A 288,358-nucleotide genomic window follows, 5' to 3' on the forward strand; every position below is an offset into this window, starting at 1 on the left:
GTCACATAAGTGATTTTTTATTACGTGTTGATCATAAATGAACTCTTCAAAGGAAAGGATAATTCAATTACCACTTTCAAAATAATCTACATAATATTAGAAATAATTATTTATGGTAACTAATTGTTGAAACTATGAAAGAGTAAAAATTCGATCATTTTTTTATATATTTATAAATTACATAAAATAATAAACAAAAATGTTTATTTGAATTGATATAAAGATTTTATATTCGTATAGAAAGAATTATATTTGTATATAAAGTATCATAATAACTATTAATGTCTAATAATTCAATGCATGCTTTATAAATCATTTATAAAATTATAAATACATTTATAAAATTATTTATATTGGCTTATTAGATGTTTTAAATTATTATAAGAGGTTCTAAGTCATTTATAGAAGCTTATACATTAATTTATAAAATGTATTTTGAAAATTTATCCTCCTATTACAATATTTTGAATTTTTTCATTTTTAATGGTAAAATTCCTCAACTATGTTTACTTAGTGTAGAAACTCCTAAACTAAAGATTTACTGATAGTTTAATGATAATTATTACCTGTTAGAGTTTAATTCAATAAATAAAGTTAGTTCAGAGGGTTTTTCGTTAAATACTTAGTTTGGGGGTTTTTACCCAAAACAAATTTAGTTGAGAGGTTTTAACGTTAAAATTCCTTATTCTTTCCTTATTATCTATTAATTAAATCTTTATAGTGAGATTTGTTTTATCAAAAACCAGTTTCAATCAACTGACGAGATATCTTATTTCCTAATATCATGCATTTAATATTTAAATATATATATATAGCAAGATTTGAGTTACCAAAATTACGTATATATTATAACCAGAATATCTATAAAAATTTATTAGAAGATATTCTATCTCATAGCTGAATTAAAATTTATTAGAGTATATTCTATCTCATAGCTTCTCTTGAAAGCTAGGTCATTTAGAAACTTAAACTAATTTTCTATATAAATATCACGCCACCCCCATTAGTTTCATGAATCTATCTTCAAGTTTTCATATGTTTTTGAACGTTCTAATTTAAATTTTACTTTTGTGATCTTGCGTAGGTGTATGATAATCAATAAATAACTCATAGACGGAAACACCATTACTGGTAATTTTATGGGGGATTCTTCTTCTCTGTTTTTTTTTTTCTCTTCCTCTCCTTGTTGTATCTCTATCTATAGTTTTGCATCAGTAGTGATTCAACTAACAAAAAAAGACGACTCTGTTTATCCAGGAACTGATCATCCTTTTCGAAAAAGGTAATTCTTTTTTTTATAAAGTTAAATCACTTAGCAAGAATATAATATAAGATGTGTATGCTAATCAAGTGCAATTTTATTCATTGTGCGTGATCCTCTTCAGGTACGTTTGAGAGCCAAAAGTAATCTCAGAGCTTTTTAAAAACTTTGAAACTCATTGATGTTGTCCTATCAATTATATAATTTGTTATCTTTTGAGGATTGTTTACATCTTTAAATATTTTTGTTAGAATTACCTCTTTTCTGACTCAAGGCTTAGAGAATGAAACCGTAAATCATCTTTGTTGTTACAATGAAACCAATGACAATAAATGTCATGTAATTCAAATCTCTTTTATATTTCATGGCTGATTTTGTTATTGGGGTTATGCGTGAAATATTTGTTTTTTCTCAATTATATTTTTCTGATGTTTTAAGATTAGTGTTAAATGTGATCGTTTGAAGCATAATGCATTCTCAGAACACACCTCCATGATAAACACTTCTATGTAAATTGTGTCAATTATGTTAGTGATTTTGCATGTGAGTATTGTGACTGATGTTCCAAGAGAGAAATCGTATCATCTCAAACCGAGATTGTGGGGAAAGGTAATTGGTTTATAGATCTAATTGGATAATTGACATCTAAAAGATACATTTTATTAGATAGTACCAAGCAGTCCTTTTAAACCTTTTGAACTCTAACTTTTTGAACTAACAGAATAATCATGCTTAACCTATAAGCAGTTCAAAGAGTTATGTATCTAAGGGATACGCTTTATCAGATATAAATGATACGTTTTATTAGATAGTACCAAGCAGTCCTTTTAAACTCAAACAATGCTATGTTCTGAGTTGTACACATTGTATTGACCTTTTTTTTCCTTGCGGTGTGTATTCAGATAGCAGTAGTGAATTGCAAATATGAAGTAATATCAATCAAAATTAAGAAAGGTCTTTTAAAAGCAGAGATTATCACATGGGCCTCTCTTGAACATGACAAACAACCAGCAGTTTTTGCCTGACCGGAATTTCTTAAACAGGTTTTCTACTTTCTATTTTCTTATTATTTAGTTTCACCTGATGAGAAGTTTGAATCACGAACTCTTGACATTTTAAAATTTATATTATTTATTTGTCTAATGGTGCAGAGGTTTCAATGAGACCGGCTTATCCTTCTTCCAAGAAAGGTAAGGACTATGACAACCTTGAAGCTGAAGTGAAGAAGAATAGAAGGATGATAAGCTTGAAGGAGACGCTGCGTTGAACAAGTTCTTCCGTGATATATATTTGAATTCTGATAAGGATATGAAGAGTGCTAGAGCAAATCATTTGTGAGTATCTATCTATCTATATTCCTATTTAGTCTTTCTTCTCTCATGGAGATTACAATGTTTTTGGCATTTTGATTGACTCTTTTGCAGTTTTGCACAATCAACAGGTGGAATCTATTAGGATAGTGCTTTCAATAGACTGGAAAGATGTTGGTGCTAAGAAAATCGAGAGCACTCTTCATGATGATCTAGCGCTCAAGACATGGGAAATATGATCTTATATGATGTGTGGGTTTTACCTTAATCTGGACAGAACTCGAAGCCTTGGTCTTAAGGTCTGGTTTCTACTTTATGGACTTAAGGTACTTTGTATTTTTCATAACTCATATTGTTTATACGAAGCACTAAATTTTTTAATCTAAACGTTCTAATGTATTCTTTGTTCATATGAACATAGTATAAATATCAATATGTAACATCGAATCTTTTATATTAACCACATACATGTAACATAAGTATTATATAGTTGTAAATATGTAATTATCAATTTAATATTAATGTTAATGCCTGCACATTCGTGCGGGCGGTCCACCTAGTTATATATTAAAAAAGAAGCATTACGACATTTGTTTGAAAGCACATGTCATCACCAAAATAATTTTAAGAATCCTTAGAAAAATATGTTGGTCCATCTAAATATAGAATAATTTTTTTATTAAACTAACCATAAATTAATTATTAATATTCTTTATTGTTTCCTTTAATAAAAATTACGGAATTGCCTAATGTGACTAAAGTATATATGACAATTAATGATTTTGAATAACAAAAATTTGATAAAAATTACTCAATCCTCCATCATTTTTTAGACTTTAACTTATTAAAATAAATTAAACAAACTCATTAAAAATATAATAAAAATTTAAAATTTTCCGTATATTTTATATTTTATATTTTAAAAAATGACTAAACATGACTAAAGCTGTTAAAAATCTCACATTGGAATTTTTTGATTCATGGTTTAAAATTTCTATTATGACAAGATAAAAATTATTACAAAATTTTATAAGTAGGAATTCTCATTTAATATATATATATATAATAATATATATATATATATTATATCGTTTAAAATAAATTATATACCATATAAATACATAAATATTTTATTTTCAAAATTTTCTTTGACTTCTTTTATAAAAGCTTTGACAAAAATATTCAAAACTTAATATTTACATTTTAAACTTTGCATTGATTTTTTTTTCAAAACTATAAATTATTAAAACTAATATACATTTCACAAAAAAAAATTGTTATCAGTGAACTAAAGTTTTTGTTATAAAAAATACAAATGATCAAAAAAAATATGAGTATAAAAAATTATTTAACAAATATCAATATTAAAAATTTACTATATATCTATGTTAATATCATTTAAGCTTAATTATATACCATATATAATAGAAAAAGTGTTTATTTGGATTCATAAAATTTATTTCTGTGTTCGCACCAATTTAATTATATACGTAATAGTTAATAAATTTTTTTAATTGCTCGATATATATTTATTATTTTATGATATGTAAAAAATATATAATACTTAAATATAATTTATATATAATTTTATCCCGCGCAAGACGCATGTCTTAAGCTAGTGCGTCTTATTGTAATTCCATTGCGATTAACTATTCGAAACATATAAAAGTTTGTTACTATGAATCTTTTTCCACGTTTTGTCGTAATTGTACGGTATTGAGAAGCATATCTTTTAGATCATATGTCGTGTAATTTACTGAAGGCTAAACCAAGTGAGCCCTAAAGTAATTCTTATAATAGGGTTTTGAAAACTCAAATACAAATTTGTAATATAGATATTCATGTTAAGATTGTTTTAGACTTCTTCACACGAAATCGTATTGCTTTCTACTAGCTTTCTCTAAAACAATTATAAAATCATCTGAATTAGTGTATTATTGATATTTTTATGAATTAAGAGTCAAGGAAATAAAGTTTCATATTTGAGAAACATTGTTGGAAGAATGAATAAGAAAACTAAAAAATATCATTCAGTGGATATGTTTTAATAATTCATTAGGTAATAACCCGCGCCTTGCATGAGATATGATTATTAGTTTCGTTATTTTTGATAAAAAAGACATTAAATCTGTTTAATTTAGATATTGGTCCGGTTTTAAGTTTTTTTTTTTGTTTTTAATCTTCTAAAATATAACTATTATTTTAAATTAATATTCATTTTAGTTTATTCGGTTAAAATGTTTGATTTTTTGGTTTTTTCCGATAAAAACGAAAGATTAATATTATTTTTTTATTTTTCATGCTTATGAATTTTAGATAGTCGTCATGTCGAACCAATAGTTTCGTACTATAGTTTCGAAACAGATAATAGTTTAAGAAAAAGAAAAAAAAATTATTAAGATAAATCATTTCACTACAATTTGGTCGGTAGTGAAAGAAGCATTAAGAAAAAATATTCAACTTTCAAAAAAATTAGATAAAAAATTAGATACTTCAGTTGTGGTGAATACTTAGACCATCTTTAACCTTAGTTTCTTAACTGAGGTTATTAGCTTCTACTAAGAGATGGTTCTTAGATTTTCTTATATTTTAACTAAGAAAAGTTAAGAAATGCCTTTTAAATAAGAGATATAAGAGCCGTCTCTTAGCCGAAAAGTGTAAAAAAAAATAAACAAAAAAGTGTCAAATCATGAATTAAGAACCCCGGCTAAGAGACTGAGGTTAATGATGCCCTTAGTTACAAGGTGCTCATATCAAGGTGCACATGTATATGTATGTAAAAAGTATATAAAAATAGTTGACAAATATATAAAGATATTGTTAATTAATACTAAATGACATTTTTGTTCAAAATAATACATGAAAGATAAAATTAAAATTAATTTATAATAGAAAAAGGCCTTGACATTAGTCATTTTTTACATATAAAGAAAATAAAATTGTATATGTAAATAAGGGTGGGCACATATCGAATATATGGGTATTTGGAAGCATTCGTGTCGATTCAATCTTTAGCCACCTAGATATTCGGTGACTCGGATATCTGAAATGTTTTAGAATTTTAAAGAATATCCGATTTGATCCGTAAATAAAATAAAATTTTAAAAATAATTTAAAATTTTAATAATAATATTTTATTACAAAAATAAAACATTATTTACCTTTTTAAATTCTAATGCCTAATATAATAAATTTAATTCATAAATATATTGTAAAACTGATATAAAGTATAATATACATAACATATATATATATAATTATTTACATATATATATATATATATATATATATATGCATATAACATACCAAATTAGATATATGTTTCTAAAAATATTGGTATTTGTGATTTGCTTCTTTTTTGATATTGTATTTTAGTATTTGATTTGTTTCATAGAGTTATGGATATCCAAATTTTTTGGTTCAAATCAAAACGAATAACGAATCGAATCAAAATTTATGAATATTTTGCTCAACTTTATCCGTAAACAATAAAAATAATATATATATATATATATATATATATATTTTGGCTTTTGATTCGTTATCTATTTTTATTTGAACCAAAAAAATTCAGATTTTTATTGGAACAATGTATGTGAGTTTTATATTAAAAAAATACAAATACATAGTATGAACGCGTTAGCATTCTTATTATCAAATCGTTGTGAGGTTGCCACACATCTATTATAGTGTGAATGCATTTATTACAATGATTTTCTTTTAATATATTGTATAAGGGATTTTGGGCAATATTTTATAAATATGCAAATAAATAAATAAAGAAACAACATACTTGGAAATGTATTAAATTAATAATTATCCAGAACTCACTATTCTAAAGAAGTTTTGCATTTGAAGTAAACTAATATTGTATACTTTAAATTACTATAAAACGAGATATAGACACTTATTATACTACACACACCATCATGCATTGTTCCCATAGGCAGTCAAATTTGTTAAAATTGTTAAAAGCATTAGAAAGAAAGAAATAACTTTCTTCTCTCTCACACAACTTATGTATCTATACATAAGAAATCCTCCTCAGCTTCATTTCATCTTCCAATTATTGAGTCGTGGCTTAGTCAGAATGCATTCCTTCTAATGCTATTCTACCCATAAAACAAAATCAAATTCAATGTATTCTGTTTACTCTAAATTTTAGAGATCGGTCATACGGTAAAAGACAGTCTTCTTCGTCTTTTGAGGTCGTAGCTTTCTTGAGTTCATTGTGGTCATCACCCGAGATGGAAGTTCTTGAGAATGCTAAGAATCCTAATAACTCACCGGAGAGAAAACGTGGAGGCTGGATATCCATCTCGTTCATCCTTGGTATGTTCTTTTCTCGTTTCTTCCAATATTTAGTTTTTCAAGGTTTTTCTTTGTATAAATCTCAACATGGTAAACTAGTAAATGGATACGAACTTCGTCATCCACAGTATAAATTATGGTGGATCGACTGGTTAAGCACGCAGCTTTGATCCCTTTTAATTGGTAGTCATAGAGAATTTCTGTCTTCAACTAAAATCTTTCTTTTGTTTTAGAGAGACTAACTCAATATGATGATTTTTTTTTGGATTGGTATATAAGAAATTATTATTATTTTTAACAAATAAACAAACAGTCAAACACATAATGAGGAAAATAATTCTTACTAAAATTCTATCAATTTAATCTCATTAAAAATACGTATATATACTTTATCATCACTTTTTCTTCTTAATATTTTGTGCACCATGATAATATCATGAACACACTAACCACTTTTACGAGTCATGCAATACAGTAATCAAAGAAAATAGTACCAGGAGAAATGACCCAAATTAAATAAATAAATAAATAAATAATATGGTCGACCGTTTCATGTTGTTATGGCGTAAACCTTTTGATAAGACGCATGAAATACAGTTAAGCTTTTCAGACAGATCATGAGTTATATATATAAATTAATTGTACTTAACGGCCACTCCAACTTAAGTAAACGAAAGTATTGGTTCATAAAGTATATTATCATGGTGATATAATGTAAAGGAAATGAGACGCTGGAGAGGATGGGAACGATTGGGTTATCGGCGAATTTCATGGCGTATTTAACCAATGTGTTCCACATGAAGCTAGTGGACGCTTCCAACGTTTTCAACTTGTGGTTAGGTCTCAGCAATTTGGCTCCACTCCTCGGTGCAATAATCTCTGACGCCTACGCTGGCCGCTTCAAGACCATCGCTTACGCCTCCTTTTTCTCCCTTCTCGTACGTTTTCTCCCTCTATCATCTATTCTTTCTTCTACAATAACATTGCAACTTAAAATGAACAGTTGGGTTACAATAACAAGTGATGACTGATGACAGTCTAGTTGCTTTGGTTAATTTTGGTACAGGTTTGTTCGTAGATTAGTTTATATTATGTTTTGAGATTTTCCCAATTATACTTGCATTAAAATGATAAGATTGCATGTGTGAGCTTTTCACAAGCTGGATGTTTGAACTTTAGTTTTTATTCATAATTTCAGAAAAAATCAGACGGTCCATCAATATCACTAAGCTTGACATTAGACAAAAAGTGCATGCATTATATGCCATGTAGTTTTCTTCAAACTTTTCCAACTTTAGAAGTTACCTAATTTTAATGGCTTTACACATCGTTTACTATTAATGAACTTCCGTGACTCAATGAAATTGTGACAAATAATTCTAATGTTTTTCTTAAAAAGTGTAATGAATTCAATTTTGATCAATATATTTTCAATAACATAAGAAATCAATCAAGTTTATAAATAAATCCAAACAGGGACTAATGACAGTGACACTCACTGCCTGGCTGCATCAACTCCACCCACCAGAATGCAACATCCACCGTCCAGATAGTTGCGACCGTCCAAACAAACTCCAGCTCGGAGTATTGTTCCTTGGTCTCAGCTTCCTCTCCATCGGCAGCGGTGGAATACGACCTTGTAGCATCCCTTTCGGAGTGGACCAATTTGACCAACGAACCGAGAAAGGCCTCAAAGGAATGGCCAGTTACTTCAATTGGTACTACTTAACTTTCTCCATCGTTCTCATCGTTTCGCATACCGTCATTGTGTACATACAGGACAACATCAGCTGGACCGTTGGGTTTAGCATTCCGACCGGTTTAATGGCTTGCTCGATCGTTTTGTTCTTTGTTGGTACGCGATTTTACGTGTATGTCAAACCGGAAGGGAGTGCATTCTCTAGTATTGCTCGAGTCATTTTAGCGGCTCATAAGAAACGGAACCTCAAGCTTCCAGTGGAGGATGATGGAACGGTGGAGTATTATGACCCACCACTTAAACCTGGAGTGTTATCCAAGTTACCACTCACCAACCAATACAAGTATCTACTCATATATTTTTCTAGTAACGTTTTGATTTTTTTTTTCTAAAAGCATATAATATTATTTAAGCTAAAATGTATTGGTTTCCATTTAGGTTCCTAGACAAAGCGGCGGTGATCACAGAGGGTGATCTGACATCCGCTGGAGTTCCGGTGAATAAGTGGAGGCTATGTAGCGTTCAAGAAGTTGAAGAGGTCAAGTGTTTGATCAGAATCATTCCGGTTTGGTCTGCTGGAATAATCTCCGTTGTTACAATGTCCACACAAGTAACTTTCATCGTCCCTCAAGCTATGAAAATGGATCGACACATGGGTCCTCACTTTGAGATCCCGGCAGGTTCCGTGTCCGTCATCTCTTTCATTACAATAGGCATTTGGTTGCCTATCTACGACCGCGTCCTAGTCCCTTCCCTGTGGCGAATTCGCAAGTTCAGGGTCACGCTTCTGCAGCGGATGGGGATAGGGATCGTCTTCGGCATCGTGTCCATGTTCACTGCGGCGATAGTGGAAAGAGTGAGGCGAACACAGGCTTTGAAAATGACGCAGGTGTCGGTGTTTTGGTTGGCGTGGCAGCTGGTTCTGATGGGACTCTCCGAGTCGTTCAACTACATTGGACAGATCGAGTTCTTCAACAGTCAGTTCCCTGAACACATGAGAAGCCTTGCGAACTCGCTGTTTCCGCTCTCCTTTGCCGCATCTCACTACTTAACTAGTCTGCTGGTGACGACGGTGCATAAGTTCTCAGGTGGAAAAGACAAGCCGGACTGGCTGGACAATGACCTTAATAAGGGGAGGCTGGATTACCTCTACTATATGATTGCTGGTTTGGGTGTTGTTAACCTTGTCTACTTCTGGTACTGTGCTCGAAGCTACCAGTACAAGGCCGGTTCACAGATTGAAGATTTGGCAGAGGAGAAATCTCTGGTTGACTAGAATGAAACCACATGCATGATCAGTTTACAAGCTAAGATCCATATGCTAATTGTTTGTGATATTTGTATGAATATGTAACTCTCTATGCTTGGCTATCTAAACTGGCTCTCATTGAAAGAAAAAAAGAGATTATTACTTCACATGTCGCAACCAAAACAAAAGTTTACTTACCAAACGAGAAATTGTCCGAAGTTCCAAACAGAGAAAATGCTTTATTATATAAGTGATTTGAAACTTGAGCAAACTAAGGAAGGAGACGCACCCAAGAGCCAAAGGCAGAGAAGCTAAGTAAGACGCAACAGTGACGTTAGAGTCTTGGTAATGAATAATGATTTGAATGAATGGCCATTTCCTCCACCACTACGTCCCCTTCCTCTGGTAACCGTTTCCACCAGCATTACCACCTCGGGCTCCTCGACCCCCTCGATGAGCTCTCTGGTTCTAGTGGGATCCACGTGGCACATACTGTAGCTGATAATCTCTATTTGACCACCACTCCTTGGGTCACTGACTCATCCTTCAAACAAAAACACCCATCAGATTCAGTCTCGAGCAATTAACTCATTTTCAGAATAATTTAGAAATCCACATTTCACTGGATTACCTTCTTCTGTTGCTCAAAATGATGACTAACAACAGATTCTTCTTCTTTTTTACGGTTTGATGCATGCATCTTCTTCCTGACAACCCATAATATATATATTGACAACTGATATATATAGTATCACACTACAAACTAAGTATAATAGCCAAGACAGAATTCTCAAAAACTATAAGAACAATAACTAAAGAATGTACTTTTGTCCATCTTATCCAAACAAATTACTTTGCTAATGATCACATCACACTTATGTTCAATCACAGCTCAAGCTTAGACAACCTCTAACAAATGAAACTCGATCTCACACCTCCTCCACTAAAAAAAGCAAGTTAAACTCGACCCCGATGACACCTATAGGACCCAGTGCCGTGCGAAAGGTTTTAGGGGTATAAGGCAAGTTTAAAAAAAAAAATTACATACAACTATAAAAAAAAAAATTTCTAATACGATATATCACCTTCGCGAAATACATAAGTTTAACACTTACAAAAATAAGTTTATTACGTAAATATGCTATGTTATGTCCTATAAAAAAAAATATATGGATTTAGAAATTGAGTTATTCGATTCTCATAGAAAGTTTTTTTTAGAAAGAAATTTAACCAACTAAACTTGAAATTATTTTAAATTTTGGGGCCCTAAAAATGTAATATTATTCGGGGGCCTAAGGCGAATGCCTTTTTCAATACACTGTAGGCACGCCTCTGATAGGACCGGTATGTGAAAAGAACCAGGATCTTGTGGTTGCGGACCTTCTCTGCCGAGGCAGCCGAGAGTGGAATGTAACTAGAATAGAAAGCCTCCTGCCTCAGTACCTGCCTAACATCATGAGTATTAAACCAAGTGTACTGGGAGCTCCAGACTCCTTTGGTTGGTTAGCATCGAAGTTGGGTAACTACACAGCTAAATCGGGGTACTATATTGCAATCACAATGGATCAAAAGGAACCGTTTCCTAACCAAAGCCTCTACCAAGCCATATGGAAAGCTAAAATATCCCCAAAACTTCAATTATTTCTCTGGAAAATAGCTAAGGGAGCTCTGGCCTTGGGGGAGAACTTAGCAAAGCGAGGACTTCTTTCCAACGTAACATCATGTAAACACTGTGGGGACTTTGAGACAACCGACCACGTTTTTCTACACTGCAGCTTTACCAGGCAGATATGGACAGCACAATGTTGGAAGCTGAATTTCAATCCATCAGACTGCACATCTTTCAGTGAAGCCTTTATGGCCTCGACGAGACAGATCAACCTCCCACCGCCGGGAGTGACAGGAAATCTATTCCCGTGGCTATGCTGGGGAATTTGGACGGCGCGAAACTACCATATCTTCGAGAACAGAGCCTCTCTACCTGTGGACATTACCTCGAGATCAATCAAAAACGCAAGGGAATGGACGGAAGCCCAACTAAGCTCGCCCCCACCTCCACTTGGACAGAGCCAAATGAATACTATACCAGCAGGAACGACATGTATGATCTCTTGCTGTTCTGATGCTGCATGGCAGGCGACGACAAACAGGGCGGGTTGTGGTTGGATTTTCACAGATCATCGTGATGAACGGTTACTACAGGGGACGGCAACATTCGATCACACAGTGTCCCCATTAATGGCGGAAGCCTTGGCTGTAAGATCAGCACTCCTCCATGCCCTCGAAGCGGGGTACTCAAGAATCTGCTTAAAATCAGATTGTCAAGCCCTCGTGGCTATTATCACCTCGACGCATCACCCGACAGAGCTCTACGGAATCACTCGGGACATCGAGCATCTATCACTCTCCTTTGACTGCATTGTTTTTACTTTTATTCCTAGGAACCTTAATGTTATGGCTGATTCACTTGCTAAATCAGTCTTGTACTTGGCCACAGCCAACTAACTCTCTGCTGGACCGTTTTCCTTAGCATTTATAATATTGGTGTTCAAAAAAAAAAAGACATTTGCATCTCACACAAAGCCTAATCTCATCAAGAAGAAGAGCATAAAAGTGAATACCAATTGTCACCAGCAAGATGGAAAGAACCGTAATTAGCAGTTGCAACCTCTGCTTGAACTACCATCTCAGATGTAATAGTGAAGTAATTAGAACCCGTAATCATCATCTTCAACTTCTCTCTCAATAAGCCAAAACCATAACAAAACATGTAAGATGAGAAATCTTTTTTCCTACACGAAACATTATAGTTCGGTGCAATCAACTGGTCCGAGTTAGCTTGCCACAGCCTAGAGTGCTCGATGCAACGCTCCAAAGCGTTCTTGTGAGACAAACCCGAATCCACGGGTCTAGACTAGATATCGAATCAAGATCCTCATCGCATAGCAGCAGATCAGTAGACTCATCGGTAACAGTATCATAAACCAAGCAGAACCCTCTCCTCTCTCGTGTCATCATAATTGACGCGAGCTCGTTTCTGCGACTTCACGTCGAAGAGTGAGCCAAAGTACAATAATATATTCACTTCACTAAATCCTCCAAATGGGGAGTCTCCTTTACGACCGTTTTGATCGGAGGAAGCATGGTGATGAGTGCCATGACTGCTCCTTCACCGGCCTCTGAGGTAGCAGTAGTAGTAACCATTGTGTTGGACTTGTGTATGAGGTTGATTTTAACCGGCAGAGAAAATCACTGCCGGCGGTGGACAAGGAAGAGAGAGAAGGAGGAGGAGGTTTGTTAGTTTTTTCATTATGGTTCATGGGTCATTATAGTTCAACTGGATTTGAACTGGTTCTATCAAGTTTGATCGGGTTAAACTGAATTTAATGATATTCTGTAAATAATATGCATATTCTTACAAAGATAGATCATATCAAATAAAATGTTTCAATACAATAATATTTAGTAAAATTTAAAAAATAACAACTAAAATGTAACAAAGGTATTAAAATAATTTAATTAGTTCAAATCTAAAATCAGTACGAAAAGCATATTTAAACTTTTTATCATTAAATCTTCATCACTCTAAATCTTCATCACCTTCTTAAAGATTATATACAAATTAGTTTAAAAAATGTTGGAAGAAAACAATTATTCTGTTCTTTTATAAATTATACAAATTTTAAAAACATACATGTTTCGATTATTAAAGTCTTCAACACAAGTGATGATAAAATAAAATTTAAACAAAGTAAGAAATAGACAAAAACAATATTTTGACTCAAAAAATTAAACTTTGTTAATCTTGTGATTTGAGAGTTGTGGAGACATCAAAAGAAATATATGAGGAACAATACTTTATTGATCTTTCATAAATCCTATTTTTACTTTTTTGACATCAAATCCTATTTTTACTTTAAAAAGGAAAAGTTCATTTTTTACAAACAAAATTTTGGTTTATATACGAACCGGAGTTTGGCCGGTTTATTGGGTTACCGATTACCGGATTTTTGACGGTTCGATATGGATTTTTAACCGGTTCAACTTTAGTTGGATTTTAACACTAATCCACTCCAGATTATTTTTGGTTCATGTTCAATTCGGTCTGACCGCCGGTTTAGTCTGGGTTTAAAAACACTGTTTTTTATTGTTTTGTTGGAGAAATAGGAGATGTTGAAGTGTCTGATTGAGTTCTTAAATATAATTTGATGATTGATAAAGAAGGATAAATCCAGTAAATGAATATCAAGTGAGATTATTCTTCCTTTTGTAAAAAAATTAGAAATAAGGAATTATGTTGAAATTAAAAAAAACAATAATATGTAACAATAGTTTGCAAATTATTAAGATTTTGGGTTGGTAAAATAAAAAAGAATTTTTTTTTTTTGAGAAAGGGCTTAATGAAAAAAGAAAGTTTTTGATGGTGTAACAATCCTCTTCTAAATCTTGACAGTGTTATGTTCACGTTGTTACTGGTTTTAGGGCTGGGCAAATAAACCGAACCCGAAAACCCGAACCGAATCCGATCCGATAAAAATAAATCCGAACCGATCCGAACCCGACGTAAATACCGAATGGATCTTGTTTTGTGGTATTTTGGGTTATGGGTACTATCCGAACCGAATCCGAATCTAAATGAATATCCGATAGAACCCGAAACATTCAAAACCTCGAAAAGATCTTGTACCAAACATGATCTCAATTCCTAATATGTATCCAAAATACACTAAGAAATATTGAACATCTAAAATACTTATCTATTTACATGAAGGTTGGTGGTTCTATTACATGAAGATTGATGGTTAAAGATGGCCGTTGAATCTTGAAGTATTTAGATTTTGATTTTGTTTTCGTTAAACAATGTTTCTCATTTCATGAGAACTTGGTTTTCGTTTTATGCTTTTATTTATTTGGTTTTCTTTTTATCAGTAAATATGTTTACTTTTCGTTTGATTTTGAATGATCACGGTTGATGTTCCTTATTTTTGAATCGATTTTACTTAAGTTTTGGTTACAAAATAGGTACAAATCATGTATTTTAAAACTGAAGAACCGATTTTACTCATGTTTTGGTTATAAAATAGGTAAAAATCAGGTACTTTTAAACCGAAAAACCGATTGGGACCCGAACCCGAAAGTATATTGGGTTGTACCGTTCTTTGATGATTTACTAATCCCGACCCGAACCCGATAGAACCCGAACCGGTCCCGAACCGAACTTTCATATAATCCGAATGGAGCTGATTTTGATAAACCCAAAAAACCGAAACCCGATTGGATAAAACCGAAACCCGATTGGGACCCCCAATGCCCAGGCCTAACTGGTTTCGTGATTAAACCTTGTTGCATATATTTGTGAAGTACTGCTATAATATTTCTGAATGTTTTTTTTTGTGTGCGTGAATGTAATTTTGAAGTGCATGGTTCTCTAGCTTTCTGACTCCTATATATCAAACTGCTCTAGGAACATGCTGTGTAGCTGGACAAATGAAGCTATTTCCAACAGATATGTTTAAGGACCATTCCAATGGCTTGCTTGAATCTTCACCAGCTTCATCGGATTCAACGACACAAACCTTCGTCCGTTTCATTTTCTCGATTTTTCTAATTTGGGCTAAGGCCTAGTTTTACTCTAAAGGCAATTAGGATTTTTGATTTGGGTACTTAATCTTTTGGGCTGATTAACTGGGCTGGCTGAGCCAAAAACACTAGCTGGAAGGTTTGTATCATTTTATTTTTTCTGCAATTTAAATATGAAATTACGTTCAAAAAAAAAAATGTGCATCCTACTAGAGCGATGCGCTGAAAATTTTACGTACACATAAGACCTTACGGCGATGCATAGCGAATGAGGCCACTCATGCTCTCAGATGACTTCACGGAGTACTTCAACTTCTTCTTTTTATTTTTGTGAAACTAGTACTTCGACTTTTCACAAGATTAAATTCGTTCTTATAGTTGTTTAATAACGGTTTCAGATGATTAAACAACTTATAATATATGATATTATCCCCAAAAATGTATTCAAGTTCTTTAGGTTATCAAAATCTTACTACGTTTTTATTTTTTACTAAGATTGATTAGTGCTTAAGCGCGAAGACGACTTTTATCTCAGTGACCATGAGTCATGTACCAACTACCAACTCTTATTATCTTATTAGTTTCTTATAAGGTTCACCAAAAACTTCACCACACAAAAAGCCAGTCACTCATTTGCCAATGGTGGATTTTAATAAAAAACGAACAAGCCAAAGGTTCAATAACTCTATATATGAGAGCTTTAAGTTAAAAACGATTCTCACGTCTCTCATAGAGACTTCCACTGGAGGGTAGTAAGACGAGATGGAGTATTCCATTGTTAGGAGGAAGTTGCAAACGAAGAGGAGACAGCTTGCCACTTAAGGGGTTGCGAGTGCACACCACAACATCTTCCAAGCATGTTTCTTCTCGTAGCGTCTGAGTCAGCTCTGCCACACTGTTTCCTCTAAATGTGAAAAAATATCCAGCAGTTGATTTGTTTTCCATGTGTCTTTCATCAGCGATACTATAATAGATAGTTCGCCCATTCGGTTTTAATGGAGGAGATTCAACAGACTAGGCAAAACATAATTAAAAAAAATAAAAATATTATTACAACAGTAATTTTAACTTTGCAAAGTTATTTTGGTAATTACACGAAAGAAAAAAAGTACTTACATTTCCATGCAGTATTTTCTTTGACGACATACTAGACTTCATCGCCACTTTGAATGGAGGATTAATATGATAATCGACAGTTTGTACATCCAATTTTGATGGAGACTCATCAGACTAATCAAAAATAAAAATGGTGGTAATTTTAAAATGGTGTTTTGGTAATTACAAAAAGAAAAGGTTCGCACCTCTGAGTCCGATTTGTCTGAAAGAGAAGACGGAGTCTTCGAATGCGGAGAATTTGACGGCTTCTTATGTGGTGGTGGATGCAGTGTCTTCTTCCACGGTAGAGTAGAATTCGATGGAGACTCATCATACTGAGCAAAATATAAATTTGTTACTACAGTAATTTTAGATTTATAAAAGTGTTTTCTTTGTTACAAAAATATACTCACATCTGAATCTGATCTGTCAAAAAAAGAAGACGTCTTCGAATGATGAGAATTGGATGGCTTCTTTGAAGATGAAGTAGACTTGATCATCTCAAACTTGAATGAATGATTAATATGATAACCTTTCTCATCCGATTGCGATGGAGACTCATCAGACTAGTCAAAATAAAAATTTGTTAGTGTAATAATTTTAATTTAAAAGCATTTTTTTTTAAGTTACAAAAAAAAATACTCACAGTTGAATCTGATATGTCTGAAGGGGAAGACGGAGTCTTCGAATGAAGAGAATTTGACGGCTTCGAGTGAGAAGGCGAATGCAACATTTTCTTTGAAGATGGAGTAGACTTGTTTTCTGTCTTGAATGAAGGATTGATATGATAAACGCTGGTTTGCTCATCCCACTTTGATGGAGACTCATCAGACTGCTTAAAAAAAAAAAAAAATTGTTACTACAGTTATTTTATATTTAAAAATGTGTGTATGCTAGTTACAAAAAGGTACTCACATCTGACTCTGATCTGTCAAAAATAAAAGACGGAGTCTTCGAATGAGAAAAATTTGATGGCCTCCTATGCGGCGACATCTTCTGCGAAGACGAAGTAGATTTCATCTCTGCCTTGGATGGTTTATTAATATGATAATCAATAGTTTGCTCATTAGGTTTCGATGAAGACTCATCAAACTAGTTAAAAATAAAAAATTTGTTATAATAGTAATTTTAATTTGAAAGGGTGTTTTGTTATTTCCAAAAAAAAAAATACTCACATTTGAATCTGATATGTCTGAAAGAGAAGATGGTGTCTTCGAATGTGAAGAATTCGACAGCTTCCTATTTGGTGGTTGATACAACGTCTTCTTTGATGATAGAGTAGACTTGAACGGAGGATTAATATGATAATTGATAGCTCGCCCATCCGATTTTGATGGAGACTCATCACACTGGTCAATATAAAAAATTTGTTGCAGCGGTAATTTTAATTTTTTTTAATAAAGTGTTGTGGTAGTTACTCAAAAGAAGATGCTCACATCTGAATCTGATTTGTCTGAAACAGAGGACGAGGACTTCGAATGCGTCGACTTCAACGGCTTCTTATATGGTGTCGGGTGCAGCATCTTCTTCGGTGACGGAGTAAACTTCATCTCCGTTTTAGACGGAAGATTAATATCATCATATAGCAGGAGGGTTTGCCCATTGGATTTCGATGGAGACTCAGACTAATCAAAATATTAAAAAAAAATTGTTGTGACGGTAATTTAATTATAAAAATGTGTGTTTGGCAATCACAACAAAGTACTCACATCTGATTCTGATAGGTCTAATAGGGAAGACAGAGTCTTCGAATGTAAAGCATTAGACAGCTTTCTATGCTGTGACAGATGCAGGGTGTTCGACTTCATCTTCGCATTTAATGGATGATTAATGTGATGATTGTTTGTTAGCTCATTCGATTTCGTTAGATACTCATCACACTAGTCAAAAGAAAAAGAAAAATTATATATAGTGAAATTTTGATTTTAAAAATGTTTTGATGATTACAGAAAAAGTACTCACATCTGAATCTGATTTGTCTGAAAGAGAAAATGGATTCCAAGATGGCTTTCTATGTGGGGGCGAAGGAAGTGTCTTCTTTGATGAGGGAGTATACTTTATCTCCGCTTTGGATGAAGGATTAATATGATAATCGATAACTCGCCCATCCACTTTCGATGGAGACTCATCAGACTAGTTAAAATAACAATTTGTTACGGCAATAAGTTTGATTATAAAAAAAGGTGTTTTGGTAACTAAACGAAAGAAAAGATACTCACTTCTGAATTAGATATGTATGAGAAAGAAGAGGGAGTCATGGAATGTGAAACTGACAGCCGAAAATTTGATGGTTTCCTATGCGGCGCTGGAGTCACTGACTTTCTTGGCGATGGAGTAAACTCCATCTCCTCCCTGAGTTGAGGATTAATCAAGATCTCAACAACATCAACCTCCCACGAGATCGACTCCAGAGTAGCCGAACGAGGATTATCATGTGTGACGGATTTTCTCCTCGGAGGAGGTCCATCGTTAGCTCGGAGGTAGTTACCATATGTAGACTTGAGCAAGATTTTAGAACCTTCTCTCACTGGTTCCCACTCAACAGACGAATCGAGCCGACTCGGCTTTAACTGCATCACTTTCTTCCCTGTAACTCCGAGCAAGAACCGCTCATTCGAAGCGGTTAAGTATTTGCCGTAACAGCTTTTAAGACGGATGACATGATAGGAATGGCTAACCAGTTCAACGGTCCATTGAGCATTTTCTGTTGATCCGTTTTTACCTTGAGACACCGTTTCTTCGTTTTCATCCGCGGTTAGATACTTGTTGTGACTGCTACAAATTCGAACAGCTTTTGCTTTCCGGAAAAACTCCACTGCTGATACTGTTTCCGTTTCGTCGAAGCTACACGTCTTCGCTTTTTGTTTCATGTTCTGTGAAAAGTAAACGAATGGGAAAATATGTAAGAAAACTTTATTGTGGTTTTAGACTTATTACTGTTGGATTTACCACGTTTTAATTTCCACATCAGCACTTTATGACTTCAAGAAATGTATTGTCTACAGGGGCGAATCTAGACTAATTTTATACTGGGTGCATCACTAATGAAAAGTAAAAATGCATGTAAAAGAGAGCATTGAACTTGAAACATTGTGGGTGCACATGAAGCATTTTACCATTTTATCTAGGAAAGTTTTTGTAATTTTGGGTATAAATTTACAAATTATAATATTTTACTAGGTGCACAGGCCCCCATAGTTGATTGACTGCCTTCACCTCTAATGAATAGTTCTAACAAAATGTGAAGCATGACTACATGCCCGGCCTAAGTTACAAAAAAAACCTACATGGCCGGCCTTTTTCTTCCTAATAATGTCACTATGCCATTAAAGTATGGACTGCAAAAGATGATTTAAGGGAATATTTAGAGAATATATGTCTAAACTCTTTTCCCGCAAGAATGACCAAGAAAGGAAATTCATGAGTGTGGGACTCTCCTATTTGCTTCCTTCTTCTTCCATAGACCCATATACTCTAAGAGTCTAAACAATTTTCTAGACAGAAAATTGATTCCAACCTATACCCGCTAGAGCATGATTAATAGAGAATTTTTAGGGTGAAGTTCTTAGCGGAATAAAAAAAAACCGTCTCTTAATTTTTAACTAAAAAACTTAAGAATCGGCTCTTAAATATTTAAGAACCCCTATTAATCATAGAGTCTTAGACTCTGTTTAGAACATTGCACTTAATTAAGCAAAAGAAAAAAGAGAATCAATCAAAGCACAATGTAAACTGAACTTTTGATAGTTAAAGACAATCAAACTTACAAGTTTTGGGGACCATCTCGGAGACGTTGAACGTAAACCCAAAGAAGCGAACCGACCTAAACTCTTCTTTGGCCTGCCGCAAACGGGTGACCCAGGCGCTGACCAGAAACCCAAACCGGGGAGATGTGGGGAAAGCGGAGAAGAAAGAGAGCTCTTAAATCCATCAGACACGTTTTCAAGATCAAAGCCATCAACGGTAATAACATACCAAAGCAACCAGTTCTTGGTCTTCGACATAGGAGGCTCGTCGTGAGTAACTGACTTTCTCCAAGGCGGCGCTCCCCCGTTAGCCCTCATCCATTTCCCGCACCACGATTTCAGCTTCACCGAAGCCCCGTATCCTCCCGGTTCCCAATGCGTTTGGCAATCCATAGGGTTGTTAAACGACTGCGTTTGAGTCACTCTCTCGCCGGTCGTACCTAATAGGAACGGTTTACTGCTAGCCGTTAAGTACGTGCCGTGGCAGCTTCTTAGTCTGATCAGCTTCGGTTTGCCAATGACGGTCTCCACCGTCCAAATGGCTAGCCGTGTACATCGTTGACGGCTTTGACGGATGGTTTTTTGGTCCTCGTCCGCGAGTAAAAACATATTATGATGGCTCAGTAACTTAACGGCGTTGCCTTTGGAGAACAATTCCATTTCTTTTCGAGGTTTGAAGAAGCGAAATATAATGGAAACAAAGAGTTGTGTTTTGGTTCTGTCAAGGAAGGAGAGGTATGAGGATGAGGACGTCTTCAAGGTTGCTTATATAGATTAATAGTTTAAATGACATAAGAAGCCTGGCTGAAAGAAAACTATTGTAAATTAATATTCGGAGGTGTTATTCAGTTTGTAACTATTTAGAAACTTCTGAAATGATACGACTAATTGCAAACTGATTAATACGTCCAAATACTAACTTGCAATAGTTTCATTGACTTCATAATAGCTCCAAATACTACTTCTGAACTAAATAATAATGTTGGTTTTCAATCTAGATTGTTTATATTAGGAGTATAAAACTAAGTGACTCTTCCGTATCCACGAAATAATTAAATCATAACAATTATCTAAATTTGTTAGATGATACTGTCTTATTTTCTTAATTACATGTGTGATTTTGGGTATTATAATTATGATTAGATTAATTATTCATTTTGGCTATATTTAATTACATTCTTCCAACTTCCAAGTCAAACAAAAATCTTTTAATTCTACATAGGTGAAAATAAACTAATTTTGTTAATTATATTTAGTTTAATTTTCAGTTTTTATTTGTAATTATATGTTAAAAAATTATGCGTAATTTTTTTTAAAAAGTATAAATATATATATATATATATGATATATTTATATATATATATGTGAATTTTTTGGCATCATATATATATATATATATGTAAATATTTACAAAATAACTAAATAGTAATGGTTGGTTAATTGTTATTTCATTTGTTTATAATTTGTAAGTCATTTTATAATTAATGTTTATGGAAATTAGGAAACAATATAATATATTGGAAATTAGGAAATAAAATTGTTAAAAATACTTTTATTATATTAATAAAAATGTGACTACAAGTCTGATATCCTTGGTTATAAATTCTGATTATTAGAAAAGAAGCCACTCAATGTTTTTAAAATAAATTATATATCCATTATCAATATTTTAATTTTATTTTATCTAAATTTCTATATTTCAAAAGTGGAACTATTTTTTCTAAAAAATCAATCATTATTTATATAATAAATACTTATATAATTGGTATTTTCAAAAATTTACAGCTTGAATATTAATATATTTAAATAGTATAAAACGATAAGATATATTTTATTTTCCAATATCTTCTTTTATTTTATTTTATTTCAGAACAATGAATATATGGGTAACCCAAACTTCATAATTGGATTAAAATGCCATATATTTTAAATATGAAAACATAATACTTTTAATGTTCATGTTAATAATTTTGTTAAGAGAATGTTCATAGTATATATTAGTTTAACAAATAAAATAAAATAAAACGTTAGGTGGTAACTTAGTGTTTAGACGTTTTGTATAGGTCTAGAGATTGAATGGATTATTCGAGGTCTAGGTAGACAAGAAATAAACTAATTATTTGTTTATTTATTATATATTGTTAATTTTTTTTAATTTTTTGGTTTAATTATAAAATTATTTTTAATGAATTATAAAATTAAATTAAATATGAAAATAAAAAAAAAGAAATTAGTCAAATTTTTGGACTTACACTAATATTATTATTTGATTTAACCAATTTACATTTAAATTGAATTAGACCAATTTGGACTAATTTTAACTGATATATGACGGCTTAAATCGATTTGAACTGCTTAAATCGGATCGTAAAAAGATTGTTAATTTTGCTATATATGACTGATTTTTTGCTTAGGTGTATGATCGATTTGTAAAATATCGAAGAAAACAACGGAAAATGACCGTTTGAAAAGAAAAAAACAAAAACAAAAAGAACAATGGAAAATGAAGAACATGAGGAGGTACATGTAACTGCACGTGGCCTATGACTTGGATAAGCTACTTTTAATGTTCACGTTGATAATTTTGTGAAAAGAATGGTTATATTATAGAAAACAATAGAAAATGGCCGTTTGAGAAAGAACAATGGAAAATGAAGATCATGAGGAGGTACATGTAACTGATCATGGCCTATGACTTGGATTAGCGACAACCGAGAAGTATAAATATCAAAGTTTGACTTTTGTTTTTAATATTACCTTTGTGGTCGACGTCAAGCTTTCAAAAGAAATAGTCACCAAATATTGTTTTCACTTAAAAACTCATGAAACTCCAACCATCATCAGGGTGATGCATCATGCATGTAATAGCAAAAAAGTCATAACATTATTTTTATGTATATTAATTAATTACAAAACTACAGTATAAGACATCTCGAAGTTTCTTAAATAGGTGATGCAACATGCTGGAAAAAGATCATGTAAGCTTTTACAATATGATTTTACTAAAATGTCTATATATTCAAGCGGCAAGTTGATATAGAATGTTCAAGGTCAACTTTTACAATGCCCATAACGATCCAAACTATATTCAACAAAGCGTTAAAACCATGTCTAAAGAATATAATTAACCAGATGGTTGCTGTTTATTTTTTGTGTAATCAAGCAAACTTGAATATGAAGATTCCAACACCTTTGTTTTCTACATGCAGTTACAACAGCTTCTGTATAATATGCCCTTACTTGATGTAACTTTTCTCCTGCCACATAACATCAACTTAGCATAAACTAAGTAAATAAGATGCATCTATCTTTCCACCGATAATCAACAGTTGTACATATAAAGTGACATATAAAGGAGTGATCCTCCTCTCCAGTACTTTAATCGCTGAATGCCAGCAAACGCCACAATAAAGGAGCACCATCTCTCTGCTATATCCTCCTCTCCAGTACTTTAATCGCTGCAAATTCAGTGTTCAAAACGCAGAGTTAGCTGCGTACATGAAAAACCAAGCTAAAGAATAGTGTATTTGGGAGCTTACCAGTGGAAGATTGGCCAGTGAGTAATAGTAATGTGTACCAGATTTCATTAAAAACATCTAACTGTAGATCTGATGCCTCAATCACCTATTCCGAGCCCAAGAAAAAGGCCAAATCATTGTTTTGTTCAATATGTAATGATTTGATAAATGATATATATCTTATCAATCCAAGATCATGTGTTACCTTATGGTCAGCAGCGTCAAAGTTAATTTGGACCGAGCAGTTCTAGAGCTCTTTTGTAGTTTCCTTTTCCATATTCATAAACAGCTTCAGCAAGCTGACGTAAACTAAGAAAGCCGATTTTATGATGATATATAAAAAACTCAAATAGTCCCAATAGTTATAACTCATGGGTAACAAGAACGAACTAAATCGCCTTCTGCATCAACTTTTGTCTCTTCTTGCTCATTTTATGATTATTACATGTTTGTCATAATTAGATGCGTCAAATGATAAATCAAGAAACAAACTTTCATTTGAACAAAATGTCAGAAAAGAGAGTGGCACTGACCGGGAAATGTTGCCAACTTTAATCAACATGTCAAAAAGCCACTCTTGGTACCACATTGCCTGAACATTGAAATCGCTCAAACTTCAGAAGAAGTCCAAACGAATGTATAAAAATGCAAGGTAAAGATAGATACTACTTACTTGATTATCATATATTTCTTGTACTTTGCTTATGAGAGAACCTCCTACCAAGTAACAGACAGTGACATGCCACCAGTTATGTGAATACCTAGTTGAAACTTGAAACGTTGCAAATGTTTGGGTGTTTTTAATACGTTGCTTGAGATGATCAGAAGATGTAATTCTGATTTGTCTAAAAATGAATTTGCACCTTAAGGAAAAGCAACAATCCCATGAAGCTGACCATCCTTCCATGAATTTTACTGCATTGTTGAACCGACATTCAGTTTGAAGAACATGACACAACATCCCAAAACACACAAAAATGAAAGCTTGCAAACCACGTAACAACAAAAAGATAAGGATAATAAACGTTTGAAACTCACGCATTGATGAGCCCAAAAGTTGTTTTGTTGATCTCATTCCCTTTCCTAGCAGCTTTCTCAGGTTCCGTTAGATGACCAATCTCCAATAAGGGGAATGCAAGCATACCATAAACATAGTCTTGTTCTTGATTCTCCGGTAGAATCTACTAAGTCATAACCAAGTGAAGTAAACTAAAGATAATGATTGAATCATGAAGTACCTGTCATTTTGATCAACATTTGAAGTACCTTCTCTAAAAGAGGCAAAGGGAATGAGACCATTCATGCTCTCAGATTACACTTGTTTTCACAAGATTAAAGTCGTTTTCATAGTGGTTTAGTGAACAATTTTAGATGATTAAACAACTTGTACTATGTCCCCAAAATGTAATTAATTTTTTTCAATTATCAAAACTATTGCTATGTTTTTATCTCGTACTAAGATTGATTAATGCTCAAGAGCGACGCCGACTTATATCTCCGTGACCATGAGTTCTGTACTAACTACCAATTATTATTATCTTATTAACTTCTTATAAGGCTCATATCACATGCTTCACCAAAAACTTCACCACACAAAAGGCCAGTCACTCATTTGACAATGATGAATTTAACAAACAAACAAACAAGTCAAAGATTCAGTAACTCCATATGAGAGCTTAAAGTAAAAATTGATTAACTCACGTCTCTCTAGAAGCTACTACCACTGGAGGGTACTAGAACCACATGCAGTGTTTCGTTGTTAGGAGGAAGTTGCAAACGAAGGGGAAGCAACTTGCCATTTAAGGGACTGCGAGTGCACACCACAACATCTTCCAAGCATGTTTCTTCTCGTAGCATTTGAGTAAGCTCTACCACGGTGGTTCCTTTAAACGAGAAAATATATCCACCAGTTGATTTGTCTTCCACGTGTCTTTCATCAGCTATACGATAATAGATTGTTCGTCCATCCGGTTGCAGTGGAGATTCAACATACTAGTCAAAATAAAATAAAATTTTATTACGGCAATAATTTTAGTTTTACCAAGATGTTTTGTTAATTATACAAAAACAAAATTACTCACATCTGTATCTGATATGTCTGAAAGAGAATACCGAGTGCTAGTATATGAAACTGGCAATGAAAAAATCCTATGTGGCGGCGGATGCAGCTTCTTCTTCGACAACATAGGAGGCTTCTTATTATGATTCTTGATAGTTTGCCCATCCAACTTCGATTGAGACTCATCACACTAGTCAAAATAAAAAAAATTAGCAGTAAATTTAACTTTAAAATTCTGTTTAGTACGTTAAAAAAAAAACTCACATCTGAATCTGCTATGTCTAAAAGAAAAGATGGACTCTTCAGATAAGGATTCAATGGCTTCTTATGCGGTGGGGGATGCAGCGTCTTCTTTGAAGACAAAGTAAACTTTCTCTCCGCCTTGAAATGATGATTACCATGATTATCGACGGTTTGCTCATCCAATTTTGATGGAAACTCATCAGACTGATAAAAATAAAAATTTGCATTAGTAAGTTTAGATTTATAAATTGTTTTGTTAAATTCTTACTCACATCTGAATCTGATCTATCGAAAATATAAGACGAAGTCTTCAAATGATGAAAATTTGACGTCGGCTTCCTATGCGGCGACAAAGGCGTCGTTTTCTTCGAAGATGAAATAGACTTTTTTTCCATCTTGAATGGATGATTATTACAATAACCGGTCTCATCTGGAGACTCATCAGACTAGTAAAAAAATATTATATTAGTAATTTTAAGTTTAAAAGAGTGTTCTGCATGTTAATTACCAAAAAAAAAAACTCACATTTGAATTTGATATGTCTGAATGAGAAGTTGGGGTCTTCGAGTGAGGGGAATTTGACGGCTTCCAACGAGGCAGCTGATGCATCATTTTCTTTGAAGACGGAGTAGACTTCATTTCCTTCTTGAATGGATGATTAATATGATAATTGGTAGTTTGCTCATCCGATTTCGATTGAGACTCATCAGACTTGACAAAATAAAGAAAAAAAAATTATAGTAGTAATTTTAGATTTAAAAATGTGGTTTGTTAATCATAAAAAGGTACTCACATCTGACTCTGATTTGTCAAAAAGAGAAGATGGAGTTTTCGAATGAGGAGAATTCAATGGTTTCCTATGCGGTGACACATGCATCATCTTCTTCGTAGACGGAGTAGACTTCATCTCCGCCTTGAATGGTTGCTTAATATGATATCCGGTGGTTTGCTCATCTAATTTCGATGGAGACTCATCAAACTAGTCAAAATAAAAGTTTGTTATAATAGTTATTTAGTTTTAAAACTGTCTTTTGTTAATTTTTAAAAAAGTACTCACATTTGAATTTGATATGTCTGAAAAAGAAGAAGAAGTGTTCAAATGAGGAGAACTCGAGGGCTTCCTATGCGGTGGCGGATGTAATGTTTTCTTTGAAGATGGAGTAGACTTCATTTCCACCTTGAGTGGATGATTAAAATGATAACTGATGGTTCGTTCATCCAGTTTCGATGGAGACTCATCAGACTAGTCAAAATAAAAACTTGTTATAGTACGTAATAACTTTAATTTTAAAAAGATGTTTTCTATCAATTACAAAAAAAGTACTCACATCTGAATCTGAATGACAAAACGGATTCGAAGACTGCTTCCTATGCCGCGGTATCTTCTTTGAGGATGGAGAAGACTCCATACCATCCCATTTTGATGGAGACTCATCAGGCTAGTCAAAATTAAAAAAAAAAATTGTTATGACAATACTTTCTAGTTATAGAAAGGTGTTTCAGTAATTAAACGGAACAAAAAAAAAATACTCACATATGTATCATGCATGTCTGAGAGGAAAGGTGGAGTCACGGAATGCGAAACTGACAACGGGGATTTCGACGGCTTCCTATGTGGCGGCGGAGTAAACTCCATCTCCTCCTCCGTGAATAGAGGATTCTTCAAGATCTCGACGATATCAACCTCCCACGAGATCGACTCCTGAGTAGCCGAATGACGTTTATTATGCGTGACGGATTTTCTCAACGGAGGAGGTCCACTGTTAGCTCTGAGGTACTTACCGTTTCTCGTCCTGAGCAAGATCTTAGACCCTTCTCTCACTGGCTCCCACTCAACAGATGAATCGAGTTGAATCGGCATTAGCTGAATCACTCTCTTCCCTTTAGCTCCGAGTAAGAACCGCTCGTTCAAAGCGGTTAAGTATTTGCCGTAACAGCTTTTAAGACGGATGACATGATCCGAATCGCGAACCGGTTCGACGGTCCACTGAGCGTTTTTGGTTGATCCCTTTTTTTTTCTGAAACACTGTTTCTTCGTCGTCCGCCGCCGCTAGAAACTTGTTGTGGCTGCTACGTATTCGAATAGCTTTTGCCTTCTGAAAAATATCCATTGCTGATACCGTTTCGTTTTCGTTGAAGCTCCACGTCTTCTCTTTTTGCTTGAACATAGTCATGCTCTGTAAACAAAAAAGATTTAATGAATGCGAGATTTATCATTTATGTAATAAAAAATAACCATAGGGCGAACACAACAAAGGACTGCATGTGGTGAGTGATACAAGAAATCTGGAAAAGTCAGACTTTGCTGATTGAATTTAATGTTTCTTTTTTTTTTTTTTTTGTCAACCTTTATATTAAAAGCCCAAAGGGCAATTTTTGTTACAAATGGAATTCAAACCCATTACAAATGCAGAGCCCAATTAAACCCTAAATTATATGATAAGGATGAACAAGAGTAAGGCAGTTGTCCATCTACGTGCCTCCATCATCTCTTAACTGGCTCCACGTGTCACTCATGGGAAAGGATTGCCTCTTCTCCGGCAAGGTAACTGACTTGAACTCCGACGAGTCGATTCCTCCGGAACACAAAGATCGAACCCAACTTTGATTCCATTTGTATGCTTCAGTCTCTCAATCGCTGTTGCCTCTGAGACTCTCTTACTGTCTTCACTGGATGTGAACATCTTCAAGAAGCATTATCTGATTTAGGACACAGCTATTGACAGAACACTTGTCTATAGAACAAACTCTGTCTTTTCTTAAACTGTACCAAACCAAAAGCTCACTTGTAAAAACTCAAATCTTCAAATCATCCGAATACTTTGCCAAATCCATATGAAGCAAAGATTGATTTCTTCAAACTTGAAGATCAAGCATGACCAGATAAAGAAGAAGAAAATTTTAGAGACAAACAGGAATAGATAAGTTGAAATACGAGAGATGAAGTTTAACTTGAAAACTTTATTCAGCTTTAATTCAAAATAGAGAAACATTACGAGTGAAAATCGGGTCTGTTTTGATTAAAGCTTAGCACACCAAAATCGCCTAACGAAAACAAGATCGCCTACGCGAAGCAAGTTCGATACATAGATCGAAAGTATTCACAACAAAAAACAAAATAAAAAAGATGGTAACCGGTGGAAAGACCACCGGTCACCGACGAGATTCTTTGATTTAGAAACTTTGGTAGAGAGAAGGTAGAGCAAGTTAGAGAGAGGTTTAATAAGCACATATGTGAATTTAATGTTTCTATTCGCGTGTTATTCTATTTTAACATGTTTTTAACACCAAATTAGGATTCTATTGTACTAGTTATTTTACTTCCCAAGATTACAAATTTAATGTTTTATTATTTTTAATGTTGGAGTTAAATCTGAGAAGACAACCATTTTGTTATACAGTATGAAACTCTATTTCAAACAGTTTTCAGTTAATTAAAAATACCTTCAATCATTTATAATGTTTTTTTTTACAAAGAATCATTCATAATATTCCGGTCTCAATTAAACAAAATATTGGGAGTTAGTGAGACGATTGTTCTAATAACAACCAATAAATTGATAAATGATACAAAGTTTTTTCACAGCTCTAGCAAAGCCTTCTTCTTGTCACCACAATGGGTTTTCTCTCTCTTCAATTTCCTTACGTTTTTTTGAAAAATTTGTGAGCTCACTCAAATTTTCATTTATGTTTTAATGTTAGACTAGATTTTGATCCGCGCTTAAAAGCGCGGGTTATTTTTCAGTTGATAAAAATATATGATATGAATTAGTATTTTAGTCTTATTATACATTATTATGTTACAAAATTTTATTATATCAAAAGAATTATTATTTTTATTTAGTTAGTTAATGTAATTATATTTTTAATCGTTTGATTACTTTTTTAAAAAATATTATATGGATTGATCAGACTCAGTGCGTCTATTATTTTAAAATAAATTATTTTCAATTAGATGAGAACAATATTTTTATATCAAGTTTGGACCCGTCGTCGAACCAGTAAACACGATGACTTGTACATAAGCTGGTTTAGATTTAATGAAAACTCATTAATTTAAAGCATGCAAACTTCAAAAAAACATGCAATCAAGTATGACCCGGCATTTGGTTGACATGGTAGGAAAACAATAATCTTCAATAATATTTTAATAGATGAATGAAACTTCTAATATATTAACGTAATAAAAAATAATTTAGCATAAATATATATAATTTTGTTTTAACAAATGATTTGCTAAAGTGTTTTTTTATTAAATTTGATTTTGTAAGTATTTAGAATTATATAATGTTAGATGACATGATATAATATGTTTTATGATAGATGCTTTCATTTTAATAATTGATATCTAAATATTATATATCCATCTTTGAGCATAATATATGATGTATATAACGTTATTGAATAACAACAATAACATTGGATGATAATAAGAAAAATAATTAGAGAAGTGTATCATACAAAATGAGAAATAATAATAGGATTTATTTAAAATATTTAAATTATTTATAGTTATTGTAGTTAATGGTAGGATAAAAAATAAAGAGTTTTATATAGATGTTATAAATTCTTTTATAATATATTTTTAAAAATATTTTCTTTTAATAATATAATTTTTCAATCGCATCTATAATATATTCTTATCAAAAATCATCATAACAATATATTTAGAATATATTGTTAAACTAAAGTACACAAAATAATCTCTAACAATATATTTAGAATAAATTGTTAAACTGTATGCAAAATAACTTCCTTTAAAACATAGTCAGAATTATTAGAAGTGTTAGTCAAGGAAAATCTATAATGTATAAGCTGTGTAGATAAATATTTTAGAAAGGTCAACATATTCATTTGAAAAACCACATTTCAATCAACAAAAAAATGATAGAGTGAAGCCTTGGTCAAAAAATAAATGATAGTGTGAAATATTGAAAAGTTGGTGGCACCAAGGAATAATATAGTTTTGGTATTTAAATATACCAGTCACGTTTTGGTTATGGATTCATGAGACATGTTTTGGTAAGATGATATTTTAGTATAATGGAGTTATGTGTAATTTTTTGGTGTATCATAGTAAGTTGAGTAATAAATAAGAGCATTGATTATTTTATAGTTAGAGAAATATAAGGTAATTGATTATTGCATAGTTAGAGAAATATAAGGTGAGACCAAAAAAATAGTTAAGTCTAATAAAAAGGTCTAACAACTTTTCATAGGTAGATTTTTTAAAACTCTTTCCCTTTTAATAGTATAGATTCGGGTTTATTATGGGCTTCCAACTTAAAATCAATTGGTAATTAGTAGATTGACCTTAACCTTTTATATATTACTTAATGTCCCTTAAAATTTTCGATGTGGGACATATATCCCTAATTCCCCTCTTCGAGATGATGACTGTTATCGGCCAGAAATCTCGGAACTTTATGACATTTATATTCGGTCGAGCGAGTTTAATACAACCTTTATATCCGGTCGGAAGGGTTAAATTTAATTTTTAATTTTAATTAGGAGTTTAGGGTATTTATGATCTGGGCTCTGATACCATGATAAGTTTCATGGGCTTCCAATCTTCTCTCCAATACCCTCCCTCGAGATAATGGTGTGTGTAACCATTAATCTCGCAGAATCCATCATACCCTCTCCGAAATCATGCTTTATTTTTCTATCGATCTCGGTGGAACTGAGCCTTCTAAGGGCCATCAGCCAATGGGATGATCAGGCCACTGTCCGGACCGGATTAATGGGTCAGGGTATTAGACCGGCTCTGATACCAAGATAAGTTTCATGGACTTCCAACTTAAAATCAATAGGCAATTAGTAGATTGACCCTAACCCTTTATATATTACTTAACTTAATGTTCCTTAGAATTTCCGATATAAAATATATATCCTAATATTTAATTTATGAAACAATTATATTACTTTTAATAATATCTAGAATATATTAGGTAGATATTCCATGGGAACATCCTACAGATAATGTTGCTCTTAAGTATCCCTATAATGCATCATGTTATTTTTTTACAATTTTCATCGTCGTTCTCTCAATGTTGCGTTAGATACTTAGTTATGCAGTTTATATGTTAAAACTAACTATCAACAGAGTTGTATTATGATATGAATTGTGTTTAACAAAATGTAAAGCATAACTACATGGCCGGCCTAAGTTACAAAAAAAATACATGGCCGGTCCTTTTGTTCCTCAATGGAATAAAAGAATTGATTGCAAAAACAGGACTCGATCGAATTTTTTTTTAAAAAACTTAATCTAAGCGTTTGTCTATCAAAGCTTGAAGATTGTAGAAGTTTGGATAGCCTTTATTAAGAAAATTGCTATGATTTTCCTTTTTTTGTTCCTTAAAATGTCACTATGCCATAGAAGTTTGGCTAGCCTTCATTAAGAAAAGTGGCTATGATTTTTTTGTGTGCTAGTAGGTTCGTGAAACAAAATCATATTTGTAATATGTCCATATATTCTTCTACAAGTTTCTAAAATTTTATATATTAATATGGTAATTACCCCTCATATTTTTCCATCTGATGCATGCCAACCAATTTTTTAGATGTACAACTTGTCTAAGTTCAGCTAACAATAACAACTCTTTGTTATACTTCATCTAAGCAACAACAAAATCAACCAAAACACAATATAAAATGAACTTATGATAGTTAAAGAGAGTCAAACTTACAAGTTTTGGGGACCATCTCGGAGACATTGCACGTAAACCAAAAGAAGTGAGCCGACCTAAACTCTTCTTTGACCTGACCGCAGAAACGGGCGACCCGGGCGCTGACCAGAAACCCAAACGGGAGAGACTTGGGGAAACCGGAGAAGAAAGAGAGCTCTCACATCCATCAGACATGTTTCCAAGATCAAGACCATCAACGGCAATAACATCCCAAAGCAACCAGTTCTTGGTCCTCGACGTATGAGGCTCGTCGTGAGTAACGGAGTTTCTCCACGGCGGCGATCCACCGTTAGCTCTCATCCATTTGCCGCACCAAGATTTCAGCTTCACGGACACCCCATTTCCCTCCGGTTCCCAGTGCGTTTGCATATCCATAGGGTTGTTAGACGACTGCGTTTGAGTCACTTTCTCACCGGCCATTATACCTAACAGTAACGGTTTACTGCTCGCAGTTAAGTACGTGCCGTGACAGCTTTTTAATCTGATCAGGTTCGGTTTACCGACGACGGTCTCCACCGTCCAAACGGAGAGCCGTGTATATCCTCCTTTACGGCTTTGACGGATGTGTTTTTGGTCGCTCTCGGCGACTAAAAACTTATCAAGATGGCTCCGCAACTTAACGGTGTTGCCATTGGTGAATAACTCCATTTCTTTTGAGGTTTGAAGAAGAGACCGCAACAACAAGAGTTTTTTTTTTGGTTTTGTGATGGAAGGAGAGATCTGACCCTGAGGAGGAAGAGGAAGGCTTTATGGTTGTTTATATAGGTTAATAATTAAAATGGGACATAAAAAGCCTGGCTAAAAGGGAACTACTGTAAGTTAATATTCGGCGGTAGTATTCAGTGTGCAATTATTTAAAAAAAATTCAATTGAAATGAAGAAACAACTAATGTTAAATATTAATCAAGTGTGAAAGTTGGAAGGAAGTCAACCAGTAAAGAAATGTAATATTTCAAAATAATATACTGTGGGAGGTTCATCACCTCGTAACTTATTGTACACTTACCTCACGCGCATGATGTTGAAGACTTCGCAAGAAAATGTCTTAACCCCTTACGTTTTGGTTCATTGTCGGTATTCAATCTAGACCGGTATCCGTTTAAGCTTATAAAATAATATCATACAGTATGTCGAGTTATCTATGAATCACAATGTCACATCAATAACTCAAGTTAAACCGTTGATACTAGTATATACAGGCATATCATATCTCTTGATCTGTTGTTGCCTTGTTGGTTTGCAATCATTTATAATTTCCCTTTCGTTTCACCCGTTTTCTAAATGCACCATCACAAATCTAAATTGAAATTTGAAAATAAAAAGCTGGTATCCAAACCATTATAAATTAAGGATGAAAATATAATCTTATTGATCCATCCTGATTATGTAATATTGATGAAAGACAAGTTCAGCTAGGAAACGATTTTAATTGTGGCTCCTGAACATATATAACTGAATAAATGTATATTTTGTTTTAAAATATATATTGAATTAAATGAAGTACAAATACTAAAAATAAATTTTTATATCTAAAAACTATTATCAAAACTATAAATTAAAAACACTTCAAACTATTATAAAATACAATGGGTTATGAAGTATTTGATAAATTTAAAAATTATTTAGAATTTTAAGAATATTTTATATTTTGGAACATAAAAAAACTCTCTTAATCACTTTACATTTTCGAGACGGATGGAGTGTTTCATATAAGAAATCATAATACTTTTAATGTTCATAGTAGAATGTTCTGAAAAAAAATGTTCATATTATATAGTTTTAACTTTTTTTGAGTAACAATAGAGAAAACAATGGATGATAGACGATCATGAGGAACATGTAATGCGCGTGGGATATGCTGTCTCTTCATATAACAAAAAGTCAAGAGAATATGTCATTTAATATTATTTTGTCAGCAGACCCTATCTTGAGTTTTTATTCTTTATATTTAATACAATCGTTAACCTGTCAGGCTTTCAAAGACATAGTCACCAAATAATATTTGCTTACTTACCATGAAACTTCGAACGTTATTAGGGTGATGCATCATGCATGTAATAACTAACAAGTCTTAACATGACTTTTTGTATATTAATTACAAAAGTAGTAGACATCTGGAAGTTATATGACTAGGTGATGCTTCATGCAGGAAAGAAGATCATGGCAGCACTACATTATGATCTTATGAAAACGTCTATTTATATTCTTGGTCAAAGCGAAAATTATTTACATAGAAAGTTCAAGTTCAGCTTTTACATCGACAATTACTATATTCAACAAAGCGCAAAAGCATAGTCTAAAGGATAACAAGACGGTGCTGTTTTTATGGTGTAATCAAGCAAACTTGAAATATATATGAAGATTCAACACATTGGCTTTCTCACATGTAGTTACAACAGCTTCTGCATTGCCTTCCATGAGGTAACTCTTCTCCTGTCACATAACATCAACGTTTCATAAACTGTATAAACACCGATGCATAATAGACATGAAATGTATCCTAAATCAACATTTGTGCGCATATAAAGTGACTAAAAGAATACCAGCAAATGCCACAAGAAAGGAGCACCATCTCTCTGCTTTATCCTCCTCTCCAATACTCTAACCGCTGCAAATCCAGTGTTCAAGACGCAGTGATATATCTCATAAATGCAAGAACATGCATTACCTTATAGTCAACAACGTCAAAGTTTGGACCAATCATTTCTAGAGCTTTTGTGTTGTTGCCTTTTCCATATTCATATACAGCTTCAGCGAGCTAGCTTAAATTAAGAAAAACAATCTTATGATATAAAAAGGCACAAAAATTCCGTAGTTGTAAATTAAGATCAACAAAACTAACCTGAATCGCTTTCTGCAGCAACTGTTGTTTCTTATTGTTCAGGTTACATGTTCTGTTAGAATTAGATGAGTCAGATGATAAGTCAAGAAACAAGAACAAAATGTTACAAGAGAGAAGTACTGACCGGGACTTGAGGCCCTCGAGCAGTACATGTGCTTGTGAAGTGTTTCCAACTTTACTCAACGCCCAAATTGTTGTAATATCAAAAAGCCACTTTTGATACCACATTTTCTGAACATTGAAATGGTGCAAACTTTAGAAGAAGTGCAAAATAAATGCATAAGAATGCAAGGCAAACACATTGACATTACTTACTTGGTCAGTCAAACAGTCTGCTAGGACTTTTAGTCTGTCTAAAAACTCAGGTAGTTTATCGCGTGTGTGCAAGCGAAACATCAAACCGAGAGCATCCATGTAGACCTAATTTTAATATTACAAGTATAAGACATGTTAGGGCATGATTAGCCCCAGTCTATTAGCTGGAGTTCTTAACTCACACTTTTTTGTTTTTGTTTTTTTTTTTTTACATTTTTCGGCTAAGAGACGACTTTTATATCTCTTATTTAAGAGACGATTCTTAGCTTCTTTTAGTTAAAATCTAAGAAAAACTAAGAACTGTATCTTAGCCAAAACTAAGAACTTCATTTAAGAGACTGGAGTTAATCATGGTCTACGACCTATGTTACAAATTTCTTTTGAACATCCCTTGTTACATTTTTAAAAAGGTGAAGAAAAATTATAAGGGAATTATCTATAGGAACAGCATCTCCAGCTCTTTGCACATCTTATTATCATATATTTTTTGTACTTTACTTATGGGAGAGCCTCCTTCCAAGTAACAAACAGCGAATGCCACCAGTTATGCAAATACCTAACGTTTCAAATGTTTATTTTTCTTTAATAGGTGTTTACATGGATGATCATACGATTTTTCTAATTTATTTGAAAAATATTTATATACCTCAAGGAAGAGCATGAATCCCATGAAGCTGAGCATGCTTCCATGAACTCTACTGCTTCTTTGAAACGACATTCAGTTTGAAGAACATGACACAACTGCCCAAAACACACAAATGAAAGCTTGCATACCAAGTAACAACAAAATATAAGGATAATATATAAACGTTGAGAACTCACACAATGATGAGCCCAAGAGTCGTTTTTGTTGATCTCATATCCTTTCCTAGCCGCTTCTCAGCTTCTGCTAAATGTCCACGCTCCAATAAGGAGAATGCAAGCATACCATAAACATAGTCATGTTCTTGATTCTCAGGTAGGATCTACGAAGTTATAACCAAGTGAAGTAAATTAAAGATAATGATTGAAGCAACCGTATACCATATATGGCGGCAACGAAATGATACGCTCCACAACCAGTCTTTCAACCCTGCAAGTGTTGTTTTTAAAATGATAGACCGAGAAACAAAACTCATAATTTTGGGAAGAAGGGGCAATAGGAACTTCAAATTCCTTCTGTCCAAATGGTTGAGCTGAGTATCATTTGTTTACCTTGATCGGTTGTAGTAATGTTTTCATGTTTTATTTTTTTGCCTAGGAAACATTCCCTTAGAATTTTCATTTTGTAAGCTTTTTTTTTCATTTTTTAATGATATTAAAAGTTTAGCAAAAAAAAAAAAAAAAAAAAGATAATGATTGAAGCATGCAGTACATGTAAATTTGATCAGCATTTGAAATACCTCCTCAAAAAGAGGCAAAGAGAGATCAGGTCGACCCATGTAGAAACACAGAATCGAGTTTTTCAAGATAGCAAATCTTTCGGAAAGTTCAAGAGCTGAAAAACATGAACAGTTATATATACATATATATATATATATATATATCGAGTTGTACAGCCAAATTTAAGAACTACGAAGAACTAGAAGCCAAGAAACATCCTAACCTTAGAGTGTAACTCCAAAGCCACATCTTCGTCCATATTATCAGAGATCAAGTAATTAACAACCTCGAAAAATGCTTTTTCATAAGGAATGGCTTTCCCCTGAAAGTAAAACCAATCAATTTTAGAGCTCAACAACACCAAGCTCATCATTGAGTATCACAAATTATAGACATGTGGTAGCTATGGAGTATCATTACTTTACATAGGTAGAGCTTACAAGATGGTATTCTGCAGCTCGAGCATAGGTTTTGGCTCTGGAAATGTCCGAAGAGAAAAGGTAATGCGCAGCCAAATTATTGCCTAAAACACAATCTTTATCGTACAACGGCGCTTCTAGAATCACCTTCATATCTCTTCCATACCCAAGAACCTTCATGAGACGTACAACAGAGTCAAAAACCAAACGGGACTGGCACCAAATAGAACGGTACCAAAATACGATCCTACAAAAGATAGACGAACCTGGTGAGAATTGGATTTAATGGAAGCGATGCAATCATCTGAAGAGGTATTGACCTCATAAGTCATAACCCCACCAAACGCATCTGCTTCCTTTTATGTACTCATGAATCTGAATTTCACCTTCCTTCTGTGTACCGGAGATACAGTGATCAACACAAAAAATCTCTATGCAGAATGTTAATATCCGCAAGTGTCATATGCTATATAACCAAGAGAATTTTAATGTCTATATTTTAAAATTTTAGAAGCAAAAAAGACTAGAAAAAGAATAATGATAAACCAACCAAAACACCTAGACCAAGTCTACGGTCCATAATTTCAAAGAGAAAAGAGAGATTGTCTAAGCCCTTGCCTCATGAGATTAAGTAAGGGAGGATCACGAAGTATGCGTGCATCTGTTATTTTCGTAGAACCAAACGTTAAATGGATAAACAAGAAAAAGATAAATGTTACAAAAAAGAGAATATTAGTTGTAATAATATTACCAAAAGTGTACATGCTTATTCTGTTCCTTGCTATTCCCCATCTTAATTCCGTTCACATCTCATTTTTAAAGATCAACTGGCAGACCTATTCAAATTTAGAGAAAGCTCAACTTATTGAGGAGAACATTCAATATGCATGGGGATAAAACTCACAACAACAAAAAAAAATACTAGTAACGTTTGACAAGATATTGAATGAGCATGCGGTCATGTGTAGTTGTCCAAAACAAGTTTATCTCTGGCAATTTTTATGTGTGGAAATTTTATAAAATTATCTCTTTTTAACTTTAGTTTTGATTTTTTTAAACTCAATTTATAATGATATGAAGAACAAGAAACGGTATGACAACAATCCTTTATTTGGGATGGGTGATTTATGTACCAAAAATTATGAACGGAACTTTCAAAAATTATAAATAAAAACAGACATGATCATACCAATGTCCATCGACAAGCGTATGACAAAACAACAATGTTTCAAAATACAAAATCGACTATCTTCTCTTGTGCCTATTTTCTATGGCCGCAAATTTGAGTCTACAATCACTACCATGCGTGCAACGGTTTACACATAGTTCTTAATTATTTTATTCATTCTTATCAATAAATTTGGATGGGATAAATTGGAATTATCTTTTACAAAGATGTAAATGGTGGAGATTGAGCTTTCCAAATATTTATGTACTGATCTTGCTAGTTCTTTGATCAATTTAAAGCCGATTAAAAAGTTTGTTTTCAACTTTTGAATATCTTAAAACATGATTGGACATTATTGTCTCCATATGAGCCCAAACATGTTGTAAGCACCATTTGGGACCAATATTTCAGTCAGTTGGGACCAACTTTATAATAGGGTCAGTTTATTTCCCAGTGTCGTTTTGGCAGTATGATGATAGTGTTTTTTCTGCAAATAAAACTAAGAAAACTCTATATAAATTCTCTCCCAGAAAAACGTATTCAAGTTTCAAAATCAGGTTCACTATGACTTCATAGTGTTATTTACCTTACCTTGTAACTTTAATGTCTCGGATGTAAAAAAAAATGTCTCTTTTGACATTTTTTAATATCATATTCTTCTTTTTGAAACTATTCAGTTGAAGAACCAATGATCTCCCATTTTTTATTATTAAAAGTCAACATCCTAACTTTTTCTGGTTGTTGTTTGGTCAACGGTTTAAACCTCAAGCCTAACTTTCATCTAAATTAAGCAGCAAGTCTAACTAATTTATTTCACAAAATTATAATTCGCTTGAAAGTATCTAACTAAGCTGAATCTATGACCTGTGTATAAAGATTGGACCCATACTATCACTATACACGCTTCGTATTATATATTGAAAGAAGAATTCGACAATAGTTAAAGGATGTACCTTTTGGCACATGCCACAGATCATAAATCATGGATTATTTCATTTTTACCCAATTTAGTTTCCATCATTCCAGCAAAGACTCAGATTATTTTATGGCATATGTAAAATAAAATGTAAAGATTTCATTATCTTTTTCGACAAACATTTTATTTATCTATTAAGGCGTTTTGTATATTATGTGGTAAATGGGCCCGTGAAAATTATTTAATTTTGAATTTGGAAAATAATTAGTGGAAACGAAACTAGAGGACATGAAGAACTATTTAAAGGAATTGCAGCCGGGCGTACAACTAAAGTTCTCACCGACATTACCACAAGTACGTTGTCAATGGTCATAAATTAATGAATCATGTTAAACGAAAAGATTTTTTTTTTTGCAACTGCAAATATAAGAATTTCTAAATCATAATAAATAATATGTTATAAACGAAATATAAGAATTTCTAAATCATAATAAATAATAGTATGTTATAATGATGAGAATGTATGGTGAGTATCCCTCTAGAAACCACCTGGCTGTCTTTATTTTAATCATTAAAATATTATTACAAACTCTTTTTTTTTTGTTATGATATTTCTTAACTTGAAATTTGAGCCAAGAAAAAATATAACTGAAACTTACTATTAAAAACGTTATTAGCGGTTATTTTGTATTTGTATTTGGAGTTTTGCTACACCACCAAAAACGTTCAGTAATATTCACCGGTTAAGTTTTTGTTTTATTACCGTTTAAAATTATGAATAATTTCACAAAAATCAAAAAGCTTTATAAAAAGGACGCAAAGTTTATTATTCTATACATAAATAAATACATTATATTTTCCCCAGTTCCTCTTGCTGAATTCGGTAGAAACGACGTAGTTTCAGCAGTAACTGGCTTTCCTTTTCATACACCGGTTACCGACCGGCTCAGAGTTTATCGTTTTCTGTTCAAACTTCAAAGCTTCTGAGTTTTGCTTTAAAGTTGGAACTCAAATCAACAGCTTTTTCAAATAAAAGTTTGAATCTTTCTTGCGACATTTTCATTCTTCTTAGTTAAAAAAAAAAAACAATCTTTCATTAATGGCTCACTAATTTATGTTCATATCCTCTATTCTTCATTGAGTTTTGGGTTTTGAAATAAACAATGAAGAAGTCTAAACTCGATAACTCCGCCTCACATACCCGGTTCGGTCTTGTTCAGTTCCTACTAGCTCTTCTCCTCTTCTACTTCCTCTGCATGAGCTTCGAGATCCCTTTCATCTTCCGAACCGGGTCCGGGTCCGATGACGGGTTGCCGAGACACATGGTTGTTGTCGGTAGAGAAGCAAACCGAGCCATTGTCGGAGAAGAAGAAGACCCGCATCGACCTTTCGAGGATCCGGGTCGGGTAAACCGGGCGGGTCATATCCACCGAGAGTTCAAAACCGTCTCTGAGATCTTCACCAACGAGAGCTTCTTCGACGCCGGCGGCTTCTCCGACGAGCTCTCCACCTTCCACGAAACCGTGAAGCACGCGATCTCAACGGGAAGAAAAATGTGGGGAAACCTCGGTTCCGGTTTAATCACCAAACCGAATCCGGTTAAAAACCGGACGGAGAAATGTCCGGATACGGTTTCGGTTACCGGTTCCGAGTTCTTGAACCGGAGCCGGATCTTGGTTTTACCGTGCGGGTTAACGCTTGGATCTCACGTCACCGTCGTGGCGACGCCGCACTGGGCGCACGCCGAGAAGGGTGATGATGGTAAGACGACGATGGTGACGCAGTTCATGATGGAGCTGCAGGGGTTGAAGGCGGTGGAGGGTGAAGACCCGCCTCGGATCCTCCATTTCAACCCGAGGGTTAGAGGTGACTGGAGCGGGAGGCCAGTGATAGAGCAGAACACTTGTTATAGGATGCAGTGGGGCTCTGCTTTACGTTGCGATGGTCACGAGTCTAGTGATGATGAAGAGTTAGGTATATACTATATAGTTTTTAATTTCGTTTCGTTAATTATTTTAATATATGAATGTTTGACCGTTTGTTTTAATCCGAAGTTGACGGAGAGGTGAAGTGTGAGGGGTGGAAGAGAGATGATGATGATTCTGATGAGTCAAAGAAGACGTGGTGGTTGAATAGGTTTATGGGACGGAGGAAGAAGATGATAACACATGATTGGCCATACCCTTTTGGAGAAGGGAAGCTCTTTGTTCTTACCCTTCGTGCTGGGATGGAAGGTTACCACATCAGCGTTGATGGAAGACATATCACTTCTTTCCCTTACAGAACCGTGAGTTTCTCTGTTTTGTTTTGTCCGAAACCGCTAGTTAAGGAATGGTTTGATATTGAATAGTGTAATGGTTCTTGCAGGGGTTTGTTCTAGAGGATGCTACTGGACTAGCAGTCAAGGGGAACATTGATGTGCATTCTATATACGCTTCCTCTTTACCTTCCACAAACCCGAGTTTCGCTCCTCAGAAGCATCTCGAGATGCAGAGCATGTGGAAAGCTCCTGCGTTGCCTGAGAAGCCTGTAGAGCTGTTCATCGGTATTCTCTCTGCTGGTAACCACTTTGCAGAGAGAATGGCTGTGAGGAAGTCATGGATGCAGCAAAAGCTAGTCAGATCATCTAAAGTTGTTGCCCGGTTCTTTGTGGCATTGGTAAGCACAAAGTGAAAATCATTTCAACAGTCATTAGAGTTAAACTGAATTTTGTTTATGTTGATTCATGTTGCAGCACGCAAGAAAGGAAGTCAATGTGGATCTAAAGAAAGAAGCCGAGTACTTTGGTGATATTGTCATAGTACCATACATGGATCATTATGACCTTGTTGTGCTGAAGACGGTTGCCATCTGTGAATATGGGGTTAGCACGGTGGCGGCAAAGTATATTATGAAATGTGATGATGATACGTTTGTGAGAGTAGATGCTGTGATACAAGAAGCAGAGAAGGTTAAGGGAAGAGGTAGCCTTTATATTGGAAACATTAACTTCTACCATAAGCCTCTGCGCACTGGGAAATGGGCTGTGACATATGAGGTAACAGTTTACATTTTGTAGTACCTGAAACTCAATAGAGCTGAACATGTAACATGAAAAAGGTTATGACAAACTTTGTTGCATCAGGAATGGCCAGAAGAGTATTATCCACCATATGCTAATGGTCCGGGTTACATCTTGTCATATGACATAGCTAAGTTCATCGTCGATGATTTTGAACATCGGAGATTAAGAGTAAGTTTACCTTTTTACACATTTGCCAGATTTAATTTTAGCATGTGTTGATATGGTCATTAGTACTTACTTTGTTATTGCAGTTGTTCAAGATGGAGGATGTGAGCATGGGAATGTGGGTGGAGAAGTTCAACGAGACTAGACCAGTGGAGGTGGTTCACAGCCTCAGGTTCTGCCAGTTTGGATGCATAGAAGACTACTTCACCGCTCATTACCAGTCCCCACGGCAGATGATTTGCATGTGGGATAAGCTGCAGAGACTAGGGAAGCCCCATTGCTGCAACATGAGATGACATAACATTGTTTCTGGCAAGGACTCTGGAATTTTTTCTTAGAAAGCAGATGGGAGTTTATGGAGCTAACTGTTTTAGATCTTTGTTTTATGTATAGAACAATCTATGATATATCTATATATAATACAATGAAAGGCTCTTCAAAAGTTGACAGTTCTTTTTGCAGTTCTTGCAAACTAGTATAATCAAGTGGTAAGTATGTGCTATCTCTCAATTCCTCACCAAGATGAGGATTTTGAATCCCTTAAGTTACTTTGTTTCATCTATATGCTAACATGCATGTGAACTTTATTTTGTCAAGATATTAAACAATTGTCTGCATGTCAAGATCTTTTGGTAACTGTAGTATGGGGACTTAAGGGATATGTATACTCACAAGAAAGTTAAAAGAGAACAGTTCTTTGATTTGTCCTGTTCCTAGATAAGATTGGCCAACAATGTTTTGGAAACTTATGATTTTAAAACCTTTTGGTGGTGACTATAATTTATAAGCAAGCATATGTCCCTGATCAATATGCTGAATGCTAATTACTGTGGGAAAGGATGCACCAAGCAGAGTTTAAGCATTTTCTTTTTTTAAGATCGTTACCAAACTGAGTAGCTGATTTAGCAAGCCATGTCAGATAGAATTATAGAAATAAGCATTTAGCATCGCATCACATGATTAAAGTCGGATGCTCATACATGTTGTCTTAATCACCACATTAATTGATCATCTATGTAATGAATGCGACTTAATGACAGAAAACGACCTCTTCCATGATTTGTAGCTACATTCAGGGCAGACTTGTGGATGATAACTATTCTTGTTTGCTAGGCTATATCCTTGGTTTAAATCTACAGAATGAGATTGGTTTTACTATATGCAATTAATCATGCATGAGTGAATTTTGATTTTTAAAGAAACCTTGGTTGTAGAGAACTTGGTTAGCCACAATAAATATTTGTTGCATTGGTCAATGATATTCAACTCCTAGTCCAAATACTAATCCCACCTGAGAAAAAATATAATATCAAAACTTTTAAGCCATCACTATTTGTTGGTAGGTCAGTCATTAAAAAACTCAAATAATTGAATCAGAACACCACATTTGACGCACCGGCCATGTGACGTGCAACGAAAAACACGCCCTTAATTCCTTTCTTTATTATTTTCCTCTCCTCAACTTTAACAACTTCTCCACTATATATTACACACACTCACCCCGAAAGTGAAATCACACTTCAGATCAATAAACACCATAAGAAAACAAAAGAGATGGCTCAGAACGATACAGTCAAGCTCATAGGTTCTTGGGCGAGCCCTTTTTCCATCAGGGCTCGAGCGGCTCTACACTTGAAGTCTGTCAAGTACGAGTACTCGGACGAACCTGATGTTCTCAGGTCAAAGAGTGAACTCCTTCTCAAGTCCAACCCCATCTTCAAGAAAGTCCCAGTTCTCATCCACGGTGATGTTTCCATCTGTGAGTCACTCAACATTGTTCAGTACATTGATGAAGCTTGGTCCTCAGGTCCTTCCATCCTTCCTTCTCATCCGGTGGAACGTGCCAACGCTCGGTTCTGGGCTCTCTTCATCGATGAAAAGGTAACAAAACTAGATTAATCTCCATGGATCTCTTAGTGGATTGATCTTACACACGCTCTGTTTTGCTTGCTAGAGTTGAAACTTTATATTTTTGAAGTTGAACTAGAAGCTTAGATCTTGATACTCAAATGTAGATCTGTTTGGTTTGAGATCCGGTTTACTGGTTAGTCTGTTTTCGGTATTTGGTTTCAGTGTTCTAAAAATCGATATATACACTAAACCGGTCATAAGCAAAACTATATTTTTTTAAAATCCATATATATACTAGGCATAGGCACTAATCGTTATAAAAAGATTATAACGTTTACTTACTAATCCTAGCCTAGGCGCTAATCGTTATAAAACAGTTATACACTAGGCCTAGGCACTAATTGTTATAAAACGCTTACCTAACAATTTCTTGAACATTGTTGGTATTCATCGACTGAAAACCTGGTTAAACCAAACTAAACATGAGAAAGTAGGCTATGTAGTGAAAGAGCTTAACGTATGTGTGTGCATGAAACAGATCTTTGGATCTTTGGAAGCCGTGGGCGGAGCAAAAGACGACGAAGGGAGAATGGCTGCGGCTGGAAAGCTGATGGAGAATTTGGCGATACTTGAAGAGGCGTTTCAGAAGAGCAGCAAAGGATTAGGGTTCTTTGGAGGAGAAAACATAGGCTTCCTCGACCTTGCATGTGGGACTCTTTTGGGTCCAGTGTCTGTGATCGAGGCGTTTTCTGGCGTCAAGTTTCTCCGGCAAGAAACAACACCTGGACTGATCCAATGGGGGGAGAAGTTTAGGGCTCATGAAGCTGTCAAGCCTTACATGCCTACCCCCGAAGAGTTCGTTGCATTCGCAAAGAAGAAGTTCAATGTTGAGTGATGGGCTTCTTCATAAGCAATGTGTTGAATCTGAAATAATGAATGATGCTCGTTGTCTTTGAGATTTTTTTTTTTGAAGTTCTCTCTGTATTTGCCAGAACTATAATAAAAACATGCCACTTTGGTATTTATTTCTACATTATTTTACATAATGAGATTACTTTTAACACTTTGCTTTATTAAAATTATTAGTTTGGAATTAATTGCACACAGAATAAATTCGGTACATGAAGTATAAAGGTAAAACTAATGTTTTTTATGTTGAAAATCATACTAAAAGTACTGCAGATTAGCATTTTGTAACGAAAGCTTAGATCTTGATACTCAAACCTAATAATTCAACTTTATTTTTTTTATTTGCTATAAATATAAATTATAGCAGTGTAAATCTGATACTGAGAATACATTTCCTTTTGTTCTTTTTGGTTACTAGCTGTTAGAGCAACCTTATTGGTAAAGTTCTAACATTGAAGTTCTAATTTAATTTATATTGTTATTTTAATAAAGTTGAATTATTAGATTAATTTTAAATATTTTTGTAAATATCATACCGCTGATATTTCATCTTCTCTCTTATTTTTTCATTTTTTTCTTTATTTTTTTTTTAATACTCAAACAATGGACATGCTCTAGCTCTTGAAATTTGAGAACTTACCAAAATGTTGGTAAAGAGTTTATTTTTGGAAACTGGACTCAATAACACAAGAAAATCTTTTCTCTTCCTATCTCTTTTTTCTCTCTCTAAAAATTAATTTTTCTTTTTTTAGTTATTCTACAAATAAACCCTTTGTTTTTGGAATACCCAATTCAAAGTTTTTTTTGGTACGGATATTTATTCTTTTATTTGAAATTGTAAAGTCTGATTCCGAGTTTGAAAGAGACTATGTATCTAACTCCTAATCTTAACAAACAAAAAAAGTTTTGGAACTTTACCATAGCATGTATGAAGATGATGTATTAAAAAAACAATGTGCCCTGAAATGAAAAAATCAAGAATCCTGGTTTTCAAAAAGTATATTGAATCGTGATCGGTAAATTGAACCGGTTTAATGTCTGGTTCGGTTTTAGAATCCCACCTGTAGAGAGGAGTGTAAACGGATAATTTGTTTATCCAAAAGGCCAGAAGGAACCAAAAGGGAAACACCGTGTGTTATTTAACTTGAAGTCTTGAATGATTGATGACGCCAAGCAAAATACAAATCTCGCTGTCTCCTTCAAGTTTCGATTGTCTCTCTCTCAAAACATCTTCAAACCCACAAGAAAGACAAAACTGTACGCGTAGAAAGCTCTGTTTTTTTCTGTTTGAAATGGAGAAGAAACTGAGATGTGTTCGGTGGGGTTATGAGGTTAACGCCTCTTCTGATCATTGCATCGACGCAATCGACTCCTATTTTCATCAGGTTTCCTCTTCGATAATCACCCTTTCCTTACAAAATGCTAATCTGCGCTCTGTTTCATGACTATTTTTGAGTTTCTGCTTTTATGACTTACTGTATCTGAATTTGATGGGTTTTAGCTACGATCTTGTGGGTAGCTTCTTGTTTGCGTTTATTCGGCTTATGCTTCTTAAAGTTTCGATCTTTGTGTTATTGATCGTGTTTCAGGTTCTGAGTTATGGGAGGAACAGGAAAGTGATTCTAGAAGCTCCACTCCACGACAAAGATTGTGTCTTGGGCAACATTTTAGCTGCTCACTACCTTTCCTCATCTGATCATCACAGAGCTAAGTCCTATCTTGAAGCTGCGACATCCAATCTTGTGAGTCTTTGTTGTACTTCTGATTCTACTTGCGGTTTGGAGGTATAATTCGTTCTATTTTACAGGAACAATCTACACCTTATGAGAAAGCGGTTTTCGAGGCTGTTAGTTACCTCATCTCCGTGGACAGAGATGATGACTTGGCTTTTGAGATGCACACAAAGGTTGGCTTCTCAATTCCATTGCCTATCAACTGACACTTGTTTGAATATAAAAACTGTGTGTGTTGCAGCTACTTAAAAGATTCCCAAAGGATTTGGTCTCTCTGAAGAGAGCTCAGATTTTGAGTTTCTACATGGGTCAGCCTGGTCCCTTCTTGGATCTTGTTCACCAGGTACTTCACTTCTCATCGACCTGAATGATTCACTGTCTTAAGGGTATTGTTTCATCTGCTTGATATTTTATAGGTTCTACCCGTAAATCAAGAAGAAAGTTACCTACATGGGATACTTGCGTTCCCATTGTTAGAACTTGGTCGAATGGAAGAAGCTGCGGTAGCTTCAAGGAAAGGCTATGAGATAAACAAAGAAGACGCCTGGGCACATCACTGTGTGAGCATCTCAAATAATTTTGAAACTTGATCACTTGCATCTTCTTTCTTCAGTTTCCATGTGATGCTTATGTTTTTGGTTGTTGTTGCAGCTGTGTCATGTTCTTCATCATGAATGTCGATTTAAAGAAGCAGTGGAGTTCATGAAAGGAGTCTCAGAGTCTTGGCCTTCTTGCTCATCCTTTATGTAAAGCGTTTAAGACTCTCTCTTTCACATATTATCATGCTCGTCTCTTATGATCTGGAACATGTATGCAAACTGTTTAGGTATACACACAATTGGTGGCATGTTGCTCTCTGTTACTTGGAAGGAGGGTCACCGATGAGTAAAGTCGAGGAGATTTATGATGCTCACATCTGGAAAGAGTTGGAGAAAGAAGACGCCGTTCCTCCTGAAGTAATCCTCGTTTCTATTTGAAGATTTATGATTTTGATTCTTCTATCAAGCATTCAACTGTCTGCAACTCTCTTTAGGTTTATCTCAATGCTCTTGGTTTGTTACTGCGTTTGGATGTAAGAGATGCTCTTGACGGTTCGTTTAAAGACAGTCTCAAACTCCTTGCAGGTCGTCTGACTGATCAGGTAAGCCATGCATTAATGATATAACGTCTCATATCGTTTGCAGTTATTATGCCTTCTCAATAGTTCTTGGCCACTTGCTTTAACGTTTCAGGCAAACTGGTATTTGGAGTGGCATCTTGATATATTGATAGTTTGGGCATTGGCGAAAGCTGGAGAGACATCAAGAGCTCATGAGTTACTCGAGGGTCTGAAGTTCCGGTTAGTGTGAATCTCTTCTCTTCTACAGTTTCTAACTGATACCAGATCTGTTGTGAACATGTGTTTGTTCTTGCAGAGTATCAAAGATGAACAAGAAGAAACAACAAGTGATGCAGAAAGGGATTCAGGTTTGTTTCCTTGTCTTTGACTGTCTTTTCCGTTTTAACACCTCCTTGATGTTAGTCTTGTTTTGCTTTCACATCAGCTTGGAGAAGCTGTGTATGAATACGCACAGGGTAACTACATACAAGCTCTAGAACTACTTGGTTCAGATTTTGACGCCATTGGTTACAAGGTAACTCAAAAACTGGATCAAACATACTGGATTCTCTTCTTTATTAACTGTTTGATTGTTACTAACAGATCATTGGGGCATCAGATGAACAAATAGATGTTTTCAACGAAATGTGGTGCCAGCTACTGCTAAAGACATGCCAACCCTCCACTGGTGCAGCTTGTTATAGATTCTTGAAATCAGTTACATTAAATATTTGGCTTGTTTAGTATAACAATAAACGCCCTTGGGTCTGATATGTGCAGCCAAAGAAGTGATCAGAGAGAGGATAAAGGTCAGAGATGGTGTTCCCTTCACGTGGCGTTTGCTGGTAAACATAATATGATAGTTTTGTCATGTGTCAATGGTTTCTTTTTTGGTGGTGAGAAAACACACGTGGTGTTTCTGGTGGCAGGAGAAGAGTTATGCCATGGAAGGCGATGCAGAGGCTGAGAGAGCAGGAGAGAGAGCTAAGAAACTGGAAGAATCTTCTTATTTCTAACTCTGCTTCTTCATGATAAATAACTCTTATGTGTGAAATCCTTTGGAATTGGTGTGTGCATATTGTTTTATAGTGTAAATACTAAACTAGATTTTGACCCGTGCGGAGGGTGTTTGTTTTCACTTTTCTATACATTAATTATTGTTTTAGAACATAAGTGGTATATATCTTTAATGTTAATCATATACTTAAATATTTATATAACTATTTCAAATACAATAATTTTTTAATTTACATGTTATAATTAATTAATTGTTTAAACCGTATTTATTTACCACTTCTTATTATATATTTATCTTATTGTATTTGCATTTAGTTATTAAGCAAATTAATATATTAATGAAAAAATATATTTAAAAATTATTTTGTATTTAATTTATGCTAAATTTTTACTCGTCTTTCAAAACTGGATTTTTTTTTACCAATATTAGATAATTTATTATTGTATATATAAAAGTCTAAGATATGTTAATTTTTAGACATGTATTATATAGTTTGTTAATTTTAAGCTATTCTATCATCATATTATATTTTAAATAAATAATTTATATTTATGAAAATAAAATTTATAAATTTATCAATTTAATATAATTTTATCATATTTATTTTAGTATAATAATTATATTTTAACATGATCATGACTATAAAGTAGATAAAATAGGATATAATTTATTTATTTTCATTTTTAAACGATAACTTAAAATACATTAAGTTATTGTTTAAATATTTTTACACAGATTTATTAGAATTTTTAAAATATAATATATAAATATATATTATATTTAAAATGAAAATATATTATGATTAAAGTAGTTACAAATATTTTATATTATTAACTTTAAAGAAATACATGTTAATTTTTATACATGTATTATATAGTTTGATAATGTTAACCCATCTTACCAACATATTAGATTTTATTTTTGAACATAAATATTTTATAATTACGAAAATAAAATAAATAAATATAAAAATTTAATACAATTTTATTATATTTCAAGGATCTTATGGATTTTAATACGGCAATGCTTGGAAAGCAACTATGGAGACTGATAGAAAAGCCAAATACTCTCTTCTCAAGAGTCTTCAAAGGACGGTATTACAGGAATGCTTCACCCCTGGAACCGATTCGTTCTTCTTCTCCGTCATATGGCTGGAGGAGTATTATTTCTGCTAGATCTCTGGTTTGTAAAGGACTAATTAAACGGGTGGGAACAGGTTCGTCTATCTCTGTATGGAATGATCCTTGGATCCCAGCCACTCGCCCGAGACCAGCAACCAAAAATTTTCCCAACTTTTATCCGGATCTTACAGTGGATTCCCTCATAAATTCGGAATCTCGCTCATGGAATTTACAGGTAATTAGGACTCTTGTGGATCCTACGGATGCGGAAATAATTGAAAGTATTCCTTTAAGTAGGAATCAGTTTGAGGATAGGAATGGATGGCATTTTACTAAAACTGGAAAATATTCAGTCCAATCAGGCTATCAAGTGGAACGGGTCTATCCGGATAAGGAAAAACCGCCAGTTTTTTATGGCCCTACAGTGGATATACTTAAAGCTTTCTGTTGGAAAGTTCGGTGTCCCCCAAAAATAAGGCATTTTTTATGGCAACTTCTCTCAGGATGTATATCGGTCATGAAAAATCTCAAGGCAAGAGGGATAAATGGAGATACATATTGTGCTCGATGCGGAGAACCTGAAGAATCAATTAACCATGTATTTTTTGAATGTCCACCGGCACGCCAAGTGTGGGCATTATCCAAGATTCCGTCAGCTCCGAATTTTTTTCCTATTTCTTCATTGTTTGCTAATATGGATCATCTATTTTGGAGAGTCCGGCCAAAGATGGATGATCATCAGTTTGCATGGATTTTATGGTATATTTGGAAAGCTCGAAATAACAAAGTTTTCAGTAATTTGGATATTGATCCGAGGGATACTCTTCAATTAGCTGAAATAGAATCATCACTTTGGGCAGAAGCACAGGTGGGAAATGACCCAACGAGAGGGCTCTCGGTACAGACCAATGTTCCCCTAGTGACACAAGGTCGATGGTGTTTTCTAGATGGTTCATGGAAGGATGAGGATACATTCTCAGGACAAGGCTGGTATAGTACTTTACCAGGGTTTGATGGGCTGCTAGGGGCAAGGAATGTAAGGGCATGTCTTTCACCCCTTCATTCGGAGATAGAGGCGTTGATTTGGGCAATGGAATGTATGAAGAATTTAAGACAGTTTCAGGTAACGTTTGCAACGGATTGTTCTCAATTGGTGAAGATGGTTTCGGAACCAGAAGAATGGCCAGCATTCGAAAGCTATTTGAAAGACATACAGTTTCTCAAAGGAAGTTTCCTCAACTCAGATATCGTTCATGTACCTCGGACAGCGAATCTTCGGGCGGATAGTCTAGCACGCAGTGCTAGGAAACAATCGTCCTTTGTCGTTCACATGGATGCGGAGTTACCGATTTGGTTTACAGAGTCAACATGAGTCTGTAAATTCTTTGCTGTCAAAAAAAAAAAAAAAAAAAACAATTTTATTATATTTAGCTCAATATAATAATTTTATTTTAATATGATTGATTATGATTATATAATAAATAAACTATTATAGATTTTCTTTATTTTTAATTTTATATAACTGATGTATAATAATATTTTAAACTAATTTCGAAATTAGCAAAAATATTTAAATATAATTTCGAAAATGAAGATCTTGTAAAACTCTTTTTAAACAGATTTGTTAGAATTTTAAAATAAATATATTTATATTTAAAATGAAAAGATATCAAAAGATATTATGATTAAAATATTTTAAAAATTCTATTTATTATTAGTCTGAACTAAAATATAATATGAATTTCTATGAATAGGTCCTTTAGGTCCATTTTTAAGAAAATCACACATGAATCAAGGTTGTGACTTCTGTTTTAATATATAAGATAGAAGACACTTTTACTAGTAGCCGGGAAACAAAAAGTGTTTCAGAACACAAAACACATACTAAACTCCAGTTTGGGGCTTCAAATAGTAACTTTTGTCTGAACGTAGATAGTTCAAGGAAGTCAAAAGCTTACATCCTCAAAACACAATGAATTTTCCATTTCTTTTTCTTTTGTCATGGCACATGTAGAGCACGATTGGAAGGAGTTGTACTTTTATTTTTATTTATTTTTGCTGTAAATTAAGCTTACAGGTTTCTTTTGTTGTGGCTGTAGATTTTTATGTTTTAAGATTTTAGTTGTAAGAGCATTTCCAATGAAGAATTTTAGACTAGAATCATTAGCAACATAATATTAAAATATTTGGTAGGGTTTACATTTTGTTAAAGATTGGATATTTAAAATATTTAATTAAAACCGGATTGTTAGTGAATCCTTACACTATTCGCGGGTCCCATTATATGTGGCGACCCGCGATTGGTTCTGTTTTTAATTTTTTTTTTTAAACAGACAAAAATAATAATAATAAAAAATTCTGAAAAGTTTACCTATGATTCCGAGCCACCGAGAACACCATTGAAGTTGCTCTAAGTTTTTTTTAAAAAAAACCTTGATATCTTACTCATAAATTTATAAAGCCAATATACAAGTGCTCTAAATATTTTGCTCTTAACAACAAAAAAGGAAAAAAAATCATTTAGAGCACAAGATAAAATATGAACTTGCCAAAAGCTTGTTAACGTTTCTTTACATAATTGATTATACATTCCATATTCCCAATAAATAACAATTTCTACTTTTCATTTTTTTGGTTCTCTTTTTGTGTACTGTATATACCCAATAGATAACAATTTATATTTTCCATTTTACTATATTCTTTGATATACATATACTGTATGTTCTTTCTCCCTCTCCAGTCTCCTTCACACAAAACAAAATCTATCATGGCTGAAGCTGAGAAGAAGACTGCAACGGAGATGGAGAGGAAACTGAAGAAAGAAGAGAAGGCTAAAGAGAAAGAGATGAAGAGGCAAAAGGCTTCTGAGAAAGCAAAGCTCGCCCAAGTGAAGTCGGCAAAACCCAAACCAGTAACCGACAAGAAGATCAACAAAGACGAAGAGACTCCTTCAGACACTCCTCCTGGTGAGAAGAAAAGGCTGTCTTCACAGATGGCCAAGCAGTACAACCCTTCTGCTGTAGAGACATCGTAAGTCTTCTCCCTAAAACCTTTTTTTTTTCCTAGAACCCTAATTATACCCACCAGTTTATTAGATGATTTGTAATAACTTTGTTCCTTCTCCGTTCAACAGATGGTATGAATGGTGGGAGAGATCCGAGTTCTTCAAAGCCGACACAAAGAGCACCAAACCAAAGTTTGTGATTCTTCTTCCTCCTCCCAACGTTACAGGAGTCTTACACATCGGTCACGCTCTAACATGTGCGGTCCAAGACACACTCATCCGTTATAAAAGAATGTCTGGCTACAACGCACTGTGGCTTCCTGGTTTCGACCACGCAGGCATCGCTACACAAGACGTGGTCGACAAGGATCTAATGCGTAAGACAGGGAAGACCAGCCGCGACATTGGTCGCGAGGAGTTCTTGAAAAAAGCCTGGAAGTGGACACACAAGTACAGCGGCACGATAAAGACACAGCTGAGGCGTTTGGGGTCGTCTCTTGACTGGTCTCGCGAATGTTTCACTATGGACGAGGAGAGATCAAAGGCTGTGGTTGAAGCCTTTGTGAGGCTGCACAAGGAAGGTGTTATCTACAGAGGTGATCACCTTGTTAACTGGGACTGTTTCTCAAGAACAGCTAGGTCCGAAGAAGAGATTGATCATGTTGAGATCAAAGGGAGAACGTTAAGGAACGTTCCTGGCTATGAGAAGCCTGTAGAGTTTGGTTTGATGACTTCATTCGCTTATCCTCTCGAGGACGGATCAGGAGAAGTTGTTGTTGCAACTACTAGAATGGAGACGATGCTCGGCGATACCGCCATTGCTGTTCATCCTGATGATGCAAGATACAAGCATCTTCATACAAAGTTTGTTGTGCATCCATTCAATAAAAGGAAGCTACCGATCGTCTGCGATGCAGACCTCGTTGATCCGGAGCTTGGTACTGGCTGTGTTAAGATCACTCCAGCGCATGAACAAAAGGACTACGAGCTTGGGAAGCTCCACCATCTAGAGGCTGTAAACATATTCACCAATGATGGTAAGATCAATAAGAACGGTGGGTCTGAATTCGAAGGAATGCAACGGTATGTGGCTCGTGAAGCTGTTGTGGAAGCTCTGCGTAGGAAAGGACTGTTGAGAGGTGTGGAAGATAAGGACATGAGGATTGGTATTTTCTCAAGGAGTAATGATGTTGTTGAGCCTATGTTGAAGCCTCAGTGGTATGTGAGATGCAGCACAATGGGTAAGGAGGCGCTTGACGCTGCTGGTGACGGTAAGCTCGAGATTATACCAAAGCAGTACTCAGCAGATTGGAGGAGATGGTTAGAGAACGTGCATGACTGGTGCATCTCTAGGCAGATTCTATGGGGTCATAGGATCCCTGCTTGGTACGCAACTCTAGAACAAGACCAGCTTAAGAAGTTTGGTACTTATATAGACCATTGGGTTGTTGCTAGAAACGAGGAAGAAGCTAGAGAAGAGGCTGAAGTTAAATTTGCTGGGAAGAAGCTGTTGGATCTCTCTCAAGATCCTGATGTGCTTGATACATGGTTCTCTTCAGGGCTGTTTCCTTTATCTGCTTTCGGATGGCCAGACCAGACAGAAGAACTCAAAGCTTTCTATCCAGGTTCTGTTCTTGAGACAGGGCTTGACATTCTTTTCTTCTGGGTGGCTCGCATGGTTATGTTGTCTATGAAACTGAGTGATGGGGTTGTTCCTTTTAGTAAAGTTTATCTGCATCCTATGGTACGTGATGCACATGGACGCAAGATGTCAAAGTCTCTTGGAAATGGTATTGATCCGCTTGAAGTTATCAATGGTGAGTCTCTTGCTGCTCTTCAGACTAGGTTAGAGAAAGGTAACTTGGATTCCAAGGAGCTCGTTGTTGCCAAGGAAGGGCAAGTGAAGGATTTTCCTAATGGTATCCCTGAGTGTGGCGCTGATGCTCTTCGGTTTGCTTTGGTTTCTTACACTGCTCAGTCTTATAACATAAACATGGATGTTCAAAGAGTTGTTTGTTATCGCCAGTGGTGTAATAAGCTGTGGAATGCTGTTAGGTTTGCAATGATGAAGCTTGGAGATGATTATAAACCTCCTGTGAAAACTATGTGCCCTGAAACCATGCCTTTTAGTTGTAGATGGATTCTTTCCGTGTTGAACAAGGCAGTGATAAAGACTGTGGATTCATTGAATGGTTTTGAGTTAGCTGATGCAGCCAATACTGTTTACTCTTGGTGGCAGTATCAGTTTTGTGATGTGTTTATTGAAGCAATCAAGCCTTGTTTCTCTGGTGAAAACTCAGACAGGACACATGCGCAAGATACTCTATGGGTGTGTCTCGAGACTGGCTTGAGAATGCTGCATCCGTTTATGCCTTTTGTTACGGAAGAGCTGTGGCAAAGGTTGCCTTCACCGAAGGGTTGTGAACGGGAGGCTTCTATCATGATATGTGAGTATCCGTCTCCCATAGAGAAGTGGACAGACGAGAAGGTGGAAGCTGAAATGGAAATGGTTATGGCGACTGTGAAGACTATTAGGGCACTGAGAGCTGCTGAGTCTATGGAGAGACAGAGGAATGAGAAGTTACATGCGTTTGCTCTCTGTGGAAATATAACAACTCTGGAGATTGTGCAGTCTCATGAGCTGGAGATCAGAACTCTTGCAAGTCTCTCATCTTTTGAGGTTGTGTTGAAGGGAGAAGACAGATCATCTCAAGCTGGATCAGCTGTTGTTGAGACGGTGAACGAGAACCTCAAAGTGTATCTCAAAGTGGATGGAGCAGCTATAGACCCAGAAGCTGAACGTGAGAAAATGAGAAAGAAGACTGAAGAGATACAAAACCAAAAGGAGAAGTTGGAGAAGAGTATGGGTGTGAGTTGGTATGAAGAGAAGGTTCCTGCACACATTAAGGAAGAGAATGCAAGGAAGCTTGAGAAGCTTCTTCAAGAGTTGGACCTATTTCAGGAGAGTTAATCATCTTCTAGTCTTATAGACTTTTATTTTTCCTTTATAGGCCTTATCAAGGAACTTATAGTCATGACTTTATTGTGAGAAGATTCTGACTTTTTAAATGAAATTAAAATATTATAATGCAGATGATCAAACTTGATACCTCCTCCAAGAATTCAACCTATGTACTTTCGTTTATAGTCTAATGTAATAATAAGCAAAGTTAACACAGAACAATAGGTATGTGTTTGTTGTCTAATCAAACTTCTGATCTTATAATACCAAATATAAAAATAGTTGATAAAATATTATCTTAAAGACCAAAGACGCAACAAGTTAAAATGAGGCTTTGATCAGAGATGAACCTGGTCGACCTTAAACCCAATTCAAGTTTAAATCATGAGGCTTAATTTACGGTATAAGTGGTATTGGGAAGACTACACTTGCAAAACGTTTCTATAACAAGATCATCGAAAACTTCGAGGAACAACGACTTTTCATCTCAAACATTAGAGAAAAGTCATCAGGACAAGATGGCTTAGTCAACCTACAAAAAACTTTCATTACTGAACTGTTCCGTCCGGCTCCTGAGATAGAAGATGTTAATGAGAAGATAAGAGAGAAAGTTCATGAGAAGAAGATTCTTGCGGTTTTAGTCGATGTTTGATAGTAATTAGTAAAGACCAGGTTGATGTGCTTGTCAGTGAAAGAAGATGGTATGGTGAAGGAAGTCTTATAGTCATCACTACCAGAGATGAGGAGATTCTTAATAGACTCTCTGTGAACCAAAAAGTATGAGGTCAAGTGCTTGAATGAGGATGTGTGATCAGATTAGAGACATGGGAATGCAGATGGTTGTTGAAGAAAGCGGAGAGTGTCCTGGAATGCGAAGTAGACTATGGGACCGTGGTGAAATCATGACAATGCTGAACAACATGAAGGTTTTTATTCTATCTACTGCAATAACATCATTTGTATTTGACTCCTATGCTCAATTGCTCATGATGTTGTTTTCCTGTCATGGGGATGACAGGAAACATCTTCCATCCGAGGAATTGTACTAGACTTCAAAAAGAAGTTTGTAAGGCAGCCAAGTGCAGATGGCATAAGCTCTGCGTTTAGTTACATGATGAGTATATTTGTAAGATTTACATCAGAGGATGAGAGTTCTGTAATCACCATTTCTGTAGAGCATTTTGTACTGATGAAGAAGTTGAGACTTCTTCAGATTAGTCATGTGGAGCTGCAAGGAAATCTCAACCTTCTTCCAGCTGACCCTGCATGAAAGTGATGTGCAGTGCATTTGATGCTTTCTTTTGGCGCTAGTGGACCAAGTTTAGTTGTCGGTTTAGATTTGGTATACAAAACTCGAACCAGAAATACATGATCTATAATGGTATTTTTTTAACTTTTAAATATCTGTTATTTATCAATGCTATTAAAACAGAATCACAACTTAAACCTAAATTTGATTAACGAATTTAAACATTTATATTAACTATGCTTATTAATATGTCACTTAAAACCTTAATTATTTAACTAACTCAACTAGATATTCTTTTTAAATAAATTAAACATAATTATACAGATTTTTTTTTTGATATTGCAATCTAATAAAATTTTACGAGATCTTCAAAAAAAAATTATACATTTTTGAATAACTATATAAACTTTATAAATATCAAAATAATTAAATAATTCTTTGATTGTTATTAAATAATTATTAGACATTAATATTAATTTAATTTGAAATGTTATACACAATATAAAATTTATGATACTATATATATGGTTATTATTATGTTATATACTAAATTTACTATATCAGATCTACTATATATATATATATATCTTTTTTGTCAACTTTTACTATATATATCTATATATGCCTTTTTGAGAACAATATCTACTATATATGTCCAAAAATCTACTATATATTAACAATCATATTAATTAAAATTTTCTATAAATTTCATAAATTAAATATACTAGGTATATATATATTGAACATGTTGAAATCTTATATATATACTAAAAATCTAAATTAGTTTTTTGAGATTTTATGATTTTAATATTTTTCACTTGTTATATCAGTTTGTCAATTGGTATCAGCTAAATATAAAAGTTTTTTGGATTGCAAAAATAAATGCCAAATACAATTTAATAATTATAACTCATTTCTACAAAGATATTAATTTCAAATGGACTGATTAGATTAATGTTTTCTGTATATAAAGACATCCATACAACTCAAAGATTATTCATGTGCATAGTGCTACAAAGGTGAAGCTTGAACTCATAATTTTTTTTTTTCTAATTCGCTAATTACGTAAAAACTTTTTCACCATTCTATTTTGATCATACCCAGTTAATATCTAGTGTACTATAAGAATGTTAAACAATGAAATTTACATATTTCGCGGAGATATGGTAGTTACATGAATGGTCTCTAAAAATTTTAAAAGTTTTTTTTTCGGCAAGTCTTAAACTGACGAAATATGAGGTATTCATCATTGAGAATCAAGATTTTACCACGTATATAGTTAGATTTGGGTTTGGATTAAATTAAAATGGAACTTAAATTTGATTAGATATATATTGTCATGTTGTCGTTCTCTATTTGGTTCAATCTTCAATGCATGTAAGTTTGAAACTATAGGAATTGTGAATTAAGATCTTTATGCAATTTTTTTTTTCACCCGAAGATGTCAAGTTACTTTCCAGAAAGCTATAATGTGTTTTAGTCTTTGGAGATGTTTTTTTTTTAATTATTCTCTTTGTTTGTAAAATGAAGCTTCGACCAATTTCAAACCATGGATGGAGAGGGAAGTAAACCGAAAGCAAATATTGATGATGCGTATGCATATCTTAGGACTGTGAAGGATAAATTTCATAACGATCATGACAAATATGACAAATTTCTTGCTATTATGAATAATTTTGAAGCTCGGAGGTATGTATATTCATAGTTTCTGCAAAAAAATTTAACCCTTGATGGGGTAACACTATAATTTTATTAAAACTAATTAGTTACAAATACAATCCTTATTTGTAGGATTGATAAGGCTCATTGCATAATAGAGGTGAGGGAACTATTTAAAGGACATCAAGACTTGATATCGGGTTTCAATAAATTCTTGCCAGAGTCGTTGGAGATCTCTTGTGGCCCAACTTAGATAGAGGGTTTTCCTATCCATCATTTTCATTTCCGATCTGAACCGACTTCGGTTTTTTTTTTTTTTTTTTTTTTTTTTGGCTCAACAACAACATTTCATTTCACCAATTCTTAGTACAAAGCTTATGACCACACAAGATTTCTACCACATATACAATGAAGTAGTCTAGTTCCACCCTGATTCACTACTTAGAACCAACGCAACCTAATATCCTTCATTGTATTTTTCAACCACAGTGGGATGAAATCACTCCACGACCCGAAGCAATCCACCCCTTCAACCACCTAAAATTCAACCTCATGGTACAGCAATGTTTACTAACACAACCGAAACTAAGAACAACCCCCGAACCAATTAAAAACAAACTAAATGATCCTAAAGCTTGGCTTCAAAGTACATGGTCACTTAGCTTCTTCACCATAGGTGCATTATCGAGGGAGTCTCATCCTGCTGGTCTTCAATCACTGTGACCCTCAGCCTAAAACGGACACGAGATCCGAATGAAAGTCGGGTTTCAGCTACAAAAGGGCGGGTTGGTGTACCTAATACGAGCTTTTAGAGAATCGGTGCCATCCATTGGTTGTAGCTTTCTGCTCTGGGGAATAGAAACCACCACCACGAAACGCCGCTAATGTAATCTCATGTTGTGTACCTTGTCCGCGTGAGTCGTGATTCGTGTGATCTCCGAGAACCGGTACTTATACCTGGAGATCCTTCTCTGTCAGCTCACCATCACAAACCTTCTCCTTTTATCTCACCGTCGTGAGGGACCATAGATCCACGGTGGAGGAGACGTCTCCCGAGGCCACGCGCCGTCGCTGAACCGGAGTCACCGGAGATCTAGAAAGGGGAAAATCAGATCTGGTTTCTCCGTAAGCCCTAAAAGCCGACTCCTTTCCACACCACCGTCAAGTTGGTCTCGCCGCTACTCCAGAAACCGGATCTCACCACCGTTTGTCTCAAGAAGAAAACTTAAGGTGGATTTGCCGAGCCAGAGCATCGAGCATCTCGACCAGCGTCAAGTGGGGGGAAGGGAGCAAAAGAAAAAAAGAAAAAAAAGGGGAAAGAGGGGTCTCTGGCTCCGGAATAAACCGGGCCGGAGTTAGGGTTCGTCGTTAGAGAGAAGCGAGAGCTTTTGTTTTTAGAGAGAGGCGAATCTCGAAACAAAAAAACTGTTGACTCCGAATATATTCTGGATTTGTTCTAAGTTGAATCTGTTCTTTCTTCATAAAGGAATATATTCTGGATTTAACCATTAAGGCTTAATAAAAATAAGGTTTCAAGATCTTTAATGTATCCAACTTCTTATTTATCATTCATGTTAACTCTTCAATCTAAATGATATTTCAAATCTTAAGAGAATTCAACAATTTATAGTATTATCATGTTGATAAAGTACATCGAGTATTCAGAATGAAGTTGAGGTCAACGTTTGATTTGATTTGGGTCATGTTCGTCTGTACATCTAGAAGATGCATCCAGATGGTCCATCTAGTTGTCTTATCCAGATGCTTCATCTGAGTGTTGTTCATTTTTTCATTTCGTCCATGAATCATCTGAATGCAGTTATGTTCGTTTTTTAACTTGCATCTGCATCCATGTGAACTTGTTAATAAAATAATTAAAATATATTTTTTTATGTTTTGGTGGGAAAATAGCACTTTTACGGTTTTGGCGGAAAATACGCTTTTATGGGTTTGGCGGAAAATACGTTTTTGCGGTTTTGGCAGAAAAAAGTACGTTTTTCCGGTTTTGGCGAGAAAGTGTGTTTTTCGGTTTTGGCGGGAAAATACATTTTTCGATTTTGGCGGGAAATGCATTTTTTCGTTTTTGCTGGGAAAATGTGTTTTTCGGTTTCGGTGGAAAAATATCATTTTTACGGTTTTGGCGGAAAATACGTTTTTATGGGTTTGGCGGAAATGCGTTTTTCCAGTTTTGGCCGGGAAAATGCATTTTTCCGGTTTTGGCGAGAAAATGCATTTTTCCGTTTTGGCGGGAAAATGTGTTTTCCGGTTTTGACAGGAAAATGCATTTTCCGGTTTCAGCGGGAAATGCGTTTTTCCGGTTTCAGCGGGAAAATGCATTTTTCCGGTTTCTGCGGGAATATGCATTTTTCTAGTTTCAGCGAGAAAATTGTATTTTGCAGTTTTGGCGGGAAAATGTGTTTTTCAGTTTTTACGGAAAATATATTTTTCTGTTCTGGCGGAAAAAATGTATTTGCAAAAAAATAGAATTTACGGTTTGAAAATAATATTTTGATTTTAAAAAGTCATTTTGTCATTTATCATTTTGGACTGAACTAGATGCACCATCAAGACTCACCTTCATTTGGGTGAGAATTTGAGATGAATTTTAAAAAATTCAGCTGGGTGATCCATCTGGATGAAGCATTATAATGCACAAAACGATCATCGATTTGCATCTTCACCCAGATGGATCACCTGGGTGAGCAAACTAACAGCCCCTTGGTTATTGTCTAGTTTCACAACAACAACAAAAAAAAAAATCCTGCTATGCCATTGGAGTAAGATGCTTAAGGAATAAAAATTAAAATATATATGCACTTCAAGAAAACCTAACTTTGAATTATGAGTAAAAGCTTGTTGAGAATTTTGAAAATGAAATAAGAGATTTGGGTCGTGAGTGACAAATAGGTTGAATGAAAAATGATCTCAAACCCGAAAAAACTGCAGTCATAACCTTTCAGTTTTAAGGAACTATATGATCTTTTAAAAATTATAAAGCAGGAAACAGCTTGAGCTTTCTATATCACAACCAAAGAGTACGTAGTATCATAGTATGCTCTCCTACCAAAGAATTGTAAGAATCTTGGACGATGATATCAAAAAGCAACTCAAACTATTCACCAAGACACCAACTTAAACAACAAACAATTAGTAATTCCCCATTTGTTTTAACCAGATAGCGCCAAACTGAGTTCTCCTTGTAAACAGACGCAACATAATTTGTCTCTTTGTTGTCTTGGCGGAAAAAGTTGACTTTTAGTCATGTTTCGTCGAAATGACCATTAAAGGCTTTGACTTTAGAGGAGGAACCCTTCTTACATAACTTCCCCTCACTTCAACCAAAAAAAAAAAAAAAAGTTCCGATCTTTAACAAAAAAATAAAGATTCCAAACCAAATCGGAGGAAGATGGCGTTATCACGACTCTCTCTACGATCCAACCGCTTCCTCCAACCGTCGTCAACCACCGCCGCAGCCCTACCTTCCTCCCTCCGCCGCCACGTCTCCACAGACACAACCCCCATCACAATCGAAACCGCCGTCCCTTTCGAGTCCCACCTCTGCGACGCGCCGTCGCGCTCCGTGGAGACCTCCTCCTCCGAGATCCTCTCCTTCTTCCGCGACATGGCTCGGATGCGCCGCATGGAGATCGCCGCCGACTCGCTCTACAAGTCCAAACTGATCCGCGGGTTCTGCCACCTGTACGACGGGCAGGAGGCTCTGGCCGTGGGGATGGAGGCGGCGATCACGAGGAAGGACGCGATCATCACCTCGTACAGGGACCACTGCACGTTCCTGGGACGCGGAGGGGAGCTGGTGGACGCGTTCTCGGAGCTGATGGGGAGGAAGAGGGGATGCTCCAACGGCAAAGGAGGGTCGATGCATTTTTACAAGAAGGACGCGTGTTTCTACGGCGGCCATGGGATCGTTGGCGCGCAGATTCCGTTGGGGTGTGGTTTGGCTTTCGCTCAGAAGTACTCCAAGGAGGAGTTTGTTACTTTTACTTTGTATGGTGACGGTGCTGCTAATCAGGGGCAGTTGTTTGAGGCTTTGAATATTGCTGCTCTTTGGGATTTGCCTGCCATTCTTGTTTGCGAGAATAACCACTGTGAGTTCTTTTTTTTTTTGTGTTTTTTTGATAAAGTTTGAATCGTTGATTGATTGAGTTTGGTTTGGTGTAGATGGAATGGGGACTGCTACGTGGAGGTCTGCTAAGAGTCCTGCTTATTTTAAGCGTGGAGACTATGTTCCTGGCTTGAAGGTGAGTCTGAATAGTTTAATGTCATGATCTTGAGTGTTAGCAATGTTATTGCATAGTAGACTTCTGATTAAATATGGTACGTGTAGGTATATAACGCTTTGCGCACTAACTGAGTGAGAAAGGACGAACCTTTTATGTGATATTTGAATCTGTTATACGTTTGGATTATGAGAATTAAAATGGTATTGTCTCCAAAATGTCTCCAAAGTCGTTAGCTTTATTGTTCAGTGGGTTCTATAGTTTTAACCAATAGTATTGTATTCTCTGTGTGACTTTAAAGCTATCTAATGACCGTGTTTTTGCTTTGGGTAGGTGGATGGTATGGATGCGCTGGCTGTGAAACAGGCGTGCAAGTTCGCCAAGGAGCATGCGCTCAAGAATGGACCTATTGTAAGTCTGTTCAATGCTTTTATCAAGTTTTAATTCTTGATTCCTTTGTTTCCAGTCTTTGGCTTCTCTGAAATGGAACATAATCAATATGACTCTTTGAGCTTATTTGTTAGCAACGCATCTATTAGCATATATTTGAATATTGTAATCGATTCTGCACCTAGTGATTTGACCCAACAGACCGTTGCTATTAACTTTGCAGGTCCTTGAGATGGACACCTATAGATACCACGGTCACTCTATGTCTGACCCAGGAAGTACCTACCGTACACGTGACGAAGTCTCCGGCGTGAGACAGGTTAGTTCTTTCTTTCTTTTTGTAAAAACACTGCTCCAAAGCGTCAGAAGATTTTAATAATGTAAAAGTTTCATTGGTGGTGTTACCTTTTAGGTGCGTGATCCTATTGAAAGGGTGCGAAAGTTGCTCTTATCTCATGACATAGCTACAGAAAAAGAGCTCAAGGTACTCTTTTTTCTCTACCTTCACATCCTCCACATACAAACATAATCATCATTTCCATATGCAAATGACAATCCTCTCTTGACTTAAAAGGACATGGAGAAAGAGGTGAGGAAAGAAGTGGATGACGCCGTAGCTCAGGCAAAGGTAATATATAATCTTATGGCTCTTTCTACATTTGTCTTTGTTATTCATATATCAAAAGCATTTTATACAAATTTCTTCTCTTTAAACTTGTTACAGGAGAGCCCTGTACCAGAGCCATCTGAGCTATTCACAAACATGTACGTCAAAGACTGCGGAGTTGAGGTACTATCTTTAACCCTGTGGCATTGTAGTTCTTTGCACATAAGATGAATCTAGAGATTTATGCAATTTTGTCCATTGGAATTTGCAGTCATTTGGAGCAGACAGAAAAGAACTCAAAGTCACACTTGCGTAAACCTTGTTCCATAGGAGACGAAGGTTCTCAATAAATGCACTCACAATTTTCGAGTCTTGCTACCAAATCATTTCTGGTTTACATTTTCATTTCAAGTGAAAAGCCATTGCTTTTTGATCAAGCTTTTTTGTCATTTTTAAATACACTTCAACAACATTGTTACTGACACAGAAGCAATAAGCTTTGGATCTTACGAGTCTTTCTCTATGTGTGAGAAAATGATAAGAGAAGCAAGAAGAGAGCAGTTCAGAAAATATCTCATCTTCTTTGTATGTATTTAAAAGGATCGTGACGTGTGAGTTCAAAAATCATCAAGAACCCGTGTGTTTAATACCGTCATGTACAACTACAAATGACACATTTACAGTTAAAATAGATAAAATGGAGAGAAAAACCAACTTCGTCGTCGGTAGCAATAAAGCCTCATGATTCTTATTATCTTTGCTTCTACTACAAGTCCTTTTCTCATTCCCTACTCTCACACACCAAATCCTACTGAACCGGTGAACTCAATGACGCACTCACTCTTTTAGTTTTCTTGTGACTACTAATCACCAATAAGAAACGTTGATTCATTCTCTCTTTTTTTTTCTTTCTTAACCCGGTATTTGTTTCTCCATATATACATAGGTGGTGTGAAATAGAAACCATCATGGATGTTGAATTGTTGTTCCTAACACCACCACGAATCACTAATTCATAAAAGTTTTGATCTGAATTCAAAGAGTAAAGCTCAGAGCAAGGCTAAGGCTGATGTAGAAACATGGAGCACATTAGGTTAATGTCGAAACATCCTCCAGAACTCGTTTGCTGTGTCTTTAAAAACATGGGTTGATCAAGGACTCAATCATTTGTTGTCTTTTGAAGTTTACTAATGTTTAAGAAACTCTAATTTTCATGTAATTATTTTATTTATGCTGTAAGAAACGGTTATGTATACTGATTTGGCCAGCGTGGGACATGCCGTGAAATTGCTCCAACCCATCTCTATTTCTGCCTCTATAATAAAGATCTCTATTTTTTCCTCTATTTATAGAGGAAGAAATAGCATTCCTCTATTTTTTACTTTATATTTTAGAGATTGCTATTTTAGAGGAATACATTGGAGCATATCTCACCTCTATTATAGAGTTCCCCTATTTTAGAGGTGAAAATAGCAAAATACATTGGAGATGGTCTAATAAGCTTCTGGTAATAATTCTAATAAAGTTGTACTTTGGTTGTAGCTAATGTTCTCGTGGAGTTTGAGGTAAACTTACATGTTTAGTTCAAGCTTCAACCATTTTTTTTTGGATCTTGTGAATTAAATCACAGCTTATTGGATTCTTATGAACCATCCTCTACATAGTGATAAGAGCCAAACAAACCATTGCCTTTTTTTGCAGATCCTCGAGATGGAGGATGTTTCGACACTTCAACATTTGTGATTGACACCAAGCAAATATCAATTTTTCTCTAAGAGAAGCAAGAAGAGAGCAGTTAAGAATGTCGACACGTGAAGACAAAATCATCAAGAACCCGTGTTTAAATTAGTTCTCTACAACTACAAATGACACACTAAAATTTTAAAAACAAATAAATGAAAAGAAGAACCTACTTCTTCGTCGGTAGCAATAAAACCATATGAATGCTCATGTCCCTACCACCTAACTTCAATTATTGTTGCTTTTACTACAAGTCCCTTTCTCATCCTCCACATCAACACACCAAACCCTAACGAACCGGTAAACTCAATGACGCACTCAACTCTTTTTTTTTCTTGCATTTTCTTAATATATAATTTGGATTTCTTGTAACTTACTAATCACTATCAAGTAACGTTGATTCATTCTCCCTTTCTTTAATCCGACATTTGGCTTTCTATAGGCCTTTAGGAACCTAACCATACTTAGTTTGACAAGTTTATAGAGTGTTCCAGTGTCTAACAAACAATTCAAGAATATTCCAAACGTATTCGACGAAAATCTTACATCGTGTTCTCTTCTCATACCCTAGAAAAAGTCCGAAGCACATCACATATCATATCACATCACATAGAAAGTGAACATATATAAATTTTCTATATATTATATGGTTACGTCGAGCAAGAGCTGCACTACCCAATGGGAATATTCGCTATAATTGGCTCAGTAGTCGCTACCAGCAACCCCATTTTAAAATACAAACAAGAGAACAAAATTTAATTTAATATCCTAAATGAAATCTTGCCGACAAAAACATTTATCCTTGTAAAAATTCGGATTTATGTCTTTCTTTTTTTCTTCCAGCTAAAATATACATTTTCCCTTTTTTTTAACTACGAATGAATACGCACGAGCGGGTGATACGCATAAAACCGGAATGATAGCCTTTTTTGGTCATGTTTCTATAAATTGTGTAAGATACGTTAAGTTTAAAAATCATTTTTAACTGATTGTGATATGTGAATGTTAGAATCTATAGTTTCCTTGTTTGGTTGTGCAAAATTTAATGCTATTTTCACCTTTTTATAAGGAAATCTTACATGCTTTTTCCTTTAACATTAGTTAGGAACTCTTTTTTTTCTCTAATAGGAACTTTATTCCTTGCTTGGCTGTACAAAATCTCATATTTATAGAAATTTGTAAAGAAAAAGGATATTATCTTATTATTTTCCCAAAAACATTATTGGGAAATATTTTCTGGGGAAACATTATTAGGAATAAAGTTCCTATTGGGGAGTTCCGGCTGTTTTAATGATTAAAGGACTTTCTTCTTTCTCCTGGTCTAGGATTGTTTATGGGTTTAGATGCAGGAGTGTTAGTTTTATCTAGTGATAATTGTAGTTGTTATGTGTTGCCCGTTGTTTGGGTTCTAGATTCTCTTTTGTGAGCTAAGTTTCCGGGGATTGTAATGTGTTTCCGCCGGTTTGGATTCCATCCTTGTATGTTTCTCAGTTTTATAAATTAAATTCAGATGGAAAAAAAATATATATTTTCTGGGGTAGATGGTATTGCTTGCCAGTACGAAACTCGTATATTTTTTTGTAAATAAAATGAAAATTATTCTTTGTTCAACTGGCAAACCAGCATTTATTCACAGACATTTTCTGGTATCTCAATGCCATTTTTTCATAAGAATTATTATTACAAGCAAATATATGTGTGCAGCGCACGTGACAAGTTGTTTACATTCAACTTCTAATCTTTCAATCTCACCCGTCCAAATCGCCACAATGGAGCCCGTTTCACAAAAGCGAATCATCCAGCTGTTTCCCTCGACCTTCATAGCTGGCACTGTCTTAATGGGTCAAGACAAGTTTCCAAAACCAACCTTTCGTTTTCTCTACAGTACACCCTCCCGCAGAGGAACGTATCCAGTCTTATTAAACTCACGGTACTCACCGATATCTTGAAATTAACTTTTTTTAGTATGGGTTAATCAAAGTTTAGGGATTGCCTTTGTAAACTTTCCCTTAACGACTAAGCCATACTGCCTTCTCACGCGCTACTAACGAAGCGTGAGTTTCAGTCTCCTAAACGAGGAAACCAAATCATGAGAATCCAAAGTAGACATCTCATTTATAACCAATCTTTCTTCTTCTTCGACTTCCTCTTTCCTTATCTCTCCATCTCAGTGGAGAGACAAAGGAACATTCTTGAAATCTTTCCTGCACAATGCTAACTCTTTAGCAGATTCAAGAAACAAAGCTCAAATCTTTCTTCACACCCGCTTTGAATCTAAACGTGTTCTTGTTCTTGTTCTGATAATGCGGTCAAACGCCGTCGTTTTAGCGGCGGTCTTGTGTTTGTTTCTTCTACCACCGTTCGCCGTCGGGATACGTACCGGTCCGGGGAGGATCACGACCGTCAACGGCGGAAGAAATGCGTTTAGTAAACTCGGTCCGTTCATGGAAGCTCCGGAATACAGAAACGGCAAGGAGTGCGCTTCTCTAGTAAACAGAGAGAACTTCGTGTCGTCTTCCAACGACCCTTCTCTAGTCCACATCGCAATGACTCTAGACTCCGAGTATCTCCGTGGCTCGATCGCAGCCGTCCATTCCGTTCTCCGCCACGCGTCGTGTCCAGAAAACGTCTTCTTCCACTTCATCGCGGCCGAGTTCGACTCAGCGAGTCCCCGCGTTCTGAGCCAACTCGTCCGGTCGACGTTCCCGTCGCTGAGCTTCAAAGTCTACATCTTTAGGGAGGACACGGTGATCAACCTCATATCGTCGTCGATCAGACAGGCTCTCGAGAACCCGCTGAACTACGCGAGAAACTACCTCGGAGACATACTCGACCGGAGCGTTGACCGAGTCATCTACCTCGACTCGGACGTGATCGTCGTCGACGACATCACCAAGCTTTGGAACACGTCGCTGACCGGGACACGTGTCATCGGGGCTCCGGAGTATTGCCACGCGAACTTCACGCACTACTTCACTTCCAACTTCTGGTCAGACCCGGTTTTACCGGGTCAGATCTCGGGTCGGACGCCTTGCTACTTCAACACGGGGGTGATGGTGATGGACATGGTTAGGTGGAGGGAAGGGAGCTACAGGGAGAAGCTAGAGAAATGGATGCAGCTCCAGAAGAAGATGAGAATCTACGATCTTGGTTCTTTGCCACCGTTCTTGCTCGTGTTCGGAGGGAATGTTGAAGCTATCGATCATAGATGGAACCAGCACGGTCTAGGAGGGGACAACATACGAGGAAGCTGTCGGTCTCTGCACCCTGGTCCGGTGAGTTTGTTGCATTGGAGTGGGAAGGGGAAGCCGTGGGTGAGACTTGATGAGAAGAGGGCTTGTCCGTTGGATCATCTTTGGGAGCCGTATGATCTGTATAAGCATAAGATCGAGAGGGTTAAAGATCAGGCTCTGCTTTGGTTTGCTTCTTTGTCGGAGTTAGCTGATGATTGAAGCTTCTTGTGAGAGGTTAAAAGGAAAGTTACATTGTTTATTTTCATGTTGTGCGTTTTTACAGATACATTTGTTCAGGTGATTCTTTGATTTTCTGGTGTATAAATGGAATTAGAGAGGGAGAGAGTGAGAGATATAGAGGCTGTTGATGAACCCTTCTTTGAGAATTCTTTTTTCTTTTTGGTGCATCTTCTTGTTCCTTAATAAAACTCATCTTCAAGTGCCTTTTGAGATTTTTCATTTTAGACCATTTAGGTTGTGTATAGAGAAGCTTGGGTGATAAGGAATAGATTGGTAATGAATATTCAGTCCTCTACCGCTATGGTAAGAGATGCCTAATCAAACCTATAATCATGTGTGCATGCCATGATCGACCTTAAGATTTATGAGGTTTAAAACAATTATGGATTAAAGTTAGGATCTACACGTACAGTGTATATATTTGGAATGGTTTGTGAAGTAGTTCAAATTTGAAGGCCAATGTGGATGACTGTTTCGTTCGGTTGTCCCTAAACCGGGCTTGAGTGTGTGCATTATGTTTGAAACGGAGAAGAAGAATATGATCAGTGCCTAGGTTTGTGATGACAATATAAATAGGTTTTTAGCAATTGGGAATCTAAATTTTGGTTTTGACTTTTGACATTAATAAACCTGGTGAAGGACGAAGGATCGGTCATATTTGTTTTCGTTATCAAAACCATGATTACAAACATGACACAAACACAGCGTCGTTTAGGGATTACTAATGGGCTGGACTGTGAAAGCCCATATAACGTTTTTTATGTGTCCATAACTATTTCGTTGTAGTTCACCGATGACTCTTTGAGAAGAATGAATATACGTGGGCCTTGCAAGTCACAGGTGTCCCTGAGAAGAGGAGGCGAAACATTGATTGAGTCTTTAATTAAACTATTGATTAAAAGAAGCAAACTCCTGTAACTAAGTAGTACAGCAACTAGTTCAGTGTTCTTATTTTCAAACACTGGTCCCACCGACTCTCGTCTTTTTTTTTTTTTTTTTTTTGAATTATACATGCGTATCCTAACCTTACATAAGTGGTCTAAACTATTTTATATATCAATTTCTTGTCCCTAACTAGGATTGAGCATAAAATCCATAACCTGAAATCCGAACCGAATCCAAACCAAAAAACCTGATCCGTATCCGATATGAAAATATAAAAAATACCTCAATGGATCTTGTAGGGTGTTACAAAACATATCCTAACCCGAACGGATAACCCGAGAATCCAAAAAAATATCCAAAAAAACCAATCCGAATGTCCAAATTAATATACAATATCAATATTTGAAACATAAATATGTACTTCAAATATGCAATTTCATATTTATTTGGATATGATATATAACAATAAATATTTAAAATTTAAATAAATACTTTAAATAATCTATTATATACAAAAAGTATATATTTCTTATGTTTTACTTTTAAATTTTAGATTTTACTTTAGATATATCTGAACGATCCGATATAATCCGAATCCGAATGATATATGGTTATTTCGGGTATATCCGGACCGATCTGAAACCGAGGTGTTATATCCGATTTCGATCCGTATTTATAAATTTACTAGAATGGAACCTAAGAGGTGTTACAAAATATAACTGAAATCCGAAAAAACCCGATCTGAACCCGAACAGGTACCCGTATGCCAATGCATATCCCTAGCGATGCCAAAATGTTAATTACTCATTGGCCGGGACTCGAACCCTGTGGCATCTCTTCTTCTTTTTTTCTACTTCTTGCTTTCCATCTTTCACTTTCTTGTTAAATATGTTTTTAAGTTTTTTTTCTTTTTCAGCTGAGTGATAAAATAATTTAATAATTCATTCTTTGAAATGTCTTTTATTCCTCTTTTGCGTTAAAAGCTTTGATCGGTAGAGCATTAGCATTAGCGTTATGTTCTACATTATCCAATCAACAATTGTTTGAAAAGCATTTACTAAATGTTAATGTTCTCTAAATGTTCTCTAGCCAATGCTCTTATATGAAGTTTTTAGAAGAGTATTTTTGCATTTATAATTTATAATATTAAGGAAAATATATAATTAGTTCATTTATTTTATTTAATAATATCATAAAATTATTTGTATATCCAGAACAAATATAACAATGTGCCAATTTTTAGTGAATGAAGCTAGTTGTTTTATTTATCAATAATGCTCTTTGCAGCTTTCTTACATCTTTGTTCCTTATTTAATTTCTGGCTGGCTACTATATACTAGTCATCGCCACTCTGATGAATGTTATTAACATTTTTCTCATATTGCTCGGAACTTATGATCATGAGAGCTTACGTTTGTTGTTTGGTCCATTCATGTGCTACAGTTGGTTACTTGGTTGAATAATATTTTAAAACCGCCTAGCCTACCATTTACGTTTGTTGTTCGCTGCAATATTGGATGATTTTTGTGTATTAGTAAAATGGTTCTCAATGAATGGCCAAATGTTACATTCTTGCACATTTAATGATAAATTTTAGCGAGTTTTAAAGTTTTAACTTTTCAAACAATGTACATTCTTACACATTTAATGGGTGGTAACCGAATGGTTCTAGAATCAACAATACTAGCAAGACTTTTCTTACTCTACTTTGATCAACTAAGAGAGTTTTTTTTTCGTTTTTAATTGATCATGTTGTCTTAAGGAGTTGTAAATTATTATTCTTTCATTTTAATTTTGGGATATTTTGCTTAAAAACAAAGGAAAACATCGAAACCTATCGAATGCCAAAAATAGTGAAACAAGCAGATGGATTGATGACATGGTGAGGTGAAATTGCCGAAACTATCCTTCCGATATAGCGATCTTTCTGTAACAGAGATTGTAGGCAAGTACAATTAGAATCTTTGGATATCTAGCTATACACAAGACGATTTATAAAATATATTAGAATATATTTGTGAAATATACCTCGTTCAGAGAGAATGAACTGTGATCTCCTGCATGTGTAATCTTCTCCACTCATAATCTGACACATTCGGTGTCCAAGGGAAAAAGAAAATGATCCAGCTAAGAAATTTGAGATAATGTACGAACCTTGGGTAATGAAAAACTTGTACTGTTCAGAAAACATTGGGTGTCTATAAATGGTGGTGTCCAGTCTGATAAGCTCAGAAAAACGGAGAGTTTTCTTTCCTAATGAGTTGTTGTTTAGTCCAATTGACGAAATTAATTGGCTTAAGATGTTTGGTATAATTTTTGGATGGACAGATAAGTTTAAATGCCGTCACCAAAAACAATTAGACTGTTAAAACTAAAATTGAACAAATTAACTGACTTACTAAACATGGTCGACGATTGAGTTTGGCACTTTCCGGGACAAGTATGGAAATTCATATTAGCAAATATGTTTGGAAATATTGGATGGATGGTTAACATGTTTAATTGACGTCTAAAATAAAATTTAGACGTATTGAATGTGTTCGTAAACCGGCTAACCAACCATGAAGTAAAGATAATTATTTCATACTTTGCATGGGCATGTATGATTGTCAACGCAATGTTTAATATTGGAAATATTGGTTAGTGTCAAGTATGGAAATGTATATTAGCAAATATGTTTGGAAAAAATGGATGGATGGTTAACATGTTTAATTGACGTCTAAATAAAATTTAGACGGGTAATACTATTATTGAACTTGTTAGTAAACCGGCTAACCATAAAGTAAAGATAAGTATTTCATACTTTGCATGGGCATGTGTGATTGTCAACGCAATGTATAATATTGGGAATATTGGTTGGATGGTTAACATGTTTAAGTGACGTCTACAATAAACTTTAGACGAGTAATACTAATATTGAACATGTAATATATACCAAAATATGTGTTAAATATTTGTAAGTAATAATATAAAGAGAATCCGCTAAGCATTTGATTTCAATAGCTAGTTAATCATTTAAGAGAAATTTATAGTGTATATGGCTAAAGAAAATTTTACACCTCCACTTGGCAAGAGACATCATATATATAAAATACATAAAGAGTTTGCTGAGCAGTTTGATAGGGCGTTTACATAGATAGAAAGTTAGGAACAACAACAATACTCAGGTGTGTGAAATAGAAATGTAACAGGTCTGATGGGTTAGAGTACTGCCACATCCGACTGAATCCCTTGTCCTCCGTTCAGCCTCTGCATGTGATAAATATTTTATGTAAGATTCACTGAGTTACTCGGTTAAAATAATATTTGGCCGGGTATTGTAGAACTTACATTGACAGTAAATGATGTTGCTTGATTTGCGAATAGGATAGTGTCATGGCGATTGTCAGTTACCATTTTTCTCAGGGCTGTCACGTGGTGTCTGACCTTCAGTGTGTACATCTGACTGAATCCCTTGTCCTCCATTCAGCCCCTGCAAGTGATAAAATATTTTGTGTAAGAGTTAGTGAGATATCCGGTTATAATAATATTTGGCAGGATATTGAGGAACTTACATCGATAGTAAATGAACCAGGCTTTGTGTTTCGTTGTGACTTGTAGCTGCCTGGAGATGATAAATCAACCAAATCGCCATGATAAAGAGGGTTTTTCACCTATCTCAACAAGCTTCCCAAATGGTGAAGCTCTGATGGTGTCTACTTCTTCAGCGTTGAGTATTTGCCTAATGGCATATGGTTTGTGATACAGTGTTATCCTAACTCCAACTGGTTCTTCGCCGACAGTGAAAATCCGATACGGAATGCGAATAGGTGGTGCTGTGTGTTCGTCGTCTTCCATTTGGTGATTGGAGTTGCAGAAACTAGGGTTTGGCACTGGATTGCGATGATATTGAGAAGAGAGAGGTAGAATATTGTGGTCGGACAATGAGATATCTTTTAGATAGGTATTGTAGAAGAGAAAAATATACTAAATCTACTGGGATCTCTTTAGAATTTAGGACTGACAAAATCCAAAGGAAAGTACCTTCGTATCTTCTGTCCAGATTTTGTATTCTCACGACCAAATGAACCAGTATAGGGGTATCAGTGTCTCTTAAAATTAGCAACAGTGACAGAAAGAATATCTCTTGGTAATGTATTAAATAACATATAGATCGTTGGTACACATCTTAATTTCTTTTTAATTTTTATGTAAGAAACATATTTTTATGAATAACATTGATTAATCGGAAGATATAGTAAACATTTGTTTTACCATGTTAAATATATACTAAAATTTTATTTTAAATAAAGGATAAATTCTAAAAATTATTTAAAATATTTAATAAAATGTAATAAACTTCTCAAAATATATAATAAATTTATTCTATATGAGATAGTCAATTTAAAAAAAAAACAATATTCGAAAATAATGAATAAATTTATTCTATAATATTATTTTCACATCAAATTTTCAAAGAAATCGACTAAATTTTGTAAGATTATTAAAATCTTAAAAATAAACTAAAGAATATACTAACATATAACCTCTACACACCAACATTCTTAAGAACCTTAAATATTATAATACATTTTTCTTACAAAAGCTTATAAACACATTCAAGAAATAAGATACAATTATATAGCGCGGACCGACCCTAGTAATTAAAAATATAAAGTTTAGATCTTAATATATACTCCCTGTGGTTCATATTAGATGATGTTTCTATTTGACCACTCTAATTGCATATGCTAAATGCATAACAATAAGCTCATTATGGAATTTGGACTTAAGCCTAAACTGTTTCCTCGCATAATCATATGTCAAAGCGTTCCAAATTCCAAATTATAATGTTTTTGTTTTCCTTTGAATTTGACTGTATTGAATGAGATCCGTAATTATTTTCCTTAGTTACGAGATGATAGAGAATATCAATAGTCGATAATCATTTACGCAAGACTCAATAGTCGATAATCATTTACTATAAATTCATCACTCATGCAAGGTTTTGAACCTCACTCGAAATAAGAAAAGCTCATTTGAAGTGTTATTACTATTGAAAATGTTTGGATTCGGATGCTTCATGATGTTCGTCTCGTGTGTGGTGATGATAGTGCAGGCTGCGATAACCATCGCTACTGTCTTAGGATATGTTTAGTGCTTAAGTTGTAATTGATCGGGCTTATAAGTCAGCTCTCACTATGAATTAATAAAAAATAATTTCTTCTTATTTCTTTAATCTCTTTTACTTATTTTTTGTGCTACTAGAGTAAACCCGCCCTACGGGCAGGCGGAAAATTAAATAATTTTTAAAATTTTTGTTTTAAAATGATTATTTTATCCAGGTCATTATTTTTAAAATTGTTTTCTTTCAAGTCAGTTTTGTTACTATTTAGTAGGTTTCTAATACAATTATTGTGATTTTTAATAATATTGTATTATATTTTTATTATGTTAGTATATATATTTTAACTTATTTGTTTCGTATAAATCAACTAATTTCATTTCTTCTATCTTTGTTTGTTGTCAGACTATTTTATATTTTTTTTCTTTGTTCGATTATGTAAAGACATATTTTTATTTTCATATCATTATTAATTTAAATTAACTATAATTTTGTATATTTTATTCATTATATAAACTACTTTCATAATTATATTTTATTGTTTATAAAATTTAAATTAGTTTTTAGTAATATATATGCATCATTAAATTATATATTACTAAAAACTAATTTAAATTTGAAAACTATTGTTTCTTGCATCTAGTGGAGTTTTTTTTTCCATTACTTCATTTCCTTCCAGTGAGCATCAACTTCGACTCTTTCACCATTATATAATAACAATATACTCTTACACAGCTTTGTAAGCAAAGAATTGTATAGTATTGAATTGATAACCACCCGACAACACTCCCCTTTGCACTGTCACCACAGCGATCCGTAGGCCCATCACCGCCAGGAGAACACACAACAAAAGAAAGTCTTCCAAAGGCTGTTTTGGTGTTTAGAAACCGGTCTGAGATTTGCAGCTGAAAAATCTGAGAATCAGAAACCAATAGCTAAGACTGTCTCTTACAACCCAGCGTGAGCAATCACATTCTTCACCTTGCTCTCCTTCAACATCTTCACAACTCTCCAGAAATGGCAGATTAAAACCAATCTCACCTCTCTTAGATAGTTTGCTCTTCAAGCTACAGTCGGAGAATATAACTGGACACAAAAACAGAATTCCATCTACTATATTTTCTGTCCTTTTATGACATTTAGACCTACACAATATCTCTGCCTGAGAACTTTTCGGTATAAACACTGCACCTCCAATATATTTTCCAACACTAAACTCCTCGTGGTTAGAAACTTTTACACAATACTGCAACTCAACTCGGCAATGATGGCTTCTGTGAAATATGGAGCTGGAACATGACTGTGCTACAACCTGCTTTCCTCTTGCTCCTTTCAGAATAATAAGAGCAGGAACGTGATGGCATTGATGCTTGGTTTGAGCCAGACTTACCATTAATAAGACGGTCATAGTTTTCGTCTGTCCAAAGAAGTGTACACAAAACATTTTTTGAAAGTGGCAGTGTATTATAAGTTTGTCTTTGAAGAGATTGTTCAATAAATTTGTGGATAGCTTGGCTGTGTGTGATTCACAAATATATTTAACAAATAGAACTTGATTCCTGGATGATAAATAGTCGTTGGACTGAACTTGATTAGTGGAGTGAATAGAAAATGATGGAAATAAGATTAGTGCATAGAATGTGTTCCGTTAACACTATTTTGCAAGTTGAAGTGATCAAAGCAAATAGAACTTTACCCCTAAGTAACAAACCAAATGGGAGACCAATCTTACAATCTAGAAGAGCTTTTGACACCTCGTCACATGTTACATTCGGTGCTCTTAAGAAGATTGCAATGTTCAGGTATTTCTTGGATCAGCCACCATGTTATAATTCTTGGCCAAAGGCATCATTGACGTTCAGACAGGTTCCTTTGGAGCAGAACTTTCTGAATTCCAACCAAGCAGACGCTCCATCCAACCAAGCTGAGTACATTCCAGCAGCTGAGAGGGACGGTGATGGTATCCTCAGACATGATTAAGATTTAACAATAACTATGGAAGCTCTGTATGTTGAGAGAAAGCCTGCATAATAATTTGATTGTCAATAACATGCGTTTGAATGTGTGGAGAGGCTGACGTCACCACACCGACAATAAGAAAGCATGTTACCACGGCGCAGATGTCGTCCCAAAGAGATGAAGATGAAGTGAGTCGGTGTTGCCATTTAAACGGTGCCGACGAATTGAACTTCCGCAACGCCACCGGCGAGTAAACCAAACACTACGAAAGCTCTTCCCACAGGTTCGCGGGCGCTAATGGAGTAATTGTCTTGAACCGTCAATCAATTTCTTCAAAGAAAAGTAAGAACTCTCATCCTCATCTCAACTCATCTCCTCACACAGAATCTTTGCCATAGCCTTCCGAAAATCCCCGCTTCACAGTGAACGACTGTTGCAAAGATCTTCCATCACCATGTGGCTTGTGTTGAGCCAACTGTAGATAAGACAAAAAAAATTATCAAAAGCGATCCGAAATGTTTATCTAACGATCTTGGGGAGAGGAAATAGAAAGACAAAGAACCAAACAAAACCTAGAGTTTGATAAACATCAAACAAAAGCTACTACCTTGAAGTTTTATTAGAATTTGCGAGGATGATGTTCAAGGGAAGGATGCTAACCTTTATATTGTGTAGATTACACCGCCTCACAGAGAGTAAACTCGCATTCAACGTCAGATCGTGCCTCATTTCGGTCTTTGGAGTTAAGAAGGTCATAAAGGCTATGGATCTGTAACTTGGAGCGTTTCATCTAATTAGGAGAGTAACCAGAACGACGCCATCGAAGATCAACAAAGAGATACCTCGAAACTCCCATCATTTTTGTTTGGGAACTGTTTTGGTGTCGATGAAGAAGAAGAGCAGAAACCCTAATCGGCTTGCATCTCTCATGATTTTGAAATGGGCCTATTATTATTGAGATCCAATATGTATCAAAACCGTAATTGAAAACACCAGCCCACATCAAGCTTTAATGAAACGCAGAGTATAACATGAGCACGAACACGTGTCGCATTGTTAGAATTCGATTTAGTGACGTGGCAAGCTGAGAAGAAGAGAATAGTCTTCTTTATTCTTCAAAGAAAAGTAAGAACTCTCATCCTCATCTCAACTCATCTCCTCACACAGAATCTTTGCCATAGCCTTCCGAAAATCCCCGCTTCACAGTGAACGACTGTTGCAAAGATCTTCCATCACCATGTGGCTTGTGTTGAGCCAACTGTAGATAAGACAAAAAAAATTATCAAAAGCGATCCGAAATGTTTATCTAACGATCTTGGGGAGAGGAAATAGAAAGACAAAGAACCAAACAAAACCTAGAGTTTGATAAACATCAAACAAAAGCTACTACCTTGAAGTTTTATTAGAATTTGCGAGGATGATGTTCAAGGGAAGGATGCTAACCTTTATATTGTGTAGATTACACCGCCTCACAGAGAGTAAACTCGCATTCAACGTCAGATCGTGCCTCATTTCGGTCTTTGGAGTTAAGAAGGTCATAAAGGCTATGGATCTGTAACTTGGAGCGTTTCATCTAATTAGGAGAGTAACCAGAACGACGCCATCGAAGATCAACAAAGAGATACCTCGAAACTCCCATCATTTTTGTTTGGGAACTGTTTTGGTGTCGATGAAGAAGAAGAGCAGAAACCCTAATCGGCTTGCATCTCTCATGATTTTGAAATGGGCCTATTATTATTGAGATCCAATATGTATCAAAACCGTAATTGAAAACACCAGCCCACATCAAGCTTTAATGAAACGCAGAGTATAACATGAGCACGAACACGTGTCGCATTGTTAGAATTCGATTTAGTGACGTGGCAAGCTGAGAAGAAGAGAATAGTCTTCTTTATTCTTCAAAGAAAAGTAAGAACTCTCATCCTCATCTCAACTCATCTCCTCACACAGAATCTTTGCCATAGCCTTCCGAAAATCCCCGCTTCACAGTGAACGACTGTTGCAAAGATCTTCCATCACCATGTGGCTTGTGTTGAGCCAACTGTAGATAAGACAAAAAAAATTATCAAAAGCGATCCGAAATGTTTATCTAACGATCTTGGGGAGAGGAAATAGAAAGACAAAGAACCAAACAAAACCTAGAGTTTGATAAACATCAAACAAAAGCTACTACCTTGAAGTTTTATTAGAATTTGCGAGGATGATGTTCAAGGGAAGGATGCTAACCTTTATATTGTGTAGATTACACCGCCTCACAGAGAGTAAACTCGCATTCAACGTCAGATCGTGCCTCATTTCGGTCTTTGGAGTTAAGAAGGTCATAAAGGCTATGGATCTGTAACTTGGAGCGTTTCATCTAATTAGGAGAGTAACCAGAACGACGCCATCGAAGATCAACAAAGAGATACCTCGAAACTCCCATCATTTTTGTTTGGGAACTGTTTTGGTGTCGATGAAGAAGAAGAGCAGAAACCCTAATCGGCTTGCATCTCTCATGATTTTGAAATGGGCCTATTATTATTGAGATCCAATATGTATCAAAACCGTAATTGAAAACACCAGCCCACATCAAGCTTTAATGAAACGCAGAGTATAACATGAGCACGAACACGTGTCGCATTGTTAGAATTCGATTTAGTGACGTGGCAAGCTGAGAAGAAGAGAATAGTCTTCTTTATAGTATTAGATGTACACATGACTCTATATTCCGGAATTGTTTACGTTCGAATTTTCCTGTTACACGTTCCTTTCTATAGTTGTTAGTTTCTCTGTTATTTGCACGTAGTCAATGTTGATATATCTATCTTATTAAAACTCAAGTACAAAATTGGAGTGTTTGGAAACTTGAATAAGACTTTTAAAAATTTGGAGTGTTTGGAAACATTGATTGCAGTCTTTTAAAAAAAAATATTTTTGTTTGAAAACAAGGATAGTAGTATTAAGAAAAAAAGTAATGGGCTTATGTTTTTTTAAAAAATTGAAACTTATCTAGGCCACTTTTAAAATATACCAAAATGGGTCAATCTAATTCCCTAAAATTTTTTTTTCTAAACTAACCATAAAACAAAATTTAAACTTTATATACATATTTCAAATCAAAATAATAATTCAAATTTGATTTATATCAAAAATTGATTCAAAAATATACATATATTCAAAAATGGATTTTTACTAAACTATTTTTCAATAACCATTATAAAAAAATATTGTCAATATATATAAGAAAAATATAATACAAAGCCCAATTTGAAATACCAACTCAAATTATGGTTTTCATATTTCATATTAAGTTTTAAAAATATAATATATGTAATTATTTATATGATGGTATGTATAAAATACTATTAATTATATGATTACTTATATGATGGTACATATAAAATACGATTAATTATATGATGATAAAATACGATATATAATAATGACTAGGGATGGGCTTTTGGATACCCATACGGGAAATATCTGTTTATTAGATGGTTCTTGGACACTTTCAGCTAACTTTAGTGGATGTGGATGGACATTGATGGATAGCTCTGGGAATAGTCAGCTTATGGGGACAAAAAACTTCCCTCGACGTGAATCAGCCTTGCATTCAGAGGTAGAAGCACTGCGGTGGGCGATGGAGAGTATGCTGCAACACTCGACCTGCCAGAGCTTTGGGACAGACTGTAAGGAACTGATTTCTATGGTTAAGGATCCTCAGGCGTGGCCAAGCTTTGCGACGGAATTGGAGAGAATAGAGACGTTACAGATATGTTTCCCGGACTTCAACATCACTTACGTTCCACGGGCGCAAAATCAGACAGCAGATTTTCTAGCCAAGACTGCTAGATCTTTTCGTAGAGAGTTACATTTTGTTGGTTGTTCTATTCCGGTTTGGTTACCCAGACCACCTCAAGTTTGAGTAATAGAATAGCCTTTTGACATCAAAAAAAAAAAAAAAAAAAAGGATACCCATACGGGTTTAGTTCTGATCGGTTTGTATTTTGGGTTTTCGGGGTCAAAGATTTCAGCCTTATTAGAATGTTTCTAAATTTTGGTTTGAGTTCGATTTGGATCTTTGCGGGTTTGGTTTGAGTTTGGATAACTAATTTAAATTATTTTTAAAGTCTTAAATCATTATATATTTTAAATTTCTCAAAATGTATAAATAAAATAATATATTACGTATAAATTTGAATAACATATGTCATAATACTTAAGCTTAACATATCAATTGGCTTGATTTAAAATTTTGGATACGAAATCAATAATTATTTTAAGTATTTTTGGTGATTTGAGTATACTTTAACTATTTCAGATATTTACTTTTGACAATCTATATATATTTTCAAGTATTTAAACCAATTTAAAAGTATCATTTTTGATATTTTATATACGTTAAATCTAAAAATAATTAATATATATAAGTATATAAATCTATTTTTAGATAAATTCGGATACCCAAATACTTCGGTTCGGATCAGATTCGGTTCTCTAAATAACAAAATTTTGAATAATTAGAATATTTAATCAATTTATGGTTGGGTTTGGTACTATATCTTTGGATCGGTATCGGTTATGTTCCTCGGATTCATTTTTCCAAATCCTAATAATTACATGAAAAACAAATATCAACATATTTTTCAAAATATACACCCGCGCGCCTGCGCGGGTCAAAATCTAGTGTTCATTAATTATGAGTTCTTGTTTTTCTTTCAAAAAATTGTTTACTATAAGCTTTTTGAGGCCTAAGCTTATAACCTCTTTGTATTGGGGATCATAATAGGCTGTGTAATCTCCTTCGCCAATAGTCAAACTCATTATCTTGAACACTCTTCTAGAACCGAAAAACAAAAAAAAAAACTGAAAAGCCAAAGAACTAAATGCTCATTGCTAGCTTAAACCACTATAAAAAAAGTTTACACAGAAAGTAATTATGATAGTTAAATGTGATTTGGTTAATTCGAAAAATAATTGTAGAAGATTGATTAAATTACTAGTCTAGAAAAACAATGATCTGCAGAGTAGAATCATCTTAGCAAAAGAAAATCGGTTGGCTCGCCATAGTCTTTTCCGGTCAAAGTGGTATGAAAATGCCAAAGCATTGATAAATAACTTGTGCGTCTGTTTGTGTATTTTGATCAAGAAGCCAATAGCGGATTGAGCTTAGCCCTCTTATTTTATTTTAAAATTCATACCACCATTCACATGAAAAAGAAAAGGCATGTCATTACTAATATATAAGAAATCCTATATATCTAATTTTGGTCTTAAAGCATTGTACAAAGGTTGATTTTCATGTGCTTTTTGAAGAAGAGAAATAAAATTCACTCAGCCTACACGACTGCTCCATTAAGAAAGCGGAGCTCGAGCAAGAACAGACTGAGAAAGAGCTCGTTCAAGAAGGGGGTGGCTGGGGCATATTCACCAATTGATCAGGAAGAGGAAGAGAGCAGCAGACAGAGGAACAAGAAGCCATGTAGTACTTGTCATAAGTCTGAGACACTTAAAGGAGAAAAGCAGATGGTACAAATTAGTAATTACATTTGAAATTAGACAAGAAAAAACCATTTGCTGTTAGTCTTTGTATCTGTAAATCATTTGCTGTTTTTTCTCCTTCAACTCTATCATTAGTAGTAATCCAAATTATTTGTTTGATACCTTATTATTAGAAAAAATTACATGATCAAAGCATGTTAAGTGACCATGGCGTAGCCTACAAGTTTTCAATGAGTAATTGGTTTAGCAACTCAACAAAACCACATTGTAAATTTTCCAGGAGAAACTGAAAATGTATTTTCTAAAACCAAATTGTGAAATTCTTATTTTAGTCGTCACGATTATTGGAAAACCATGTTATTGCATATTTGCTTATACCAAAGAAAGATCTGTTATCGTAATGCAACGGCCCAGTAATACCTACAGCCCAAAAGACCTTTTAAGAAGAAGCTTCAGCGTTCCACATCGGGGAGCCGAGAGTAAAGGATCTGTGGAGACTTCAGTATAAATAAGCTTCACACTCTACGTTAGAAAATCACGCAGCCATGTGGTGAGCACAAAGCGAACTATTCTTTCGCCTTTTACTAAAGAATACCGTGTGCTCTCCACGCTAAGTGGCATACGCCTATTTTTGGAGGGATCCACTTTCGAGTGGACCCAACATATTTCTAATATAAACTTTATTTGCTGTTAGTTATAACGTGCTGGGGAAAGTAGTTGATAATACAAAATCTAAAGGATTGTGTCATTAGCACTAGATGAATGAGTGCATCTCGGTCTATAACCCACTTGAGAGGCAAGTATGATACCACTCGGAAGTGCAGCCGCAGAGTCAAAAGGTACACACTCAGAGAGGATTAATCCTTTGAGTCTGATCCTGAACTATGGGCTTTTAGGAGAAAACATGTTGATCCTGAAAATTCAGACTATGCAAGAACAGCCATTATTGACATGAGCTGTCACTACGCAAGTACAGGGCAAGAACTCAAGAATATAACAGAAATCACTATGAAATCATCTGACATGAGAAGTTATTAATCCTTATGCAATTAACTAAGTTAAGCAGTCTACAAGAGATAACTCCTGGTGATTCAATCATTTCAGCATTAGTTAAGCTTATACTTAACAAAATCCATACATGGCTCATTCTGAAACTGTGCAAAGTGTATACTCCAAAAATTAGAGGCAAAATCACTCTTCTTTCACCGATGATAATAAGGAAATGATAAGTGTAAAGCTGCACGCCACTTCAACTTGTCCTTCTGTATGTAACGCACAATAGGTTTAGTTAGCTTTTTGTATCGTTTTGATCTCTGATATTATCAAATGTAGAGAAAAGGGAAGACTAGGTTGTCTAACCGGGACGACAGGCAGCCAGGTATGCTTGTTCCTCCGTAGTGATCCACAAGACTAGGCCTCGGCATAAAATCCGGAACCCGAAATCCGAACCGAACCCGACCGAAAAACCCGATCCGTTATCCGACCCGAAATGTAAAAATGTCCGAACGGGTATTGTAGGGTGGTACAAAAAATATCCGAACCCGAACGGGTAACCCGAAAAATCTGAAATTAGTAGTTAATATAAATATTTTAAAATGTATATAAGTATTTCAATTATTAAATTCAATATTTGTGGTTATATGATATATAATAATAAATATTAATTTTTTAATAAATAATTTAAGTATACAATTAGTTATAAATAAGTATTTTATAATTTGCTAATTGAAATAAAAAGTCTACTCTCTAGAAAGAAATACTTACTGTTTACAAATAATGTTTGTTTTCATGCTTGATTTACCATTTTATTGTTATTTTATCAATTTTATGTGTGATATATTAATTTTTATTTAATTTAGATGTTTTTCCTTATGTTTTGCTTTAATTTTTTTGTTTTTTACTTCGGTTATATCTGAACCGAACCGATATAACCCAAATCCGTACGATATATGATTAATTTATGGGTTTTAGGACGCAATACAATTTTGAACCGAACCCGAAATGTTATTATCCGAACCCGACCCGTACTAATAAAATTTTAGTATGGGACCTAGGAGCATAAACCGAAAATCCGAAAACCCGACCCGAATGCCAACGGGTACCCGAACGTCCAGGCCTACACAAGACCGTGATATCTTCTACTTACAGAGAGAGAAATTCACTTAGGAACATACCCTTAGTACATGAACATGACTGATCTCGAAATATCCTGGTTCTTACAGCTTCCTTAGTGTCTCTAGTCTTATCTTTTGACCTCATCTCTGAGGTATCCTCTTCTTCACATACTTAAACTTTAGGAGAAGTTGGCTCCTAAAGAAGGGGTTTAAAGAGAGGTAGAGTTTTAATACACACTCAATTCAGAATCTTATAAGACGAACCACCACAGTAATGTTATCTAACCTGGAAAAGACAAAAGGTGAGAGAGCGCAAAACATATATCCTCTCTCTCAAGTCTCAAGCTCCAAAACTGTTGAGTGGTTTCTTCATCCCAACAGAAGAAAGATATTCCTCTGTACATGCATAACAAAACAGATTGCAAGGCGAAAGATATACTCACGGATGGATGATACAGCTTGAGCCTGACAATCATTCACCTCTTCTATTTACATTTCTGCATAATAAAATTCATAGAGTTATCTCCAGTTTAAGTCAATAAGGTCTATGAGCATCAATCTCTCTTTTGTTCAAAAGCTTGCTATCACATTTACAGTTCACACTGAGATGTATGAGAGAAAAAAAAAAGAAATCAACACTTATGTTCAATATGACATCTTTGCGTACAATTCAACCATAACTTTCTACTTCGTAACGATAAACGCTAGTGTTATTACGTAATCGATCTTCAAACAAACATGTCACAGTTAACATCTTACCAAGCACAAGGACGTCAATCTCTCTCGCCACTGGTGCGAAACTCTCAGTGAGCTCTTCTTTCCGCTTCGTGGAAGCCGAGCACGGTGGGTTTGGTTCGTTTCCAGGTTAATGGTTTACGTGTTTTTAGAACTTGGTATATAATTTAGTTTGTAAAACAATAACCATCAGGTTTCGTGGTGTAGTCGGTTATCACGTCAGTCTAACACACTGAAGGTCTCCAGTTCGAACCTGGACGAAGCCATTTATTTTTTTTTCCTCCACCCGCCCGGGAAGGGAAGACTTAATGGGCATAACTATAGGGCTCGCTCGACAATCAAATCAGATTCAGATCCATGAACGCCTTGTAGGCTCGTCTGCCTGCTTTGATTATGAGTTCTTGTTTATCATTTTTGTAGTTTTGTTGTTTGTGTGGTTATTTTCACTGTCAACCTCAAGAAAAACCAGTACGACTGTAAAATGCTCACGACCACGTGATAAATACTTATAAAAACTATGAGTGGGTTAAAGAAACAAACAGTTTGTTCTTTTTCTCCTGTGTGGTTTGAAGCTGCCATACTGCTCGTGAGTCACTAGAACCTCCAAACAATCATCAACGTACGTTTTACAACTATTAACGTAACCGACAAAGTCTAGCTAGGACCAACCAAACTAAAACACAAAATGTCCTAACGAATACAATAAATATAACTAATTAAAAAAAAACCATATATAGTGCTTTATATTAGAAGCAGTGCACCACTGAATCTGAACTCTCCAGAAGTATGGCTCTGTTTCTGAAGCCTCTTATCATCTTCCTACATGATTCATGGCTTGCCCTCCTCTCTCTACTGGTAATCAAGATGTTTGACTTTCTCCATCATTCACTCGCTCTGTTTGTATGCTCTGACAATAATTTCTTCCTTTGTCTCATGAGAAGAACTATGGATGGAGCTCTGAAGAGGCAGCTGGAATTCCAAAAAGACTCCAAGCATCCATTAAAACGACATGGGGGCGACAATTGAGGAGTTCACTTATGGTTCCACTATTCAAGTGTTTGGTGGCTTTTTGCTTGATAATCTCCCTCTTAGTTTTCATAGAGGGTGTTTACATGAACCTTGTAGTACTCTACGTTAAGTTATTTAAGCGAAAACCCGAAAAGGTTTATAAATGGGAGCCTATGCAAGAGGACATTGAGCTCGGAGATGAATCATATCCCATGGTCCTTGTCCAAATCCCAATGTACAACGAGAAAGAGGTATGCATTTTATAATTTATATTATGGACTGACATATTAATTAATATTAATCTCAAAACTATATATTTACAATAAATATATAAATATGTGAGATTCCTAACACTCACGACGTGTTCTTACACCGCAGGTCCTTAAATTATCTATAGGTGCTGCATGTAGACTAACATGGCCATTGGACCGCTTAATTGTTCAGGTTTTAGATGATTCCACTGATGAAACCATCAAGGTCTCTTGCTAACCAACTCTATTAATTTATTGGACATATATGTGTATTTCTAAAATTATTAATGTGAAAGGGATTGAAAAGCAGGAGCTGGTGAACACGGAATGTGCAAAATGGGAAAATAAAGGCGTGAACATTAAGTGTGAGAGGAGAGACAATAGAAATGGCTACAAAGCAGGAGCTCTCAAACAAGGCATGAAACACAACTACGTGAAGCTTTGCAACTACGTAGCCATATTTGACGCTGACTTCCAACCGGAGCCTGATTACCTCCAACGCTCTGTCCCGTTCCTTGTTCATAACCCTAATGTTGCTCTCGTTCAAGCTCGATGGAGATTCAGTACGTAGACTATGGTATCTCATATTTGACACACTTATAAGAAGTATAAATTATTATTATTTTTTAAAAAAATTATTTTTAATTATTAAACCTTTTATGAACTTTCAGTTCAAAACTAACTGGACAATAAAGTGATTGTTTTTAAAAAATGTATAGAATGACGGATGTTCTTTCAGAATGAAAAAGAAAACCAATTCACTTTCACCAAATTTCTCACTAAGCATATTTCGAGTCAATCATAATATTTAATTAATTATATTTTATCTTAAGGTCAATTTAAATTTCTCGTACATTATATGATTAGGGCCCTTAGATTTTTCTGTCTAGGAATCCTAACAAAAGTCTACTATCAAATTGAGTGATTCTGTGTGTGGGGTTCATGGCACAGTAAACGCAAACAAGTGCTTAATGACAAGGATACAGGAGATGTCACTAAACTACCACTTTATGGCAGAGCAAGAATCTGGATCCACTAGACATGCCTTTTTTAGCTTCAATGGTGCATTTTCCTATCTAAACATTTAAGTTATTCCATGTTAATCACGCCATTTAATTACATACAAAATTCGAATCTCTGTCAGGAACTGCGGGTGTATGGAGAATGGCGGCGATGGAAGAGGCTGGAGGATGGAATGACCGAACCACCGTAGAAGACATGGACTTGGCTATTCGTGCTGGTATCCTGGGATGGAAATTTGTCTTCCTCGATGACCTCACGGTATTAGATTCTGTCCTTAATTAACCATTAAATTTAATAATCTTACCTGCCTAATCTTAAAAACGTATCACATGTTAACTTTACTCATCGTACTGAATTATAGCCATTAAGTAACACTCTCGTCTTGAGTTCAATAATATCTATAATGAATTATTGATGTATTCACATGTCTATGAAAATCATTACATTTTGCACATGCACACTTTGTAGGTGAAAAGCGAGCTACCTAGTAAATTTAAGGCCTTTAGATTCCAGCAGCATCGATGGTCCTGTGGTCCAGCCAATCTCTTCAGGAAAATGATTATGGAAATTATTCGCAATAAGGTATTTTTCCAATTTATATATTTCATCTTGAAACACAAACGTGTCCACATTTACTTGCCTCACAGGCCAGAACTATTTTGTTTTGTTTTTGGTCCATCATTTTACTATGAGAGACAAACGTGTCATCTGATATGAGGCTGACGTACACTTTTTTTTTTGTTGATTCATCAAGTGATGTTGATTTTTTGGTGTTTTTTTTTTTCTTTCTTCTAACTAATATATCATTTTTTGTTCAGTTTTTTTATTTTATTTTATGCTTTCATAGGAAATAGAGATTAATGCTGAACTTGATTTGCTATTGTAATGGCCTAATGGGTTAGAAGATCGGTTTGGTTCAGTCTAGTGTTCATTACTATAAACATGTCATTTGAAAGATTGATTTATTTTCGTTATGTAAGTTCTAACCCTAAAGCTACAATTCTATATGTAATAATGAGCAGAGAGTGACGTTATGGAAGAAGTTGTATCTCATCTACAGCTTCTTTTTCTTACGGAAGATCGTAGTCCACTTCTTCACTTTCTTCTTCTACTGCGTTATTCTTCCTACAAGTGTCTTCTTCCCTGAAATTAACATTCCAGCTTGGTCAACTTTCTACATTCCCTCTCTGATCACTCTCTTTATTGTCATCGCTACACCAAGGTTAATTAGTACTATACTTCTTGATTCATTTTGTTCAATATACAACCTAATCGTATTAACTATTATCCTTTACTGTATTTTAGATCATTCTATCTCGTGATATTTTGGGTCTTGTTTGAAAACGTGATGTCCATGCATCGTACAAAGGGAACATTCATCGGCATACTTGAAGGAGGAAGAGTGAATGAATGGGTTGTTACTGAGAAGCTAGGAGATGCTCTTAAGACTAAGCTACTTCCTCAGATTGTAAAACCTCGTAACGGGTGTTTCCAAAGGTATCTAGTTAATTAACTAATCAAAGACAAATAAACCTAATATACTATACCTAGACATTGGGCTGGTCCACGTCTATTTGTCCATGTCGAGATGACCATTTCTTGTTTGCAATTTTAACAGTAAAATTGATTTTGTGATTTTACGAATAAAACATGATTTTATGATTTTTGCGAGAATTCTTTTTTTTTTTTTTTATGGTTTTAGCAAAAAAATTGTTTTGCAGTTTTAGCGGAAACTAAAACCTCGATTTTGTAATTTAGACGAAAACTTGTTTACGAAAATATCCGATTTTGTGATTTTGGTGTAAAAACTCGATTTTAAAATTTTGGAAGAAAAGTTGATTACATTTTCAGTGAAAAACTTAATTTCAATTAAAAAAAAATCTAATTTTCCAATTTGGCAGCCTTACTTAGAAAAGTGTTTGGTTTATTGCAGCATGAACTCGAAGGAGATAATGATGGGGACATACATGTTGTGCTGTGCATGCTATGGAGTTCTCTTTGGGGACACAATGTTATATCTCTATCTCTTCATGCAAGCGGTTGCTTTTCTGGTCTCTGGAGTTGGCTTTGTGGGAACTTAAAAATATTACACTAAGACATCTTTTGGTTCCTAATCAAGAACTTGGTTTGATGCTTGATGAGCCGTTAAGTTGTAGTTTGATAATCTATTGTCTAGCTACGTTAGTTGTATATGTCGTGTATTGAATAAGATGATGATGTAATAACATTAACAAAAACAAGGAGATGGTGTAATCCACCAGAAAATCAAGAAATCTCTGAGAAGCAGATTCTAGGTAAAAACAACAACAGGCGAAAAGTGAAACAGACACTTCTCGCTGGTCGATCAGATCTAGACGCTTTTTTTTTGGGGTTAGCAGTAACATATACCCTTTAAAGCAACTTCACTGACCGACTCCTTTCACTGGACTCATGTGCCAAAGAGTTGCAACCTTCGTCTCTCCAGCTCAAGCTGTGGTGAGGGAAAACATGCATTAATATCACAGAGACAGAGAGGCTTAATTAACATTAGACACAGTAAAATGAAAGTGAGGCTTACCACTTTCTTGACTCGGTTGTTGGCAGCATCAGTTCCTCCAAAGACACAATCGGAAAGATAGGGGCTACGTACCCGTACTTCTTTCATCACCAATATGTCTGACTTTTCCCATTGCACAGGAAGCCTGTAATACAAATCATATTCGATTCATTAGAAAGAGACAAATCATTCTTCTGCTGTACTTGCTGAAACGAAATTAGAAACAATGAAAATTTCAAGATATATGAAGTCCAAAACCATGCATATCACAGAGAAGACTAATAACGAATCCTTTGAAGCCAGAGCACACAACATATGTAGTCTAAAACCATGTTGAACTTGGTAACGCAAAAACAACTCGAGAGCAGACAAAAGTACATTTACTACTCTCTCTCAGTAATTCGATTCAAACACCATACTCTCCTCTCTCTCTTTTTTTTCTTACAGCGATGCTATAAAAACTAGACTCCATAAAGGATCTCGGTTTTAAGTCTACCACCAGTAGCCAATGGTAGTCAAACAGTACAGCTCAAGGGAGAAAAAAAGACAAACGCTGCATACATTATGTTTGAAACTGAACATCAACAAGCAAACTAGAGCAATACAGCACCGAAAGTCATGTCCAGAATCCAAAAATTTAACTAAACAATAACACAAGGAAAGTTCCCTTCAAAACAAACAACTAGTAGATAAACTAAGCAAGCTATCACTTTCAAAAACGTTAAAAAAAGAAAAAAGAAAGAAGTTTTACGTCTTAGACAAGGCGTCGAAGATACTCTGCGCCTCAGCGGTAACACCAACACCCATTCTCTCAGCATCCGCTTCCGCTTGCCTGCCTCAAATACATATTCTCCCACTTAAGCTAAAAAAACTTTGCATGCAAAAAAACAAAAGGATTCGACTTTAACTAATTCACCTGACAGCAAGTGCTTCTTTAGCTCGGAGACCGTCGAGATTAACCCAACAGCTGTCCGTAAGAAGCGGCTCCTCGGTTTTGCCCAGATACGAAAGCCCTGTAATGAAACTCGCATTCACCATCCGAGTGTTCTTCGAGTGCCCAGGTCTCGGTTTCGAACCCTCTTGTGGAACAAAAAAAGCCAATCACTTTCGTCAAGGATTCATCAAATTAAACCAAAAGAATAATAATAAAAAGAAAATTAGAGTTCGAAAAGGATATCGAAAACGACGAAGTTGGGGATTGGATCGTAGGCCATGACGATCCCTCTGAACTCATCTCCGGTGATTAGCTTCACCGAGTAGATATTCCCTTTAGCGAATTTCTCGCCTTCGCTTCCTCCGATGGCGTTGGCTACCGATGCTCCTGCTGGATCCATGGCGGCCGCCGTGAATCGCGCCTTCCGAAACGCCGATGTACTAAAACGTGAAATGTTTATATGCATGCCACGATATGGGCCTTCTTTTAGCCCAATTACTTAAATGGGCCTTTTGGAGATTATATAAAACGATGCGTTTTATTTCGTTTTACTAACGTCTGAACCGGAAATTCGATCTAAAACCAAATTACAGTACTTATTAGAAGTGGTTGTGATTGGCTCCACGCCTCCACCATGCAGGAACTTACACGTGACGTGACTTATATTCAATGGGTGCACCAGTGCTAAAATATATAGCTGATATATTAACTAGTAGACATTGAATTTGAATTAAGGTTGTACAACTTCACTTTTGCCATCTAATACACCAATTTTTTTTTAATGATTTTGTACATAAAATGGTAAATAGTAATATTATTATGGGTGCACTTGCCCCCACATCTCTCAACCTGCCTTCGCCGGGCAAGAGCATGTGTTGTTACCACCTCATCCCATTTGTTGTTATTCCAATTTTCTTGCAACTTGCTGTTTATATGATTGTAGTAGAGGTATGTCTCTGATCATATTCTTATACCTGTTGTTTTCTTCCTGTATTTGTATAGACTCACTCTCTTGTTTTTATATGTGCGGTTCAAACTTTAAGCATAATGCGGAAAGATAAAACATAAAATGATTCACCCTTGAATGTATTATGTAATATGATATACTAATTTTTCTTCAATCAAAACATTATTGGCAAATAAGGCTCACCATAAACACCCTATTAACTTGGTGACTATATAGTATATACATTTACATAATTTCTCGTCTTTATATAATTTGAGCAGCTGGAAAATGAATTCAAATACCTCCACGTTCTTAATTGGGACTGTTTCTTTTATCAAGTTTCATCAGCAACCTCTCATTTTTGGTGTCTAGAGCCTTCTCAATGTAGGAATAGTCTCACCCAAACCACCCTTCGAGTTTGCGTAGATAATTAGCTGCAGTTCCTTAACACAATCCATCACCAAAGGTAGCTCGATGCTCTCTATACGGATGCTCCGTGATGCCAAATCAGCAAACATGGCTATAGCTTCCATGCAAAGGAAGGAATTTCTTTTGAGTTATTATTATTATGTACCTAATCATCCAAACACATGATCGTAAAAATGAAGAGCAATATTTTAGATCTACTGTAGTGTTGCAATCACTAGGATACTTTAAAGAAAATATCAACTCTTGTCAAAAAAAAAACGTTGCAATCAAGGATACTATGTTCGAAGTGATTATATTATTTAAAACCATTTTGAACGTCATCTTAATCACAATGTTGGTCCACATAGTTATGATGTTCTTTAAAGAGGTGATAAATGATATCCAGTTATATGTAAAATGTGCTGCAATTCACTTATTTGGTACTTTGTTGAACTAAATAAATAGATGTTATAGATTCAGTGGCCATCCAAGGGCGAAGCTAGAAGAATTTTCGAATGACTGCGTATGTGATACAAAATGAAATGAAAGCCAAGGGGTCAACAAACTTAAGACATCAGTAGGGGCACAAGATCACTCTAACCCTCTTTCCAAGCTGATTTTGTGCTATTTTACATACTAAATGCATAATATCAATAATATTACGGGTGCACTTGCCCCATTCATGCACTGGCTACCCCCCTGTGGCCATCCCGCACAATCAAAGCCATAATTAAGTGAGAAGATAACTGAAGCGGAATAGAATCCTCCTTCAGATATTGAACCATTTTCACGTCAGTAATCCTACACACGTCGCATGAACTGAGATAGCAAATGATTGACATACGTCAAATGAATTTTATGTGGGTATTTTGAAAAGATATTATTATAGCTCGCCTCATTTCAATGTATAGATTAAATTTTATACATAAATTAGGATCTAGAACAACTAAGATAGATATATAAGCAAACGAGGCATGATATTTGGTATGCACACCAATATATTCATCTACCGACATGGTTGGGTGAGATATCAATGCAGAATGCAAATGCATAAGATTTGCTTAAATTTACAAGGACCCATAGGATGAACAATTAGTTGGATGGGTTGCTGCAAATTTAATGCAATTACCATATCAATCGGGCTTCTAAAAATCTCTCTATAAATAGAAACGTTCATTGGCAAGCTTAATATCATAAACAAATATTTCTAATAATAATCGAGCTTGTTTAGTTAGAAAATGGGATTGAGTGGTGTTCTTCATGTGGAGGTTGAGGTTAAGTCTCCAGCAGAAAAGTTCTGGGTTGCACTCGGTGACGGTATCAATCTCTTTCCCAAAGAGTTCCCAAGGACTACAAAACAATGCAAGTTCTTGCCGGAGATGGCAACTCTCCTGGCTCCATTCGCCTCATTATTTATGGAGAAGGTATTCTGTCTCATTTTATTGTTAATTTGTTACCATATATTGTTTCTTATTCAGACGTGACTAGAGAGGGCCCGAGAATGAGTAACGAGTACGGTATTACATTCATGAAAAGATTTTTTTTATCACAACATGGACAAACCAAATATTTTAACAAAAGAATCATTCATGTTTCTTGATTGGCAAAATCATCACATTTTCTCATTAAATTGTTTTACCCTTTCATTGTTTATTAATAAGTATATACTTTACCATATAAAGGATCCCCACTGGTGAAAGTATCGGCGGAGAGAATCGAAACAGTGGATCTGGAAAACAAAAGCATGACGTACAGTATCATCGGCGGTGAAATGTTGGAATACTATAAGACATTCAAAGGAACCATCACCGTAACTCCCAAGGGCGGTGGCAGCATTTTGAAATGGTCTGCTGAGTTTGAGAAGACCGGCCATGAGATTGAAGATCCACACGTCATCAAGGACTTTGCTGTCAAGAACTTCAAAGAGATCGATGAGTATCTCCTTAAACAATCCAGCGTCTAAAACTCTAGAAGCTTTTATTATGTATAAGGGGGTTCGATCATCTCTATCAGTTTTATTGTTGTCTAACTAAGAAGTTAAATAAAGTGGAATCTCCTTATGAATAATCATTTTAATGATTCCGAAGTCTGAGTATTGGAGATACACGTGTCTTTGAATATTCGTATATGCATGATATCTTGGTAGTACATTTTATTAACACACGATTTAAACAATTCAACAATGCTTTCTGTTGACAAAAAAGGCTTGTAGTTCACCTATTTAGAAAAGTTTTCCGGTTTTAAAATAGCCAGTAGGCCATAGGATTTATACCAAAGCCTAACTAGAAAGAGTTTTGATCGCACATTATTGAAAAATATTATAATAATTTAATTTATTAGTGTTTTAAAAACTTGAATAAGGTTTCATAAACACGATGTTTTTAAACTTTCCGAATTTTTATAGTTTTTTTTTTTTTGAACAAACTAATTTATAGTTTAGTAATATAAAAAAAAATATTGCATTGCATGCATGTTTCTTTTGAACGTCACTAAGATACAATATATATATGTCTAAAAATAGTTACTTCATTGTTTTGTTATTTGTGACGTAAGAAATAGTTTTAAACACATTGGATACTCATATAGTAAACAAAAGTTAGTAATTTTTTTTTTTTAAATGGGCTTAAAATTAGTAAGTTGAGTGACTTAAAACTGCATGCAGATGTTTATTTTTCATTATATATACTCATTGGTCAAAACTATTCTCAGTTCATGGAATTCGTATCAGCCCACATAATTAGTTTTAGAGATACAAACAAATGGTTCCAGTTACTTTCTAAGTTAAGCAGATAAAAAAAAACAGCACGTTTTCTATATGGTATAATGCAAGGATCTGCAACTGGTTCATAAAAAAAAAACTGGTACATTTCAAGAAAAAACTATTTTTGGTGACTCATGCAGTTATGACAGAACAATTTGTCAAATCTATCTTATTAAAACATAAGTCTAAATATAGATTCACCCTAAGATTTACCACTTATTTACAATAGAATGTCACTGAAGTATTAAATAATCTTAAGTTTAAGCAAGAAATGTCTTTTCCTAATTTAACTAAATCATTTTCTAAATAAATTTTTGCTAAATTTTCATGTTCAAAATATTTCCTAAAATGATTTAGCTAAATTTTAGGAATATCTACTTTATTAAAACATGAGTATACGTATAGAATAATCCTAAAAATTACACAATATTTACAGCCAAATACCATTGAAAATTAAATTAATCTCACATTAAAAATAATTGACTTTTCAACATATTCATTGTTTTCCTAAAATAACTCAAACGAACTAAAAAAAAAGGAAACCGATTATTAATAACTCAAACGAACTACATTGTTTTCCTAAATGCGATTTCTACGACTATAATAAATGAACTACATCAATTTAGAATCCAGAATATTAAAACAATCACAAAATCTTTTATGTTACTCTTATAATAAATGAACAAGCATAAAATCTTAAATAAAAATTTACGCCTACACTTCCGGAACAAGCATAATGTCTTATCATGTTTTTTACATTTTGTTTTTACTTTTCCAAATTACTTCATTAATTTTATTTACCATTTTAATTCTATTTCATTTATTTTACATATTAACCATAATAATTTCATGTGTCTAAATGAAATTACTCTATTAGTGACAAGAAGTCAAATCGGTTAACAAAATTATTTTTATTTGTTTACGAAATCATTTAGACATAGTCATTCATGTATTCGTTCAGATACATATCGATTTTTATGGATATCAAATTTTTGGATTTAAAGTTAAACTATGTTCGGGTGTTATAAATTTTGAACAAGTTCAAGTTGGATTCTTCCAGATCCGGGTAAGTTTGTAGGAACCTAAAAATATTTAAATAACCTATATGTTTTAAAAGTATCACTAAAAAATTTATAAAAAGTAAAAACCAAACCGCACAGATGTGCGGGTAAGCTCTAGTCTAATCTATTAAATTAGGATCATGACCTATTGATATAGGTTTAGTCCAAGTAATTATTTTATAACTGCATCTAAACAACCATAACCACCTTTTAAATATTGATACATGTTATGTCTAACTATTTATTACTAACAATAACTAAATTTTTACGTTTAATTTATAACCTCTTTTTTCTATTTCCTATATTCTAAGAACTCATAACTCTCATTTATACTAAATAAAATTCACGAATATTATATATAGTGAAAAAATTAAATATAAATTAGAATTCACGAAATAATGTAGAACAATGGCAGTTAATTTAATATTTGTTAATAATTATTACCTATATTAGTAATTTTACGTTAAACGGTAGCTCCTCTAATAATAATAAGGTATAAATAGTACTTTTAAAATTCAACCATTTCAAGACTCATTAATTTTTTGGCATCTTGATACCACCGGGAAGAAGAAAAACAAACTCTTTCCAAACAAGTACAAGCTTATCGACAAATATTATTTATACAAGTTTAATATTTATTAAATTAAACTACTAAAACAAAATGAAATTGAAATAACAAATGATGAAGCTAACAAAACCATAATGCGGGTCTGAATTATTTTAAATTCTTAATTAATAGTTCCATTTAAAATAAAAAATTTAAATCATGTAAAGTAAATTATATAAAATTATAGAAAAAGTTTAAAACACCCAAAAATGATTTTTTCAATACAGATCGGGTTAAAATATAAAATATTTTATTTAAACTAAAATAATAAAAATAAAATCAGTGTGAAATAGGTTTAACAACGGGTTAAATAAACAAAATTATAACATGGATCAGAATTATTTGGAGTTTTCAAAAATTTAGTCATATTTAAAATAACAAAAATAAGTCATATAAATAAATTGAAGACAAATTTCATAAAAAAATAAAATTTATAATTGATTATTGATTATAATTTTCATTACGTAAATTACTTTTTCAACAAAATATTAACCCCGCATTTTTAAGCGCGGATCAAAAAATATACCCGCCCTTAGAGAGACGGGTCATAATCTAATCTTATATATTAAAACAGAAGTCACAACTTTGATTCATGTGTGATTTTTTTTTAAAATGGACTCTCACTAGAAATCAGTTATCATTCATTTATTACTAATAATATGAATTAATAATATATCATTCATAATATAACTTCGACTCCTAAAAATCCGGGTTGGTTAACAAACTCACCTTGATTCATGTATGATATTTTTATTTGGATCATCATTTAATTTTTTTATTAAATGTATTTCCTTAATGCTAATATATAATCTTTTAACTACTTAAATCATAATATAATTTGATATCTTTTAATTTAAATATAAATATATATTTAATTTTTTTTAACAATTTTTTTGAAAAACATTATAACAATATCTTAATTATCAAAAATTGTATATAAATATTTTCACTAATTTTGTAATTAGTGATGAAATTAATGTTATTATACATTTATATATATATATATATACACTCAGTTATCTTTTATGAAATAAAAAAATTATATCAATTTTTACTATTTTATAGTTATATCTATCGTTATAAAATAAAACATTGTATTTAACTAAATATGGTAAAATTATTTTAAACTGATAAATTAATATATTTTATTTTCACAAACATTAAAATTTATGTTAGAAATATAATATGTTGGTAGAACGGGTTAACATTAGTAAATTAGATAATTCATGTATAAAATTAACTTACCTTAAACATAAAAAAATATTGATAAAGGAAATATAGCGCTTTGAATTAAAGTTTATGATCATAATAATTGAATAAAAAATATTTTTTAAATATATATAATAAAAATACCAAATATATGTGATGATTTGAAATAATCAGTTAACTTACAACATGAAAACTATCAAATTTTTATATTTAACATAATTATATATATAAACATTTAAATATATAAGTAACTTAAAAAATATATTCTAATTATGTAAAATATATATAAACATGAAAATTAATACCCGCACGGTTGTGCGGGTCCAAATCTAGTTTTTGTTTAATTGTTATTTCTTGTTAAGAAAGAAATGAGCACAAACTATCGTCTTCAATGGCAACACTTATACTTTTCCAACGGACCATCCAATTTTCCTTTATACAAAATTTTTTCTCTGAGCATCACTTAATCATCATTTGGATAAACTAAAAGAACAGGTTAATATATATTTCCAATTAAAATTTTGTTAGAAAAAGTTCTGTATTTTTCCATGTACCTATTAAATCAAAGCATACAATCTTCAATTTGATCAACACAATTTGTGTATTTTCAACTTGTCTTATTTTAGTGAAATCTGTAGTGGTATTCATAGCCAAACCAAATAAAAATTTCTAAAACTAATTTCTAAGTTGGTTATTGAAATCACCTGAACAATCAGTAATGGAAACCATTTTAATTTCTTTATCCACATCACATATATGTACTTTTTTGAACATTGCATATATATATATATGTACTTTCCTTTAAAATGTAATAAAGAATCAAAATGCAATTGCTAAAAACTTGTAAATCTAATCAGAAATTCAACTTTAATTTGTTGAAGTTAAAGGAAGAAATTATATATTAGTTCTTCCAAATACTCATCGTTCTAATATATTACTAAAAATCAAGCACAACTAAAAGTAAAAAAACAAAAACCTAAACATTTTTCAAGCGACAGTCAAGTTGTAGCACAATCTTCAATTTACATAAAGTAAACTGACCAGACGTTCGCTCTAATATTTTCTTGGGAGAGAAATCCCTGGTCACCGTTGTGGAAAGTGACGGTGATAAACACGTGACCATGACTTGTAGTGGATTTTCTCCTGTGAAGCCTTCCAACAGGAACCACCGCTCACTTCGCCTGCGCCGGCTAATTTTACATTTTCAGACCCGTCGGTTCCACGGACCCAGGTTGCAAACGATTATTTTTTGCTATTACAATTTCTGAAAAATAAAACAAAGTAATATTAAAAAAAAAACTAATGAAACCATGCATGTGACAAAGGTTATTACTTTTCTTGCGCATCAAGCAAGACTACGACTGCTTATTATCCAATAAACTGATGTACTAAGCGTTTTTGTGAAACGCACATATGTGTTGCAGACAGGAAAAAATTTACGAGAGCATTTGTTACTAGTAATATCATGATATTCATTAGTCATAACCATTTTTAATTTCATCACATACACATCAATCTGTTGATACTAAACGATAATCAATTACGACATAAATTACGCTTGGTTAGAGTTCGTTTATACAGCTGATATCAGTTAATATGGTCTTCGTAATTTATTTATTTTGCCATGTGCTACATGAATCAATTAGGTGGGTGGACTAAAATTGTAAATGCTGGAGCATTTGGCTATATATAGAAATATTCGATATCGTCCAATTAATAAACTGATATGCACGCATATTTTGTGAAACTTAGTTACATGCAGGAAAAGACTAGAGCGTGTCTTCTAATTATTTCATGACAGATACATCGGTTTTTTTTTTGAACTGAAAAAAAAAAAAAAAAAAATTGATAAATGACAGATACATCGGTTTATATTGATAAAAATTCAATATGGCGAAAAAATGAGAAGTGAAGGGTTAAGCAAAGAGCGTAAATGCAAATTTTATCTCTATCTATATAAACACCGTCACCGAAAGGAGTGTAGTTTTACCTCATAAAAATATACTTTCTTGCTAAACAAAATATAAATACGTAGAGGGAGAGAGAGAGAGCATGGCACTCCATGGGGATTCTTCCGGGGAGTTTGACATCAAGTCTCCGGCCGACAAATTCTTTACATCTTTCGCCGACGACATAAGTAGCACTTTTCACATAATATGTAAATCATTTAATTCTTCCACAATTCGTTCACATATATTTCTTTATCATCGATCAAACCCCTTAACTAATTGATGTTCTTTCACCGTAGCGAAGGAGAAAAGAACAGTTACGCTGAGTTTGAATGGGAATCTAGTCTCGGATAGCTACAAGACGTTCAAAGCAACCATCACGGTCACCCCTGCGGAAGACGAGGGCAATGGTAGCCGCGTAGTGTGGACCGTCGAGTTCGAGAAGATTCGCCATGACATCGAGGATCCAATGTGGATCATCGACATTCTTATCAATTATTTAAAGGAGACTGATGAAAATCTTAATATGTAGCTTTTTAAATCACAAGGTGCGTCTTTATTTAGGATCTAACAACTTAGTTGAAAAAGTTTTTAGATATGTTTCTAGTTTATTGCAGTATTTTGTTTTATCACGTTCGGCATATTAGGGTGTATAGACTCGTAAGGCTTTTAAGATGAATGATATATAGATCAATTTGCAAATTATTGTTTTTACTATGGTAAGTTTAAGAAAGAGTAAAAGGTGACATCTATCAGCACAAATTATATGATTTTTGAATTAACTACAAGTCTACTCCTAACTTTGGTATCTTCAACTTGTTGAATTATATAGGAGAGTATTTTTAATGTTGAATTTCATCCCCTAGACTACATTTGAGAAGTGATTTGTATATGTGTCATCACTACATTAACTTTCACAAAAAATGATGACATGGTTTAAAAAAAATATGATATGGCATAAATCTAATTGTGACATGTAAAATTTACTATATTTAGATTTATGTTTTTGGTAAGATTTTTCTTAAATATAATAATGATGATTTTCTATATACAGATTTATATTTTGGAAAAGTTTCATAATATAGTAATAACTAATAAATTTTATATCAAAAATATTTTTTCTCAGTAAATATTCATTTTGGTAAGATTTTATGATATCTAATAACTTTTCTATATCTATTAAAATAATATGTTTTTATATATAAATAATAATTACGAATACTAAAATTTTACATCAATATATGAATCATATTTTTATTATTAAAATAAGTGTAGTTTAAAATATATTTTATCAATGTATATAAGTTATTTTTATTTAATGTATATATTATTAGAAATAATTTATATATTTACACATAGACATATTTAAAAATGATGACATAGCTTAAAAGAAATATGACATAAAATAAATCTAATTGTGATATGTAAAATTTATTATATTTAGATTTATGTTTTTGGTAAGATTTCTTAAATATAATAATGATGATTTTCTATATACGGATTTCTATTTTTGGAAAAGTTTCATAATATAGTAATAACTAATAAATTTAATATCAAAAATATTTTTTCTCAGTAAATATTCATTTTGGTAAGATTTTATGATACCTAATAACTTTTCTATATCTATTAAAATAATATGTTTTTATCTATAAATAATAATTACGAATATTAAAATTTTAAATCAATATATGAATCATATTTTTATTATTAAAATAAGTGTAGTTTAAAATATATTTTATCAACGTATATAAGTTATTTTTATTTAATGTATATATTATTAGAAATAATTTATATATTTACACATAGACATATTTAAAAATGGTAATTAAATAAAGAATAATATAATAAAGTAACTTTATAAATTTTAATTATTTTTATCAAAAGTTAAATAATGCAAAATTAAAAGGTCAAAGTAAACTTGAATAAATCAAAATAAAAATAATTACATTATGTTTTATTTTTTTAAACTAATAAAAGTAAAATATAAATATAGAAAATTTATTTATATATAATATTTTTAAATATTTTATATCTGCGCATGGCGTAGGAAAACTCCTAACTTATATATATATATATATATATATAAGTGTGAATTCATTTCTAAAAAGGAAATTTATGTTATTACTAAAGTGCATTTGATCGGCTAGACCATGGGGGTGATTGGTTGGGTTGTAGGAAGTGACTTTAGCTTTAATTTCCATCTACAACCTTAAATACTACCAATCATGCTTTATTTTAGTTTTTAAAGCTACAACCAAAAACCTAAAGCTACAGCAAAAACATACAAAAAATAGTTGTAAAAATCTTATTTTCTAAAGCCCCATCCTTTTAGCTGTAGGAAATTTTAAAGTTACAACCCTTAAAGCTAAATCAAAAATTCTACAGACTAAATTCTAAAGTAAATTTTCTATAGTTACAGTCCAACCAATCACCCCCATGTTTTTTCCTCGGCCAAAAAAGTAAAAGCAGTAAAAACATAAGAATCTGTTTTGCAGTGCATACTGATGAGTTGTCATTTACTTCTTTTGCCTCTGGCCAGCAACATGTCAATAACGCAACGGTCAGTTTCTGAAATTTTTTCTTGCAATAATCAAATTAAAAGCACAGTTTCCAGTTTTGTATTAACTAATGGACCTTTTACTAATGGATACATATACCAAGATCCAAATTAAAATCAGAAACGAAATCGTTTATCAAATTCTCGAACTAAATTGAAGTTGCATACCGATTAACATCCCTAAATTGATAAATTTAAACCAAAACACACTCTATTTTTTTTAAAATTTCAGTGTTCTTCAAATATTAAAACCGGTAAAACATGAAACTAAAATCTAAACTATTAAAACTGAAGTACAAATAAATCTTAATCCTTAGTTTTTCTCAATAATTACCATCCAATGCCACTATCTTATAAATAGCAACTTCCATAAAAATTGTTAAGAAATTAACTAATATTTAGCTACCTAATAAATTTAAAAGATATGCAATCATTCATTTATTTAAAAATCAAAAAGTTAATTTTGCAATCCATAAAAAACTATAAAATAGTCAGATTAATTTATTGGTTTATTAAAAATTAAATTGATCAACATGGTTTAAATTTTTCAGAATAATAAAACTAAGTCAGCTATATTTAATTAATTAGCATCTTCTAATTTAATTAGTATAATAATGTATGTATATAATTTTTAAACGTTTACAAAAATTAAAAATAAATACCCGTGCGGAGGCACGGGTCAAGATCTAGTATCTTATTAAAATCTGAAACATTCGAGGGGATTTATTGATGGTGATGTTTGGTGCATTGTCAAGAGGGAGATATGAGCTGTTAGACTAAGGCGATCCTATAATCTTTATTTTATTTTTCTATTAACGTATATGTTTGAATTAATTAGAAAGAGAATGGTGGATGGGACACATTCTTATTATTTTAGACCTTTCAATTTCGCTTTCTCATTTCCAATCCTTGTCCTAAACTAATCCCTACATCGGCTCCACAAGTTTAAATTGTATTTGGGTTTGTCTAATTGTCTAACTAGATAAAAAACGCCGCTAACTTTTGATAACCGATCAATATCGAGAATGCAATCAAAGCTGTATTAATAAATAATTTACAAGTCTCAGTCTTGGATTGATATTGCCTTCATCCTTTACTGGCTTCACCCATTATCATATCGACTCTGTTTCGATTTTACTAAGATATAACTCTTATGTTCTTTATTTCTGATTGTGTAAGATCGAGTTTTTTCATGAGTTTACGTATGGTGTGGAAGGAGGGTGATGAGTTGTCGTCTCATATCCTTCTTCGATGTGAAATATTTTGTTCGAGATCCGCTTCGAGAGTTTTTCCGCGAGATATAGACTTTGCGTGATATCTGAAGATGTCGAATATAAACATAGAGGCATAGTTTTGGGATCTGTATCTTTTTGATATCATGCTTTGAGATGTTAGAGACCAGTGCGCTGGGTTTAGGGCAAGACCTATGTTTACTTTCGGTTTTAAGATTTATGCGGTGACTAGCCGGCTATCGATTTATCTGTCGCGATTTTAACCTGATTTGTACCGATTTAAAGTCCGCGATAGGTTCTCGGCTTATACGACTTGTTTGATACGAATCGAAGATCTTTCCAGAGACAATTTTTAAGCCAACTGGAAGTGCTAGACCAAAATTTCGGGTTTCTATATAGCGCTATTATCCTTGTGTCAGATGTACGAGAGTCATCTTCGTGAGATGGCTATGTCTGTTTAGGACGTTCAAGAGTTCGATGTGATCAGCACTGGACTTGGCGGCAGATGCCGCCGTTTTGAGTTTTTGCGCAAAATGTGTGTTATCATGTTCATTGTTTTTTTGTGACGAAGGTTTCGTTTTGTCGTTCGGAAAAAATAACTCTTGAGGCATTTCTTGCGACGTCTCGCGATGCCAAAGGTTGCTTCTCCCAAACGGCTGGTTTATTTTTCGAGGATCTAAAAATAATTTGCGGATAAAAATAATTCGATTGGTTAAGATATGTCGGAAACATCGAGGGCGTGGTCAGATGTTTTCGAATTTGAGAGTATACGAGTATACGTATCCACTCCTCCCCTCTTTAATGAGGGGGGACAACTGAATTTGCCTTTCGACAAACTGCCATCGTACTCCTTATGGAGATCAAGCCGTCTCGTAGTTCGGTGATTGCGAGGTGGTTTGTTTAGTGATACTATTTTTTGAGATGCATTGCGTTCCAGGTTCTTGGAATTTTTACGCCTTGCATGTTGGCTATTTCGTAGGAGTATGGTCGGACGACCTTTTCGATTTTATAGGATCCTTCCCAGTTTGCTCCAAATTTTCCCGCGTTTCGTTCAGCGGTGTTTTGGAAGACTTTGCGAAGGACCAGATCCCCTTCATTAAATCTGCGATTCCGTACGTTAGTATTATAGTACTTTGCGGGATGCCCATTTCTCGGTGGGTAGTTTTCCGTCGGTGATGTAGTCTCGAATTGTCTGCAGCCATGGAGTATTGCAGCCGTAATCAGATTGCTCCGATTTCGGTTGTATTGTAACTTCTTCTTCCTCGTTATCTTGACCTTCTATGAGGTTGACGACGATTGGTGGTCCAATGCTCGGGATGTTCGATGAACTCAACCGAAATTACTCTTTTAAGACCCGGGTCAGAACTTGACGCTAGGGCCGCGAGAGCATCTGCCTGGACGTTTTCGGAACGGAGGATTCGCGTAAGAGCAAAACAGCCAAATTCTTGAGCTAGATTTTGGACCAGTTTGAGATACGCGTCCATCCGTTCGTTCCTAGCTTCATACTCTCCGCTAAATTGACTTGCCACTAACTGGGAATCGCAGTAAGCGTGGATGTTGCATATCTTCAAGCCGTGAGCTAAACGCAGCCCTACGATGAGTGCTTCGTACTCGGCCTCGTTGTTTGAGGCGTGGAATTCCAGTCTGAATGATCGCTCCAAGATCTCTCTTGTCGGATATGTGAGGCAAATTCCGATGCCTGATCCTTGCTTGGATGAGGATCCGTCGACGTGAAGAAGCCAGGTGGAATTTGGTTCCTCGTTGGTTATGGTCCCCGTTGGTAGTTCGACCAAGAAGTATGCGAGCACTTGTGATTTTTCACTTGTTCTTGGTCGATACTCGATATCGTACTCGCTTAACTCGACCGCCCATTTGGCTAGTCGGCCTGACTGACTTGGGCTATTCAAGATCGTTCATAGGGGGAAGGTCGTGAGGATGACGATCGTGTGGGATTGGAAATATGGTCTTAGTTTTTGGGCCGATGTTACGACCGCACATGCTTTAGTTTCCATTAGCGGGTAATTTGATTTGGCATCCATCAAGGTTTTGCTTATATAGAAAATAGGTTTATGTTCGCCGTGTTCTTCCCTGATCAGGACGCCGCTCACAGCTGTTGCCGATACGGCGATATACAAGAACAAAGGTTCCCGCTCCACGGGTTTTGCGAGGATTGGAGGAGAAGCTAAATATCGTTTCAGCTGTTGGAAAGCGTTTTCGCATTTTTCTGACCATTCGAACTTTTTATTTCCCCGTACAACATCGTAGAAAGGTAGGCACTTATTGGTCGACCGTGAAATAAATTGGTTAAGTGCTGCGACTCTTCCGTTTAGCCTTTGGACTTCTTGCTTATTCTTTGGTGAAGCCATCTCGATCAATGCGTTCATCTGTTTTGGATTAGCTTCGATTCCGCGGAATGTGACTAGGTAGCCGAGGAATTCTCCTAATGCCACGGCAAATCTGCATTTTGTCGGGTTAAGCTTCATGTCATGAGAATTTAGTTGCGCGAAACATTCTTCCAGATGCGACACGTGATCCTTTGCTCAGAAGGATTTGACTAGCATATCGTCGATATAAACCTCCATTGTTTTACCGAGTTATTTGGAGAACATACGGTTCACAAGTCGTTGGTAAGTTGCGCCATTGTTTTTGAGGCCGAAAGGCATTACTCTGTAGCAATAGGTCCCACGATCAGTTATGAACGCAGTCTTCTCGCGATCGTCAGGATTCATCATAATTTGACTATAACCCGAGAAGGCATCCATAAAGGACAAGAGTTCGTTGCACGCCGTTGCTTCTACCAATCGATCGATGTATGGCAGAGGGAAACTATCCTTTGGACATGCCTTGTTTAGATCGGTAAAATCCACGCAGACTCGCCACTTCCCGTTTTTCTTTTTGACTACTTTAGGGTTGGTGAGCCAGTCTGGATATCTCACTTCTGTTATTGACTCGACTTTAAGCAATTTTTCGACCTCGTCGTTCACCGCGGAAGCGCCTTCGGGTCCTAGCTTTCGCCTTTTTTGTTTGACGGGTTTGAAAGTCGGATCGATATTCAACTCGTGACATGTTATGTTAATGTCGATCCCTGGCATATCTTCCGCAGTCCACGCGAAAGCATTGAGGTTCTTTTTTCAGACAGGTTATGAGTTCTGTCCTCAAGGGCTCGTGGAGATTGGCTCCTATCTCGACGCAAGGTTCCAGGAATGCTTCGTCGAGAAAGACTGTCACCACGGGTTCGCAAGTTGGTTCACGTTTCTCCTCTAGGGCCGCGATGTTACGAGACTGCCTGAAGAGTTCTGCTAAATCCTAACTTCGCGAATCTTCATTTGAGATCTTTTTCTCCACCTTTCTTGGAGTGGTTTTGAGGTCTGGTCTTTTTTCGATTTTGTTCCGCGGCGAAACACACCTGCGATACTCTCGAATTTCCCCTTATTACCTCAATTCCATTAGAGGTTGGAAACTTGAGGAAAAGGTGGTACGTTGATGGGATTGCGCGCATGGCGTTCAACCATGCTGTTCCCATGATAACGTTGTAAGATGGCGGGACAGTCAACGACTAGAAACTCTGTGACTCTTGTCACGGTCCCAGCCTTGACTGCGAGATTAATCGACCCGTAGGCTATGGTCATTTCTCCCGAAATTCCCAACAGTGGGCTAGGATATTTCGCGATTTCGGATTGATCAATCTCCATTTTTTCGAGAGTATCTTTGAAGATGATATCAGCCGAACTTCCAGTGTTGAATCGTTAGCTCGATAACAAGGAGGTCGTTTCGAGGTTTGGCTCGATCGACCGTTGCTCCGCCTTGAACGAGATGACGTTCGCGCATGTCGAGTCTTGCATATCGTTCATGATCGTTGAGTGGCTTTTGCGGGTTAGATTGATCCATGGCTCCCCTCCTTCTAGCGCCAAACTGTGGGAACCGAAACTCGCACTATCGATTTCCGTTTAAATTTGGAAAGTAGGAAAGCCTTAATTTCCCAGATATCCCAGATATCTGCAATTGCCACACGCCAAGCAATCAGAACACGAAATAAAGACGATGAAGTATAAGAAATCGTAAAAAGAGAGCAAAGTAGATCTTATTCTGAATTCGCGTTTGAGCGTTACAACAAGGTAAGATGCTGGGCCACGAGAGCTGTCGGCGAGATTCCTAGTTCTAAAACCCTAAGACGACAACAACCTAATTGAGTCGCAGCTCAAATAACAAAAACAGAAAATTGCATAAACTGCTCTAAGTGCTAAATTTGCTATGTAAAAGTTCTCCTCCATGCCTCTCACCTAAGCCTCCTTATATACTCGCTCATAGGTCGGTTTGCAATTTTCCCTTTCTGCCCTTAAGCCGTCATAGCCTAAAAATGGAGATATTCTATTTTTCCCATTCTTCCTAATTATCTTCAAAATTTCGTATTTATCCGCAGAGACTTGACATTTATCTTTCCTTCCGAACCAAGCGTAACCAGTCCTACAGTTTATGGGCTGTTGGTTAAGAAATTGTAAGTTGGGTCTCGAGTCATGTCTTAGGTCTCTTTGGGCTGTCTTTTGACTCGAAGCGTTAATTACGGCTTCTTTCGATAAAGAACGAACATTCCGCAGTTTTTTACCGTAAAGTTTGATTGATGACTTCGAATGGCGGAAAATATGAGACGGGTTCGCTACGGTCTTCAGGAGATAGCATCGAAGGGTAGACGAGAATGCATGGATTCGTGTCGTATCGACGTTTCGGAAGAGCTCGGTCGATACGTAGCGACCGAGCGGGTCGCGCGCTCGGTCGCTACGTAGCGATTGAGTGGGACGCGCGCTCGGTTGTGACGTAGCGACCGAGCGGGACGTGCACTCGATCGCTACGTAGGGATCGTGCGACCTTATTCGGGTTTTTTCCCGATGTCTCGTGTTTCCTCCGCAAAGCTTTTCGTAAGAACGAATCTATTTCGAATAAAATATTTGTCGAAGAAAGTTCTCATTTTCTTCTTTGGACGTTTTGAATGTTAACTTCGTCGCAACCGTTTTTGACCCCAACGGCTATCAGAATACGCCTACAGCAAGATAAGTTGTTATCAGTTCAGCATTGAAGACATCCTAGAAAGACTACAGAACATCTCAAATGCAGTACATAAGATGGACGAGAGATGGACCAGAAATGATGAGGCCACAAGAAGTTTCATTGCAGCTTGGTCCAGAATCTGCAGAGATGAGGTGGATGCTTGTTTCCCAACAAATACCTTTTTGTTCACCAACTATCCACATACCTCCAAAGTCAAGCTAAATGACTATAACAAAACGCTGAGTAGGAGGCAACCCACTATTAGGTAATTTTAATTAGCTTTCTTAGTTATTGGTATTTACTTTCGTTTTTATTTTTTTAAATTTATTGCAAAACCCAAGTAGGATGATTACCAACATATTGACCGTGGACGAGACGTCGACATCAATCGACACACAGACACACACAACGATCGATGCATACCTATGCACACCTATTTGTACTTATGATTTATTTCCACCATAACTCCGACTGTGTTACACTAAGACAGTGTAATTTAAGTATGGGGGGAGGTTTACTGGTATGATTTATTCTGATTCTTATAAATAGATTTTTTATAAATTATGCTTAGCTATGTGAAAGGGACTATGATTTTATTACTTGAATGTCTAACCACTCTTTAGCACAATTCTAGATTTACTGATTTCAGATAGTATTAAGATGCTAAAGTGGATCAACATGTCAACTATACACACTTGCCTTGATTGTTTGAAGGAACCAAAGCTGACCTCCAATACTAAACCTAACATAACCGCTTGTCTTGGGGCTTGGTATACATGAGATCGGATTCTTCAGATAAATCTGGAAGGTAAAGCCTTATGTAGATTTATTTATCACAATTTTCTCTTTCTATTTCGATCCTAGAGTAGTTAGTATTAGTTTTAGTTTTTATTTAAAAAAAATCTGAAATTTATTATTTAAATAGGACTTAGGATTTAACTAGATGGAATCTGAACAGGACTTGGTGGCTAAAACCATTAAGGCTTGCTTTATAAAGATTCCAAATAAAGAATTCGAACGGGACTTGGAGGTGGCAATCTTCAAGGCTCGCTTCACAAAGAATTCTTGGATATAGGTCAAAAAGAAGTGAACTAGGCTTGGTGGCAACCACCATTAAGACTTGATTCATGGAAGCCTGTCCAATCTTGGTCACCGATCCTGCAATGGAAGCAGACTTTGACTCAAGAGAGAAATTAGAGAGAGAGAGAAATTAGGAACTAACTTTTACCTGCAGTTCCAGATACTTGTTTGAAATCCTTGCATCCTGTGATCGATACTCCCAAGGTAAAACATGCACTTTTATGTTTATGCTAAGAAATAAGGTTAGTAGAGAGGAATGTCAGACATGATTTGATAAGTTGTAGACTAGTTGAACTTGGTTGCTAAGCTAGGATATTGCATAATGTACTTTTGTGATTAGACTTTAAATGTGGTTTGCGAAATTGTAGAGGTGATGATTTCTATGTTTTATATCTATAAGTTCCTGCTGTTTTCAAACCTCTTTCAGAGAGACTGACTGTTTGTTTTGCTTGAGGACAAGCAAAATGGTAAGTCTGGGGAGTTGATATACCATGGATCTGACCTATTTTACTATCTATATACTATATATATTATCCTATTAGGTATGTTTTCAGGTTCAGAAGTATCTTGGAGTAAAGTGATGATTATAGAGAATTTAGGAGCTTAAATGAGTATTCATCCGAGCTGACCATTAGAGGTCGATACGAAGAAGACACAATCGATCGATGCACATCCAGTGTCGTTGATCGATACAGAAGTGAAGCCTCGACGATTGAAGATTAAGATCGATCGATGTACATCATGTACAATCACTCGATGTCGAGACGCGGAAGCACGACTTGGTTCCAGCTGACTTTGAACCCAAGACTTCACCAAATTATAAGATTATCCCTGACGAGTTTTTAACCTAATAGATATATACTTGCCTAAGTGTTAGTAAACAGGAGAGCTTGAAGGCACCTTTGTATTCTTATTTTCAGCAGAGAGTTTTAGGAGAGAAGATCATAGAGAGATTTGTGATTGGAACTCCATTGATTCATGTATTCTATTATATGCCGTTTTATTTACATTTTGTGTCATGAATTGCTTAACTATGTCTGAGTAGTTTACTTGTTAGATTCAGGGTTCAAATAGGTTAGATGGATTAGCCCCAACTATAGATTGCTAAGTTGTGGTATTCATTTATTGATTGTTCTTAATGCTTGTTCTAAATTAGCTAACTAGAATATTGAACCTAGGAATCTGCATGAGTCAAGCATCCTTGACCATCCAGTCCTGAACCTAATCTGTAATACTAGACAACTGGAAAAAGGCTACCGCTGAACTAGAAATCTAGTGAGCATTATCAACTTACGCCTGAGGCTTAATTAGAAGCATCGATCGATACTGTCTTCTGACAATCGATCGATATTTGTGAAAGGTGTATCGATCGATATCCCTATAGGACCGTCGATCGACACTTTCTTGTGATCAATATACGACAGTTGAGATCCAAGATCTAGTTAGTTAACCAGTGAAACATTGCCATCGCTGATCACTGTGTCTAAGGGGTTGAGCTTTAATATATCATGCATGCAACTGATAGGCATCTATAGGACTATAATCTCCAACACCTGAATAGAAACCATGCATCTAATATCTTTCCAATAAGTTACACCCCCAAATCATCTTGTTAGTCGAGCAATAGAATTGCTCAATTAGGATTGCTATTTACTTTAAAACCATAAAACAACAAACACTTAGAATTAATAAATTACTAGATTTAATAGATCCCTAGCTCCTTGTAGATTCGATCCCTAAGTACTACAATTGAACCTCTTATTTGAGAGAGTAATTCAGTCCTTAGGGTAATTTGAGTATAACTGCTCGAACCAAAACGTTGGCTGACTACAACTGTCGGTCTTGTTCGGGTGACGATCGATGATGCTAAGGCCATGTCGCATCTTCACCGAAAGGAATCCAGACGGTTGTAGCTGCGTTGAGGTTAATTCCTCGAAGGACCTGACACCCATAGAAAAATCAGCCTCCGCAGCCATCACCATGAGACCAACTGCGATTCTGAATGATACATTGACAAACTGACTGATCGGGACATCCCGACAAAAGCAGAATGAGGTGACCAATCGGGGAATCGGGAACCAGAGTCGTGTGTCCTTCCAAAAGTACGACTCGTAAACACACTGATACCCGACCGGAAGATCCCATGGTTGCTGGCCATCCCTCGGGATAATGAACGTCACGCCGGTAGCTTGGCGGTCTTAAAGCAACGACTTTATTCTGCTTACTGACGGCCAAGAAGGTTCGACGTTCTCCCACGCCTGACCCTCAACCGATGGGGGCGCTCAGCTCGAGGGGCCAGAGGAGGCAACTCCTCAAATGTGCCATCTGGGCGATAGTAAATCAGGCAGAAAGGGCCTTTTTAGACCTCCTTTTTCCACTTTCCCGAGGATTCCCTCGGCTGATCCCCCATGATAGAGGGCGGACCGCAAACCTATTCAGTTCATCATCATCTGCGATGGCTCTCTCCTGGAACAATCCAGATGAAACATCCTCGCTCTTCTGCCAAGAGCCCGACGATTTACCCACAGATGCCATGAGTCAATTTTCGATCGACTGTTCTACGAAGACAACATGTAAAGGAGATGGAGAGAGAAAGTACCTGAGTATGCGAGGAAGAGTGAAGAGAGTGGGGAATGCCGGTTTATTTATAAGAGGAGAGGGCACAAATCTCCAAGAAACGCCATCATTAGGGCTAAACGGGCCTACTAAGCCCACGAGACCGCTATAATCGGGCTCCCGCTCGCGACGTTTCAACTTCTTGGGAGAAACCAGCTCTGGTTCAGATGAACCATAGACGCTGGTTCAATCAAAACGGTCCTCTATAGTTCCCGACCAAATCAAAACCGGGGCCTCAGTCAAATCCCTCAGATCCTCGAACCCAACTCTACGAATCCACTAGTGTCCACGTACCTGCCACAAGTGAACTAGGAGGGGACTTACTGTGGGGGCTGGATCGCATCCACCAACAATGTCCGAGAAACGAGGGGTATGACCCAATAAGCCGGCCCACAATCCAGGCGTTATCGACAGCGAATAACAGGAGAGCAGACTGGATTTCGGGACTCAGCCGGCTCAACCCCGAGCTGATCATTCGGCTTGCAGACAACGACCCTCTGGCCCGACTGCCAGCCTGCCGACTGAAGGCCAATTAGGTTAAAACGACAAAGGGGGAACACATGCTCCGAGTAATTAAGGAGAAGGAGAGGTATCAGGGAAGGGGATCGAAGAACACACACACTTACTGGACGGCTAGAACTAGGTTTTTTACTCTCTCTTCTTGTTTGTTTATGCTTTACCCGGCCAAAGCTCCCCGAGCTCCGGTCTTTTCCGATCATTTTCCTCGTTTGTAATCACTCTCTTTTCGGATTAATTAATAAAACATTTTTGAACTGACCCACTGACGATTTACGTCGTTATTTACTCGTTTAGACTAGACTCGGTACAAATAAATATCACCAATCCATTTCTACGACAAGGCGTTAAAAAAACCTCGAATTTCGTTTATCATTAACAAGTTACAATTATTTCCAAATTCTTTTTATTAAATTCAAATCCTATGTTGCATGTAAACTCGGTCGAAGCTCCGTTTCACTATTTGGAAATCGGAATCTCTCGGAAATTCGCGTAAACGCATTGGAAACTCGTTTTTTAAAAATCTCAGTTTTGAAATTTAATGGAAACTTGCAGTTTTTTTTTTTGGAAACTCGCGATTCTGCTTTGGAAACGCTTAAGAAACTTTTTTAGAACATATTATATAAATAATTGATAAATATAAGGATTAGTTTGTTATTTTGATAAGTTAAAAACCTAATTAATTTTATTCCCAGTTAGTTAAACCTAAAATCGTTTACAGAAATCAAGCTAAGGTGGAAGTTAGAAACACGAGAAAATGGCATAAACAAAGTATTAATCTTTAACTTGCTGTTCAAAAAAAAAAAAAATCTTTAACTTGCTGTTTTATTTTTTATTTAGTTAAGTTATTTAATATTTTCGTATGGATTTTTGTTATTTTGAATATTTTTATGACTTTGATGTTTAATGATGATTTATTTTACTTTCAATGATTAAATAGAATGACTATTTGTTTATTAGTATTTTAAGATATACTAAACATAATAAAAATAAATACAAATATTAATCTATTATATATACTAGATATTCTGCCCGCACATACTAGGTGTTTAATACAAAAACACAATATTTAAGAATTATCTGCTGTTTTATAGAAATTCGTTTTTAATTATTTATATTTTAGATCATTCTAATTATTATTAATTTTAATCATTTATTTAATCAGATAGATTTAAAATTCGTTTTTATTTTTGACTAATTTATATAATTAATTCATTAAAGGTTTAAACAATATTAACCGCTCTAATTTTTAACGTGAGAGCTCAATTCCAAAAAATAATATTATTTTCAAATAAAAGCACAATATATTTAAGAATTATCTTATGTTTTATAGAAATTCATTTTTAATTATTTATATTTTAGATAATTCTGATTATTATTAATTTTAATCATTAATTTAATCAGATAGATTTAAAATTCGTTTTTATTTTTGACTAATTTATATAATTGATTCATTAAGGGTAATTCTGATTATAATTAATTTTAATCAGATAGATTTAAAATTCATTTCTATTTTTGACTAATTTATATAATTAATTCATTAAGAGTATAAACGATATTAATCGGTAATTCTGATTATTATTAATTTTAATCATTTATTTAATTAGATAGATTTAAAATTCATTTTTATTTTTGACTAATTTATATAATTGATTCATTAAGGGTATAAACGATATTAACCGCTCTAACTTTTAACGTGAGAGCTCGATTCCAAAAATTTACTTCGCAAATAATAGTAGATATATATATATATATATATATATCTATATATATATTTAATCACCTAGGTTAATTATCTAGTATATCACCTAGGTAATTTTTTCGTGCTCATGCACGGAGATAAATATTATAAAATAAATATATTATAATAATTTATGAATATATTAGTTTTAATTATTCTGCTATTTATATTATAATCAATATGAATAGTGTTAAATAACATTATGTTATTTTAATCAGACATATAATTTTGGATATATTAGATAACATTTACTTTTCGATTCAACTATAATATTTTAGTTGTAGGGCTTAATTTTGTTATTTTGATGTTTTATTCCTGTCTTAGATTTGTAAACATATTTTAGTAAGATTATGTATAATTCAATATATGTTGTTTTGAGAATCAAATAGTAAATGTAAACTACAGTGTTGGCAATTTAAAGTTACATAAATAAATATAATTATATATATATATATGAGTTATACAAAATACTTAATTGTAATAGTTGGTTTATGTATATATTTATAATATTATTTGAAAATTTCATATTTATTTGTAATATGTTGAGTCGTTGTATAATTTATATGTATAAAAATACTACTATAAATATTTTATTTTAATTTAATGTTTGACTTTGTATAAAAAATTAAATTGGTCTAGTTACTCATTTTTTGGGTATATTGTGTTACATATATTCCGTCAAATTAAAGTATAACTATTTCTATTCATTGTATTAGTTTTGTTGTTCATCTTACATGTGTAAATATATTTTGATTTTTTTAGTAATTTAGTACATGTTTTAATTTTGAAAAATAAAACTATGAAAATAAAATGATGATAGTAACAAAGTTACATAAAAACATAACAGATAAATTTTAAAAGGGAAGATTGTTTCCTTACTTTGATAAAGATTATTTTTCTAAACTTTCCGTTTTATGAAATCACATTATAGATGTAAAAATGTATTCTTATTAAATTTTATTAATATTTATTTATCATATATGTTAATTTGAAAAAATATAAAAGGGAACTTAAATAAAAAAGAAAGATTAAATTAAATTGTATTCATTAAATATATCTTAATTTATGTTATTTATTATTTTGTAATAATTTGAGATTATCTTTTAAAAGGGAAGATTATTTCTTTACTTCAAAATCAAGATTATTTTGTGAACTTTCCTCATTATGAATTACACTATATATATAAAAGAGATTTTTGTTTTTAAATTTTATTTTTTAGTTTTTAATATCTCTTAAAAATAAGAAGTAAACCAAATTGTGATTGTATTTGAAAATAGTATTATATAATTAAAATATTTATCGATGTTTTGTTTGCTCTAATTGAAAGATATTATAGTAAACTAAATATATGAAAAAAATAAATAAAACATTTCAATTATACATATTATAAACTATTTTTAGTCAATTAAACATATATTAGTTTATGTTACATAATTATTATATGTACTCATCTAAGAAAATAGATAGATATATAAAAATAATTCTATTATTTTGAATTTTTTTGTATTTTTTAAAATTATGTTTAAAAAAAAATAATATTTCGTTTTATAATATCAAGATTTATCGGTGTAAATTGTTTTTTATGATGTCCCACTCTATACAAATTTATATATTTTCATCTAAGAAAATACAGATATAGAGAAAGTATTTTATTACTTCAAAAATATATTTTATATTATTTAAAAATAAATTTTAAATTATATATTACTATTTTGTGAACTTTTCCTTTTTTATGAAATCATATTATTTATACGTATATTTTCGTTTTTAATTCATTTTTTAACTTTATAAAAAAAATTCATTTTTATTATATGTATGTAAAGTAAATAAATAATAGTATTTTAATTATAATATTTTTAATTCATTAAGGGTATCATTGTAATCAACGATCGTGAGAATTAACTTGAGAGTGATACATAATAAACTGATATGTGTGAGAAATATTTGTGTGCATAATTAAACGTTCTAGCAGTTTATAACAAAGTAGTTTCCTTGTATCATTATTTATACAAACATGTGATATGTTTGTTTGAAAAAAAATTGAATAAATCTTTATAATAAAACTTAAGATTTATTGATTATAATATAATAAATCTCTATATAGAAATATTATATTTTCAAAGTAATAGATTATTTTCTTACTTTAAATCAAGTTTATTTTGTGAACTTTCCTTATTATGAATTACACTATTTATATAAAAGATATTGTCGTTTTTAAATTTATAAAAAAGATTATTATAATGGTTTTTGAAAAGATAAAGAAAAAAAGAAACTTAAATAAAAAAGAAAAAAATAGAATAAATAACATTATATATAATTTTGAAAATAATAAATATATGTAAACATAAAACATAAAAAATGGAAATTCTACATTAAACATATGTTAGATTAAAAACTACCTTAAATATATGTAAGATTACTATTTTTCACTAAAAAAAACGGCTTATCTTCATAATGTAACATTACTATTTTGTAAAAAAAAATATTATACATAATTTCGAAAATAATAAATAGTATGTAAACATACAACATAAAAAATAGAAATACTACATAAACATATGTAAGATTACCATTTTACATTTAAAAATAACAATAATATGTAAACATACAACATAAAAAAATGGAAAAACTACATTAATCATATGTAAGATTACCATTTTTCACTAAAAAAACGGCTTATCTCCATAATGTAACATTACCATTTTATAAAAATAAAAAAACAAAAACATAAATACAACTATTTGACTATTTGTCCAAGTTCTTCTATTAAACATTACCGTTTACATTAAAAATGGAAAATACATAAAGATTTAAACATCTATCTTAAAATATAAAATATACACAATTAACTAAATATAAAGTATAAGAAAGGGAAATACTCAATATATAGAAAAATAAATAATAAGTAAATATTATAAATATATAAATATACGAATTATATATGCAATAATAAGTAAATGCAAATTTTTTTAAAAAAATAGAAAGAGTCAATTAAATATTAAACGTCTATCTTAAAATGTAAAACATAGATATTAAGTAAATATAAAGTATAAGATAAAGAAATACACAACTTGAAAACAATGGAAAAAGTATATTAATATTTAAACATCTATCTTAAAATGTAAAATATAGATATTACGCAAACAGAAAGTATAGGAAAAGGAAATACACAATAAAAAAAATGGAAAAAGTACATTAGTATTTAAACATCTATCTTAAAAAGTAAATCTATCTTAAAATATAAAATTATTAGTAAATAGAAAGTATAAGAAATAGAAATACATAATATAAGGAAAAATAAATAATAAGTAAATATATAATATTAGTAAATACGCAATTTAAAAATAGAAAATTATATTAAGATTTAAAAATATATCTGAAAAATTAAAATATAGATATTACATAAATAGAAAGTATAACAAATGGAAATATACAATTTAAAGAAAATGAAAAATGTACATTAAGATTTAAACATCTATCTTAAAATGTAAAATAGTGATACTAAGTAAATAAAAAGTACAAGAAATGGAAATACATATACATGAAAATAAATAATAATTAAATAATGTAAATATATAATATATGAATTATATATATAATAATAAGTAAATCCACAATTTTTTTTTAAAATGGAAAAAGTTCATTAAGCATTAAACATATATCTTAAAATGTAAAATATATAATATAAGTAAATACACAATTAAAAAAAATGGAAAAAGTACATTAACATTTAAATATCTATTTTAAAATATAAAATATAGATATTACGTAAATAAAAAATATAAGAAATGAAAATAAACATTTTGAAAATTGGAAAAAGTACATTAAGATTTAAACAATTATCTTAAAATGTACATCTATCTTAAAATGGTAGTAAATTATATAAAAATGAAAATACCACATTAAACAAAAAAAATAAAAATGTATAGTTTTACATCAAGAAAGTCCCTATAAAATTCATTATTCCATCAACATCAACCTCACACTATCAAGAAAAACTTCAAAGAACTCGAGCAAAAAATGGTTCCACCATCAACTCTTGCCGTCCTAAAAACCTTTAATGACCTTGAAGGAGATTTTCTATAACAACGGACATTTTGTTAGGTGGATTCATTGTTGAGAAACCCGCAACTTCCAAAAGCCAAACTTATTCAGGGAAATTGAATAAGTTTATGCTTAAAATATAATTTTAGAGAGTTTTCAAATATAGTTTACAGAACATTATAGGTGATGAATTTAATTTATTAAATTCGTTTATTACTTAAAACTAAGTTTTTTAAAAAACGTACGGAGTTATAAATATCAAAGCTGGATTGGTGAGTATAACATGAAGACAAAAATAAAAATATTTCATTTTCAAGATAAGAAATTCAGCTTTTGTTTAGTTACTCAATTAATAATATCTTAAATTATTTTTTAAATATACATAATTTATATATATAGATTAACCTTCCAAACTTAAACTATTATATTATAAATGAATAATTTTTTTAAATAAAAATAATTTATGATTAAAAAAAATAAAAACTACAAATGGTTATTTTCAAATAATGGATGTAATTTAAATTATACTATCATTTAACAAGTATTAGATACGTTTTGATATATCATTATTTTCTATTTCCAGGAAAAAATAAATTGTTAAATATCAATATCATCTAGGTTAAGTATACTAACAACACAAATTCAAACATCACAAAAAAATATTTACATAAACATCATAATACAATAATTTAATCAAAAAATACAATTCAAAAAATAAAAAAATATTCAAAAGAATAGTTATATACTTAATATTTGAAAATCAAAGATATTTTTGCTAAAATTCTACTTACCTGGCCAAGGAGATCGACCATCTTTTTACGGATAGATCGATTGTTGAGTATGTGGTCGATCCGAAAATACTCTGCAGTTTAATTAAATATCTAAAACATTTATTCCAACACTCAACAGATAGTTTTGATAAATATGATAACTAGATAGCCAACAAAATTACGAAAAAATATTTAAATAGTAAAAGATATGCTAATTTAACGTGTTAAAATTTAAAAATAAATTTTAATTATGACATGCATCTTAACATTTATATAAATATATATCATAATATAAATAATTTAGGAACTTAAATTAGAAATAAAAATAAAAATCCCGGGTGTAGCCCGGATTTATCCCTAGTAATGATAATTAGATATATTTGATTGATTAAGGATATCATCGTAATCAACCATCGTGAGAGTTAACGTGAGCACGACACGTAGGAAACTGATTTCTCAAATAATTTTATAGAGATAGACATTCTAAAATGTTTCCAAAACAAAAAAAAAATCAAAACTTACGTTTCTACGTTTCAAAACGTTTTGTTTTCGCGTATCCATTTCCGTTTCCATGCAACCTACTTTAATCGAAAATGACGTGTTCTTTTTCCTGCCATGTTTTAGTGCAAATGGGCACAATAATATCACAACAATGACTGTGCATGTATCTAGATATGTTTTTTGTTATACGTGTCAGGTGACAAATATCTTTTCCCATCCAGTTAAGAATAGTTTACATCCTTTTCTAAACGGCTAATGATTCTTTATTAATGACTTGAAACAAAGTAACCTTAATTTAGAGGTTTGTGTGTCACTACAAGCATGAACATAAAGACAGACGTTGAAATCCAAATACTAAGTACTCTCTAAAATATCAACAGCTTTATTATAGGCTCTTTGTGTCCACACTTTCAAATAAACTTGTTTGGAATGTGAATTTCATCATGAGGGTCTCAATTCATTTGCTTAGTCTGGAATATGAGTTGTTAACTAGTAGCATGAAAACCTATGATTAATAATCTTAAATTAGTGTTGAACCCGAGTGCCTACGCAGATTTATTTTTATTTTAAAAATATTTTTTTTCAATATAAAATAAGTTAAGAAATATACATTCTATAAATTTTAGGGTTTTGTATATAGTTTTATTTGATATTTTTTTATTTGGTGAAAAAATGTTTGGATGAAACTGAAATATTCAAATGTCAACAAAGGTAGAGTGTTCGGTATTCCCTACGACTCTCTAGGTTTTATTTTTTAGGTCTAGAAATATAGCTACCGTTAGGTTATTTATGAAATTTGTTTTGGTTTTGAGTTTTTTTTTGGTTATCGGTTTTTATGCATGGGCCTATATTAACATTTTTTTTTGGTTTATTGTAACGTTATATTAAAATTTTAGTTTTAAACATTTTTTCAAATCTTAATTATTAATATTTTTATCCAAAATATCTGTTATTTTAATTGTTTATGTGTGACTTAACTAAATTCTTTATAATACTAAATTTTTGTGAATATTTTTTATTTAATATATGATTTTCAGATTTATGTTTTTATTATTACAACAAAAGGGGAGAAATCGAATCTAAAAATATGGATAGAAAATAAGTTTAAAATAAAGTTCTATATACAAAGTTAAATACCCAAACACATAAAAACTGGCCCAGTTAAAATATTATAAAGAAAGCTAAACCTAGCTAACATCACACACACGCAAAAACACTCAGCATAGATTGACATGAGAAGTAGAAAGAAACCCGAAAGCCCATGATTCCTTAGGTAGGTCTCCTCACGCCGTGAACAGCAGCGATGTAAAGAAGCTGTGTGACTGAGAGTATGATCAAGAACGCCTCCGTGGTTCTCTGCAAAGAATAATGATTCACATAAAATAATGATTCACATAAAATCAATATTTTCAAATAAAAAAAGTATGTTAAAATTAAAATTATAAGAAAGATTGTGGTTGGTGGCAATACCCTAACAAGGAAAAAGAAGAATAAAGAACCACTAATCGTTACCAACTAAACTAGATTCGCACCAGTTTTAGGTTTTAATATATATTCAGAAAAATTATGACATTAGACTAGGTTTATTTCGCATGCGAACTTCAATGTGCGCACAACTTAGAAATTAGGGATTATTGAGTAATTTGAACATAAATTAATTCACGAATAATTAGGGCATGAAGTAAACTATACTGTAAAGTAGAGATAATTCTCTCTAATCTTTTTGCCCCACATGAGTTCAAAACACGTACGTCTCTCACTAACAGAGGAAGTTGATACACTTTTCTCCTGTATAAATACCTAAGTGCCATTCTCGATCAACAATAGATAGATTTTACGTCAACAGATTCTCATTACGATCCTATAGTGTTTACTCGCTCGTTCACTTTCATTTTCTGTAAGGTAGCATTTCAATAGTTTCTGAGAGATTAACAATATATATAATGGAAATTTCAAGATACATGCTCACTCTTGTTTTTGGCATTCTAGGTACGTATATCATCTCTCGTTTACGTAAACGTTCATAATGCGTATTTATTTGAGCTACGTACGTGAATTATAACATAAAATAATAATTATTTTGTAGGGAATATCACGTCCTTCTTTGTGTGTCTTGCGCCAGCGTAAATGCTTTATAACTCTTTTTAATTCCTCTTATATACATACGTTCTGAATCAGACATTAAATATACACTTTTTTTTTCTTATTTAGACCAACCTTCTACATCATCTACAAGAAAAAATCATCGGAAGGGTATCAATGTATCCCATATGTCGTTTCGATGCTTAGTTCCATGCTGTGGATCTATTACGCCATGATGAAGAAACGAAATGTTCTAATAAGGATCACTATCAACACCTTCTCCTTCTTTATACAGATTTGCTACGTTTCTTTCTTCACGGTGTATGCACCGAAGAAGGAACAGGTCCTTATTCGATATTTATTATTTTTTTTTTTTATCTTGAACTAACGCAATTATTACATTTTTACCGTTTCGATATGGCAGACTCTAACGGTGAAATTCGTGTTACTTGTGGACGTTTTCGCTTTCGGTTTTATTTTCTTCCCGACATACTTTCTTCTTGATGGTAAGCAACGTGTCGAAATCCTCGGATATATTTGCATGGTGTTCTCTCTTTGCGTTTTTGCTGCACCCCTTGGCGTCATTGTAAGTCTCCGATCCCTTTCATAAATATTTATTCCATCATTAATTAAAACTGCTTCGAATCGATCTAATTTTATTGGAAAACAGAGGAAAGTGATTAAAACCGGAAGTGTAGAGTTCATGCCGTTCGGTCTCTCTTTCTTTCTCACCTTATCGGCAGTCATGTGGCTAATATACGGCGTCCTAGTTAAAGATGTAAACATTATGGTTCGTCTATTAGTCTTTAGTTACCTCTGTTTTTTTTTTCTTACTATGCTCGGAACACTTAAAGCTAATGGGGTTTTTCTTCTGAAATATCTTCCAGGTTCCAAATGTTATGGGTATTATACTGGGAGTGCTACAGATGATACTTTATTGGATATACAAGAAACCTGCTGCGGCCATTGAAGACACCATAACGGCATAACCTTGATGAGAAGATCAAAGGAGACATTGAAAATGAAGCAGAGAAAATAAAATGTTTCTATATATCCAAGAACTGATCGTACTAGCGTGTATCGAGTTGTGTGTTTAGTTGCTTGCGTTTTATGATACGGTTTAATTAATGTTTAATCTGTGTGACCGATCCCTCTCTCTTTCTCACATCTTGAATGTAAAATAAGTTTCTGCTAAATTAAATTAAATTAAATAAGTTTAGTATGTGTTTTGTGTTCTGAAACACTTTTTGTTTCCCGGCTACTAGTAAAAGTGTCTTCTATTTACACTATAAAACAATATGCACACACCAATTCCAAAGGATTTCACACATAAGAGTTATTTATCATGAAGAAGCAGAGTTAGAAATAAGAAGATTCTTCCAGTTTCTTAGCTCTCTCTCCTGCTCTCTCAGCCTCTGCATTGCCTTCCATGGCATAACTCTTCTCCTGCCACCAGAAACACCACATGTGTTTTCTCACCACCAAAAAAGAAACCATTGACACATGACAAAACTATCATATTATGTTTACCAGCAAACGCCACGTGAAGGGAACACCATCTCTGACCTTTATCCTCTCTCTGATCACTTCTTTGGCTGCACATATCAGACCCAAGAGCGTTTATTGTTATACTAAACAAGCCAAATATTTAATGTAACTGATTTCAAGAATCTATAACAAGCTGCACCAGTGGAGGGTTGGCATGTCTTTAGCAGTAGCTGGCACCACATTTCGTTGAAAACATCTATTTGTTCATCTGATGCCCCAATGATCTGTTAGTAACAATCAAACAGTTAATAAAGAAGAGAATCCAGTATGTTTGATCCAGTTTTTGAGTTACCTTGTAACCAATGGCGTCAAAATCTGAACCAAGTAGTTCTAGAGCCTGTTTGTAGTTTCCCTTTGCGTATTCATACACAGCTTCCCCAAGCTGATATCAAAGCAAACAAGACAAACATTGATGAGTTTGTTAAAGAGAACGGAAAAAGACAGTCCAAGACGGGGAAACAAACCTGAACCCCTTTCTGCATCACTTGTTGTTTCTTCTTGTTCATCTTTGATACTCTGCAAGAACAAACACATGTTCACAACAGATCTGGTATCAGTTAGAAACTGTAGAAGAGAAGAGATTCACACTAACCGGAACTTCAGACCCTCGAGTAACTCATGAGCTCTTGATGTCTCTCCAGCTTTCGCCAATGCCCAAACTATCAATATATCAAGATGCCACTCCAAATACCAGTTTGCCTGAAACGTTAAAGCAAGTGGCCAAGAACTATTGAGAAGGCATAATAACTGCAAACGATATGAGACGTTATATCATTAATGCATGGCTTACCTGATCAGTCAGACGACCTGCAAGGAGTTTGAGACTGTCTTTAAACGAACCGTCAAGAGCATCTCTTACATCCAAACGCAGTAACAAACCAAGAGCATTGAGATAAACCTAAAGAGAGTTGCAGACAGTTGAATGCTTGATAGAAGAATCAAAATCATAAATCTTCAAATAGAAACGAGGATTACTTCAGGAGGAACGGCGTCTTCTTTCTCCAACTCTTTCCAGATGTGAGCATCATAAATCTCCTCGACTTTACTCATCGGTGACCCTCCTTCCAAGTAACAGAGAGCAACATGCCACCAATTGTGTGTATACCTAAACAGTTTGCATACATGTTCCAGATCATAAGAGACGAGCATGATAATATGTGAAAGACGGGGAAACAAACCTGAATCCCTTTCTGCATCACTTGTTGTTTCTTCTTGTTCATCTTTAATACTCTGCAAGAACAAACACAGGTTCACAACAAATCTGGTATCAATTAGAAACTGTAGAAGAGAAGAGATTCACACTAACCGAAACTTCAGACCCTCGAGTAACTCATGATCTCTTGATGTCTCTCCAACTTTCGCCAATGCCCAAACTATCAATATATCAAGGTGCCACTCCAAATACCAGTTTGCCTGAAACGTTAAAGCACACAAGTGGCAGAGAAACCAAACTGATCATTCAATATATCATCATCAGAACACATATTGTGCCACTAGTGCGTGGCTTACCTGTTCAGTCAAACGAGCTGCAAGGAGTTTGAGACGGTCTGCAAACGAACCATCAAGAGCATCTCTTACATCCAAACGCAGTAACAAACCAAGAGCATTGAGATAAACCTGAAGCGAGTTGGACAGTTGAATACTTGATAGAAGAATCAAAATCATAAATTTACAAATAGAAAAGATGATTACTTCAGGAGGAACAGCGTCTTCTTTCTCCAACTCCTTCCAGATGTGAGTATCATAAATCTCCTCAACTTTACTCATCGGTGACCCTCCTTCCAAGTAACAGAGAGCAACATGCCACCAATTGTGTGTATACCTGTATACATGTTCTTGATCATAAGAGACGAGCATGATAATATAGGTGAGAGAGAGTCTTAAACGCTTTACATAAAGGATGAGCAAGAAGGCCAAGACTCTGAGACTCCTTTCATGAACTCCACTGCTTCTTTAAATCGACATTCATGATGAAGAACATGACACAGCTGCAACAACAACAAAAAACATAAGCATCAGATGGAAGCTGAAGAAAGAAGACGCAAGTGCACAGTGTCAAAAATTTGTTAGAGATGCTCACACAGTGATGTGCCCAGGCATCTTCTTTGTTTATCTCATAGCCTTTCCTTGAAGCTGCCGCAGTTTCTCCCATTCGACCAAGTTCTAACAATGGGAAGGCGAGTATCCCATGTATGTAACTTTCTTCTTGATTCAGAGGTAGAACCTATAAATTATCAAGCAGATGAAACAATACCCTTAAGACAGTGAATCATTCAGGTCGATGAGAAGTGAAGTACCTGGTGAACAAGATCCAAGAAGGGACCAGGCTGACCCATGTAGAAACTCAAAATCTGAGCTCTCTTCAGAGAGACCAAATCCTTTGGGAATCTTTTAAGTAGCTGCAACACACACACAGTTTATATACAAACAAGTGTCAGTTGATAGGCAATGGAATTGAGAATCCAACCTTGGTGTGCATCTCAAAAGCCAAGTCATCATCTCTGTCCACGGAGATGAGGTAACTAACAGCCTCGAAAACCGCTTTCTCATAAGGTGTAGATTGTTCCTGTAAAATAGAACGAATTATACCTCCAAACCGCAAGTAGAATCAGAAGTACAACAAAGACTCACAAGATTGGATGTCGCAGCTTCAAGATAGGACTTAGCTCTGTGATGATCAGATGAGGAAAGGTAGTGAGCAGCTAAAATGTTGCCCAAGACACAATCTTTGTCGTGGAGGGGAGCTTCTAGAATCACTTTCCTGTTCCTCCCATAACTAAGAACCTGAAACACGATCAATAACACAAAGATCGAAACTTTAAGAAGCATAAGCCGAATAAACGCAAACAAGAAGCTACCCACAAGATCGTAGCTAAAACCCATCAAATTCAGATACAGTAAGTCATAAAAGCAGAAACTCAAAAATAGTCATGAAACAGAGCGCAGATTAGCATTTTGTAAGGAAAGGGTGATTATCGAAGAGGAAACCTGATGAAAATAGGAGTCGATTGCGTCGATGCAATGATCAGAAGAGGCGTTAACCTCATAACCCCACCGAACACATCTCAGTTTCTTCTCCATTTCAAACCGAGAAAACAGAGCTTTCTACGCGAACAGTTTTGTCTTTCTTGTGGGTTTGAAGATGTTTTGAGAGAGAGACAATCGAAACTTGAAGGAGACAGCGAGATTTGTATTTTGCTTGGCGTCATCAATCATTCAAGACTTCAAGTTAAATAACACACGGTGTTTCCCTTTTGGTTCCTTCTCGCCTTTTGGATAAACAAATTATCCGTTTACACTCCTCTCTACAGGTGGGATTCTAAAACCGAACCAGACATTAAACCGGTTCAATTTACCGATCACGATTCAATCTATTTTTGAAAACCAGGATTCTTGATTTCTTTATTTCAGCGCACATTGTTTTTTTTTTTGATAAAAGAATAAATATCCGTACAAAAAAAAAGCTTTGAATTGGGATACAAAAAACAAAGGGGTTTTATAACCTTTGGTGCCTATTGGCATTGGTTTTCTCCTTTCTCGTAATTTAAGGTTTTTCTGTTTAGTGGGTTCTATCGAACTTACGTCTCTATTGTATGGAGAACAATGAAATTTCAGTGTGATAAAAAAACAAAGGGTTTATTTCTGGAATAAAAAAAAGAGAAGAAAAAATAGATATACAGAGAGAGCGAAGAGAAAGGAGGAAAGAGGAGGAAATTTTAGTGAGTTAGTGAATTATGTATTTTTGTGTTATTGAGTCCAATTTCCAAAAACAAACTCTTTTCCAACTCTTTGGTAGAGAGCATGTTTAATGATGGTTTTTTAGCTATGTTTTTTACTATTAAAATATAAAAAGGTAACTAAAAGTATGTGAGAAAAATAAGATATGTTTCTTATTTAAAAGAAGTAAGAGACATCTTTTAGCTTAGTCTTTTATTTTTCCCTCTAAATGTCACTTTGTGAATGGTGTATTTTATTTTATTAAAATAAATTTTAATTATATAATTATTTTATTAATAAAAATTATTTAAAAGATTATATTGTGGGTATATACCATTGAACATGTTCTAAGAATACCTTCATCAGTGAGGAGGTTAAATTGAGGTTCTTATTAATTAAATAATTGTATTTTTAATTTAAGTTAGTTATGTATTTAAATTTAAAATTCAAAATGCCAATTGACCATTGATTGATAAACATATGGAACTTACTGATTTACAACCGGTTCTTGCTGTACTAGTTTTAAGTTCCCAAACTTCAAGAACCTAACAGCTAAACAAAAGGATTATATTCTCAGTAACAGATTTACTCACCCAATTCCTAAAAGTATGATTTTTTAGAATTATTTTTTGTTTCAAAATAATAGATTTTCTATAATTTTAAGGTACTTTTAGTAGTTAATGTTGATAAATTCTATACTTTTAAGAAACACTAACTGAAAATATTTGAATTCATTAAATACTATTAGTTGATAGTTATTAGAAAATATATAGTAAAATAAACAATAAATTTAATTGTAAACATTTATTATATTCTTAATATGCGTGAATAATCTATAAAAAAATTCTTTCGGGAACTGAGAGAATACACTGGTGTAATTAATATATATAGCAAATAAACAAAATAAAGTTGAATTGACAATTTCATTGTGTAAGGGCACATGTATAACAAATTGGGTTTTTCGGTTCGATTTCGGTTCTGATCTCGGATTCCAGATTTTATATCCAACCCTACCCTGAACAGTACATGGATCAGTTCTCCATATCCTCAAAGTGCATACTTTATGGAAGCAAGCACATGTGGTTCAAGAAAAGAAAAAGTATACAAAAATTGTTTATAGAATTACTTTTTGAAAGTGTATTTTTGTGAACATTTTGGGATTACACAAAAGGGTTTTAGAATTGAGATTCTTTGTGGTTTTCTTACACTCGCAAACAAAAATAAACCAAATCGTTGACCGGTGCTAAGTAAATTAACTCTGAGAAAAAGTTACTTGAAAAGATATCAGTAACAAAATATTCAATATTGGACCACTCAGTGTTTCAATGATATTCTCAGAACAACATTCTAGCGAATATACAAATGTTTTTTGAAAAGGAAATAGTGCAGACATTGTAGGCAACACATAAGTTTCCCAGAACACTGTAAAACTATTTCCTGGGGACAGCGATTCTCAATATGGGGCAAATAGGTCGAGACATGTGATGACTGTTGGACAGAACACTTACCTGTCTATGGGCATAGAGAAAAGAAGAACCAGACTTCATGTACAAGTCCTTCCCAATCAAACATTTGATGTGTAGGGTGACACAACAGTACTCGATACACCTATAAAACCGCCAATCTGGATCTATTTCTTTTTCGCAAGCCTCACACCAATATGTTACCACGGTACTTGTTTCCTCCCCATAGCAGAGACTGAGAATATGCTCATCATGTTTATACTTTACCTTCTGAGGTAAAGCAGCACATAGGAAACACAAAGCAAAGTCATTGCACTCAATGCAATTGAATGTTTCATTTGACATACTGCAGCCGTTGCAAACCCAACAGATTCTATGCTCTTCAGGTTTGGATGTTAAAAATAAAGGATGGACATGACTTCCATGGACTAATGGCTCAGAAATCGTTGCACAGTGAACATGTAGCTGAAACCTGCATTCTTCTTTACCGCACTCATAGAAGAAACCAGATACCACGCCTTTATAACAAACTGAACATTTGTTCTTATTATATTCAGTGTAGTCATTTTCTCCCACTAGAGCTAGAGTAAGAAGATGCGGATGTATCGAGTGGTATATTTTGCGTGAAAGATTCGCACATGTTTCATGTAGAACAAACTCACATTCAACACAAGAGTAAAAGTTACCGAAATATATTGGCGTGATAATGCTTGACACTGCTTATTGTCGTTGTAGTCTCTGCACATGTCCTCATCAAGTCTCAAATGATGTTGTTCATGGTGGAAGTGTTGTATGATTCCATGGCTTATCCTCACAAACGGATCAGCAATTTCTTCTTCAATTTCTTCTGGCTCTCCGTCAAGATCTAACCCATCCCACACATTGCGCCGTGTGGCACATCTCGAATGTGCTGCATACAAACAACCGTCCTTGACGCAAGAATAACCTCCATAATAATTGTCTATCTTTCTGCGACAAACACTACAGAACAAATTTCCTTCGTCAAAAGATTGCTTATAACAGATACGATGGGGATGGCGAGATATCCTTATGACACGTGGTAAGTTGATACACTTTAAATGAACCACAAAGTCGCAAGGAGGACACATGTAGATAGGAGAGATTGAATCGGACAAAGCGCAGACATTGCAAGTTAAGGAAGCATGTCTTGGAAACAAAGCAAGTTGATGCTCATGCCACTTCGGACAATCTACATGTGAGATTATAGCTTTGTCCACACAAGCTATGTTCATAGCATAATCGCAAACCGAGCAATATTAAAATATCTCTTTGAGATCTTCATCACAGCAATAGCATTCTCTGGTTTTACTGTCTACTTTCAGCACTAGCGGAAGATAGTATTTCTGATGAAGGTGAGGTTTGATCTGGAGAGGAGCCATTTCATATTCTTTATGGTACTTGCCATTGCAGCTTTCACAGCGGAAATGGGTAGCAACTTCCCCTGTTAAACTGAATTTTTTCCACTTTCCCAGGAAACAGTTCCACGTGCCATCGCTCGTCCACTTGACTTCTCTAGCCATTTGGAATTTTCCTTCACTGAAGTATCCTCCTACTTGAGGGCATAAGGATATAAGATTCTTCAGCTTTGAATTCAAATAGATGACCACAGAGACTATTTGACGAATGAGTGATATGAGTGATATGAGCTCCGGATCTTGTCAGACTTCCAATGTTTTGTCTACGAGTGACTTGAGGTTCAGATCAGACTCCGCCTTCTGGTCCGAATCTAAAGAGATTTTTTGAGATAAGAGTAATATGAGCTTCGACAGCGGCTTAGGCAGAGAAGCTTCGACAGCGGCTTAGGCAGAGAACCCACATCCACAGAGTTGAAGAGAGTGACTGTCTGAGTAATGAGTGACATGAGCCTCGACTCCGGCTTCGGCTGCAAAGCTAAATCCATAGTTCTAACCAGAGAGACTATTTGAATAATCAGTGATATGATCTTCGACTCCCACTCTGGAACCGTACAGTCCTCGCCGAGAGATCTCATTACTTGAGAAATTAGTGAAATGAGGTTTGATTCAGAATATGAATTAAAATAGAATGTAATGTGTTGCTGTTATTGATGTACAAAGACCCGTATATATACGAGATCACTATGTGATTTACATATGTAGATAATGACTAAGTCATGTTTATCTCTAATTTATATGTTTATCTCTATACCCCCCTCAAGTTGGAGGTGAAAGATCTTGAATCTCCAACTTGGAAAGTAGATAGCGAAATGTAGTAGAAGGCAACGGCTTGGTAAGTATGTCTGCTGGTTGCTCCTTAGTAGAAATGTGTTCTGTAGTTATCAGCTTGGCCTGAACCGCATCACGAACGGCGTGACAGTCAGATTCAACGTGCTTAGTACGCTCGTGAAAGACAGGGTTGGCTGCTATGTAAAGTGCGGCTTTGCTATCACAAAACAGTCGCATTGGTGTGTCATGCTTGATGTCGAACGAGAGAAGCAGCTTTTTAAGCCACTTAAGTTCTTTTAAAGCATAAGACATAGACCGGTACTCGGCTTCAGCCGATGACATGGAGACTGTGTCCTGTTTCTTTGTCTTCCATGATATCGGAGATGAACCAAGAAGAACAATGTATGCACTCAAAGAGCGCCGAGTAAGGGGGCAGGCGTTCCAGTCAGAATCACAGTAAGCTGTGACGCGTAGATCAGAATCTGAACGAAGAAGAATGCCCTGAGACGTAGAGCCTTTAAGATAACGAACCGTTTGAAGTGCAGCTTCCCAGTGAACTTGAAGAGGATGTTGCATGAATTGTGAGAGAATATGAACTGCATAGCTTAGATCAGGTCGGTTAAATGACAGATAGATGAGCCGACCTACCAAACGTCTATAAGCCTCAGGTTTAGCAAAGTTCGGGCATACTTGTACAGCAAGTTTGTGATTGAGAGCAATGGGAACAGAGGCTGGCTTAGCGCCCAACAAACCAGCTTCAGTGACAATGTCTAAGGCATACTTGCGCTGAGAGAGGAATATTCCTTCGGTGCTGCGAGCAACCTCGATACCTAGAAAATATTTTAGTTTGCCCATATCCTTCATGTGAAAGCATTTGCTCAGATAATTTTTGAAACGCTGCATAACAGAGAGATCACTGCCGGCGATGATGAAGTCATCCACGTATACCAGAATGTGTAGACTCATAGTACCTTTGGTAAAAGAAAAATGAGTGTAGTCGGCCTTTCTTTGCTTGAAACCATATTGTAGTAAGGCCGTACGTAACTTAGCAAACCAGCAGCGGGGTGATTGTTTGAGCCCATAAATCGATTTTTGAAGCTTACAAACTTTAGTAGGATCAGGGTGTTCAAACCCTGGAGGAAATTTCATATAAACCTCTTCCTTTAAGTCGCCGTGTAAGAAAGCATTGTGAACGTCCATTTGGTGAACTTCCCACTTCTTTGCAGCAGCGATTTGAAGAAGCATGTGGATAGTAGTTGGTTTAGCAACTGGAGCAAACGTATCGTTGTAATCGAGTCCCTCTCTTTGTCTATTACCGCACGCAACAACCCGAGACTTGTGTCGAAAGATTCTGCCATTGGAGTCGTACTTAATCTTATAGATCCATTGACAGACTATTGGCTTTTTACCTGGTGATAATGACACAACGTCCCAAGTGTGTTGACCCTCTAGTGCATTATATTCATCTGACATGGAACCATTCCAGACATCATCAAGAGAAGCCTCTTTGTAATTACGAGGTTCGTCATTGGTCGTAATAGCCGCAAGAAACGCCGTATGGCCTGCGGAAAAGTTAGCTCGAGAGAGATATGCAGAGATGGGATAGGGTGTAGTACCTGAGACCGTAATCGTAGGACCAGGAGACGGAGTCGATGAGTCGAGAGAGGGGGGTAGAGTAGAGTGCGTAGCATTGACCACGTAGTCTTTAAGTAGAACAGAGGGTTTGGAGACGCGTTTACCACGCCCAAGTAATTCTGGAAGACCCGTAGATGACGTATCAGTAGTTGAAGTAATGGGTGTTTGCGAAGGCGAAGATGGCGGTGAAGGTGAAGATGTAGGTGATGATGGAGATGAAGTGATGATAGTATCGGTAACCGTTGCAGGAGGTACTGATGGAGCAGTTATGGGTATTGGAAGTGTGGAATCATGAGGTATGGTAATGGGAGGTGAAGGTGGTGTGGTCAAAGGAAGGTGAGGTATGGTAGTAGTAGATGGAACCACTGTTGGTAGTGGCGCTGGTGTAGTAGTAGGGCTTGACGACAAGTCCCAATCATCAATGATAGGAGATGGTAGAGGTATAGTTGGTGAGACATCAGCATCGCTTGTATAACCCGGAAACTGATCCTCGATAAAAACAACATCACGACTCGAAAAAAATTCGTTATCATCAATGTCATATAGGCGCCAGGCCTTTTTCCCATAAGGGTACCCGACAAAAAGACACTTGCGACTCCGGTAGGCAAATTTGTCCTTGGACCGATCCTTCCGGTGAGCATACGCCAGACAGCCAAACGTACGCAAGTATTCATATGAGGGAGCTGTCCCGTAGAGTAAGCTATATGGTGTCTGACCTTGTAGTAGAGACGTCGGGGTGCGATTGATCAAATAAGCTGCCGTGAGTATACTTTCGCCCCAGAATGTAACCGGAAGATTGGCTTGGAATAGAAGGACGCGTGCAACGTTATGGATGTGACGATGTTTTCGTTCAACACGGCCGTTTTGTTGGGGTGTGTCCACACAAGACGTTTGATGATGAATTCCTTGTTGGCGAAGGAACGCTGTGAGTACCATGAACTCGGAGCCATTGTCTGAATGGATAGTCTTGACCGTCTTACCAAACTGTTTCTCCGACATGGCACAGAAGTTTTTAATTAAACCTTGAACCTCAGATTTTTCTAACATCAGAAAGGTCCGAACAGCACGAGAGTAGTCATCCACTATAGTTAAGAAATAAGCTGCTCCACAAGATGCAGGAGTTCGATAAGGTCCCCAGACATCAACATGAATTAAAGAAAACGGTTCCAAAGCTTTATTACTACTCTCATAGAAAACAGATCGAGTTTGTTTGGAACGAAAACAAATATCACATGAGTGTGTGTCATCGAAAACAACTTTAGTATTAGAAAAAACTGGTAATGTAGAAAGCACTTTAGTAGAAGGATGCCCAAGTCGACGATGCCATAAAACAGTAGGTGACAAACTGATGTTCCTGCTAGTCTGATTTGATCGTGCAACTGTGACTCCTTTGTAGTAGTAAACCCCCTCTCTCTCTTCACCGGCTCCAATCAGGGTCCTCGTAAAACGGTCCTGCAGTAAACACAATGTGTCAGTAAATATTGCAATGCAGCCAGTCTGTTTAAGGAGACGAGAAACCGAGATCAGTGTGCAATTAAAATTCGGAACGAACAACACGTTGCTAAGGAAATAATCCTTGCTTAACGGTAGAGTGCCGATCATTGTAGCTTGAGAGGCTGTTCCATCCGGGAATTTAACCGGAGAGGGAGTTATAGAAATAATATCACGTAGTAGTGAAAGGTCTCCTTTCATATGATGGGAGGCACCTGTATCTAAATAACATCAGAAGTGTTTGTTATACCAGAAAGGCGATCGACAGAGAGCTGATTCTGTTGACTTTGGAGAAGATTGATTAGTGCTGTTATCTGATCTGAGGAAGCCATAGTAGTAGTATTAGCAGCAGAGGCAGAGACAGTACGGCCACGTCCTCGACCACCAGAGTTAGAGACGCGACCACCACGACCTCTGTTGGTTGAGCCGGATGATCCCCGTGAAGTTGAACGTTGTTGTTGTTGTTCAAGAAACCAGTCGGGATATCCGTGAAGAAGAAAACATTCAGATGCTTCATGACCAGTGCGTTTGCAGTGTGTGCATGAGCGGTTGACATCTCGATTGCGGTGTGTAGTTGATGTAGTAGCGAGAGACACATCTGATGTAGTTGATTCTGTTTTGACTTAGAAGCCAATTGCATCTTGTTTGGATTCAACTGAACGCATATTGTTGAGATGTTGTTCCGCTCGTATAACACGTGAGTAGACTACATTGAGATCTGGCAAGGGATCTTCGTCTATTATTTGAGACCGAATAGAACTAAAGCGAGCCCCATCTAGGCCGAAGATAAATTTGTGAACCTTAGCTTCTTCTCGCTCCTTGTCAAGCTCAGCAGACGCATCACACGTACATGGAGTAGTAGTTTTGAAAGTCAGTTGCTTTTCCCAAAGTTTGGAGAGTCTTCCATAATAGTCAAGAACGGTCTGTCCGTTTTGCTTACAGTTAGTAACCTCATCTTCCAAAAGGTGTTTACGGACGCTGTTCTTGACGGAGAAACGTTGTTTAAGCGATTCCCATAACTTATAGGCGTCAGCAACATGGGAGACAGTAGATCAAACTTTAGGATCGATCGAAGTACGCATCCATCCAACGATCATAGAATTAGTAGAGACCCAACGAGCAAGATCAGGATTTGAAGTTGGTTTCTGAATTGTACCGTTGATAAACCCTATCTTTTGTTTAGCTTGGAGAGAATTCCAAAACTCAACTGCCCATTCGGAATAGTCATCCCCTCGAAGCAAAACAGGCGTAATTAATGAACCTGGATTGTCGGAGTGATGTAGAGTATAAGAAGGCTCATTCGAAGAGCTTTCTGTAGTAGTAGTAGCAGGAAGATCAGTAGTAGAAGTAGTAGACGATGTCACCATTGAAAGAGGTAAGAAGAATCGAAAGAAAATTTTAGGTCAAGGATTGATTCTGCTCTGATACCATAAAATAGAATGTAATGTGTTGCTGTTATTGATGTACAAAGACTCGTATATATACGAGATCACTATGTGATTTACATATGTAGATAATGACTAAGTCATGTTTATCTCTAATTTACATGTTTATCTCTATATGAATCCATAGAGTTTGCTGATAGAGAGAGATTATTCGAGTGAAGAGTGGTATTATCAGAGATATAAGATATGATGAAAATATGAATGCTACTGACTGTAAGCCATAAGAAGTGGTTGAAGAAACTTAAATTCAAGTGGTTGCAAATGGTCGCGACTATTGTCGAGTCAACACTTTGGTACAGAACAACACTGATTAAACCGGGCTGGGCTAGTTATATTGTGTTTTCCAAAAAGAATTCTTGCGATCAATTTAGTATCATCTATGCATTGTCTACTCTCGAATATATAAATATATATATTTCTGAACAATTAAATATTAAAATATTTTAGTGGTATAATTTAAACTTGAGTCTCTAGTCAAAAAACAAAACTTGTTTCTAATTTATGTAAAGAATATTTTTTTTTGAATGAGCAAAGATTTAAGGATGGTTATTGTTTTAAGAACATTAACTTGTTATTTCTGAACAATTAAATCTTAAAATATTTTAGTGGTATAATTTAAACTGGGGTCTCTAGTCATAAAACAAAACTTGTTTCCAATTTATGTAAAAAATATTATTTTTTGTGAATAACCAAAGCTTTAAGGATGTTTATTGGCAAATAAACGTTTGAGAACTTTAATTTTGTTTTTTTTTTTGAGATTCTACTGCTATAATAGTTTAAGGGTTTTTGAAATATTACTAATTAATTGTTATTGATTCGAAGATTTTCAAATTTCATCAAAATTCTTTATTTATTCGTGATAATTGTTTTTCATTCTATTTTAACAAAATTTAACGTTATTAAAATATAATTTACCTTTTTTATTAAAAAGATACAACTTTCAAAATATTTTTGCAATTAAAATAATAGATAAAAGATTTAAAATCTGCTATGTAATTTGTTATTTGAATATCACAACAACAAATTACATAGCGGTAGAGTTTAGGTTTTTTTAGCTTTAAGTTTTGAGATTATTTTTTCGTGTTTAGGGTTGGTAGAGTTTTAGCGTTAGATAGGATTTATGTTTAGGCAGGGTTTAGGGTTAGCAGGGTTTAGGGTTAGGTAGGGTTTAGGGTTAGGAAGGGTTTATGGTTAGGTAGGATTTTAGGGTAGGTAGGGTTTAGGGTTAGGTAGAGTTTGGGGTTAGGTAGGGTTTAGGGTTGGTACGGTTTAGGGTTAGGTAGGCTTTAGGGTTAGTAGGGTTTAGGGTTAGGTAGGATTTAGGGTTAGGTAGGGTTTAGGGTTAGTAGGGTTTAGGGTTAGTAGGGTTTAGAGTTAGTAGGGTTTAGGGTTTAGACAAATTATTTGTGATAATTGTTTTTCATTCTATTTTAACAAAATTTAACGTTATTAAAATATAATTTACCTTTTTTATTCATAAGATGTGACTTTCAAAATATTTTGGCAATTAAAATAATGGATGTAAGATTTAAAATTCACAATATAATTTGTTAGTTGAATATCACAACAACCAAATTACATAGCGGTATAATTTAGGTTTTTTTAGCTTTAAGTTTTGAGATTATTTTTAAGTATTTAGGGTTGGTAGAATTTTAGCGTTAGATGGGATTTATGGTTAGGTTTAGATAGGGTTTTTGGGTTAGGTTTAGGTAGGGTTTAGGGTTAGAAAGGGTTTAGGGTTAGGTAGGGTTTAGGGTTAGTAGGGTTTAGGGTTAGAAAGGGTTTAGGGTTAGGTAGGGTTTAGGGTTAGGTAGGGTTTAGGGTTATCTAGGGTTTAGGGTTTGGTAGGGTTAGTAGGGTTTAGGGTTAGGTAGGTTTTAGGGTTAGAAAGGTTTTAGGGTTAGGTAGGGTTTAGGTTAGGTAGTGTTTAGGGTTAGTAGGGTTTAGGGTTATGTAGGGTTAAGGTTAGGTAGGGTTTAAGATTAGCATGGTTTGGGGTTAGAAAGGGTTTAGGGTTAGTAGGATTTAGGGCTAGAAAGGGTTAGGTAGGGTTTAGGGTTAGGCAGGGTTTAGGGTTAGGTAGGGTTTAGGGTTAGAAGAGGCTTAGGGTTAGGTAGGGTTTAGGGTTAGAAAGGGTTTAGGGTTAGGTAGGGTTAGGTAGGGTTTAGGGTTAGGTAGGGTTTAGGGTTAGAAATGGTTTAGGGTTAGTAGGGTTTAAGGTTAGTAGGGTTTAGGGTTAGTAGGGTTAAAGGTTAGGTAGGGTTTTGTGTTTTATATATAACTCGTTTCCATGTAACATAGGCACAATATCTAACTTTACTTTGTATTTACCAAATTTTTCAATGAAAGTATAATTATTATATTTTTAATATGTTCATATTTGTATTTTAAATACTCATATTTTTTTAAATGCATATCTGGTAGTATAATATTTAGATTTAGGCTTTGATCATTATAAATATCTTGATGAAATTTAAATAGTATTAAATACTTTTGTTAGATATAAGAAAAGGAGAAATAAATATATATAATTTCAAGTAACTTAAGTAATATTTTCATTAATATAATATTATATATATATCTATAATATTAGATATATTTTCTATTTGATCTAGTTACAGTATAAATAAATGTCGAAACTATCATGTTTTATTAATTCACTTTTTTCCAGATTTTTAGAACTTTTTAAAAGATTATTTGTTTTTTATTCTACAGTTGATTAATGTATAATGGATAATTTCAAAAAAAAAAATTTGTTTTCACTGAGGCTATACTCTATTTTCAATATTATTTGTAAATATTATTAAAGTATTTAACCCATTTATTAGAAGATCTTATTTATATTTTTAACGTTTTCATATATTTTATTAATTTATTTCTGTAAATATTTTTTCGTTGATAGAATTTGTGTGATATCATTTTTAATTTTTAGTTTTATGCTGATTGCTTTAATAAAGTTTCATAAACTTGTATCCTATTAATTTTATAGGCGAATTACATTAAAGACATATGAAGAGTCACCATATACCTTGTTTATTGTTAAAAACTTTATTTTAAAATATTTTATATATTATAAAAATCTTTAGGTTTGTTTCATCATGACTTGTCTGGTTAGTTTAATGAAGATTTAGATTATATTTTTATTTAAACATTGTGTCCAAACATAATATATTAGTGTTATTAAAATTTCAATTATTGATTAGTAAATAATATATTAATTTATTTGATTGATAAAGTCATTTAGAAAAGCAAAAATAAACATCCTAATTAACAACATGTGTCTTACACAAGTAGTGTTCTGTCCGCACATGCGGGCATAGTATTTTTATAGATATTTATCTTTTTATAAATATTAAATCAAAACCAACATAATAAATTATTAATTATATTTTTAAAAAGATAAATCAAAAATTAAACTTTATATTTTATATTTTATAATAAAAATATTATTTCAGATAAAAATACAACATATTTAAGAATTATTTTATGTTTTAAAAATATATTTTATTTTTGAAAATTTTATTATATTTACTTATAGTCAATTATCAGATATAACATATAAATAAAATATTATTAATATATATTCATTACTTTTTATCAAAATAAATATATGTTTATTGTTGTGTTAAATTTTAAAGACATTCACATATATTTTAGAAAATAAATTTATTTGTTTGATTAGCATTTCATTATAAATTGTTTTATATCTAACTATAAATTTTATAATAAAATATTATTTTCAGATAACAACAGAATATATCTAAGAATTATCTTATGTTTAAAACATGTTCTAATAAAATATTATTTTCAGATAACAACAGAATATATCTAGCAATTATCTTATGTTTTAAAACATGTTTTTATTTTTGAAAATTTAATTATATTTACTTATAGTCAATTATCTAATATGATATATAAATATAATAGTATTAATAGAATTTTTTTTTAATTATTTATATTTTAGATAATTCTTATTATTATTAATTTTAATCACTTATTTAATCAGATATATTTTAAATTCGTTTTTATTTTTGACTATTTATATAATTTATTCATTAAGGATATAAACGATTTATTATTAATTTTAATCATTTTTTAATCAGATAGATTTGAAACTCGTTTTTATATTTTGACTAATTTATATAATTATTCATTAAGGGTATAAACGATATTAACCGCTCTAACTTTTAACGTGAGAGCTCCGTTGCAAAAAAATTACTTCGCAAATAATAGTATAGATTTTTTTAATCAGATAGATTTGAAATTCGTTTTTATATTTCGATTCATTTATATAATTATTCATTAAGGATATAAACGATATTAAGCGCTCTAACTTTTAACGTGAGAGCTTTGTTGCAAAAATTTACTTTGCAAGTAATAATATAGATTAGTTGATATTTTATGTTTATTTTGATAGATTTGTATTTGAAATTTTTAAGTTTTTTAAAATATTAAATGAATATGCTGATTTGAAATATTTTAATATTTTAAAGTTATATGTGATTATTTGTTCCTATTCAACTCCTCTTGTGATGTTAATTTTCAATAAGTTAATCTAAATATCAAGCTAAATTTAAGATAACTTTTCCATTGTTAATTTATCTTTTTCTAGTTTTATATTTATATTTATTTTATTTTAAATACATGATAGTTTGAAGAAAAAAAAACATTTTATTTTAAAAAATCGTTTTGTTTTAAAACAATTTGTTCTTTTTTGTTAGTTAAAATATTATATTTAATTTTCAAATAATTAATTTATACATCAAGTTAATTATTTTGAAATAAATGTTCTTTTCTTTGTTTACCTTATTTGATTTTTATTTTATTTTTGAGAGAAATAATTTTCTGAAGTTTATTTTTGAAAATATCAAATTAGGATGGTTATTTAGAATTAATGTTATTTGTAAATTATATGTGAACATTTTAAATAATATGTAGGGTCATTTGAAAGTGTTGTATTCTTTTAGATTTCTTTTTCTAGTTAATTCTATGTTAATCTTTCAGAAATTTAGTTTGTATATCAAACATGCTATTTTGATGATTTTTTGTTTACTAAATTTAATATTGATTTTCTTTTATTTTAAAAGAATTTTTTTTAAAAAAAAAATCAATTTTTAAAATAAAAAATAAAAAGGGGATATAGCATATTTCCTTGGTGCTTTAAAATAATATAGCATCAGTTATATATAGTATATGTTATCTGTGCATATTTGCAATAGATGACTTTTAAGATATTCTTTAGAACCTATAATAATATGTATCTTAAGTTAAAAAAAAATTTTAAAGATTAAAATTAATTCAATAACTAAATTTTATTTAAATATCATTTTTCTTTAGTTTAGAACTTTACTTAAGATACTACACCAATAAAGGTGTTGTAACCAGCTTAACAAAAAGGACAAAAAGATCTATATTCTCAGTATCAGATTTACACTGTTATAAGATTTATAGCAAATAAACAAAATAAAGTTAAATTGACAATGTCAAAGTGACGCACACTGATAAATCGAATGATTGATTAGAAAGTAATAGTATGATTTTCAACAACAACAAAAAACCATTAGTTTTTCCTTTATACTTCATTTATCGAATTTATTCTGTGTAACCAATTTCAAACTGTTTTTAAAAAAAAAAAATTTCAAACTAATTTTAATAAAACAAAGTGTTAAAAAGTAATCTCATTATGTAAAAAAAAAGTAGAAATAAATACCAAAGTGGCATGTTTTTATTATAGTTTTGGCAAATACAGAGAGAACTTCAAAAAAAAAAATCTCAAAGCAACGAGCATCATTCATTCATTCATTATTTCATATTCAACACATTGCTTATGAAAAAGCCCATCGCTCAACATTGAACTTCTTCTTTGCGAATGCAACGAACTCTTCGGGGGTAGGCATGTTAGGCTTGACAGCTTCATGAGCCCTAAACTTCTCCGCCCATTGGATCAGTCCAGGTGTTGTTTCTTGCCGGAGAAACTTGACGCCAGAAAACGCCTCGATCACAGACACTGGACCCAAAAGAGTCCCACATGCAAGGTCGAGGAAGCCTATGTTTTCTCCTCCAAAGAACCCTAATCCTTTGCTGCTCTTCTGAAACGCCTCTTCAAGTATCGCCAAATTCTCCATCAGCTTTCCAGCCGCCGCCATTCTCCCTTCGTCGTCTTTTGCTCCGCCCACGGCTTCCAAAGATCTGTTTCATGCACACACATACGTTAAGCTCTTTCACTACATAGCCTACTTTCTCATGTTTAGTTTGGTTTAACCAGGTTTTCAGTTGATGAAAACCAACAATGTTCAAGAAACTGTTAGGTAAGCGTTTTATAACGATTAGTGCCTAGGCATAGTGTATAACTACTGTTTTATAACGATTAGCGCCTAGGCTAGGATTAGTAACTAAACGTTATAATCTTTTTATAACGATTAGTTATGCCTAGTATATAAATATGGATTTTAAAAAATATAGTTTTGCTTATGACCGGTTTAGTGTATATATCGATTTTTAGAACACTGAAACCAAATACCGAAAACAGATTAACCAGTAAACCGGATCTCAAACCAAACAGATCTACATTTGAGTATCAAGATCTAAGCTTCTAGTTCAACTTCAAAAATATAAAGTTTCAACTCTGGAAAGCAAAAAAAAAAGAGCATGTGTAAGATCAATCCACTAAGAGATCCATGGAGATTAATCTAGTTTTGTTACCTTTTCATCGATGAAGATAGCCCAGAACCGAGCGTTGGCACGTTCCACCGGATGAGAAGGAAGGATGGAAGGACCTGAGGACCAAGCTTCATCAATGTACTGAACAATGTTGAGTGACTCACAGATGGAAACATCACCGTGGATGAGAACTGGGACTTTCTTGAAGATGGGGTTGGACTTGAGAAGGAGTTCACTCTTTGACCTGAGAACATAGTTCGTCCGAGTACTCGTACTTGACAGACTTCAAGTGTAGAGCCGCTCGGGCCCTGATGGAAAAAGGGCTCACCCAAGAACCTATGAGCTTCACTGTATCGTTCTGAGCCATCTCTTTTGTTTTCTTATGGTGTTTATTGATCTGAAGTGTGATTTCACTTTCGGGGTGAGTGTGTGTAATATATAGTGGAGAAGTTGTTAAAGTTGAGGAGAGGGAAATAATAAAGAAAAGAATTAGGGGCGTGTTTTTCGTTGCACGTCACATGGGCGGTGCGTCAAATGTGGTGTTCTGATTCAATTATTTGATTTTTTTAATGACTGACCTACCAACAAATAGTGATGGCTTAAAAGTTTTGATATTATATTTTTTTCTCAGGTGCGATTAGTATTTGGACTAGGAGTTGAATATTATTGACCAATGCAACAAATATTTATTGTGGCTAAGCAAGCTCTCTACAACCAAGGTTTCTTTAAGGGTTCGAATGGTGACGGCGGTTTTGATAATATAAGCGGTGCGGAATTGAAGTGCGGTACGGTCCAACTGCGGTTCATGCGGTTTGCGGGACAAGTGCGGATTTGATAAAAAAAATAGTGCGGATTTGATAAAAAAAGTAATGCGGTTTTGATATAAAAAAAGTATTGCGATTTTGATAGAAAAATAATACATTAGTTTTAAACATTGTCACTAGTTTTATTGAGTTTGACCAGATTTTAACAATTTTTAGGGTTTATCCAAAAATGGTTTTTAACATAAAATTGAATTTTAAAATTGTTTATAAATAATTATTTATAATTTTTATAGTTATTTTTAATTACCTTTATTTTATTAGTTTAAATAAATTATTTTTGCAAAACTATACACAAAAAACTTAAATTTGTATGTTAAATATGTTTATTTTATAGATTGAAATTAAAACACTTATTGACATGATTTCTTAACAAAAAAAGAGTTAGTGAATAAAATAAAAGGGTAAATTAGTTGTTAGAAGAGCTTTTATTAATATGCACAACACATCACGTAACATGACATTTATCTCATACTCATGTTTAATTTTAAAAATATTTTTTGTTCAAAAAATCACTGTGTAGTGCGTTTTTTAGTTGTCCCGCTACTATTTTGGTGCTGGCACCATTGAACTGCGTTTTTTTACATTTATGCATGTTTTGGTGTCTTGAAAATCGTGTGCGTATTTCAATTGCGTTTTTTTCAAAAACGCATTTTTCTAGTTTATCACTCTGATTGATGACATTTGTGGAAACTAGTCAAATCAATACAAAAACGTCCCGCACTTAGTGTCTCCATTCTCAACCTAAAAATCAAATTCACTCATGCATGATTAATTGCATATAGTAAAACCAATCTCATTCTGTAGATTTAAACCAAGGATATAGCCTAGCAAACAAGAATAGTTATCAGCCACAAGTCTGCCCTGAATGTAGCTACAAAACATGGAAGAGGTCATTAAGTCGCATTCATTACATAGATGATCAATTAATGTGGTGATTAAGACAACATGTATGAGCATCCGACTTTAATCATGTGATGCGATACTAAATGCTTATTTCTATAATTCTATCTGACATGGCTTGCTAAATCAGCTACTCAGTTTGGTAACGATCTTAAAAAAGAAAATGCTTAAACTCTGCTTGGTGCATCCTTTCCCACAGTAATTAGCATTCAGCATATTGATCAGGGACATATGCTTGCTTATAAATTATAGTCACCACCAAAAGGTTTTAAAATCATAAGTTTCCAAAACATTGTTGGCCAATCTTATCTAGGAACAGGACAAATCAAAGAACTGTTCTCTTTAACTTTCTTGTGAGTATACATATCCCTTAAGTCCCCATACTACAGTTACCAAAAGATCTTGACATGAGACAATTGTTTAGTATCTTGACAAAATAAAGTTCACATGCATGTTAGCATATAGATGAAACAAAGTAACTCAAGGGATTCAAAATCTTCATCTTGGTGAGGAATTGAGAGATAGCACATACTTACCACTTGATTATACTAGTTTGCAAGAACTGCAAAAAGAACTAGACTTTTCTGTCAACTTTTGAAGAGCCTTTCATTGTATTATATATAGATACATCATAGATTGTTCTATACATAAAACAAAGATCTAAAACAGTTAGCTCCATAAACTCCCATCTGCTTTCTAAGAAAAAATTCCAGAGTCCTTGCCAAAAACAATGTTATGTCATCTCATGTTGCAGCAATGGGGCTTCCCTAGTCTCTGCAGCTTATCCCACATGCAAATCATCTGCCGTGGGGACTGGTAATGAGCGGTGAAGTAGTCTTCTATGCATCCAAACTGGCAGAACCTGAGGCTGTGAACCACCTCCACTGGTCTAGTCTCGTTGAACTTCTCCACCCACATTCCCATGCTCACATCCTCCATCTTGAACAACTGCAATAACAAAGTAAGTACCAATGACCATATCAACAGATGCTAAAATTAAATCTAGGAAATGTGTAAAAAGGTAAACTTACTCTTAATCTCTGCTGTTCAAAATCATCAACGATGAACTTAGCTATATCATATGACAAGATGTAACCCGGACCATTTGCATATGGTGGATAATACTCTTCTGGCCATTCCTGAAAGTTTGTCATAACCATCTTCATGTTACTTGTTCAGCTCCATTGTGTTTCAGGTGCTAAAAATTTAAATCGTTACCTCATATGTCACAGCCCACTTCCCAGTGCGCAGAGGCTTATGGTAGAAGTTAATGTTTCCAATATAAAGGCTACCTCTTCCCTTAACCTTCTCTGCTTCTTGTATCACAGCATCTACTCTCACAAACGTATCATCATCACATTTCATAATATACTTTGCCGCCACTGTGCTAACCCCATATTCACAGATGGCAACAGTCTTGAGCACCACAAGGTCATAATGATCCATGTAGGGTACTATGACAATATCACCAAAGTACTCGGCTTCTTTCTTTAGATCCACATTGACTTCCTTTCTTGCGTGCTGCAACATGAATCAACATAAACAAAATTCAGTTTAACTCTAATGACTGTTGAAATGATTTTCTCTTTGTGCTTACCAATGCCACAAAGAACCGGGCAACAACTTTAGATGATCTGACTAGCTTTTGCTGCATCCATGACTTCCTCACAGCCATTCTCTCTGCAAAGTGGTTACCAGCAGAGAGAATACCGATGAACAGCTCCACAGGCTTCTCAGGCAACGCAGGAGCTTTCCACATGCTCTGCATCTCGAGATGCTTCTGAGGAGCGAAACTCGGGTTTGTGGAAGGTAAGGATGAAGCATATATAGAATGCACATCAATGTTCCCCTTGACTGCTAGTCCAGTAGCATCCTCTAGAACAAACCCCTGCAAGAACCATTACACTATTCAATATCAAACCATTCCTTAACTAGCGGTTTCGGACAAAACAAAACAGAGAAACTCACGGTTCTGTAAGGGAAAGAAGTGATATGTCTTCCATCAACGCTGATGTGGTAACCTTCCATCCCAGCACGAAGGGTAAGAACAAAGAGCTTCCCTTCTCCAAAAGGGTATGGCCAATCATGTGTCATCTTCTTCCTCCGTCCCATAAACCTATTCAACCACCATGTCTTCTTTGACTCATCAGAATCATCATCATCTCTCTTCCACCCCTCACACTTCACCTCTCCGTCAACTTCACATAAGGATTAAACAAATGGTCATATATCAAAACGATTAATGAAATGAAATAAAAACTAGAGAGTATATACCAGTCTCTTCATCATCACTAGACTCGTGACCATCACAGCGTAAAGCAGAGCCCCACTGCATCCTATAACAAGTGTTCTGCTCTATCACTGGCCTCCCGCTCCAGTCACCTCTAACCCTCGGGTTGAAATGGAGGATCCGAGGCGGGTCTTCACCCTCCACCGTCTTCAACCCCTGCAGCTCCATCATGAACTGCGTCACCATCGTCGTCTTACCATCATCACCCTTCTCGGCGTGCGCCCAGTGCGGCGTCGCCACGACGGTGACGTGAGATCCAAGCGTTAACCCGCACGGCAAAACCAAGATCCGGCTCCGGTTCGAGAACTCGGAACCGGTAACCGAAACCGTATCCGGACATTTCTCCGTCCGGTTTTTAACCGGATTCGGTTTGGTGATTAAACCGGAACCGAGGTTTCCCCACATTTTTCTTCCCGTGGAGATCGCGTGCTTCACGGTTTCGTGGAAGGTGGAGAGCTCGTCGGAGAAGCCGCCGGCGTCGAAGAAGGTCTCGTTGGTGAAGATTTGAGAGACGGTTTTGAACTCTCGGTGGATATGACCCGCCCGGTTTACCCGACCGGAATCCTCGAAAGGTCGATGCGGGTCTTCTTCTTCTCCGACAATGGCTCGGTTTGCTTCTCTACCGACAACAACCATGTGTCTCGGCAACCCGTCATCGGACCCGGACCCGGTTCGGAAGATGAAAGGGATCTCGAAGCTCATGCAGAGGAAGTAGAAGAGGAGAAGAGCTAGTAGGAACTGGACAAGACCGAACCGGGTATGTGAGGCGGAGTTATCGAGTTTAGACTTCTTCATTGTTTATTTCAAAACCCAAAACTCAATGAAGAAGAAGAAGAAAGAGAGGGTATGAACATAAATTAGTGAGCCATTAATGAAAGATTGTTTTTTTTTTTTAGCTAAGAAGAATGAAAATGTCGCAAGAAAGATTCAAACTTTTATTTGAAAAAGCTGTTGATTTGAGTTCCAACTTTAAAGCAAAACTCAGAAGCTTTGAAGTTTGAACAGAAAACGATAAACTCTGAGCCGGTCGGTAACCGGTGTATGAAAAGGAAAGCCAGTTACTGCTGAAACTACGTCGTCGTTTCTATCGAATTCAGTAAGAGGAACTGGGGAAAATATAATGTATTTATTTATGTATAGAATAATAAAACTTTGCGTTTATAAAGCTTTTTGATTTTTGTGAAATTATTCATAATTATGAACGGTAATAAAACAAAAACTTAACCGGTGAATATTACTGAACGTTTTTGGTGGTGTAGCAAAACTCCAAATACAAATATAAAATAACCGCTAATAACGTTTTTAATGGTGAGTTTCGGTTATATTTTTCTTGGCTCAAATTTCATGTTAAGAAATATCATAACAAAAAAAAAAGAGTTTGTAATAATATTTTAATGATTAAAATAAAGTCAGCCAGGTGGTTTCTAGAGGGATACTCACCATACATTCTCATCATTATAACATACTATTATTTATTATGATTTAGAAATTCTTATATTTCGTTTATAACATATTATTTATTATGATTTAGAAATTCTTATATTTGCAGTTGCAAAAAAAAAAAAAATCTTTTCGTTTAACATGATTCATTAATTTATGACCATTGACAACGTACTTGTGGTAACGTCGGTGAGAACTTTAGTTGTATGCCCGGCTGCAATTCCTTTAAATAGTTCTTCATAGTGTTCTAAAATACGGTCTAAGCGTCCGATTAGACAGCATTTAGACGCTATACGACAGGTAATCATACTGTTTTTATGTTATACAATATTTTATGCGGATTTATATAATTCGAGCCAATAGCAACGTTTAGGCGGATATTATGCGGTCTAGGCGGACGTCTAAGCGGATTTTAAGCATTAATATTAAAAAAATAAGCTACTAATATTATTATTATATTTTATTACTGTTATTATTTATATTATTTTTACTTATTTTATGTATTTATATGATTGTAGATTTTAATATAATTGTTGCAAAATCATTTTAACTTTATCATCTTTATATATTTAAAATGACTTTAATTTTTATAATTTAAAACTATTTATACATGTTAAACTATTACACATAAAATTAGATTTAAAATATATTTATGTTCAATTTTTTCAAAAATAATGTATATATATTAATCTTATACTTATATTTCGTGTAAAAGTATATATCCGTATAACTTTGTTTAGGTATCTGCTATGCACTACACAATATGAACGCCTAGCGCGTTTTAGAACACGGGTTCTTCATGTCTTCTAGTTTCGTTTCCACTAACTATTTTCCAAATTCAAAATTAAATAATTTTCACGGGCCCATTTACCACATAATATACAAAACACCTTAATAGATAAATAAAATGTTTGTCGAAAAAGATAATGAAATCTTTACATTTTATTTTACATATGCCATAAAATAATCTGAGTCTTTGCTGGAATGATGGAAACTAAATTGGGTAAAAATGAAATAATCCATGATTTATGATCTGTGGCATGTGCCAAAAGGTATTTCCTTTAACTATTGTCGAATTCTTCTTTCAATATATAATACGAAGCGTGTATAGTGATAGTATGGTTCCAATCTTTATACACAGGTCATAGATTCAGCTTAGTTAGATACTTTCAAGCGAATTATAATTCTGTGAAATAAATTAGTTAGACTTGCTGCTTAATTTAGATGAAAGTTAGGCTTGAGGTTTAAACCGTTGACCAAACAACAACCAGAAAAAGTTAGGCTGTTGACTTTTAATAATAAAAAATGGGAGATCATTGGTTCTTCAATTGAATAGTTTCAAAAAGAAGAATATGATATTAAAAAAATGTCAAAAGAGACATTTTTTTTACATCCGAGACATTAAAGTTACAAGGTAAGGTAAATAACTCTTTGATAAAAAAAAAGGTAAATAACACTATGAAGTCATAGTGAACCAGATTTTGAAACTTGAATACGTTTTTCTGGGAGAGAACTTATAGAGTTTTCTTAGTTTTATTTGCAGAAAAACACTATCATCATACTGCCAAAACGACACTGGGAAATAACTGACCCTATTATAAAGGTGGTCCCAAGTGACTGAAATATTGGTCCCAAATGGTGCTTACAACATGTTTGGGCTCATATGGAGACAATAATGCCCAATCATGTTTTAAGATATTCAGAAGTTGAAAACACTTTTTAATCGGCTTTAAATTGATCAAAGATCTAGCAAGAGCAGTACAGAAATATTTGGAAAACTCGATCTCCACCATTTACATCTTTGTAAAAGATAATTCCAATTTATCCCATCCAAATTTATTGATAAGAATCTATCTATATTATAATGAGGCACTTTAGTGTTTCATAAGGCTATCCACGTATGCGCTTTTTTAATGATAGCAGGGCCCACATTCATTGTTATCCTCCTTCCAAAGTTCAACCTAGCCGTCTCGGCTTCTCTGCGAAGTTAATGTTTCCTCTCATCTCTTTACTTCCTTTATCTATCGTTCAATGTATTTCTATTGTTCAACGTATTTCTTTTAATGTGCCAATAATTCTTATTCACATTAAACCCAGTAAGGATGTCGACCTTTCCCTTTCTCCACATCAATGTATAAATCAGAGAAGGTTGAGAGCATGATGTATCTTCAGAACCATTCCGCAAGCTCCGTAGTCCGTACCCAACCTCTAACCCTCTCTTTCCCATCTCCTCCGGCGTCCCGATGCCGTCCCAGAATCTACCGCTCTGTTTCGGCCGGCGAGACCACAAAATGATTCGTGGATGATCTCCCTGACATATCATGGGGTTGCGAGATAGATTCAGTCGAGAACGCCAGTTCTCTTCAGAGATGGCTCTCTAATTCATGCCTCCAGCCGCAGAAAATGGCTATCGACAGAGGACTCGCCGCGTTCTCAGAACTTAAGAAAAGGAGAAAAGCTTCTCTTCTTTCCTCATTCTCTCATCATCAGTGCTGATTCCGTAAGTTCAAAAGCGTTGAAATTTTATTTTGAACTTGCAATAATGTCATGAGCTTTAGATTCCTTTCATGGGTTTAGGTGTGGACCAATGGTGAGGCTGGTGAAGTGATGAAACATTATGATGTTCCGGATTGGCCTTTGCTAGCTACTTGTCCATCAAATGATGACGATGACATGATGCTACCATCGATGATGATTATTTAGGGTAACATATCTCTTTACCCTTTACAATGTAAAATATATCTCTTCTGCTTCATATTTCAAATGGTACTTCCCTGGTGAACATTCCCACCTTTGTTCCCCAATCAAAATAATAATAACAATTTTAGTTTGTTCCTATGAGTTGAGAAATCTTTTTTAGTTTGTTCTCATGCAATCAATCTTATACAACCTAATATAAAGAATTAAGCAAAGATTCTCGATTGATCTAACTTGGCCATGACTAGAGCTTCAGTTCACAAAGACGATAGAGATTGTTTACTTGTCAAAGAAATAGAGAGGAGAAATATGAGAATCACAAGAGAAGCTAAGTATGAGAGCGTGTAGTTGTTAAAGCTTTCTTTGTGGCGTATTTATTCAGTCAAGATATGGGGTGGAGTAAGAAAGAGGAAATATCTTTATTTCTCCAAAAAGGAAAAATAACTCAAGATCTTTTTTTGGAGATGCTCTGTTTTTGCTTGTCAAAGTTGAACTAGAAGCTTAATCTTGATATTCGAACATATATCTGTCTGGATTGAGATCATGTTTACTGGTTAATATGATTTTAGCATGTGTGTATTCAAAAGTTTGAATCTTTTTCATTAGTTCTTTGGATAGTTGGAAGCGGTGGGAGGTACAAAAGACAACGAAGGGAGGATGGGGAAGCTGATGGCGTGTTTGGCGACGCTTGAAGAGGCGTTTCAGAAGAGCAGCAACGGATTAAGGTTCTTTGGAGGAGAGAACATTGGCTTCCTCGACATAGCTTGTGGAACCATTTTCGGACCAGTCTCTGTGATCGAGGCGTTTCCGGCGTTAAATTTCTCCGGGAAGAAATAACACCTGAAGTTTAGGGTCCATGAAGCTGTCAAGCCTTACATGCCTACCGTGCAAGAGTTCATTGCATTTGCTAAGAAGAAGTTTGGTGTTGAGTGAATATGGTTCTAGAAGCAATCTATGAAAACAGTAAATGGATGAAATAATGTATGAGTGGTTTTTGTTGTCTTTAGTTCCATATATATGACAGACCTTTGTCTTTGTTCTTTCATCTAATGTGATAAAAGTTTTAATTGATATAATCATATAACGTATCATAGCAATGTAAATCTTATGCTGAATAAATGAATCTTCGCGATGATCCTACATGATAATTTGGTGGTTTCTGCAACGAGCCAAGCCTGATCGCAAGTACTAATCTATGACTCTCGGTGAACATATAAAAGACATGGATGCTCTATATACATCTTGAGTCATTTTTCCTTTTTGGAGACGATCAAACAAACATATAAACAAGATTTACCTCGATGAAATGAATGACTGATGATCACGAGTAATATGATTAAGACTTAACTATTTGAAGATATTCTTTTGTCAATCAAAGAGCATTTTTAATGACATTCATGTTATTGTACACTAACTTATCTGATGATACCATTTGTTTCCAGCCTAGGAGGTCCAGTTGGGGAAGCTTTCCTGTATCGATACCATGGATGGGATAAAAAAAAAAAGAAGGAACTTGTCTCAAAAAGAGATGTAAACACATTCATTTCCAATTCTTATGAGCAGGTAACAAAACACTTGATTTCACCTCCTATAACATTTTTAAACAACAATAACGCATGTATTTATCAACATCCCCGCGCAAGCGCGGGGCTACACGCCTAGTAAATAAAATAATTAAGAACTATGTGTAAACCGTTGCACGCATGGTAGTGATTGTAGACTCAAACTTGCGGCCATAGAAAATAGGCACAAGAGAAGATGGTCGATTTTGTATTTTGAAACATTGTTGTTTTGTCATACGCTTGTCGATGTACATTGGTATGATCATGTCTGTTTTTATTTATAATTTTTGAAAATTCCGTTCATAATTTTTTGGTAAATAAATCACCCATCCCAAATAAAGGATTGTTGTCATACCATTTCTTGTTCTTTATATCATTATAAATTGAGTTAAAAAAAATCAAAACTAAAGTTAAAAAGAGATAATTTTATAAAATTTCCACACATAAAAATTGCCAGAGATAAACTTGTTTTGGACAACTACACATGACCACATGCTCATTCAATATCTTGTCAAACGTTACTTATATTTTTTTTTATGTTGTGACCCAAGTTTTATCCCCATGCATATTGAATGTTCTCCTCAATAAGTTGAGCTTTCTCTAAATTTGAATAGGTCTCTGCCATTAAGATGGGAAATAGCAAGGAACAGAATAAGCATGTACACTTTTGGTAATATTATAACAACTAATATTCTCTTTTTTTGTAACTTTTATCTTTTTCTTATTTATCCATTTAACGTTGGTTCTACGAAAATAACAGATGCACGCATACTTCGTGATCCTTCCTTACTTAATCTCATGAGGCAAGGGCTTAAACAATCTCTCTTTTCTCTTTGAAATTATGGACCGTAGACTTGGCCTAGGTGTTATGGTTGGTTTATCATTATTCTTTTTCTAGTCTTTTTTGCTTCTAAAATTTTAAAATATAGACATTAAAATTCTCTTGGTTATATAGCATATGACACTTGCGGATATTAACATGGACAGAACTTAGGTTCACCTCCAGGGTGAATTTTTAAATTCACCTCACCCTTTATAACCAATCAAATTTTTACATAAATTATTAATTAAAAACTATTAAATTAAACAAAAAATAGCTACAAAAAATAAAAATGCTAATTTTAACGACGCTAACGCTTCCAGCGAAACCCTAAACCCTAAATTATAAATTTTAAACCCTAAACCCTAAATTTTAAACCCAAATCCAGACCTCTAAACCCAAACCCTAAACCCTAATCCTAGGCCTTAAACCCAAACTCTATACCCTAAACCCTAATCATATACCCTAAATCTAAATTATATATCTTAAACCCAAAAAATAGACTATAAACCTAAACCCTATATCATAAACTCAAGTCTTAGACCTTAAACCTAAACCGTAAACCTTAACCCAAACCCTATAGTATCTAAGTTTGGGGTTTGGGGTTTGGGTTTAGGGTTTACCGTTTGAGTTTTAGGTCTAGGATTTGGGTTTAATGTATAGGTTTTGGGTTTAGGATTTACGGTTTGGGTTTAGGATTTACCGTTTGGACTTATGGTTAAAGTTTTGGGTTTAGGGTATATAATTTGGGTTTAAGATTTATGGTTTGGGTTTAGGGTCTAGGACTTTTGTTTAGGGTATAGAGTTTATAGTCTAGTTTTTGGGTTTTGGGTATATAATTTGGGTTTAGGGTCTATGTTTAGGGTTTAGGGTATAGGATTTGGGTTTAGGGATTTGGATTTGGGTTTAGAATTTAGGGTATATGGTTTATAATTTAGGATTTAGGGTTTAGGGTTTAGGTGGAAGCGTTAGCGTCCTTAAAATTAATGTTTTTATTTTTTGTAGCAATTTTTTATTTAATTTAATATTTTTTAGTTAATAATCTATGTGAAAATTTGGTTGGTTATAAAGGGTGTGGTGAATTTAAAGGTTCAAGGTGAACCTAAGTTCTGTCCTATTAGGACAACATTCTGCATAGAGATTTTTTGTGTTGATCACTGTATCTCCGGTACACAGAAGGAAGGTGAAATTCAGATTCATGAGTGCATAAAAGGAAGCAGATGCGTTTGGTGGAGCAGTACACTTGCGCGTGCTGTTAGACCTCTTCAGATGATTGCATCGCTTCTATTAACTCCTATTCTCACCAGGTTCGTCTATCTTTTGTACAGTGGGATCGTATTTTGCTACCGTTCTATTTGGTGCCAGTCCCGTTTGGTTTTTGACTCTGTTGTACGTCTCATGAAGGTTCTTGGCTATGGAAGAGATAGGAAGGTGAATCTAGAAGCGCCGTTGTACGATAAAGATTGTGTTTTAGGCAATAATTTGGCTGCGCATTACCTTTTCTCTTCGGACATTTCCAAAGCCAAAACCTATGATAGAGCTGCAGAATACCATCTTGTAAGCTCTACCTATGTAAAGTAATGATACTCCATAGCTACCACATGTCTATAATTTGTGATACTCAATGATGAGCTTGGTGTTGTTGAGCTTTAAAATTGATTGGTTTTACTTTCCGGGGAAAGCCACTCCTTATGAAAAAGCATTTTTGGAGGCTGTTATTACTTGATCTCTGATAATATGGACGAAGATGTGGCTTTGGAGTTACACTCTAAGGTTAGGATGTTTCTTGGCTTCTAGTTCTTCGTAGTTCTTAAATTTGGCTGTATAACTCGAAATATATATAACTGTTCATGTTTTTCAGCTCTTGAACTTTCCGAAAGATTTGATATCTTGAAAAAGTCGATTCTGTGTTTCTACATGGGTCGACCTGATCTCTCTTTGCCTCTTTTTAAGGAGGTACTTCAAATGCTGATCATATTTACATGTACTGCATGCTTCAATCATTATCTTTGATTTACTTCACTTGGTTATAACTTCGTAGATCCTACCTGAGAATCAAGAACATGACTATGTTTATGGTATGCTTGCATTCTCCTTATTGGAGAGTGGACATTTAGCAGAAGCTGAGAAAGCGGCTAGGAAAGGTGTGAAACTCAATCACGCTCCACCCGATTGCCGTTTACTATCGAACTAAAGGATCACACAAGCGAGTGTTCACCCGGTGTTCACCGCACCACTCCGTTAACGAGGAGTGGCCGCTATACCTCACCGGGGCCGGGATTGAACCGGCAATAGACTATGCCTTCAACGGATGAACTCACAAGCCGAGCCACCGTCTTTACAACTCGATCACCTAGCTTCTCTCTCACTGCGATACGTCTGAGTACTGATCTAACAAGATCCTAATCAGCTCAGCTCATTCTTATCCTAGTCTAACCGTCACACGTGCGTACACTCCACACGTGAAACCAACTAACTAGAGATAGAGCCGGTTCTAATTGATTACAAGCTTAACCGACTAAACCAATTTTAATCTAGCTATACAATTAGACATTAAACCAATGGATAGAAGCTTGACTATATCCAACAAATCTCCTCCTTAGGCAAGTCTCCACTCATCACACGCTTAGATGAATCCATGTTCATGACTCTGAACATAATGCTTTCAACAATCACATACCTGATCATTGTGCAGCTGTAACTGCTCCTCCTAGGAACTCTTCACCGCGCTCCTCTTATGAAACTCTTCACCGAGCTCCTCCTTGAACTCTTTACCGAGCTCTTCCTTGAGTCCTTGACCGGACTCAATGCCTTATTGCTTCAGTCTTTAGTAACACGAAGCATCTTCAATGCTTCCATCATCTTGTACACAGGTAACACCTTTGTGAAGATGTCAGCAGGATTGTAAGCCGTTGCAATCTTCAAAACTTGTACTTCTCCCACTTTAATCAAGTCTCTGATAAAGTGATACTTCGTAGCCATGTGTTTGGCCCTCTCGTGAAACACTGCATTCTTGGATAATGCAATTGCGCTTTGGCTATCACAGTAAATCTCTACTGAGTTCTGAGGAAATCCCAACTCTTCTGCAAACCTCTTCAGCCATACACCTTCCTTCACTGCTTCTGACAACGCAATATATTCAGCTTCGGTTGTTGATAGTGCCACTACCTTCTGTAGGGACGATCTCCAGCTCACGGGGTTACCACCCGCAGTAAACACCATTCCTGTTGTTGATTTTGCATTATCCATGTCACCACCATAATCTGAATCACAATAACCGGTAACCACAAAGTCTCCCTTTCGTATGAAGTTCAGACAAGTATCTGTGGAGCCTTTAATGTATCTCAGTACCCATTTAACAGCCTGCCAATGATCTTTGAGAGGTCGTGACATGAATCTACTGACCACTCCTACTACATATGCCAAGTCAGGACGTGTTCCTACCATCGAGTACATAATACTTCCCACTGCATTCTGATATGGCACTTTCTTCATACGCTCCTCCTGATCTCGCAACTCCTCATCTGTAGCTGCTTTTAGCGCAAAATGAGCTCCTAACGGTGTAGCAACCGTTTTACACTCCTCCATATTGAATTTACCCAATACTTTACGCAAGTAATCTTCTTGAGAAACACTGAGCTTCCTGTTAACCTGATCTCGAGTGATCTCCATTCCTAAAATCTTTTTGGCGTTTCCCAAATCCTTCATTTCAAATTCCGCGCTCAAAACAGACTTTAACTTCTGAACTTCAGCTTTGTTGACGGAAGCTATGAGTATATCGTCCACATAAAGCAACATATAGACATATTCTCCCTGCTTGTTCTTCTGAAAGTAGACACATGAATCGTACTTACTTCTAGTATATCCTTTTGATCGTACGAAGTCATCAAACCTCTTGTTCCATTGTCTTGGACTCTGCTTTAGACCATATAACGATCTCTTTAGCTTACAGACTCTGTTCGGATATCTTTTATCGACGAAACCCTCTGGTTGTTCTATAACTATGAACTCATCCAAATTACCATGTAAAAATGCGGTTTTTACATCCATCTGCTGTAGCTCCATGTCAAAGTGAGTGACAGCCGATAGTATGAACCGTATGGAAACATGCTTAACCACCGGAGCGAAGATTTCTTGATAGTCTATTCCCTCTGTTTTGGAGTAGCCCTTTGCTACCAATCTAGCTTTATGTCTTGGCGGTTCCACTCCAGCTATTCCCGCCTTTCTCTTGAAGAGCCATCTGCAGCCAATTGTCCTCTGACCCTTAGGTCTATCTATGAGATCCCATGTCTCATTTGCTTCAAGAGACGTCATCTCATCTTGAGCTGCTCCAGTCCATTTATCACTATCTGCATCCATCATGGCCTCTTTCCATGAACTTGGTTCTGTTAATGTATCTTCGGACATTAGACAGACCAAGCCAGCAAACTGATCCTCGCCGTCAGTGATGTCACACTCATAGTCCATCAGTCTCGGTGGAGGTCTAGTTGATCTTCTGTCTCTATCTCTGGCCAGTTGATACTGATTTATGTCGGGTTCCTCTGGATCTTCCGCTCCATCGGTAGTAGTCTCTGTTTCAACTTCTGTACCGTTATCCTCCTTCTCAGTCTTCAGTACGTCGAAATCTACTACTTGAGGAACTGTTCTGGCATTCTCGATCTCAGCTACCTCATTCTTAATGTCTTTGTAGACCTGTTCCTCTCTGAACACAACATTTCTACTGATAACTACCTTTTTCTCTTCGAGTAGCCACACCTTAAAACCTTTAACTCCTTCAGGATAGCCAGTAAATATCCCTTTCTTGGCTCTTGGCAGGAGTTTTCCTTCAGAGGAATGAACATAAGCCAGACACCCAAACCTTCTCAAGTTACTAAGGTCAGGAGCTTGAGACGTCCATTGTTCTTCAGGTATTCTGAACTCCAAAGCCGACGATGGGGATCTGTTGATTAGGTATACAGCAGTAGCTGCTGCTTCTGCCCAAAACTTCTACTCCATTCCACTCTCACTCAACATGCTTCGAACCTTGTTCATTATCGTCCTGTTAAGTCTTTCAGCAACACCATTTTGCTGCGGTGTGTATGTGCATGTACGGTGTCTAACAATCCCATGCTCCTTACAAAACCCGTCGAATTGCTTGTTGCAGAATTCCAACCCATTGTCTGTTCTGAGTCTCTTGATCTTTCTCTCGCTTTGCGTTTCTACCATCTGCTTCCATGCTACAAAACTCTGAAATGCTTCATCTTTGAACCTTAGGAAGTATAGCCACACCTTTCTTGTACAATCGTCTGTGAATGAGACGAAGTACTGGCTCTTGCTTAGGCTAAATGGGACATTTGGTGATCCCCAGAGGTCAGAGTGTACGTAATCCAACTTATCTTTGGTTACGTGCTTCGCCTGGCTGAAGCTTACCTTGTGTGTTTTCCCAATCACACATGCTTCGCAGAACTTCAAGCTCTCCACTTTGCTATTACCAAATGATCCTTTCTTGTTAAGGATCTCCATACCCTTCTGCCCGAGGTGGCCAAGTCTGCTATGCCACATCTGAGTGTCACTGATCAGCTTGTCTGTAGTTGAAGCTGAACTGGTTTCACCTACGTACGATGACGATGTTCTGGCCTTAGAGGTTAGGATGTAGAGAGACTGTCTTTTTAGTCCTTTCATAAAGACTGTACACCCTTTGACAACTTTCAGGACTCCATTTGCTGCCTTGAACTCGCAGCCTTTTTCTTCAAGGGTCCCATTGATATCAGATTTCTTGAAATCCCTGGCATGTATCTGACTTCGGTGAGTAGAAAAGTAGTTCCATCGTCATTTTGGAAGCGCACAGCTCCCACACCTTTGACTTCTACTACCGTATCATTCGCCATTCTCACTCTGCCTTGTCGAACTTCTTGTACGTCAAGAAACACATCTCGTCTCGGTGTCATGTGAAACGAGCAACCCGTGTCAAGCACCCATTCATCGTAGTCTGCTACCACTGCATTAGCTTCATCCACTATCAGCCCTACCAAGTCCTTTGCGTCATCTTTTGCTAAAGAAGCTTCCCCACTGTCTTGATCAGACTTCTGATTCTTGTTCCTTTCAAGCCATTTATGACACTGCCGCTTGAAATGTCCTTCTTTTCCGCATGACCAACACAGACGCTTCCCATCTTTGCTTTTTGATCTTGGCCTGAACTTGCTTTTACCTGAAAGCATTTCTATTCCTACTCTCTGACCTGCCTCTAACATAGTTTCCTTCCCCATTCAACTTAGCTGTAGATGAGTCCTTATACTCTAATTCTTTAGACTTAGCAGCGCTAGCTATCTCATCTACACTAATAGCCTCTCTACTATACTTTAACGTCTCTCTAAGGGAGTCATACCTGCTTGGCAAAGCGTTGAGTAGCAATATTGCTTGTACCTCTTCAGGTACTTCTATGTTGAGGTTGTTCAGGTCTGTGACAAGTTTGAGGAAGTCGTCGACGTTCTGGTCAATAGTTTTTGCTTCTTGCATCTTGAATGAGTAGACTTTGAGTTGCGCGTGCACTCTGTTGGGAAGAGTCTTTGACATATACAGCTTGTCAAGAAGTTCCCATGCCTCCAGTGCTGTAGTACACTTATCGAGTTTCCTGAGAACATGATCTCCAACAGTCATGAAGATGATGTTTAACGCCTTCTCATCTCGATCCAATCTTGCCGTTTCTTCAAGATCTTTCTTCTTCTTGGATTCTTCGTCATCCTCATCTGTCTTCGTCGTCACTAAGGCTTGTGACTGTGGTGACAGAACGTCCTTTAAACCTTGGACACTTAGGTTAGCTAGCATCGTCTTCTTCCAGATCCCGAAGTCACCAGTCCCGTCGAACATCGTGATCTGGATCTGCATCTTCATCTTGTGAGTCGCCATCACAAGATTCGTCTACTACGCAGATTCACTCTCCGATCGCGAAGTCGAAACTCGCCGTTCTTGATTTTGTAATCTTTAGCTCGATCTTCTTAACCTCCGGCTCTGATACCAATTTGTGAAACTCAATCACGCTCCACCCGATTGCCGTTTACTATCGAACTAAAGGATCACACAAGCGAGTGTTCACCCGGTGTTCACCGCACCACTCCGTTAACGAGGAGTGGCCGCTATACCTCACCGGGGCCGGGATTGAACCGGCAATAGACTATACCTTCAACGGATGAACTCACAAGCCGAGCCACCGTCTTTACAACTCGATCACCTAGCTTCTCTCTCACTGCGATACGTCTGAGTACTGATCTAACAAGATCCTAATCAGCTCAGCTCATTCTTATCCTAGTCTAACCGTCACACGTGCGTACACTCCACACGTGAAACCAACTAACTAGAGAGAGAGCCGGTTCTAATTGATTACAAGCTTAACCGACTAAACCAATTTTAATCTAGCTATACAATTAGACATTAAACCAATGGATAGAAGCTTGACTATATCCAACAAAAGGATATGAGATCAACAAAAACGACTCTTGGGCTCATCATTGTGTGAGTTCTCAACGTTTATATATTATCCTTATATTTTGTTGTTACTTGGTATGCAAGCTTTCATTTGTGTGTTTTGGGTAGTTGTGTCATGTTCTTCAAACTGAATGTCGTTTCTAAGAAGCAGTAGAGTTCATGGAAGCATGCTCAGCTTCATGGGATTCATGCTCTTCCTTGAGGTATATAAATATTTTTCAAATAAATTAGAAAAATCTTATGATCATCCATGGAAACACCTATTATAAAGAAAAATAAACATTTGAAACATTAGGTATTCGCATAACTGGTGGCATGTCGCTGTTTGTTACTTGGAAGGAAGCTCTCCCATAAGTAAAGTACAAAAAATATATGATAATAAGATGTGCAAAGAGCTGGAGAAAGAAGATGCTGTTGCTACAGACGTGATTCCCTTATAATTTTTCTTCACCTTTTTTAAAATGTAACATGGGATGTTCAAAAGAAATTTGTAACATGGGACTAACATGTCTTATACTTGTAATTAATATTAAAATTAGGTCTACATGGATGCTCTCGGTTTGATGTTGCGCTTGGACACACGCGATAAACTACCTGAGTTTTTAGACAGACTAAAAGTCCTAGCAGACTGTTTGACTGACCAAGTAAGTAGTGTCTATGTGTTTTCCTTGCATTCTTATGCATTTATTTTGCATTTCTTCAAAAGTTTGCACCATTTCCATGTTCAGAAAATGTGGTACCAAGAGTAGCTTTTTGATATTACAACAATTTGGGCGTTGAGTAAAGTTGGAAACAGTTCACAAGCACATGTACTGCTCGAGGGCCTCAAGTCCCGGTCAGTACTACTTTTCTCTCTTGTAACATGTTGTTCTTGTTTCTTGACTTATCATCTGACTCATCTAATTCTAACAGAACATGTAACCTGAACAATAAGAAACAACAGTTGATGCAGAAAGCGATTCAGGTTAGTTTTGTTGAAAGCTGTATATGAATATGGAAAAGGCAACAACACAAAAGCTCTAGAAATGCTTGGTCCAAACTTTGACGTTGTTGACTATAAGGTAATGCATGTTCTTGCATTTATGAGATACAAGCACTGGATTTGCAGCGGTTAGAGTATTGGAGAGGAGGATAAAGCAGAGAGATGGTGCTCCTTTCTTGTGGCATTTGCTGGTATTCTTTTAGTCACTTTATATGCGCACAAATGTTGATTTAGGATACATTTCATGTCTATTATGCATCGGTGTTTATACAGTATGAAACGTAGATGTTTCGTGGCAGGAGAAGAGTTACCTCATGGAAGGCAGAAGCTATTGTAACTACATGTGAGAAAGCCAATGTGTTGGAATCTTCATATTTCAAGTTTGCTTGATTACACCATAAAAACAGAACCGTCTTGTTATCCTTTAGACTATGCTTTTGCGCTTTGTTGAATATAGTAATTGTCGATGTAAAAGCTGAACTTGAACTTTCTATGTAAATAATTTTCGCTTTGACCAAGAATATAAATAGACGTTTTCATAAGATCATAATGTAGTGCGCTGCCATAAATCTTCTTTCCTGCATGAAGCATCACCTAGTCATATAACTTCCAGATGTCTACTAGTTTTGTAATTAATATACAAAAAGTCATGTTAAGACTTGTTAGTTATTACATGCATGATGCATCACCCTAATAACGTTCGAAGTTTCATAAGTAAGCAAATATTATTTGGTGCTATGTCTTTGAAAGCCTGACAGGTTAACGATTGTATTAAATTATAAAGAATAAAAAGTCAAGATAGGGTCTGCTGACAAAATATATAATATTAAAAGACATATTCTCTTGACTTTTTGTTATATGAAGAGACAGCATATCCCACGCGCAGTTACATGTTCCTCAGAACATCTTTATCCCTAGAATCCATTAAAATCTCTTAATCACTTGTTTAATAATAAATTTATGTTAAAAACTTTAGTTAAGAGATACTTAAATTTTTGTCCTCCATTGCAAGGTTTTTAAGTAAGAGTTCTTACAAAAAAAAATTGAAAGAACTTGAGAAGGAACATTTGATCTTGTGAATACACTTTTAATATCCATATCATTTATATAAGTTTCTGATAATACAACCTTTTGTAATGGACGTTGATGCTGCACTAGGTTAGAACTTGACGATCTTTTAATCATCCAATCCCCACGACAGAGCTTGGTTATGTGATCAATTGGCAACTTTGGTGGAGGCAATGTCTTTCTTGGCTGAAGCCTGTATCTGTAATGGTTTAGTCTCGCTCAACACATATGATCAATACTCGAACCCTGCTACAAAGGCTGATGTTTTGGTGGTTTCTCTTGCTCTCAGACTATGATCAATACTCAAACCCTGCAACAAAGGCTGATGCTTAATTGATGGTTTCTCTTACACTATAATTTTTTTTTTGCTAACTAAGAATGACTTTAAACCAAATAATGCAGACAAACCTCTGTCACAAGAATCATGGAGAAACTTGAAAACAGAGCATCAAATACACCAGGGCCAGTGGATTCGAGGTTCAAACCAAGAGCACCAAGACTGTCACCAGCATCAAGTCCAATTCGTTCAGTCCCAATCATCAGATAAAATAAAATAAAGAACATAAAATCCAGATTCCAAAGACGATAGAATCTAATTCGAAAAAGCAGAGATTGAGGTTTTTAAATTACCATTCTACGACGGCTAAGCTCTTTACCAGATCCTTCCGACTGGATTCATAAAAATCCAATAATCCTTAATACCCAGATTCCTAAGACCAATAATCCTTAATACCTAAAATCGACTGGATTCATAAAAATACGAATTTATGGAGGAAAATCGAATACCTGCACAGAGATGGTGGAAAGGACGATGAAGCACTCGTGTTTGGAGAGAGAGGATCGAGAGAGAGAGACCCACTTATATTTTGGTCCTCTCTCAGCTTGACACGTGTCTCTAAGAGGCAGGCCTTCCAACCTTTACCCAAGACTCGCCTCTTGGACTTCTCTCTTCTCTATTATTGTTTTTATTGTTTTCTTGGGTTAAGGGGTGACCTAAGAGGCAGCGACAATGCTGATCTCATGATCGTCTATCATCCATTGTTTTCTCTATTGTTACTCGAAAAAAGTTAAAACTATATAATATGAACATTTTTTTCAGAACACTCTACTATGAACATTAAAAGTATTATGATTTCTTATATGAAACACTCCACCCGTCTCGAAAATGTAAAGTGATTAAGAGAGTTTTTTTATGTTCCAAAATATAAAATATTTTTAAAAATCTAAATAATTTTAAAATTTATCAAATACTTCATAACCCATTTTATTCTATAATAGTTTGAAGTGTTTTTAATTTATAGTTTTGATAATAGTTTTTAGACATAAAAAGTTATTTTTAGTATTTGTACTTCATTTAATACAATATATATTTTTAAACAAAAATATAACATTTATTCAGTTATATATGTTCAGGAGCCACAATTAAAATAATTGCCTAGCTGAACTTGTCTTTCATCAATATTACATAATCAGGATGGATCAATAAGATTATATTTCATCCTTAATTTATAATGGTTTGGATACCAGCTTTTTATTTTCAAATTTCAATTTAGATTTCTGATGGTGCATTAGAAAACAGTTGAAACGAAAGAGAAATTATAAATCATTGCAAACCAACAAGAGATATGATATGTCTGTATATACTAGTATCAACGGTTTAACTTGAGATATTGATTTTCTTTTTCAAAAAAAAAACTTAAGTTATTGATGTGACATTGTGATTCATAGATAACTCGACACACTGTATGATATTATTTTATAAGACATTTTCTTGCGAAGTCTTCAACATCATGCGCGTGAGGTAAGTGTACGATAAGTTACGAGGTGATGAACCTCCCACAGTATATTTTCTTTTGAAATATTACATTTATTTACTGGTTGATTTCCTTCCAACTTTCACACTTGATTAATATTTAACGTTAGTTGTTTCATCATTTCAATTGAAAATTTTCTAAATAATTGCACACTGAATACTACCTCCGGATATTAACTTACAGTAGTTCCCTTTTAGCCAGGCTTTTTATGTCCCATTTTAATTATTAACCTATATAAACAACCATAAAGCCTTCCTCTTCCTCCTCAGGGTCAGATCTCTCCTTCCATCACAAAACCAAGAAAAAAAACTCTCCTTGTTGTGGTCTCTTCTTCAAACCTCAAAAGAAATGGAGTTATTCACCAATGGCAACACCGTTAAGTTGCGGAGCCATCTTGATAAGTTTTTAGTCGCCGAGAGCGACCAAAAACACATCCGTCAAAGCCGAAAAGGAGGATATACACGGCTCTCCGTTTGGACGGTGGAGACCGTCGTCGGTAAACCGAACCTGATCAGATTAAAAAGCTGTCACGGCACGTACTTAACGGCGAACAGTAAACCGTTACTGTTAGGTATGGCCGTTGAGAAAGTGACTCAAACGCAGTCGTCTAACAACCCTATGGATATGCAAACGCACTGGGAACCGGAGGGAAATGGGGTGTCCGTGAAGCTGAAATCTTGGTGCGGCAAATGGATGAGAGCTAACGGTGGATCGCCGCCGTGGAGAAACTCCGTTACATATTACATATATGATTTCGTTTCACGAACCTACTAGCACAAAAAAAAAAATCATAGCCACTTTTCTTAATGAAGGCTAGCCAAATTTCTATGGCATAGTGACATTATAAGGAACAAAAAAAAAAGGAAAATCATAGCAATTTTCTTAATAAAGGCTAGCCAAACTTCTACAATCTTCAAGCTTTGATAGACAAACGCTTAGATTAAGTTTTAAAAAAAATTCGATCGAGTCCTGTTTTTGCAATCAATACTTTTACTCCTTGAGGAACAAAAGGACCGGCCATGTATTTTTTTTGTAACTTAGGCCGGCCATGTAGTTATGTTTTACATTTTGTTAAACACAATTCAAATAATACAACTCTGTTGATAGTTAGTTTTAACATATAAACTGCATAACTAAGTATCTAACGCAACATTGAGAGAACCACGATGAAATTTGTAAAAAAATAACATGATGCATTATAGGGATACTTAGAGCAACTTTACGGCATGATGTTTTTTTTTTTTTTTTTTTTTTGATAACTCTGGTATCTGGGCAGCCACATTCCCAACTATCCCCCCGAAAGGGGTCCAGCGCCCCAACGGAAGGGATGTTAAATCCGTTGTGGCCAAGACTCGAACCCGGGTGGCGGGCAGTACAGCTGTACCTCCTTTACGGCATGATGTTCCCATGAAATATCTAGCTAATATAATATTACTAGGGTTTGGCCCGCCCTACGGGCGGGTTAGTTTACACTAATACTATTTTAATTTTACAAAACATTTGAAAATGTACTTTTATCTATGTTTATTCTGAGATCATATCGTAAATTTCATTAAATGGTGTGGTTTGAGTTGAAAAGATCACACATTTTTTTGTTAGACACATACTGAACATCGTTGATAAAAAATGTAATAATTTATATTTTTTTTATCCCTATTGTACAATATGATATAGCTGAAGAAAATCTAAAGTAAGAGTAACTATTATTTTTATTTCTAAGAGTCAGATTTTAATACTGAACATATAAACAAATTTTTATTATTAAAAGATAAAATATATGTGCATGCGGTGCGGTTTTAAATGAACCGCTGTGTTATGTTAATGATCCGCTGTGTTTGATATAAGGATAATGATAGTAACGTTTTCTATGTTTTCTATATAAGGATAATGATAGTAACGTTTTCTATGTTTGGCATGTATTAAAAAAAAATTGCTTATTTACTTTTTGTTTTGCTTCGTTTCGAAAGTGCGTTATTTTAATCATAGAGTGATGAATGGTAAATAATTTGCGGTTGTTACATATCCACTTTCAAAATTTTCATCCTCGCCTCTGGCCCTCTCAAATATTGATTCGCTTCACTTCCTTAAAACTGATACATGAGATGAGTTTCATCTCATAAACCAATAAAAAATTGATTCCATTTGCTTTACGGTTAATGCTCACAACGTCAATCATCAGTATTCCTTTCTTTAGTTTGTGTACAAATTCTTGTTTTTCTCTACTGAAAATCACACCATCTACTTCCCAAAACTATATCTTCACATGTTCAAAATCGAACAGTTAACTACTACCTTATAGATCTATCTCATCTTACTTTTTTTCTCAATTATCTCATCCTTACTTTATTAAAAAAAGTTATCACCAGTAACAGATCTGAAGAAAAATAACAGACCCAGTTATATATTTGAGAATTCATAGTGATTTAATGGTTGATACAGTCATACAACAAAGTGTAATGCAACTTAATTACATAGTCAAAAGCAAAAAAATTCTTGATGCTCACTCTTTTAGACGATTTCTCACTTGATGTTTCCTGTTAAATTCTTCAGAAAACACTTGCTGCTAGTGTAATATAAATAGAAAAAGTCATAGGTGATGGGAACTACAATCTAAATAAAGACCTGCACTGAAGAAAAAAATTTGGTCGTAGAAAGAAGTCAAACCATCATCTATTAACTTCTTCAATACGCTAGCAATCTAGTTGATGGATTCGAGGAGAACATAACATACAAAGGCATGAAACTTCAACCACACATACTTAATAGCGTATGGTCTCTCTTAAATTCTTTGATATTAGAAGTGTTTACCTCTTTCTCATAACTTGGCACCAGTACTGTTCCTAGTGCAAATCTGAACCTTCTTCTTTCAGCTCAAGTGCTTCTTCCCCTTTCTCCTATAGTGACTTTTAACGCCCACGTTGAAGCTGAGTAACTTTTCATGAAATATTACTGCTAGTGCGTCGAACACACCATGCAAACAATAGATACATCCCTATACAGGAGTAATGATAGAAGTGGAGTTAATCGTTTTAATCTTTATTAGAGATGAAACCTATGAAGAAATGTTCACACAGGACGCTTTCACTGACCTTTGAATTCTAATAGTTTCCATAACACGTTCTTTGAATTCTACTGACCTTTGAATTCTAATAGTTACCAAGAATAAGCTCAACATGTTTCATTAATTTAGAATTTGCAACTTGTAGATATAAGTAAGGATACTTCACCTGTGAATCAGCGGTCGTAATAAACTGGTTAAGCTCAGAGATGGTCGTTGGTTCAATGTTCTGTGCATGAACGACCTTCAAAGTAGATGATCCTGGGTCTGCCCATGACCTGGCAACCTGAAAAGAGAAGGAAAGCAAAGACGTTCATTAAATCAGAAAATCTAAGGTTTGCTCTACTTGCAACAACATCAAGTTTGCTCTGAACCTTAGCTGATGGTTCGCCCCAACAGATCCTTGCGTTAGCGTTGACTGTCACCAAGAAGAAATTAAAAAGTTAGAACAATGTTTATGTAACAATCGCAAACGGTCCCATGGAATTAAAGTAGTCATTAGCTCCCATAAGATGATTCCAAAGCTGAGCACATCACACCTGTTACAACAAAAGTATTGAGTTTTTAATCCAAAATTCTAAGATACTGAACAATGCATCACAAGAAAGAGAGTAAGCAAGAGTTAATATGTACTAATCATTCGGAGGTTCACTCCTTAGAACTTCAGGGGCCATCCACTGTGGCTGCACATAGAAAAAATATGAATGATGGTTCGTTACAGAACCGCAAGAATGTTTTATCGGTTTATAGAATCAGAGATGGCTTACTGTTCCTTTCCCGGATCTAGTGCTTAAGAATGTTGCGTTCTTCCACTTTGACAGCCCAAAGTCTACAACCTAGGGAATAAATTTTTTTTGTAACTTTATAAGTAAAGAGATCATTTTTACAGGTCGTCAATAGTGCGACTTGTAGAGGAAAATTAAGGCATTTAGTTTTTGTACTTGTACCTTTACATTCCAGTTTCTGTCGAAGGTGCAACACTACTTCCAGATCAAGAGATCAATAATCTCACCTTGGCAGATATTCCATTGATAAGAATTCACTTATGAGTTGTTACTGATTTCTGAAAGTCTTGTAGATTCAGAGCCCAACGTGCGGATCATCCTGAGTATGCCACAACCATTCTCCAAAGCAAGCTTCAAGATCTGCACCAACCATTAAAGTATTTGCCATGCTAATTAACTATAAGATTTAATCTTTGGATATAGATGAAATTAGTTTTAAGAAAAAGGCAGAACTTACTATTTGTCCGACACAAACTTTCTCTATAATCTGGAGGACAAGAAAGCTATCACCCATTCCTGACAAACATGAGCACACAAGGTTTATAAGTTATTTATCACTCTCAATCGTGGAATCTGATATAAACATAAAGGCATAATGATAAGGTAAAGCTAACATAAGGCATTGATCATCACAAACTTTCAAATTTAAGACAAGAACCTCCTACGACAACTATAGAACATGCAATCAAGGTGATGAAGAAGCTAAAACGTTTCTAAATCTCATGGTGTTTGAACAGCAGCAAGACGAACCTCTGCCGTATTTGAGCAGCGACAAGAAGAATGCATAAACTCACCATAGTTGAAATTGATGCTTGACAGAGATTGTTCTTTCAGATTTTGGAGCTGTGAAGCTGTGGGAACTTCAATCGGTCACCTTCGATGATGTTTGGGCCGATTGTGAAAGAGTGGGAGGAGAGGTGGAAACGACGCCAATGCTGGATTAATGTAGTATATTAAGGAAAATCGAAGCCGTTACATAGATGTTGATTGGATTTGGTGAGATCCGAAGGGGTACGGTGACTGACGACTTGAAAGAAACCCTAAAAAAATCTGGACCAGCGTGTGTAAAAAAAAATCAATGGCAGAAGCCCATTGCAATACATCGAGAGAATAGTCTTAAAAGAGCATGCCACGTGTCAGTAAAAGCACCATACTAAAAGAGGACGTGTGGCTGAAGGAGTAGAGAGCACAAGTCAACTTTATTTATAAAGATTGATGTCAAAAAAGAAGAAGCTAATATAATATTATTAAAAGTAATATAATTATTTCATAAATTAAAACATAAATGAAAATTTGAGTGAGCTCACAATTTTTTTTTTTTTAAACGTAAGGAAATTGAAGAGAGAGAAAACCCATTGTGGTGACAAGAAGGACTTTACTAGAGCTGTGAAAAAACTTTGTATCATTTATCAATTTATTGGTTGTTATTCGACCAATCGTCTCACTAACTCCCAATATTTTGCTTAATTGAGAACCGGAATATTACATTATGAATGATTCTTTGTCAAAAAAAAACATTATGAATGATTGAAGGTATTTTTAACTGAAAATTGTTGAAATAGAGTTTCATACTGTATAACAAAATGGTTTTCTTCTCAGATTTAACTCCAACATTAAAAATAAAGAAACATTAAATTTGTAATCTTGGGAAGTAAAACAATTAGTACAAAAGAATCCTGATTTGGTGTTAAAAACATCACGCGAATAGAAACATTGTAAATCCAATCATCAAAGTCTGACTTTTCCAGATTTCTTGTCACTCACCACATGCAGTCCTTTGTTGGGTTCGCCCTATGGTTATTTTTTATTACATAAATGATAAATCTCGCATTCATTTACTCTTTTTTTTTTACAGAGCATGACTATGTTCAAGCAAAAAGAGAAGACGTGGAGCTTCAAGGAAAACGAAACGGTATCAGCAATGGATATTTTTCAGAAGGCAAAAGCTATTCGAATACGTAGCAGCCACAACAAGTTTCTAGCGGCGGCGGACGACGAAGAAACAGTGTTTCAGAAAAAAAAAGGATCAACCAAAAACGCTCAGTGGACCGTCGAACCGGTTCGCGATTCGGATCATGTCATCCGTCTTAAAAGCTGTTACGGCAAATACTTAACCGCTTTGAACGAGCGGTTCTTACTCGGAGCTAAAGGGAAGAGAGTGATTCAGCTAATGCCGATTCAACTCGATTCATCTGTTGAGTGGGAGCCGGTGAGAGAAGGGTCTAAGATCATGCTCAGGACGAGAAACGGTAAGTACCTCAGAGCTAACAGTGGACCTCCTCCGTTGAGAAAATCCGTCACGCATAATAAACGTCATTCGGCTACTCAGGAGTCGATCTCGTGGGAGGTTGATATCGTCGAGATCTTGAAGAATCCTCTATTCACGGAGGAGGAGATGGAGTTTACTCCGCCGCCACATAGGAAGCCGTCGAAATCCCCGTTGTCAGTTTCGCATTCCATGACTCCACCTTTCCTCTCAGACATGCATGATACATACGTGAGTATCTTTTTTTTTTGTCCGTTTAATTACTGAAACACCTTTCTATAACTAGAAAGTATTGTCATAACAATTTTTTATTTTGACTAGCCTGATGAGTCCCCATCAAAATCGGATGGTATGGAGTCTTCTCCATCCTCAAAGAAGATACCGCGGCATAGGAAGCAGTCTTCGAATCCGTTTGCTCATTCAGATTCAGATGTGAGTACTTTTTGTAATTGAGAAAGACTTTTAAAAACTAAAGTTATTACGTACTATAACAAGTTTTTATTTTGACTAGTCTGATGAGTCTCCATCGAAACTGGATGAACGAACCATCAGTTATCATTTTAACCATCCACTCAAGGTGGAAATGAAGTCTACTCCCACTAGTAAAAAACTACCGCATAGCCACTACAACTTCGTGGCTATAGAGGAGAAATTCGTGGCTTGTGAGAAAAGAGCCACGGTTTTGGAAAGGATAATTACCGTGGCTATAGCCTCGTGGCTGGAATTAGAACGTGGCTTATCGTGGCTATTAGCCACGCTTTTCCCACGCTTCTTTTCGTGGCTTTAATAGCCACGCTAATAACTTCTTTAGCGTTGCTACTTTTAGTGGCTATAATAGCCACGGTTTTACAACTAATTTAAAGTGGCTGTTGTTACCACGGTTTTGCCACTATGTATTCGTGGCTTTAAAAAACCACGAATTTGTTTTTTATAAACGTGGTATTGGTTAGCCACGTTAATAACCATTTTTGTAAATGGTTTTCCTCTTTGATTTGTTTTAATTGCCAAATTCAAAAATTTATATTTTCATTCAAATTTTAAAACATTGCACATCTAATTAAAACAGAAATTGCATATATATAAAAGGGTAGGTTCAATATTACACAAACGTAGATAATTATACAAGGAATAAGAGTTTTAAAGAGTCTAAGAAGACTCTACAAAAGATGAGCTAGAGTTTGATGAGCTTTGTTACAAAAGAGAAGACATGAACCTACTTAGGGCTGAGGAGTTGGGACTTGGGGCTGAGCATAAGTCTGTTCAGTAGGTGCTTGTGGGGGACGAAGCATTTGGAGGAGCTGATTGATTGCATCTCTTGTTGATGCAAACTCCTGCTTCATCTCGGACACATCCTGCTTCACCTCAGACACGTCCTCCCTCACACTTTGGAGGCTTGTCTCAAGACCTCCCACCCGCATCTCCAGCTCCAGGTTGCGCGCAAGACCATTAGGGACGCGTGAAGAAGGTGCTTGCTCCCTGTATTGGGCACTGCCGAGTTCATAAACATGCCCCCTCTTACCCTTAGCATTTTGTAAATAATCGAAAACAATTTTAATAAAAGCTTTCTTCACTGTAAATAAACAGAACATGCACAGCTCTAAGTCATATCTAATTCTACCCGCAAATAACCAACCACATTCTTAAGCAGCTCTAAGTCATCCAAATCCACATACAAATCAGAACATAAAACAACTGAAACCTATTGTATGAAAGATACCTTTAGATAAGCTTTGTTTATCTTGAGGCGAGAAGGAGTAGATGATGCACTTGGACTCCCGGGTGATCCGTCAGTGTTAGAGAGTTGTGTGGCTTCCATCTCGGCTTGAGTAACCAACTCTTCAGCACGGTAGTCCACAAAAGTTCCATCTGGTCTGGTGTGTGTCGCCCTAACTAGGTCGGTGAATGATGGCCTCTCATTAGTACCAGAAGCCACCATCTGCAAAAAAGGAAAATAATTACAGTAGATTAGAAAAAAAAAAGAACAGTATTAAGAGTACAGACATGGAAAGATACCATGTTATACTCAATCCTTGCAAAAGACCGAGGTCCTGCATTATGCTTGTGGCAGCCTTTACCCACAGGATCAGACTTGCGAGATTTTGCAGCCTTCTTGCTCTTCTTTTTAGCTGCCTCGGTCGCCCAATACTCTAACAGGAGAGTCCAGTCAGCTTCATTGATGCACTTTGGCTTCTTATGTTGCCTCTTCTTCTTGCTTATCCTTTCACCAATGGTTGTCCACGTTTCTTTCTTCCAAAGACCGTAGACTAAGTCATTAAACTCAGGGTCCCAATAGAATTTTTCTACAAAAGAAAGAAAAACAGTTAGCGATTTTAAAACATGTTAACAGCATATACAATGTATACTAGTCACTTACCACAAACGTTTGCCACCATGATTCCCTCCTTTCATCAGGAACCGTCCTCCAACTCTTCCAAGGTCCCATGTAGTATGCTTGCCAAGTTGCCCGAATGAAAGAGTTGACACATGGGTCAATACTAAACCTAAATCGATAACCAACATCAGTAACAGAAACAATACATCAAAAAAAATCCTAAAAAATAAACAATCATCGCTAACAGTCCTAAACAGAAACTATCCTAAGCAATCACAGCCATAAAACAATTAACAGAAACTATTTTAGTCTAAGAAAGAGATGGAGACCAAATGTAATCTTACCATAAAGCTCCATTGAATCCTTATCTGAAGAGTCCATCTTTTCTTTTAGACATATCAGATTCAGATGTGAGTTTTTTTTACGTACCAAAACATAATTTCTAAGTTAAATTTACTGCTAATTTTTTTTTATTTTGACTAGTGTGATGAGTCTCAATGGAAGTGTGATGAGTCTCAATAAGAAGCCTCCTGTGTTGTCGAAGAAGAAGCTGCATCCGCCGCCACATAGGAATTTTTCATTGCCAGTTTCATATACTAGCACTCGGTATTCTCTTTCAGACATATCAGACACAGATGTGAGTAATTTTTTTTTTTGTATAATTAACAAAACGTCTTGGTAAAACTAAAATTATTGCCGTAATAAAATTTTATTTTATTTTGACTAGTATGTTGAATCTCCACTGCAACCGGATGGACGAACAATCTATTATCGTATAGCTGATGAAAGACACGTGGAAGACAAATCAACTGGTGGATATATTTTCTCGTTTAAAGGAACCACCGTGGTAGAGCTTACTCAAATGCTACGAGAAGAAACATGCTTGGAAGATGTTGTGGTGTGCACTCGCAGTCCCTTAAATGGCAAGTTGCTTCCCCTTCGTTTGCAACTTCCTCCTAACAACGAAACACTGCATGTCGTTCTAGTACCCTCCAGTGGTAGCTTCTAGAGAGACGTGAGTAAATCAATTTTTACTTTAAGCTCTCATATGGAGTTACTGAATCTTTGACTTGTTTGTTTGTTTGTTAAATTCATCATTGTCAAATGAGTGACTGGCCTTTTGTGTGGTGAAGTTTTTGGTGAAGCATGTGATATGAGCCTTATAAGAAGTTAAAAAGATAATAATAATTGGTAGTTAGTACAGAACTCATGGTCACGGAGATATAAGTCGGCGTCGCTCTTGAGTATTAATCAATCTTAGTACGAGATAAAAACATAGCAATAGTTTTGATAATTGAAAAAAATTAATTACATTTTGGGGACATAGTACAAGTTGTTTAATCATCTAAAATTGTTCACTAAACCACTATGAAAATGACTTTAATCTTGTGAAAACAAGTGTAATCTGAGAGCATGAATGGTCTCATTCACTATGAAAAGTTTCCCAAAGATTTTCTATCCTGTAAGAGAGTAGAGATTTTGTGTCTCTATACATGGGTCGACCTGATTTCCCTTTGCCTCTTTTCGAGAAGGTACTTCAAATGTTGATCAAAATGACAGGTACTTCATGATTCAACCATTATCTTTAGTTTACTTCACTTGGTTATAACTTAGTAGATTCTACCGGAGAATCAAGAACAAGACTATGTTTATGGTACGTTTGCATTCCCCTTATTGGAGCTTGGTCATCTAACGGAACCTGAGAAAGTTGCTAGGAAAGGGAATGAGATCAACAAAACAACTCTTGGGCTCATCAATGCGTGAGTTTCAAACGTTTATTATCCTTATCTTTTTGTTGTTACGTGGTATGCAAGCTTTTCATTTGTGTGTTTTGGGATGTTGTGTCATGTTCTTCAAACTGAATGTCGGTTCAACAATGCAGTAAAATTCATGGAAGGATGGTCAGCTTCATGGGATTGTTGCTTTTCCTTAAGGTGCAAATTCATTTTTAGACAAATCAGAATTACATCTTCTGATCATCTCAAGAAACCTATTAAAAACACCCAAACATTTCCAACGTTTCAACTAGGTATTCACATAACTGGTGGCATGTCATGTCTGTTACTTAGTAGGAGGTTCTCTCATAAGTAAAGTACAAGAAATATATGATAATCAAGTAAGTAGTATCTATCTTTACCTTGCATTTTTATACAATCATTTGGACTTCTTCTGAAGTTTGCGCGATTTCAATGTTCAGGCAATGTGGTACCAAGAGTGGCTTTTTGACATTACAACAATTTGGGCGTTGATTAAAGTTGGCAACATTTCCCGGTCAGTGCCACTCTCTTTTCTGACATTTTGTTCAAATGAAAGTTTTGTTTCTTGATTTATCATTTGACGCATCTAATTATGACAAACATGTAATAATCATAAAATGAGCAAGAAGAGACAAAAGTTGATGCAGAAGGCGATTTAGTTCGTTCTTGTTACCCATGAGTGATAACTATTGGGACTATTTGAGTTTTTTATATATCATAAGATCGGCTTTCTTAGTTTACGTCAGCCTGCTGAAGCTGTTTATGAATATGGAAACTACAAAAGAGCTCTAGAACTGCTCGGTCCAAATTAACTTTGACGCAGCTGACCATAAGGTAACACATGATCTTGGATTGATAAGATATATATCATTTATCAAATCATTACATATTGAACAAAACAATGATTTGGCCTTTTTCTTGGGCTCAGAATAGGTGATTGAGGCATCAGATCTACAGTTAGATGTTTTTAATGAAATCTGGTACACATTACTATTACTCACCGGCCAATCTTCCACTGGTAAGCTCCCAAATACACTATTCTTTAGCTTGGTTTTTCATGTACGCAGCTAACTCTGCGTTTTGAACACTGAATTTGCAGCGATTAAAGTACTGGAGAGGAGGATATATATAGCAGAGAGATGGTGCTCCTTTCTTGTGGCGTTTGCTGGTATTCTTTTAAGTCACTTTATATGCGCACAACTGTTGATTATCGGTGGAAAGATAGATGCATCTTATTTACTTAGTTTATGCTAAGTTGATGTTATGTGGCAGGAGAAGAGTTACATCAAGTAAGGGCATATTATACAGAAGCTGTTGTAACTGCATGTAAGAAAACAAAGGTGTTGGAATCTTCATATTCAAGTTTGCTTGATTACACAAAAAAAAAACAGCAACCATCTGGTTATATTCTTTAGACATGCTTTTAACGCTTTGTTGAATATAGTTTGGATCGTTATGGGCATTGTAAAAGTTGACCTTGAACATTCTATATCAACTTGCCGCTTGAATATATAGACATTTTAGTAAGATCATATTGTAAAAGCTTACATGATCTTTTTCCAGCATGATGCATCACCTAATTAAGAAACTTCGAGATGTCTTATACTGTAGTTTTGTAATTAATCAATATACATGCATGATGCATCGCCCTGATGATGGTTGGAGTTTCATGAGTTTTAAGTGAAACAATATTTGGTGACTATTTCTTTTGAAAGCTTTACGTCGACCACAAAGGTAATATTAAAAACAAAAGTCAAACGTTGATATTTATACTTCTCGGTTGTCGCTAATCCAAGTCATAGGCCATGATCAGTTACATGTACCTCCTCATGATCTTCATTTTCCATTGTTCTTTTTCAAACGGCCATTTTCACAAAATTATTAACGTGAACATTAAAAGTACTTTATCCAAGTCATAGGCCACGTGCAGTTACATGTACTCCTCATGTTCTTCATTTTCCATTGTTCTTTTTGTTTTTGTTTTTTTCTTTTCAAACGGTCATTTTCCGTTGTTTTCTTCGATATTTACAAATCGATCATACACCTAAGCAAGAAATCAGTCATATATAGCAAAATTAACGATCTTTTTACGATCCGATTTAAGCAGTTCAAATCGATTTAAGCCGTCATATATCAGTTAAAATTTGTCCAAATTAGTCTAATTCAATTTAAACGGGTGTAAATTGGTAAAATCAAATAATAATATTAGTGTAAGTCCAAAAATTTGCATAATTTTTTTTTTAATTTTCATATTTAATTTAATTTTTATAATTCATTAAAAATAATTTTATAATTAAACCAAAAAATTAAAAAAAATTAACAATATATAATAAATAAACAAATAATTAGTTTACTTCTCGTCCATCTAGATCTCGAATAATCCATTCAATTTCTAGACCTATACAAAACGTTTAAACACTAAGTCACTGCCTAACGTTTTATTTTATTTTATTTCTTAAACTAATATATATCATATATGAACATTCTCTTAACACAATTATTAACATGAACATTAAAAGTATTCTGTTTTCATATTTAAAATATATGGCATTTTAATCCAATTATGAAGTTTGGGTTACTCATATATTCATTGTTATGAAATAAAAAAAAAAGAAGATATTGGAAAATAAAGAATATCTTATCTTTTTATACTGTTTAAATATATGTATATTCAAGCTGTAAAATTTTTAAAATACCAATTATATAAATATTTATTATATAAATAATGATTGATTTTATAGAAAAAATAGTTCCACTTTTGAAATATATAGAAATTTAGATAGAATTAAATTAAATTAAATATTGTTGATGGATATATAATTTATTTTAAAACATCGAGTGGTTTTTTTCTAATAATCAGAATTTATAACCAAGGATATCAGACTTTGTAGTCACATTTTTATTAATATAATAAAAGTATTTTTAACAATTTTATTTCCTAATTTCCAATCTTTATTACATAAAGTAGAAGGGGATTCTCTTCTCCTTAAGCCATGTCACTAAATAGGTTTACTACAAAGCGACACGTGTCCAAGCACTTAAACGCAGCGCGTTATTTAATCTGTGTTTTATAGGATGCGTTTTTTTGTTGGGCCTTACCATGCAGCCCATACGTGATGCAAGACAAGATCGTACCATACGCAACATTTTAGATTAGGTTCACGGGAGTGCTTCATAGCGTCTCCAGATTGAATGGCTTCTCCCATTGCGGAGCTGACCTTCCGTCTCCTTCATCGCACAAAAACTCAATAACCGATCAATCAATCATCTTTAATCCCCCCCTCCCACTAATCTATCACACACGATCTGGATTCAATGCGATATTTTTGATGTGCAAGGCGTTTGAGATGACTATAAGAAGGTATCTTTCGTTCTTCACAGATACTACATCACTTTCTTTCTAAACTCATCAGAAAAAATACAGTGCTATGGCTAACGTTTTGGTTCTACTCTCCGATCTCCAGTCCGGTCGTTCCTCCTCCATCGTCGAAGTGCGCTTGCTCCGCTTCTGAGAGGCCAGAAACGTCCGCCGTGGTGGAGAACTCATGGGCGTCGTCATGCTCTTGCTCGACTCTCAGGTTATGTTTTACATCCGCCATTGGTTTTGGTTTTTCCGATTGAAGCTGTACACGTACCCGCCATCTTGAATCCATATTAAAACACGCCGATCAAATTTTTAGTTCTTGCTGATTATGGTCTAGATATTTAATTAATCGGTTCACATCTTTACACAACTTCACTGCCTTGAGTTTAAATTTGTTAGATTTATTAATGTAAGATTTTATTTTCAGTATAATGTATGCCTCATCTGCTTTGCTCTTTGATTTTAAGGCTGGCTGTTGTTCTTCCATGGTGGAGGTGCGGCTGCTCAGATTATGGAAAGCAAGAAACGAGTAATTTCCAGAGCTTTACCGCCACTGTCGCCGTGTTACTGACGTCGTAGCTCTGAATTAGCCTAACGGAGAAACAGAGGAATACTAACGGCAACAGGGATTCCGGCGGACTAACAAAAGCAACCATAGAGAGGCGGAGACCGATGACGAGATTAGCGGTGAAACTTTTGAGAGATCATAAAGTAAACCTTCATGAGAATCAGATAGAAAGGTAGTTGGTGAAGAAGAGAAGTAAGTTATGTCGATTGGTAATGATAGTGGTCTCTCTAACAACTGGCTGCACATGAAAAGATGGAGAGATACTGCTCCTTTCCCTTAAAGGATAAAGCTTTCTCTACGGTTATGATGTTTACGATGATCATTTATGCATAGTTATGGTTTAATATTTTTAGTTTATCCTCATTAAGGTGATGACTACTACTTAACAGGGTATGTGAACGAGCGACTATAGGCAGCTTCTTCGCCACATAAACCAAAAATCGGTGTTGTTCTCTCCAGAGGTCAAGCACCTGGTGGGCACACTTTCATATATGGAGTATTCGGTAAGTGTTTAATAGACACTGTGTTTCAAAATGATGCTTACATTTTGGGTATATAATTAAGAAAGTAGAGTAGCAGGATCGCTCCTATTTCAAAATTTGTGCTCTTTTTATAAGTACCATTCTCAAAACACTGGACTTTGACTGTATAACGCATTCTATCTGTTGTTTTTTTATTCCAAGTAACCCTGCTTCCACTTTGGTTTACTCAGCTGAAGAAGCATCTCATCACTGCTAGCTATGTTGATGATGAATCATCCATGTTACATGAGATGGCTAAGAATACTTGGATTACGATTCTTGGTGAAATCACATCTCACAACTTGGATATTGAGAAGGTGACCTTATGACGATGGAAATGATCAACGAGGCTCATATCAGCAAGGAGAATTTGAAGTCTTTCACCTCTTACTGTGGCAGCATTCCCTTTCCTTCTGCAGCAAATACTCCATTAGCATATTTAATGACTGCAACCTGATGTATTCAAATTATTCAATAATGTGATCAAGAACTCACATTCACCTTCCTCTTTGTAATAATACTTTATGTATCTTTCTTTTGGAAATCATAATACGCAATCATATTTTACAGTTAAGCATCAGTGTTACACCGCCAAAGAACTCGATAGAAAAAATACAATTAGAACAAAAGGAAAATTTGGTGCACAAAAAAAAAAGAACAAAAGGAAAATTAAGGAAAAACGGTGAAACAGCTAAAGTTAACTTAAAAAGTAACCACATAGAGAAAAATACAATTTAAAATATACAAAGCGGTAATTATTAATAAACAAAATTAAAATTGAATTTTTTTTTAAAAAACTTATTAAATTCAATAATAAAATATAGTAAATAGTTACTATAAGAAAAAACTTATAGAAGAGATTAAATATAAATTCATATTCTGCAAATTAATCAATAACACTTATATTAAAAATTATTTAGTTATTCAGATAACATGGTTTATTTGATGGCCAAATATAATATTTATATTTCTAAATAATAACGATAGAGAAATAAATATATGATTTGAAAATAAACGTGGCAGACACTATTACTACAAAACAATGAAACAGTTTGTTTCCATACAATAAAAAAAGATCTATAGTTGTTGTACCAAATAAATATGAAAATTTTAAGAAGTTACAAATGTGAAACAAAACTCAAGCACTACTCATTGAGCATAAATATTTAACAACTCGAACGAGAGACTTAGTTTAAAAGAATTCGACTTGGATCACATTAGAATAATATAAAATAAAATAAGAATACTAAAAGATCGACACCAGTGAAAAACAAAAACTGAACATATACCATTCAAACTATTACAAGAATCGTATTAGCAAATTTAATCAACCATATTGAACTAGAAGTGAATCTCATCACATAAACAGTTCCAACATAAAGGTATGATACAACAAAATAGATAAAACCAAAAAATAACAATTGGCAGATAATATACAATTAAACGAAAACAACTGTTAAACGAAAAATTAATCGATTACAAATATCTGATTATTGAATCGTGCTCACCACACCTCAGTTCTGGGCATACATGGATTACTCAGCCGAGAATATAGGAAAATGTAATGTGTTTTATTTTTTCTTTGAAGTGAATGTCTCTCTACCTTTAATGGTTCTTGGATATTCATAAGCAAGAAAAGCGTATATTGAGTTTGTAAGCTTTGTTAGAGGATGCTGGTCCATCCCGAAAAGTATGGAGAATGAGATAGTAGTTGAAGCTTTTAATAATTTCAGAACCCATATGAGGTAATGATTGTGGTTCATCATTTGTATCGATGCATCAAGTTCCTCCATCTCTGATCTCCCTAGCTGTTTCCATTGGGTAAGTCTTGCTATATGTCTATCTTTTTTTTCTCATTTACAAGAGAATAGTTGAGTCTGAGAGTTGATTTGTACTTAAAAAGACTTAAACAAGCCACTGATTATTTCTGACAAGTGATGCAGCTCACTTTCGTATCAATGTAGTGGCGGTTTTTATCATTTAATTATATCATACTTAGTGGCAACCAAAACCAACATGAAGGTTTTATGAGAAGTGGTTAAGGCAGATGCCAAGCTGGTGGTGGCAAAAGAAATAAAGGTGGCTCAGCTAGAGATTGTTGTGCCTAAAAGTAGGATTGAAAAATAGAAAAAGCTTTAACATGGTATTAGGAATAACGTGTAGACAACAATAGCCGTAGTACATCTACAATTGTGGATTATCAGGTGAACACACTCCTAACTTTCTAGGAGCAGTCCGAGCTAAAGCTTTTGTTGCTCAGATTTGCGCAATGATCTTTTTCATAATTCAGTGGCTACATGAAAGTTGTTTCTGCGTGAGTCAAAGTTTAGAGTCTGCAACGATTGTACTATAGGTGAAGACATGCTATTTTCTTATGTGAGTAAGATTGGAATAATTCCATCTCCATCAGTAACTTAACTCGCTTCACACTCAATAAATTGTAATTACAGTTGTTTATCTAATGAATAAGAAAACCAAAACCAAGTAAAAACATGAATATGTTCTTACTATTATTTACTAATACATGAATATGTTTTTAAATATAAGATATTTATCATTATGTTTAAAGAAAATATGTTTTATGAGGTCAATGTTAAAAATTAGTTTCTAAAGATTAATCAATATTGTTTAAAAAAAAATTAATCAAGATCATATATAATTTACAAAAACAATAATAAAATAAAAGTGAAAGTTGTTATAAAAATAGTTAAAATTGATGTTGCAAGTAATTCAGAATAAATTAAGCATTTTTTAAAAATTACATTGAAATGATTTTTAATGGAAAAAAGTATATTTCCGTAAGTATTGTGCACAGAAAATGTAAAGTTGTTGTAGTTAATTAAATGTATTTTTAAAAAAAATACTAAAATAAAAAGCTCAACCATAATTTTAATACTGATATGAAAATAAAAGATATATATTTTCATAGTCCACCAAAAAATTTATGTAAAACAATCTGATAAAATAATAAAATAACCTAAATGAGATTAGATAACTTATACTAAAACAAACATATTAAATATCTATACCGACATAATAAAAATAGATCACAAATTCATTAATAATGGGGAATTGCCACTAATACCACTTTTCTAATACCACTTTTCAACTTTACACTAACCAATTTTACCATTAAAAATTTAATAGGCAAAATACCATTATACCCCTAACTAATTAAACCTAAAACTATTCTTTTCTTCTCCAAGATTTCTTCAAATCTCAGATCCAAAATGAACGATACCAGTAATCAAATCCGACGAATCAGATGATGTTGACGAGTTCTCCGGCGCTGAGGAGTTCTCCGGCAAAATTTCTGACTAGTTGTACGGCGAGATCCGATGACGCTGATGAGCTCAAACGAACAAGACGAGTTCTCGGCGAGATTTACGAACACTGAAGAGTTTCCGACGAGATCTGATGACGAGTTTTCCGGCGAGATCTAACGATGACGAGTTCTCCGACGAAGGTGACAGACTCTACAAGCTCAGACGAACGAGACGATCTCTTTCCCTACGCCTAAGAAACGCTAACAAAGGTAAGAGGATAATATATGGTGATTTTTGTCTCTTTCTGTAATTGTAGCTTAATTTATCAAAATCTATATGTTTCTCGAAAGGAAGACGAAATTTTTCTCATGAAGTTTTCAAATCTCAAATTTATAAGACCTTATAAATTGGGTCCTTTCGAGTCTTACTGTTGATTTGTTAGCAATCAAAAGACATAGAGCTTAACATATATTTAATTACTAACCTAAGAGTAATATTATTCCATGATTACTTCTTCTCTTTGTTGATCTGGTAATGTTGTAGGGAATTACAATGGTGTGCTGTGAGCTTTTGGATTTAAAAGATGCTGTGGAGAATATGTGTAGTGATATGCATATCAAGTACCTTACTTTCTTGAGGTAATACAATGCTAATATTTGTAGTTTGACTAGCAGGGTTTAGTATGTGCAATATATGAGGTGGAAGATTGGTATTTTGGTAATGTAACGTTATGTTTGGTACTTTATGAGATTCATTTTTTTATGTCTTGTTTTGTGTATAATATCTAAAGAAGCAGTGGAGATGGAGCATGAGTTTGTTAAGTTACGAAAGCATATTATTTTTGAATCTTTTTTTTGGAAGTGAGCTAGTGCTGATGCGTAGGAATAATATGTGATTGGCTTGCGTTCAGATTTTGAAGATCGACGAGGTTGGTGAGCTGTTTGAAGAAGCAAGAGGGATTCTGAACAAGAACGTGATTTGTGCGATCAAAGAATTACATATTTATAACGCTTTATAAAGTTGCAGAGTTGGCTTCTTAATACATTCTTCTCTCTCATCTTCTTCAGACATCTCTTAATTAGGATGCTGTCGCCTCCAAGGACTCAGACTATACTTGTAGATGGAGCTCTTAGGGAGGGCGAGCTGCTGATTCCACTTCCTTCATTTGAGATCTTGGTGTTTCTCACATTCTCTTCTCCATCCACATGAGTTAAGGTAAGTAGTAGTATTTATAAAACTAAATCATGAAATGAGCTTGTTTGATTCTGATCACAAGCATGGTCTCTGTACAGTCTACAGAGAGGGTTGAGGCAATATATTCCTTGCTGAAGGACGTGGCTCTTTCACCAGATATGCCTTTTTGTGTTGATTGTATTTTTGAGGAACTTTAGAAAAATTAACTTGTAAGCCATTATCAATCAATTTATAAACGTTTATAAATCATTTTTGAGTTCCTTATACTTATTCTGCCTAGCATTTCTCACAAGACTTCTCAAGTTGACACATTTATATGTTTTTATAGACATATGCGATCAACTCTTGTTTAAAAACTTCTTTATAAAGACTTATAAATCGTCAAGTTGTACTTTTAACAATACCCTGAAATCCAGATTTATAAAAAATTATAATTCTATAAAAATGCTGTGTTCACTATCCGAAAATCTTAATCTTAACCAGAATTATTCAAATAACAAGTCCAACTAAGCCTTATTTGCTTTTTGGATAACAGAAGGAAGCAAATCCTAAAATTACTTGAACTCTTATTTAAAAACATTTTTACAAAGACTTATAAATCGTCGAGTTGTAATTTTGACAATATCCTAAAATCCAGATTTATATTTTATAAAGGTGTAAAAAATTGGAACAAATTTAACTTTTAGTAAATAACTTCATGATTAATGTTGTAGAGAGAAACTCACACACATTCTAAGACTAATTGAACAACATTAAAGAGTTGACAAAGTCGGTTGTTTAGAACATATTCATATAAATTGTTTTTATAAATATTTTATAAACTCTTATAAATTATTTATATACCTTTATAAACCCTAGAAAATTATTTTATTAACTCTTATAACTTGTTTAATAAGCTTTTCTAAATGGTTATAGACTCTTATAATTGATTTAAGATCTCCAATTGATTTCTAAACCTGTATATACCTCTATAAACCTTATAAATTATATACATACCCCTTATAAATGATTTATAAAATTTTATAATTTTTGTAATAAGCATTTATAAACAGTTTATATACTTTATAAATTGTTTTATAAGCCTTTATAGATGGTTTATAGACTCTTACAAATGATTTAAGAGACTTTCTAAGTGATTCATAAACCAATAATCCTTATAAATTGTATCCATATCCCTTATAAATTGTTTAGACACTTTAATAACATTTTTATAAACAGTTATAAATGGTTTATAGACTTTATTAACTGTTTTATAAACCTTTATAAATAGATTATAAACTTTACAAATTGTTTTATAAACTTTTATAAATGATTTATAAACTCTTATTTGCTCTTCATCAATCCTTTGTTCTTCGTTTTTATCTTCTTTCATGTGTTATTGCCTTATACCATACGTTGCAAAATGTAAATTCACAAATTTTTGTTCCCATTAGCTTTTCTTCATTTTATATCCTTGTTGAACTGTTAAGATCCATGTTATCAAGATCAGGAGGTGTTGGGTTCACGAAATGTTTGTATTCCTCGGGGAATCCAAACACTGTATTAACCACAAGATGTAACAAAGAATAAACAACGTTTTATAAGTCTCTACAAATCTCTAATTTATAATTTTATAAACTCCTATAAAACTACATTTATAATCTTTTATAAACACTTCACATTATTGACAAAGATACCGATTGGATAATCACTTTTGGATTGTCTACTGGTTCTGTTCCAGCTTCATAAATACTCAGAGGCAATTTCAAAGATGTGCAATTCATTGCTAACTGCAAGATGAAATAAAAAGATGATGTTAACTTTCAATCCTGGTCTAAAAATACTTTATCCAATCATAATGTTCATGTATTTCGACAACAGCCTTACAAAGAATATATGATAAAAGACGAGATTTTTCAAATTCACACATTTATATGTTTTTTATAGACATATATGATCAACTCCTGTTTACAACCTTTATTTATAAAACCTTGTATTGCACTGAGTTGTACTATAGACAATATCCTAAACTCCAGATTTATAAGAGGTTATAATTCTTTAAAATGCAATGTTCACTATCCGAAAATCTTTCTGCTAACTAGAACTATTCAAATGACAAGTCTAAATTAACCTTATTTGTTTTTTTTGGATAACAGAGGAACGAAAATCTTAAAATTACTTGAACCCAGATTTATAAAGGTTTATAATTTTTTGAAAATTCAATGTTTACTATCGAAACTCTTTCCCTTAGATCAACATGTTCTAAATATCTTCGTTGACTTTTTTCGAACAAAAAAAATACACAAAGTAGCTGCTTCCACCTTATCTGATTCCCTTGACCATCTCAATCCACAGGCGAGTACTCACATTCGCTACAAAGCAACCATTATACTCATTTAAAAACTACTGTATCCAAGTAGAGCATGCTCTAGACTGCACTAGAGTGAGCTGAAAGGTGAAGGATTCAACTTACGATCAGTAGAAAACCCATCCCATAAAGCCATAAACTTAGTCTTCATGTTTGCCATGGCTTTGTGATCTGTGACTTTTGTACCTGTGATTTTTGTTTCATGCATCTTTTTTCTTCACTTATAAATCATTGAGTTGTATTTATCAACAATCTCATGAAACCCAGATTTATAAGGGGTTATAATTCCTTAATATTCAGTTTTCACTATCGGAAATTATCTCTTCCTTAATATGCAGTTTTCACTATCGGAAAATCTCTTTCTTAGCTGGAACCATTCAGATCAATCTTAATATGACTTCAAAACCAGATATAAGTTTTCAAATACTCAATGTTTTCACTCTCAACGTTTCACTATCAAATCAGTTTCTCTTAGATCGATCTCTTTAAATGAGATATATAAGAGAACCTTGTTTGATTTTTCGATAAGAGAAAGCACAAAATCCAATCAAACAAAAAATACAAAAATTAGAGAACAAACAAATATAAAAATTAGAGACATACAAGTTGTGAATCACGTATAGGAGTCGACATCTTAGAGATTTTGAATCGATTTCATCGCCGGAAGTCAACGGTGAGAGAGAGATCAACGGTGAGAGAGAGACTCCGGAACTAGACGGTGAGAGAGAGACACCAAAACTCGACGGAGAGAGAGAGACGACAGTGAGAGAGAAACGACGGGGAGAGGGAGAGAAACTGATGGTGGAGAAGAAGATAAGGTAAGGGTATTATTGTCTTTTGGTCATTAATGAAAGTGGTATTTCTGAAAATGTCCTTAGACTGATGGTAAAGTTGAAAAATGGTATCCAACAAAGTGTAAAAGTAAAATTTCCCCATTAATAATTGCAATAATCATATTTAACCCTAGCAAAACTGACATTGAGTCTTCTACAACAAACGCAATCAACGGAAAAATGATAAAAACTGAAGAAAATTGAAAAAATTCCTTTAAACTAAAAAAAATGTAAAATATATATATATATAATGGAACAAATTCTCGCGCATAGCGCGGGCTTACCCTAGTTAATTATAAAATGACTTACAAATTATAAACAAATGAAATAACAATTAACCAACCATTACTATTTAGTTATTTTGTAAATATTTACATATATATATGTATATATATATATATATATATATATATATATATATATATATATATATATATATATGATGCCAAAAAATTCACATATATATAAATATATCATATATATATATATATATATTTACACTTTTAAAAACAATTACGCATAATTTTATAACATATAATTACAAATATAAAATGAAAATTAAACTAAATATAATTAACAAAAATTAATTTATTTTCACCTATGTAGAATTAAAAAATATTTGTTTGACTTGGAAGTTGGAAGAATGCAATTAAATATAGCCAAAATGAATAATTAATCTAATCATAATTATAATACCCAAAATCACACATGTAATTAAGAAAATAAGACAGTAACATCTAGCAAATTTAGATAATTGTTATGATTTAATTATTTCGTGGATACGGAAGAGTCACTTAGTTTTATTCTCCTAAGTCCTAATATAAACAATCTAGATTGAAAACCAACATTATTATTTAGTTCAGAAGTAGTATTTGGAGCTATTATGAATAGTCAATGAAACTATTGCAAGTTAGTATTTGGACGTATTAATCAGTTTGCAATTAGTCGTATCACTTCAGAAGTTTCTAAATAGTTACAAACTGAATAACACCTCGGAATATTAATTTACAATAGTTTTCTTTCAGCCAGGCTTCTTATGTCATTTAAATCATTAATCTATATAAGCAACCTTGAAGACGTCCTCATCCTCATACCTCTCCTTCCTTGACAGAACCAAAACACAACTCTTTGTTTCCATTTCATTTCTCTTCTTCAAACCTCGAAAAGAAATGGAATTGTTCTCCAAAGGCAACGCCGTTAAGTTACTGAGCCATCATAATATGTTTTTACTCGCGGACGAGGACCAAAAAACCATCCGTCAAAGCCGTACACGAAGTTCACGGCTAGCCATTTGGACGGTGGAGACCGTCATTGGCAAACCGAAGCTGATCAGATTAAGAAGCTGCTACGGCACGTACTTAACGGCTAGCAGTAAACCGTTCCTATTAGGTACGACCGGCGAGAGAGTGACTCAAACGCAGTCGTTTAACAACCCTATGGATTGCCAAACGCATTGGGAACCGGAGGGATACGGGGCTTCGGTGAAGCTGAAATCTTGGTGCGAGAAATGGATGAGGGCTAACGGGGGAGCGCCGCCTTGGAGAAAGTCAGTTACTCACGACGAGCCTCCTATGTCGAAGACCAAGAACTGGTTGCTTTGGTATGTTATTACCGTTGATGGCTTTGATCTTGAAAACGTGTCTGATGGATTTAAGAGCTCTCTTTCTTCTCCGCTTTCCCCACATCTCTCCGGTTTGGGTTTCTGGTCAGCGCCTGGGTCACCCGTTTCCGGCAGGCCAAAGAAGAGTTTAGGTCGGTTCGCTTCTTTGGGTTTACGTTCAACGTCTCCGAGATGGTCCCCAAAACTTGTAAGTTTGATTGTCTTTAACTATCAAAAGTTCAGTTTACATTGTGCTTTGATTGATTCTCTTTTTTCTTTTTCTTAATTAAGTGCAATGTTCTAAACAGAGTCTAAGACTCTAAGAGCATGATTAATAGGGGTTTTTAAATATTTAAGAGTTGGTTCTTAGTTTTTTAGTTAAAAGTTAAGAGATGGTTTTTTATATTCCGCTAAAAACTCTCTATTAATCAAGCTCTAGCAGGTATAGGTTGGAATCAATTTTCGGTTTAGAAAATTGTTTAGACTCTTAGAGTATATGGGTCTATGGAAGAAGAAGGAAGCAAATAGGACTATAGGAGAGTCCCACACTCATGAATTTCCTTTCTTGGTCATTCTTGCGGGAAAAGAGTTTAGACATATATTCTCTAAATATTCCCTTAAATCATCTTTTGCAGTCCATACTTTAATGGCATAGTGACATTATTAGGAAGAAAAAGGCCGGCCATGTAGTTTTTTTTTTTGTAACTTACGCCGGGCTGTAAGTCATGCTTCACATTTTGTTAGAAACTATTCATTAGACAATTTCTTGAAGTCATACAGTGCTGATGTGGAAATTAAAACGTGGCAAATCCAACAGTAATAAGTCTAAAACCACAATAAAGTTTTCTTACATATTTTCCCATTCGTTTACAAGAACATGAAACAAAAAGAGAAGACGTGTAGCTTCGACGAAACGGAAACAGTATCAGCAGTGGAGTTTTTCCGGAAAGCAAAAGCTGTTCGAATGTGTAGCAGTCACAACAAGTATCTAACCGCGGATGAAAACGAAGAAACGGTGTCTCAAGGTAAAAACGGATCAACAGAAAATGCTCAATGGACCGTTGAACTGGTTAGCCATTCCTATCATGTTATCCGTCTTAAAAGCTGTTACGGCAAATACTTAACCGCTTCGAATGAGCGGTTCTTGCTCGGAGTTACGGGGAAGAAAGTGATGCAGTTAAAGCCGAGTCGGCTCGATTCGTCTGTTGAGTGGGAACCAGTGAGAGAAGGGTCTAAAATCTTGCTCAAGACTACATATGGTAACTACCTCCGAGCTAACGATGGACCTCCTCCGAGGAGAAAATCCGTCACACATGATAATCCTCGTTCCGCTACTCTGGAGTCGATCTCGTGGGAGGTTGATGTTGTTGAGATCTTGATTAATCCTCAACTCATGGAGGAGATGGAGTTTACTCCGTCGCCAAGGAAGTTAGTGACTCCAGCGCCGCATAGGAAACCATCAAATTTTCGGCTGTCAGTTTCACATTCCATGACTCCCTCTTCTTTCTCATACATATCTAATTCAGAAGTGAGTATCTTTTCTTTCGTTTAGTTACCAAAACACCTTTTTTATAATCAAACTTATTGCCGTAACAAATTGTTATTTTAACTAGTCTGATGAGTCTCCATCGAAAGTGGATGGGCGAGGTATCGATTATCATATTAATCCTTCGTCCAAAGCAGCGGAGATGGATTATACTCCATCATCAAAGAAGACACTTCCTTCGCCGCCACATAGAAAGCCATCTTGGAATCCGTTTTCTCTTTCAGACAAATCAGATTCAGATGTGAGTACTTTTTCTGTAATCATCGAAACATTTTTAAAATCAAAATTTCACTATATATAATTTTTCTTTTTCTTTTGACTAGTGTGATGAGTATCTAACGAAATCGAATGAGCTAACAAACAATCATCACTTTAATCATCCATTAAATGCGAAGATGAAGTCGAAGACCCTGCATCGGTCACAGCATAGAAAGCTGTCTAATGCTTTACATTCGAAGACTCTGTCTTCCCTATTAGACCTATCAGAATCAGATGTGAGTACTTTGTTGTGATTGCCAAACACACATTTTTATAACTAAATTACCATCACAACAATTTTTATTTTTATTTTGATTAGTCTGAGTCTCCATCCAAATCGGATGGGCAAACCCTCCTCCTATATGATATTAATCTTCCTTCTAAAACGGAGATGTAGTTTACTCCGTCACCGAAGAAGATGCTGCACCCGACACCATATAAGAAGCCGACGCATTCGAAGACCTCGTCCTCTGTTTCAGACAAATCAGATTCAGATGTGAGTATCTCCTTTTGTAACTACCACAACACTTTATTAAAAAAAAATGTTGCATTCGCCTTCTCACTCGAAGCCGTCAAATTCTCTTCATTCGAAGACTCCATCTTCTCTTTCAGACAAATCAGACTCAGAGGTGCGAACCTTTTCTTTTTGTAATTACCAAAACACCATTTTAAAATTACGACCATAACAAATTTTTATTTTTGATTAGTCTGATGAGTCTCCATCAAAATTGGATGTTCAAACTGTCGATTATCATATTAATCCTCCACCATTCAAAGTGGCGATGATGTCTAGAATGTCGTCAAAGAAAATACTGCATGGAAATGTAAGTACTTTTTTTCTTTCGTGTAATTACCAAAATAACTTTGCAAAGGTAAAATTACTGTTGTAATAATATTTTTATTTTTTTTTAATTATGTTTTGCCTAGTCTGTTGAATCTCCTCCATTAAAACCGAATGGGCGAACTATCTATTATAGTATCGCTGATGAAAGACACATGGAAAATAAATCAACTGCTGGATATTTTTTCACATTTAGAGGAAACAGTGTGGCAGAGCTGACTCAGATGCTACGAGAAGAAACATGCTTGGAAGATGTTGTGGTGTGCACTCGCAACCCCTTAAGTGGCAAGCTGTCTCCTCTTCGTTTGCAACTTCCTCCTAACAATGGAATACTCCATCTCGTCTTACTACCCTCCAGTGGAAGTCTCTATGAGAGACGTGAGAATCATTTTTAACTTAAAGCTCTCATATATAGAGTTATTGAACATTTGGCTTGTTCGTTTTTTGTTAAAATCCACCATTGGCAAATGAGTGACTGGCTTTTTGTGTGGTGAAGTTTTTGGTGAACCTTATAAGAAACTAATAAGATAATAAGAGTTGGTAGTTGGTACATAGACTCATGGTCACTGAGATAAAAGTCATCTTCGCGCTTCAATCTTAGTAAAAAATAAAAACGTAGTAAGATTTTGATAACCTAAAGAACTTGAATACATTTTTGGGGATAATATCATATATTACAAGTTGTTTAATCATCTGAAACCGTTATTAAACAACTATAAGAACGAATTTAATCTTGTGAAAAGTTGCAGTACTAGTTTCACAAAAATAAAAAGAAGTTGAAGTACTCCGTAAAGTCATCTGAGAGCATGAGTGGCCTCATTCGCTATGCATCGCCGTAAGGTCTTATGTATGCAAAATTTTCAGCGCATCGCTCTAGTAGGATGCACATTGGTATGGTCCTTAAACATATCTGTTGGAAATAGCTTCATTTGTCCAGCTACACAACATGTTCCTAGAGCAGTTTGATATATAGGAGTCAGCAAGCTAGAGAACCATGCATTTCAAAATTACATTCACGCACACAAAAAAACATTCAGAAATATTATAACAGTACTTCACAAATATATGCAACCGGGTTTAATCACGAAACCAGTAACTACAACGTGAACATAACACTGTCGACATTTAGTAGAGGATTTTTACACCATCAAAAACTTTCTTTTTTAAAGCCCTTTCTCAAAAAAAAAAACTTTCTTTTTTATTTTACCAACCCAAAATATTAATAATTTGCAAACTATTTTTTTTAACTTCAACATAATTCCTTATTTCTAATTTTTTTTTCTAAAGGAAGAATAATCTCACTTGATATTCATTTACTAAATTTATCCTTTTTTATCAATCATGAAATCTATACTATACTAAAATGCCATTATACTGAAAGAAGAAGCATGCCACGTGTGTTTGGAAAATCATCCAATCAAATATAATTATTCTGCCACATCATTTTGCCTACTCACATACAGCCACTTCGTGTCTTTACAGAAAACAGTTAGGAAAATCATCCACGGACCACGGTCAATCTCATCTCTTCGCCTTCTTCCCAAAATTATTACCATTGATCTCTTCCTCTCCTTCCCTGTAATTTCGTTTCTGATAAGCTTAATTTCTCATCACCCATGATCTATATTCAATATGGGTTCCTGAGACTGCGAGGCGATTGCGTTCGACGATAAAAGGTATGAGCTCTTGCGTTTAGAATCATCTTCTCATCTATTCTAAACTAAACATCAAAGAAAAAAAAGTGTGATTGTGGCGAACGCTTTGGTTTCCTCTCCGATCTATAAACTGGCCGCTCTTCCTCCACTGTTCAAGTCGCCTGCTTCGATCTACAGAAGTCAGTCGATGTTCTTCAACCATGGCGGTGAGTTTTCTAAGATTCTGGGAAGCCAGAAACGTCGAGAGATGATGGCGTCGATATGCTCTTACTGGATTCAAAGGTATTTCTTTAAAAACTCATGTTCATACTGTTGTTGAATTCATGTTCATCGATAGGTTAGACTACTCCGGCGTGTAATATCAACATTATCAAGGTTTTGAATTTAGATCTTTGTTAGGTGTTTCTGTTTGTAAACTCCTGTTAATAGTGTTCTTAAACTTTCATTTTAATTAAGACGATTCTGTTTTTTAAATCATGTTAATATTGTTCTTAAACTAACACATGTTCAAAGTGTTCTTAACTCATGTTCGTATTAATTTATAAATTGTTTGTTGATTATGCTTCCTTTCTTAATTTGTTTCAGGCGACCCTCATGCTGGCCACTGTGAATGTTAACCGGCTTGCAACTTACAGGACTTATCTCAAGGAGGGTTCAATGTATTCCATCACCGGTTTTGATGTTCAATGTTCCGTGAAATCAGAACTTCTGGCTTTCCTACTCCTCCCTGTTGATTAGATTCAGTGATGCTACCTCTTTGGATGAAATAACTAAACCGGCTTCACCCATACCTGAAGAATGTTTCAGGTTATGTAATAACACGAGATGCTTGGTCTTGCCGACTCACACTCAATTCCCAAGTATTTACACTCTATTTCAACAAGGAGACTAATGCTGGGGAAAGCTATTTTTACAAGTAAGAACTTTTTTGATTATTAAACGTACGCTTCACATTGACTACGTTATATAACTTATTAAACACTAAACCTATCGGGTTACTGTCCATTTATGTAGGCTGGTCTCTAGCGACACTGGGCATGCATCAGCAGCTCCACTGCTGAGGGGCTATGCCAAGGTTGAGCCTCTGACTATAGCTGAGCTCAAATGAATTCAGTGACAAGAATGAAGAAGGGCTCAGGTAGTACACTAGCTTTAACATACTATAATTTTCTTTGTCAACACTCTGTCTGTGATTCTGATATTCCAATATTGATCTTATCTGTACCGGCATGATCACCGGCATCAAGATAGACAAAGGGTGATGCTACGTTTCTTGCTCCAACTGTACCAGGAAGCTTCAACGCACTATCTCAGCCTTTACATGTGTTCACTGCAACAATACTAAAGCTGTTGGTGTCCTTCGGCATGTATAATTCCGTAGCATGTTGTTTACATTCATTTTGGTATCACGTGTAGGTCTCGACTTTTTATACACGTTCACTGTCTTATAGCTACCTTGTGGAGATGGCCATTGCTGATGATACTGCTGTAGAGTCTATTTTTCTGCTTTGACAGGGTAATGACGAAACTGCATAACATGAGAGTCTATGAAGATGATATTCCTGGTGCCATCTCGGTACCTGCTAAGGCAGAGCCGAATACATGAGCAGGTCTAAGTGGTGTCAACACAACTAAGTCTCCAGCACTAGGGTGTTCTAAGATGGTCAAGAAAGCACGCAAGTCATAGATTAAAATAATGATAGATCTGGCATCAGTATTTCCTCTTTGAATAATGCTTAGGCATTGTTGTTTTTCTTTTGTTTTTGAACAAGTTCGTTTATGTTTTACTCCTCTTTTGGTTAATCTATGTTTGGTTTAGACTCTCTTTATAAAATATGTCTCAGTTTCCACAATTGTTGTACATCTAACTCACTATTTATTTAAGACGGACGACACTTGGTCCCAGCTTATTGTCTGTATGAAACAAGTGTTTCACCATCATCTTTGTATAACCGATTTACCCTTAATCTAGAATCCAAACAATAAGCAAACATCTTTTAATGATAGTTAGTACAAGTTCCATCTAAACCCAATATATTGATCCCATCTGTTGTTATGTTACGGACATTGTTTCCTGCAGATACTTTAAATCGTATGAATTAATGAACATAGCATCAATAGCGTGAGAGATAAGTTAATGTCTTTTAATGTTTCCTAAAAATTAGTCTGTAACCGTCGAGTTAATTCATTTTAGTCTCTGCTAATTACCTATATCTTTCGATAATTCTCTGTAATCTCAACCTACAATCACAAAAAAAACTCTTTATGGTGAAAAAAACATCTAAAGAAAGAGCTCGAACTGACACCGGGGAGCCGAGTACAAGCAACCTTAGTCGTCTGTTCGTAAGCACTGACTCACCTAATGCTACCAATGTTGCTGATGACTCCATCTCAGGTTTGTACAACTAATCTAACTTAAAAAAACATATTGTCAACCAAATTACATAAACAATTCAAAGCCACTACAAGTCGGTTCTTCACATTAAAAATCAATATCTTCATGTGTGAATTGTTAAGGAAGTTGAGGATGACGTCACTGTTTACTAAGTGTACCACTAAAGGGCATGAACCTAGACCACTAATTAGATTCTCCCTTTAATACCACAATGTCTACGTTTCAATTTAAATGATTAGTAGTACTATTATTTATTACCCCTAACATTTAATAGACACATTACTCCTAAAGAAGATAATTGAATTAATAATTATTGGTAATGAACAAAAATAAATATGAAAATAAATCATAGAAAATTTTCTTTTCATGAAAAAAAATATAGAATATGTTTTAAAATTATTAATTATTCATAATAGTTTTAAAGTTTATAAACTCTTCAGATTTAGGTTTAAATAAATTGTTGATGTAAACTTTTGAGGCTTTTTGGCGACCTTTTGAAGATTGTTCTACAATGGGTAGCAGTTATCAAAATATCATTGTAAGTGGCATCAACTCATATTGATTCTAAATACCATACAAGATTTCTAATACCGTAACTTAGAATTTCATTGTTAATTAATAGTGCAAGCTCACTGATTTCAAGCAAACAATATAAATTTTTGAATATCTACTATGTTAGAATAGTGATGTAATATGTTCTCAAATTTTACACGTGTAATACATGGTTCATTTTTATCGCAATTTTATCTATGATTAATAATTTGTTTCCATGACAATCCAATATATAAGATAAAAAAAATTTGGATCATAACTTAGATTTAACTATTCTTTATTCATTTCACATTTGCTGATCTTTCTATATATAGTTTTAGATAGTACATTGATAACAGTCAGTTTTAGTCCTTTCTAATTTAGTATATGGTTCATATTTTATAAAATGGGATGTAATATATGTGCATTATTATATTAAATACATTTATATTTGTCTAACTCCGGGCGTAGCCCGGACAAAATCTCTAGTTATATTTAAGACTCAATCAGACGCTTCAACATCTCCTATTTCTCCAACAAAACAATAAAAACAGTGTTTTTAAACCCGGACTAAACCGGCAGTCAGACCGAGTTGAACATGAACCATAAATAATCTGGGGTGGACTAGTGTTAAAACCCAACTAAAGTTGAACCGGTTAAAAATCCATATTGAACTGTCAAAAATCTGGAAATCGGCGACCTAATGAACCGGCCAAACCCCGGTTCGTATATAAACCAAAATTTTATTTATAAAAATAAACTTTTCTTTTTTTAAAGTAAAAATATGATTTGATGTCAAAAAAGTAAAAATAGGATTTATGAAAGATCAATAAAGTATTGTTCCTCATATATTTCTTTTGATGTCTCTACAACTCACAAATCACAAGATTAACAAAGTTTAATTTTTGCGTCAAAATATTTTTTTTGTCTATTTCTTACTTTGTTTAAATTTTATTTCATCATCACTTGTGTTGAAGATTTTAATAATCGAAACATTTATGTTTTTGAAATTTGTATAATTTATAAAAGAACAGAATAATTTTTTTATTTCGACATTTTTTTAAACTAATTTGTATATAATCTTTAAGAAGGTGATGAAGATCTAATGATAAAAAAAGTTTAATATGCTTTTCGTACTGATTTTAAATTTGAACTAATTAAATTATTTTAATACCTTTATTACATTTTAGTTGTTATTTTTTAAATTTTACTAAATATTATGGTACTGAAACATTTTATTTGATATGATCTATCTTTGTAAGAATATGCATATTATTTACAGAATATCATTAAATTCAGTTTAATCCGATCAAACTTGATGGAACCTGTTCAAATCTGGTTGAACCATAATGACCCATGATCCAAAAAATCTGGGTTCACTAGCCGTCCGGTTTTCAAAACACCTGAAAAAACTAACAAACCTCCTCCTCCTTCTCTCTCTTCCTTGTCCACCGCAGGCAGTGATTTTCTCTGCCGGTTAAAATCAACCTCATACACAAGTCCAACACAATGGTTACTACTACAGTACTACTGCTACCTCAGAGGCTGGTGAAGGAGCAGTCATGGCACTCATCACCATGCTTCCTCCGATCAAAACGATGTCGTAAAGGAGACTCCCACTACAAGAAAACATCGGCATACTGAGGGAAAAAATCGTCGGTATGTCGTCGGAATAACGCTATTCCGAGGACATACCGACGAAAAAAGTCCTCGAAAATATCTCCTCGGAAATTCATATTTCCTCGGAATTCCGTCGGAAATTTCCGACGGAATTCCGAGGAAACTAAATTCCGAGGAAACTCCGAGGACACAAAGTTTGTCGGAAGGTTCCTCGGAATATTTCGATGGAATTCCGAAGGTCCAATCCTCGGAAGTTTCGACGAAATATTCCTCGGAATGTTTATCGAGAATTTCCGAGGAACTTGTCCCTCGGACAATTCCGAGGAACATCTTTCCCTCGGAAAATTTCGAGGAACTTCGGTCCCTCGGAAAATTCCGAGGAACTTTCTTCCCTCGGAAAATTCCGAGGAACTTATGTCCCTCGGAATTTTCCGAGGAACTGCTTTCCCTCGGAATTTCAAAAAAAAATTAATTTTAAAATTTTTTTTTTTAAAAAAAAATTAAAATTTTTAAAATTTAAATTCGAAAATTTAAAATTAAAATTAAAATTAAAATTGAATAAAACATAAAACATTAAAACATAGTAGATAATATTCAAAGTTAAATAAAACATTCCGAGTTTTTGGTAAAAAAAAAAAAACTACGGGTCTTGAATGTTCGGGAACACCTCGTTCGGGTACATCCTCTTCATCATCTCCATCATCTGCTCGTTCAGCCTCTTCTGGGTCTCATAGCCGGCCTGTTGAGCTGCCATTTGGGTCTCCAACGCAGATATCTGATCATCCTTGTCCTTCAGCTGAGCCGTAAGAACTTCTGGATCAACATATGGTGGTGGTGCAGAAGAAGAAGCAGCCGACCGGGAGCGACGACCCAAACCGACCAAACGTCCCTTCTTCTTTGGAACCGATTGAAATATAAATAACCAAATTTAGATAATATAAATTGATGATAAAATAAAAATCAAGAAATAAATAAATTGAACTTTAAAAAAAAAAACTTACCGATTCAACGATTTCGTTGATTCGAACCCGGGACAAGTTGGTCGAAGCCGTCGAATCGTCATCATCGGTTTGAAGCTGAGACACTTCGTCATACACCTGAGTTTGAACCAGGTCAACCACGTCCCTCACAAGACCATCATCAATCTGGCCGGTCTTCTTGTTGGTATACGCCCTTTTCATTAGGGCGAGATCATCAACCGGCTCGCCCTCATTTTCTTCCGCCTTGAAAAAAAATAAATTAAACAAACATTAGAAATTTGAAAAAATGCACAAAAAATAAAATTCCGAAACTTAAATAATTGAAGAAAAAGCGGTTGAACTTACCATGCGATCCGCCAGAGTGGCAATAGATTGAGCACCCAAGTTATGCTTGTAGATGCCCTTCCCTTTACGGTCGCTCCTGCGGTTGTTGGAGTTGGTGGAAGAAGTTTCTTTCGTCTCTTCCTTATCCCAATGCGCACACAACTCCTTCCAGACCGTGTCGTTCATCGACTTTGGGACCTTTTAATTTAAAAAAAAAAGTTTAATAATTTAAAAATTAGTTTAATAAATTAAAAATTGTTAATAAATTAAAAATTACTTTGTTTACTTCCCACTTCTTCTTCCACTCGTACATCTGCTTCCCATAGTTGTCCATAACTTTATGGACAAAATGGTGATAGATAGAGAGCGTATCATCGGAATTCCAGTTGAATTCTTGCTGAAATAGTTTAAAAATAGTTTTTAAGCACAAAATATAAATAGTTTAATAATTACAAAAAAAAAGTTTTAATAAATAAAAAATAGTTTAATAAATATAGAAAATAGTTTAATAATTACAAAAAAAGTTTTAATAAATAAAAAATAGTTTAATAATTAAAAAAATAGTTTTAATAATATTTAAAATGTTTAATAAATATAGAAAATAGTTTAATAATTACAAAAAATAGTTTTAATAAATAAAAAATATAAGTAAAAAATTTGAATACTTACCGCAAACTGACGAAACCACAGATGCTGCTTCTCGGGAGGGAAGTCAGTGAAAGTTGGATGTCCCTTGTCGAGGGCCGAGTACATCATACGGTTGACTATGCGCTGATCCCATTCCCGGATCGGTTGAACCTAATAAAAAGAACAAATTATTAATAATCAATCAAATTTTAAGAAAAAAAATAAAAAGTTTAATTACCATGTTTGACCATGTCCATGTGGATACTCAGTGAGATAGGGAAGATGGTCACGACCGGGCTGTCGAACCAACTGCGCAACACTCATCACTCCCGGAGGACCCGGAGGAGCAGGAGCGGGTGCAGCAGCGGGAGCGGGAACAGCAGGAGCGGGTAATGGAGAGGGAGATGTATGGTAGGAGCTGTGGGGCGAAACGGAATCCTGAACATGGCTGGACGAACCCCGAGACTGGCTCCCCATACCACCCCGGCTACGACGCTGGCGAGGCCGGGTCTGATCATCATTAGACCTGTAAATTAAAAAAAAAACATATTTAAAAATTAGTTCTAATAATTTTAATTAAAAAAAAAACAGTTTAGTGAAGTGATATATTAATCTCCATCAAAGAAACAAAAAAGGAGAGAGAAAGCGAAAGGAGAGACACGGCGTCCGGTGGCGCGTCCGAGCGCGTACCGGCGTCGATGGCTCCTTTCTTGGTTATTCCGTTCAAGTCCTCGTCTGTTGGTTCCGATCTGTCGATTATCTCCGACATGCGCGCGGATCTGGGTTAGGGTTTGGTTCAGGGATGACTTTGTCTTCCTGCAGAGCTTCTTCCTCTGGATGCGCGGCGAGGAGTTAGACCAGTCAGATCTTCATTTCAGCATTGGTTTTGGTTCCGGGTTGTAGAGGCTTCCACAGCTCTTGCATCACCGCTAAAGTTTCCGGGTTATGGAGGCTCCTTCAGCTCCGTGGAGTCGGCTAAGCTCCCGGAACGTGGAGGCTCTTTCAGTTTCATTGTTGCCGGCTTCTGGTCCCTTAGCTCCTTTATAGGGTTTAGTCTCTTTTCTTTTCTGTTTTGTTCACTAGGTAAGTTAAGTTTGGCTCGGGTTTGTTGGATGTGCTCTCGTCGGAGGACGATGGAGGACATCCGGTGGTAAGGTTGATGTTTGAGCGAAGCCTCCTCTTTGGTCTCTGTTTTGAACTTGCGCGGATGAGATCTCGGTCACGATTGATTCTCTCCGAGATTAGACGTACCGGAGAGGTTTGGCGGTCGCGGTGAAGAAGGTGAGGAGCCTTAGTGTTCCGGTGTGGCGCGGTGAGTCGGTGGTGATTCTCCGGTGGTAGTTGAGGAGGACGTGAGGTTGCGGCTCGCAATGGAAGCGGCCGGCATCTGTTTCTCGCTTGGGCCTTGGGCCGGTGGTTTGCTGTCTCTAGTTATTGGGCCTTGTGGCCGTTTTAGTGTTTTTGGGTTTAGGCCTATCCGTTTGTAGCCCATGGGTTTTATGTGGTTTGTGTTGGTACTTTGGTACTTGGGCCTTGGGCCATATTATTAATCCCCTATATATTAATTGAGAAGCATTTGAAAAATGAGAACCTTAATTTTGTATTAATTAAAAAAAACCCCAAATCCTAGGTGGCACTCTAAATGCCTTCTAAATTCTATTTCAAAGAATTCTAGAGCATCTAATATAAAGTATAGTTTAATCTAATGGTGTCACATTATTTTATAATTATATAACACTAGAGAACATTATATTAACCTAAAATATAGGAAGTGTGTATTCTTTCCTTAAATAAAAGCTACGGAATTACCTAATATGATTTACATATATATGGCAATTAATTATTATGAATAATGACAATTAATTATTATGAATAATGAAGATTTGATAACAATTTTTGCATCATTCTTCATTTTTGTTTAAAGTTATATTATTAAAAAAAATTAAACAATCACATTAACCATATAATAAAAAAATTAGATTTTTTCTTATATGTTATATTTTTAATTTTTTAAAATGACTTTAAATTACAAAAATGAGGAAACCTTATATGTTTATATATATTTTTTAAATGACTTTAAAATACAAAAATGAGGACACCTTATATGTTATATTTTTCTTATATGTTAGAATTTTCTTATATGTTATATTTTGAATTTTTTTAAAAAGACTTTAAATTACAAAAATGTAAGTTTACCTTAAATAAACGACTAAAAACATTAAAATGACATGTATCAATTCGATGGTTGATTTGAAAGCTTTCAAAACCATATGCAAGATAAAATTCAAAATAATTTAACTGTGGAAACAATACTGTTAACTTTTTTCAAAAATGTGTTCGATGAAAAAATAAGGTTTTTATGTCATAATTTGTTTAATGTTCAGTAGAGAACATTATATTAACCTAAAATATAATAAGTGTGTATTCTTTCCTTAAATAAAAGTTACCGAATTACCTAATATGATTTACATATATATGACAATTGATGATTTTGAATAATAAAGATTTGATAACAATTTTTGCATCCTTCTTCATTTTTGTTTAATTTTATATTTTTTAAAAAAATAAACAATCACATTAACCATATAATTAAAAAATTAGATGTTTTCTTATATGTTATATTTTGAATTTTTTTAAATGATTTTAAATTACAAAAATGAAGAAACCTTATATGTTATATATTTCTTTAAAACGACTTTAAAATACAAAAATGAGGACACCTTATATGTTATATTTTTCTTATATGTTATATTTTTCTTATATGTTATATTTTGAATTTTTTAAAACGAATTTAAATTACAAAAAAGTAAGTTTTTCTTAAGTATACCACTAAAAACATTGAAATGACATGTATCAGTTTGCTGGTTGATTAGAAAGTTTTCAAAACCATATGTAAGATAAAAGTCAAAATAATTCAAATATGAAAACAATACTGTTCACTTTTTCAAGAATGTGTTCGAGGGGAAAAATAAGGCTTTTATGTCATAATTTGTTTAATGTCCACTAGAGAACATTATATTAACCTAAAATATAAGATGTGTATATTCTTTCCCTAAATAAATGCTACTAAATTACCTAATATTATTTACATATATATGGCAATTAATGATTATGAATAATAAAGATTTGATAACAATTTTTGCATCCTTCTTCATTTTGTTTAATTTTATATTATTAAAAAAATAAACAATCACATTAACCATATAATAAAAAAATTAGATTTTTTCTTATATGTTATATTTTGAATTTCTTAAAATAACTTTAAATTATAAAAATGAGGAAACCTTATATGTTATATTTTTTTTAAACGAGTTTAAAATACAAAAATGAGGACACCTTATATGTTATATTTTTCTTTTATGTTAGATTTTTTCTTATATGTTATATTTTGATTTTTTTTAAACGATTTTAAATTAATGTAAGTTTTCCGTAAGTATACGACTAAAAAAATTAAAATGACATGTATCAATTCGATGGTTGATTTGAAAGTTTTCAAAACCATATAGAAGATAAAAGTCAAAATAATTCAACTGTGAAAACAATACTGTTCACTTTTTTCAAGAATGTGTTCGATGAAAAAAATAAGGTTTTAAGTCATAATTTGTTTAATGTCCAATCCGATCAACTCATGATGTATTAATTATACTTTTGTTCCATTATTTTTAATAAAAATTGATCTGATTCATTGGAAAGAAATTATATAATAACAACAATAAATATTTTATATATATAAATAAAATGATCAAATTTATAAAAGAAACTATCGATAATATATACAAATAAACTCACCCTGCGCAAGGCGCAGGTCTTATCCTAGTATAACATAATTTGGGAAAAAAAAAAAAAGAAGTGATATATTATTGTACTTTGGCTCACTCTTCGACGTGAAGTCGCAGAAACGAGCTTGCGTCAATTATGATGACACGAGGGAGGAGAGGGTGCTGCTTGGTTTATGATACTGTTACCGATGAGTCTATTGATCTGCTGCTATCCGATGAGGATCTTGATTCGATATCTAGTCTAGACCCGTGGATTCGGCTTTGTCTCACAAGAACGCTTTGAAGCGTTGCGTCGAGCACCCTAAGCTGTGGCAAGCTAACTCGGACCAGTTGATTGCACCGAACTGTAATGTTTCGTGTAAGAAAAAAGATTTCTCATCTTACATGTTTTGTTATGGTTTTGGCTTATTGAGAGAGAAGTTGAAGATGATGATTATGGGTTCTAATTACTTCACTATTACATCTGAGATGGTAGTTGAAGCAGAAGCTGCAGCTGCTAATTACGGTTCTTTCCATCTTGCTGGTGACAATTGGTATTCACTTTTATGTTCTTCTTCTTGGTGAGATAGGCTTTGTGTGAGATGCAAATGTCTAACTTGCTTTTTTTAGTGGAGGAGGTGTAAGATCGAGTTTCATTTGTTAGAGGTTGTCTAAGCTTGAGCTGTGATTGAACATAAGAGTGTGATGTGATCATTAGCAAATTAATTTGTTTGGATAAGATGGACAAAAGTACATTCTTAAGTTATTGATTGTTCTTATGGTTTTTGAGAATTCTGTCTTGGTTATTATAATTAGTTTGTAGTGTGATACTATATATATATATATATCAGTTGTCAATATATATATTATGGGTTGTTCAGGAAGAAGATGCATGCATCAAACCGTAAAGAAAAAGAAGAAGAATCTGTTGTTAGTCATCATTTTAAGCAACAGAAGAAGGTAATCCAGTGAAATGTGGATTTCTAAATTATTCTGAAATGAGTTAATTGCTCGAGACTGAATCTGATGGGTGTTTTTGTTTGAAGGATGAGTCAGTGACCCAAGGAGTGGTGGTCCATGGACAGCAGGAGAAATAAGCCTATACTCAGGTAGATTGAGAGAAGTCAAATAGAGATTATCAGCTACAGTATGTGCCACGTGGATCCCACCAGAACCAGAGAGCTCATCGAGGCGCCCGAGGTGATAATGCCGGTGGAAACGGTTACCAGAGGAAGGGGACGTAGTGGTGGAGGAAATGGCCATTCATACAATCATTACCAAGACTTTAACGTCACTGTTGCGTCTTAGATTCTCTGCCTTTGGCTCTTGGGTGCGTCTCCTTCCTTAGTTTGCTCAAGTTTCAAATCACTTATATAATAAAGCCTTTTCTCGGTTTGGATTCTCGTTTGGTAAGTAAACTTTTGTTTTGGTTGCGACATGTGAAGTAATAATCTCTCTTTTTTTTCTTTCAATGAGAGCCACTTTAGATAGCCAAGCATAGAGAGTTACATATTCATACAAATATCACACACAATTAGCATATGGATCTTAGCTTGTAAACTGATCATGCATGTGGTTTCATTCTAGTCAACCAGAGATTTCTCCTCTGCCAAATCTTCAATCTGTGAACCGGCCTTGTACTGGTAGCTTCGAGCACAGTACCAGAAGTAGACAAGGTTAACAACACCCAAACCAGCAATCATATAGTAGAAGTAATCCAGCCTCCCCTTATTAAGGTCATTGTCCAGCCAGTCCGGCTTGTCTTTTCCACCTGAGAACTTATGCACCGTCGTCACCAGCAGACTAGTTAAGTAGTGAGATGCGGCAAAGGAGAGCGGAAGCAGAGAGTTCGCAAGGCTTCTCATGTGTTCAGGGAACTGACTGTTGAAGAACTCGATCTGTCCAATGTAGTTGAACGACTCGGAGAGTCCCATCAGAACCAGCTGCCACGCCAACCAAAACACCGACACCTGCGTCATTTTCAAAGCCTGTGTTCGCCTCACTCTTTCCACTATCGCCGCAGTGAACATGGACACGATGCCGAAGACGATCCCTATCCCCATCCGCTGCAGAAGCGTGACCCTGAACTTGCGGATTCGCCAAAGGGAAGGGACTAGGACACGGTCGTAGATAGGCAACCAAATGCCTATTGTAATGAAAGAGATGACGGACACGGAACCTGCCGGGATCTCAAAGTGAGGACCCATGTGCCGATCCATTTTCATAGCTTGAGGGACGATGAAAGTTACTTGCGTGGACATTGTAACAACGGAGATTATTCCAGCAGACCAAACCGGAATGATTCTGATCAAACACTTGACCTCTTCAACTTCTTGAACGCTACATAGCCTCCACTTATTCACCGGAACTACAGCGGATGTCAGATCACCCTCTGTGTTCACCGCCGCTTTGTCTAGGAACCTAAATGGAAACCAATACATTTTAGCTTAAATAATATTATATGCTTTTAGAAAAAAAATCAAAACGTTACTAGAAAAATATATGAGTAGATACTTGTATTGGTTGGTGAGTGGTAACTTGGATAACACTCCAGGTTTAAGTGGTGGGTCATAATACTCCACCGTTCCGTCATCCTCCACTGGAAGCTTGAGGTTCCGTTTCTTACGAGCCGCTAAAATGACTCGAGCAATACTAGAGAATGCACTCCCTTCCGGTTTGACATACACGTAAAATCGCATACCAACAAAGAACAAAACGATGGAGCAAGCCATTAAACCGGTTGGAATGCTAAACCCAACGGTCCAGCTGATGTTGTCCTGTATGTACACAATGACGGTATGCGAAACGATGAGAACGATGGAGAAAGTTAAGTAGTACCAATTGAAGTAACTGGCCATTCCTTTAAGCCCTTTCTCGGTTCGTTGGTCAAATTGGTCCACACCGAAAGGGATGCTACAAGGTCGTATTCCACCGCTGCCGATCGAGAGGAAGCCGAGACCAAGGAACAATACTCCGAGCTGGAGTTTGTTTGGACGGTCGCAGCTATCTGGACGGTGGATGTTGCATTCTGGTGGGTGGAGTTGATGCAGCCAGGCAGTGAGTGTCACTGTCATTAGTCCCTGTTTGGATTTATTTATAAACTTGATTGATTTCTTATGTTATTGAAAATGTATTGATCAAAATTGAATTCATTACACTTTTTAAGAAAAACATTAGAATTATTTGTCACAATTTCATTGAGTCAAGGAAGTTCATTAATAGTAAAGGATGTGTAAAGCCATTAAAAGGTAACTTCTAAAGTTGAAAAAGTTTGAAGAAAACTACATTGTCTAGTATCAAGCTTAGTGATATTGATGGACCGTCTGATTTTTTCTGAAATTATGAATAAAAACTAAAGTTCAAACATCCAGCTTGTGAAAAGCTCACACATGCAATCTTATCATTTTAATGCAAGTATAATTGGGAAAATCTCAAAACATAATATAAACTAATCTACGAACAAACCTGTACCAAAATTAACCAAAGCAACTAGACTGTCATCAGTCATCACTTGTTATTGTAACCCAACTGTTCGTTTTAAGTTGCAATGTTATTGTAGAAGAAAGAATAGATGATAGAGGGAGGAAACGTACGAGAAGGGAGAAAAAGGAGGCGTAAGCGATGGTCTTGAAGCGGCCAACGTAGGCGTCAGAGATTATTGCACCGAGGAGTGGAGCCAAATTGCTGAGACCTAACCACAAATTGAAAAAGTTGGAAGCGTCCACTAGCTTCATGTGGAACACATTGGTTAAATACGCCATGAAATTCGCCGATAACCCCATCGTTCCCATCCTCTCCAGCGTCTCATTTCCTTTACATTATATCACCATGATAATATACTTTATGAACCAATAGTTTCGTTTACTTAAGTTGGAGTGGCCGTTAAGTACAATTAATTTATATATATAACTCATGATCTGTCTGAAAAGCTTAACTGTATTTCATGCGTCTTATCAAAAGGTTTACTCCATAACAACATGAAACGGTCGACCATATTATTTATATATTTATTTATTTAATTTGGGTCATTTCTCCTGGTACTATTTTCTCTGATTACTGTATTGCATGACTCGTAAAAGTGGTTAGTGTGTTCATGATATTATCATGGTGCACAAAATATTAAGAAGAAAAAGTGATGATAAAGTATATATACGTATTTTTAATGAGATTAAATTGATAGAAATTTAGTAAGAATTATTTCTTATATACCAATCCAAAAAAATTCTCTATGACTACCAATTAAAAGGGATCAAAGCTGCGTGCTTAACCAGTCGATCCACCATAATTTATACTGCGGATGACGAAGTTCATATCCATTTACTAGTTTACCATGTTGAGATTTATACAAAGAAAAACCTTAAAAAACTAAATATTGGAAGAAACGAGAAAAGAACATACCAAGGATGAACGAGATGGCTATCCAGCCTCCACGTTTTCTCTCCGATGAGTTATTAGGATTCTTAGCATTCTCAAGAACTTCCATCTCAGGTGATGACCACAACGAACTCAAGAAAGCTACAATTTGTCTAAAAGGCGAAGAAGACTGTCTTTTACCGTATGACCGATCTCTAAAATTTAGAGTAAACAGAATACATCGAATTTGATTTTGTTTTATGGGTAGAATAGCATTAGAAGGAATGCATTCTGACTAAGCCACGACTCAATAATTGGAAGATGAAATGAAGCTGAGGAGGATTTCTTATGTATAGATACATAAGTTGTGTGAGAGAGAAGAAAGTTATTTCTTTCTTTCTAATGCTTTTAACAAATTTGACTGCCTATGGGAACAATGCATGATGGTGTGTGTAGTATATTATCTCTCCTCTTTGGTTCTTTGTAATAAGTGTGTATATCTCGTTTTATAGTAATTTAAAGTATACAATATTAGTTTACTTCAAATGCAAAACTTCTTTAGAATAGTGAGTTCTGGATAATTATTAATTTAATACATTTCCAAGTATGTTGTTTCTTGAACAAGACTTAGGTTCACCCCTAGGGTGAACCTTTAAATTCACCTCTCCATTTATTACCAATCAAAATGCCACATATATTAATAATAAAATAAATTATTTTATTTTAAAAAATCTGAAACAATTAAAAAAAAAATAATAACGTCAATTTTAATGATGGTAACACCACTAACTAAACTCTAAACTTTAAATCTATACCCTAAACCCAAATTCTAAACCCTAAACCCAAACTGTAAACCCTAAACCCAAATCCTAAACCCTAAACCCAAACTGTAAACCCTAAACCCAAACCCTATATCCTAAACCCAAATCCTAAACCCTAAACCCAAACCCTATATCCTAAACCCAAATCATAGACTCTAAACTCAAATCATATTCCAAACCTAATCTCTACACCTTAAACTCAAATCATAAACCCTGAACCCAAATCCTATATCCTGAAGATTTGGGTTAATGTTGATGTTGTTTCTTTAGGGTTTACGATTTGGGTTTAAAGTCTAGGTTTGTGTTTAGGATCTAGGGTTTGAGTTTAAGGTCTAGGGTTTGGGTTTAGAGTTTAGGATTTGGGTTTAAAATATAGGGTTTGGGTTTAGGGTTTAGAGTTTGGGTTTAGAATTTAGGGTTTAGGGTTTAGATTTAAGGTTTAGGGTTTAGAATTTAAGATTTAGGGTTTAGTTAGTGGCATTAGCGTCATTAAAATGAGCGTCATTATCTTTTTTCAATTATTTTAGATTTTTTTTTAAAAAATAATGTATTTTATTATTAATCTATGTGGCATTTTAATTGGTAATAAGAAAGAGAGGTGAATTTAAAGGTTCACCTTAGGGGTGAACCTAAGTTTTGTTCTTGTTTCTTTATTTATTTATTTGCATACTTATAAAATATTGCCCAAAATTCCTTATACAATATATTAAAAGAGAAGCACTGTAATAAATGCATTCACACTATAATAGACATGTGACAACTTCACAATGATTTTGAAAATAAGAATGCTAACACGTTCACAATATATTCATAAATGTGTTCACACTATATATTTTGCGTTTTTTTAATATAAAACTCACATACATTGTTCTAATAGAAGTATGGATTTTTTGTTCGAATAAAAATAGATAATGCATCAAAAACCAAACTATATATATATTATTTTTATTGTTTATGGATAAAGTTGAGCAAAATATTCATAAATTTTGATTCAATTCGTTATTCATTTTGATTTGAACCAAAAATCTGGATATCCGTAACTCTACGAACAAATCAAATACTAAAATACAATATAAAAAAAGAAGCAAATCACAAATACCAATATTTTTAGAAACATATATCTAATTTGGTCTGTTATATGCATATATATACATATATGTAAAGAATTATATATATATATATATATGTTATATATATTATACTTTATATCAGTTGTACAATATATTTATGAATTAAATTTATTATATTAGGTATTAGAATTTTAAAAGTTAAATAATGTTTTATTTTTGTAATAAAATGTTATTATTAAAATTTTAAATTATTTTTAAAATTTTATTTTATTTACTGATCAAATCGGATATTCTTTAAAATTCTATAACATTTCGGATATCCGAGTCACCGAATATCTAGGTGGCTAAAGATTGAATCAACACGAATGCTTCCAAATACCCAGATATTTGATCTGCGCCCACCCCTATTTACATATATAATTTTATTTTCTTTATATGTAAAAAATGACTAGTGTCAAGGCCTTTTTTATTATAAATTAATTTTAATTTTATCTTTCATGTATTATTTTGAAAAAAAATGTCATTTAATATTAATTAACAATATCTTTATATATTTGTCAACTATTTTTATATATTTTTTACATACACATACGTGTGCACCTTGATGTGAACACCTTGTAACTAAGGGCATCATTAACCCTGATATCTTAACCGAGGTTCTTAATTCATGATTTGACACTTTTTTGTTTGTTTTTTTTTACACATTTCGGCTAAGAGGCGGTTCTTATATCTCTTATTTAAGAGACGGTTCTTAATTTTTCTTAGTTAAAATCTAAGAAAAGCTAAGAATCATCTCTTAGTCGAAGCTAAGAACCCCAGTTAAGAGATTGAGGTTAATGATGTATTCACCACAACTGAAGTATCTAATTTTTTTGAAAGTTCAAATATTTTTTCTTAATGCTTCTTTCACTGCTGACCAAATTGTAGTGAAATAATTTTCTTTTCTTTTTCTTAAACTATTATGTGTTTAGAAACTATAATATGAAACTATTAGTTCGACATGACGACTATCTAAAATTCATAAACATGAAAATAAACAAATAATATTAATTTTTCGTTTTTACCGAAAAAACCAAAAAAATCAAACATTTTAACCGAATAAACTAAAATGAATATTAATTTAAAATAATAGTTATATTTTAGAAGATTAAAACCAAAAAAAAAACTTAAAACCGAACCAATATCTAGATTAAACAGGTTTAATGTCTTTTTATTAAAAATAACGAAACTAATAATCACATTTCACGCAAGACGCAGGTTATTACCTAGTGAATTATTAAAACATATCCACTGAATGATATTTTTTAGTCCTCTTATTCATTCTTCCAACAATGTTTCTCAAATATGAAAAACGAAACTTTATTTCCTTGACTCTAAATTCATAAAAATATCAATAATACACTAATTCAGATGATTTTATAATTGTTTTAGAGAAAGCTAGTAGAAAGCAATACGATTTCGTGTGAAGAAGTCTAAAACAATTTTAACATGAATATCTATATTACAAATTTGTATTTGAATTTTCAAAACTCTATTATAAAAATTACTTTAGGGCTCACTTGGTTTAGCCTTCTGTAAATTACACGACATATGATCTAAAAGATATGCTTCTCAATACCGTACAATTACGACAAAACGTGGAAAAAGACTCATAGTAACAAACTTTTATATGTTTCGAATAGTTAATCGCAATGGAATTACAATAAGACGCACTAGTTTAAGATATGCATCTTGCGCGGAATAAAATTATATATATATATATATATATAAATTTTAGACCAAAAAAATTATATATAAATTATATTTAAGTATTATATATTATCTTACACATCATAAAATAATAAATATATATTAAACAATTAAAAAATTTCATTAACTATTACATATATAATTAAATTGGTGCAAACACATAAATAAATTGTATTAATCTAAATAAACACTTGTTATACTGTATATGGTATATAATTAAGTTTAAATAATATTAACGTAAATATATATTATATTTTTAATATTGATATCTGTTAAATAATTTTTTATACTCATATTGTTTTTGATCATTTGTATTTTTTTATAACAAAAACTTTAATTCACTGATAACAATTTTTTTTGTGAAATGTTTATTAGTTTTAGTAATTTATAGTTTTGAAAAAAATTCAATGCAAAGTTTAAAATGTAAATATTAAGTTTTGAATATTTTGTCAAAGCTTTTATAAAAAAGTCAAAAATTTTTTTGAAAATAAAATATTTTTGTATTTTATTTAGTAAGAAAATGGACTCAGCGCTGAGTCGACACGTCAACTCCGCGAGGAGAGAGAGATCTGAGCGACTGCGAGAGATCGATCTGCGCAGAGTAACCGCGAGTGATCGAGTCGAACGACTGCGGGAGAACGACGCAGACGATTATGATTGTGATGGTTCGCTCATGGCGATACTTACTGTTGGACATGGACTTTGTCCCCAACAAGGCCTATAAGATAATGGGCTCAGCCCATTTGAAAGGGGTTCACTAGGAAACCCTAGACCACTTCTTCCTATAAATAAGGAGCCAACCTCCTTTGAGAAGGGACGCTCTCTTGGACTCTCTTTTGGTCTCTCATCCATCTCTCTCTACTTCTAGAGAGAGAAACACCTCTCCACATGTTTTTACCTAAGCACTTGTGATCCTTTGTTGTAGAACTACGATTGGCTTGATCCCCTTTCGGGGTACGTAGGCAACCCTTCACCGGGTCCAGCTATAATCATTAAACACCTTTTTCTTATTCTCTTCGAGTCCTCGTCTCGTTCATTCAAGCGCAGATCTTTCTCTCGTCACTTGATCGAAGAGTCGTCACTCGATCGACGAGTCGTCACTCGACCGACGAGTCCTCACTCGACCGACGAGTCCTCACTCGACCGACGAGTCCTCACTCGACCGACGAGTCCTCACTCGACCGACGAGTCCTCACTCGACCGACGAGTCCTCACTCGACCGTACTTCGACCGACGAGTCCTTACTCGACCGACGAGTCCTCACTTGACCGATGAGTCCTCACTCGACCGAAGAATCGTCACTCGACCGTTCTCTTCGAGTCGTCTCCATCCGGTTCAAGCTCAGCATGAAGATTTCTCCTAACCCCACTGACGAGTCCTCGTCTCGTTTATTCACTAGTTTGTTGACAGTTCTCGGTTCAAACAGTTGGCGCCCACCGTGGGGCATGGAGAAGTATCTTCGAGGAAGATTGAACTGGAGTCTGTTTTGTTGTCACTCGATCAACGAGTCGACACTCGACCGACGAGTCATCACTCAACCGACTCTTCGGCCACTCGCTCGCTCTCATCACTCGGCGCAGATCGTTCTCTCGTCACTTGACCGACGAGTCGTCACTCGATCGACGAATCATCACTCGACCGACGAGTCCTCACTTGACCGACGAGTCCTCACTCGACTGTTCTGTTTTCACTTCGACCGACGAGTCCTCACTCGACCGACAAGCGTTCTCTCGCTGTCTCTTGGCTCGATCTCTCGCGGTCACTCACTCGCTCTCACGGTCACGGTCACATAATAAAACAATCTCCCAACATGTAGGAGCGCGAATTGTTTTTAGCGATGCTTACGCACGAGCACGACCTTGTCTCTCGGACAAACGTACTAGCACTCGCACCCACTAACGGGCATGTCCTGATCAGACACATGCTCGAGGGATTTTTCGGTCGTATCGCGGTCCCGACCCGTGCGATCGAGACGACAACTTTCAGTCATCTTATAATCCTCTAAAGCCGGGCTTGGCCAACCTAATATTTTTTGGATTACTTAAAGATCGAGTTGAAAACCGTTGTTGCTCGAAAATATAAACGATTGTCTTCGAAACTCGAAAATTTATGTTGTTATCGAGGACTCGAACTGACGGCATGATGTGTCAAAATTTGATAAAACCAAGTCATTGACTCTCCGGTTTAATTCAAGACATCGACCAGATTGCCAAACCCAAATCGTTTAAACCCAATATTTAAAGTAGAATTCAGCGACTCATCGAAGGCCAACTGGCACTCTCGAGTTGACCCACCGCACGACTCGCAGTTGCCCAGATCTCTTTCTCACGGTCACTCGACTCGCAACTCTTGCGGTCACTCGACTCGCACTCTAATGGTCACTCGACTCGCTCCTTGCGGTCACTCGACTCGCACTCTTGCGGTCACTCGACTCGCACTCTTGCGGTCACTCGACTCGCACTCTTGCGGTCACTCGACTTGCTCTTTGCGGCCACTCGACTTGCTCCCTTGCGATCACTTGACACGCTCTCTCGCAGTCACTCGGCTCGGATCGCTCTATCGCAGTCACTCAGATTGCTTGCAAGTCTCGAGCATGACGTGATACTGCGAAGACACGTCCTCCCGTGACGATTTGATACTGCGAAGACACGTCCTCCCGTGACGATTTGATTGTGCGAAGACACGTCCACCCGTGATGATTTGATTGTGATGGTTCGCTCATGGCGATACGTTCATGATGATGTCTACGGCGACTTGTCTTTGGCAGTTTGTCGATTGACACTTCATCCATGGCAACTTGCTCCGATGGTTCAGAACACTGTCCTCACAGATCGTTCGTGCAACCATCCCGGAGTAAGAAGTCTAATCGGAATCAGAAGTATGTCGATGACAGCTCGCCCGAGACGGTCCGTCTATGACATTTCATCTATGGCAATCTAACCATGACGGCCCATTCATGATAATCGTCTGCGTCGTTCTCCCGCAGTCGTTCGACTCGATCACTCGCGGTTACTCTGCGCAGATCGATCTCTCGCAGTCGCTCAGATCTCTCTCTCCTCGCGGAGTTGACGTGTCGACTCAGCGCTGAGTCAATTTTCTTATAAACCCTCTTCGTAAAATTCATTGAGATCAACTCCATCTCTCTCAACGAACTGGGGGGCTTACTGTTGGACATGGACTTTGTCCCCAACAAGGCCTATAAGATAATGGGCTCAGCCCATTTGAAAGGGGTTCACTAGGAAACCCTAGACCACTTCTTCCTATAAATAAGGAGCCAACCTCCTTTGAGAAGGGACGCTCTCTTGGACTCTCTTTTGGTCTCTCATCCATCTCTCTCTACTTCTAGAGAGAGAAACACCTCTCCATATGTTTTTACCTAAGCACTTGTGATCCTTTGTTGTAGAACTACGATTGGCTTGATCCCCTTTCGGGGTACGTAGGCAACCCTTCACCGGGTCCAGCTATAATCATTAAACACATTTTTCTTATTCTCTTCGAGTCCTCGTCTCGTTCATTCAAGCGCAGATCTTTCTCTCGTCACTTGATCGAAGAGTCGTCACTCGATCGACGAGTCCTCACTCGACCGACGAGTCCTCACTCGACCGACGAGTCCTCACTCGACCGACGAGTCCTCACTCGACCGACGAGTCCTCACTCGACCGACGAGTCCTCACTCGACCGTACTTCGACCGACGAGTCCTTACTCGACCGACGAGTCCTCACTTGACCGATGAGTCCTCACTCGACCGAAGAATCGTCACTCGACCGTTCTCTTCGAGTCGTCTCCATCCGGTTCAAGCTCAGCATGAAGATTTCTCCTAACCCCACTGACAAGTCCTCGTCTCGTTTATTCACTAGTTTGTTGACAGTTCTCGGTTCAAACAAGGACTGAGCAGCTGGCGGGAAGTCCGGTGACGAGCAGAGCCGGCGGCGGCGGAGGTTTTGCGGTGGGCTTGTCGATGATTTCATTGGTTTCTAATGACGGAGGAGGTGCCCAAGGTCGCCGGCGTTTCGAGATTCGCGCCGGTGTGTGGCGTTATGCATAGGGGTTTTCTCTCTTGCGGCTCATCTTCGCTTTTACTCGATTGGTCCTCGAAAATTTGTTTCTTTTCTTTTCCTTTTAAGGGAAATAATAAACATATTGGGCTTACCGTATATGGGCTTAACATCGGCTCAAATGCTATATATAGTACTTTAACTTTATCTGAAGTCTTCACTGTCAGTGTGTCACACCATGTGTGAGAGTTTGAGCCAGACAAGATTTATCGCTGGACCCTGTATCTCTCTAGTCATACAGTGTCACGTGTTATAATGCGGGGCATGAGTACTTTACTAGGATGCAGAGAAAATCTATGACCTGTACTGTACTTCATAAACAAATTCATGTTTTCTCATTTTTTTCCTTTTAATCAATTGAGTGGGGGTGGGGGGAGCCAAGTGGGTTTAGTGACATCGATGGGCCTTAAGTTTCATCTAGCCGGTAAGATATATGATAGGCTTACTGGAGTGATTTCATTTTAGTTTTGTAATTATCGAAAGATCTAACAATATTAAAAGGGGAATATGAAGCCTTCTCAGTTATGCCACATCGGATTGGAAAATCATCTAATCACAGAGTTTAAAAACGCCACGTCACACCTTTCTTTAGTGGATATATAATTCGACTGGGCTAACTAATGTGGTCTGACAAAAAGATAAAAGCAGCCAATTTTTGATAGAACCCATCTCTCAGTCCAACACATTGGTCCTACAAATTGTCACAGACTTCTCTATTTCACCTTCATCGTTCCAAATATCTGTTTCACTGTAATAATTGGGATTCTCTCTTCTTACTTAATACCTCTTTAATTCTTTCTTCATTAGAGATGTTAACGTTTCACCTCCTTTGGTTTCTCCTCTTATGTAAACCCCTTTCTCGAATTTGACGGCCTACCACATTCTACAACATCCAAAGAATGGCGTCAAGCGATTCATTTAAAACCTCTAGAAAATCTGGAGAAATTATGAATCTCATGACTCAACTGTCGAGCGAGGTATTTCTCTTGAATCTCTAAAAGAATCAAGTTTTTTCAGATGAAACAAATCCACTAGGATATCACAATTGAGATTTTCATGACGAGATAGTGATGCTCGAGCCGTACGCAGTTCACCGCGAGCTTTAGGAACCGGATTTGAGTTGAGTTGTGGCAGATATGAGATGGAAGCGAGCCGTTGAGTCCATTGGAGGAATCAAGACTTTGCATGTGTAATGTTTTAAATTTTCATGGGCAATTTTTTATCTGAAATTCTAATCACTAGGTTTTCAAATCGTTAGGAGAGACATTCAAGAAGGTGCAAGTGAAAACGCATTTGTGGGGAAATTTAAGAAATAAGTAAGTAATTTTGTGTAAAATTTCTCCTCCTTTTCTTGGAAGGTTTAACGCGTCACCACACTTTTGAATGGATTACATATTTGCGTTTTATCTTTTTCAATTTTATTCGTCTTTCATATAACCTATTTCTCCGGTTATATGTTTATCAAATGCTTCCGGATCCTGAAATATGACAGACATGAAGTTACTATTGTACAGGTTGTTTGCAACAAGTTCAACTGTATCACCATTGTTAAAGGAGTTTGAAATTTTTGGTGAGTTATTTGAGTCTTTCGTGAATCATCTGAGTTTTCTTATTGGCAGAAATAAACCTCATTCTTTTCACCTGTAATTTTTCTTATCAGGGATAAAACTCAGAGACTGCACGAGTGTGATTCATCACAATTACATGCTTTTCAACACAGTCGATCTGTTTATTTTTCTCCACCAGTTAGGGGACTGCACGAATGTGATTCATTTGTGGGAGCCAGTTTCTGGTGCATAGACTGTTGACCATATTCCGCTCTCCGGACGCACTACAAATGTTTAAGATTTACAAGTAAAGCTGGCGCTTTTACAGCTAAATTGTGTATCTACTGTTAATGTTTGTTTTCGACTGAATATTATTTACTCTATTTCCAGTGGAATCCAGCTGAAGCCAACGTTTTTGCATCGCCTTTTGTGGATGACTGTTGCAGTTTGGGATGTCCGAGTTGGGAAGTCGCATGCATTAGCCTTCAAGGCACAAAAAGATGTGAATGTCATCTCATCGAACAGGTTCTTCGGCCAAGGTACGTTGAAGACTGTAGGCTTTATAATTCCGTGTCAGTAACTTAATATGATTCTACCACGTCCTCAACTATTGCAGCCTCTTCTGGCAATAAGCAGCTCACGTAAGTCACAAAGCTTATACAGAAAACACAGCTAATCCGGAAACAATAGAAACTATCTAATGGTTTTTGGCTTATCTATCGTATATGCAGGATATGGGATTTATCCTTAGAGGAGGATGAAGAAGAGAAAGAAGAATTCAAAGCATATACCAAGGAACAACTGAGCAAGTTAAAACGCCACAAGACTTGCCTTCTTAGCTTCCTTTCTTTCACCAGGTAACATCTTAGTTGAACCTTTTAAGCATAGTTATATTTCATTAATGTTTGTTTGTCTGAAAACCTTGCAGTTTGTTTTTCCAAGAAAATCAGGGACAAGGACTTGAAGGAACTTCACTGGCACAACCAGATTCCAGGGATGATCATCTCAATTGCTTCCGATGGTTTCAACAGTTTTAATGCCTTACAACATGTAGAACACCCTTCCTGATCTCGGTTCCTAAGGAGATTGAGTCTCTGAAAAAAAAATTAAGTATTGTCATCTCTTGGGTTTTGTATTGTCATCTCTCTTTTCTACTGAAATTTTCTTTCATTGATAGAAAGTTTTATGTACTCTTTCACAACTTAACGTTTCAGAAATAAGTTTTGAAAATTCTCATCTCTACGAGTTTCTATTATTTCACAACTTTTAAGCTTCCAACATTGGTTGATTTGCTTTTAGTTGCCACACAGAATGAAAAAAACATTTTGAAGGAAAAAAAAGCCAACATTTCGTTAAACTGTCTGAGATAGAAAAATAATAATTGGTGGGCCATTCTTATGAACATCGGTCCTCTGTCGACAATTACTCGAGGGTGTTTGGACGTAGCACAACTCTGTTAAGCTACACAAACAAGAAAATCTACATTTAAAACATTGACGATAACTGAAAACTAAAAAAGAAACTGAAGAAAAGCAACATTTATATGCATGACCATTCATTATAGAAAAATGTAATTGCATGGCCATAACATTATCATAGTGTTTTGCAAAGGAAAAGTTATGCTAAACTCGGGATGGTTGTACTCTTCTTTGACAATAAGGTATGAATTCAGTTTAGTATGCTCCTACTTTATTAACAATATATATAAACTAATATGGCCAAAAAAGAGAGCAAAATGCAAAACGCAATTGCAGACTAACACAATAATAATGTAAAGAAAAGAAAAATATAAAATTTTGAAGTTAGTGGTGCATCTAAATAACCGAAATTTAAAGATAACACAACATATATATATCATTTAGATTACCAAAATAATGGAAATACTATCATCAAAAAAAATTGCTGAAAATACCTTATTACACTTTATGGATAAAAAATAATGAACTACTACGTCTATATATAATACCAACACAAATCTACCAAGTAACTTCCTTAATTTTCTCAAAATATAAGGTTATCAAATATTTATTGATAATACTACTGGAAAATATATCAAGACATCTTAGGTCAAATACATTTCATATAAGGAATTAATCTTCAAAATTGTAGCCTTACAACTAAGAGATACAGCCTAGAAAAAAAAGGGAACACAACAAGCACCTAAAATTAAGCGTATAAAAATAAAACTGTTGCATGTCCACAATTATGCAGTGTTAAGTTTTTGCTTCTGTTTTGGTGTGGGTATTTCGGTGTTTAGCTCTAGAAATTAAGACATCATTTAAGTATTTAAAAAATTTGGTTTGGATTTAGTTCGGTTATTTTAGTTTTCAGCTTAATTTAGATAGCAAAGGTCAGAACCAGTTAATATCCAAAAATCTGGATCAAATTCGGTTCCATTTTCCGTGTAATTTCAGACAATATGGATAAAAAAAATTGAGAAATAATTCGAATCCCCTAGACTATATTTGAGAAGTGATTTGTATATGTGTCATCACTACATTACCTTTCACAAAAAAAATGATGACATGACTTAAGAGAAATATGACATGGCATAAATCTAATTGTGACATGTAAAATTTACTATATTTAGATTTATGTTTTTGGTAAGATTTCTTAAATATAATAATGATGATTTTCTATATACGGATTTATATTTTTGGAAAATTTTCATAATATAGTAATAACAAATAAATTTTATATCAAAAATATTTGTTCTCAGTAAATATTCATTTTGGTAAGATTTTATGATACTTAATAACTTTTCTATATCTATTTAAATAATATGTTTTTATATATAAATAATAATTACGAATATTAAAATTTTACATCAATGTATGAATCATATTTTTAATTTTAAAATAAGTGTAGTTTAAAATATATTTTATCAACGTATATATGTTATTTTTATTTAATGTATATATTATTAGAAATAATTTATATATTTACAAATAGACATATTTTAAAATGGTAATTAAATAAAAAATAAATATAATAAAGTAACTTTATAAATTTCAATTATTTTTATCAAAAGTTAAATAATAAAAAATTAAAAGGTCAAAGTAAACTTGAATAAATCAAACTAAAAACAATTACATTATGGTTTTATTTTTTAAACTAATAAAAGTAAAATAGAAAAATAGAAAAATTTATTTATATATAACATTTTTAAATATTTTATATCTGCGCATGCGCAGGAAAACTCCTAGTTGTTTTAAGAAACAATATTAGATAATTCGAATACTTTTCAATATTTTTAAAATATCCAGGTAGTTCAATTTTTTTGGTAATTTGATTTATAAATATAAGTTCAGTATATTTAGTTATTTAAAATCTAAATACAATTGATATATTAAGGTATATAATTTGTATTTTAAAACTTGGGTATCTATTCGGTTTTTCTTTCTGGTTCGGTTTAGTTTTCAGTTCTAGAAATATAACAGTCACTCGGATTTTTATAATATTCTGTTTGTTTTTATTTCTGGTTTGGTACAAATCGGTTCTTCAGTTTTGGATAAATGTAGCTGCACGTATATGTGGCTATCTATATGGAATAACTAAACAACTAATTTCAACCATTTTAAGCATTACATATGGGAAAACAATATCAAATCCATCACGAGTATCAATCCAAAAATATATGAAGGTAAAGACAATCAAATTTTATTTGTTATGAACTGTATATATTCAAAATAATTGACACCAATGAAGGAAAATTAATACCTGCCTGAAGGTCATCAATACGGTTTTGCTTTAACTCCATATAAATTTTTTGAAGTTTGAAAAGAAAACTAAGAAAATATAGAGTTCAGAAAAAGTTACATCATACAAAATAAGAGATAGACAAGTTGAAAAAACAAAAAAGAAGGAAAAATCTCAAACTATCTTCATCATATTTATTGTGTTAATCATGGTATCTTTTTAGTTCTTATTAGATTTAAAACTACTACATAATTACAAAATCTCTCTGTCACAGTGGCAAAAAAAAAACGTTTCATTTATAAAAAATAAACAAGAAAAATAAAACTAGATGAAATTGGTATAAAAACTATTCCGGATTAAAAGTTAAAATAAAATAACATAAAATAAAAGAATAAAATTTAACATAAATATATAAACCGCGCGTAGCGCGGTAAAATCTCTAATTAATATGAAAGTGAAACCATGTTTAAAGCAATTGTTTAGAGAAACTAACTGACGAGTCAGAAATTCAGGGACATCAATGTGGCACATTGGGCTTGATAACTTTGGTGACGTGAAAGAATCTAATAAGTATACAGCGCATTGTGATTCTTTCGTTTTCGTATGAATGTATCTTTAAAAAGTTAATTATTGCATTTCACAGAGGCCCGGCCCATAAATTTAATGGACTTTGTGCATAATATATATAGATTTCTATAAAAAAGGCCTTAACTAGGATTGACCAAAAAATAAAAAGGACCTTAATTATATTAAATTATCCAAAACAAGGCTCTAATTATAAAGAAATTTTTTGAAAAAAGAACTAGACCCGATGCTTTTGCACCTCCGGCACACGTCAAGAGCCGCTCTGATTTCACAGGATACCACCAAAAACTTGTTATTTATTAAACCATCTCCAATAGTTTACTTTATTTTTTCCTCTAAGAGCATCTCCAAAAAAACTCTTTATTATAGAGTTTTGCAAACTCTATATTTGAAGTTTCAAAGTGTTCTTCTCCAAAAGTAAAACTTCAAATTTAACTTCAAATTATTTATAATTTACACTATGCTCCTTATATTTGTCATAATTAATATAAATCCATAAAACTTTTGTAGATAACTAGCACATATATAAAATATTATAGTAATATTAATTAATAAAATATTACACTAAAATATAAAATTATAAATATAAATACATAATTAAATATTAAACTACAAGAAAAATACCACATTATTACATAAAATTATTTTATTAATGCTCCCTTTTCGTTTATACAAATTTTTTTTGGAAAATATTTTAGAAGTTCTGAATAAAATGTACTAGACTATTAGTGTTGATGTAATATTTAAATTTGTGTAATAATTATGTCTTCATGTATATATCTTCTTAAAAAAATTATTAAGATTATTTTGTAATATTCTTATTGTCTAATTATACTTTTAAAATATTATAAATCTTATTTTTATTTTTAAAAAAACTTTTGTATGTAAAATTTTAATTTATAAAAATAAATTTGAAATATTTAAAGTATAGAAAAGTTTTAAATATTAAAATTATGGATGAGAAAATATTTAAGAATCATAAATGTGATGTATAATTAATTATAAGGACCAAGATGCAAATAAAAAGATGAAACTTCAAATTTCGAGTTTTAAGAAGTGAAAACTTCAAATATGAAGTTTCACTTCTTAAAACTCTAAATTTGAAGTTTTGTAGTTCCTTTTTGGAGAGCAAAAAACTCTATATTTGAAGTTATAGAGTTTCTTTTGGAGATGTTCTAAAATAGAGTAACTCTTTAATAAAGTTGGATGTTGCTCCAATAGTATTATATTTTAGAGTGAAAAATAGAGTGATGAACAAAAATTAAAAAGTTTATTCTATATATAGAGTAAAAAATAGGTTTACACTATTATTATAGAATAAAAAATAGTGTACAATTGGAGCATTTTTACTCTAAACTCTATTTTAAAGTGAAAAATAGAGTGAAATTGGAGATGTCTTTAGTGTATCATAAATCAATGAATAAGCGTATATCTAAATTGTAAACAAGGGAAAAAAATGTGATTTGTTTTTTGATTACTGCTGAATTAGTCTTTAGGTAGTTCTTTTTTGGGTCTAAAAGAAGTGGTTTCACCTCTTTACCGGAAACCCAAGCATTGTAAATAGTCTCTCCCACCCTGAATTGAATCCGGATGGCGGTAGTTATAACCATAACCTCTTTACCACTAGGTCTTGGTGTCTTAAGTAGTTGAGGATAAAGATCTACAATTGAATACAACAAGTAATGATATACTGATTATATTCGAAAAAACCGTAGCATCAGGCCATCAACAAATTAACAGCATAGTGTCACGTTTCGTACACTTTTAAATTCTAAGTTGCAAGAGCTTCTTCTTTCTTTTTTTGTCAACTTTCTCCTCCGGTAAGATATAGTATGTGAATACACTTATTATAGTTGGGAGACAAGTGTTTCAAGAATGACTTTAATATGCATGGTAATAAATTTACAATAATGTCAAAGAATTTTTTTTGATTATATCACAAAATGATCCACATAAAGTCAAACAAAATATCTTCAGTTTTAGAGAAACTGCCAATTTTATTTCTTTTTATCTAGTAAAAATAAAAAAAAAATATTTTTATACTATATAATATCTCTTTGTATTTGTGATACATAATGTCTATCAGTCTAAATATTTAAAATAAAAAATTGAAATCATTTACAAATTAAATAAGAGTAACACGCTCATTATTTGGCTACATTGCAAGGTCAACACTATCAAGAAATTGAGTAACATGGTAAGGAATCGCTAGCTCTTCACACCGATGACACGTTTTAGATTTGTATCATTTCTTGCTGTGAAGAGATTTATACCATTTGGTCAATTTGGATTCTCCTTTTCTGTAACCCATCCAGTGGAAGGATTTGATTCGCCACTTTTCATTGGTCCAAATCTTTTTAGATTTGGTTTTCATCCTTATCTAACATAAATCAAACATACAGCTAAACTACCTTTAAAACAAACTAGATCCACCACTGTGCTACTCATCTAGATTCAAACAACAAACTGTAAAAACATGAAACATTAAAGCATTTGTATCTAACTACATTAAAAAATCACCAACAAATACATAAACTATTTGAATCTAAATTTGTTAAAAGTAACATCATATTTTCTTTGACTTATTCATCAATTGTCTAAATTAAAGTAAGACTAATAATTTGAAAATTACGTATATAACATACTAATACTATACTTTATAGTATTTATTTGAATAAAAAATATCATCTCAAATTTTACAGTAGTTTTGAAATTACTGTGATTTAAAAAAATTCTGATTATTTTTATATCTTGGCCGGAAGTATTATCTAAGTGGGTTTATCAATTTATTAATCAACTAATGTATAAATTATGTAGACATTCATGTGATTCAATTGTGTAGACATCAAAAAAAAAATTGTGTAAACATTATCTTATTCATCACACAACGTTGTGATTTTTATTTTTTATGTTCCAGAACAGTATTCTTTATTAGCCGTTGAAGGAAACATATATAGTAGGATTCATTTAGATGTTAAAAATCTACTATTCATAAATAGCTAACAGTCCAAGTATTATCAACGACTTTATTCCAAGTCAACATGCATACATACTTAATTTTTGCACCAGATGGCTTACCGTCATGAAATCATGGATTATCATCTAAGAGCATGATTATCCCATGATCTTTAATTGGATTTCTTAATGATTATTTAATATTTTAAATGTATTTAAGTGGGATTAAAAACTCTGGTTAAGAAACTCTCATTTTGAGGGGTCCAATGGGAGTTTCTTAATTAGGAATTCTTAAAAAAAAATTGGGTTTTTAGTAATTAAACCCTTCAACTAAAGATGAATCGTAAAAAAAAACACTCAACTAAAAATCCTGTGAAATAAACCCTCAACTTTAATTTTGTTAATATATGTTACCTTCCGTCTAAAAAACCGTGATGGAAGGTGACATATGTTAACGGTTTATAAGTTGAGGGTTTATAATGTTGAAAACTTAGTTGAGGGTTTTTTTACGATTCAAAAATAGTTGAGGGGTTTTATCACTAAAAGATTTATTAAATTATTCATACATTTTTTTACATTGATTTATAAGCCTTTAAAACTAATTTATAAATTTTAATGCATTAATCTATTATAAAATTAATTTATACATCTTAAATTAATAAATTTCAACACTACTTACAACAACTTATTATAACTTCAAAATATTAAATTATTTGATATTTGGCAATAGTGATATAAAAAAAATTGTGTGTTTATATTGCATTGTCAAATATCAAATAATTTAAAGTTTCTAAGTTATTTTAAGTCTTAAGTAGTGTCGAAGATAATTCATCTATGAAGTCAATCTTTCTATTTAGAATAGGACGCACTTTTTCTTATTTTCATGATTTCCGTCATCCGGCTCATACTTTCCTATTTTCTTATATTGTTCTTGATTTATTGTATTACTTTATATTTCAAATATATTACTGATCAAGAAAATAAAAATATAACGTACTTATTCAGAAATCAATGAGAATAAAAATAATCATGCATTATTTTGGAGGGAGGAGAGGGGGGAAGTATGAGCCGGATGACAAAAATCATGAAAATAGGAAAAAGTGTGTTCTACTCTAAATCGAAAGATTGACTTCATGGATGAATTAGGGGAAGTATGAACCGTATGACGGAAATCATGAAAATAGGAAAAAGTGCGTCCTACTCTAAATAGAAAGATTGACTTCATGGATGAATTACCTTCGACACTACTTAAGACTTAATATAACTTAGAAACTTTAAATTATTTGATATTTGACAATGCATTATAAACACACAATTTTTTTTATATCACTATTGCCAAATATCAAATAATTTAATATTTTGAAGTTATAATAAGTTGTTGTAAGTAGTGTTAAAAATTATTAATTTAAGATGTATAAATTAATTTTATAATAGATTAATGTATTAAAATTTATAATTATAAATCAATCTAAAACAAAGTATAAATGATAATAAATAATTTAATAACAGTTAATGACTTTTAGTGATAAAACCCCTCAACTATTTTTGAATCGTAAAAAAAAACCTTCAACTAAGTTTTCAACATTATAAACCCTCAACTTATAAACCGTTAACATATGTCCCCCTCCATCACGATTTTTTAGACGGAGGGTAACATATGTTAACGGAATTAAAGTTGAGGGTTTATTTCACAGGATTTTTAGTTGAGGGTTTTTTTACGATTCATCTTTAGTTGAGGGGTTTAATTACTAAAAACCCAAAAAAAATTTAATAAAATTTTTATTTATTAAATCTAATATATTAAAATAGAAGTCACAACTTCACTTCATGTGTGATTTTTTAAAATGGACATTTCTTAGAAAATTATATTTCATTTTTATCTTAATAACATTTATCAATTATTAATGAATCAATAATATATCAGTTTTTACCTCATAACAACTCTATCCTATAAACCGGTTCGTTTTGTGTAACAGATTGACGTCAGTAACAATCTCCTAATATATACTACATACAAATTAAATGATACAAGTATCACATTAAAGAAATCAAAAATCTGTCATCATGAGTGAACTCCTAACGATACCAAGACTTTGTAACATATATGAAATTTGTAACATTGTCGAGCTCTCTAATGACCCATAGTTTATCATCTTGAAAAATTTATTATAACAGCAATATTGAATCACCTAATAAATACATTCAAAACTATTCTTAATGAATCACTTTAAAGATTTTAAAATCTGCCATTATTAAACCCATAGCTGGAGCAACATGATAAAACCGGTGCTACTGGTATATATATTGATTTCTTTTATTTAATGGATTCAAATTTCAAAATATAATATATATGAAATATAACTATTCCATCCCTACATACTTGCTATAGATTTTGTAACCGTAGTGAGTAACAAAAGATCTTTACTTTGATTTTATATTTATCATAATTTATATGAATAACAATTAGAGATCATAATAATGATCTAGCATCAAATATTTGTTATAAATATTGATAACATGTTAGATAATATAATATGTTAAAATATTTTACGAATACCAGTCCAGTTCACAAATTTTGTTATCACAAAAAGAGAAATTCTTAGGTTCACCCCCTAGGGTGAACCTCTAGGTTCACCAACCAATAGTGTTTGAGTATTTGATATTTGATATCTTTTAAAAAAGGAAACAAAATTGAATATCCAAATTAGATTATATTTTTAAAATAAAATAATAAAAATACATAAAAATAGTTACAAAAAATAAATAAATAAATATTGTTAAACCTTCAGCAAAATACTAAATCCTATATCCTAAATCCTAAACCCTAAACCCTAAACGTTAAACCTTAAACTTTGGATAAACTCTAAACATTGAAAAATCTTAAATCCTAAATCATACGTTAAAAACTAAATTTTAATAACACTAAACCCTAAACCCTAAATCCTAATCACTAAACCCTAAATCTTTGGGTAAACTATGAACCCTTGGATAAATCACAAACTCTAGGGTTTAATTTTAAATATTTTTGATTTAGAGTTTATGATTTATCCAAGGGTTCAGGGTTTATCCAAGGGTTCAGGGTTTATCCAAGGGTTTAGGGTTTAGTGATTAGGGTTTAGGGTTTAGTGTTATTAAGATTTAGTTTTTAATGTATGATTTAGGGTTTAAAATTTTCCAACGGTTTATCCAAGATTTAAGGTTTATAATTTAGGGTTTCGAGTTTAAGATTTAGAGTATAGGATTTAGTATTTTGCTAAAGGTTTAACAATATTTATTTATTTATTTTTTGTAACTATTTTTATGTATTTTTATTGTTTTATTTAAAAAATATAATCTTATTTGGAAATTCAATTTTGTTTCCTTTTTTAAAAAATATCAAATATCAAATACTCAAACACTATTGGTTGGTGAACCTACAGGTTCACCTAGGGGGTGAACCTAAGAATTTCTCTCACAAAAATATGCCACATTTATTAAAAAAAATTAATTATACATATTCCCTTTTATTTTGGAAAACTAAATCTGATTTTTCTACACTTTTTACCTATTTTTTCAGTCAAATATTTAGCATACCGGATTTATTAACAATATAAGAAAATTATATATTAAATATAAATAAAAATAATATTTTATATTATTACAAAATAGAGGTTCTATTATTATTTAAAAAAAACATATATAATAAAAAAATATTTCAATAAAATTAACAACATTTTTCATATAAATTTAAACTTTATAATAAAACCCGCACGGTCGTGCGGGTCCGAACCTAGTAAAACATATTAAAAGATAATATTTAAAACATAGATTTAAAAAAAAACATTAAAATAAAGATTAGTATAATTATTCTCAAAAAACATTTGAGCTCAGTTGTTGTTTCTTGACATCCAAATTTACGCCATATATGTTCAACCAAATCAACTTTCAGTTGTTGATGCATTTGTCTATCACGAATTCTTATTTGAACACCCATCATATTGTGATATTTGTAGGCATATTTGTAGAATACGCAAGATCCACATGTGAAGTTTCGGTGTCTTCTTCTTGTTGGAGCTCTGAAACATCAAATTGAGTGTATCAATCTCAATTTCGTTCGTCTTCTGCTATCATATTATGGAGTACTATATTTTTTAGACTTGTTTGGAGAAGAGAAGGAAGAATATGAGAAGGAAAAGATTGCACAGCAGAGTTTTAAAGACAATACTTTTATTACTAGATAGTCTTTTAAAGACAATGACACAAGAAAACAACAGTATTGGTGAAAGCCTCGGTCACAAAACCCATCACATAGTATGATATCATTATCAGTACGTAGCAATACTTTTAGAGACACAAAGCTTGAGTTTGGGAATGAATATTTGTTCTTACATCCTCGCTAGAAATCTCTCCTTCAGAATTGAATAAAGCTATTTTCTGCTTTACGTAACTAACGTTTCTACTCCTCTCAACAAAGAGCTCAAACTCCTTCCCTCCAAAAGTCTTGACGAGTTGAAAACTTCTTCCAGGGCTGGACTAAGAGCTACACTAGCAATTGACATACCAACTGTACAAACTTCTATGCTAAAATCCTCAAGAGCTGGAGCTCAACAGGAACAAAAGGCTGAAACACCAGAAAGTCAACCTTTTTATCTTTTTCCGTGTAGTTTAAAACAGACCCAGGTTCCTGCACGGATTCAGGAACTCGGAAACGAAGATCTTTGTAAATCACATCTTGCCAACCGAATTCATATTGAAGCTACACAAATCCCAAAACCACCTACGCCTTCATTCAGAAAAGAACCTGAACAACCAATGATCAAAGGAATCAGGTAAGCATATACTCATCAATCACTAATCAACCAAAACTTATAAAAAAATGTAAATTACTCAGATCAAACTCATAGATTTAGATGAAAGAAGAAAATTTTTTTATACCAACCTCTATCTCTCTTGTATGGATGATGATCAAGATTCTAATTATATCTAAACTATACCAACCTTTTAAAAGCTTAAGGTCTCATCTATATAATTAGTAATCGTCAAAAGCTACAATTAGCTCAAAAAAGCCTAACCAAAAGTAAAGTTTCAAGTCAACAACATCTTTATCAAAAGCCAAACAAACCAGGCTGGCTTAAGTTTTGATCTGACCAACAAAGTTAATTATAGATTAATGATCCATTATCAACAACGGCACTATCCATTGTTTATCGCTAATTACAAGTCTCCGATCATCTAACGAATAATCAGAACCGCTACAGAAAAATAAAAGTTGGATTCTAGTTTCTACTTACCTAACTAATCATTCATGATCGGAATGAAAGTGGATGAATCTCCTTGAGGAGAGTTATGTTATTAACAAGGCATATATAGCCAAGTTGTTACACTGTTACACAAGTATCGTAACTACCGAATATACAAAAGATTGTATCTTATCTACTAACAGAATATCCTATTCTAACACCCTCCCTCAGTCGAATCGTGGCCTTGTCGTAAGGTGAGACTGGTTCGGAAGTCGTTGAACAAGGTGGTGGGCAGACCTTTCGTGAAAATGTCTGCAAACTGTAGAGAGGATGGAACAAATAGAACTTTGACATGCCCAAGGGCAACCTTCTCGCGAACAAAATGAAGATCAATTTCTACATGCTTCGTGCGTTGATGTCTAACTGGATTTTGAGTCATGTAGACAGAGCTGACATTGTCACAATAGACAATTGAAGCCTTAGAAAGAGGATGACCGAGTTCAAACAAGAGATTGCGTATCCAAGTTAGTTCAGCTACGGCATTTGCGATCCCTTTATACTCAGACTCGGCACTCGAGCGTGAAACTGTAGGCTGCCGTTTTGATGACCAAGAAACCAGATTAGAGCCCAAGAAGACACAGTAGCCAGAGGTTGAGCGGCGAGTGTCAGGACAACCAGCCCAGTCCGCATCAGAGTAAGCCACCAACTCCTGTATAGAGCCCTTAAGAAGCTGAAGCCCAAATCCTGACGTTCCTTGCAAGTAACGTATGATACGTTTCAAAGCATGGAGATGCGGTAAACGTGGATCATGCATGTAAAGACATATCTGATGAACTGCATAGGCGATGTCGGGACGTGTGAAAGTTAAATACTGAAGAGCACCAGCAAGTTTGCGATATTGAGTTGGGTCTGGTACACGTTCGCCTTCTTCAAGCTTTAACTTGGCATTCAAGTCAACAGGTGTGGCTAGAGGTTTGCAACCTGTCATTCCTGCGCGCTGAATGATATCCTTTGCATACGCTTGCTGACTGAGAAAGATGCCACCGTAAACTCTGCTTTAACACCAAGGAAGAAGTGTAATTTACCAGAATCTGACATCGGAAACTCAGTCTTCAGCTTGTTGATGATCTGATTCAGGAACTTGTCGTCAGAAGCTGTCAAGATTATATCATCTACATATAGTAGAAGATAGGCGCGACGAGATCCTTTGTTGAAGATGTACAACGAGGCATCACTTTTACTGCATTTGAAACCCATTTTAGTTACAAAAGACGCAAAGCGAGAGTTCCATGCACGCGGAGCCTGTTTCAATCCATAAATCGCTTTGTTGAGTCGACAGACATATTCCAGATGCTCTGCGTCTTGATATCCTGGTGGTTGATACATATATATTGTCTCATCAAGCAAGCCATGCAGGAACGCATTTTTGACATCTAACTGATGTATTGGCCAATCATTTGCTAGACTGACATCAAGAACGGTTCGGATTGTAACTGGTTTGACAACTGGACTGAAAGTTTCATTGTAGTCGACTCCCTCTTCCTGAGATTTGCCATTTGCAACCAACCGTGGTTTGTGTTTAAACGGCTTCCCATCTGCATCGAGCTTATGCTTGTAAAGCCACATACAACGAACAATATTAGTGTTGCTTGGTCTCGGTACAAGATCCCAAGTCTTAGCCTCAATAAAAGAATCAAAAGCATCGTCCATTGCTGGTTTCCATTTTGGATCCAGTAAAGTAGTTTTGTGGCTGTTAGGAAAAGGTGAAACAGATGAAAGAAGTGAAAACTGTTTCTTTGGCTTAGTAATGCCATCCTTACCGCGTGTCCGCATAGCATGTGAAGGAGCCGGGACAGGTTGAGGTTGCGGCAGAGGAGGAATAGTAACTGTGGATGGAGTGTTTGAAGTAGCCGGCAAAGGAGGAATAGCAGGAGCCGGTTGGGAACCTGTTTGAAGAATAGCTTTAAACAAAGGGGACGGTTCCTCATCAGCTTGAAGAAATTGATAATCCGATGAAGAAGTAGCTTTTTGAGCTGCGGGGAAGACTGTTTCATCAAAGAAAACATGACGAGAAAGAATAATTTTGTTTGTCTTTAGATCAAGACAACGGTATCCACTATGTTGAGATGGATAACCAAGAAACAAGCATGGTGTTGATCGAGGAGCAAGTTTGGATAGAAATGAATGATTAAGATTAGGGAAACAGAGACATCCAAACACTTTGAGATGATCATACCTTGGTTGTTTCTGAAATAGAACCGTAAAGGGTATTTGGTTCTGAATAGAAGCAGAAGGCAAAATGTTTAATATGTGAACAGAAGCATTGAGAGCCTCTACCCAGTAAGAAGAAGGAAGATGAGCCTGAAAGAGGAGACAACGAATGGAGTTGTTGATAGTCCGGATCATTCGTTCAGATTTGCCATTCTGTTGAGAGGTGTGAGGGCAAGAGAACCGAAATTGAATACCCTTAGACGCAAAGAAAGTTTGAAAACGTGTGTTTTGATACTCACCCCCATTATCACATTGGAAAGATTGAATCTGAGTTTTGAACTGTGTTTCCACATAGGAGTTAAATTGTTGAAATGTAGAGAAAGTATCAGATTTTCGTTTTAAAGGAAAAGCCCAAACAAAGTGAGAGAAATCATCCAAGAATAAAATGTAGTATTTGAAACCACTTATACTTGGAGTAGGAGAAGTCCATAAATCCGAATGAATGATTTGAAATGGACGAGTAGTTGAAGAAATTGATTTATAAAATGGTTGTTTTACTTGTTTCCCAAGTTGACAAACTTCACATGATGAAGAAAAGTTGTCATTATTACAAGAAATCAAATGTTTAGAACGTAAAGAATGAAAAGAGTTCTTATTGAGATGAGCTAGTCTCTTGTGCCATAGGTTCGGCGAGAAAGACAGAAGAGCAGTCGAGACGTTTGAAGAGGTAGAGAGATCAGCCGGAATGGAGTAGAGATCTCCGGAGCTGTTACTGCGCAGAAGAACCGTCCGAGTATGAAGGTCCTTCACAGAAAACCCAAACGGATCAAACTCAACAGAACAGAAATTGTCTCGGGTGAATTTTCTCACCGAGATTAAGTTCTTAACAATTTGAGGAGTAATAAGAACATTATTAAGAGACAAAGAACGAGTATGAGAAGAAAGAGTGGTGTTTCCAGTGGAGATAACCGGAATCCGTGAACCGTTACCAACAATGACACATTGATTGATTCCGTTATTAAGTTTAGACTTGATAATACCTTCATTGGCAGACATGTGACTGGTCGCACCAGAATCCATGTACCAATCTGCAGCAGCAGGATCAGCTAAGGTCATGGTGTTGAAGGCCTGAGCAAAATCAGTTGTGAGCTGTGGAGAAGCCATGACAAGATTGCCTTGCTGAGGTGTTGATGGACGTGATCCAAGCAACCCGCGCTGCGACTGAAACTGTTGAGAAGACGGGCCTTGTCCCCAAAACTGTTGTGGAGGCACAAATTGTTGTTGTTGTGGCCATTGTTGGTACTGAACTGGCCAGTAACCATAAGGAGACCAATTGTTGTGATTGTTGTAGCGGTTGTTGTTTCCACGACCCCTTCTTCTGTTGTTGTGTCGTCTTCCTCTGTTATTGTTGTTGTTATAGCCATGATTGGGAGGTTTTGCCGACGATGAGATTGATTTGTCATCAGCAACGGTGAGAGCAGTTGGAGTTGAAGACGTGGAGGATGTTGAAGTCGATGATTTCACAATTTTGTTGACACGCTTTTCTTCCATCTCCAACATGTTTTGTGCTGACTCAAACGTAGGAAATGGTTCACGATGTTTAATCACATTGATGATATTGTCAAACTTATCATTGAGTCCATTGAGAAGATACATGACCAGTGTCCTGTCTGTTACCGGTGCATCCACGTTTGTGAGGAGATCAGACAGTGATCGAAGTTTCTGGCAGTAAGCTTGAATGGTCAAGTCCCCAATCTCAGTGGTTCGCAGTTCATTGTCAAGTTGTATTGCGCGTGCTTCCTTGTTGTTGCGAAACTGATTCTCGATACGAATCCAGATGTCTCGTGCTGTTCCTCCAGTTTTGAAAGAGCTGCGAAAGAGTTTTGGTTTCAGCGTTCCATAAAGCCAAAGCTTAACCAAACCATCACGCTTGAACCAGGCCGCGTCATCGTCATCGGTAGGGACAGCCGTGCCATCAATATGACCAGAGACATCAAAAGCAAGACAGTGTGTGTGGAAAAGTTCACGCCACGCATCATAATTGTGATCATCAAGATCAAGGATGAGCGGAATATGGTTTTTGATGTTGGTAACACCAAACGCTCGTTCATGGTGAGCCAGTGGAGCCGCCATATGGATCGAGAGTGAAAAAGAAGAGATAGAGCGAGAGATAAAGAGAAAGAATAGAAATGAGAGAAATTTTGAGAAGAAAAGGTTCGGGAGCGTTATAGCTCTGATACCATGAAAGTGGATGAATCTCCTTGAGGAGAGTTATGTTATTAACAAGGCATATATAACCAAGGTTGTTACACTGTTACACAAGTATCGTAACTACCGAATATACAAAAGATTGTATCTTATCTACTAACAGAATATCCTATTCTAACACGGAAGAGATTAACTACAAATAAATCGATTCTTCAAAGAGATCGAATTTACAAAAAAACGTTCATACCTCGGAATCAGAATCCGTGAAGCGATGAATCGATTGAAACTGATTCGTTTACGATCTGGAAACTATTTTCAGAACTTTCCCGAGAATCCTCCTCGAGAAAATTTAAGCGTGTGTACCCAGAAAAAGAGAGGCACAAACAGTAACAACTAAACGAGTCTTCTTTGAACAGCAGCGAATTTTCTACGGGATCTATTTATAGTCTTCGACGTCGCTGACAGAAGTTTTTTGTCATCGTCTAACACAAGAGAAGACGGAGAAGACGAGGAGGAAAGAAAGAGAAGACATAAATGCATGGTTTGTTGACACGTGGGTTAAAAACCCTTTAGTAATCGGTCACCGAAATCCTATATTAAGGATCGGTAACATGTATTTTCTTTATTTTTGATTTAATTAAATGCTTCATTAATTTTAAAAACTCTCTTTAGAAACCCGAATAATTATGGTCTATATTTATTTCGGTTTAATTAACCTTTTTATCTTTAGAAACTCTTTATTTTTGATTTAATTAAATGCTTCATTAATTTTAAAAACTCTCTTAGACCATGATTATCTAGGTTTCTAAAGAGAATTTTTAAAATTAATGAAGCATTTTGTCATGGTCTTTAGAAACCCTTTATTTTTGATTTAATTAAATGCTTTATTAATTTTAAAAACTCTAAGCCCCTAAAGTCTAGTCAGGGAAAGAAAAGGGAGCAAAAATATATATATTTATATATATATATATATATTTTTTTTCTTCTAAATCAGCGTAAAAATTTGCAATATATAAAAAGGCTTCAAGACCCTATAGTTCTTCGTTCCTACTTATATATCGCTCAAGTATACAAAACACGAAAAGAAAGCATACTGTAACTTTTACTTATAAATCAAAGATCTCCTTTGTTTCTTCTCCTCAAAGTATGGGAGAGATCGAGAAAATGGTGGGTTCTTCTAGCACTTAATACTTTTCTCTCTATAAATTAATTTTGTAATGCTCAGTTAATGAAATAATACATAGTTTTTGTTTTGGTGATGTTCATTTCTAAAGCTTTTTTTTTTCATTTCTAAAGCTTACTTCATTCTGTGTGGCTATTTTTAAATATAGGAAGTTGAAATGCAAGGAGAAGACTCCAAATGGGAAGGCTATACCGACTGGAGGAATAAAGCCACCGTGAAAGGTCGTCATGGCGGCATGCTCGCCGCCTCCTTCGTCTTGGGTTAGTCTCAACATTACAAGTTTACCCCCTTCCCTCTCGTTTTCCATAACTTTTTTAAAAAAAATATCTTGTCCAATCGATCTTTGTGGGAATCACGTGACTAACTTATTTGCTTGAATTTTAATTTATTTTTCTTTGTGCGTGTATTGTAAAACGGTGGAAGTACTGGAGAATCTAGCGTTTTTAGCGAACGCAAGCAACTTGGTTACATATTTGACGGAGTTCATGCACTTTTCGCTGTCGAGAGCAGCGAGTGAAGTGAGCGCCTTCATGGGAACTGCCTTCCTCGTCGCTCTCCTCGGTGGCTTTTTCTCTGACGCCTTCCTCTCCACTTTCATCGTCTTCATCATCTCCGACTTCATTGAGTTTATGGTACTAAGGGCATCGTTATCGGAGGGACTTGGGCCGACCCTTAACCAATTTTGGGTTTAAAAAAAAATAAAAAAGGCAAAGGACGAGACGAACGGGCCTTGATTAAGGGCTTCCCGGTGTCGTCCCTCGTGTGTACGTGGCAGCACCGGATTGGGAGATGATATCGAAGACGGATCGCTTTTTTCATTTTCTCTCTTCGTGTTTCTCTTCTAGTCGACTCCAAAAGGCGACGGCGAAGGTGATTTATCAGACTCCGGTGGCGAAGACTTGTTTCCGAAACCGAAAGCGCGATCCACATCCAACGGCGAGAGCGTCTCTGAAATCTCCGATGACGAAGACCTAAATCGTCGGTTCGGTTAGTTTCCCAAGCATCCCCAATCGTGTGAGAATCGACCCAACCATACAAAGGTATGTCCTTCATCTCCGTTCTTTCTCGAGATTATTATTTGATGGAAAATTGGATTAGGATTTCGTATAGATGTAAATTGGAAAACTTGTATTGATTATTTGATTGAAAATTTGATAAGGGTTTCGTAGAGATGAATTGATAGATTCGTATAGGTTAGCTAATATTCGTATGGAGGATTTGATAAGCGATTGGTATAGATGATTTGATATTCGTATATAGGATTTGATAAGCGGTTCCTAGAGATGATTTGCATTTGCAATTTTTGAATGTGTATTTTTAGTTTGAAATCTGTGTATTTTTAATGAACCACACCATAAATTTCTAGTGAAGGTACACTTGTTTTGTAAATGTTTCGGTGTTTATTAAAGCCATTGTCGTGGTTACTTCGTATTGATTAGATAGGTTAGGCTGTAAAGGGTAGTTTGTGTGAAACTAAATCGAACAATATATTAATGATCTTGTTAGGATAGTTGATAGCTTTTTGTTTGTGTAATAACTTTAGATAAGACATATCTTGTTGCCGGTTAGTCATTAAGTGGGTAAGTTAATGCTAACTTACTCTTCACTTCCTCCAATCAAACCCCTTCTGATGCCCCCCTTAAATATACGTAGCTAGTTGATCTCTTCTACCACCTCCTCTTAATCTCTTCTCGCTTCTTATCGGTATGGATCCAAGAAATCATTATACGCAGTCCTCTAGCTACTTCCCTTTCCATTCTAATGTTCACTTAGGAGAATCCGAGAACCCTCCTTTCAGTTCTCACCAATCTGAAGACACACCGGTAGGCACACCAGTAGGCACACCCGTGGACCGTGTTGGTCGACGCAGATGGACCCCGGCTGATGACGAGGTCCTAATCAGTGCGTGGCTCAACACTTCCAAGGATGCCGTAGTTGGAAATCAGCAGAAGTCACTCACCTTCTGGCAACGTGTTGGTGATTATTACACAGCAAGTCCTCACGGAGTAGAGGATGGTGAAAAGAGAGAGCATCTTCATTGTAAGAAGAGGTGGGCTAGGATAAACGATCAAGTTAACAAGTTCTGCGGCGCTTATGCCACTGCAGAGAGGCAAATTATCAGTGGTGAGAGTGACACTGATGTTCTCAAGAGGGCTCACGACATCTTCTACGCTGATCAGAGAACCAAGTTCAACCTCGAGTATGCGTGGTGTGTGTTGAGGTATGAGCAGAAATGGCTCAGCCTCAACACTCCAAAAGCGAGCTCAAAGAGGAACAATGGTGAAACACCAGCTGAAACGTCACCCAACGAGAATGCTGATCATGAGACCCGGCCTGAAGGTATCAAGGCTGCTAAATCGAAAAGGAACACTGGTCAAGGGAAGTCTGTTGCTGAGTACACCACCCTATACTGGATACTCTCCTCCAAAAGTCGGAGCCCTTAACTGAGGCAGAAGAAGTCGTGAAGAATAAGCTCTTAGCTGCGTACTTCTGAAGAATTAGATGTCATGTTCTATGTTTTATATTTGTCTTTTTAATAGTTTTTTCTTTGTCCTTTTGATTCTCTGTTTTAATGTATGTCTTTTTTATATGCTTGTTTAATCAAATGAGTACGTCTCTTTTAATATGCTTGCTTTGTCTCTTTTTAAACAACTACAAATGTTCTTGCTAAACTTGATTCTAATATGCAGTTGACGTTTTCTGCAGGATAAGAGGAACATGGGACTTGACTACAGCTATAGTCAACCTTCGGACTCGGAGGTCTTATTTTGCAACTCTGTGGACAGTGGCTACAACGAGACGGATGACTTAATTCGACGTGACCAAGAGGAGATACGCTTACAAAGAGGTTCACCGGTGCAGTACCCTCCGGAACCCGAGGTAGAGTTCGGCATTCCGCAGAGATGCTACTGTGGCGCTCAGCCACTACTTGCAACATCTTCTCGCGAAATAGGTAGGCGATACTACACTTGTCCGAATGTAGATGATGGGGAGTGTCACGTATGGAAATGGTGGGATGATGCATTGATGGAGGAGCTGTGAGACAGAGATAGACAAGTTCTTCTACTGTCTGAAAAGGTCGACAGTCTTGCCCTTTTGTCTGACAACGAGACTGAGCAGAAGGTAGCCATTCTAGAGAAGATGGTCTATGATTTAGCTAAGGAAAAATCTAAGGTTAGCTATAGGTTTGAGTTCTTTCTCGGGGTAATGGTTCTTGTGGTAGTTTTAGTTGGAGTGGTGCAATGGTTCTTGTGGTAGTTTAGAGATGCTTATTTGTTTGTAATTTGTATTTGCTTGCTGTGGAACATTAAGTTTTATTATAAGTCATCTCATGTAACTCAAGTTTTATTATAAGGCATCTCGTGACTTTTCTTACACAAAAGAACTCGTGACATGATGAGTCTGTCACTTGTCTGTCTTGAGTCCGTGAGCACATTGAACTGCTCGTGAGCACATAGTAATGCTCGTGATCAAAGTGTCATGCTTTCATACCCGACAATGTAGCATATATAGATCATACTTCTCACATACAATACATTACTTCTCCTCCTCATAACACATTCTCTTTTAATTATCTTTTAGAAATTTCAATCTCTTTTATAAATTTTGAATGGCTTCTTCTTCACATTATCATTATCACAAAGATGATGATGATGAATTTGATTCTATGTTTGAAGATATATTTGAAAATCCTAATTTCATTCCCGAACCAAAAAAGAGAAAACCACGTATACATATCGAGAGAAACCGGGAAGAAGGCCACACGAAGCTCTGGAACGATTACTTTTGTGAAACTCCAACATACCCGCACAACATATTCCGAAGACGGTTTCGAATGAACAAGACTTTGTTCTTGCGTATTATGCATCGTATGTCTAATGAAATAGAATACTTTCAACCAAGAGAAGATGCCACCGGACGGGCTAGTCTTTCTCCCCTCCAAAAATGTACCGCAGCAATTAGACAATTGGCGTATGGTGGTGGGTCTGATACCGTTGACGAATATGTCCGGCTTGATGAAACAACAGCTCGAAAATGTTTGCACCATTTTGCCGCGGGAATAATCCAATTGTTTGGCGAGGAATATCTAAGACGTCCCACACCGGAGGATCTGGAAAGACTATTATATATTGGAGAACAACGTGGGTTTCCCGAAATGGTTGGAAGCATCGACTGTATGCATTGGGAGTGTAAGAATTGTCCAACCGCCTGGAAAGGAATGTATTCGCGTGGAACCAATAAACCAACTATTGTATTGGAGGCCGTAGCTTCATATGACCTCTGGATATGGCACGCGTTTTTTGGAGCTCCAGGTACTATGAACGACCTTAATATTCTTGATCGATCACCCGTTTTTGACGACATTATTAACGGAATAGCCCCATAAGTAAATTTCAATGTGAATGGGAATCAGTATCATTTGGCATATTATCTCACGGACGGTATTTATCCGAAATGGGCGACTTTTATTCAATCTATCCGACTACCACAAGGTCAGAAGAATTCATTATTCGCTCAAACCCAAGAAGCTGTGAGAAAAGATGTCGAGCGTGCCTTTGGAGTCCTGCAAGCTAGATTTGCCGTAGTCCGAAACCCATCTCAGTTATGGGATAAAGAGAAGATTGCAACTATTATGAGAGCATGTATCATTCTCCATAATATGATTGTCGAAGATGAACGATCAGCATCCACTCAGTATGACCTTGAAGAATTTCAAGAAAGGGAAGAGGTGGATACATTTTCCGTCAATATGCCTTCAAATCTCGGTAATATAATTGATCGTCGAACGAGCGTTCGGAATACACAAGCCCATCACCAATTAAAAAATGATTTGATCGATAATATATGGGCTAAAATTTGGACATCTTCCAAATAACTTCTGATTTATAAGTTTTTATTACTCGAATAAAATGTTTGTTTGCTTTTATATATTAAGATGTTTGTAATTTTTTTTTTTAATTTCCTCATGTTTTCAATTTTAATGTTAGACTTTTCCTTTATATGTTTTTTTAAATACTATGCTTTTATATATGTTATTACTTATTAATGAAAATAATCAATTTAACTAAGTAAGGGACAAGTTAAGTCCCACCAATAATCAACTACTTATACAAAAGCCTTTAGCTTAGTTCCTTAACACAAAAATAATAATAAAAAATATTAAGGGCCCTTATTCAAGTCCCTCCCATAATGATGCTCTAAGACTCCATAATTTATTCCTTTTCTTCATCAATATTCATTATAATTAGTCCTTAGAATTAGCCAACCACCAAGCTATATAACCCGTTCACACTATCTCCATGCATTTAGTTTAATGTGCATGTGTGTACCTTAAAAAGATCGATTCCAAAATCGGTTATGTTGACTGAAAAAAGTTCACCACCTTTGACGCAAAACCCGAGGGACAAAGCGTGCATGCTTTGCGATAAGATGTTACGGCATCGTATCTATCCGTAGTGTTTGATTAGTGGTCCCCCCTATCCATGCTGTGTAACCCTATCTCTAGGTGGGGTCGGATTCGTACTTGTGTGTGCATGTCAACTGTCGTTGTGTTTATCTGCTTTATGATCCACTTAATGAAAAAATGACAAAAACAAGTGCGGTCCAACTTATGCTAAGGAAAAAGTGAATTCCGCACTGAACAGTAAATCCACTGTCATTTTGGTGTGGTACGAGTGTTAATGTGCGGTTTTATGACATCTTATATTCTTAAAACATCAAAATTTGATAAATAAATGAAATTAATGCTGAAAATTATCAAACTATTCTAAAATTAAATAAAATAATAATGATATTTGGAAAAACTTATAAAATTAATTATAATAAAGATAATTTTCTCAAATAGTCATTTTTAAGTTTTTGTCACAAAATAGCCTCAAAAAAAAAAGAAAAATGATCAAAATAGCTTCTTTTATTTTAAAATTTTTAATTTTTTTTTAAATTGAAACCCTATACTTAAAATTCTACCCTTAACTCTAAATCCTAAGTCCAAATTAGTTTATCCTAGGGTATAAATGTACTTTTACCTTTTAATAAAATTTATTTTGGTCATTTTTCTTCTTGAAAACTATTTTTGTGAAGTAAACTAAAAATAGTTATCCTAGAGAATTTCTCTTATAACAATCATTAAATATTTATTATTTGCCAATACAAATGTAATCATTATTTAAACCAATATTTGTATATAATAACTAGTCAATTTTGTATTGTATGTTGATTGATCAAATATTTATATTGTTTTAAATAGTAACCTTAAATCAATAAGACTGAAATAAATATATATATTTTTACCAAGTTATTATTTTTGAAATTAAATAATTATTTAATACCACAAATATATATACCAATCATATATATATATATATATATATATATTAGAATAATTATTTCGAATTAGTTTTCTTAAAAAAAAAATATTATGACATTATCATCAAGCAAACAAATTTAATTGTATGAATATATTTACTTTACATTATTTTTCAATCAAAACCTCACTACTTTTCTATCAAAACCGCACTGTTTTTTTTTTCTCAAATCCGCACTTATCCCACAAACCGCACGAACCGCAGTTGTACTGTACCGCACTTTAATTCCGCACCGCTTTTATTATTAGAACCGCGGTTACCATTCGGACCATAAAGGTTACGTAAGTTGCAATCAATGGACTAAACAAGTACTGTTGTGGGTTTTAGCAAAAAAAAAAATATTGTTGTGGGTCACCAAAAGTTGTCACACCACTACAAAGCATCAAAGCCCCAATACACAACAACTCTTTTTTAACCAATTTATTTCTCTAAACTTTCTAATTAAATATGATATGACTCATTTCCAAACAAGCAAACTTTCCTGCTGATCATGGACCACCTCTTCTTCCCTCACTGACTCATCCTTCAAAGTTCATACAGAACAACATCAATTCCACAGAAAGAAAGAAAAACAATAATAAATTGCTCAAGAGAACACATGGAAAGGATCGTATACTGTAACTCACATAACGAGACTCTCAGAAACATATCCAAACATTTACTATAGTAAACATCTAGTTAGCAACTCATATACTCGAAAACTACAAAGCTTATTGTAACCAGGACAGAGTTCTCAAAAACCATAAGAACAATATATTGAACAATCAACCAACCAAACTTAAGAATGCAGTTATCCAAACAACTTAACTTACTAATGAATTAATGCCACATCTCCCACTTATGTTCAAGCACAGCTCAAGCTTAGACAAGCTCTGACTCCTTCACAAATGAAACGCTATCTCACACCAACAAGATCACTAATCTCGTACTTCATATCAAGTTAGAGCTTTGCATCTGACAAAGCCTAATTTCATCAAAAAGGACATAAAAAGTAAATACCTTTTGCTCATTTTCACGAATCGAGTTGGAAAAAAACCGTTTACTTCTGGTACTATGCCCGAACCGGTTCATAAATAGAAGAGGAAGAATCTTTGATAAACTATAAAGAAACCACATGCATGATCAATTTACAAGCTAGTAACTGTTCATGTTGTTTGGATGAATATGTACAGCTCTATGTTTGGCTATCAGACAATGACTCTGATTGAAAAATGATCATTACTTCACATGTTGGAGACACTAGCAGCCAGAAAAAGTTCACAGACTAAAAAATGCACGAGAAAAGGCTTTATATAAGTGATAGGAAACTTTGAGCAAACTAAGGAGACGCACCCAAAAGCCAAAGGCAGAGAAGCTAAGAGGCAACAGTGACTTTGTATGAATGGCCATTTCCTCAGCTTCCTCTGTTGTTGTAGTAGCTCCTTCGGTAACGCATACACTAGAAAGGTCATTCTAATCAGGACAGAGTTCTCATAAACCAAAGGAATTAGGAACAATCAAACAAGCACTTAAGAAGGTACTTGTCTATCTTAACCAAACAACTTAGCTTACTAATGATCTCATATGCCAAAGCTAACCTTCTTTTTATAAAAAAAAAAATCTTTTGGAGTTCTTTTTTGTTAGTGAGTAATTAGATTTTACTAATGATCTCATATGCCATCAAACTATTTCGGATTCCTTGGTGTATCAAATCCAGAGAATTAGATTTTAAGTATATCAAGAGTTTCTCGCTGCTCTTGTGTGACCAACCGATTCACAATCCTTGTGTTTGAGGCTTGACGGCATTCAACAGCAAAGCTTATCCCCATTTCATCATTCTAGAGTGCTGATCTTGGCAGGATCTCATCACTACTCATACAAATCAAGTCGAATACCAAATACAGAATATACTAAATACTCGTCTTGTGTTTATCCCTGCTGTAAGAATTTAAATAACTTATGCAAGGTAACATGTTAGCAAACTAAACTTTTTTATTTATCATCCCCCTATATATTAAAAGAGAAGTCACTTTAGTGAGTTCTGGTGACGTTTAATTCATAGGTGAAGTTTCAAAAAAATCTCCCTATACATTAAAAGAGAAGTCCCTTTAGTGATTTCTGATGACGTGTCGCTCATAAGTGAAATTTCAAAAAAATTGTTATAATTTGATTGGTCGATTGTTTTTAATTTTTATTTATTTAAATTAGATCTAAAAATTTAAGGTAAGTCTAAAACATTTAACATCACTTGCCATATAATCGAAAGAATATTACAAATAACAATTTATGGCAACTAAATCTCGAAATTATAGAAAGATTAATAATGTTATATTTTATTACTTTTAATATTTATAAACTATTAAATATAATGAACAAAATTTTATATAAGATAATTATAATAGTTTTATATTCTACTTGATGAATTGTATTCGAATATAATTATATAATAACTATTTTAAATATTACAAAATCGAAACAAGTTTATTAATATGATTTTTAAATTATTTATCGTTGTTTACAAAATAAATTTATCAGAATTTTAAAATTATTTATATAATGTTATAAATTATTTATAAAAATATATATCCTACTATATATTGATTGAGAAGTCACATAAGTGATTTTTTATTACGTGTTGATCATAAATAAACTCTTCAAATTGTTATAATTTGATTGACCGATGATTTTTAATTTTATTTATTATAATTATATCTAAAAGGAAAGGATAATTCAATTACCACTTTCCAAATAATCTACATAATATTAGAAATAATTATTTATGGTAACTAATTGTTGAAAACTATGAAAGAGTAATAATGCGATCAATTTTTTATATATTTATAAATTACATAAAAAAATACACAAAAGTGTTTATTTGAATTGATATTATGATTTTATATTCGTATAGAAAGAATTATATTTGTATATAAAGTATCATAATAACTATTAATGTCTAATAATTCAATGCATGCTTTATAAATCATTTATAAAATTATATATACATTTATAAAATTATAAATACATTTATAAAAATCAGATGTTTTAAATTATTATAAGAGGTTCTAAGTCATTTATAAAAGCTCATACGTTAATTTATAAAATGTATTTTTGAAAATTTATCCTCCTATTACAATATTTTGAATTTTTTTCATTTTAATGACCTATCAGAGTTTAATTCATTAAATAAAGTTAATTTAGTGGGTTTTTCGTTAAATACTTAGTTTGAGGGTTTTTTTCCAAAACAAATTTAGTTGGGGGTTTTAACGTTAATATTCCTTATTCTTTCCTTATTATCTATTATTTAAATCCTTATAGTGGGATTTGTTTTATCAAAAACCAGTTGTAATCAAGTGACGAGATATCTTCTTTCCTAATATCATGCATTTAATATTTAAATATATATAACAAGATTTGAGTTACCAAAATTATGTATATATTATAACCAGAATATTTTTAAAAATTTATTAGAAGATATTCTATCTCATAGCTGAATTAAAATTTATTAGAGGATATTATATCTCATAGATTCTCTTGAAAACTAGGTAATTTAGAAACTTAAACTAATTTGCTATATAAATATCGCGCCACCCCCATTAGTTTCATGCATCTATCTTTTAAGTTTTCATATGTTTCTGATCGTTATAATTTAAATTCTACTTTTGTGATCTTGCGCAAATGTATGATAATCAATAAATAACTCATAGACGGGAACACCATTACTGGTAATTTTATGGGGGATTCTTCTTCTTCGTTTATTTTTGTTCTCTTCCTCTCCATGTTGTATCTCTATCTATATTTTTGCATCAGTAGTGATTCAACTAACAAAAAAAGACGACTCTGTTTATCCAGGAACTGATCATCCCTTTCGAAAAATGTAATTCTTTTTTTTTTAAGTTAAATCACTTATCAAGAATATAATATAAGATATGTATGCTAATCAAGTACAATTTATTTATTGTGCGTGATCCTCTTCAGTACGTCTGAGAGCCAAAGGTAATCTCAAAGCTTTTTAAAAACTTTGAAACTCATTGATGTTGTCCTATCAATTATATAATTTGTTATCTTTTGGGGATTATTTACATCTTTAAATATTTTTGTTAGAATTACCTCTTTTCTAACTCAAAGCTTAGAGAATTAAACCGTAAATCATCTCTGTTGTTACAATGAAACCAATGATAATAAATCTCAGGTAATTCAAATCTCTCTTTTATATTTCATGGCTGATTTTTTTATTGGAGTTATGCGTGAAATATTTTTTTTTTCTCAATTATATTTTTCTGATGTTTTAAGATTAGTGTTAAATATGATCGTTTTCTAAACGTTCTAATATATTCTTTGTTCATATGAACATAGTATAAATATCAATATGTAACATAAGTATTATATAGTTGTAAATATAATATCAATTTAATATTAATGTTAATGTTAATGTCCGCACATGCGTGCGGGCGGTCCACCTAGTTGTTATAATTTGATTGGTCGATTTTTTTTAATTTTTATTTATTTAAATTAGATCTAAAAATTTAAGGTATGTCTAAAAACATTTGACATCACTTGTCATATAATCTAAAAAATATTACAAATAACAATTTATGGCAACTAATTCTCGAAATTATAGAAAGAATAATAATTTTTTATTTATTACTTTTAATATTTATAAACTATAAAATATAATGAACAAATTTTTATATAAGATAATTATAATAGTTTTATACTCTACTTGATGAATTGTATTCGAATATAATTATACAATAACTATTTTAAATATTACAAAATCCAAACATGTTTATTAATATGATTTTTAAATTATTTATCGTTGTTTACAGAATAAATTTATCAGAATTTTAAAAACTATTTATATAATGTTATAAATTATTTATAAAATATATAAATTCTACTATATAATGATTGAGAATTTACATAAGTGATTTTTTATTACGTGTTGATAATAAATGAACTCCTCAAATTGTTATAATTTGATTGACCGATGATTTTTAATTTTATTTATTATAATCTCATATATATTAAATAAGAAGTCACTTTAGTGATTTCTGGTGACGTGTCGCTCATAGGTAAAGTTTCAAGAAATTGTTATAATTTGATTGGTCGATTGTTCTTAATTTTTATTTATGTAATTTAGATCTAAAAATTTAAGGTAAGTCTAAAATCATTTAACATCACTTGCCATATAATCTAAAGAATATTACAAATAACAATTTATGGAAACTAATTCTCGAAATTATAGAAAGATTAATAATGTTTTATTTATTACTTTTAATATTTATAAACTATAAAATATAATGAAGGAAAATTAATATAAGATAATTATAATAGTTTTATACTCTACTTGATGAACTGTATTCGAATATAATCTAGAACATGCATTAAGAACAATCAATCAATGAATACCACAACTTAGCAATCTATAGTTGTGGCTAATCCCTCTAACCTATTTGAACCCTTAATCTAACATGTAAACTACTCAGACATAGCTAAGCAATTCATGACACAAAATATAAATAAAAACTGCATAGAATAGAATAGAATAGATGAATCAATGGAGTTCCAATCACAAATCTCTCTATGATCTTCTCTCCTAAAACTCTCTGCTGAAAATAAGAATACAAAGGTGGCCAAAAGCTCTCTTGCCTTCTAACACTTAGGCAAGTATATAACTATGAGGTTAAAAACTCGTCAGGGGTAATCTCGTAATTTGGTGAAGTTTTGGGTTTAAAGTCGGCTGGAACCAAGTCGTGCTTCCGCGTCTCGACATTGATCGATGGTACAGGATGTACATCAATCGATCATAATCTTCAATCGTTGAGGCTTCTCTTCAGTATCGATCGTCGTCACTGGATGTGCATCGATCGATTGTTTCCTCTTCGTATCGACCTCTTATGGTCAGCTCGGCTGAAATCTCTTTTAAGCTTCTAAATGCTCCATAATCATCACTTTACTCCAAGATACTTCTGAACCTGAAAACATACCTAATAAGTTAGAATATATAGTATATAGATAGTGAAATACTTATATACCTTAGATTGGTTTTATAGTCCCATGTGATAAGTTCACTAATGTTCCTAGACAAGCTTTCACATGTATCTAGCAACCTAAATCAAGAGAATCAATTCAGGTGGTTCTAATTAGTTACTCCAAAACATAAGCATTAATAGCAATTCTAATGATTGGTATTTATGTAATCACCCTAGCAGTTTTATAGTTTTGGCTAATCCATCAAAACATTATTTTACCCTAAATCTAACAAGGGAAACTACTCCGACATGATAAAGCAAAACATAGCTACAGTCTGAATAGAATTCATAAATAGAAAGAGTAAGAAATCAATGGATTTCCAATACAAGCTCTGAAAAATTATTGGATCTTCTCTCCAAATCTACTGAAAACCCTAAAACTATATGTTGTGAATAAAAGATGATAAAAGATTGTATGTTGCCTAATACAACGGTAGAGTACATAAATACTAGGTAAAAGGCGGCCAAAGGTAGTCTTGTAATTATGTGGATCTTCTGGGCTTAAGTCGGCCACGAACAAGTCCGCCCATCTTATCGCGTCACTGTCGATCGACGACAAAAAGTTTGTGTCATTCGGTATTCTACGTGTATGTGTGGAAGTATGAGGAAAAGTAACGAGGAATATGGTAGTATGTAGTAGGAGAAGCTTTAGAGAGAAATAAAAAGTTTAAAATATTTTTTTTTATTGAGAAGCTTAAAACCATTATTATCCCATTGATCTGTTATGGTATGATATTTTCTCTTCGATATAGCAAAAGAAAGAAAGATAAAATATCTATAAAATTAGAACATTTTAAAACAAAATACAAGTAGAGAAAAAAAAAAGATCATACAAACTACAAAGATAAAAAGAGAAAATGTGAATGTCGAAGCTTGTCAACAGTATTGAACACAACAACAAAATCATTCTATTTTTTCTGCTACACAAATTTGTATTATTCTTAATCGTACGTATATTATAAATTAGATGCTAGATATATATATATAAATATATTTTGATACCCAAAGTTAAGGTTTATTAACATCTTTATTTTATAATATATATTATATATATTGAGATATTATACATGATTATATTTTAATTTTTAAGATTATCTTAAGCTACTCAAATAGTTAGGTTCGTGCAATGAGCCATACATGCTGCTTGAGTATCATAACATTTTAGATATTCATTGAATTTTATGGATATATTGCTAAAATGTTTATGCATTCATTGTATGGTTTCCTTATTTTAGTTTTTCCTATTTCAAAGTAATAAGTTAAATAAAATAATAACTTTTTTTTTATAAAAGTAACATATCTATTATCATTAATCAATTATTTTAAACCAATAATCTTATTTAGTGAAAAAACCATCAACAAAAACTTAGCTAGAAAATTTTAACAATTGACCAAAAAAAAATAATTTACCTAAACAAACCTAAGCTAAACCACCACTACAACTGCATGGTTTGAATTAAAAAAAAAACCATAATCTAAATGACACTGGAAAAAGATTGACCATTGTGTGCCTTCATGAGATACATAATCCCTTACAATATTCCAAAGATAATAAATATTTTTATTAAAACAATATTTTATTTAAATTATTCATTAGGAATATGAAAACAAAATAATAATAAGTATACCGTACAATCATTGTTCAGAAACTTGCTAGGAACTATACGTACATTCGGGCAGGGACTAGCGCCTAATGAAAGAATCAGGGATTAATCATAAATTACTGATGGATTTATTTTGGATCTATTTTTAATTTTTAAAACACATACATGTATAATATGTAGCTTATGTGAATGATACTAAGAAAATCAGCATGGCCGAGTGTGTATAGCCGAGTAGGTTAAATTTAAGGTCTCGGTTTTGAAGGAATTTGTGCATGTTCTGTACTATTTTTTTAATTTTAGGTTTAGTAAGTGCAGTATGACGAAACTGAGACTAGAACTTGAACTCTACTGTAAATATATCCAGCTGTCGCTGCGAGTCTGATAAATTATCTTAGTCCAGTGTTGCAGCTCTTGCTTGTAAACACGTAATGACTGTCAATCAATGCTACCTTTCTAGTGTCGATCGAGAATACTTTAGATTGGTTTTATAGTCCGATTTGATAAGTTCACTAACGTTCCTAGACGAGCTTTCACATGTATCTAGCAACCTAAATCAAGAGAATAAATTCATGTGGTTCTAATTAGCTACTCCATAACATAAGCATTAATACCAATTCTAATGATTGGTATCTATGTAATCACCCTAACAATTCTATAATTTTGGCTAATCCATCAAAGCACTATTTTACCCTAAATCTAACAAGGGAAACTACTCCGACATGATAAAGCAAAACATAGCAATAGTCTGAATAGAATTCATAAATAGAATAGAGTAAGAAATCAATGGAGTTCCAATACAAGCTCTGAAGGAGTATTGGATCTTTTATCCAAATCTACTGAAAACCCTATAACTATATGTTGTGAATAAAAGATGATAAAAGATGGTATGTTTCCTAATACAACGGCAAAGTACATAAATACTAGGTGAAAGAAGGCCAAGGGTAGTCTTGTAATTATGTGGATCTTCTGGGCTTAAGTCGGCCATGAACAAGTCGGCCCATCTTATCGCGTCTTTATCAATCGACGACAAGAGGTTTGTGTCGTTCAATATTCTACGTGTATGTGTGGAAGTATGAGGAAAAGTAACGAGGAATATGGTAGTATGTAGTAGGAAAATATTTAGAGAGAAATGAAAAGCTAATTTTTTTTTTGATTGAGAAGCTTAAAACCATGATTATCCCATTGATCTGTTATGGTATGATATTTTCTCTTTGATATAGCAAAAGAAAGAAAGATAAAGTATCTATAAAAATAGAACATATCAAATACAAACTACAAGTATAGAAAAAAAGAGAGCAGATCAAAAATACAAACTACAAAGATAAAAAGAAAAATGTGAATGTCGAAGCATGTCAACAATATTGAACACAACGACAAAATCATTCTATTTTTCCTACTACACAAATTTGTATTATTTTTAACCATACGTATATTATAAATTAGATGCTAGATATATATAAATATATTTTGATACCCAGAGTAAAAGTTTGTTAACATCTTTATTTTATAATATATATTATATTTATTGAGATATTCCACATGATTATATTTTAATTTTTTTAAAGTTTCTTAACCCACTCAAATAGTTGGATTCGTGCAATGCGCCGTACATGCGGCTTGAGTATCATAACATTTTAATATTTATGGTGCGTTTTTACAGCAAATACAACGTCTTCCGGTACATCCAAGGAGACGGACACATTTTCTGTCGAAGTCTAAACCATTGGCGTTTCCCACTATATAAGAAAAAAATCGGATTAAAAATGAGAATATAATATTATATGCATAGTCGCAATGCCTATCATGATAAAATGATAGAAAATTGAATATATTTTATATATGCATCATTGCATTGTACATACATTGATTTAGAGGAACAAGAGAAATCATGATGAGGCACATGATAGCAAGATGTGATGATGACATTATCCTAATACTCTTCTACTTAACGGTGTGTTTGTTTGCTAATTGATGGTTGTATTTCCTAAGGATGAACAGTAGAGATTATATATATATAATTATGTAAGAGCAACCTTATTACTCTAGTATCTAAAATATAAATCATAAAAGATTATTCTTTTAAGAAAAATAAATTAATTAATTAATATAAATCTTTAAAATAGTGTAAGTCATCTATATATTAACAAAGGTAATTAAAGGTCTTAAGAATATTTCATAATATCTTAAATACATTATTTTTTGTGTTCTATTTTCTCAATTTGTCCTTTATTACTTAGATATTCATTGAATTTTATGGATATACTGCTAAATTGGTTATGCATTCATTGTATGGTTTAATTATTTTAGTTTTTCCTATTTCAAAGTAATAAGTTAAGTAACATAATATTTTTTTTTATAAAAGTAGCGTATCTATTATCATTAATCAATTATGTTAAACCAATAATCTCATTTAGTGAAAAAACCATCAACAAAAACTTAGCTAGAAAATTTTAACATTTTACCAAAAAAAAATAATTTACCTAAACAAACCTAAGCTAAACCACCACTACAACTGCATGGTTTGAATTTAAAAAAAAAAACAATAATCTAAATGACACTGGAAAAAGATTGACCATTGTGTGCCTTCATGAGATACATAATCCCTTACAATATTCCAAAAGAAAATAAATATTTTTATTAAACGAATATTTTATTTAAATTATTCATTAGGAATATGAAAACAAAATAATAATAAGTATACTGTACAATTATTGTTCGGAAACTCGCTAGGCGCTATACGTACATTCGGGAAGGGAGTAGCGCCTAATGAAAGAATCAGGGATTAATCATAGATTACTGATGGATTTATTTTGGATCTATTTTTAATTTTTAAAACACATACATGTATAATATGTAGCTTATGTGAATGATACTAAGAAAATCAGCATGGCCGAGTGTGTATAGCCGAGTAGGTTAAACTTAAGGTCTCGGTTTTGAAGGAATTGGTGCATGTTTTGTACTATTTTTTTAATTTTAGGTTTAGTAAGTGCAGTATGACGAAACTGAGACTAGAACTTGAACTCTACTGTGAATATATCCAGGTGTCGCTGCGAGTCTGATAAATTATCATAGTCCAGTGTTGTAGGTCTTGCTTGTAAACACGTAATGACTGTCAATCAATGCTACCTTTCTAGTGTCGATCGACAATACTTTAGATTGGTTTTATAGTCCGATTTGATAAGTTCACTAACGTTCCTAGACAAGGTTTCACATGTATCTAGCAACCTAAATCAAGAGAATAAATTCATGTGGTTCTAATTAGCTACTCCATAACATAAGCATTACTACCAATTCTAATGATTGGTATCTATGTAATCACCCTAACAATTCTATAATTTTGGCTAATCCATCAAAGCACTATTTTACCCTAAATCTAACAAGGGAAACTACTCTGACATGATAAAGCAAAACATAGCAATAGTCTGAATAGAATTCATAAATAGAATAGAGTAAGAAATCAATGGAGTTCCAATACAAGCTCTGAAGGAGTATTGGATCTTTTATCCAAATCTACTGAAAACCCTATAACTATATGTTGTGAATAAAAGATGATAAAAGATGGTATGTTTCCTAATACAACGGCAAAGTACATTAATACTAGGTGAAAGAAGGCCAAGGGTAGTCTTGTAATTATGTGGATCTTCTGGGCTTAAGTCGGCCATGAACAAGTCGGCCCATCTTATCGCGTCTTTATCAATCGACGAAAAGTGGTTTGTGTCATTCGATATTCTACGTGTATATGTGGAAGTATGAGGAAAAGTAACGTGGAATATGGTAGTATGTAGTAAGAAAATCATTAGAGAGAAATAAAAAGCTAATTTTTTTTTTTTTGATTGAGAAGCTTAAAACCATGATTATCCATTGATCTGTTATGGTATGATATTTTCTCTTTGATATAGCAAAAGAAAGAAAGATAAATTATCTATAAAAATAGAATATATCAAATACAAACTACAAGTATAGAAAAAAAGAGAGCAGATCAAAAATACAAACTACAAAGATAAAAAGAGAAAATGTGAATGTCGAAGCATGTCAACAGTATTGAACACAACAACAAAATCATTCTATTTTTTCTGCTACACAAATTTGTATTATTCTTAATCATACGTATATTATGAATTAGATGCTAGATATATATAAATATATTTTGATACCCAAAGTAAAAGTTTATTAACATCTTTATTTTTTAATATATATTATATTTATTGAAATATTCCACATGATTATATTTTAATATTTTTAAAGTTTCTTAAGCCACTCAAATAGTTGGGTTCGTGCAATGCGCCATACATGCTGCTTGAGTATCATAACATTTTAATATTTCTGGTGCGTTGTTACAGCAAATACAACGTCTTCCGGTACATCCAAGGAGACGGACACATTTTCTGTCGAAGTCTAAACCATCGGCGTTTCCCACTATATAAGAAAAAAATTGGATTAAAAATGAGAATATAATATTATATGCATAGTCGCAATGCCTATCATGATAAAATGATAGAAAATTGAATATATTTTATATATGCATCATTGCATTGTACATACATTGATTTAGAGGAACAAGAGAAATCATGATGAGGCACATGATAGCAAGATGTGATGATGACATTATCCTAATACTCTTCTACTTAACGGTGTGTTTGTTTGCTAATTGATGGTTGTATTTCCTAAGGATGAACAGTAGAGATTATATATATATAATTATGTAAGAGCAACCTTATTACTTTAGTATCTAAAATATAAATCATAAAAGATTATTCTTTTAAGAAAAATTAATTAATTAATTAATATAAATCTTTAAAATAGTGTAAGTCATCTATATATTAACAAAGGTAATTAATGGTCTTAAGAATATTTCATAATATCTTAAATACATTATTTTTTGTGTTCTATTTTCTCAATTTGTCCTTTATTACTTAGATATTCATTGAATTTTATGGATATACTGCTAAATTGGTTATGCATTCATTGTATGGTTTAATTATTTTAGTTTTTCCTATTTCAAAGTAATAAGTTAAATAAAATAATATTTTTTTTATAAAAGTAACGTATCTATTATCATTAATCAATTATTTTAAACCAATAATCTCATTTAGTGAAAAAACCATCAACAAAAACTTAGCTAGAAAATTTTAACATTTTACCCAAAAAAAATAATTTACCTAAACAAACCTAAGCTAAACCACCACTACAACTGTATGGTTTGAATTTTTTTTTAAAAACAATAATCTAAATGACACTGGAAAAAGATTGACCATTGTGTGTGCCTTCATGAGATACATAATCCTTTACAATATTCCAAAAGAAAAGAAATATTTTTATTAAACGAATATTTTATTTAAATTATTCATTAGGAATATGAAAACAAAATAATAATAAGTATACCGTACAATTATTGTTCAGAAACTCACTAGGCGCTATACGTACATTCGGGAAGGGAGTAGCGCCTAATGAAAGAATCATGGATTAATCATAGATTACTGATGGATTTATTTTGGATCTATTTTTAATTTTTAAAACACATACATATATAATATGTAGCTTATGTGAATGATACTAAGAAAATCAGCATGGCCGAGTGTGTATAGCCGAGTAGGTTAAACTTAAGGTCTCGGTTTTGAAGGAATTGTTGCATGTTTTGTACTATTTTTTTTAATTTTAGGTTTAGTAAGTGCAGTATGATGAAACTGGGACTAGAATTGAACTCTACTGTAAATATATCCAGGTGTCGCTGCGAGTGTGATAAATTATCTTAGTCCAGTGTTGCAGCTCTTGCTTGTAAACACGTAATGACTGTCAATCAATGCTACCTTTCTAGTGTCGATCGACAATACTTTAGATTGGTTTTATATTCCGATTTGATAAGTTCATTAACGTTCCTAGACGAGCTTTCACATGTATCTAGCAACCTAAATCAAGAGAATAAATTCAATGTGGTTCTAATTAGCTACTCCATAACATAAGCATTAATACCAATTCTAATGATTGGTATCTATGTAATCACCCTAACAATAATCTAACAAGGGAAACTACTCCGACATGATAAAGCAAAACATAGCAATAGTCTGAATAGAATTCATAAATAGAATAGAGTAAGAAATCAATGGAGTTCCAATACAAGCTCTGAAGGAGTATTGGATCTTTTATCCAAATCTACTGAAAACCCTATAACTATATGTTGTGAAAAAAAGATGATAAAATATGGTATGTTTCCTAATACAACGGCAAAATTACATAAATACTAGGTGAAAGGCGGCCAAGGGTAGTCTTGTAATTATGTTGATCTTCTGGGCTTAAGTCGGCCATGAACAAGTCGGTTCATCTTATCGCGTCTTTATCAATCGACGACAAGAGGTTTGTGTCATTCGATATTCTACGTGTATGTGTGGAAGTATGAGGAAAAGAAAAGAGGAATATGGTAGTATGTAGTAGGAAAAGCTTTAGAGAGAAATAAAAAGCTAATTTTTTTTTCTGATTGAAAGCTAAAAACCATGATTATCCCATTGATCTGTTATGGTATGATATTTTCTCTTTGATATAGCAAAAGAAAGAAAGATAAATTATCTATAAAAATAGAACATATCAAATAAAAACTACAAGCAGAGAAAAAAAGAGAGCAGATCAAGAATACAAACTACAAAGATAAAAAGAGAAAATGTGAATGTCGAAGCATGTCAACAGTATTGAACACAACGACAAAATCATTCTATTTTTTCTGCTACACAAATTTGTATTATTCTTAATCATACGTATATTATAAATTAGATGCTAGATATATATAAATATATTTTGATACCCAAAGTAAAAGTTTATTAACATCTTTATTTTATAGTATATATTATATTTATTGAGATATTCCACATGATTATATTTTAATTTTTTTAAAGTTTCATAAGCCACTCAAATAGTTGGGTTCGTGCAATGCGCCATACATGCTGCTTGAGTATCATAACATTTTAATATTTCTGGTGCGTTGTTACAGCAAATACAACGTCTTCCGGTACATCCAAGGAGACGGACACATTTTCTGTCGAAGTCTAAACCATCGGCGTTTCCCACTATATAAGAGAAAAATTGGATTAAAAATGAGAATATAATATTATATGCATAGTTGCAATGCCTATCATGATAAAATGATAGAAAATTGATTATATATGCATCATTGCATTGTACATACATTGATTTAGAGGAACAAGAGAAATCATGATGAGGCACATGATAGCAAGATGTGATGATGACATTATCCTAATACTCTTCTACTTAACGGTGTGTTTGTTTGCTAATTAATGGTTGTATTTCCTAAGGATGTACAGTTGAGATTATATATATAAAATTATATAAGAGCAACCTTATTACTCTAGTATCTAAAATATAAATCATAAAAGATTATTCTTTTAAGAAAAGTAAATAAATTAATTAATATAAATCTTTAAAATAGAGTAAGTTATCTATATATTAACAAATGTAATTAAAGGTCTTAAGAAGATTTCATAATATCTTAAATAAATTATATTTTGTGGTCTATTTTCTCAATTTGTCCTTTATTACTGAGATATTCATTGAATTTTATGGATATACTGCTAAATTGGTTATGCATTCATTGTATGGTTTACTTATTTTAGTTTTTCCTATTTCAAAGTAATAAGTTAAATAAAATAATATTTTTTTTTATAAAAGTAAAATATCTGTAATCATTAATCAATTATTTTAAACTGATAATCTTATTTAGTGAAAAAACCATCAACAAAAACTTAGCTAGAAAATTTGAACATTTTACCAAAAAAACAGAATTTACCTTAATAAACCTAAGCTAAACCACCAGTACAACTGCATGGTTTGAATTTAAAAAAAACCATAATCTAAATGAGACTGGAAAAAGATTGACCATTGTGTGCCTTCATGAGATACATAATCCATTACAATATTCCAAAAGAAAATAAATATTTTTATTAAACAATTATTTTATTTAAATTATTCATTAGGAATATGAAAACAAAATAATAATAAGTATACCGTACAATTATTGTTCGGAAACTCGCTAGGCGCTATACGTACATTCGGGAAGGGAGTAACGCCTAATGACAGAATCAGGGATTAATCATAAATTACTGATGGATTTATTTTGGATCTATTTTTAATTTTTAAAACACATACATGTATAATATGTAGCTTATGTGAATGATACTAAGAAAATCAGCATGGCCGAGTGTGTATAGCCGAGTAGGGTAAACTTAAGGTCTCGGTTTTGAAGGAATTGGTGCATGTTTTATACTATATTTTTTTTAATTTTAGGTTTAGTAAGTGCAGTATGACGAAACTGGGACTAAAACTTGAACTCTACTGTAAATATATCCAGCTGTCGCTGCAAGTCTGATAAATTATCTTAGTCCAGTGTTGCAGCTCTTGATTGTAAACACGTAATGACTGTCAATCAATGCTACCTTTCTAGTGTCGATCGAGAATACTTTAGATTGGTTTTATAGTCCGATTTGATAAGTTCACTAACGTTCCTAGACGAGCTTTCACATGTATCTAGCAACCTAAATCAAGAGAATAAATTCATGTGGTTCTAATTACTCCATAACATAAGCATCAATACCAATTCTAATGATTGGTATCTATGTAATCACCCTAACAATTCTATAATTTTGGCTAATCCATCAAAGCACTATTTTACCCTAAATCTAACAAGGGAAACTACTCCGACATGATAAAGCAAAACATAGCAATAGTCTGAATAGAATTCATAAATATAACAGAGTAAGAAATCAATGGAGTTCCAATACAAGCTCTGAAGGAGTATTGGATATTTTATCCAAATCTACTGAAAACACTATAACTATAAGTTGTGAATAAAAGATGATAAAAGATGGTATGTTTCCTAATACAACGGCAAAGTACATAAATACTAGGTGAAAGAAGGCCAAGGGTAGTCTTGTAATTATGTGGATCTTCTGGGCTTAAGTCGGCCATGAACAAGTCGGCCCATCTTATCGCGTATTTATCAATCGACGACAAGAGGGTTATGTCATTCGATATTCTACGTGTATGTGTGGAAGTATGAGGAAAAGTAACGAGGAATATGGTAGTATGTAGTAAGAAAATCTTTAGAGAGAAATAAAAAGCTATTTTTTTTTTGATTGAGAAGCTTAAAACCATGATTTTCCCATTGTTCTGTTATGGTATGATATTTTCTCTTTGATATAGCAAAAGAAAGAAAGATAAATTATCTATAAAAATAGAATATATCAAATACAAACTACAAGTATAGAAAAAAAGAGAGCAGATCAAAAATACAAACAACAAAGATAAAAAGAGAAAATGTGAATGTCGAAGCATGTCAACAGTATTGAATACAACGACAAAATCATTCTATTTTTTCTGCTACACAAATTTGTATTATTCTTAATCATACGTATATTATAAATTAGATGCTAGATATATATAAATATATTTTGATACCCAAAGTAAAAGTTTATTAACATCTTTATTCTATAATATATATTATATTTATTGAGATATTCCACATGATTATATTTTAATATTTTTAAAGTTTCTTACGCCACTCAAATAGTTGGGTTCGTGCAATGCGCCATACATGCTGCTTGAGTATCATAACATTTTAATATTTCTGGTGCGTTGTTACAGCAAATACAACGTCTTCCGGTACATCCAAGGAGACGGACACATTTTCTGTCGAAGTCTAAACCATCGGCGTTTCCCACTATATAAGAAAAAAATCGGATTAAAAATGAGAATATAATATTATATGCATAGTCGCAATGCCTATCATGATAAAATGATAGAAAATTGAATATATTTTATATATGCATCATTGCATTGTACATACATTGATTTAGAGGAACAAGAGAAATCATGATGAGGCACATGATAGCAAGATGTGATGATGACATTATCCTAATACTCTTCTACTTAAAGGTGTGTTTGTTTGCTAATTGATGGTTGTATTTCCTAAGGATGAACAGTTGAGATTATATATATATAATTATGTAGGAGCAACCTTATTACTCAAGTATCCAAAATATAAATCATAAAAGATTATTCTTTTAAGAAAAATAAATTAATAAATTAATATAAATCTTTAAAATAGTGTAAGTCATCTATATATTAACAAAGGTAATTAAAGGTCTTAAGAATATTTCATAATATCTTAAATACATTATTTTTTGTGTTCTATTTTCTCAATTTCTCCTTTATTACTTAGATATTCATTGAATTTTATGGATATACTGCTAAATTGGTTATGCATTCATTGTATGGTTTAATTATTTTAGTTTTTCCTATTTCAAAGTAATAAGTTAAATAAAATAATAATTTTTTTATAAAAGTAACGTATCTATTATCATTAATCAATTATTTTAAACCAATAATCTCATTTAGTGAAAAAACCATCAACAAAAACTTAGCTAGAAAATTTTAACATTTTACCCAAAAAAATAATTTACCTAAACAAACCTAAGATAAACCACCACTACAACTGCATGGTTTGAATTTAAAAAAAAAACAATAATCTAAATGACACTGGAAAAAGATTGACCATTGTGTTCCTTCATGAGATACATAATCCCTTACAATATTCCAAAAGAAAATAAATATTTTTATTAAACGAATATTTTATTTAAATTATTCATTTGGAAAATGAAAACAAAATAATAATAAGTATACCGTACAATTATTGTTCGGAAACTCGCTAGGCGCTATACGTACATTCGGGAAGGGAGTAGTGCCTAATGAAAGAATCAGGGATTAATCATAAATTACTGATGGATTTATTTTGGATCTATTTTTAATTTTTAAAACACATACATGTATAATATGTAGCTTATGTGAATGATACTAAGAAAATCAGCATGGCCGAGTGTGTATAGCCAAGTAGGTTAAACTTAAGGTCTCGGTTGTGAAGGAATTGGTGCATGTTTTGTACTATTTTTTTAATTTTAGGTTAAGTAAGTGCAGTATGACGAAACTTGGACTAGAACTTGAACTCTAGAATAAATATATCCAGCTGTCGCTGCGAGTCTGATAAATTATCTTAGTCCAGTGTTGCAGCTCTTGCTTGTAAACACGTAATGACTGTCAATCAATGCTACCTTTCTAGTGTCGATCGACAATACTTTAGATTGGTTTTATAGTCCGAATTGATAAGTTCACTAACGTTCCTAGACGAGCTTTCACATGTGTGGGAACCGAAATTCGCACTGTCGATTTCTGTTTAAATAAGGAAACTAGGAAAACCCTAATTTTCCAGAGGTCCCGGATCTCTGCGGGAGCCAACAACAAGTGACCAAATATATGCGGAAATTATGAAAAGATAACAAACGAGTTTAGGGAAAACAGTTGATCTTATTTCGAGTCCGCGTAAGAGCATTGCGATCATTACAAGAGATCATGAAAGCTTTGGCCGCAAAGGCTGTCAGCGAGTTACTTAGTTCTAGCGGCCTAATAGCTCAAACCTAGTTGAGTCGCAGCTCGATAACGAAAGACGAAATAGATAAAGAAAAGGTTTTTGATTGATTTCGGACTGAACCTTGTTAAAGGCTGCCTACGTACCCCTTTCGAGGATCAAGCCGAACGTAGTTTAATTGATAGAGCTGGACAAGAGATCGAACTGCCTAGGCGAGTTCGTCTAGTAATCGAGTGCCAGTCATAGAAACCGAACTTGTCGAGAATAAGCCTAAAGTTTCTAAGTGCAAAGAATTCCGAATCTAAAAAGTTCTTCCCATGCCTCTCGCCTAGGACTCCTTATATACTAGCTCCAAGGTCGGTTTACGCTTTTACTCTTCTGCCCTTAAGCCGTCATAGCATGAAAATGGAGATATTCCATTTTTCCCGATTTTCACAATTATCTTCAAAACTTCCGTATTTATCCGCGGAAACTTGACATTTATCCTTCCTTGTGGACCAAGCGTAAACCGGGCTGTGGTTTACAGGCTTTTGGTTAAGAAATCGCAGGATGGGCCTCGAGTCGTGTTTTAGGTCCCTTTGGGCCGTCTTCCGACTCGAAGAGTTTACTACGATTTCTTTCGACAAAGAAAGAACTTTCCGCGGTTTCTTATCCGCGAAGTTTGTTCGATGATTTAGAATAGCGGAAAACATAGACTGAGCTCGCTACGGTCTTCGGGAGATAGCATTTGAAGGTTTGACGAGAATGCATGGACTGGTGTCATACCGATGTTCGGAAGAGCTGTCGCTATGCAGCGACCGAACTTTGGCTCGAGGCCGGTCGCTACGTAGCGACCGAGCTTGGCTCGGGCTCGGTCGCTACGTAGCAACCAAGCAAGACGAAAGCAACGCTCGGTCGCTACGTAGCGACCGAGCTTGGCTTGGGCTCGGTCGCTACGTAGCGACCGAGCTTGGCTCGGGCTCGGGCTCGGTCGCTATGTAGCGACCGAGCTGTGTGCATGCTTGGTCGCCGCGTACCGATCGAGCTTGGCTTGTCCGCGGTCTGATTTCCATACTCGAGCTTGTGTGCGGCCGATTTGGATACATGTCCGTTGCCTTCAGACAATCGGTATTTAGTGGTTCGATTGAGATTTGGACGAGATTTTACTGCAAGGCTTTTCGTAAAGATATCTTTACGAAGATTACTTTTCGTAAAAACGTTTATGCTGATTTTTACGGACTTTCAGACATTGATTCCGTCGTGACCGATTTTGAACCCCAACAGTAAGCCCCCCAGCTTGTTAGAACCATGAGCTTCTAGCGTGAGGTTCTAGCGAGTGGCTTGGCAGGTTAGGCAAGTTAGGTGAGTTAGGCGGAATTAATGGTTGAAAAGGTCTGTGGTAAGTGATCTTCTCGCTCTCCTAAAAGTAGAAAACGCGATAAGATTGGGGCTGCACCTTATGATGGCTGCCTACGTACCCTTGTTGAAGGGATCAACCCTTTCGTAGTTCGTCTTGGCGTTACGGTTCTTATGACTAGTTTTCCAGTAGGACCTTTATGGTCTAGTTTTTATGTAGCGGTTATAAGGCATGTTGCTGCCGATGGCATTTTGTATGGGTGTAGAGGGAAAACTACGAGTTGTCGTCTCGTAATCTAACTCTGTGTGAATTGCCATATACGTGATCTGTTTCGAGAGTTTTCCGCAGTGTGTAATCTTGCGGGATTTTCTGAAGACGTTCGAATATTGGCAAAGAGACAAATTTTGGGATCTCGTATCAGGGTGTTTGATACTATGCCTAGAGATGTTAGAGACCAGTGCGCTGGGTTTAGGGCAAGACCTAGGTTTACTCCTGGTTTTAGAGGGTGCGATGACTAATTCGACTTACGTATCCCGTTTAAGTTTCATCCTGATTCCATACCGATTTAAAGTCCGCGATAGGTTCTCGGCTTATACGACTTGTATGGTTGGAATCGAGCATCTCTCCGGAGACCGGAAGTGCTGGACCAAAATTTCGGATTTCTTTTATAGCGCTATTATCCTTGTGTCGGATGTAAGAGAGTCATCTTCTATGAGATGGCTAAGTCTGTTTAGGACGTTAAGAGTTTGTTGTGATCAGCAACAAACTTAATGGTAAAAATTACTATTTTGAGTCTTCGCGAAGAATATGTTTTGAGAAGATGTTAGTGCGTATGACTGTCTGGTCTTCCATGAAGGTGTTTTTATCGGGGAAGCAAATTTCGTCGAAGAACTAATCTTCAGGCGTACGCGACGTCTCGCGATGCTGAAGATTTGTTATTCTTTCGTATGCCACGTTTCGTGCTTGAAATGTTCGCGGGCTTTGAAGATATTTCGCGATGTTGCGAGGGTTTAGTATTAGCCCTGTGTTTGAGAAACATTCTGGTTTGACTATGAATGTTCGCAGCCAAAAATTGTTGTTCCTGCTCGGATGCTAATAGTTTTATTTGCGATCGAGGAATTATGACTGAGGTGTCGTGTAAATTTGTCCATGGGAACAAGCGTTTTCCTTCATGGTGCTTTGTGAAGAGTTGGCCTTCCAAGATGTATTTCGTGCATTTTTTAGGATGTTTCGTATAGCTCTAGAAGCTTTGTTACGAATTTTTCCTTACATGCCGTGTATTATGGTTAAAACGTTGCGGGCTTAAAGTGAATTGTGGAACGTATTGAACTTGGTCAATTTTCGAAAAGTTTAGATTTTCCGTTAACCGTTTGGTTGTTAGGACTTAGTTTCGTTACGAAGAATTTATCATATGATTTCCGACTATGGGCTATATGATAATTTATCATATAGTATAACCGATTTTACGAAGGTCGTAAATCAGTGATATGTATACATATGTCAAAGTAGCATTGTTTCTGCGATTTTTTACGAGAAACGTTCCCGCCGTGATTTTGATCTTAGGTGAAAGTTGCTTGGAGTTACTCATGGAGTGTTACCGAAGTTTATTTCAATACGATCTAGTCGCAGAACGTTTTTCATAGGTTTTTCGAGAGGATTCTCATGACACATTCGTTTCGGATTCTCATGACACATTCGTTTCTTGAACGAACTGGTCAACCAGAGGTGGATCTAGCTAACCATCGGGAGGAAAGTGCTCCTTTTAATGTGCACGATGCTACATCTATTCTCGAGTTTTCTTCGTCGCAAATGTTTTCGATGCTTTTCCGTGACTTACTTGGTACAACGGAAACTGAAAGAAATAATTTGGTGATTGAAGATTTCTCGTAAAATTTTTTAAAACGAAACTGGCTTTTTGAAGCCGGAAAAGGCTTCAATACTTTGGCTAATCGTCGAGTTTCAGTTTGATATTGGTACAAGTTTTCTGTACGCATGATTGCGACAAGAAATGATGTATAGTTTTTGAGATTATGTTCATGATCGTCTGGATAGGTTGCTAGCGTTTAGACGAATATTAAGATTGTCGTTTGCCTATTCTTGACGATTTGCAGAAGTTTTTGAAGTTTGGGAGTATACGAGTATAGTATACGTACCTACTCCCCCCATTTTTTTACGAAAGAAAAACGGTTGAACCGATACTTTGAAGGGTTGTGTACGTTTCATCTTCTGATGTTTGGAATGATCGATAATTCGGGACGATTTATAGACGACGCTTGGACTGTGATTTGGTTGTTTCCACGTTGACGACTTGGGATATGTCGGTTCCGAGAAAATTGCCAGAAACGAATCGGTTTTAAGACGACGTTCATGTCTCTAACTTTTTCTCTCTTTAGGAAGCGAGCTTGATATGCGTGGCGATCGTTTCTCGACTTTCGGAGAGTTTAGATCGGTTTGCAAGATCTGGATGAACAATTATGGAACAATATATCGAGACAGGAAAAATCGTTTAAAACTTAGTTCGCTAGACTATCCGCCTAAGTTTTACGTTCCTTAAAGTTCTATGGCAGCCTCAAAGTAATTTCCTACAAAAATTCCAAGTCTGATTTCAAAAATTTCAAGTCGGAAATACCTTAGCTCTCTTGAAGATGCAGTTTTGTCCCTTCTCAGTTTTGCGTGCTCATTTCTGTTTCATATTCTCGTGTATGTTTGCCATTTCTGATATTGGTGTTTATCCTTTGAAACTTGGCATTTATCTTCCGAACTTGACTGTTATCTTCTCCTTAGGTAAGATGTCGATTTTTTTAAAAAGGTTCAACGTAATCGTATAGTTAAGGCGGCTAAGATATTAAGTTAACCGTTGCCGTTTTATACGATTAATCTGAATTCATGCGAGAAAACAAGTCCTTGCGTTTTTTTTATCGTAAAGTTTCAATGGTAACTCCGATAGAAACAAGAGACGTTTCGATAGAGATTTGAAGGAGAATACAAAGCTGGAGGTAAGGGCGAGTAGGAGCAAGCGGAGGAGTTTAGACGAGTCTTATTTGTTTTTGTCATAAAATCTCGACGGAAACTCCGATTGAGACGAAACGAAAAGTTTTCGATCGGGATTCAAAAGAGAACACAGAGGAGGAGCTTTTTGAAGCCTGAAAAATCGCAATGTAGCGAGCTGGGGTCTGACAGGTCGCTACGTAGCGAGTGGAAGCAAGCCAGGAAGAGTCCTACTTGTTTTCGTCGTAAAATCTCAACGGAAACTCCGATTGAGACGAAACGAAAAGCGTTTCGATGAGGATTCAAAAGAGAACCCAAAGGAGGACCTTTCTGAGGCCTTATAGGTCACTACGTAGTGACTGACGGCCTGACAGGTCGCTACGTAGCAAGCGGAAGCAGGCCAAGAAGAGTCCTACTTGTTTTCGTCGTAAAATCTCAACGGAAACTCCGATTGAGACGAAACGAAAAGCGTTTCGATGAGGATTCAAAAGAGAACCCAAAGGAGGACCTTTCTGAGGCCTTACAGGTCGCTACGTAGCGACTGACTGCCTGACAGGTCGCTACGTAGCGAGTGGAAGCAAGCCAAGAAGAGTCCTACTTGTTTTCGTCGTACAATCTCAACGGAATCTCCGGTTGAGACGAAACGAAAAGCGTTTCAATGAGGATTTAAAAGAGAACCCAAAGGAGGACCTTTCTGAGGCCTTACAGGTTGCTACGTAGCGACTGACGGCCTGACAGGTCGCTACGTAGCGCGTGAAAGCAAGCAAAGAAGAGTCCTACTTGTTTTCGTCGTAAAATCTCAACGGAAACTCCGATTGAGACGAAACTAAAAGCGTGGCGATGAGGATTCACAAGAGAACCTAAAGGAGGACCTTTCTGAGGCCTTACCGGTCGCTACGTAGCGAGTGGAGAGTTGGCTTGAGCTCGGTCGCTACGTAGCGACCGAGAAGTGTGCGTGCTCGGTCGCTACGTAACGACCGAGCGGTGTGCGTGCTCGGTCGCTACGTAGCGACCGAGCGGTGTGCGTGCTCGGTCGCTACGTAGCGACCGAACGGTGTGCGTGCTCGGTCGCTATGTAGCGACCGAACGGTGTGTGTGCTCGGTCGCTACGTAGCGACCGAGCGGTGTGCGTGCTAGGTCGCTACGTAGCGACCGAGCAGCGTGTGCATGCTCGATCGCTACGTAGCGACCGAGCAGTGTGCGTGCTCGGTCGCTACGTAGCGACCGAGCAACCTGTGCGTGCTCAGTCACTACGTAGCGACCGAGCTAGGTAATCGTTTTGTTGTGTTTCCTTTTTCCGCGATTAACCTAGGGGTTTTTCAGCGGTTTTTGGGAGAACAAGTTCTATCCTTCCGAAATGTTTTTGAAAAACGTGTTTTGGTAAAACCCTTACGCATCGAGATTTCTTTACGGGGTTTTGATAAGATTTATCGTTTCCCTTCGTGTTTACAGGGAGAAATCGCGAGCTTGTTTTAGTGCTCTTCCTGTGGCGGAAGGTCGCGACTAAGTTTTCGATTTTGTTGAAAACTACGGCGTTTGCGTAAGCGTTGGCCATAGGAGCAGTCAGTGCTGCGAGTTTGTCTTTCATATATCCAAATATCGTTTCGATCAAGCGTTTCGTGGCCATGAGTAAGAGTAATCCGTAACTCCCCCTCCTTCTAGCGCCAAACTGTGGGAACCGAAATTCGCACTGTCGATTTCTGTTTAAATAAGGAAACTAGGAAAACCCTAATTTCCCAGAGGTCCCGGATCTCTGCGGGAGCCAACGACAAGTGACCAAATATATGCGGAAATTATGAAAAGATAACAAACGAGTGTAGGGAAAACAGTTGATCTTATTTCGAGTCCGCGTAAGAGCGTTGCGATCATTACAAGAGATCATGAAAGCTTTGGCCGCAAAGGCTGTCAGCGAGTTACTTAGTTCTAGCGGCCTAATAGCTCAAACCTAGTTGAGTCGCAGCTCGATAACGAAAGACGAAATAGATAAAGAAAAGGTTTTTGATTGATTTCGGACTGAACCTTGTTAAAGGCTGCCTACGTACCCCTTTCGAGGATCAAGCCGAACGTAGTTCAATTGATAGAGCTGGACAAGAGATCGGACTGCCTAGGCGAGTTCGTCTAGTAATCGAGTGCCAGTCATAGAAACCGAACTTGTCGAGAATAAGCCTAAAGTTTCTAAGTGCAAAGAATTCCGAATCTAAAAAGTTCTCCCCATGCCTCTCGCCTAGGACTCCTTATATACTAGCTCCAAGGTCGGTTTACGGTTTTACTCTTCTGCCCTTAAGCCGTCATAGCATGAAAATGGAGATATTTTATTTTTCCCGATTTTCACAATTATCTTCAAAACTTCCGTATTTATCCGCGGAAACTTGACATTTATCCTTCCTTGTGGACCAAGCGTAAACCGGGCTGTGGTTTACAGGCTTTTGATTAAGAAATCGCAGGATGGGCCTCGAGTCGTGTTTTAGGTCCCTTTGGGCCGTCTTCCGACTCGAAGAGTTTACTACGATTTCTTACGACAAAGAAAGAACTTTCCGCGGTTTCTAATCCGCGAAGTTTGATCGATGATTTAGAATAGCGGAAAACATAGACTGAGCTTGCTACGTTCTTCGGGAGATAGCATTTAAAGGTTTTACGAGAATGCATGGACTGGTTTTATTTCGATGTTCGGAAGAGCTGTCGCTATGCAGCGACCGAATTTTGGCTCGAGCCCGGTCGCTACGTAGCGACCGAGCTTGGCTCGGGCTCGGTCTCTACGTAGCAACCGAGCAAGACGGACGCTCGGTCGCTACGTAGCGACCGATCTTGGCTCGGGCTCGGTCGCTACGTAGCGACCGAGCGAGACGGACGCTCGGTCGCTATGTAGCGACCAAGCTGTGTGCATGCTTGGTCGCCGCGTACCGATCGAGCTTGGCTTGTCCGCGGTCTGATTTCCATACTAGAGCTTGTCTGCAGCCGATTTGGATACATGTCTGTTGCCTTCAGACAATCGGTATTTAGTGGTTCGATTGAGATTTGGACGAGATTTTACTGCAAGGCTTTTTGTAAAGATATCTTTACGAAGATTACTTTTCGTAAAAACGTTTATGCTGATTTTTACGGACTTTCAGACATTGATTCCGTCGTGACCGATTTTGACCCCAACAACATGTATCTAGCAACCTAAATCAAGAGAATTAATTCATGTGGTTCTATTTAGCTACTCCATAACATAAGCATTAATACCAATTCTAATGATTGGTATCTATGTAATCACCCTAACAATTCTATAATTTTGGCTAATCCATCAAAGCACTATTTTACCCTAAATCTAACAAAGGAAACTGCTCCGACATGATAAAGCAAAACATAGCAATAGTCTGAATAGAATTCATAAATAGAATAGAGTAAGAAATCAATGGAGTTCCAATACATGCTCTGAAGGAGTATTGGATCTTTTATCCAAATCTACTGAAAACCCTATAACTATATGTTGTGAATAAAAGATGATAAAAGATGGTATGTTTCCTAATACAACGGCAAAGTACATAAATACTAGGTGAGAGAAGGCCAAGTGTAGTCTTGTAATTATGTGGATCTTCTGGGCTTAAGCCGGTCATGAACAAGTCGGCCCATCTTATCGCGTCTTTATCAATCGACGACAAGAGGTTTGTGTCATTCGATATTCTACGTGTATGTGTGGAAGTATGAGGAAAAGTAACGAGGAATATGGTAGTATGTAGTAGGAAAATCTTTAGAGAGAAATAAAAAGCTATTTTTTTTTTATTGAGAAGCTTAAAACCATGATTATCCCATTGATCTGTTATGGTATGATATTTTCTCTTTGATATAGCAAAAGAAAGAAAGATAAATTATCTATAAAAATAGAACATATCAAATACAAACTACAAGTATAGAAAAAAAGAGAGCAGATCAAAAATACAAAATACAAAGATAAAAAGAGAAAATGTGAATGTCGAAGCATGTCAACAGTATTGAACACAACGACAAAATCATTCTATTTTTTCTGCTACATAAATTTGTATTATTCTTAATCATACGTATATTATAAATTAGATGCTAGATATATATAAATATATTTTGATACCCAAAGTAAAAGTTTATTAAAATCTTTATTTTATAATATATATTATATTTATTGAGATATTCCACATGATTATATTTTAATTTTTTAAAGTTTCTTAAGCCACTCAAATAGTTGGATTCGTGCAATGCGCCATACATGCAGCTTGAGTATCATAACATTTTAATATTTCTGGTGCGTTGTTACAGCAAATACAACGTCTTCCGGTACATCCAAGGAGACGAACACATTTTCTGTCGAAGTCTAATACTTCGGCGTTTCCCACTATATAAGAAACAAATCGGATTAAAAATGAGAATATAATATTATATGCATAGTCGCAATGCCTATCATGATAAAATGATAGAAAATTGAAAATATTTTATATATGCATCATTGCATTGTACATACATTGATTTAGAGGAACAAGAGAAATCATGATGAGGCACATGATAGCAAGATGTGATAATGACATTATCCTAATACTCTTCTACTTAACGGTGTGTTTGTTTGCTAATTGATGGTTGTATTTCTTAAGGATGAACTGTTGAGATTATATATATATAATTATGTAAGAGCAACCTTATTACTCTAGTATCTAAAATATAAATCATAAAAGATTATTCTTTTAATAAAAATAAATAAATTAATTAATATAAATCTTTAAAATAGTGTAAGTCATCTATATATTAACAAAGGTAATTAAAGGTCTTAAGAATATTTCATAATATCTTATATACATTATTTTTTTGTGTTCTATTTTCTCAATTTGTCCTTAATTACTGAGATATTCATTGAATTTTATGGATATACTGCTAAATTGGTTATGCATTCATTGTATGGTTTAATTATTCTAGTTTTTCCTATTTCAAAGTAATAAGTTAAATAAAATAATAATTTTTTTTTATAAAAGTAACGTATCTATTATCACTAAACAATTATTTTAAACCAATAATCTCATTTAGTGAAAAAACCATCAACAAAAACTTAGCTAGAAAATTTTAACGTTTTACCCAAAAAAAATAATTTACCTAAACAAACCTAAGCTAAACCACCACTACAACTGCTTGGTTTGAATTTTTTTAAAAAAAACAATAATCTAAATGACACTGGAAAAAGATTGACCATTGTGTGTGCCTTCATGAGATACATAATCCTTTACAATATTCCAAAAGAAAATAAATATTTTTATTAAACGAATATTTTATTTAAATTATTCATTAGGAATATGAAAAAAAAATAATAATAATTATACCGTACAATTATTGTTCGGAAACTCGCTAGGCGCTATACGTACATTCGGGAAGGGAGTAGCGCCTAATGAAAGAATCATGGATTAATCATAGATTACTGATGGATTTATTTTGGATCAATTTTTAATTTTTAAAACACATACATGTATAATATGTAGCTTATGTGAATGATACTAAGAAAATCAGCATGGCGGAGTGTGTATAGCCGAGTAGGTTAAACTTAAGGTCTCGGTTTTGAAGGAATTGGTGCATGTTTTGTACTATTTTTTTAATTTTAGGTCTAGTAAGTGCAGTATGACGAAACTGGGACTAGAACTTGAACTCTCTTGTAAATTTATCCAGGTGTCGCTGCGAGTCTGATAAATTATCTTAGTCCAGTGTTGCAGCTCTTGCTTGTAAACATGTAATGACTGTCAATCAATGCTACCTTTCTAGTGTCGATCGACAATACTTTAGATTGGTTTTATATTCCGATTTGATAAGTTCATTAACGTTCCTAAACAAGCTTTCATATGTATCTAGCAACCTAAATCAATAGAATAAATTCATGTGGTTCTAATTAGCTACTCCATAACATAAGCATTAATTCCAATTCTAGTGATTGGTATCTATGTAATCACCCTAACAATTCAATAATTTTGGCTAATCCATCAAAGCACTATTTTACCCTAAATCTAACAAGGGAAACTACTCCGACATGATAAAGCAAAACATAGCAATAGTCTGAATAGAATTCATAAATAGAATAGAATAAGAAATCAATGGAGTTCCAATACAAACTCTGAAGGAGTATTGGATCTTTTATCCAAATCTACTGAAAACCCTATAACTATAGGTTGTGAAAAAAGATGATAAAAGATGGTATGTTTCCTAATACAACGGCAAAATTACATAAATACTAGGTGAAAGGCGGCCAAGGGTAGTCTTGTAATTATGTTGATCTTCTGGCCTTAAGTCGGCCATGAACAAGTCGGCCCATCTTATCGCGTCTTTATCAATCGACGACAAGAGGTTTGTGTCATTCGATATTCTACGTGTATGTGTGGAAGTATGAGGAAAAGTAAAGAGGAACATGGTAGTATGTAGTAGGAAAAGCTTTAGAGAGAAATAAAACGCTAATTTTTTTTTCTGATTGAAAGCTAAAAACCATGATTATCCCATTGATCTGTTATGGTATGATATTTTCTCTTTGATATAGCAAAAGAAAGAAAGATAAATTATCTATAAAAATAGAACATATCAAATACAAACTACAAGTAGAGAAAAAAAGAGAGCAGATCAAGAATACAAACTACAAAGATAAAAAGAGAAAATGTTAATGTCGAAGCATGTCAACAGTATTGAACACAACGACAAAATCATTCTATTTTTTCTGCTACACAAATTTGTATTATTCTTAATCATACGTATATTATAAATTAGATGCTAGATATATATAAATATATTTTGATACCCAAAGTAAAAGTTTATTAACATCTTTATTTTATAATATATATTATATTTATTGAGATATTCCACATGATTATATTTTAATTTTTTTTAAGTTTCTAAAGCCACTCAAATAGTTGGGTTCGTGCAATGTGCCATACATGCTGCTTGAGTATCATAACATTTTAATATTTCTGGTGCGTTGTTACAGCAAATACAACGTCTTCCAGTACATCCAAGGAGACGGACACATTTTCTGTCGAAGTCTAAACCATCGGCGTTTCCCACTATATAAGAAAAAAATTGGATTAAAAATGAGAATATAATATTATATGCATAGTTGCAATGCCTATCATGATAAAATGATAGAAAATTGAATATATTTTATATATGCATCATTGCATTGTACATACATTGATTTAGAGGAACAAGAGAAATCACGATGAGGCACATGATAGCAAGATGTGATGATGACATTATCCTAATACTCTTCTACTTAACGGTGTGTTTGTTTGCTAATTGATGGTTGTATTTCCTAAGGATGTACAGTTGAGATTATATATATAAAATTATGTAAGAGCAACCTTATTACTCTAGTATCTAAAATATAAATCATAAAAGATTATTCTTTTAAGAAAAGTAAATAAATTAATTAATATAAATCTTTAAAATAGAGTAATTTATCTATATATTAACAAATGTAATTAAAGGTCTTAAGAAGATTTCATAATATTTTAAATAAATTATATTTTGTGGTCTATTTTCTCAATTTGTCCTTTATTACTGAGTTATTCATTGAATTTTATGGATATACTGCTAAATTGGTTATGCTTTCATTGTATAGTTTACTTATTTTAGTTTTTTCCTATTTCAAAGTAATAAGTTAAATAAAATAATAATTTTTTTATAAAAGTAAAATATCTGTAATCATTAATCAATTATTTTAAACTAATAATCTTATTTAGTGAAAAAACCATCAACAAAAACTTAGCTAGAAAATTTGAACATTTTACCAAAAAAACAGAATTTACCTAAATAAACCTAAGCTAAACCACCACTACAACTGCATGGTTTGAATTTAAAAAAAAATACCATAATCTAAATGACACTGGAAAAAGATTAACCATTGTGTGCCTTCATGAGATACATAATCCCTTACAATATTCCAAAAGAAAATAAATATTTTTATTAAACAAATATTTTATTTAAATTATTCATTAGGAATATGAAAACAAAATAATAATAACTATACCGTACAATTATTGTTCAGAAATTCGCTAGGCGCTATACGTACATTCGGGAAGGGAGTAGCGCCTAATGAAAGAATCAGGGATTAATCATAAATTACTGATGGATTTATTTTGGATCTATTTTTAATTTTTAAAACACATACATGTATAATATGTAGCTTATGTGAATGATACTAATAAAATCAGCATGGCCGAGTGTGTATAGCCGAGTAGGTTAAACTTAAGGTCTCGGTTTTGAAGGAATTGGTGCATGTTTTGTACTATTTTTTTAATTTTAGGTTTAGTAAGTGCAGTATGACAAAACTTGGACTAGAACTTGAACTCTACTGTAAATATATCCAGCTGTCGCTGCGAGTCTGATATATTATCTTAGTCCAGTGTTGCAACTCTTGCTTGTAAACACGTAATGACTGTCAATCAATGCTACCTTTCTAGTGTCGATCGACAATACTTTAGATTGGTTTTATAGTCCGATTTGATAAGTTCAATAACGTTCCTAGACGAGCTTTCAGATGTATAGCCGAGTAGGTTAAACTTAAGGTCTCGGTTTTGAAGGAATTGGTGCATGTTTTGTACTATTTTTTTTAATTTTAGGTTTAGTAAGTGCAGTATGACGAAACTTGGACTAGAACTTGAACTCTACTGTCAATATATCCAGCTGTCGCTGCGAGTCTGATAAATTATCTTAGTCCAGTGTTGCAGCTCTTGCTTGTAAACACGTAATGACTGTCAATCAATGCTACCTTTCTAGTGTCGATCGACAATACTTTAGATTGGTTTTATAGTCCGATTTGATAAGTTCACAAACGTTCCTAGACGAGCTTTCACATGTATCTAGCAACCTAAATCAAGAGAATAAATTCATGTGGTTCTAATTAGCTACTCCATAACATAAGCATTAATACCAATTCTAATGATTGGTATCTATGTAATCACCCTAACAATTCTATAATTTTGGCTAATCCATCAAAGCACTATTTTACCCTAAATCTAACAAGGGAAACTACTCCGACATGATAAAGCAAAACATAGCAATAGTCTGAATAGAATTCATAAATAGAATAGAGTAAGAAATCAATGGAGTTCCAATACAAGCTCTGAATGAGTATTGGATCTTTTATCCAAATCTAGTGAAAACCCTATAACTATATGTTGTGAATAAAAGATGATAAAAGATGGTATGTTTCCTAATACAACGGCAAAGTACATAAATACTAGGTGAAAGAAGGCCTAGGGTAGTCTTGTAATTATGTGTATCTTCTGGGCTTAAGTCGGCCATGAACAAGTCGGCCCATCTTATCGCGTCTTTATCAATCGACGACAAGAGGTTTGTGTCATTCGATATTCTACGTGTATGTGTGGAAGTATAAGGAAAAGTAACGAGAAATATGGTAGTATGTAGTAAGAAAATCTTTAGAGAGAAATAAAAAGCTAATTTTTTTTTTGATTGAGAAGCTTAAAACCATGATTATCCCATTGATCTGTTATGGCATGATATTTTCTCTTTGATATAGCAAAAGAAAGAAAGATAAATTATCTATAAATATAGAACATATCAAATACAAACTACAAGTAGAGAAAAAAGAGAGCAGGTCAAGAATACAAACTATAAAGATAAAAAGAGAAAATCTGAATGTCGAAGCATGTCAACAGTATTGAACACAACGACAAAATCATTCTATTTTTTCTGCTACACAAATATGTATTATTCTTAATCATAAGTATATTATAAATTAGATGCGAGATATATAAATATATTTTGATACCCAAAGTAAAAGTTTATTAACATCTTTATTTTATAATATATATTATATTTATTGAGATATTCCACATGATTATATTTTAATTTTTTTAAAGTTTCTAAAGCCACTCAAATAGTTGGGTTCGTGCAATGTGCCATACATGCTGCTTGAGTATCATAACATTTTAATATTTCTGGTGCGTTGTTACAGCAAATACAACGTCTTCCGGTACATCCAAGGAGACGGACACATTTTCTGTCGAAGTCTAAACCATCGGCATTTCCCACTATATAAGAAAAAAATTGGATTAAAAATTAGAATATAATATTATATGCATAGTTGCAATGCCTATCATGATAAAATGATAGAAAATTGAATATATTTTATATATGCATTATTGCATTGTACATACATTGATTTAGAGGAACAAGAGAAATCATGATGAGGCACATGATAGCAAGATGTGATGATGACATTATCCTAATACTCTTCTAATTAACGGTGTGTTTGTTTTCTAATTGATGGTTGTAATTCCTAAGGATGTACAGTTGAGATTATATATATAAAATTATGTAAGAGCAACCTTATTACTCTAGTATCTAAAATATAAATCATAAAAGATTATTCTTTTAAGAAAAGTAAATAAATTAATTAATATAAATCTTTAAAATAGAGTAAGTTATCTATATATTAACAAATGTAATTAAAGGTCTTAAGAAGATTTCATAATATCTTAAATAAATTATATTTTGTGGTCTATTTTCTCAATTTGTCCTTTATTACTGAGATATTCATTGAATTTTATGGATATACTGCTAAATTGGTTATGCATTCATTGTATGGTTTACTTATTTTAGTTTTTCCTATTTCAAAGTAATAAGTTTAATAAAATAATATTTTTTTTATAAAAGTAAAATATCTGTAATCATTAATCAATTATTTTAAACTAATAATCTTATTTCGTGAAAAAACCATCAACAAAAACTTAGCTAGAAAATTTGAACATTTTACCAAAAAAACAGAATTTACCTAAATAAACCTAAGCTAAACCACCACTAAAACTGCATGGTTTGAATTTAAAAAAAAAAAACATAATCTAAATGACACTGGAAAAAGATTGACCATTGTGTGCCTTCATGAGATACATAATCCCTTACAATATTCCAAAAGAAAATAAATATTTTTATTAAACGAATATTTTATTTAAATTATTCATTAGGAATATGAAAACAAAATAATAATAAGTATACCGTACAATTATTTTTCGGAAACTCGCTAGGCGCTATACGTACATTCGGGCAGGGTCTAGCGCCTAATGAAAGAATCAGGGATTAATCATAGATTACTGATGGATTTATTTTGGATCAATTTTTAATTTTTAAAACACATACATGTATAATATGTAGCTTATGTGAATGATATTAAGAAAATCAGCATGGCCGAGTGTGTATAGCCGAGTAGGTAAAATTAAGGTCTCGGTTTTGAAGGAATTGGTGCATGTTTTGTACTATTTTTTTAATTTTAGGTTTAATAAGTGCAGTATGACGAAACTGGGACTAGAACTTGAGCTCTACTGTAAATATATCCATCTGTCGCTGCGAGTCGGATAAATTATCTTAGTCCAGTGTTGCAGCTCTTGCTTGTGCACACGTAATGACTGTCAATCAATGCTACCTTTCTAGTGTCTATCGACAATACTTTAGATTGGTTTTATAGTCCGATTTGATAAGTTCACTAACGTTCCTAGACGAGCTTTCACATGTATCTAGCAACCTAAATCAAGAGAATAAATTCATGTGGTTCTAATTAGCTACTCCATAACATAAGCATTAATACCAATTCTAATGATTGGTATCTATGTAATCACCCTAACAATTCAATAATTTTGGCTAATCCATCAAAGCACTATTTTACCCTAAATCTAACAAGGGAAACTACTCCGACATGATAAAGCAAAACATAGCAATAGTCTGAATAGAATTCATAAATAGAATAGAGTAAGAAATCAATGGAGTTCTAATACAAGCTCTGAAGGAGTATTGGATCTTATATCTAAATCTACAGAAAATCCTATAACTATATGTTGTGAATAAAAGATGATAAAAGAAGTTATGTTTCCTAATACAACGGCAAAGTACATAAAAACTAGGTGAGAGGCGGCCAAGGGTAGTCTTGTAATTATGTGGATCTTCTGGGCTTAAGTCGGCCATGAACAAGTCGGCCCATCTTATCGCGTCTTTATCAATCGACGACAAGAGGTTTGTGTCATTCGATATTCTACGTGTATGTGTGGAAGTATGAGGAAAAGCAAAGAGGAATATGGTAGTATGTAGTAGGAAAAGCTTTAAAGAGAAATAAAAAGCTAATTTTGTTTTTCTGATTGAGAAGCTTAAAACCATGATTATCCCACTGATCTGTTATGGTATGATATTTTCTCTTTGATATAGCAAAAGAAAGAAAGATAAATTATCTATAAAAATAGAACATATCAAATACAAACTACAAGTAGAGAAAAAAAGAGAGCTGATCAAGAATACAAACTACAAAGATAAAAAGAGAAAATGTGAATGTCGAATCATGTCAACAGTATTGAACACAACGATAAAATTATTCTATTTTTTCTGCTACACAAATTTGTATTATTCTTAATCATACATATATTATAAATTAGATGCTAGATATATATAAATATATTTTGATACCTAAAGTAAAAGTTTATTAACATCTTTATTTTATAATATATATTATATTTATTGAGATATTCCACATGATTATATTTTAATTTTTTTTAAGTTTCGTAAGCCACTCAAATAGTTGGGTTCGTGCAATGTGCCATACATGCTGCTTGAGTATCATAACATTTTAATATTTATGGTGCGTTGTTACAGCAAATACAACGTCTTCCGGTACATCCAAGGAGACGGACACATTTTCTGTCGAAGTCTAAACCATCGGCGTTTCCCACTATATAAGAAAAAAATTGGATTAAAAATGAGAATATAATATTATATGCATAGTTGCAATGCCTATCATGATAAAATGATAGAAAATTGAAAATATTTTATATATGCATCATTGCATTGTACATACATTGATTTAGAGGAACAAGAGATATCATGATGAGGCACATGATAGCAAGATGTGATGATGACATTATCCTAATACTCTTCTACTTAACGGTGTGTTTGTTTGCTAATTGATGGTTGTATTTCCTAAGGATGTACAGTTGAGATTATATATATAAAATTATGTAAGAGCAACCTTATTACTCTAGTATCTAAAATATAAATCATAAAAGATTATTCTTTTAAGAAAAATAAATAAATTAATTAATATAAATCTTTAAAATAGTGTAAGTCATCTATATATTAACAAATGTAATTAAAGGTCTTAAGAATATTTCATAATATCTTAAATAAATTATATTTTGTGGTCTATTTTCTCAATTTGTCCTTTATTACTGAGATATTCATTGAATTTTATGGATATACTGCTAAATTGGTTATGCATTCATTGTATGGTTTACTTATTTTAGTTTTTCCTATTTCAAAGTAATAAGTTAAATAAAATAATAACCTTTTTTATAAAAGTAACGTATCTGGCAGCATTAATCAATTATTTTAAACTAATAATCTTATTTAGTGAAAAAACCATCAACAAAAACTTAGCTAGAATATTTTAACATTTTACCAAAAAAAAAAAAGAATTTACATAACCAAACCTAAGCTAAACCACCACTACAACTGCATGGTTTGAATTTAAAAAAAAAAACCATAATCTAAATGACACTGGAAAAAGATTGACCATTGTGTGCCTTCATAAGATACATAATCCCTTACAATATTCCAAAAGAAAATAAATATTTTTATTAAAACAATATTTTATTTAAATTATTCATTAGGAATATGAAAACAAAATAATAATAAGTATACCGTACAATCATTGTTCGGAAACTTGCTAGGCGCTATACGTACATTCGGACAGGGCCTAACGCCTAATGAAAGAATCATGGATTAATCATAGATTATTGATGGATTTATTTTGGATCTATTTTTAATTTTTAAAACACATACATGTATAATATGTAGCTTATGTGAATGATACTAAGAAAATCAACGTGGCCTAGTGTGTATAGCAGAGTAGGGTAAACTTAAGGTCTCGGGTTTGAAGGAATTGGTTCATGTTTTGTACTATCCAGCTGTCTCTGCGAGTCTGATAAATTATCTAAGTCCAGTGTTGCAGCTCTCGCTTGTGAACACGTAATGACTGTCGATCAATGTTATGTGGGAACTGAAATTCGCACTGTCAATTTACGTTTAAATTAGGAAACTAAGAAAACAATAATTTCCCAGAGGTCCCGGATCTCTGCGAGAGCCAACGACAAGTGACCAAATATATGCGGAAATCGTGAAAAGATAACAAACTAGTTTAGAGAAACCAGTAGATCTTATTTCGAGTCTGCGTAAGAGCGTTGCGCTCATTACAAGAGATCATAAAAGCTTTGACCGCAAAGGCTGTCAGTGAATTATCTAGTTCTAGCGGCCTAAAAGCTCAAACCTAGTTGAGTCGCAGCTCGATAACAAAAGACGAAAAAGATACAGAAAATGTTTTTGATTGATTTCGGACTGAACCTTGTTAAAGGCTGCCTACGTACCCCTTTCGAGGATCAAGCCGAACGTAGTTCAATAGATAGATCTGGAGAAGAGATCGAACTGCCTGGGCGAGTTCGACTAGTAATTGAGTGCCAGTCATAGAAACCAAACTTGTTGAGAATAAAGCCTCAAGTTTCTAAGTGCAGAGAATTATGAGTCTAAAAGTCCTCCACCATGCCTCTCGCCTAGGACTCCTTATATACTAGCTCCAAGGTCGGTTTACGCTTTTACTCTTCTGCCCTTAAGCCGTCATAGCATAAAATGGAGATATTCCATTTTTTCCGATTTTCGTAATTATCCTCAAAATTTCATATTTATCCGCGGAAACTTGACATTTATCCTTCCTTGCGCGCCAAGCGTAAACCGTCATACGGTTTATGGGCTTTTGGTTAAAAAATCGTAAGTTGGGCCCGAGTCGTGTCTTAGGTCCCTTTGGGCCGTCTTCCGACTCGAAACGTTTATTACGACTTCTTTCGATAAAGAAGGAACTTTCCGCGGTTTTTACCGAAAAGTTTGATTGATGTCTTAGAATGGTCGGAAGACATGAACTGAGTTCGCTATGGTCTTCGGGAGATAGCATCGTAGGATAGACGAGAATGCATGAACTGATGTCGTATCGACGTTTCGGAATCGTTACGTAATGAACAAACAGAATGCACGCTTGGTCGCTACGTAGCGACCGAGCGGGACGGACGCTCGGTCGAAGATTACTTTTCGTAAAAACGTTCATGCTGATTTTTACGGACTTTCAGACATTAATTCTGTCGTGACCGATTTTGACCCCAACAGTTAGCCCCCCAGCTCGTTAGACCATGAGCTTCTAGCGTGAGGTTCTAGCGAGTGGCTTGGCAAGTTAGGCAAGTTAGGTGAGTTAGGCGGAATTAATGGTTGAAAAGGCCTGTGGTAAGTGGTCTTCTCGCTCTCCTAAAAGTAGAATGCGATAAGATTGGGGCTGCGCCTTATGACGGCTGCCTACATACCCTTGTTGAAGGGATCAAGCCTTTCGTAGTTCGTCTTGGAGTTAAGGTTCTTATGACTAGTTTTCCAGTGGGACCTTTATGGTCTAGCTTTTATGTAGCGGTTATAAGGCGTGTTGCTGGCGATGGCATTTTGCATGGGTGTAGAAGGAAGACTACGAGTTGTCATCTCGTAATCTAACTTTGTGTGAACTGATATATCCGTACTCTGTTTCGAGAGTTTTCCGCAATGTGTAAACTTGCGGGATTTATGAAGATTCTCGAATATTGGCAAAGAGACAAATTTTGGGATCTCGTATCAGGGTGTTTGATACTATGCCTAGAGATGTTAAAGACCAGTGCGCTGGGTTTGGGGCAAGACCTAGGTTTACTCCTGGTTTTAGAGGGTGCGATGACTAATTCGACTTACGTATCCCGTTTCAGTTTCATCCTGATTCCATACTGATTTAAAGTCCGCTATAGGTTCTCGGCTTATACGACTTGTATGGTTGGAACCGAGCATCTCTCCAAGGACAATTTTTAAGCCTCCTGGAAGTGCTGACCAAAAATTTTGGGTTTCTTTTATAGCGCTATTATCCTTGTGTCGGATGTACGAGAGTCATCTCTACGAGATGGCTAAGTCTGTTTAGGACGTTAAGAGTTTGTTGTGATCAGCAACAAACTAAATGGTAAAAATTACCATTTTGAGTCTTTGCGAAGAATATGTTTTGAGAAGATGTTAGTGCGTATGACTGTCTGGTCTTCCATGAAGGTGTTTTTATCGAGGAAGGGATTTTCGTCGAAGAACTAGTCTTCGGGCGTCTGCAACGTCTCGCGATGCTGAAGATTTGTTATTCTTTCGTATGCCACGTTTCGTGCTTGAAATGTTCGCGGGCTTTGAAGATATTTCGCTATGTTGCGAGGGTTTAGTCTTAGCCCTACGTTTGAGAAACATTCTGGTTTGACTACGAATATTCGCAGCCAAAAATTGTTGTTCCTGTTCGGATGCTAATAGTTTTATTTGCGATCGAGGAATTATGACTGAGGTGTCGTGTAAATTTGTCCATGGGAACAAGCGTTTTCCTTCATAGCGCTTTGTGAAGAGTTGGCCTTCCGAGATCTATTTCGTGTATTTTTTAGGATGTTTCGTATAGCTCTAGAAGCTTTGTTACGAATTTTTCCTTACATGCCGCGTATTATGGTTAAAACGTTGCGGGCTTAATGTGAATTGTAGAGCGTATTGAACTTGGTCAATTTTCGAAAAGTTTAGATTTTCCGTTAACCGTTTGGTTGTTAGGACTTAGTTTCGTTACGAAGAATTGATCAGATGATTTCCGATTGTGGGCTATACGATAATATATCATATCATATAACCGGTTTTACGAAGGTTGTAAATCAGTGATATGTACACATATGTCAACGTAGCGTTGTTTCTGCGGGTTTTACGAGAAACGTTTCTGCTGTGATTTTGATCTTAGGCAAAAGTTGCTTGGAGTTACTCATGGAGTGTTACCGAAGTTTATTTCAATACGATCTAGTCTCAGAACGTTCTTCATAGGTTTTTTGAGAGGATTCTCAAGGCACATTCGTTTTCTGAACGAATTGGTCAACCAGATGTGGATCTAGCTAACCATCGGGAGGAAAGTGCTCCCTTTAACGTGCACGATGCTACATCTATTCTCGAGTTTTCTTCGTCGCAAATGTTTTCGATGCCTTTCCGCGACTTGCTTGGTTCAATGGAAACTAAAAGAAACTGGCTTTCTAAAGCCGGAAAGGGCTTCAATACTTTGGCTAATCGTCGAGTTTCAGTTTGATATTGGTACAAGTTTTGTGTACCCATGATTGCGACAAGAAATGATGTATAGTCTTTGAGATTTATGTTCATGATCGTCTTGATATGTTGCTAGCGTTTAGACGAATATTATATTGTCGCTTGCCTATTCTTGACGATTTGCAGAAATGTTTAAGTTTGGGAGTATACGAGTATAGTATACGTACCTACTCCCTTTTTTTTTTTTACGAAAGAAAACGGTTGAACCGATACTTTGAAGGGTTGTGTATGTTTCTTCTTCTGAGGTTTGGAATGATCGATAATTCGGGACGATTTATAGACAACGCTTGGACTGTGATTTGGTTGTTTCCATGTTGACGACTTGGAATATGTCGGTTCCGAGAAAATTACCGGAAACGAATCGGTTTTAAGACGACGTTCATGTCTCTAGTTTTTTCTCTCTTTAGGAAGCGAGCTTGATATGCGTGGCGATCGTTTCCCGATTTTCGGAGAGTTTAGATCGGTTTGCAAGATCTGGATGAACAATTATGGAACAATATATCGATACAGGAAAAATCGCTTAAGACTTAGTTCGCTAGACTATCCACCTAGGTTTTACATTCCCTAAAGTTCTATGGCAGCCTCAAAGTAATTTCCTACGAAAATTCCAAGTCTAATTTCAAAAATTTCAAGTCGGAAATACCTTAATTATCTCGAAAATGCAGTTTTGTCTCTTCTCAGTTTTGCTTGCTCATTTCCCTTTCCTCTTCTCGTGTATGTTCGCCATTTCCGATATTGGTGTTTATCCTTTGGAACTTGACTGTTATCATCTCCTTAGATACGACGTCAATTTTTGTAAAAAGTTCCAACGTAATCGTATAGTTGAGGCAGCTAAGGTGTTATGTTAACAGTTGCCATTTTATACGATTAATCTGAATTCATGCGAGAAAATAAGTCTTTGCGGTTTTTTTTTTGTCGTAAAGTTTCAATGGTAACTATGATCGAAACAAGAGACGTTTCGATCGAGATTTGAAGGAGAACACAGAGCTGGAGGTAAGGGCGAGTAGGAGCAAGCGAAGGAGTTTAAACGAGTCTTACTTGTTTTTGTCGTAAAATCTCGACGGAAACTCCGATTGAGAGGAAACGAAAAGCATTTCGATCGGGATTCAAAAGAGAACACAAAGGAGGAGCTTTTTGAGGCCTGAAAGGTCGCAATGTAGCGAGCTGGGGGTCTGACAGGTCGCTACGTAGCGAGTGGAAGCAAGCCAAGATGAATCCTACTTGTTTTTGTCGTAAAATCTCAACGAAAACTCTGATTGAGACGAAACGAAAAGCGTTTCGATGAGGATTCAAAACAGAACCCAAAGTAGAACCTCTCTGAGGCCTTGCAGGTCGCTATGTAGCGAGTGAAAGTCTGACAGGTCGCTACGTAGCGAGTGGAAGCGAGCAAAGAAAAGTCCTACTTGTTTTCGTCATAAAATCTCAACGGAAACTCCGATTGAGATGAAACGAAAAGCGTTTCGATGAGGATTCAAAAGAGAAACCAAAGGAGGACCTTTCTGAGGCCTTATCGGTCGCTACGTAGCGAGTGAAGGTCTGACAGGTCGCTACGTAGCGAGTGGAAGCGAGCCAAGGAGAGTCCTACTTGTTTTCGTCGTAAAATCTCAACGGAAACTCCGATTGAGACGAAACGAAAAGCGTTTCGATGAGGATTCAAAAGAGAACCCAAAGGAGGATCTTTCTGAGGCCTTACCGGTTGCTGCGTAGCGAATGAAGGTACTTGCGGTAAAATCTTGTTCAAATCTCAATCGAACTACTAAATACCGATTGTCCGAAGGCAACATACATGTATCCAAATCGGCCGCGGACAAGCTTGAGTATGGAAATCGGACTGCGGACAAGCCAAGCTCGATCGATACGCGGTGACCAAGCATGCACACAGCTCGGTCGCTACGTAGCGACCGAGCTCGAGCCAAGCTCTGAGGCCAAAGGAGGATCTTTCTGAGGCCTTACCGGTCGCTACGTAGCAGTGCGTGTGCTCGGTTGCTACGTAGCGACTGAGAAGTGCGTGCTCGGTCGCTACGTAGCGACCGAGAAGTGTGTGTTCGGTCGGTCGCTACATAGCGACCGAGCAGTGCGCGTGCTCGGTCGGTACGTAGCGACCGAGCATTGCGCGTGCTCGGTCGCTACGTAGCGACCGAGCTGTGTAATCGATTTTTTGCGTTTCCTTTTTCCGCGATTAACCTAGGGGTTTTTCAGCGGTTCTTGGGAGAACGAGTTTTACCCTTCCGAAATGTTTTCGGAAAACGTGTTTTGGTAAAACCCTTATGCATTGAGATTTCTTTTGTTTGGTAATGAGCCAAACTTACTGTGGGTTTGATAAGATTTATTGCACTTCCTGTTGGCGAAAAGTCGCAGCAAGGTTTTCGATTTTCTCAAGAACTGTGGCGTTTGCGTAAGCGTTGGCTATAGGCACACTGGGGGGTGGAGTTTTCTTATCAGCGTTGTTGCGAACTGCGATTTTATCTTTCGTATCTCCAGACGTTGTTTTGATCAAGCGTTTTGCGGCTATGAGTTAGAGTAATCCGTACCCCCCCTCCTTCTAGCGCTAAAGTAATCTGATTAAAACCGTAATCTGTATGAATCCGTACCCCCCTCCTTCAGCGCGCACCTCATCTTTATAGATAGTAAAATACTTATATACCATGGTTGAAAATGTGTCAAATCCATGGTATATCAAGCAGCCTCATCTACAGGTAGAGTGGCTCCTGTAGCATCAATATCGAACTCAGGGATTGCAGCCCCCTGAGCATCTATCCTCTCACCTGCTGCATTACGCAGATGACCCTCCTGGTCATGCAGGTTTCCTCTGTCATCTCGTACAAGTATCAAAGTAGCAACCATGTCTCACGGCTCAGTATCGATCGATGTTAGGATTGTAGTATCGATTTATTTCGGATGGAAGATGTCGGTCGACGGAAGATGAGTGTCTTTGGTCGATAATGATGAGCGAGTACCGGTCGACGGGACTGGTGTTTGGGTCGACGGTGGTTGACAGAAATCGATCAATGAACATGTGGTGTTATCGATCGATGAGGAGCATGCTTTGCGGATTGAAGCTCCAAGCTTGCAGGATCTGGCGAGAACAGTAGTTGAGTTTCCTTGTTGCTTTTAGTACTGCTGGGCATGTACCTGAAAATCCAAGAAAAAAATTTATCTCTGAAACTTAACAAAAATTAAAACAATTGGCGATCAAAGCTCCCCGGTAACGGCACCAAATTTGATATCACTCAAATTGTTGGGACCCAAATTCGCACAATCGATTTCCATAATCAGGGGAAAGCCAGAAAACCCTAACTTTTGCTGAGGTCTCGGATTTCTGCTATTATGTACAAATATGAAAAAAAGACGAAACAGTAAATCGATAAAAAACGAAAAGAGAGCAAAGAAGATCTTATTCTGAATCTGCATATGATCTTTTACAACAGGTAAAAGCTTCGGCCGCAAGAGCTGTCGGCGAGTTTTCTAGTTCTAACAACTTAAGACTTGAAACATAGTTGAGTCGCAGATCTATAACAAAAATGGAAAATTGCCTAAATTACTCTAAGTGCTAAGTTGTGGTGTAAAAGGTTCTCCCTCGCGCTTCTTGCCTTGGCATCGTTTATACAGTCCTCCTAGGTTGGTTTTCACTTTCCTTTTCTGCCCCCGGTTATGTTTATCGTCTCGCGGATATATTCCATTTTTCTCGAGTGGATTATCCTTTGTAACTTGACATTTATCTTCTCATGCGAATATTGGATAAACCGTCATAGTAGTTTTCGGCTCATTCTCATCCAAAATCGCAAGTGGGCCTTTGCCACGTTTTAGGCCCCTTTCGGGCTGTTTTTTTGACTTAAGGGTCTACAAAGGAATCAGGTTGCAGGGTCTCAATGATTTGTTTGAGCAGAGATTCTTTGTATCGAAAGTCTTCTTAACCGGGTTGTGTTAAGCGGCATGTCATGTTGGCTTTTGTTGGCACTAGCATCGTTGCATAGTGGTGTTTAAGTCTGTGTGTTCATTCAGATGGTTGAAAGAAAAAAAATCTCAGGTTTAGCAGTGGGTGTCTAATGGCTGTTGAGGTTGGTTACAAGGTTTGAGTCATGGGGCTTCTGGTTTGAGGAATTAGTGATTCATATTCCGCTAGTGATTCAGTAATAGGTCAAGCATCAAGAAGCTGAAGCTTGTGGAGTGTGTTGAGTTACTGATTAGTGGTCATTCAAGTTTCCAGGTTATGGAAACTGCCAAAGGAAGATAAATGAAAAGGTTGAGCATAACACAAGGTTGTGTTATAGCGGTTGATGCAACTAAAGAAGGCATGTGCTTAGGAATGAAAATGTGATTAATATCACAGCCACTGCATCTGAGTTAATGTCTGGTTCATTGATTGTGATTGATTGTATGAAGACAATTTGTTGGGGTGGAGCTTCGGTTAAGAGGTTCAAAGAGAGCAGTGGCACGGAAGTCTTTAGCTTGTATCAAGATGGATACATGATATCACTCAAATTACCGTAAAGAGTGTTACTCTCATCAAAAGAGGTCGAGTTATAGTACTTAGGGATCGAATCCACAAGGAGCTAGGGAATCGATTAGATCTAATAGTTATATGATTAAGCTAGGCTAATAGGTTTTAAAGCAATAAATAAAGCAAGTAATAAATAAAGCAATAAACAAGATGAACAAGGTAATTGTTCAGCTTGGCAAGGAGTAGTTTGATGGAAGGATGGTTGATAGATCTAGGGTTTCTATTCAGGTGTTGGAGATTATAATTCCTATAGGTACCCATTTGTTGCATGCATGATATGTTAGAGCTCAACCGCTTAACTCAGTCATCAGCTGTCGCATGTTTCACTGGTTAACTCGCTAGATCTCGTGTCACAACGGTTAGTATGTTGACAACGAAAGAGTGTCGATCGATGGTCCTATAGGGACATCGACCGATACACCTTTACCTACGTCGACCGATAGTCAGTTGAGGACATCGATCGACGGGTTCTAGCCAGGCCTATGCGCGAGATGATTTGCCCTATTAGGATGCTAAATTGGCGGTTAGCCCTCTCTAACAATCCTAATATGATAGATAGATGTCAGGATGGGATAACAAGGATGCTTGTGTATGCAATCCTATGATCAATATTCTAGTTAATTATTCTAGAACAAGCAATAAGATTAGATCTACCATGAATATCACAACAAGGCAGATCTATAGTTTGGGGCTAATCCCACAAACCTATCTGAACCCTAAACCTAACAGGTGGATCTATTCAGACATGAAAACATAAATCATAGATAAATAGATATAAAACTGAAAATGGAATATATAAGAAAACCAATGGAGTTCCAGGAGGACTCTGATGGGAGTTCCTCCCTTCTCCCCTCTAAGAGAAACAATGAAATAGAAAGCGTAAAGAAGTCTAGAAATGTGTTTAACCGTCAACAATGGCTTAGAAATAACATAAATAGGGTTTTTGGTCGTCCAAGGGCATTCTGGTAATTTGTGGTTTCTGGGCTTCACGCAGTCATAAAATATACAAGGCCCATGATCTGGGATCTCCATCGATCGACGTGCAGAGTGCTGCATCGATCGACGTGGCTTTCTCTTCTCGGCAGCTTCGTCTCGCGAGGCAGATTGACCGCGCTTTCATAAAACGGGCATAACTTCTGCTACAGGATGCTGATTGACCTGATACCGGTGGCATTGGAAAGCTAACTCAAAGATATATCTTGTGTCAAAATATGGGCTCAATCTAACTGTCGGAAGGTCTCCAGACATAGCTAAACATCTGACGCGTCTATGCAACTCTGCACATCCAAAGGCTCCAAAATCACCATATTTCTCCTAAACGTCCCTGAACCTGTAAATACTCTAAATAGACTCCAAAACATAATAATTGTATCTTAAAACACTTATAGACCATGATTAAAAATGGGTAAAATATATGGTCTATCAACTCCCCCAGACTTACGCTTTTGCTTGTCCTCAAGCAAAACAGACGGGCAGTCTCTCTGAAAGAGGTTTTGAAAACAGCAGGGACTCACATGATTTAAAACTTAGAATCATCGCCTCTACAATATTGCAATCCACATCTAAGAAATCCTAATCACAAAAGCACATTATACAATATTCTAGCTTAGCAACCAAATTCACCTAGCCAACA

At 34.5% G+C, this 288,358-nt stretch overlaps 24 protein-coding genes, 5 long non-coding RNA genes, 3 other non-coding genes and 3 pseudogenes across 49 annotated transcripts; 20 read left to right on the forward strand and 15 right to left on the reverse strand.

The window, feature by feature from the left end:
* Positions 1-5,978: 5,978 nt before the first annotated feature.
* Positions 5,979-9,997, forward strand: LOC103829221 (protein NRT1/ PTR FAMILY 2.12). The gene is made up of 4 exons (XM_009104874.2): positions 5,979-6,903; positions 7,603-7,820; positions 8,359-8,924; positions 9,020-9,997. The coding sequence occupies exons 1-4, from the start codon at positions 6,819-6,821 to the stop codon at positions 9,855-9,857; spliced, it is 1,707 nt and encodes a 568-aa protein (XP_009103122.2). The 5' UTR covers positions 5,979-6,818; the 3' UTR covers positions 9,858-9,997.
* Positions 9,998-11,285: 1,288 nt separating this feature from the next.
* Positions 11,286-12,335, forward strand: LOC103829819. Its single transcript, XM_009105516.1, has one exon. The coding sequence runs from the start codon at positions 11,286-11,288 to the stop codon at positions 12,333-12,335; it is 1,050 nt and encodes a 349-aa protein (XP_009103764.1).
* Positions 12,336-15,958: 3,623 nt separating this feature from the next.
* Positions 15,959-23,593, reverse strand: LOC103829222. Of its 6 annotated transcripts, none has more exons than XM_009104877.2 (12): positions 20,273-23,593; positions 18,725-19,378; positions 18,468-18,638; positions 18,215-18,385; positions 17,942-18,130; positions 17,681-17,854; positions 17,421-17,498; positions 17,152-17,337; positions 16,919-17,071; positions 16,712-16,840; positions 16,527-16,640; positions 15,959-16,424 (listed from the first exon to the last, which is right to left on the reverse strand). In XM_009104877.2, the coding sequence occupies exons 1-12, from the start codon at positions 20,909-20,911 to the stop codon at positions 16,116-16,118; spliced, it is 2,967 nt and encodes a 988-aa protein (XP_009103125.2). In that variant the 5' UTR covers positions 20,912-23,593; the 3' UTR covers positions 15,959-16,115. The 6 variants fall into 6 exon arrangements, with proteins under 6 accessions (XP_009103125.2, XP_009103124.2, XP_009103123.2 ...); XM_009104876.2 differs by having other exon boundaries at positions 17,421-17,501; XM_009104875.2 differs by having other exon boundaries at positions 17,421-17,531.
* A 1,062-nt stretch (positions 23,594-24,655) lies between these two features.
* LOC103829821 lies at positions 24,656-30,382 on the reverse strand. Its single transcript, XR_004449230.1, has 10 exons — positions 29,068-30,382; positions 27,606-28,932; positions 27,400-27,510; positions 27,129-27,314; positions 26,865-27,050; positions 26,597-26,782; positions 26,344-26,517; positions 26,093-26,275; positions 25,851-26,018; positions 24,656-25,761 (listed from the first exon to the last, which is right to left on the reverse strand). It is a non-coding gene; the product is annotated as an uncharacterized LOC103829821 (transcript).
* A 2,037-nt stretch (positions 30,383-32,419) lies between these two features.
* LOC103829822 lies at positions 32,420-38,154 on the reverse strand (the record flags this gene model as incomplete). Its single annotated transcript, XM_033275974.1, is given in 18 exon segments — positions 32,420-35,196; positions 35,307-35,416; positions 35,419-35,521; positions 35,606-35,657; positions 35,730-35,836; positions 35,921-36,025; positions 36,292-36,310; positions 36,367-36,454; positions 36,457-36,476; positions 36,567-36,661; positions 36,743-36,801; positions 36,804-36,885; positions 37,303-37,361; positions 37,364-37,397; positions 37,506-37,604; positions 37,723-37,875; positions 37,968-38,027; positions 38,029-38,154. Coding segments are annotated over 18 exon segments (1,470 nt in total), but the record flags the coding sequence as incomplete, so codon positions are not given.
* Positions 32,634-33,411, reverse strand: LOC117126834. The gene is made up of 2 exons (XM_033275973.1): positions 32,764-33,411; positions 32,634-32,660 (listed from the first exon to the last, which is right to left on the reverse strand). The coding sequence occupies exons 1-2, from the start codon at positions 33,409-33,411 to the stop codon at positions 32,634-32,636; spliced, it is 675 nt and encodes a 224-aa protein (XP_033131864.1).
* A 2,469-nt stretch (positions 38,155-40,623) lies between the features above and the next one.
* LOC103829223 (hydroxyproline O-galactosyltransferase GALT4) lies at positions 40,624-43,509 on the forward strand. Its single transcript, XM_009104880.3, has 6 exons — positions 40,624-41,759; positions 41,840-42,072; positions 42,153-42,443; positions 42,520-42,822; positions 42,910-43,017; positions 43,101-43,509. The coding sequence occupies exons 1-6, from the start codon at positions 40,949-40,951 to the stop codon at positions 43,308-43,310; spliced, it is 1,956 nt and encodes a 651-aa protein (XP_009103128.2). The 5' UTR covers positions 40,624-40,948; the 3' UTR covers positions 43,311-43,509.
* Positions 43,510-44,427: 918 nt separating this feature from the next.
* Positions 44,428-45,928, forward strand: LOC103829224 (glutathione S-transferase U13). The gene is made up of 2 exons (XM_033274977.1): positions 44,428-44,895; positions 45,404-45,928. Exons 1-2 carry the CDS (start codon positions 44,569-44,571, stop codon positions 45,758-45,760), a joined length of 684 nt encoding a protein of 227 aa, XP_033130868.1. The 5' UTR covers positions 44,428-44,568; the 3' UTR covers positions 45,761-45,928.
* Positions 45,929-46,862: 934 nt separating this feature from the next.
* Positions 46,863-52,667, forward strand: LOC103829225. 2 transcript variants are annotated; one of them, XR_004449231.1, is made up of 15 exons: positions 46,863-47,159; positions 47,364-47,516; positions 47,582-47,680; positions 47,749-47,850; positions 47,924-48,067; positions 48,159-48,253; positions 48,334-48,463; positions 48,541-48,648; positions 48,740-48,846; positions 48,923-48,974; positions 49,052-49,141; positions 49,210-49,294; positions 49,387-49,451; positions 49,536-49,700; positions 52,569-52,667. XR_004449231.1 is itself a non-coding variant. In XM_018652749.2 (14 exons), exons 1-14 carry the CDS (start codon positions 46,938-46,940, stop codon positions 49,620-49,622), a joined length of 1,539 nt encoding a protein of 512 aa, XP_018508265.1. In that variant the 5' UTR covers positions 46,863-46,937; the 3' UTR covers positions 49,623-49,721. The 2 variants fall into 2 exon arrangements, 1 of the variants encoding a protein (XP_018508265.1); XM_018652749.2 differs by lacking the exon at positions 52,569-52,667 and having other exon boundaries at positions 49,536-49,721.
* Positions 50,618-52,158, forward strand: LOC117126583. The gene is made up of 2 exons (XM_033274976.1): positions 50,618-50,980; positions 51,099-52,158. Exons 1-2 carry the CDS (start codon positions 50,968-50,970, stop codon positions 52,115-52,117), a joined length of 1,032 nt encoding a protein of 343 aa, XP_033130867.1. The 5' UTR covers positions 50,618-50,967; the 3' UTR covers positions 52,118-52,158.
* Positions 52,668-53,039: 372 nt separating the features above from the next.
* LOC103829823 (valine--tRNA ligase, mitochondrial 1) lies at positions 53,040-58,380 on the forward strand. Its single transcript, XM_009105519.3, has 2 exons — positions 53,040-53,775; positions 53,879-58,380. Exons 1-2 carry the CDS (start codon positions 53,465-53,467, stop codon positions 56,718-56,720), a joined length of 3,153 nt encoding a protein of 1,050 aa, XP_009103767.2. The 5' UTR covers positions 53,040-53,464; the 3' UTR covers positions 56,721-58,380.
* Positions 58,381-58,885: 505 nt separating this feature from the next.
* LOC103829226 (paired amphipathic helix protein Sin3-like 3) lies at positions 58,886-60,005 on the forward strand. The gene is made up of 3 exons (XM_009104883.3): positions 58,886-58,979; positions 59,491-59,649; positions 59,752-60,005. Exons 1-3 carry the CDS (start codon positions 58,915-58,917, stop codon positions 59,870-59,872), a joined length of 345 nt encoding a protein of 114 aa, XP_009103131.2. The 5' UTR covers positions 58,886-58,914; the 3' UTR covers positions 59,873-60,005.
* Positions 60,006-62,787: 2,782 nt separating this feature from the next.
* Positions 62,788-65,501, forward strand: LOC103829227 (pyruvate dehydrogenase E1 component subunit alpha-2, mitochondrial). The gene is made up of 8 exons (XM_009104884.3): positions 62,788-63,725; positions 63,799-63,878; positions 64,191-64,268; positions 64,471-64,566; positions 64,660-64,731; positions 64,822-64,875; positions 64,972-65,037; positions 65,126-65,501. Exons 1-8 carry the CDS (start codon positions 63,026-63,028, stop codon positions 65,168-65,170), a joined length of 1,191 nt encoding a protein of 396 aa, XP_009103132.1. The 5' UTR covers positions 62,788-63,025; the 3' UTR covers positions 65,171-65,501.
* Positions 65,502-68,559: 3,058 nt separating this feature from the next.
* Positions 68,560-70,272, forward strand: LOC103829229 (probable galacturonosyltransferase-like 8). Its single transcript, XM_009104885.3, has one exon. It carries the CDS (start codon positions 68,898-68,900, stop codon positions 70,044-70,046), a length of 1,149 nt encoding a protein of 382 aa, XP_009103133.1. The 5' UTR covers positions 68,560-68,897; the 3' UTR covers positions 70,047-70,272.
* Positions 70,273-77,657: 7,385 nt separating this feature from the next.
* LOC117126594 lies at positions 77,658-80,873 on the reverse strand. Of its 3 annotated transcripts, none has more exons than XR_004449262.1 (5): positions 80,242-80,873; positions 79,459-80,056; positions 78,676-79,273; positions 78,149-78,490; positions 77,658-78,079 (listed from the first exon to the last, which is right to left on the reverse strand). It is a non-coding gene; the product is annotated as an uncharacterized LOC117126594 (long non-coding RNA). The 3 variants fall into 3 exon arrangements; XR_004449261.1 differs by having other exon boundaries at positions 78,167-78,490; positions 80,242-80,863; XR_004449263.1 differs by lacking the exon at positions 77,658-78,079 and having other exon boundaries at positions 78,086-78,490; positions 80,189-80,256.
* Positions 80,874-84,037: 3,164 nt separating this feature from the next.
* LOC117127014 lies at positions 84,038-84,153 on the forward strand. The gene has a single exon (XR_004449774.1). It is a non-coding gene; the product is annotated as a U5 spliceosomal RNA (small nuclear RNA).
* A 2,384-nt stretch (positions 84,154-86,537) lies between these two features.
* On the forward strand, positions 86,538-86,611 carry TRNAV-AAC. Its single transcript has one exon. It is a non-coding gene; the product is annotated as a tRNA-Val (tRNA).
* A 440-nt stretch (positions 86,612-87,051) lies between these two features.
* Positions 87,052-90,892, forward strand: LOC103829233 (probable glucomannan 4-beta-mannosyltransferase 10). The gene is made up of 10 exons (XM_009104891.3): positions 87,052-87,200; positions 87,287-87,604; positions 87,732-87,830; positions 87,915-88,167; positions 88,556-88,666; positions 88,749-88,885; positions 89,096-89,209; positions 89,650-89,849; positions 89,933-90,124; positions 90,561-90,892. Exons 1-10 carry the CDS (start codon positions 87,132-87,134, stop codon positions 90,706-90,708), a joined length of 1,641 nt encoding a protein of 546 aa, XP_009103139.1. The 5' UTR covers positions 87,052-87,131; the 3' UTR covers positions 90,709-90,892.
* On the reverse strand, positions 90,827-92,574 carry LOC103829232. 2 transcript variants are annotated; one of them, XM_009104890.3, is made up of 5 exons: positions 92,341-92,574; positions 92,080-92,245; positions 91,915-91,995; positions 91,185-91,308; positions 90,829-91,097 (listed from the first exon to the last, which is right to left on the reverse strand). In XM_009104890.3, exons 1-5 carry the CDS (start codon positions 92,561-92,563, stop codon positions 91,056-91,058), a joined length of 636 nt encoding a protein of 211 aa, XP_009103138.2. In that variant the 5' UTR covers positions 92,564-92,574; the 3' UTR covers positions 90,829-91,055. The 2 variants fall into 2 exon arrangements, with proteins under 2 accessions (XP_018508209.2, XP_009103138.2); XM_018652693.2 differs by lacking the exon at positions 91,915-91,995 and having other exon boundaries at positions 90,827-91,097.
* Positions 92,575-94,625: 2,051 nt separating this feature from the next.
* On the forward strand, positions 94,626-95,626 carry LOC103829234 (MLP-like protein 423). The gene is given in 3 exon segments (XM_009104892.3): positions 94,626-94,795; positions 94,798-94,875; positions 95,134-95,626. Coding segments are annotated over 3 exon segments (465 nt in total). The 5' UTR covers positions 94,626-94,689; the 3' UTR covers positions 95,415-95,626.
* A 14,318-nt stretch (positions 95,627-109,944) lies between these two features.
* On the forward strand, positions 109,945-124,289 carry LOC103829235 (bidirectional sugar transporter SWEET10). The gene is given in 6 exon segments (XM_033275975.1): positions 109,945-110,135; positions 123,350-123,563; positions 123,645-123,806; positions 123,891-124,010; positions 124,108-124,200; positions 124,202-124,289. Coding segments are annotated over 6 exon segments (864 nt in total). The 3' UTR covers positions 124,286-124,289.
* A 181-nt stretch (positions 124,290-124,470) lies between these two features.
* On the reverse strand, positions 124,471-128,051 carry LOC103829236 (tetratricopeptide repeat protein 38). 4 transcript variants are annotated; one of them, XM_033275638.1, is made up of 14 exons: positions 127,757-128,050; positions 127,400-127,552; positions 127,236-127,334; positions 127,066-127,167; positions 126,849-126,992; positions 126,662-126,756; positions 125,744-125,873; positions 125,559-125,666; positions 125,361-125,467; positions 125,233-125,284; positions 125,061-125,150; positions 124,908-124,992; positions 124,751-124,815; positions 124,471-124,666 (listed from the first exon to the last, which is right to left on the reverse strand). In XM_033275638.1, the coding sequence occupies exons 1-14, from the start codon at positions 127,847-127,849 to the stop codon at positions 124,580-124,582; spliced, it is 1,410 nt and encodes a 469-aa protein (XP_033131529.1). In that variant the 5' UTR covers positions 127,850-128,050; the 3' UTR covers positions 124,471-124,579. The 4 variants fall into 4 exon arrangements, 3 of the variants coding, with proteins under 3 accessions (XP_033131529.1, XP_033131530.1, XP_009103142.1); XM_033275639.1 differs by lacking the exon at positions 125,744-125,873 and adding an exon at positions 126,461-126,590; XM_009104894.3 differs by lacking the exons at positions 125,559-125,666; positions 125,744-125,873 and adding exons at positions 126,278-126,385; positions 126,461-126,590 and having other exon boundaries at positions 127,757-128,045.
* A 218-nt stretch (positions 128,052-128,269) lies between these two features.
* On the reverse strand, positions 128,270-132,136 carry LOC108868995 (annotated as a pseudogene).
* A 10,255-nt stretch (positions 132,137-142,391) lies between these two features.
* On the reverse strand, positions 142,392-143,857 carry LOC103829825 (glutathione S-transferase U13). Its single transcript, XM_009105522.3, is given in 4 exon segments — positions 142,392-142,912; positions 143,267-143,271; positions 143,426-143,639; positions 143,641-143,857. Coding segments are annotated over 4 exon segments (693 nt in total). The 5' UTR covers positions 143,751-143,857; the 3' UTR covers positions 142,392-142,548.
* A 1,810-nt stretch (positions 143,858-145,667) lies between these two features.
* Positions 145,668-148,426, reverse strand: LOC103829239 (hydroxyproline O-galactosyltransferase GALT4). The gene is made up of 6 exons (XM_033275086.1): positions 147,382-148,426; positions 147,076-147,305; positions 146,705-146,995; positions 146,326-146,628; positions 146,139-146,246; positions 145,668-146,055 (listed from the first exon to the last, which is right to left on the reverse strand). The coding sequence occupies exons 1-6, from the start codon at positions 148,190-148,192 to the stop codon at positions 145,846-145,848; spliced, it is 1,953 nt and encodes a 650-aa protein (XP_033130977.1). The 5' UTR covers positions 148,193-148,426; the 3' UTR covers positions 145,668-145,845.
* A 1,045-nt stretch (positions 148,427-149,471) lies between these two features.
* On the forward strand, positions 149,472-152,613 carry LOC103829238. 2 transcript variants are annotated; one of them, XR_625507.3, is made up of 3 exons: positions 149,472-151,337; positions 151,415-151,541; positions 152,141-152,613. It is a non-coding gene; the product is annotated as an uncharacterized LOC103829238 (long non-coding RNA). The 2 variants fall into 2 exon arrangements; XR_004449271.1 differs by having other exon boundaries at positions 149,472-151,541.
* Positions 152,614-161,760: 9,147 nt separating this feature from the next.
* LOC103829237 lies at positions 161,761-162,903 on the forward strand (annotated as a pseudogene).
* A 437-nt stretch (positions 162,904-163,340) lies between these two features.
* LOC103829240 lies at positions 163,341-170,262 on the reverse strand. Its single transcript, XR_625508.2, has 9 exons — positions 169,879-170,262; positions 169,542-169,600; positions 169,247-169,444; positions 169,067-169,135; positions 168,933-168,982; positions 164,214-168,838; positions 164,058-164,137; positions 163,836-163,926; positions 163,341-163,737 (listed from the first exon to the last, which is right to left on the reverse strand). It is a non-coding gene; the product is annotated as an uncharacterized LOC103829240 (long non-coding RNA).
* A 15,590-nt stretch (positions 170,263-185,852) lies between these two features.
* On the reverse strand, positions 185,853-187,020 carry LOC103829244. Its single transcript, XR_004449272.1, has 2 exons — positions 186,805-187,020; positions 185,853-186,703 (listed from the first exon to the last, which is right to left on the reverse strand). It is a non-coding gene; the product is annotated as an uncharacterized LOC103829244 (long non-coding RNA).
* Positions 187,021-188,654: 1,634 nt separating this feature from the next.
* On the forward strand, positions 188,655-195,285 carry LOC103829245. Its single transcript, XM_033275087.1, has 8 exons — positions 188,655-189,344; positions 190,023-190,609; positions 191,382-191,432; positions 191,864-193,453; positions 193,590-193,714; positions 194,018-194,348; positions 194,447-194,570; positions 194,680-195,285. Exons 1-4 carry the CDS (start codon positions 188,702-188,704, stop codon positions 192,170-192,172), a joined length of 1,590 nt encoding a protein of 529 aa, XP_033130978.1. The 5' UTR covers positions 188,655-188,701; the 3' UTR covers positions 192,173-193,453; positions 193,590-193,714; positions 194,018-194,348; positions 194,447-194,570; positions 194,680-195,285.
* An 8,217-nt stretch (positions 195,286-203,502) lies between these two features.
* On the reverse strand, positions 203,503-209,825 carry LOC103829831 (protein NRT1/ PTR FAMILY 2.12-like). Its single transcript, XM_033276064.1, has 3 exons — positions 207,261-209,825; positions 206,182-206,747; positions 203,503-206,088 (listed from the first exon to the last, which is right to left on the reverse strand). The coding sequence occupies exons 1-3, from the start codon at positions 207,456-207,458 to the stop codon at positions 205,251-205,253; spliced, it is 1,602 nt and encodes a 533-aa protein (XP_033131955.1). The 5' UTR covers positions 207,459-209,825; the 3' UTR covers positions 203,503-205,250.
* Positions 209,826-216,440: 6,615 nt separating this feature from the next.
* Positions 216,441-220,956, forward strand: LOC103829247. Of its 5 annotated transcripts, XM_009104900.3 has the most exons (9): positions 216,463-216,693; positions 216,806-216,905; positions 216,975-217,032; positions 217,231-217,286; positions 217,377-217,570; positions 217,654-217,802; positions 217,880-217,904; positions 217,995-218,120; positions 218,192-220,956. In XM_009104900.3, exons 5-9 carry the CDS (start codon positions 217,554-217,556, stop codon positions 218,298-218,300), a joined length of 426 nt encoding a protein of 141 aa, XP_009103148.2. In that variant the 5' UTR covers positions 216,463-216,693; positions 216,806-216,905; positions 216,975-217,032; positions 217,231-217,286; positions 217,377-217,553; the 3' UTR covers positions 218,301-220,956. The 5 variants fall into 5 exon arrangements, 2 of the variants coding, with proteins under 2 accessions (XP_033131704.1, XP_009103148.2); XM_033275813.1 differs by having other exon boundaries at positions 216,445-216,693; positions 216,785-217,032; XR_625514.3 differs by lacking the exon at positions 217,880-217,904 and having other exon boundaries at positions 216,443-216,693; positions 216,785-217,032.
* A 16,073-nt stretch (positions 220,957-237,029) lies between these two features.
* LOC103829833 (glutathione S-transferase T3-like) lies at positions 237,030-237,767 on the forward strand. The gene has a single exon (XM_009105529.2). It carries the CDS (start codon positions 237,030-237,032, stop codon positions 237,765-237,767), a length of 738 nt encoding a protein of 245 aa, XP_009103777.2.
* A 14,506-nt stretch (positions 237,768-252,273) lies between these two features.
* Positions 252,274-255,273, reverse strand: LOC117126902 (annotated as a pseudogene).
* An 18,343-nt stretch (positions 255,274-273,616) lies between these two features.
* Positions 273,617-279,224, reverse strand: LOC117126869. Its single transcript, XR_004449604.1, has 3 exons — positions 277,876-279,224; positions 275,198-277,749; positions 273,617-275,071 (listed from the first exon to the last, which is right to left on the reverse strand). It is a non-coding gene; the product is annotated as an uncharacterized LOC117126869 (long non-coding RNA).
* Between the last annotated feature and the right edge of the window lie 9,134 nt (positions 279,225-288,358).

This window comes from Brassica rapa, chromosome A07 (assembly GCF_000309985.2).
Source record: "Brassica rapa cultivar Chiifu-401-42 chromosome A07, CAAS_Brap_v3.01, whole genome shotgun sequence".
Lineage (NCBI taxonomy): Eukaryota > Viridiplantae > Streptophyta > Magnoliopsida > Brassicales > Brassicaceae > Brassica > Brassica rapa.

Bases quoted from the DNA above. Each gene is read 5' to 3' on its own strand.
- LOC103829221 (XM_009104874.2), top strand. From the start codon at position 6,819: ATGGAAGTTCTTGAGAATGCTAAGAATCCTAATAACTCACCGGAGAGA. The intron at 6,904-7,602 runs GTATGTTCTTTT...TATAATGTAAAG, and splicing joins ATCCATCTCGTTCATCCTTG to GAAATGAGACGCTGGAGAGG. The intron at 7,821-8,358 runs GTACGTTTTCTC...AAATCCAAACAG, and splicing joins CCTCCTTTTTCTCCCTTCTC to GGACTAATGACAGTGACACT.
- LOC103829819 (XM_009105516.1), top strand. From the start codon at position 11,286: ATGAGTATTAAACCAAGTGTACTGGGAGCTCCAGACTCCTTTGGTTGG.
- LOC103829222 (XM_033275786.1), bottom strand. From the start codon at position 20,911: ATGGAATTGTTCTCCAAAGGCAACGCCGTTAAGTTACTGAGCCATCAT. The intron at 17,598-17,680 runs GTGAGTATTTTT...ATTTTTAACTAG, and splicing joins CAGACATATCAGATTCAAAT to TTTGATGAGTCTTCATCGAA. The intron at 17,338-17,420 runs GTGAGTACCTTT...TTTTTTAAGCAG, and splicing joins TTGACAGATCAGAGTCAGAT to TCTGATGAGTCTCCATCAAA.
- LOC117126834 (XM_033275973.1), bottom strand. From the start codon at position 33,411: ATGGAGTTATTCACCAATGGCAACACCGTTAAGTTGCGGAGCCATCTT. The intron at 32,661-32,763 runs GTAAGTTTGACT...TGTTATTGTTAG, and splicing joins CGAGATGGTCCCCAAAACTT to CTGAACTTAGACAAGTTGTA.
- LOC103829223 (XM_009104880.3), top strand. From the start codon at position 40,949: ATGAAGAAGTCTAAACTCGATAACTCCGCCTCACATACCCGGTTCGGT. The intron at 41,760-41,839 runs GTATATACTATA...TTTAATCCGAAG, and splicing joins TAGTGATGATGAAGAGTTAG to TTGACGGAGAGGTGAAGTGT. The intron at 42,823-42,909 runs GTAACAGTTTAC...TTGTTGCATCAG, and splicing joins AATGGGCTGTGACATATGAG to GAATGGCCAGAAGAGTATTA.
- LOC103829224 (XM_033274977.1), top strand. From the start codon at position 44,569: ATGGCTCAGAACGATACAGTCAAGCTCATAGGTTCTTGGGCGAGCCCT. The intron at 44,896-45,403 runs GTAACAAAACTA...TGCATGAAACAG, and splicing joins CTCTCTTCATCGATGAAAAG to ATCTTTGGATCTTTGGAAGC.
- LOC103829225 (XM_018652749.2), top strand. From the start codon at position 46,938: ATGACGCCAAGCAAAATACAAATCTCGCTGTCTCCTTCAAGTTTCGAT. The intron at 47,681-47,748 runs GTTGGCTTCTCA...TGTGTGTTGCAG, and splicing joins CTTTTGAGATGCACACAAAG to CTACTTAAAAGATTCCCAAA. The intron at 47,851-47,923 runs GTACTTCACTTC...GATATTTTATAG, and splicing joins TCTTGGATCTTGTTCACCAG to GTTCTACCCGTAAATCAAGA.
- LOC103829823 (XM_009105519.3), top strand. From the start codon at position 53,465: ATGTTCTTTCTCCCTCTCCAGTCTCCTTCACACAAAACAAAATCTATC. The intron at 53,776-53,878 runs GTAAGTCTTCTC...TCCGTTCAACAG, and splicing joins CCTTCTGCTGTAGAGACATC to ATGGTATGAATGGTGGGAGA.
- LOC103829226 (XM_009104883.3), top strand. From the start codon at position 58,915: ATGTTTTCTGTATATAAAGACATCCATACAACTCAAAGATTATTCATG. The intron at 58,980-59,490 runs GTGAAGCTTGAA...TGTAAAATGAAG, and splicing joins ATGTGCATAGTGCTACAAAG to CTTCGACCAATTTCAAACCA. The intron at 59,650-59,751 runs GTATGTATATTC...CCTTATTTGTAG, and splicing joins AATAATTTTGAAGCTCGGAG to GATTGATAAGGCTCATTGCA.
- LOC103829227 (XM_009104884.3), top strand. From the start codon at position 63,026: ATGGCGTTATCACGACTCTCTCTACGATCCAACCGCTTCCTCCAACCG. The intron at 64,567-64,659 runs GTTAGTTCTTTC...GTTACCTTTTAG, and splicing joins AAGTCTCCGGCGTGAGACAG to GTGCGTGATCCTATTGAAAG. The intron at 64,876-64,971 runs GTAATATATAAT...AACTTGTTACAG, and splicing joins ACGCCGTAGCTCAGGCAAAG to GAGAGCCCTGTACCAGAGCC.
- LOC103829229 (XM_009104885.3), top strand. From the start codon at position 68,898: ATGCGGTCAAACGCCGTCGTTTTAGCGGCGGTCTTGTGTTTGTTTCTT.
- LOC103829233 (XM_009104891.3), top strand. From the start codon at position 87,132: ATGGCTCTGTTTCTGAAGCCTCTTATCATCTTCCTACATGATTCATGG. The intron at 87,605-87,731 runs GTATGCATTTTA...CTTACACCGCAG, and splicing joins CAATGTACAACGAGAAAGAG to GTCCTTAAATTATCTATAGG. The intron at 89,210-89,649 runs GTATTTTTCCAA...AATAATGAGCAG, and splicing joins TGGAAATTATTCGCAATAAG to AGAGTGACGTTATGGAAGAA.
- LOC103829232 (XM_009104890.3), bottom strand. From the start codon at position 92,563: ATGCATATAAACATTTCACGTTTTAGTACATCGGCGTTTCGGAAGGCG. The intron at 91,309-91,914 runs GTAAAACTTCTT...TTTGTATTACAG, and splicing joins TTCGACGCCTTGTCTAAGAC to GCTTCCTGTGCAATGGGAAA. The intron at 91,098-91,184 runs GTAAGCCTCACT...CCCTCACCACAG, and splicing joins ACAACCGAGTCAAGAAAGTG to CTTGAGCTGGAGAGACGAAG.
- LOC103829236 (XM_033275638.1), bottom strand. From the start codon at position 127,849: ATGGAGAAGAAACTGAGATGTGTTCGGTGGGGTTATGAGGTTAACGCC. The intron at 126,757-126,848 runs GTGAGCATCTCT...TTGTTGTTGCAG, and splicing joins ATGCCTGGGCACATCACTGT to CTGTGTCATGTTCTTCATCA. The intron at 124,993-125,060 runs GTAACTCAAAAA...TGTTACTAACAG, and splicing joins TTGACGCCATTGGTTACAAG to ATCATTGGGGCATCAGATGA.
- LOC103829239 (XM_033275086.1), bottom strand. From the start codon at position 148,192: ATGAAGAAGTCTAAACTCGATAACTCCGCCTCACATACCCGGTTCGGT. The intron at 146,996-147,075 runs GTGAGTTTCTCT...TGGTTCTTGCAG, and splicing joins CTTCTTTCCCTTACAGAACC to GGGTTTGTTCTAGAGGATGC. The intron at 146,247-146,325 runs GTAACGATTTAA...ACAAACTTTCAG, and splicing joins AGTGGGCTGTGACATATGAG to GAATGGCCAGAAGAGTATTA.
- LOC103829245 (XM_033275087.1), top strand. From the start codon at position 188,702: ATGGAATTGTTCTCCAAAGGCAACGCCGTTAAGTTACTGAGCCATCAT. The intron at 189,345-190,022 runs GTTTGATTGTCT...TGAAACAAAAAG, and splicing joins ATGGTCCCCAAAACTTGTAA to AGAAGACGTGTAGCTTCGAC. The intron at 190,610-191,381 runs GTTTCACATTCC...CCATATAAGAAG, and splicing joins CATCAAATTTTCGGCTGTCA to CCGACGCATTCGAAGACCTC.
- LOC103829831 (XM_033276064.1), bottom strand. From the start codon at position 207,458: ATGGGAACGATGGGGTTATCGGCGAATTTCATGGCGTATTTAACCAAT. The intron at 206,748-207,260 runs GTACGTTTCCTC...AAATCCAAACAG, and splicing joins CCTCCTTTTTCTCCCTTCTC to GGACTAATGACAGTGACACT. The intron at 206,089-206,181 runs GTATCTACTCAT...GTTTCCATTTAG, and splicing joins CCACTCACCAACCAATACAA to GTTCCTAGACAAAGCGGCGG.
- LOC103829247 (XM_033275813.1), top strand. The intron at 217,803-217,879 runs GTACGTTGAAGA...CAACTATTGCAG, and splicing joins GAACAGGTTCTTCGGCCAAG to CCTCTTCTGGCAATAAGCAG. The intron at 218,121-218,191 runs GTAACATCTTAG...AAAACCTTGCAG, and splicing joins AGCTTCCTTTCTTTCACCAG to TTTGTTTTTCCAAGAAAATC.
- LOC103829833 (XM_009105529.2), top strand. From the start codon at position 237,030: ATGGATCCAAGAAATCATTATACGCAGTCCTCTAGCTACTTCCCTTTC.